The 288,358-nt window shown below is 43.5% G+C and overlaps 2 protein-coding genes across 8 annotated transcripts in view; both read right to left on the minus strand.

Moving 5' to 3' along the window:
• The window catches only part of KAZN (kazrin, periplakin interacting protein), a 1,348,869-nt gene extending 1,325,653 nt beyond the window's left edge, over nt 1-23,216 (minus strand). Inside the window, exon 1 of the mRNA XM_070768463.1 lies at nt 22,628-23,216. Coding sequence (XP_070624564.1) covers nt 22,628-22,718 — 91 coding nt within the window. The 5' untranslated portion in view covers nt 22,719-23,216. The remainder of the gene's footprint in view (nt 1-22,627) is intronic.
• Nucleotides 23,217-93,333: 70,117 nt separating this feature from the next.
• On the minus strand, nt 93,334-227,238 carry PRDM2 (PR/SET domain 2). 7 transcript variants are annotated; one of them, XM_070768466.1, is made up of 10 exons: nt 227,136-227,238; nt 209,417-209,490; nt 191,818-191,935; nt 190,126-190,229; nt 180,304-180,456; nt 170,256-170,382; nt 145,312-145,422; nt 134,590-138,943; nt 101,981-102,124; nt 93,334-95,346 (listed from the first exon to the last, which is right to left on the minus strand). In XM_070768466.1, the coding sequence occupies exons 2-9, from the start codon at nt 209,423-209,425 to the stop codon at nt 102,004-102,006; spliced, it is 5,097 nt and encodes a 1,698-aa protein (XP_070624567.1). In that variant the 5' UTR covers nt 209,426-209,490; nt 227,136-227,238; the 3' UTR covers nt 93,334-95,346; nt 101,981-102,003. The 7 variants fall into 7 exon arrangements, with proteins under 7 accessions (XP_070624567.1, XP_070624569.1, XP_070624571.1 ...); XM_070768468.1 differs by lacking the exon at nt 101,981-102,124 and adding an exon at nt 115,986-116,050; XM_070768467.1 differs by lacking the exon at nt 93,334-95,346 and adding an exon at nt 115,986-116,050 and having other exon boundaries at nt 101,989-102,124.
• Nucleotides 227,239-288,358: the final 61,120 nt, after the last annotated feature.

Here is a 288,358-nt window from a genome sequence, read left to right on the forward strand (position 1 = left end):
GTCTTTCTCTTTCTGACTTACTTCACTCCATATGACAGTCTTAGGTCCATCCATGTAGCTGCAAATGACATTATTTCATTCTGTTTTTGCAGCTGAGTAATATTCCGTTGTCATTCATGCATGCACCACATCTTCTTTACCCACTCATCTGTTGATGGATATTTAGGTTGTCTCCGTATCTTGGCTACTGTGAGCAGTGCTGCCATGAACGTGGGAGGTTTCAGTACCCTCACCTCAGCACCCCCATGATGAGTGGGATGGTAAGGGAGAGTTCCAAATCCATTTTAAGTCAATGCTTTTCAGACCCTCTAAGAACACAACTCCTGGATCCAGCCAGGCCCTCCTTTGGTTTCTGTCTGAGGTTCAGTCGGTAGGTAAATCTTGAATGGAATGATAGAATTTGTCTTGGACAGGATTTCATTGCTACAGATGTGAAAAACACCCATCAGCCCTTCATCACTTTGATCATGTGATTATTTCTGCAATGCACATCTTCACGTCCCCCTTTAGACAAGAGGCAATCCCATGGACCTGGTCTTAGCCTCTCTCTTCAGATCTCGGAGGAGAAGGAACTCAGCCCTGAATCTGGTCCTAGTAGCTGAGGTGACAGAAAGACATTAAATGACACTTTTTATTCTCTCAAGTGACAGTTTCCAGTGGTCTTTTTAAAGCGTGTGCTCCCATACAAACTGGACAAATCACCAACTCGGCAGCCACCAAAGAGACCCAGATAAATGAGTTTCGGTGAGAAACTGCACTCAGGCCTGAGAGGAAGAGTGAAATTCTCTTCTGACCTGAGAACTGAGGCACTAGGAGCTCACCAAAAATTAGACTCCACCTGTGTGCTGGGCAGTGGGGGCCACACAGGAAAAGGCCAGTTGCTCCAAGCTCTCCCCTCTAAGGTTGCCTTTGCTTGGTGACAGTGGTCTTTGTCCTACTCCAAGTTCATGGTTCTCTAACACTTTCTATCAGTTTTATATCTTCCCTATTGCTCCTACCTTATAGAGAACATTTTACACAAATAGCTGTGGTTCAGAGAGATTTAAAACAATAACAGTGGGGGAGAAATAACCTGTCTGAAGTCACACTATTTAATGGATAAATAGCAGAGCAAAGTTTGAACTCAGATCTGACACCAAATAATGTCCATGATGTTGTTGTTGAGTTGCCCAGTCGTGTCCGACTCTTTGCGACCTGCCAAGCCTTTCTGTCCCTCACCACTTCCTGAGGTTTGCCCAAGTTCACGTCCATTGCACTGGGGATGCCATCCAGCCATCTCATCCTCTGACACCCTCTTTTCCTTCTGCCCTCAATCTTTCCCAGCATCAGAGACTTTTCCAGTGAGTCACCTGTTCACATCAGAAGACCAAAATATTGGAGTTTCAGCTTCAGCATCAGTCCTTCCAATGAGTATTCAGGGTTGATTTCCCTTAAGATTGACTGGTTTGATCTCCTTGCTGTCCAAGGCACTCTCAGGAGCCTTCTCCTGCACCACAGTTCAAATGCATCAATTCTTTGATGCTCCATCTTTCTTTATGGTCCAGCTCTCACAATCATACATGACCTCTGTGAAGACTATAGCTTTGACTATATATGGACCTTTATCAGCAGAGTAATGCCTCTGCTTTTCAACACACTGTCTGGGTTTGTCATAGCTTTCCTGTCAAGAAGCAAATTTCTTCTGAGTTCGTGGCTGAAGTCACCATCTGCAAGATGAGGAAATTTGTCACTGCTTCCACCTCTTCTCCCTCTATTTGCCATGAAGTAATGGGGATGGATGCCATGATCTTAGTTTTCTTAGTATTTACTTTTAAGCTTGCTCTTTCATTCTCCTCCTTCACTATACTCTTGTGGAATCACTTTCAAGGGACTCCAAGGGCCGGAACCCAATCCTAATTCATGACAATCATCTTCATGTGTAATTTCTTCCCCTTTTGCAGATCAGTATCATGTCTTACAAGTTTTTTGAGGACATAGCTTTCTACTCAAAATGCTTCTGCCTGGGCCTACAGAGTGATGGATGCCATGGGATGGATTCTAAAATGAGATTTTCAAAGTGTCAAAATTACTACAGCTCTCAAGAGAAGCAATGTTCTCCTTCGGTTTCAGAAAGTAAGAGAACTCCCACACTTCTGAGTCAGTCAGGAAGGATTACAATCTTCCCAGATTTTTATTGGAGGATAGCTGTTTTACAATGTTGTGTTAGTTTTTGCTGTACAGCAGAGTGACTCAGCTATATGTATACATGTATCCCCTATTTTTTTTATTTCCTTCCCATTTAGGTCAATACAGAGTGCTGAGTAGAGTTCCCTGAGCTACCTACAGCAGGTTCACTAGTTATCTATTTTATACATAGCAGTGTATATACATCAATTCCAATCTCCCAATCCATCCCACCCCTCTCCCTTTCCCCTCACCCTGGTATCCAGACATTTAGTCCTCTACATCTATGTCTCTATTTCTATTTTGTAACTCAGATCAAGGAAGGATTATAATCTTTTCTCATTATTGAAAAGCCCCCAGACATTGAGTGGGAATTAGCGCCCATTTAAAGTGGCTAGTCCAATGTCCAGCCATCCCAACTCACAACCATCCTCTGGGTTTAAATGAGGGCTCCACACACCTCAACATTTGAAATGACTTCCATACAGCCAAACCAGAAACCAGGGTCCACAGCTGCTTCTGCTCTTCCTTCGACATCCCCACCCCCACGATTTCCATCCTGCCTTACTCTCACAGGGTATAGCTCAGACTGAATCTTTCCATAAGACTGACAGAACTATTCTCCTCCTCTCATAAATGCTTAATTAGTTCCACTACATTTTCAAACCAGGCTTTAATCATAAGAAGCCAAGAAAGACATTTTATCCTGAGTAAGCCCAAGCACTGCATATTGATTTGAGATTCTCTGAAGAACGTGTGGGTGGAGGAACAGGTGGGCAATAATAAAGCAGGGCACAAGAAGACCTTTGAGGGGGAAAGAAACTGACTGAGCTAGAACAGATCCAGGAAGATTCTCCCTCGTTCATAATCTTTCCATCCTCCAAGGATAGAGTCAGCCCTCCCTCTCCTCACCTGCCAGGAGAGGAAAAACTTTATGCCCCTCCTTATCCCCTTGCCCCAGAAAACAGCACATAGCCTTTTTCAGATTTACACATACTTTATCATCAGGCATCCCAGGAGGGAGAGACACCCAAACAAAGAGCCATTAGTTGAAAATACCCGCAAGCTGCCTGGATTGTATTTATCCTTGCAGACACATAGTTTGTTGTCATCAAGAAACCAGTGCAACTAAATGACGTGTCAGCCAACCTCACAACAACCTCAAGGCAGAATGCTAGGATTCTTGCTCACCTAGCATTTGCATAAGTAACTTTTACACCTACACTCCACCCAAGTGCTCATCTTTTCATCCATGGAGAGATCTCCTAGGTAAAGCACCTGCTATATATCTGTTGATTTCATCTGTCTACAGATCAGAAGAACCAGAAGTACTAGTTCAAGGAGCAGCCCAGGCAGTGGCCTTGTCCCTTCTCTCTGGCCTTGAAAACCCAGCATTCCTTTTAAGTTCTGCTCACCTAAGTCCTTAGCAACTCTTGTCATTACATTGTTTGGGGTGAGCACAGGTCCTGCCATGACAGATTTCTGCAAACACAACAAATTCTATGGCTCAGCATCCTGGCTGGGGATGTTTCACCACTGGAGAAATTCATGACCCTTGAAAGCAGGGTGAGGTGCAGGCCTCACGAGTCTTGAGTCGACTGAGAAACAAGGGAAGAGCAGATTGTTCTGCTTGGATTGTGCTGAGATCTTTTATCAGTGACCAACTAAGAAATGCTGTGATTCTCCCCTGGCTGTCTTCTGGCCTCCATGTGGCTCCAAGGTCTATTCCCAAGTGCTAGCGGTCACAAAGGGACTTTTGTTCAAATTGGGGACAACCAGGGTGGTGCCACCTGGCAAACTGGGATTTTTAATGAACGCTTAGTACCCAGGGGAGTGAGTTGTTTCAGCTGGAGCTTTCTCAGCCAAAGGGCTACACTTGGGCTTACAACAATAGGCTCTGTGCAAGAAGGCGTGTCCTCCTTTGAAAACCTCCAACTTTCTCGTGACCTTTCACACTACCCTCAAAGGCAACTGGCTGGTCCTTCATGCTAGAGCAGGCAGGAGAGTCTTTCTAGGCCACAGGACAACATGATGATGGGGGCTATATTTCCCTAGCATGCCAGCTTTCTCAACTCCTCACCTGAGGCCTCCCTGATGGGCCTAAAAATAAACTACGTCTTCATATAAAAACAAAGTCCAGAAACTCTGTCTCAAGCAAAAAAACCTACCAGCTGCTAAAATGTGCCTGGGGCTTTCTTTCATCTAAATTATTCAATTTCTGCAGGTCAGATGAGAGCAGAGTCTCTTTCGTTACTGCGAATCTGTGTTATAAATTTGCTTATGGACATTGCTTTCTTCAGATCCCAAAGAATCTTCTAGAGAATCAACTCTAGTTGAGGGTGAGCACAACCTTTTTCACAATGAACTACACAATCTTATCATCTCACTCAGTTCGAGCACTCAAACTACCATCTAAATTAAAAAACTGTCACCATTGGAGAAGATACTCCCAACCCCACTCAGAAACTCTTCATTGGAAGATTAAGCGTCCCCCACAATCCAACCTGAAGGCCGCCGGGCCGAGTCAGCTTTGCTTCTGAGAAAACATTGTGAAACTGGATGTGTGTGCTTGGTCACTCAGTCGTGTCCGGCTCTTTGTGACACCATGGTCTTTAGCCCTCCAGGCTCCTCTGTCCATGTGATTTCCCAGGCAAGAATACTGGACTGGGTAGCCATTTCATCCTCTAGGGGATCTTCTTGACCCAGGGATTGAACCTACATCTCCTACATTGCAGGCAGATTCTTCACTGCTGAACCACCAGCAAAGCCCTGAAACTGGATGTTATTTTTCAGTCACTCAGTCATGTCTGACTCTTTGCAACCTCATGGACTGCAGCCCACCAGGCTTCCCTGTCCTTCAACAGCTCCCAGAATTTGCTCAAACTCATGTCCATTGAGTCGGTGATGCCAGACCCAGTTTTCCCCACAGGCAATCCCTCCCATCAGGAAGCTTGCACAAGCCTCTTATCTTCATCCATCAGAGGGCAGACAGAATGAAAATCACAATCACAGAAACTGGATGAGGCCACTAAAAATTTGGATTGTTTGTGAAAGGGCTTCTGGATGAAGACGCAACACCAATGCCTCTGGGAATTGGTTATCTTTAGCATCTCCTCCCAGAGAGGAGGGCCTGGACCTGAGGGCAGCAGGGACACAGGTTGATGTCAACCTCTGTCATTCCAGAAATCCCTGACTTGCCAGCATACAAACACACACACACACACACACACACACACACACACACACACACACACACAGAGGCACACCAACACACATCCTTCAGAAGGCTTGCCTCAAATTCTGCCACCGCTTGTGCCAGGGCTGAGCCTGGAACCCCCGGTAGGGGTTTTCTCTGCCAGTGCCTGTTGGTGTAATACGGAACTTAAGCCCTAGACCCTACCCTGCCAAACTCCGGGCACAGCTCTGGGGGTCAGTCAATCTCAGTGCGGGGAGACATAGCCAATTGACCACTAATACTGGTGGGAGAGATAAGAAATGCACCTCCAGCCCAGAGGGGGTGCCCTGTGGTCCATTTCATGAAAGATATGACCTCTCAGGGGGGGATTCCACTCATGAAAAACATTTTTCTTCAATGTTTCAGCCACAAACTTAGGATAGGAACACAACTTCAAGAGAGGTAGGAACAAAAGCCACCCACGCACGACATTTCTTCCCTCTGAGTTAATGGAGCCAGGAAGCCACACACACACACGCACAATAACTACTCCAGTCATCACCTAAGAGGATGCGTGTTTTGCTTTGCAATGGTCTTCACACAACCTGGGAAATCTTCCCAACAGTCACAAGCAGCATCACAAACACTTTTGGTCAGTTTGCCTGACGGTCCCTAGGAATGAGATCTGCATCAGGAGAGAATTTTCAGGAATGCATTCGGCTCTCTCCTGTGGGTGGGACATCGCTGGCTGCAGAGGAGACATACTCTGCAATAATGCTTAGCTTTGGTCTTGCCTCGTGCTGGTTTTGGTGATGCCAGGCTGACACAGAGTGGAACTCACAGGGTGAGTTCCCAAGACACTGTAGGGCATACATCTGGTCCAGTCACTGAGGCAAAGGGGGTAATCAGGAACAGACTCAAGGTCCGATACTGGCTGTCAGAATGGAAGATGTTAAGGGTCAGGAGGGAGCAGAAACCAGGATCAGCTGCACAGACAAGAAAGCCAAGACACAAAGCCTAGAATGGGCCAAAGCACACTGAAGACTGGGGAGAGGTGGGCCAGGGCAGTGGTCCCCAAGCTTATCAGCACCAGGAACTAGTTTCGTGGAAGACGGTTTTCTCATGGACCAGGGCAGGGTGGGGGTGGGGGAGGTGGGTTTGAGGTGATTCAAGTGCATTACATTCACTGTGCACTTTATTTCTAACCTAATGCCACTGCTGATCTGATAGGAGGTAACAGTCTGCAGCTCACAGTCTGGGGACCCCTGGGTCAGGGGAATTCAGGCCAGTTCAACTATTCCAGAGAACAGTGTCCTCTGAGTATGTGCTAAACCCAGCCTTTTGTCCCACAGGGTTTTAGAAGTGCCACCCCTGGCACTTATACCTAAGGTGTTATACCTTAACACCTTCAACCTCTGGCCTCTGAGCAGCTGCCACCGCAGCTGGTTGTGCATTTCTCTCTCCAGCCTTGAAATGATTTGGTGTACCTCTTTTCCAAGAGATATGGTGGACTAGAAAAAATGCTACAGAACATTTGGAAACATAATGAGCATCCTTATAAATAACAAAGTTCAGCTTTCGGAGTCAGGGAAATCTACTGGGGTAGGCTGCCAGGTGACTCAGGTAGTAAAGAATCTACCTTAAATACAGGAGACCTGGGTTTGATCCCTAGATTGGGAAGATACCCTGGAAAAGGGAATGGCAACCCACTCCAGTATTCTTCCCTGGAGAATCCCATGGACAGAGGCACCTGGTGGGCTACTGTCCATGGGGCTGCAAAGAGTTGGACATGACTGAGTGATTAACACTTTCACTTTAGACTGACAATGGAGCCTGAAAAGATCTCTAGAATTTATAAATGTTATTTGGAAAGATGCTCTCTGCAGATGTGATAAAGTTAAGGAACTTAGGATAGGAGAATATTCTGAATTATCCAGATGAGCCCTAAGCACCACCACCAATGTCCTTATAAATGAAAGAAAGAGAGAAATCTCACACACAGAAAAGAAGGAGTGATGTACCCATGGAGGCAGACATGGTAGTGACATGGCCATGATTTCACAGAACGTCAGCAGCCACAGGACTCTGGAAGAGACTAGGAACATCTTCTCCCCTAGAGTAGGGGTCCCCAACTTCCAGGATTTAATGCCTGATGATCTGAGGTGGAATTGGTGTAATAATAATAGAAATAAAATGCACAATAAATGTAATGTGTTAGAATCATCCCCAAACCATCCCTCCCCTACAGTCCATGGAAAAACTGGACTCCATGAAACCGATTCCTGGTGCCAGAAAAGATTGGGTACTGCTGCCCTAGAGTGAGGAGGGAGCTCAGCCCTGTGACACCTTGATTTCAGTCCAGTGGCACTGATTTCAGACTCCTGGCTTCCAGAATGGCGAGAGCATAAATTTGTGTTGTTGAAACCACTGAGTGTGTCGTAATTTGTCATAGCAGCCACAGGAAATGAATACATCCAACAAACCCGCAAAGAAATGCAAAGCTGAAAGCAGAGTGATGGCATGCACTGACACCTGGGCTGCTCAGAGGCATCCGCTGGTCTTGTAAAGTGGATGCTAGAGTTGCACGGGCACATGGGGGAGGTCACACGGCCTCAGGTCATACTGGATAGAGGAGTCAGAACTACAACACACACACACACACACACACACACACACACACACACACACACACACACCCTCACAAGCCAGTCTTAAAGGACTTCACCATCAGGAAGCCTTAGAGGATTGAGGGGACTTGGATAAGGGTCCTGCTGCTGCTAAGTCACTTCAGTCGTCTCCAACTCTGTGCAACCCCATAGACGGCAGCCCACCAGACTCCCCCGTCCCTGGGATTCTCTAGGCAAGAACACTGGAGTGGGTTGCCATTTCCTTCTCCAATGCATGAAAAGTGAAGGTGAAGTCACTCAGTCGTGTCTGACTCTTAGCGACCCCATGGACTGCAGCCCACCCAGCTCCTCCATCCTTGGGATTTTCCAGGCAAGAGTACTGCAGTGGGGTGCCATTGCCTTCTCTGGGATAAGGGTCCTGCACACAAGCAAAGGGAGACAGGGTCTGAGTCCTGGACTGAGGTCGGAGACAAGGTGATCTTGTAATTGCTCATTATCCCAAAATGGCCCTCAAATGGGTTTGGGTTTAAATTTATACTACTTGGGAGGATTGAGGAAATCCCCAGCTCAAAAATTCATATCATCTACAATAACATGATATCTCACTGATAAACCCCAAACATGAGCTCAGAATCCAAATGTACAAAGTACACGAGGTCATAAGCTATTCTGGACATGAATCAAGAGAGAAACAGAAGAACTGTACTCAAGAATGTCAGAAATGTATTTATCAAATTCCTTTACAAGATAAATGTGATTTTAAATGGTTAAATATATTAAAGATAAAATCAAAAGCAAATAAGACAAGAGATTACTTTGTTAAAAAGAATACCAGGAAGATTTGAAAACTACTCAAATAGAACTTCAAGAAATTTGAAAAAGAGAGACAGTAAATGGGGAATTCCCTGTGGACACTGCTTCCACTGGAAAAGGGAGACCAGGTTCCACCCTTTGTTGGAGAACTAGGATCCCACAAGTCACGTGGCATAGCCAAAAAAGAAAGACATTAAATGAAAAATTGATTGCCTCAATTAGGCTGAAGATTAGAAGAGCCAGAAAGAAAATTAATGAACCAGAAGATAGTGTTTAATTCATTATCCAGAATGCAGTCAAAAGACAAAAATGGAAAATATGAAAAAGAAGTCAGATGGAGAAGTTCAACTCAGGTCTCTCAATATTTTCTAAGATGGGCTAGGGGGATAGAAAGAATGGGAGAGAATCAGTGTTCAAAGAAATAAATGGCTTAATATTTTCTAGAATTGAGACATCAATCTTCAGATCTGAGAAACACAAACCCCAAACAGGATGAATAAAATTAGATCCATTGCCAGACATGTAGTAAAACTACATAGCTTCCAGGACAAATATTTTAAAAATGAATTCATAGAAAAGGCAGATACCCTAAAGAAAAATAGCTCCAAAATTAATATAGGTCAACAGCAACAATAGAAGCCAGAAGAATATCATACCCAAAACGCTGAGAGAAGAATAAGCCAACCTAGAAATCTACATCCAATTGGTCTAATTTAGTAACACTAGATACAGTGATACTAAAAAATATGGAGACCCTTCTATAGTCCTTTCTGGTCCCAAACACATACGATCATCTCGCCTATCACTGGCCTGGTCTCTAGAATGCAACTCTTCAAACCCTGGCTTTCTCTAGTCAATACTCCACTGCTGAACTGGCAGTGGGTGTGCTGACCATTGGAGGCTGGAAGAAGGTATGAGGGTCCTCTTTCTAGGGGACTATTTCCTTTGCTACCTGTCTCTATGCTATAGATTTCCTCTGTGCTGGTGACGGTGTGTGTCCTCTAGCATCCCAGGACATGTCCAAGCTCTGGCCCCTGTCTCCCCAGCCTCCACTCCTCTGGCTAGACCAAATCCTAGTTCTTCCATGCAGGAGGCTTCATACGGAACACTGAGCAGGTGGTAGGCCCTGCCTTGTCCCCAAACAGGTCTTTCTGTGTTCCCTGGTAGACACCTGGGTCTCCTAGAGCCCTGAGGGATGGCCCACATGTCTCTTACGACCAAAGCTGGGGAGCTCTGACCACTCTCTGGAGTCCTGTCTCCCCTGGGGTTCCCAACTAGGGCTGCAGTCACTGCAGAAATTCAGAACCCACTGCATAAATTCCTTTTTAGATTCACTTCTAACCTAGGAAATAAGGCCAAGCTACCATCTCTCCCAAAATTGGCTGTCTTCCTGCATCACATCACCCTTCTAGCTCTCTGGACCAGCAGGGAGGAAAACAACCTCCCCTCTTCTCCCTGTACTCCTGCTCTCTAACCAGCCCTCTCTTCAAGTGTCCTAACTTGTCCTCACTATGGGTAACTGATAATGACTTCAGAAAGATCAAAGAGAAGATTTCAAGTTTCAAGAAGTCCTGAAATGCAAGTGGAGCCCAGCCTGGGTACTTGGCTACCTCATGGCTTTGTCTTCTTCCTTAGATGGGAGACCGCTGGACTGATGGTCCCTTTGATGTTCAAGGCTGGGTCTCCCTCCTCTCATGGAGCTGACACTAGACTCTACAGATTAAAACAAAAAGTAAATAGGGCTCTCGGGAGGACAGTTAATATAAAGGACCCATGAAAGCACATTTACCTTTCTGGGGAAAAAACTAGACTGTGTCTGTTTCATCCAGCTCAGTCCTTACATCCTTAGAAAGACAGATGAGATTGGAATTGGTCAAAAGAGCCAATGTCCAAAAGAATGATGTGGTTTAAGACCATAACAAAACTAGAAATGGGTTATTTGTCAAGGTCCAAATGTCACCACTATAACAGGTGGGGACAGGAATGGGAAGGTGGGAATCCTAGTACATCATTGTTATGTTATTTTTACACATTCACGGTCTTTTACAGCAGGACTTTTACAATCTCCCCTAGTCCAAACATCACATTGTTGGTTTTAAGACTTCAAGTAATCCTATTGCCTTGAGGTTTCCTGTTGACTTCCCTGATAGCTCAGTGCAGAAGACCCCTGTTTAATTCCTGGGTCAGGTAGATCCGCTGGAGAAGGGATAGACTGCCCACTCCAGTATTCTTGGGCTTCTGTTGTGGCTCAGCTGGTAAAGAATCTGCCTGCAATGCAGGAGACCTGGGTTCGATCCCTGGGTTGGGAGGATCCCCTGGAGAAGGGAAAGGCTGCACACTCCGGTATTCTGGCCTGGAGAATCCCATGGACTGTACAGTCCATGAGGTTGCAAAGAGTCGGACACAACTGAGTGACTTTCACTTTCCCTTTGACCTATATAGAAATCTTCCTCACTTTTTGCTGTCTGGCAATTCCCACTGTGGGCAGGCCTTCACTCACCCACCAGCCACATCAGAGGAGGATCCTCACAGACGAATGTGCTTTTCCTTCAGATTTTTTACACCTACAGCCATTCCATTTGGAGAAGGGCTGAGGGAGCTTGGACAGTGGAGATCAAACCAGTCAATACTAAAGGAAATCAACCCTGAATATTCATTGGAAGGACTGAGGCTGAAGCTGAAGCTCCAATACTTTGGTCACCTGATGCGAAGAGCTGACTTATTGGAAAAGACCCTGATGCTGGGAAAGATTGAAGGCGGAAGGAGAAGGGGATGACAGAGGATGAGATGGTTAGATAGCATCATTGACTCAATGGACATGAGTTTGAGCAAACTCTGGGAGTTAGTGAAGGACAGGGAAACCTGGCATGCTGCCATTCATGGTGTTGCAAAGAGCTGACATGACTTAGCGACTGAACAACAAGAGGAAGCTTGTCTGGGTAAAAGCTTTGCCCTCAATGTAAAGTTTATCTGTTAGAGCATTTGGGACTAAAGAGGAAAATTGACTCTAAGTTTTTCAGAAGCTGGAGTAAGTAACCACATAGGACCTAATGAGAACAGGTCCAAGAATGAGATCAAGTCTGAAAACTAAGTATGCCCTGGGCAAGAAAAAGCACCTTAACAGCCCCATTCTTGGTGGGCTCTTCCCACCTAAGCTACCTTCCAATGAGAAACCCACCAGTCATTTAATTCCAGAACTTTCTAAAGAGCAAACCTGAGGGCACAGCAGGGTCTCTAATGTATTTTCCTACAAAAGGCCATTTTCCCTGTTACTGAGCTATGCCCACAAACTCCCCAAATCTTAGATTTGGCCCCTCTTGGCCTTCTGCACCACCATCAAGAGCAGAGAGACTGATCCACTCCTGATGCCCCCAACCTGGGCTGCTTGGGGACAGTGCACTAATGGTTCCAAGATAGCTCCCAAATGCCCACTCCAGACTGGCACAACCTCACATCAAAAACTGGAATGTCTTGGACCCTACAGACTGTGTTCCTTCTATTTGTTTCTATTCTCTATCTGCTACCAAGTCTTCTCCAGGTTCCTAAGACTAAGATGAGGGAAGAAACATCCATAGCTCAAGTTAAGTGTATTTACTGCAATGCAAAAGCTATCTCAGAAACAAGGGCTCTGAAGTCTCCAGGCCTGGGGCAGTCCTCGGCTCCAGGAAGCTATGCAAGAGAATATAGACCGAAGTCGGGGCCTCAATCTACCCCTCTCAGTTTACTCACGTTTACTCCAGGAAAGGCAGGGAATGGGACAGCATTCAGTAGGCCTACCACTCACACCAGAAGCAGATTCTGAACCGAAATCAGAGTCCTGTTGATGAGAATAGAGGGCTTGAAGCAGAGACTGTCAACCGGTGGCCCGTGGACAGGACACAGCTGTCAGAGTCGGACCCTCCAGAATCCACAGTCTTTCATCTGGTAATACACAGTCAAGAACTGGGAGGTTTCATGGAAACATTGGGACTCTGGGTTTCTCTTGGAGAGTAAGAGCTGGGACACGGCTCCTCAGAACCACTGAGAAGTCGCGCCCAGCTCACCTGACTTGACTGGCCCCTATTTCCAAACGAAACATTTGCTTCTTCCACTGACTGTCTCTTAACTTTAAAAGGCTTCCTCCAAGATCAGATACTCCTTATTTCAACTAACATTTGAATTTTATTTATTCAGCTGCCCCTTATTAAGGCTGACCCTATACTTTATCATGTGAATGAGGACATGCTGGAGAATGAACGTAGACACTGTTGATAAATTATATCAGAAAGAGAGATAGGAACTGCCCCAGGTACATTGGGTTCAATGAGACCTTTCGTAAACAAACACGCTTTTGTGACGGTGGGTGGAAGTTCTCATAGACTGTTGATTCTTGACCTTAGGAGTCAAAGAAAGAGTCATTATTCTGTGTGTGTGTGTGTGCGTGTGTATGTGTTGTAACTGTAATGATTAGCCAAGGGGAGAAGTAGGAACTTTTTACAAGTCTGAAAGACATGATCATAAGGAATGTTTTAATTTAATTATAAACTTTGTCTCAGTAACAGCAGATGTGCTCGTAAGAAACAGCAATACTGACAGTGCTATGAACTGTGTCCTCTCCAAATTCACCTGTCGATGATGGTGAGTCTTGGGGAGTGATGAGATCCTGGGGGTGGAGCCATTGTGAATGGATTAGCACCCTTCACTTTTCACTTTCATGCACCAGAGAAGGAAATGGCAACCCACTCCAGTGTTCTTGCCTGAAGAATCCCAGGAACAGGGGAGCCTGGTGGGCTGCCATCTCCAGGGTCACACAGAGTCAGACACAACTGAAGTGACTTAGCAGCAGCAGCAAGAAGAGATAGGAGAGCCTGCTCTCTCTCTGCTCTCAACCATGTGAGGACACAGTGAGAAGACAGCTGTCTGCAAACCCAGAAGAGGACTCTCACCAGACATCAGACCTGCTGGCACCCTCATCTTTGACTCCTCAGTCCCCAGAACTGTAAGAAGAAAATGATTTTTGCTTAAGTCACCCAGTCTATGGCATTTTGTTACAACAACCTGAGCTAAGATAGACAGCAGATGTTTATACATAATGCATTCAGTGCCAGGCATGGTGATAAGCACATCATACATATGAACTCATTGTCAGGCCCCAGAACCCTATGAAGTAAACTATTATCTTCATTTTACAGATGAGGAAATCAGAGCACAGAGGGATTAAGGTACTTGCCAAAAGTCACACAGCTAGTGAACAGCAGAACTGAGTTTTGAACCCAAGCAATTGCAAAAAGCAAAGGAGAAAAGGAAAGATATAAACAGCTGAATGCAGAGTTCCAAAGAATAGCAAGAAGAGATAAGAAAGCCTTCTTTAGTGATCAATGCAAAGAAATAGAGGAAAACAACAGAATGGGAAAGACTAGAGATCTCTTCAAGAAAATCAGAGATACCAAAGGAACATTTCATGCAAAGATGGGCTCGATAAAGGACAGAAATGGTATGGACCTAACAGAAGCAGAAGATATTAAGAAGAGATGGCAAGAACACACAGAAGAACTGTACAAAAAAAGATCATGACCCAGATAATCACGATGGTGTGATCACTGACCTAGAGCCAGACATCCTGGAATGTGAAGTCAAGTGGGCCTTAGGAAGCATCATTACAAACAAAGCTAGTGGAGGTGATGGAATTCCAGTTGAGCTCTTTCAAATCCTGAAAGATGATGCTGTGAAAAGTGCTACACTCAATATGCCAGCAAATTTGGAAAACTCAGCAGTGGCCACAGGACTGGAAAAGGTCAGTTTTCATTCCAATCCCAAAGAAAGGCAATGCCAAAGAATGCTCAAACTACCGCACAATTGCACTCATCTCACACGCTAGTAAAGTAATGCTCAAAATTCTCCAAGCCAGGCTTCAGCAATATGTGAACTGTGAACTTCCTGATGTTCAAGCTGGTTTTAGAAAAGGCAGAGGAACCAAAGATCAAATTGCCAACATCCGCTGGATCATGAAAAAAGCAAGAGAGTTTCAGAAAAACATCTATTTCTTCTTTATTGACTATGCCAAAGCCTTTGACTGTGTGGATCACAATCAACTGTGGAAAATTCTGAAAGAGATGGGAATACCAGACCACCTGATCTGCTTCTTGAGAAATGTATATGCGAGTCAGGAAGCAACAGTTAGAACTGGACATGGAACAACAGACTGGTTCCAAATAGGAAAAGGAGTATGTCAAGGCTGTATATTGTCACCATGTTTACTTTAACTTATATGTAGAGTACATCATGAGAAACACTGGGCTGGAAGAAACACAAGCTGGAATCAAGATTGCCCGGAGAAATATCAATCACCTCAGATATGCAGATGACACCACCCTTATGCCAGAAAGTGAAGAGGAACTAAAAAGCCTCTTGATGAAAGTGAAAGTGAAGAGTGAAAAAGTTGGCTTAAAGCTCAAAATTCAGAAAATGAAGATCATGGCATCCGGTCCCATCACTTCATGGGAAATAGATGGGGAAACAGTGGAAACAGTGTCAGACTTTATTTTGGGGGGCTCCAAAATCACTACAGATGGTGACTGCAGCCATGAAATTAAAAGACGCTTACTCCTTGGAAGGAAAGTTATGACCAACCTAGATGGCATATTGAAAAGCAGAGACATTACTTTACCAACAAGTTTCGTCTAGTCAAGGCTATGGTTTTTCCTGTGGTCATGTATGGATGTGAGAGTTGGACTGTGAAGAAGGCTGAGCACCGAAGAACTGATGCTTTTGAACTGTGGTGTTGGAGAAGACTCTTGAGAGTCCCTTGGACTGCAAGGAGATCCAACCAGTCCATTCTGAAGGAGATCAGCCCTGGGATTTCTTTGGAAGGAATGATGCTAAAGCCGAAACTCCAGTACTTTGGCCACCTCATGCGAAGAGTTGACTCATTGGAAAAGACTCTGATGCTGGGAGGGATTGGGGGCAAGAGGAGAAGGGGACGACAGAGAATGAGATGGCTGGATGGCATCACTGACTCGATGGACGTGAGTCTCAGTGAACTCTGGGAGTTGGGGATGGACAGGGAGGCCTGGTGTGCTGTGATTCATGGGGTCGCAAAGAGTCGGACACGACTGAGTGACTGATCTGATCTGATCTGAATTGAGATCTTACAACCATGTGTCCCTGCCTCTGATGAGTAAGTCTCTGAAGAAACAGACCAATTAGAAACCAAGCTCTGCTTCTGATATAACAATGGTGGGAAGACCATGCTGCTCAAAGGCTGGGGCTTTTATACAGGCTGCTTATTCCAAGCATGTAAGGACCAGCTCACCCCTGTTGCTTTCTTCTCAAACAAGCACCACTGGTGGGAACTCCTGAGGTCAAGGTATGATCCAGGGGTGTCACTGACAGTACTTGCACCCTATAGAGATCACCAGGATGCTGAGAAAACCCTATCTTTAAACTGAATATGGAAGGTTAGGCACAGAGGAGATGCTGGAGGAAGGCAGTGAGTGGCAGGTGCCACCTCTTTTGTGCGCCATGCCCAGCAATAAACTGCTTTCCCTTGAAGAGCCTGGAGTTGAAAGTATTCAACCTTTCTTTTTCCCCCCTCTCTCTCTCTGGCTATCCCACAGTTTTGGTTGCTATCTCATGTTAGATCCCTCAGATTGAGTGGAGGATGTGAGTGTTTGGGGTACTTCTCTGCTGGGAGTTGCCATTAGGCACGTAATCTGTGGGGTTTGTTTGTTTGTTTGTTTGTTTTTCCTCCAGGTTACGTTGCCCTCCGAGATTCCAAGACTCTCCACAGACCCGCCGGTGAGAGGGTTTCCTGGTGTTTGGAAACTTCTCTTTTAAGACTCCCTTCCTGGGCTGGATCTCCATCCCTAACTCTCTTTTTATCTTTTATATTTTGTCCTACCTCCTTTCAAAGACAATGGGCTGCTTTTCTGGGTGCCTGATGTCCTCTGCCAGAGTTCAGAAGTTGTTCTGTGGAATTTTCTCAGCGTTCAAGTGTTCTTTTGATGAGTTTGTGGGGGAGAATGTGGTCTCCCCGTCCTATTCCTCTGCCATCTTAGGACCGCCCCCCCCCCCCCGAAAGTATTCAGCTTGAGGGCTTCCTTGTCGGCTCTGTGGTAAAGAATCTGCCAACCAATGCAGAATACACGTCTCCGATCTCTGATCTGGGAAGATTCCACATGCCTCAGAGCAATTAAGCCTGTGTGCCACAACTACTGAGCCTGTGTTCCAGAGCCTGGGAGCTGCAAACACCAAAGCCCACATGCCCTAGAGCCTGTACTCTGCAAGAAGAGAAGCCACCATAATAAGAAGCCCACACTGCAATTATAGAGTGGCTCCCACTGACTCCAACTAGACACGAGCAGCAGTGAAGACCCAGTACAGCCAAAAATAAACAAAATTATTATTTTTTTAAAGTATTCAACTTGATCAGCCCAAGAGACTATTGGGATAAACTGCTTTCCCCACCACCCTTGATTCCACAAGCTCACTTGAAAGAATCAGTCTTGAGAAGAAGAGTGACCATAACCATGGTTTTGCTTTGCCAGATTCCACAAGCACCATTCTATTGTGCTAACAGCGTCTCATGGGGATGACACCCATCCTATAAAAGGATTTGCCTTAACACAGACCTGTCAATGTCTTCCTGTTGAAAACACCATCTGAGGTCTGGAGGACTCCAAGGCAACCAAGATGACGTTTCCTAACCTCAGAAAGCTGAGGGTCTAATGAAGAAGGCACTGAAGAACAGGAATCACAACACAACACGCTATGAATAGTAGTGTGAAAACACAGAAGACACAGGCCACTCCCACTTTAAGCTACAAACTCCTGGAAGATGGAGAGTATTTATCTTCGGTACCTCTGGTTACTGCAGACTCCACATTCATTCAGCAAACATTTTCTGGCACAGATGTTCAACAAGCATTTCTGGAGATAAATTCCTGGGGGAGCTAGGAAATTTGACAGAGTCTAGATAGAAGAACAGGAAAGAGTAGATACTTGGGATCCAGATGCCTTGAATTCGAATCCTGGATCAACCACTAACCTTCCTTTCCTTTATGGGCCTTAGCTTTCTCATCTATAAAATGGGGATGATTTCATTTGCCTTATGAGGATGTGACAAGGATGAAACTAGATATCACGTAAGCACTTAGCATAATGACAATCCCAGAATGAGCACCCAATAAGTATCTGCTATGGTTATACTCAATTGCCAGTATACACTATGGTAATTCTTTGTTGCGAATGTCAAAACATACTATTCACACTGGAGAAACAGCCAGGCAGGTCCTAGATGACCACCCCTTGGGGATCTAAACAGAAACCTGAAAGCTGTGTTCCCATACCCATAGATGAAAAGATAGGAATCAAGGCTCTCCTCTTGGCTCATGTTTATCTGTTTAATTTTTGCAAAACCACCAACATGTTCACCTCACAGCAGATGCCATAAATCTAGTTCTCTCCTCTCTTGGTTCCAACTATGGCAAGTGGCTTCCAAGTACATATAGGTTATATACCCAGATGGATTCCTATATTGTTCAAAAGGCAGGAAAGGTGGCTCAGCTGACAGCCTTCAGAAGGAGCAAGGCAGTAAAGTCAAAAGATGACCAGACCCTGGCTCCAGGTACCGACCTGACTTGTCAGACAGACAGACAGACAGACATGACTTGCATTTATTTTGAGTTTCTGCATGGTAAGGAGCTAGGGGCTGATCCAGAACTGATGGTGCAAATAGGGAACCTTGTGAGTGACTTCTGAGCTGCAATTCAGAGGTATGCAGAACAGTAGCATCCAGGTAATCAGGTCTTGTCACTTTCTTGCCCTCTCCTCACATCCACCCTCCCACTTGAGCTGGGCCTGGATTCCTGCAGTGTCAGCAGGACATATTGGACAGAATGACTTTAATCCTTCTGGTCAAGCACAGTAACCCTGTGGAAATGCTTTCCACTCAAATGGGACAGGTAGGATTTCAACCAGGATGACACAGGGGCAGCTTAGCAAGTCCCAGCAAGATATAAAGACCCCAGAAGCCCTCACCTGCAAGCTAGAGTCCCCTAAACAACAGAATGTTAGGCTGAAGGATGAGTCAAGAGCCCTCAGCAGAGACAGGACCAAACACCAGGGTCAGAGTGGCACCTTGGTCAAACATTTTGGGGTCCAAGGATGTGCGTCCTTGTGCTTAGCTATGTCCAATTCTTTGCAACCCATGGACTGTAGGCCTGGAGAAGGGTATAGCAACCCACTCCAGTATTCTTGCCTGGAAGTCCCATGGACAGAGGAGCCTGGCAGGCCATAGTACATAGGGTCACAAAGAGTCGGATTCGAATGGAGTGACTTAGCACACACACATGGACTGTAGTCCACCAGGTTCCTCTGTCATTTTCCTGACAAGAATAGTGGAGTGGGTCACCATTTCCTTCTCCAGGGATCTTCCCGACTCAGGGATCAAACCTGCAATTATTGTGTCTCCTGCAACAGCAGGCAGATTCTTTACCACTTAGTCACCTGGGAAGGGGTCCAAGGAGGAGATAAAAAGGAGTTACTTAGCTACAGAGACCAGCAGTGTACCAGCTTGAGTCTATATAGTCCATCCCCCAAGAGTGTCTCCCAACATTCCTAGTAAAATGCAAGAAATAGCTGGAAGCCAGAGTGATGCAGGATACTGTGAGGTCAGTTAGTGGGAATGTGGCCTCAGGCTCCCACCTGAAGAAGGCCAGGCAGGAAGACTGGAGAATGGTGGCCCCATCAGTCATTCTTGCCTGGCCAGATTAACATCTCACCTACCATTTTAGGGCCAAAGGAAAGGGGAAGAAATTTGAGTTGGGGGTTAGAAAGAGAAGAGAATGTCATAGTATGACCCATTCTGAAGTGGGGTGAGGGACCCTGGAGAGGGAAAAGGGTGAGCAACAGCATCAGAGACCATGAAAGATTCAAAATGCTACCCTCTCCTCCAAATCCTTCAGAAATACAGACATAGTTTTTTTAAAAAGACTCTTTGCAGAAGCCATGGGATTGCGTTTTTGGGGTACAGGCTTTGGGGTGGCCTAAGGTTTAAATCCCACCTTTGCCAACATCTAAACTTCACCCATTAAGTAGGAAATACGCATCTCCCTGCAAGGCAGCCATGAAGAGGAGGCAGGTGTGATCTTCCCTACTATGATCAGGTGCGATGGATCCGGACACACAGTGGGAACTCTGTCCTTCTTAGGACTTTCAGATCCACTCTAAATGCTTCCCAAAGCAACAAAGATGTGTGTATGGTGCAATGGCGTAGGATATGAGAAAACCAAGACACCATGTAGCACAAAAGTGACAGGAAGAAAGCACGTGTCTGAGCCAAATTCTCAGGTCTGAGCCCCTTCACATGACCTGGTTAAGATTTTTGAAAATTAAGAGAGTTTATGTAAAATATATAGGAATGTTTGTTCAGAAACAGAACCATTTAAAAGTCACAATCTACATAATTCTCTTTTCTTCAATATACTTTTACATTTACCACTAACTAGATCATCATCTACTCACATAAAGGCTATATCTTACTCTTCAGACTCGGTGGTTCCTGGCATTGTGCAGAGGAAGCACATAGTAGGTACTCAGTGAATATGTGTGTCTCTCACTTGAGAACAGATGTGATGAACAAAGCCCCTGTGAGCCCCTGGAGTTATGGAAGCATTTTCACATTCATTTAAGATCTCGTTTGTGATACCTACTGGACTACAAATGCCTTGCTTGGAGACATCTCAGTGTTTGCTCTCAACCCCCTTCACCTAACTGAGTGAGGGCTTTTGACTTGGAGGTTAATTATTCCTCCTTGCCTGTCTTCAGGGAGAGAGCTCTCCCTTGAGACTACTGGTCATTATTATTCCATGTTGCACTGCTCGCTTGACGTAAAGGATTTCTTTTAAGGAGACGGAGAATTCCATGACCTGATTTAGGCTTGAATGCCTCCAAAAGCTTAGAGGATAAAGCCACAGGGGACAGCACTGAGGTCTTCTAGAAATCTATCATCTGCCTTCCCACAGTAACTCCAGAGAAGCAGAAAGGTGTGTGAAACTTCAGGAAAACCTCAAGTCCTCCTTCTTATGTATAACAGCAGGAAAGGCACTTAAGCTATTGCAGGTCAAATATTCCTCAAGTATATATAGAGTGGGAGACAAATCAGAATTAAGCTACCATGGGGTGGGGGTGGTGATCAGCACTTTGATCTTCTATAATCATGGGCAGCTATGCTCTCAGCAAACAGATATGCCTTGACTAGGCCCTGGAAGGATGCCTGCCCAGAGCCCCCCATGCCTCCTGTGTGTGCTAAGTCACTTCAGTCATGTCCAACTCTTTCCAATCCTATGGACTGTAGCCCACCAGGCTCCTCTGTCATGGGATTCTCCAGGCAAGATACTGAAGTGGGTTGCCATGCCTTCTTCCAGGGGATCATCCTGACCCAGGGATTGAACCCAAGACTCTTACATCTCCTGCATTGGCAGGCGGGTTCTTTACCACTAGCAAGCACCACCTGGGAAGCCCCCACACCTCCTAGAAACATTAAAAGACACTTGACACTAAAACTGTGCTGGCTAGGCACCAGGCTCCGTCCTAAGGCTTTCCATGTGTGTGTTAACATGTTGAATCTCTGCAATGACTCTATGAGGCAGTGCCTACTATCCCCACTTTATAGGCACAGAGAAACTAAGTAACATGCCTGAGGTCACACAGCGTGTACCAGGTGAAGCTGGGACTCAAAGCCAGGCAGTCCACCCCAGAGCCCTCATTCACTTAGTCTATGAGCTTCCACCTTGTGCAAATACATCCCATCCTTGAATACTGTTCAAGTTCACTTTCTCCATTGCACTGGGCTCCTCTGAGTTCACAGAATCTAAGGCCTGGAGGGACCAGGCAGCTCAAGTCCAGTTCTCTTGTTTTGCAGCTGGAGACAGATTCCCAAGGGAAGTGGGTAGGGGTAGGGTCTGCCATTTCCAAGGTTGTGCCACCACTGACACCGACTCAAGCCCCAGACTCCTAAATGCAGTGCTCTCCTCACCACCTTCCAGAGGTTCACAGCACAAATGCACAATTAACGCTTTCATTTCCAGGAAACCACTGAGGAAACACATGGCCCTTTTCCCAATAGCAGGAATGAACTCTGAGAAAGCAGGCAGCCTATGTCCTATGACTCCAACATAATTGAAATCATGGATCAAGCACCAGCCTGTGGGTTCCACCACAGTGACGATTTGCACCAAGCTATTCCCCCGACTCCAGTTTTCTTTGTAGCCGACTGCCCGAACTGGCAAGATGGCTGGCACAGAGTAAGGCTGCAGCCCACACCAAGTTTTCCATTCTACAGGAAAGGTGAGGTTTCTATGGAAGAGCCAAGGCTAGAGAGGAATGCCCACAGTGGAGCCCAGGGCTGGGAGACACTGCTCGGGGCAGACCCTCTTAGGAGTACCTAAGTTACTCCAGTGGCGCTCAGAATGCCATGGCTTAACCACCACTCTTAGCAGCAGAGAGGTTTAGCAGCAAAGAGACAAGAGGACAAAAAGGCAACTATATTGTCTAGGACTGGCACCTGCCCCCAAATATTACCACAGCCCCTGTGTCATCAGACTCTCCTGACGTACCCTCCCACATCCTCCAGGTAGCCACAAAGAAAAGAGGTGGTGAGATCAAAGGGTGCCTCACTTGCCCTGTCCAGGCAGCAATTCAGTCTCCTGGCACGTCCTAGAAACTTTAAAGTGGACATGCCTGGCAAGCATGCCACTAGCTAGCTGAACCTCACATTCCAAATTACAGCACGACACAGATGAGACACACCTGGGCCTCCAGCCCTGGGGCCCCTGGAGAGCGCCCACTGCCCCCAGGACACGCTTCCTACCTGCTTCCATAAGTTGGCACTGCTGACCAAAGACGTGGGAGAAGGTGACCGGGCCGGCTGCGGAACTGGATGTCGCCAGCGTGGATTCCATGGCTCTCCGGGGGTCTTTCGTGTTGGTCCCCTGGCTGCGTCCAGACCCTTCAGAGCCGCTGAGCCGAGGATGACGTCACTGGCCCAGAACTGTAGGTCGGAGGCGACTTGTCACTTCCAAGAAAATGTCCCCGCCCCCAAAGTTTACAAGGTTCTTCCTCTCGCCGCCGAGTCCCTGCAGTTTTTCTCAAATACCGGTCAAGTGCAAAATGACACCCTCTGGGGCTCTGCAGAGCTTGCACAGCGAAAGGAGTTAGATGCTAAAGCAGAAGCTAAGTTTTCCCTCCGCAGAAGTTGCCTCCTCTGGGCCGGGGTCGGGGTGACTGAGTCACCTGGCAGAGGCCGGGTCCGGGGAGCCGCTCAGCCCGGGGGCCACCGGGGAGAGCTCGGCCCGGCCGCGTCCCAGCGCCGGCTGCTGCAGGAAACGCGCAGCCGGTTCCGCGGCGGCTCCTGCCAGGAGGGAGGGCGCGAGCGAGGCTGCCCCAGGCTCCCCGGGGACCCGGCCTCGCAGGCCCGCGGCTCCTGCGGCACGGGCCCTGGTCTCCGTCCTCCCGCAGCCCGAGCGCGGCTGTCCCGGGTCCGCGCGCCCAGGGGCGGGCGGCCAGATGCAGACGAGGAGCGCGCGGGAGGCGGGCGCAGCGCGGGCACTCTGCAGCTCTGGACCACCGACGTGCCCGCGGCTCATCCTTCACTCCAGACGGATGCTGTTCCCTTCCTCGTCCCCTTCCTCTCCGGGCTGTAGGGAGGGGAATGAGACGTGGTTAAGGAGCCTGGTCCCACCTACGGCAGCCGGCCTTCCCCCTGCCCAGCCCGCCACCCCCTTTCCATGTCCGTTACTTGGAGAGATTTGTGGATGCAGAGGGAAGTGCTAACTCAGCCCAGAGGCTCTCGGCCGCTGTAACCTCTTCGTGCCCACAGCCCAGGAAGAACCAGAACAAAACAGAAGAAGACAATGCCAGCAATAAAATCCAAAGATCAAGAAGAGAAGAGAGGGAAAATGCCATCCATCCCCCATGTCACTCCAGTGACACAGAAATGGTCCGGGTGCTTCATCTTTGCCAAACCAGGCCTATTTTGTGCAGAGGGCCACCAGTCCAGTCCCCTGCCCCGACCCCCAAGGGCAGTTTCTCTGTAAAGGGAGAAAGGCAGGGAGAAATAATTCTCCCATGGTTACAGCAGCTGTTTCTGAGGGTGCTGTGTCTTTATCCTGCTATCCCATCTGCTGATCACAAAGCTGCTAACTTGTGAGACGTAGCAACATCTCCAGCCAGCATTTTGGATACTTCCACTGGGGATCTGGCTGCAACCCTGGCAGCACCACTTCCGCCAGGAGAGAGAGAGAGAGTGACAGCGCAGCAACAACAGTCAAAACACCCATGTTTTTCACCAGGAGGACTTTGGTTCAAACGTTGCTTACTTTCTGTATCTCAAGAACAGAATAGCAAAGTTCCAAAGTTCCAGAAAGGCTCTCACACAGAAGCCTTTCCCATCAGAACCCTTTGTCACCAAAGAGGCACCGCTCCTTGATGCTGGAACATAACCTGGCATGGTTAAGGCAAGGCAGAAGAAGCTTTGAAATAAGGAGTAAAATGAAGCCTACTTCATGTTTATGGTTTACAGCAGCTTGAACCATTGAGGATCCCCTTTCTCATACAGAAGAGGTTCTTATCCAGGTCATGAAAGTATAAGACATCAGAGAACATTCTCTCTGACCACTCAGGTGTAAGACAACCAAGGACTAAGGTCAGGAGAAGACCAGATCACTTGATAACTGCAGAAACCACACACAGGATGTGAAATGGGTTGGCTTCCCAACTCTGGGTGGCTATGGAAGTTTCAATACATCTGAGCAATGGGCTACTATGCCACCACCAGAAAAAAAAAAAAAAAACTCCAAGCTGAATTTGGAATGGAGGGTGAATGCAGGGAGCACAGAGGATTTCTAGGGCAGTAAAAATTCTCTCATGATATCATAGTGATGGATACGTGTCATTGTGGTGGTGGTGTCGTTCAGTCGCTAGTGAAGCTCACTTAGTCATGTTCAACTCTTTGCAACCCCACGGACTAAACAGACCATGGAATTCTCCAGGCAAGATTACTGGAGTGGGTAGCCTTTCCCTTTTCCAGGGGATCCTCCCAACCCAGGGATTGAACCCAGGTCTCCCACATTGCAGGTAAATTCTTTACCAGCTGAGCCACAAGGGAAGCCCAAGAATAATGGAGTGGGTAGTCTATCCCTTCCTAGGGGATCTTCCCGACCCAGGAATTGAACCAGAGTCTCCTGCACGGAAGGTGGATTCTTTACCAACTGAGCTATGAGGGAAGCCAAGTGATATTCAGTCGCTAAGTGGTGTTGAACTCTTTGTGACCCCATACTGGAGTGGGTTGCCATTTCCTTCTCCAACTGATCTCCCTGGACCAGAGGTGGAACTCATGTCTCCTGCACTGGCAGGCAGATTTTTTACCACGGAACCACCAGGGAAGCCACACATGTCTTTATATATTTATTCAAACCCACAGAAGGTACAAGAGTGAACCCTAATGTAAACTATAAACTTTGGGTGCTGATGCTGTATCAGTGTAGGTGCATCAGCTGTAACAAATGTACCATTCTGGGGGGTGTTAATTATGTGGGGAGGCTGTGCATATGTGAAGGGAGGGGATATACGGGCAGTTTCTGTACCTTGTTCTTAAATTTGCTGTGAACCTAAAACTGTTCTTTAAAAATAATCTTTAAAGAAAATCCAAAGTAATCCTTTACATACTAATTCACCCTGCCGATGCCCTTTGTTTGGAAAACCATGCTTCTCCCTTCCCTTCTCTGTACTTCCCTTCTCACTGCTACAAGCTGTTTAATATACTAAATTCCACACATTTTCCTCTGTCTGCTCCCTTAGTACCAGGTACCTGAGTTGTCTCCTATGCCCTGTAAATGTGGCCAACACAGTAATGATGCCACCTAATGGTTAGTCATCAATACATCATCCAAATCAGAACACTTTGACAGTGCATGAATGGAACCACTATTAGTAATTACACCAGGATAAGGGGCATAAACTGGGAGGAATGGATCTGTGCAAGAAGTTCGCTGGTTTCATACCCAGGAATGGACTTACTCGAAGACACATACAAATTTAATTTCATTCAGTGCTGCCAAGTACTACTCCAGGATGGTTCTGCCGGTTCACCTGCTCACTGGGACCACACATGGGTTCCTACTTCCCCACATCTTTGCCCATAATTGTCATTGGCAAGTATTAGGAAGTTGGGTGATCAAATGGGTATAAAGTTACAGTCCATTGATTTGACTTGATTTCCTTACTTATTAGTAAACTGAGCACTTCATGGAAACCTTATTAACCAGAGGCTTCCTCTTCAGGAAATTGCCTGTTCACAGCCTTTGCTCATTTTTCTAGTCGTTTTTCTATATTTGACTTTCTTATTGATTTGCACAGTAGGTTCCCTCACTTTGCTAGATATCCATTTAAACTTTGCCAATATCTTTGCCCAACTGTTAATTCTGACCATGGTGTCTTTTCTTATTGAGAAATACTTCTCTTTAATATGGTCAGATCCATGGCTCTTCTGACTTCTCTGTTTTGAAGGCCTTGCTTAAAATATCCTTCCCTTCTTCTGGGCTGTGAAGTCAGCCTCCTTTATGGTTCTACCTTTTACATTTAGTCCTTGTCTATCTGGAGAGTGCTTTTATACCCGGTATAAGGTAAGATACAGTTTTATTTTTGTCGAGATTGTGAACAGTTTCCCCCAAACACCTTTCCCACCCCATCTTTTCCCTGCTTCAACATCACTATCATTATCTATCAAATTTCCATTTACATGAGTCTATTCCTGGGCTCTCTCCTGTCCTGTTCATTCCCCCACACTATGTTGTCAATGCTAACATTTTAGAGTTGCTGGTCAACATTTTAAGACATCTAGATTTCAATTTTTTTCAGAAATCAGACTTAAGACTCCCCTCGTGGTCCAGCAGTTAAGAATCTGCCTGCCAATTCAGAGGGCATGGGTTCAATCTCTGGTCCAGGAAGGTTCCACATGCCTCAGGGCAACTAAGCCTGTGCACAACAACTTCTGAGCCCAAGCACTGTAACTACGGAGGCCTGCACACCCAAGAGCCCACGGTCTGCAACAAGAGAAGCCGCCACAATGAGAAGCCACAATGAGCATCGCAACAGAAGAGTAGCCCTTGATGGCTGCACCTAGAGAAAAGCCCACACAGCCACCAAGACCCAGCACAGCCAAAATTAAATAAATAATTAAAAAAAAAAAAAGAAGTCCAACTTGCTGCTGTTGAGCCTGTGTATCTCATGCTGGGAATAAACTGGAACAGCAGGTCCCCCTTTATGTGAAATGCACGCGCTCCTGCTGCTCAGCCCTGGTCTGCATTCATTGACAATATAAGCCTATTATTCTTCACAGAGATGTGTTCAGGTACCAAACACACCTCCAAAGATAAAAGTCAAAAGCAAGTAAGCCTAGAGAAGACAGTAACTGACTTAAGGACTTTTGTTACCTCTGTGCTGATAAAGATCATTTATTGAATATCTCTTTGACACCTGACACTATGCTGGCTACAGGAAGAAGGAATAAAGGAAAGTCGTGGGGGAGGAGGGGAGGCAGGAGGAAACAGTGTGAGAAACCACTCAGAATCTCCGCACATGTGATAAACACAAAGAATAATTAACCAACCAAGTGGGAACATATCACATGGTGAATTATGGGTCAGGAAAGGTCTTGCCATCACATACAGATACCCTCAGGGAAATACTTATGGGACAGAGTACTGGAGAGGAATCTAAGAAGAGATGTGGAATTGTCAGCAGGAAAAGGAAGGGATTTGGGTTGGGGGAGGGGATTTTGGCACAAAGTCATTTGGGCAAAACTAGTTTAAATGCCATGTTATACTGGAAAGGTTTCAAAGTCCGCTGAGAGCTCTTAAGATTAGGAAGGATATAAATTTGCTCTGCTTCAAATCAATGATCCTATCGATATTCTTAAGATTTCCCCTGGCACCTTTCCAATTCTATAGACTTTAAATTGTCCTCCCTCAGAGGACTCCCTGACTTTGCGCAGACTCATAGTCCCAGAGGAGTTAGGAACCAATTCTCTGATAAATCAGGGTCAACCCATCAGTTGTTATTACCCACAGCTCCCAAAAGCTGCAGAGTACCACAGCCAACCATTATAGAAAGGAAGGGTAGACCTTTCCTTGTGGTTCAGCGCTTGAGAATCCGCCTGCCAAAGCAGAGGACATGGGTTCAGTCCCTGGTTCAGAAAAATTCCACATGTCTTGGGGAAACTAAACCCATGTGCCACAGCTACTGAACCTACATTCCTAGAGCCTGTACTCTGCAGCAGAAGAAGCCACTACAATGAGAAGCCCATGCACTGCAACTAGAGAGTGAACACCACTTGCCCCAACTTAAAGAAAGCCATACAATAAATAAATAATTTTTTAAGGGAAGGACAATTTAGGAAAACATGACACTGAGCTCAGAGATACTTGTTGCTTCATGTCTCGTAGCAAAGTACCATTAAGTAGAATGTGTTACATGACATGAGCCATCATATTAATATGAGCTCCATAGACAGTCTAATAACAGATACCAGCATGTCCCTATCCCAGAGGAGGAAATTTGGTCTTATGAAAATTCAAGTACTTTGCCCAAGATTACACAGCCAGAAAATATAGACATTAATAGGTAATCTATAAGATAAACAGTTCTACTGGTTCTCTGCTTTGCAGTAACTACTCTCCATTTTATCGAAAAGTTGTGCTGTTGGCTCGCAAAGGTCTCCATTTGACACAAGTTCCTAGCAAGTCACAATAAATGTTTTTCCTTTTATAAAATTTTTAAACTGTTTGACTGGGTTATAATTCATGTGCCATATAATTCACCCATTTAAAGTGTACCATTCATTGGTATCCATATATGCACAAAAATGTACAACCATTGACACAGTTGAGGTTAGAATAATTTCATGATCTCAAAAAAACACAGACATTTTAGCTATCACCCTCTGCACAACTGCCCCCCTCATCATAAGTCACCACTAACCTTTCTATCTCTATAAATTTCCCTATTCTGGAGACATGAATGGAATCACAGAATATGTAGACTTCTGCATCAAAAGTCTACATCCTTCACTTAATGTATTGCTTTTAGGTTCACTGAAGTTGTAACATGTATCAGTACTTCATTCCTTCTTATGGCTGAATAATATTCCACTGTATGGATATACCACATTTTATTTACTCATTCATCTACTGAATTACATTTGAGTCATGTCTGCATTTTGGCTATTATGAAACTGCTGCTATAAACACTGTGTACAACCTTTGGTATGGACACATGTTTTCATTCCTCATAGGTATATAACTAGAACTGCTGAGACACAGGGTAACATGTTGAAAGGCACAGACATCGCATCGCTGACAAAGGTCCTATAGTCAAAGCTGTGTTTTTTCTCGTTTTCATGTATGGATGTGAGAGATGGACCATAAAGAAGGCTAGCACCAAAGAACTGATGCTTTCAAAGATCCCTGAGAGTCTTTTGGACTGTGAGGAGATCAAACTAATCAATTCTAAAGGAAATATATTCATTGGAAGGGATGATGCTGGAACTGAAGCTCCAATACTTTGGCAACTTGATGCAAAAAGCGGAATCATTTGAAAAGACCCTGATGCTGGGAAGATTGAAGGCAAAAGGAGAGGGGGCAGCAGAGGATGAGACAGTTAGATAGCATCACTGACCCAGTGGACATGAATTTAAGCAAACTCCAAAAGATAGTGGAGGACAAAGGAACTTGGCGTGCTGCAGTCCATGAGGCTGCAAAGAGTTGGACACAACTTAGTGATTGAACAACAATGTTGAATCATTGAGGAATTGCCGGCCTGTTTTCCAAAATGGACATACCGTTTTACATTCCTATCAGGAATGTATGAGGATCCTGAGTTCTTACTAACACCCGTTATACAATCATGCTTTGATGCAGTACTAAGTTATCCTAATAATCTAAATGGTGGCAAAGAATAAAATAGTAATTGGCTCAAAGGGAACTTAAATTTCTGAACAGACTCATTTCAAAGGATAATCTTTTCTCTTTCTATGGAATTCACTGATGACTAAATCTGGGCCAAAAAGAGATAAAAGAGTCCCTTAATTCTGTCGTGACAGAACCTATAGAAGGAAACAATGTTTTGCTGGAGCAATACCATCATTACCATCAACTCTAGGTCTTATCTTATTTCTATAATTTCATATATACTTTCTAGTGCTAAATCAAAAATAGCCAGGTATCTATTTCCCCTTCTTTCCCTTCTGAATAATTCCATTCAATTCAAAAGACAGGACAAGACAGAAAGAAAGAAATCCATGCCAAGGTGTAGGGGGTGAAGCTCAATGCTGAGTCAGAGCCCAAGCAAGATGAGGGAGCATTTGTGGGGTAAGGAGAGAGGGCAGGAGGGTCAGTGGCTAAGTGAGGTGAGGAAGACATCCACACAGAGCAGCAGCAGCAACCAAAGACTGGTTACATATGGGGCAGGGGGAGGAGAGAGATCCAACAAATAAGCAAACACGTTGAAGACAATAGGAGTCTGGTTTCCTACTGTTAAAGAAGAGAGAAAAGTTAGAATAAAATTTATGCTGTTAGATAGAAATTGTAAGTATTGGTATTAACTCATGATTAATACTATATATACGTGTGTGTGTGTGTGTGTGTGTGTAAAGGAAGAGGGGACTTCCCAGGTAGCACAGTGGTAAAGAATCTGCCTGCTAATGTAGGAGATGCAAGAGACGCAGGTTCGATCCCTGGGTTGGAAAGATTCCCTGGAGCAGGAAATGACAACCCACTCCAGTATTCTTTCCTGGAAAATTTCATTGACAGAGGAGCCTGGCAGTCTATGGGGTCACAATGAGTTGGACACAACTGAGCAATTGAGCATACACACAAAGGAGGAAAGGGTTTCCCCGGTGGCTCATTGGGTAAAGAATTGGCCTGCAATGCAGGAGATGCAGATTTGATCCCCGAGTCAGGATGATCCCCTGGAGGAGGGCATGGCAACCCACTTCAGTATTCATGCCTGGAGAATCCCGTGGACAGAGGAGCCTGGTGGGCTACAGTCCATAGCGTCACAAAGAGTCAGACACGACTGAAGCGACTTAGTACACACACAAAGGAGAACGGGGCCACGGAGGATGCAATGGTTGGATGGCATCATCAACTCAATGGACATGAATCTGAGCAAACTCCAGGAGATAGTGGAGGACAGGGAAGTCTGGCATGCTACAGTCCATGGGGTTATAAACAGTCAGACATGACTTAGTGACTGAACAACAACAATACATACATACATATATATATGTATGTATGTATACACACACACACATACACATATGTATATAACAGATAAATCTAGATTTAGATGTGTGCATATATGTAGTATGTCAATTTATATATATGCTATATTCCTTAATTCTGTTCACTGGAAAGGCCTGGGAGCAGTGACACTCCATAAAAACCAAGATGTAGGCTCTAAACATCATTCTTCCCTATAAAATATCAGGGCTGGGTGCTTCCAGGGCTGGGGCAAGGAGAACATAGAAAAGTTTGACATCATGTTCATCTAGAAATTAAGGAAAAGCTCAAAGATGGATGGAAAGATTCGAAAAAGAAATATAAGTCAGTTTAAAGGGGTTCTCACTGGCCAGTGAGATAACGGTGATAAGGATAATTTGAGCATTAAAAAAAAGATAATAATGAAGTCAATTCCACTGCACAGAAATCTAAGAGTCCATACAGATAAACAGATGGATGAATGGATAAACAAATACACACTTACACAAATACATTTATAGAGAGATAGGTAAAGAGAAAGCTCTTCTTTATGGCAGAATAGCAACCAATAAATGTATTCAAGATGATGTAATTGGAAAAGTGCCATTTGACAGACATTCATAGCTATAATTCAGGAAAGTAACATCAATGACTGCAAAAACTAGTGGATAAAAATTTGATGCAAAACAATAGACTTATACTATGCCCCCATAACACATTTATTACTTGCAAAGAGAAAAAAAGGAGGGGCCTTACGTTGGGGAAATCTAATTAAGAAATCAGCTTAATCAAATGACCAAAGTTCACATTATTAGTAAACCAAAATCACGTACCATTCCAGAGGATACAATGGACAAACTCAGCATCACATCTGCAATAATACCTCATAGATGTATCAAACATATATCACAAAGATATATCACATGAATCTAAACATGAGGAAATCAGATAAAATGAGAAACTGCCCTGTAATCATCAAACCAGTCAATCCTAAAGGAAATCAACTGTGAATATTCACTGCAAAGACTGATGCTGAAGCTGAAGTTCCAACGCTAAGAGCTTCAGAATGTGAAGAGCTGACTCGTTAGAAAAGACTCTGATGCTGGCAAAGACTGAAGGCAAAAGGAGAAGGGGAAGGCAGAGGGTGAGATGTTTAGATAGCATCACCAACTTAATGGATATGAAGCTGAGCAAACTCCAGGAGATAGTGAAGGACAGGGGACACTGGCATACTGTAGTCCATGGGGTTTCAAAGAGTTGGGCACCACTTAGCAATTGAATAACAATAACAGTCTTCAAAAGCAGCAATGTCACAAAAGGAAAACCTGATGAATTATTCCAGATGGAAAGCAACTAAAGAGGTGAGGCCACCAAATGCAACCTGGATACTGAATTATTCTAGTAAAACTTGAGTGCAGTCTATAGATTATATGGTAATAATGGATCAATGTTAATTCCATGTGCTTTATGGCTATACTAATATCCTTGACAGGTAGGAAGTGCACTCTAAAATATTTGGGAGTGATGGAGCACGATGTCGGCTACATACTCCCAAATGGAGTGCGAGGGGAAAGTTCTCTGTACTATTCTTGCAGCTTTTCTGTAGGTTTGAGAAAAATAACAGACATCATAAAGACAACATGATCAAAAAGCAAGGAAAAGAGATCACAGAAAGAGAACCACAGGTAATCCAGATAAGTCCAGCATCAGATACAGACCATAACAAGTTTGCTCAATATGGAGAGAGAAATGGGATGAGGTGAAGAATTTTGGCAGAGAAATGGAAACTACAAAAAGGTACCGAATTGAAAAAGGAAGTAACTGAATTGATGTTAGAAACAGGTAGAAAGAATTAGTAAACTGGAAAAAACAGAAGAAAGTCAGAATAATGAATAGAGGAAACAAAAGGATGAGAAAGATGGAGGAAAGAATGAGACACGGGGATTCAGTTACAAGGTCTAACAGGGGCTTAACTGTTATGCTGGAGAGAAGAGAAAGGGAATAGAAGCGCTCAGAAGAGATCATTGACAATATTTGAAAAAGCTGACAAAACTGAAATTTAAAAAGCTCAATGAACCCTAAGCAGGATAAATAAAAAGAAAACCACATGTAGGCATGTCACAGGAATGCACTGAAAACCAGCAACAGAGAAAGTCTTAAAAGCAGCTGGACCAGGGGTTAAGAAAGATCAAATAACCTTGAAAGATGTGGTACAGACCTGCATCTGCCTTTAACACAAACTAGGTACAGATCAACCTATTTGCAGGGCAGGAATAGAGATGCAGATGTAGAGAACAGACATGCAGACACAGTGGGGGAAGGGGAGGGTGGGTGAATTGCGAGCATAGCATTGACATATATATATATATATGTAACCATGCGTAAAACAGATAGCTAGTGGGAACCTGCTGTCTAGCACAAGGAGCTCAGCTCAGTGCTCTTGTGATGACCTAGCAGACTGGGATGGGGGAGGGAGGGAAGCTCAAGAGGAAGGGGATATATGTACATATAGCTGATTTACTTTGTTGTACAGCAGAAACTTACACAACATTGTAAAGCAATTATACTCCAATTTAAAAAAAAGAATCCAGGGAAGCCAGGAGCTAATGGCATGATGACTCCAAAGTGGCAAAAGAAGATACTTGCCACGGAGAGTTCTACACTCACTGAAAATATCCTTCAAGAATGAAAGGGAAGTAAAGACATCTTCAGATCAAAGAAATCTAGGAATATTTAACATCAGCAGACCTGGTTTAAAAAAAAATACTAAGGGAGGTTTCTTCAGGAGAAAGAAAAGTAATTCTCAGAGCTGTAGGAATGAATAAAAAGCAATGAAGAGATTAATTGTAGCTAAGTCTACAATTAAGTAAATAAGTATAAATTAACATTACATCTAGTCTTTTCCATTCTACTGATTTCCTCTATTTCTTTGCATCGTTCACTTAAGAAGGCTTTTTTTAATCTCTCCTTGCTGTTCTCTGGAACTCTGCATTCAGTTAGGTATATCTTTCCATTTCTCCTTCACCTTTTGCTTCTCTTCTTTTCTCAACTATTTTTAAGGCCTCCTCAGGCAACCACTTTGCCTTCTTGCATTTCTTTTTCTTGGGGAAAAGGCAGAAGAACCAGAGATCAATTTGTCAACATTCGTTGGATCATAGAAAAAGCAAGGGAATTCCAAAAAAAACATGTATTCTACTTCATGGACTATGCTAAAGCCTTTGACTGTGTGGATCACAACAAACTGTGGAATATTCTTAAAGAGATGGAAATACCAGACCACATTATCTGCCTCTTGAGAAACCTATATGTAGGTCAAGAAGAAACAGAACCGGACATGTCACAATGGACTGGTTCTAAATTGGGAAAGGAGTACATCAAGGCTGTATATTGTCACCCTGTTTATTTAACTTCTATGCAGAGCATATCATACTAAATGTCAGGCTGGATGACTCACAAGCTGGAATCGAAATTGCCAGGATTCATGTTGATGTTTGACAGAAAACAACAAAATTCTGTAAAGCAATTATCCTTCTGGAGAAGGCAATGGCAACCCACTCCAGTACTCTTGCCTGGAAAATCCCATGGATGGAAGAGCCTGGTAGGCTGCAGTCCATGGGGTCACTAAGAGTCAGACACCAGTGAGTGACTTCACTTTCACTTTTCACTTTCATGCATTGGAGAAGGAAATGGCAACCCACTCCAGTGTTCTTGCCTTGAGAATCCCAGGGACAGGGGAGCCTGGTGGGCTGCCATCTATGGGGTCACACAGGGTCGGACATGACAGAAGTGACTTAGCAGCAGCAGCAGCAGCAATTATCCTTCAATTAAAAAATAAATTTAAAAGAAAGATTGCCAGGAGAAATATTAATAGCCTCAGATATGCAAAGGATAACACCTTAATGGCAGAAAGTTAAGAGGAACTAAAGAGCCTCTTGATGAAGGTGAAAGAGGAGAGCGAAAAAGATGGCTTAAAATTCAACATTCAAAATACAAAGATCATGGCATCCAATCCTATCATTTCATGGCAAATAGATGGGGGAAAAGTGGAAATGTATCTAATTTCATTTTCATGGGCTCCAATATCACTGCAGATGGTGACTGCAGCCACAAAATTAAAAGACACTTGCTCCTTGGAAGAATAGCTATGACAAACATAGACAGCATATTACAAAGCAGAGACATGACTTTGTCGACAGAAGTCCATGTAGTCAAAGCTATGGTTTTTCCAATAGTCATGTATGGATGTAAGAGTTGGACCGTAAAGAAGGCTGAGCACCAAAGAATTGATGATTTCAAACTGTGGTGTTGGAGAAGACTTTTGAGAGTCCCTTGGACAGCAAGCAGATCAAACCAGTCAATCCTAAAGGAAATCAGCCATGAATATTCATTGGAAAGACTGATGCTGAAGCTCCAATACTTTGGCCACCTTATATGAAGAGCTAACTCATTGGAAAAGACCCTGATGCTGGGAATGATTGAGGGCAAGAGGAGAAGGGGGCGACAGAGGATGAGATGGTTGGATGGTGTCACTGACTCAATAGACATGAGTTTGAGCAAACTCCAGGAGATAGTAAAGGACAGGAAAGCCTGGCATGCTGCAGTTCATGAGGCTGCAAAGAGTCGGACATGACTCAGTGACTGAACAACAACAATATTATCGTGTAACATCATACAAATTTATAATGATTAAGAGTAATTTATTACATATTAATATATTAAAATACACAATAGGGTTTTAAATATACATTGAAATAAAATATAGAGCAAAACAGCTTAGAATCTGAGACAGTGTACAATGTCTGGATGGGAAAGGAGTTTGCAGAATAATGGATACATGTGATGTATGGCTAAGTCACTCTGCTCTGCCTCTGAAACTATCACATCATCATTAATCAGCTATATTCCAATATAAAATAAAAGTTTTAATTTTAAAAAAAGGGAGGAGAAGTTGAGAGAGGGTAAACAGAAATAGAAAGTTCTAAGATTCTTTCTTGCATTTTCCAAGAAAAAAAGTAGGATTATTAATTTCTATAGCCAAGAAAGTATGTTGTGGCCCATAGTATACCCACTGAAAGTATGTAGAGTAAAAGAGCAGACAAGCAGACTAATAGAGGGGGGAAATGAACATGAAAATAGTCAACCCAAAAGATGTCAGGGAGAAAAAGAAACTGAAAAGAAGGCTGATGTATCCCTATTGTTGTATTTGTTTAGTCACTAAGTAGTGTCTGACTCTCTTGTGACCCCATGGACTGTAGCCTGCCAGCTTTCTCTGTCCATGGGAGTTTATAGGCAAGAATACTGGAGTGGGCTACCATTTCCTTCTCCAGGGGATCTTTGTAACCCAGAAATCAAACCTGAGTCTCCTGCATTGGCAAGCAGATTCTTTACCACTGAGCCACCTGGGAAGCCCGTATCTCTGTTACTATCAGTCAAAATAGACTCAAAGAACAAATAAGCAAATCTAGCAATCAAAAATGTCTTAGCATAATAAGAAAATAAGCTATTCAAGAAGCCTCAAAACATAATGCAAAGAACTGACGATCTGTAAGGAAAAATTTAAAAACATACAATGAGTGAAAAATAGAAAACATAAACAAAAAGGAGAAAATACAGAAAAACTGAACATAATTAACACATTGACCAATGGATGTATACAGATCATTAAGCCCAACAACTGCCAGATATACATCCTTTTAAAAAAAAAAAATGTGGAACATCACAAAATTTTTCCCTACACCAGACTTTATTTCAATTCTCAAAAAAATGTCGAAGGAATAAAAAGAAATCTCTTCCTTTATCTGAGAAAGAGCATTAAAAATCCCATGGAGAGGGATGAAGAGTCAGAACACAGAGGGTTTTCAGGGCAATAAAAGTACTCTTCAAGGCACTGTTATAGCAAATATATATCATTACAACGTTGTCCACATCTATAGAAGGTACAACAGCGAGAGTGAGCCTTGATGCAAACTATGGACTGTGATGATGATGACATGATGTCAGTGTAGGCTCATCAGTTGTAACAAATATCCTGCTATGGTGCAGGATGCTGATAATAGAGACTGTACGTGGCGGGGGCAGCACACAGGGCACATGGAAAGTCTCTGTAACGTCCTCTCAGTTTTGCTGTGAACCTAAAACTGCTCTAAAATGTAAAGTTGATTACGTAAAAAAATCTAAGCAGTCTCCTCCCAGCCAGGATATGGACTGAAATAGCCAAATAAATAAATAAAAGGCCACAAATTCAACTCAGAAAAAAAGTCCATAGAAAACATTATTCAAAATGGTAAAATATTGATGACCAAGAATGAAAGAATGGCCACTATTATCACTTTTACTCAACGTTACACTAGAAGTAAAAAAAAGAGATTTGATGGAGACTTTCCCGGAGGTTCAGTGGCTAAGACTCCACGCTCCCAATCCAGAGGGTGAGGGCTCCATCCCTGGTCAGGGAGCTGAGATCCCACGGGTCACATGGTGTGGCCAAAAAAAGAAAGTGAGAGATGGAGATTTGGGGTTTGAAATAGAAAAAATAAAACTGTCTCTATTTGCACAACAAGATTGTTGTAGAAAATTCAAAAACAAGAAAAATTATTAGAATAAATTCAACAAGGTTATCATCTGGAAGGTATATATATAATACTAAATTGTATTTCTATACCTAAAACAGAAAACAAAATTTTTTTAATATAATAGCATTGGGATATATCAAATAACGAATAGGAATAAATCTAGTGAAAGAGAACACTCTACAGAAAACTATAAAAGATGGAGAGAAAGTAAAGAAACCTAAACAAATGAAGAAATACAGCTAATTGAGCTACTGATATAATGATTTGATGTTGTAAAAACTCCCAATTCTCCCCAAATTGATCTCTAATCTGATTAAAGTTTGAACAAATTTTCTGTGAAAATTGAAAAACTGATTCCAAAATTTAATTGAAAAGGCAAAGGACCAAAATCTCTTGAAGAAGGCTACCCAAAAAGAGAGGACATGCTCTACCACATTATCCAGATGGATGTTTAGCTTCGGTAATTAAGACAGTATGATATTGACCCAAGGATATCCAAATGGACCAACAGATGAGAATAAAGGTTCACAGGTTGACTCCAGAGCAGTGGAGATGCTCAGTGGTACTCAATTAAGGGAAATCCATATGGGGAAAAAATTAAACTTGACCGCAACCTCACACCATACACAGAAGGCAATTATTAGGTAGACTACAGACTCCAATGTGAAATTAAAACTCTTTGACAATAATAAAGAGTATCTTTTTGATATTGGGGTGGGAAATGACTTCTTAAACAGAACACAAAAAGCACTAGCCATAAGGAAAAATTGATAATAAGACACTGATAGCCAAGAGAAGATTCCTATTCTCATGATAGTATAGAAGTAACTCCTTTAAATCAACAAGACAAAGAACTCAATTAAAACACAAACAAAAGACTCTGACAAGCACTTCATAAAGGGGGTATGTAAAACGACCTGTATGAAAAGATGCTCATACCCATTATTCATTGGAAAAAGCAAATTACAATCAAAAGGAAACTCTAATACACAACCATCGTAATTGCCAAAACTTTACACTGACAATCCCAAGTATTGGCAAAGGTACAGAGCAACAGGAACTCTCATACACTGCTGGTGGAAGTGGAAAAACACTTTGGAAAACTGCCAGACATCATGTTAAAGTTGAGCATCTACCTACTCTCCGATCTAGCAATCTTTATCCTAGGCACACACCTAGCAGAATACATACCCATGTACACCAGAATATTACCAGAACGTCCACAGAAGCATCCTTTACTCATAACAGTTCCAAATAGGAAACAACCCCAGTTTTCACCAATAGTGTGTCTGTGTGTGCGCGCACACGTGCGCTCAGTCGTGTCTGACTCTTTGCAACCTCATAGACTGTAGCCGGCCAGGCTCCTCTGTCCATGGGATCTTCCAGGCAATAATACTGGAGTAGATTGCCATTTCCTTCTCCAGGAGATCTTTCTGACCCAGGGATTGAACTCATGTCTCTCCCATCTCCTGCTTTTGCAGGCAGATTCTTTCAGTAGTATATGATAAATGAATGTATTCATACAAGGGAATATACACAGGATTGAAAGTGAACTAATGCAATGAGACATGGAGGAGTCTCAAGGTTGAAAGGGAAAGCCAGATATAATTACATGGGTGATACCATCTAGTTTCATCTTGTGGGACTTTGTAGTCATAAGGGGTCAGATAGTAGTCATTTTGTTGGAGAAGGAAATGGCAACCCACTCCAGTGTTCTTGCCTGGAGAATCCCAGGGACAGGGGAGCCTGGTGGGCTGCCGTCTATGGGGTCTCACAGAGTCGGACATGACTGAGGTGACTTAGCAGCAGCAGTGGTCATTTTTAGGGAAAAAGGAGAAGGAGTGATTGAGAGGACACCTCAGTGGAAGGACTCAGAGGACTTGCAAAGCTCTCTCAATACAGGAGCATCATCTTAGAATCTGTGTTTTTGTTATAATGTTGTTGTTGTCACACCTCAATAAAAGTCACTTCTGAAAGTCTGGGTGGATACCCACCAAACTTAACAACTCTTACCCTACAGCAGCAGGAATACAGAAGGAGCTGTTGTTTTAACTTCAGTGTCTAGAACTAGGTTGTCCAGTTGTAATTTTAGATATAAACATTGAGTTGGGGCACTGTATTAGCTTTCACCAAGAATTTCTATTCACCACCCACTGTTACTATTAATAGAAAAAGCTTCCCATTGGAGAAGTGAGCTTTTAAATGAAAGTGAACACTGCTTTATCTCAAGGACGTCCTTGTTTCCTCTTGTTCTACTTAATCTTCTTCCTGAGTATAAAAAAAAATTCTGGTCTCAGTTCCTAGGAAGTCTTTTGCCTGGTTTTCAGATCTTTTTTGACCCACCTCCTAGAGTAATGAAAATAAAAACAAAAATAAACAAACTGGACCTAATTAAACTTAAAAGTGTGTGCACAGCAAAGAAAACCATAAGACAAAAAGACAATCCTCAGAATGAGAGAAAATATTTGCAAATGAAGCAACTGAGAAGGCATTAATCTCCAAAATATACAAACATGAAGCTCAATATATTAAAACAAACAAACAAACAATCCAGTCACAAAATGGATGGAAGACCTAAATAGACATTTTTCCAAAGAAGCAGCACTGGCAAGGACAGGCCCTCAAACATCCATGGACGAATGGACAGTCTGAGATTTGATGGATTTGGGGGCTACTTCCCAGGTGGCTCAGTGGTAAAGAATCTGCCTGCAGTACAAGAGACACGGGTTCCATCCCTGGTTCGAGAAGATCCACTAGAGAAGAAATGGCAATCCTCTCCAGTATTCCTGCCTGGAGAATTCTATGGACAGAGGAGCCTGGTAGGCTACAGTCCGTGGGGTCACAAAGAGTCAGACATGACTGAGCAACTAATACTTTCACTCACTTCACTTGGTTTTGCCAGAGATGGATTTTTCTAAGGAGCCAGTGGGGAGCCCAGCATCCTGTCTGGGTTTAGTTTCCTCAGTTCTCTATCACTATGGTGATCGTGTTGTTTATAATCTGATGGGGGCACCTGCAGGTGAAAGGGGGTGCTGGTAACAACTATATTGGCAATCAGACATAAACCAGGACCATTCTGGGTAAATAGGAATGTAAGGTTACAAGCTAGCTTAGGACTGAGAATTCACTGGCGAGACAACTCTCAAAGCAAGGCTCCTCTGGGATTAAAACTGTGCTGTCAGCCTTGTTATTAAAACAGGGTAATTGTCTTCTCTTACTTTCGACACAACGGCTAACGCTATTAGTGCTGCAATAGAAACCTGTGCTAAATGCATCTTTTATGAGACAGACAGCCTTTTGTGCTTTCCCTACCTTATTTGCTGGGTGCCAAAAACTATTTCTGGGAGGAAGACCGCCTGGGGCATGCCTCGCCAACCTCACACAGGCAGTCTAAGACCTAACCTTGTTCTAGCTGCCTCTCTGAGGCTCCCTCAAGTCAATATGTGGGTTGAAATTCTGGACTGTTAAAGGCCAGTAGCACCCAGGGCTTGCTGTAGGAGCTTAAGAAACATTTAGGAGTTGCATGGCACAGGGGTCTTTCTGGTCCCTCCTATCTGCTATGTCCCTTCCAAACATCCTGCTTCCAAACAGTACCTGCTGTTCTCTCCACCTGAGATGCCCCTTCTTCTCTGAGTTCACTCCTTCTGGCCCCCGCTCTCGGCTCTGACATCACAGACTCATAGGAGACACTGCTGATCACTCCGAGCAGGTCTAGTGTGTCTGTTACACAGAACCTGGTCCTTCTGTGAGGACACAGACAGATCTTATCTCCTCCAGGGCAAGTGTGAGGGTGAAGCACATGCGGCACCTACCTCGGGTGCAAAAGTTAAGATGGCACCAAAACACTCAGTAGTCAAGACAAAAATGAAATATTTTTTAAAAATTAAAGCAATGTAAAAAAAGAAAAAGAAAGAAAAATGTCACCATGAATGCAATACCAAAATTTTAAACAAAGGCAAGATCACAAGGCAAAGCTTGTGAAAGTACAGGTTTGTTGTTGTTCAGTCAACAAGTCGTATCCAACTCTTTGTAACCCCTAGCACACCAGGCTCCTCTGTCTTCCACTGTCTCCCAGAGTTTGCTCTAATTCATGTCCATTGAGTTGGTGATGCTATCTAACTATCTCATTCTCTGTCGCCCCCTTCTCCTCCTGCCTTCAATCTTTCCCAGCATCAGGGTCTTTTCCAATGAGTTGGCACTTCACATCAGGTGACCAAAGTATTGGAGCTTCAGCATCAATCCTTCCAAAGAATATTCGGGGTTGATTTCCTTTAAGATTGATTGGACTTCCCTGTAGCTCAAATGGTAAAGAATTTGCCTGCAATATAGGAGACCAGGGTTCGACCCCTGGGTCAGGAAGATCCTCTAGAGAAGGGAACCACAATTCACTACAGTATTCTTGCCTGGAGAAATCCCAAGGACAGAGAAGCCTGGTGGGCTACAGTCTGTGGGTTCACAAAAAGTTGGATATGACTGAGTGACTAACACATACAAGATTAACTAGTTTGATCTCCTTGCTGTCCAAGGGACTCTCAAGAGTCTTTTCCAACACCACAGTTTGAAAGCATCAATTCTTTGGCACTCAGCATTCTTTATGGTCCAACTCTTATATCCATGCATGACTACTGGAAAAATCATAGCTTTGACTAGACAGACTTAGCAAAGTGTTGTCTCTGCTTTTTAATCCACTGCTGGATCCCATTCCCTGAATTTCAGATTCAGGAGGTCCGAGGTAGGAGCTGAGAATTTGCATTTCTAACAGGTTACCAGGAGATGCTGATGCTGCTGATCTGGGGAACACATGTTGAGGACCACTAATTCAGAGTCTATTCACCCTACTTCCTACCTCCACTCCACATCAAATTGAAGAAAAATTATTCCTTCTATGACGAAAGCAAAAATGGGCAGAAAAGCAGCCCCTGCACGATAAAATAAATCAATATGTGGCTATCTATCCCCTCTGTGGTTGGCTGAGTAATGAATGCCCCCACAAGGACTCCATATCCTAATTCCCATAACCTGAGAGCATGTGACCTTATATGACATAAAGGATTTTGCAGATGTGATTAGGTTAAAGATCTTGACATTGGTGGGGGGACTATCATTATCCATGTGGTCCTCATATAACCACAAGTGTCTTAATTTAAAAAATGCAATGTGGGGACTTTTCTGGTGGTCCAGTGGCTAGGACTCCATGCTCTCACTGCACAGCACCCAGGTATGATCCCTGGTCAGGGAACTAGGTCCCACATGCATGTCGCAACTAAGTCCCCGTGCCACAGTGAAGATCCCGGGAGCCACAACACCCAGTGCAACATACAATGGACTGTTTACTTAGCCATAAAATGGAACGAATCTGAGTCAGTTGCAGTCAGCTGGATGACCAAAAATGTGTTAAATGGAGTGAAGTAAGTCAGAAAGAGAAAAACAAATCTAGTATGTTAAAGACATGACTTAGCAACTGAAAAACAACAACAACAAAACAGAAGACAATATGATAACAGAGAGATTGGAGTGACGCACTTTGAAGACGGAGCAAACGGTCACAAACCATGGAACATGGTCAAGGCGATGTACTCTCCCCTAGAGCCTCCAGAAGCAATGCAGCCCAGCTGACACCCTGACTTTAGCCCAGTAAGACTATCTGTACTTCTGTCTTCTATAACAGTAAGAGAATAAATGTGTGTTACTCTAAGCCACTAAGTTTATGGCAGTTTCTACAGCAGCCAGAGGAAGCCAATGCACTCCCAACACATTATACACAGAATACCTGGGGGCACAGTAAAACAGACCACTGCGAACAGGGCCATGAGGACAAGGAGAAACTCACACAAGTCACAACGTAGCCCTAGGCAGACACCTCTGCCATCAAAGGCAATGGGTACAATGTGTTTGGGTGGGTAACTAGTTGAGTTTGCTACAACTCAACATGCAGAAGAGGGAACTTCCCTGGTGGGTCCAGCAGTTAACAATCTATCTTCCAATGCAAGGGACTCAGGTTCCATCCCTGGCAGGGGAAGTAAGATCCCACATGTCACAGGGCAACTAAGACCCAACACAGCCAAGTAAATTAGTTAAATTTAATTAAAAAAAATTTTTTTAACATGCAGAAGAGAGGTGACCACCAGTGAGAGTAACTCATTCTGGCATGAATGTTTCAAGCAGGAATGGGGGTAAGAGGTGATATTAGCTAGAAAAAAAGAGTCCTCTCTCAGTTCAGTTCAGTTGCTCAGTCATGTCCAACTCTTTGTGACCCCATGAATCGCAGCATGCCAGGCCTCCCTGTCCATCCCCAACTCCCGGAGTTCACCCAGACTCATATCCATCGAGTCAGTGATGCCATCCAGCCATCTCATCCTCTGTCATCCCCTTCTCCTCCTGCCCTCAATCCCTCCCAGCATCAGGGTCTTTTCCAATGAGTCAACTCTTCACATGAAGTAGCCAAAGTGCTGGAGTTTCAGCTTTAGCATCATTCCTTCCAAAGAAATCCCAGGGTTGATCTCCTTCAGAATGGACTGGTTGGATCTCCTTGCAGTCCAAGGGACTCTCAAGAGTCTTCTCCAACACCACAGTTCAAAAGCATCAATTCTTTGGTGCTCAGCCTTCTTCACAGTCCAACTCTCACATCCATACGGAACCACTGGAAAAACCATAGCCTTGACTAGACGGACCTTTGTTGGCAAAGTAATGTCTCTGCTTTTGAATATGCTATCTAGGTTGGTCATAACTTTCCTTCCAAGGAGTAAGCATCTTTTAATTTCATGGCTGCAGTCACCATCTGCAGTGATTTTGGAGCCCAGAAAAATAAAGTCTGACACTGTTTCCACTGTTTCCCCATCTATTTCTCATGAAGTGATGGGACTGGATGCCATGATCTTCATTTTCTGAATGTTGAGCTTTAAGCCAACTTTTTCACTCTCCACTTTCACTTTCATCAAGAGGCTTTTTAGTTCCTCTTCACTTTTTGCCATAAGGGTGGTGTCATCTGCATATCTGAGGTTATTGATATTTCTCCCGGCAATCTTGATTCCAGCTTGTGTTTCTTCCAGCCCAGTATTTCTCATGATGTACTCTGCATGTAAGTTAAATAAGCGGGGTGACAATATACAGCCTTGACATACTCCTTTTCCTATTTGGAACCAGTCTGTTGTTCCATGTCCAGTTCTAACTGTTGCTTCCTGACCTGCATACAAATTTCTCAAGAGGCAGATCAGGTGCTCTGGTATTCACATCTCTTTCAGAATTTATTGTGATCAGAGTTTATTGTGATCCACACAGTCAAAGGCTTTGGCATAGTCAATAAAGCAGAAGTAGATGTTTTTCTGGAACTCTCTTGCTTTTTCCATGATCCAGCGGATGTTGGCAATTTAATCTCTGGTTCCTCTGCCTTTTCTAAAACCAGCTTGAACATCAGGAAGTTCATGGTTCATATATTGCTGAAGCCTGGCTTGGAGAATTTTGAGCATTACTTTACTAGCGTGTGACATGAGTGCAATTGTGCGGTAGTTTGAGCATTCTTTGGCATTTCCTTTCTTTGGGATTGGAATGAAAACTGACCTTTTCCAGTCATGTGGCCACTGCTGAGTTTTTCAAATTTGCTGGCATATTGAGTGCAGCACTTTCACAGCATCATCTTTCAGGATTAGAAATAGCTCAACTGGAATTCCATCATCTCCACTAGCTTTGTTCATAGTGGTGATTTCTAAGGCCCACTTGACTTCACATTCCAGGATGTCTGGCTCTAGGTCAGTGATCACACCATCATGATTATCTGGGTCGTGAAGATCTTTTTTGTACAGTTCTTCTGTGTATTCTTGCCATCTCTTCTTAATATCTTCTGCTTCACCCAATAGTTGATCCCCCTGCAGAGAGGACAATCACTTCCCCACCTTGTTGATTTGCAATTTCTTATTGTTATGGGCTTAAGTGTACCCCCCAAATTCACATGCTGAAGCCCTAAACCCCCATGTGACCACATTCAATTACATGATCTTTAAGGAGGTAATTACGGTTAAATGAGGTCATAAGGGTGGGGGCCCTGAGTCACAGGACTGGTGTCCTTAAGAGAAGAGAAGGAGACACCAGGGGAGCATGTACAGAAGACAGGTCATGAGAGGACACGGCAAGAAGGTGGCCACCTGAAAGCCGGGAGGAAAGGTTGCAGTGGAATCGACCCCACTCTCACCCTGATCTTGGACTTCTGGCCTCCAAATCAGAGAAAGGAATTTTGCCACTTAAGCCACCCACTCTAGAGTTCTCTGTTATGACAGCCTGGCCACTGACATACTCATTTAATTCAACTCTCTCATTAAAAAAAAAAAAAAAAAAGAACTTCTTTTTAAACAAATTTTATTTATTTACAGCTGCATGCAGGCTTTCTCTACTTGCAGCAAGAGGGGCTACTCTCTCTCTAGTTGTGGTGCCGGTCTTCTCATTGCAGTGGCTTCTCTCATTGTGGAGCACAGGCTCTAGGACCCGCAGGCTTCAGCAGCTGTGGCACTCAGGCTTAGTTGCCCTGCAGCATGTGGAATCTCCCGGGACCAAGGATCGAACCCATGTCGCCTGTATTGGCAGGTGGAATCCTTACCACTGGACCACCAGGGAAGTCCCAACCCTCTCATTTGATAGGGGCAACCATGTCTGAGACCCAGGAATGGGCTCTAGGAGAGCTCAGCCTCAAATCCTAGCCCATGCTGGGGTCTGTCCACCTCCCCCATGCAGCCGAGGGACACAGTCGCCGTAGGTCATGGAGGTAGTTAGCCAATTACCTGCAGGCATCACCTGGGCTTCTGCTGCAGTCAGTGCTATAGCAGGTCTTATTTTTTATCTGTGTGTTTGCTGTCTGAATTCAGACTACAGTGGACTGGCCAGTGTCCCCCTCTCCTCCCCACAGCTCCCACGGGCGTTAGCATGGAAGAACCGTCCTCACAATGATGAGAGGAGGAGAAAACAAACTCATCAGCTTAATCAGAGAAATACAGTCTGCAGGCCAAGTGCTAATTCATCACAGCACCGCCAACAAGAGACATTTGCTCGGCTTTCATTAGCCCAATGAACACAATACAGGAACAATTGAGCATAAGAGGCAAAGAATGATAATTCCTTCCAAGGAGCCCCTGGGTGACAGTGGCTTTTTCACATGAATAAAGAGGAGCTGATTAATCAAAGACGGTGAATAAAAGCTGCTCGCTATCTGCCCAGACACGGCAAGATGGAAATTTGATAATGCCCCTGCCCCTTTCTGACTTTGGGACCCCTCTCACTTCAGGATGAAATGCGACAAGAGCGAGGTTTTTTCACGAGGCAGCTGCTCAGCCATCTCGGCTTCATTCCTTTTCCTAAATAATCAATACGCACAGATCACAGCTGCTATAAATGTCAAGCCACAATTTGTGGCAAACGCTGGCTCAAATCAGTTCAGGCAGCTCCTGACCAGAGGCCTCCCCCACTGCAGCTAGGACAGAATAATAAAGAACTCTCCAGACTGCGACGGCATTTTTCTTTCTATCTAGTCTCAGTGCAAGAGGCTCAAGATTTTTTTTTTAAATCCTGCAGACTCCCTGGGAAGGAGGGAGTTATGGTCTGAGATTTTCTGAAATGTTCAGTTGACCTTGGGAAGCTGAAGGACTTCAAGGGGATGGGAAATCGTGGACCCTGATCTTTAAAAGCTGAACTCCTTGGGCAAAATGATCCATCACTCCCAGAGACCAACAGGCAAGAGCCATTATTTGGTGGAGGAGGTAATTCCCTGTCTGGGCCCCTGCTGCTTCCCAGGTGGCTCAGTAGTAAAAAAAAAAAAAAAAAAAATTTAAATCTGCCTGCCAATGCAGGAGATGCAGGTTCAATCCCTAGGTCAGGAAGATTCTCTGGAGGAGGAACTGGCAACCCACTCCATAATTCTTGCCTGGAGAATTCTACAGACAGAGGAGCCTTGCAGGCTGTAGTCCATGGGGTCCCAAAGAGTCGGACATGACTGACCATGCATGCTCACACTGGGCCTCTGCATCTGCAATTCCCTTAGCTTGTGATGGTTTCCTTCCTTCCTGCCCTGTGGTTAACTTTACTAGTTACCCTGGTTTCAGCTTGTTTCTTCCTCCAGGAAGTCTTCCCTGACTTCCATGGCTGAGTTGAGCATTTTCCATTCCTTTAGTTCATAGCACAATAGGGAATCTCGTTTCCACTTGCCCAGTGACACTTACACCTTATTCCAGTAGCACAAACAATGTCCTCTAGAAGGTCTCCTCCACACTGCACACATCCTCCATGGGCTATCAGTCCAGAGACCTGTCCACTTTAGCCAAAGGGGTGGACACAGGACCAAAGACAAGTCAAATTCTCATGCCAAGCCAACCTGATATTGATCAAGGTAAGGAAAACAGTGAGAATCAAAGGCATCAACCCTGGAAAAGACCGTCTATGTTTCCTATTCCTTAGATCCTTCTAGCTGCTGCCCATTTCTGTCCTTCCCAAGCCTGGCTGTTCAGCTTCTTGTTCAGACCTGTGAACCATCCCATAGCCTCCCAGTGCACACTGTCTTTGGCTGAGGTTAGCCAGAGTTTGCTTCTGTTGCTTATAACCAGAAGCCCTGAGGTTCTCTAACATCCCAACCCTCCCTCTGCAGCTACTGACAGAGAACAGTGGCTGTCATTCATCTCCATACCCTCCGCAACGAACACAGGATCTGGCACCTAGCAACTGCTCACTGGTTTACTGAGTGGAAACTCCTTGTGCTGATCACTGAGTAACGCTGCTTTGATCTGCTGTGTCAAGAGCTGTCAATCTGACACACAACACACACTGATGAATCTGCTTAGGGATGCGAGTCCAGCCACATGGACCTGAATTTGGAAGCCAACTCCAGAATTCGTTAGATATTACTCAAAAGCACAGAATTTGCCTCTTTGTCTCTGTATCCACAGCATTGTACCTGGCACCTGGGCAAGTGCTCAAGATACGAGAAATAACAACATCTAAGAACACATCACAGAAGCCAGTCTTACCTTCAGCATCCTTAGAGGAAGATCATGTAATTTCCCTCTCTGGACTCTTGAGATTTAAACATGTTTAAGTGTTTAAACAGGTTATACATGTAACACAGTTAGTGGTCATTATGTATTAACTTCCCCTCTGGTCAGAGTGTGTCCAACCTTCCATGTTTTCCCTAAGGCATAACCATATTGTGCAAGAAGAGCCTTAGTTTAACTCTGCTGTCGCCATGTCCTCCATCCCAGTTATCTAAGTCTAGAGCCTGTAAGGGATGAAAGACTTCTTCCCTCTACCCTCCAAGGTTTCCCAATGGGGCTTGCAAATTAAGACTGACAAGATGTTGATTAACAAGAGAAAAATAAATAGAAGTTTCTTAACAGCACACCTGATCATGGGAGAAAGTCAATGACCAGGAACTCAAAGGGGTGGTTAGAACTTAGGGCTTCTATAGCATCTTAACATGGAGAAGGCAATGGCACCCCACTCCAGTACTCTTGCCTGGAGAATCCCATGGACGGAGGAGCCTGGTGGGCTGCAGTCAATGGGGTCACAAAGAGTTGGACACGACTGAGAGACTTCATTTTCACTTTTCACTTTCATGCATTAGAGAAGGAAATGGCAACCCACTCCAGTGTTCTTGCCTGGAGAATCCCAGGAACAGAGGAGCCTGGTAGGCTGCCATCTATGGGGTCGCATAGAGTCGGACAGGACTATAGCGACTTAGCAGCAGCAACATCTTAACAAAAGATAATACATTTGTCAAAAAGTAGCAAGACAAAGGAAACGGGTTTAGTGCTGGCAAACTGTGGGAAGGTTTTAAATATATAGGGGAAAATAATTGAGGATAAGGGTTGATTTAGTAAGGTTTGCTAGGTAGATTCCTCTGGTGCCATCTCTGGACCAAAGAGAGTTAAGAGTTGTCCTGAGTGATTAAGAACAGTAGAAAGGAGAGGGCAGAGGATTTGTCTTATGTAAGCTTCCTCTCAACTGCCTTCGGCTCAAAATAATCATTAAGTCAAAGTGGTACATTTTGAGGTTGTGCACTCTGAACTGTTTGTGTCATACATAGAAGCTATGACCTAGGGTGGGAAAAAAAGTTAAAGTGTTGGTTGCTCAGTCATGTCTGACTCTTTTTCACTCCATGGACATTAGCCTGCCAGGCTCCTTTGTCCATGGGATTCTCCAGGCAAGAATACTGGAGTGGGAAGTCCCCTTCTCCAGGGGATCTTCTCGACCCAGAGTTCAAACCCAGGTCTCTTGCATTGCAGGTGGATTCTTCACTGTCTGAGCCACCAGGGAAGCCCATGACCTAGGGTGCCAGTTGTCTAATGACAGCTGTCCAGAACATGATCACCAGGGCTCATGTGAAAGCAAATACAGTGTGAATGTAAAGAACATTCCAGAAAAATGCAAATGTGCACATATTTACTTCAAATGATCTGGATCTGTACTTAGCTGCCAGTTAATCTGCTCTCTGAAAACTGTCCCATATCTCCTTCCACCTCCCAGAAGAGCTTAAGAAGTCATGTCTATCTGGAAGAGCAAACACTCTTCTTTATCTACATCAAGGTCTGCAAAGTTGTTGTTGTTGTTGTTGTTGTTTTGCAAAGTCCCAGATAATAAATAACCTCCAACCTGGTAATACCAGACCACCTTATCTGCCTCCTGAGAAATCTGTGTGCTGGTCAAGAAGCAACAGTTAGAACTAGACATGGAACAACAGACTGGTTCCAAATAGGGAAAGGAGTATGTCAAAGCTGTATATTGTCACCCTATTTATTTAACTTATATACAGAGTTCAGTTCAGTTCAGTCGCTCAGTCGTGTCCGACTTCTTGCGACCCCATGAATCACAGCACACCAGGCCTCCCTATCCATCACCAACTCCCGGAGTTCACTCAAACTCATGTCCATCAAGTCGGTGATGCCATCCAGGCATCTCATCCTCTGTCATCCCCTTCTTCTCCTGCCCCCAATCCCTCCAAGCATCAGGGTCTTTTCCAATGAGTCAACTCTTCACATGAGGTGGCCAAAGTACTGGAGTTTCAGCTTCAGCATCAGTCCTTCCAATGAACACCCAGGACTGATCTCCTTTAGGATGGACTGGTTGGATTCCCTTGCAGTCCAAGGGACTCTCAAGAGTCTTCTCCAACACCACAGTTCAAAAGCATCAATTCTTCAGCTCTCAGCTTTCTTCACAGTCCAACTCTCACATCCATATGGAACCACTGGAAAAACCATAGCCTTGACTAGACAGACCTTTGTTGGCAAAGTAATATCTCTGCTTTTCAATATACTACCTAGGTTGGTCATAACTTTCCTTCCAAGGAGTAAGCTTCTTTTAATTTCATGGCTGCAGTCACCATCTGCAGTGATTTTGGAGCCCAAAAAAATAAAGTCTGACACTGTTTCCCCATCTATTTCCCATGAAGTAATGGGACCAGATGACATGATCTTAGTTTTCTGAATGTTGAGCTTTAAGCCAACTTTTTCACTCTCCCTTTAACTTTCATCAAGAGGCTTTTTAGTTCCTTTTCACTTTCTGCCATAAGGGTGGTATCATCTGCATATCTGAGGTTATTGATATTTCTCCCGGCAATCTTTATTCCCACTTGTGTTTCTTCCAGTCCAGCATTTCTCATGATGTACTCTGCATATAAGTTAAATAAGCAGGGTGACAATATACAGCCTTGATGTACTCCTTTTCCTATTTGGAACCAGTTTGTTGTTCCATGTCCAGTTCTAACTGTTGCTTCCTGACCTGCATATAGGTTTCTCAAGAGGCAGGTCAGGTGGTCTGGTATTCCCATCTCTTTCAGAATTTTCCACAGTTTATTGTGATCCACACAGTCAAAGGCTTTGGCATAGTCAAGAAAGCAGAAATAGATGTTTTTCTGGAACTCTCTTGCTTTTTCCATGATCCAGCGGATGTTGGCAGAGTACATCATGCAAAATGCCAGGCTGGATGAAGCACAAGCTAGAATCAAGATTGCCAGAAGAGATATCAATAACCTCAGATAAACAGATGACACCACCCTTATGGCAGAAAGTGAAGAAGAACTAAAGAGCCTCTTGATGAAAGTAAAAGAGGAGAGTGAAAAAGCTGGCTTAAAACTCAACACTCAAAAAACTAAGATCAAGGCATCTGGTCCCCTCACTTCATGGCAAATAGGTGGGGAAACAATGGAAACAGTGAGAGATTTTATTTTTCTGGGCTCCAAAATCACTGTAGATGGTGACTGCAGCCAGGAAATTAAAAGATGCTTGCTCCTTGGAAGAAAAGCTATGACAAACCCAGACAGCATATTAAAAAGCAGAAATGTTACTTTGCCAACAAAGGTCCATCTATGGTTCTTCCAGTAGTCATGTACAGAGGTGAGAGTTGGACTATAAGAAAACTGAGCGCTGAAAAATTGATGCTTTTGAACTGTGATGTTGGAGAAGACTCCTGATTGTCCCTTGGACTGCAAGGAGATCAAACCAATCAATCCTAAAGGAAATCAACCCTGAATATTCATTGGAAGGACTGAAGCTGAAGCTGAAATCCAATACATTGGCCACCTGAAGCAAAGAATTGACTCAATGGGAAAGACCCTGATGCTGGGAAAAATTGAAGGCAGGAGGAAAAGGGGGTGGCAGAGGATGACATGGTTAGATGGCATCACTGACTGGATGGACATGTGTTTGAGCAAGCTCTGGGAGATGGTGATGGATAGGGAAGCCTTGCATGCTGCAGTCTAAGAGTCAGACACGACTGAACCACTGAACTGAACTGAACCTGGTGGCTCAGACAGTAAAGAATCTGCCTGCGATGCAGGAGACAAGGTTCTATCCCTGGGTCAGGAAGATTCCCTGGAGAAGGGCATGGCAACCCACTCCAGTAGTCTTGCCTGGTGAATTCCACGAACAGAGGAGCCATGGGGTCGTAAAGTGTTGGACACGATTGAGCAACTAACATTTGTACTAGATAGTAAATACTTTAGGCGCTGTACGCCACACAGCCTCTGTCATTGCAAGCTACTCACCTCTGACCTGGTAGAGTGAAAGCTACAACGGACGTGACTGTGTTCCTGTAGGACTTTTTTTATAGGCACTGGAATCTAAATTTCATATAATTGTCAGCTGTCGCAAAGTATTCTCCCTCTGATTTTTTTTCATCCATTTAAAAATGCAAAAACTATTCTAGCTCAAGAGCTGTGGGCTGTATTTGCCCTGCAGGCCAACATCTGCCAGCCTCACCTAAATGAAGGCTTAGCTCATCCTTGACACAGGATGGCTATCATTAGCTGCTCACTCCCCTTTCCAGCCACAGTACTCCCAGGAGCCTGCACCCCAGGAAGAAACCTGCAGGGAAACCAGAGAGGAAATCTACTGGGAACAGGAGGAGCAAAGACTATGGGGAAAGCTGTGGAAGTAGAGCCAGGACAGAAGTCAATTACTCCTGCTTGCTAATTTGTCTAGCCCTGGGCAATTCAGTTACACTGTCTAAATTTTGGCTTTCTCTTACACGAAATGAATCTATTCCACCTCGTGAGACTGTGAGGATTATGTGAAATAAGCTACTCAAAGCATTTCACACAGCCTGGCACCCAGCAAGATCTTAATGGAGGCTGGTCCCCCACAGGGAAGGAAGGGGACATTCCCATTTTTCCAAATGCCAATTAGCCTGAAGAATGTCCACACATTTACAGAATGTATGCACAGAATGTACACACATTCAGAACAAGCTTGCTGAGCCCTGATAAAGGAGAATTGTGTTTGATCTCCTGGGTAAGAATGACCTCCTAAGCTATTCTGGAAGGTGGGAGATGAGCCCATTTTTCGAAGGCAGATCAACAGAGCAACAAGCATGTACTATCTGGCAGGGGTGGGAGGGGAGCAGGGAGAAGCTCTACTGACTTTCTCCTTTGACAGCAGAAACTCAGCCCAGCTTTCCCCTGATACCCTTTTTCTGTTCATCCTGCTCACTACTGAGGCTTAGCTCTGCAGCTAAATTGCAAGCAATCCCTTTACTATTTAGCTGCCCTTTTCAAAGGTCTGGATCTACAACCTGCAGCCCAGGTCTTTCTGCCACACAGAGCAAGAGAGTCTCTAACCTTCAGGAATAAATGCACCTGGGAACCTGGAACAATACAGCTGGTTCATCCAGATTATTCTCAAAACAACTATCAGTAATTCCAACCTTCAAGAACCTCAACAAATTGTGCTGTCCTTTGCAAGTAACCCGTGGGGTCGGCAGAGACTGTGGGCCTGATTTCTCCCTCTGTCCAGTCCATTGTCCTCCCTCCAACAGAGGTGGACCCCAGAGCGCACCCTAATGAGCTCCCTGAGCAAGAACTCTGGCTCCAAATCTGCTTCCTGGAGAACCCAGACAGCGACAGGAGCACAGTCAGCTCCAAGGTCAAATTCCCTGGCCAGACTGTGGGCTGGACCACTTGTGTGAAACTCTTCCCAAATCTCAACTTCTCACCTAGAAAAGAATCTGTGCCTTTTAATGCACATCCGTGCTCAGTCGCTTCGGTCATGTCCAACTCTGCACGACCCCACGGACTGTAGCCCACCAGGCTCCTCTGTCCATGGGATCTTCCAGACAAGAGTACAGGAGTGGGTTGCCATGCCTTCCCCCAGAGGATCTTCCCCACCCAGGGATCAAACCTGGGTCTCCTGCTTTGCAGGCAGATTCTTTACCATTGAGCCACCAGGGAAGCCTGTGCCTTTTAATGGGAAATGGATAAAATAAACATGCAGGTACATAGTATACCTCCTAGATTCATCCTTGGAGATGAGAAGTCTCATAGACATGCTAGAAGCTAAACAGGAAAGACTCTGAAACAGTCAAGGGGATCAGAATACACCACCCCAAATAAGTCGTATTTAAGTGATCTCATGCAGGGCCCTGTGGGACTCCAGGGCTCAAGGCCTTTGTGTCTCTCATTTCTTTGATTAGAGGAAACAGTCTTCATTCAGCCTCCATGACTTTCCCTGAGTTCCAATGGGCTGATTCAAGCCATTGGTAATTAGGGAAGGGAGAGGATGCACGACCAGGGAGAAAGAGCAGCCTTGGGGCAAGGTTCTGTTTCCCCATCAAAGGATACACACAACAGAATCTCTGAGCTGCTCTGCAGAAACTGAAACCTCCTCCAGGTGGAAGAACTTAATGATTAACAGTGACAGGCTGCTCACAAGCATGTGGACCCCAGACCAGTTGGACTAAATGTTGATGATGTCAACTTCTTACCTCACCACCAACACATTAGAAGAATGTCCACAAGCTGATTATGCCTCTTTGAACAATTACAATAAAAGTTCTTACTTTTTCCCCAAAGTTGGGATACACAGTTTTGAGGGTTTTAGCCTGCTGTGGCCCCCTTTTTGCCTGGCAAAGTAATAAAACTGCTTCTGTTGTTGTTCACTCAGTTGTATCTGATTCTTTGTGACCCCATGGACTGCAGCACACCATGCTTCCCTGTCCTTCACCATTTCCTGGAGTTTGCTCAGACTCATGTCCATTGAGTTGGTGATGCCATCCAACCATCTCATCCTCTGTCGTCCCCTTCTCCTTCTGTCCTCAATCTTTCCCAGCATCAGGGTCTTTTCTAATGAGTCAGCTCTTTGCATCAGGTGTCCATATTGGAGCTTCAGCTTCAACATCAGTCCTTCTAATGAAAATTCAGGGTTGATTTCTTTTAGGATTGACTAGTTTGATCTTCTTGCTGTCCAAGGGACTCCTTTTCTACTTGACCCAAAACTCTGAGATTCCATTAGGCACCAGTGTTCAGAGAAGCTTAGCTTTTAGCATCAGCCTCCCCCTATCTGCTGAAGCAAACTCCCCCCTTTGCAAAGGAGTTCCTCTCCCACTTCTCATATCAGAAAGGGCAAAACCACTACTCATCATTTTTTTTAAGGTAAGAAGTAGATTTAGAGAGATACATATTCCAGACACAGAATATGGCCCATCTCAAAAGACACCTTTTTAACAATTGTGTTTGTTTTGGCCGTGCAGCATGCAGGGTCTTAGTTCCCCTACCAGGGATCAAACCCAGGCCTCCTGCAGAAGCAGCACAGAGGCTTCCCTACTGGACCATCAGGAAGTCCTTCAGTGACAGAATCTTCTGAGGCAGAACCACTCCAATCACCAGAGAGGACTCTAGACTCTTACCAGTCCAGAGATGGCCCCAGAGGAATATGCATAACAGTTACTAAAATAACAATTACCTTCCATTGTTTTCCCACATCTATTTACCTTCCAACAATTTACTATCCATGCAATGGCACCCCACTCCAGTACTCTTGCCTGGAAAATCCTATGGACGGAGGAGCCTGGTAGGCTCCAGTCCATGGGGTCGCTAAGAGTCGGACATGACTGAGCGACTTCACTTTCACTTTTCACTTCCATGCATCGGAGAAGGAAATGGCAAACCCACTCCAGTGTTCTTGCCTGGAGAATCCCAGGGACGGGGGAGCCTGATGGGCTGCCGTCTATGGAGTCGCACAGAGTCGGACACGACTGAAGCGACTTAGCAGCAGTTCCTTTGCCTTGTCATTTCTCCATGAATGTATCACTTTTTTAAAAATGATATATAAGCTTCCAGTTTGCAACATCTATTTGGGGTTTTCACTGAATTTGCATATGTGAAATAAATAAATAAATCTTTTTCTCCTGTTAATCTTTTGTCAGCTTAATTTGAAAGGCCCTAGTCACTGAACATAAGAGGGTAGAGGAGAAAGTTTTTTCCTCTCCAACAACAGCATGGACAAATAGGCCACATGAACCGTAGAACAGGCACATGTAGCTTGCTCATTCTTTTCTACGGTTTGAGGTCTGCTTCTGAGCACTTATAGGTCAGTGTATATAAAAGGAAATAATATACAAAGGAGGCTAGATTACACATTTATTTTCTCTAGTGCCTTGCACAAGCCCAGGCACACATATTTGAGTGTGGACATTCAAATATCCAGTGGATAGATAATTAACTGAGGAGAGGGGACAGAGGGGGGGATATGGCTAAGATTAATTCATTCCAATACTTGAACCTTTACTCTTTGCCAGGCATTTTTCACAGTACTTGGAGATACAGCTGTTAACAAGATGACCTATGCCCTCACAGAGCTCAGTCTAAGAGAGTCTATATGGATTAAACAGGCAGTCACAAAAGCATAATTGCCAAGGGCCAAGTGCCGTACAGAAAAATCAAGGGTAGGATGAGATCAGTAGGGGGACTTGATTTAGATGAAGGGATCAGAGAAACGTTTAAGTCATTACTTTTTTAAAATTAATGTATTTTTTATTGAAGGATAATTGCTTTATCGAATTTTGCTATTTCCTGTCAAACCTCAACATGAATCAGCCATCAGATCAGATCAGATCAGTCGCTCAATCGTGTCCGACTCTTTGTGACCCCATGAATCGCAGCACGCCAGGCCTCCCTGTCCATCACCAACTCCCGGAGTTTACTCAGACGCATCCATCGAGTCAGTGATGCCATCCAGCCATCTCATCCTCTGTCGTCCCCTTCTCCTCCTGCCCTCAATCCCTCCCAGCATCAGCCATAGGTATACATATATCCCCCCCTTTTGAAACTCCCTTCCCAACCCACCCCTCTAGGTTGATACAGAACACCTGTTTGAGTTTCCTGAGCCATACAGCAAATTCCCATTGGCTATCTATTTTACATATGGTAATGTAAGTTTCTATGTTATTCTTTCCATACATCTCACCCTCTCCTCCCCTCTTCCCATGTCCATAAGTCTATTCTCTATGTCTGTTTCTCCATTGTTGCCCTGTAAATAAATTCTTCAGTACCACTTTTCTAGATTCCGTATCATATATATGTATTAGAATACAATATTTATCTTTCTCACTTCAGTGTGTATAATAGGTTCTAGGTTTATCCACCTCATTAGAACTGATTCAAATGCATTCCTTTTTATGGCTGAGTAATATTCCATTGTGTATATAAACCACAACTTGTTTATCCATTCATCTGTTGATGGGCATCTAGGTTGCTTCCATGTTCTAGCTATTTTAAATAGTGCTGCAATGAACAAAGGGATACATGTGTCTCTTCAATTTGGTTTCCTGAGGGTATAAGCCTAGGAGTGAGATTGCTGGGTCATATGGTGGCTTTATTCCTAGTTTTTTAAGAAATCTCCATACCATCTTCCATAGTGGCTGTATCAATTTACATTCCCACCAACAGTGCCAGAACATTCCCTTTTTTCCACACCCTTTCCAGCATTTATTGTTTGTAGACTTTTTGATTAGGGCCATTCCGACTGGTGTGAGGTGATATCTCATTGTAGTTTTGATCTGCATTTCTCTAATAATGAGCAATGTTAGCATCTTTTCATGTGTTTGTTAGCCATGTGTATGTCTTCTTTGGAGAAATATCTGTTTAGGTCTTTTTCCCACTTTTTGATTGGGTTGTTTTTCTGGTATTGAGTTATATAAGCTGTTTGTGTATTTTGGAAATTAATCCTTTGTCAGTTGTTTCATTTGCTATTATTTCCTCCCATTCTGAGGGTTGTCTTTTCAGCCTGCTTATAGTTTCCTTTGCTGTGCAAAAGCTTTTAAGTTTAATCAGGTCCCACTTGTTTACTTTTTATTTTATTTCTGTTACTCTTGGAGGAGAGTCATAGATTTGCTTTGATTTATGTCATCAGTGTTCTGCCTATGTTTTCCTCTAACAGTTTTATAGTTTCTGGTTTTACATTTAGGTCTTTAATCCATTTTGAGTTTATCTTTGTGTATGGTGTTAGGAAGTGTTCTAATTTCATTCTTTTACATGTAGCTGTCCAGTTTCCCCAGCACCATTTATTGAAGAGGCTGTCTTTGCCCCATTGTATACTCTTTCCTCCTTTTCCAAAAAAAAGGTACCCATAGGTGCATGGATTTATTTCTGGGCTTTCTATCTTGTTCCATTGGTCTGTATTTCTGTTTCTGTGCCAATACCATACTGTCTTCATGACTGTAGCTTTGTAGTATAACCTGAAGTCAGAAAGGTTGATTCTCCCAGCTCCATTCTTCTGTCTCAGGACTGCTTTGGCTTTTCGGGGTCTTTTGTGTTTCCGTATGAATTGTGAAATTTTTTGTTCTAGTTCTATGAAAAATGCCATTGGTAATTTGATATGGATCACACTGAATCTTTAGACTGCATTTGGTAGTACAGTCATTTTCACAATATTGATTCTTCCTACCAAGGAACATGGACTATCTCCCCATCTGTTTATGTCATCTTTGATTTCTTTAATTAATGTTGTATAATTTTCTGTGTACAGTTCTTTCATCTCCTTAGGTAAGTTTATTCATAGATATTTCATTCTTTTTGCTGCAATGGTGAATGGGATTGATTCCTTAATTTCTCTGATTTTTCATTTTTAGTATATAGAAATGCAAGTGATTTCTGAGTATTGATTTTGTATCCTGCAACTTTGCTAAATTCACTGATTATCTCTAGTAATTTTCTGATATTATCTTTAGGGTTTTCTGTGTATAATATCATGTCACCTGCAAACAGTGAGAGCTTTACTTCTTTTCTGATATGGAGTCCTTTTATTTTTATCTTCTCTGATTGCTGTAGCTAGGACTTCCAGAACTATGTTGAATAGTAGTGGTGAAAGTAGACACCCTTGTCTTTTTCCTGGTCTCAGGGAGAGTGCTTTCCATTTTTCACCATTGAGAATAATGTTTGCTATAGGCTTATCAGATATGTGGAGAAGGCAATGGCACCCCACTCCAGTACTCTTGCCTGGAAAATCCCATGGACAGAGGAGCCTGGTGGATTGCAGTCCATGAGGTCGCTAAAAATCGGACACGATGGAGAGACTTCCCTTTTACTTTTCACTTTCATGCATTGGAGAAGGAAATGGCAACCCACTCCAGTGTTCTTGCCTGGAGAATCCCAGGGATAGAGGAGCCTGGTAGGAGGCCATCTATGGGGTCACACAGAGTTGGACACAACTGAAGTGACTTAGCAGCAGTATCATATATGGCCTTTACTATGTTGAGGTAAGTTCCTTCTATGCTCATTTTTTTGAAGAGTTTTAATCATAAATAGGTGCTGAATTTTGTCAAAGGCTTTTTCTGCATCTATTGAGATTATCATATGGTTTTTATCTTTCAATTTGTTAATATGGTGTATCACATTGATTGATTTGCATATATTGAAGAACCCTTGCATCCCTGGAATAAACACAACTTTATCATGGTGTATGAGCTTTTTGATGTGTTGCTGAATTCTGTTTGCTAAAATTTTGTTGAGGATTTTTGCATCTATGTTCATCAGTGATATTGGCCTATAGTTTTCTTTTTTTGTGTTGTCTTTGTCTGGTTTTGGTATCAGGGTGATGGTAGCCTCATAGAATGAGTTTGAAAGTGTGCCTTCCTCTGCAATTTTTTGAAAGAGTTTTAGAAGGATAGGCATTATCACCTCTCTAAATGTTTGATAGGATTCTCCTGTGAAGCCATCTGGTCCTGGGCTTTTGTTTCTTGGGAGATTTTTTATCACAGCTTCCATTTCAGTGCTTGTAATTGGGTTGTCCCTAATTTCTATTTCTTGGTTCAGTCTTGGAAGGTTGAACTTTTCTAAGAATCTGTCCATTTCTTCTAGGTTATCCATTTTATTGCCATATAGTTGTTCATAATAATCTCTTATAATCCTTTGTATTTCTGCATTGTCTGTTGTAACCTCTTTTTCATTTCTAATTTTGTTGATTTGACTCTTCTCTTTTTCTTGATGAGTCTGGCTAAGGGTTTGTCAATTTTGTTTATCTTCTCAAAGGACCAGCTTTTAGTTTTATTAATCTTTACTATTGTTATTTTCATTTCTTTTTCATTTATTTCTGCTTTAATCTTTATGATTTCTTGGGTTTTTTTTTTGTTCTTCTTTTTCTAGTTGCTTTAGGTGTACAGTTAGGTTGTCTATTCAATGTTTTCCTTGTTTTTTGAGGTAGGATTGTATTGCTATAAACTTCCCTCTTAGGTCTGCTTTTGCTGGATCCCATGGGTTTTGAGTTGTCATGTTTTCATTGTCATTTGTTTCTAGAAATTTTTTGATTTCCCTTTTGATTTCTTCAGTAACCTGTTGGTTATTTAGAAACGTGTTGTTTAATCTCCATGTGTTTGTGTTTTTTACAGTTTTTCCTTGTAATTGGTATGTAGTCTCATAGCATTGTGGTCAGAGAAGATGCTTGATACAATTTCAATTCTCTTAAATTTACTGAGGTTTGATTTGTGAGATTTCTCCATATCCTGGAGAATGTTCCATGTACACTTGAGAAGAAGGTGTATTCTTCTGCATTTGGATGGAATGTCCTGAAGACATCAGTGAGATACAGTTCATCTAATGTATCATTTAAGACTTGTGTTTCCATATTAATTTTGTGCTTTGATGATCTTTCCATTGGTGTGAGTGGGGTGTTAAAGTCTCCTACTATTATTGTGTTACAGTCAATTTCTCGATTTATGCCTGTTAGTATTCGTCTTACGTATTGAGGTGCTCTTATGTTGGGTGCATCAGTTGAGTTCAGTCGCTCAGTCATGTCCGACTCTTTTTGACCCCATGAATTGCAGCACGCCAGGCCTCCCTGCCCATCACCAACTCCTGCAGTTCACTCAGACTCACGTCCATCGAGTTGGTGATAGCCAACTCATCTTCTGCCGTCCCCTTCTCCTCCTGCCCCCAACCCCTCCCAGCATCAGAGTCTTCTCCAATTAGTCAACTCTTCGCATGAGGTGGCCAAAGTACTGGAGTTTCAGCTTTAGCATCATTCCTTCCAAAGAAATCCCGGGGCTGATCTCCTTCAGAATGGACTGTTTGGATCTCCTTGTAGTCCAAGGGATTCTCAAGAGTCTTCTCCAACACCACAGTTCAAAAGCATCCATTCTTCAGTGCTCAGCCTTCTTCACAGTCCAACTCGCACATCAATACATTACCACTGGAAAAAACCCTAGCCTTGACTAGACGGACCTTTGTTGGCAAAGTAATGTCTCTGCTTTTCAATATGCTATTTAGGTTGGTCATAACTTTCCTTCCAAGGAGTAAGCGTCTTTTAATTTCATGGCTTCAGTCACCATCTGCAGTGATTGTGGAGCCCAGAAAAATAAAGTCTGACACTGTTTCCACTGTTTCCCCATCTATTTCCCATGAAGTGATGGGACCAGATGCCATGATCTTAGTTTTCTGAATGCTGAGCTTTAAGCCAACTTTTTCACTCTCATCAAGAGGCTTTTTAGTTCCTCTTCACTTTCTGCCATAAGGGTGGTGTCATCTGCATATCTGAGGTTATTGATATTTCTCCCAGCAATCCTGGTTCCAGCTTGTGCTTCTTCCAGCCCAGCGTTTCTCATGATGTTCTCTGCATATAAGTTAAATAAGCAGAGTGACAATATACAGCCTTGATGTACTCCTTTTCCTATGTGGAACCAGTCTGTTGTTCCATGTCCAGTTCTAACTGTTGCTTCTTGACCTGAATATAGGTTTCTCAAGTTGGGTGCATAGATTTTTACAATTGTTATGTCTTCCTCTTGGATTGATCCCTTGATCATTATGTAGTGTCCTTATCTCTTGTAATCTTTATTTTAAGGTCTATTTTGTCTGATATGAGGATTGCTATTCTAGCTTTCTTTTGCTTCCCATTTTCATGGAATATATTTTTCCATCCTCTCACTTTCAGCCTATCTGTGTCTTGAGGTCTGAAGTGGATTTCTTGTAGACAGCATGTATATGAGTCTTGTTTTTGTATCCATTCAGCCAGTCTGTGTCTTTTGGTTGCAGAATTTAATCTATTTACGTTTAAAGTAATTATTGATATATATGTTCCTATTGCCGTTTTCTAATTGTTTGGGGTTGGTTTTGTAGATCTGTTTTCTTCTGTTGTATTTCTTGACTATATAAGTCAGTTTAACATTTGTTGAAAAGCTGGTTTGATGGTATTGAATTCTGTTAACTTTTGCTTGTCTGAAAAGCTTTTAATTTCTCCATCACTTTTGAATGAGATCCTTGCTGGGTACAGTAATCTTGGTTGTAGATTTTTTTCCCTTTTAGTACTTTAAATATATCCTGCCATTTCCTTCTGGCCTGCAGAGTTTCTGCTGAAAGATCAGCTGTTAAGCATATAGGGTTTCTCTTGTATGTTACTTCTTGCTTCTCCCTTGCTGCTTTTAATATTCTTTGTGTTTAGTCTTTGTTAGTTTGACTAGTATGTGTCTTGGCATGTTTCTCCTTGGGTTTATCCTGTATGGGAGTCTTTGTGCCTCTTGGACTTGATTGACTGTTTCCTCTCCATGTTGGAGAATTTTTCAACTATAATCTCTTCAAAATCTTTCTCATACCCTTTCTTTTTCTCTTCTTCTTCTGGGACCCCTTTACTTCAAATGTTCGTGAATTTGATATGGTCCCAGAGGTCTCTGAGACTGTCCTCAGCTCTTTTCATTCTTTTTACTTTATTCTGCTCTTCAGAAGTTATATCCACCATTTTATCTTCCAGCTCACTGATTGTTCTTCTGCTTCAGATATTCTATTATTGATTCCTTCTAGAGTATTTTTAATTTCAGTAATTGTGTTGTCTCTGTATGCTTATTCTTTAGTTCTTCTAGGTCTTTGTTAATTGATTCTTGCATTTTCTACATTTTTGTTTTCAAGGTTTTTGATCATCCTTACTATCATTATTCTGAATTCTTTTTCAGGTAATTTTCCTATTTCCTCTTCATTTATTTGGACTTCTGTGTTTCTAGTTTGTTCCTTCATTTGTGCAGTATTTCTCTGCTTTTTCTTTCTTTCTTTCCTTTTTAGTTACTGTGTTTGAGATCTCCTTTTCCCAGGCTTTAAGGAAAGTTGAATTATTTCCTTGAAGAAGGTTGAATTCTTTCTTCCTTTTGGTTTCTCCCCTCCTAAGATTGGCCCAGTGGTTTGTGCAAGCTTCGTATAAGGTGAGATTTGTGCTGAGTTTTTTTTGTTTGCTTGTTTTTCCTCTGATGGGCAAGGGTGAGTGAGGTGGTACTCCTGTCTGCTGATGATTTGGTTTGTATTTTTGTGTTGTTTGTTGTTTAGGTGAGGTGTCCTGCAGAGGGTGCTACTGGTGGTTGGGTGATACCAGGTCTTGTATTCAAGTGGTTTCCTTTGTGTGAGTTCTCACTATTTGATACTCCCAAGGGTTAGTCCACCCTTATGGCAGAAAGTGAAGAGGAACTAAAAAGCCTCTTGATGAAGGTGAAAGAGGAGAGTGAAAAAGTTGGCTTAAAACTCAACATTCAGAAAACAAAGATCATGGCATCTGGTCCCATCACTTCATGGGAAATAGATGGGGAAACAGTGGAAACAGTGTCAGACTTTATTTTTCTGGGCTCCAAAATCACTGCAGATGGTGACTGCAGCCATGAAATTAAAAGAGGCTTACTCCTTGGAAGGAAAGTTATGACCAACCTAGAGAGCATATTCAAAAGCAGAGACATTACTTTGCCAACAAAGGTCCATCTAGTCAAGGCTAGGGTTTTTCCAGTGGTCATGTATGGATGTGAGAGTTGGACTGTGAAGAAAGCTGAGCACTGAAGAATGGATGCTTTTGAACTGTGGTGTTGGAGAAGACTCTTGAGAATCCCTTGGACTACAAGGAGATCCAAACAGTCCATTCTGAAGGAGATCAGCCCTGGGATTTCTTTGGAAGGAATGATGCTAAAGCTGAAATTCCAGTACTTTGGCCACCTCATGCGAAGAGTTGACTAATTGGAAAAGACTCTGATGCTGGGAGGGATTGAGGGCAGGAGGAGAAGGGGACAACAGAGGATGAGATGGCTGGATGGCATCACTGACTCGATGGACGTGAGTCTGAGTGAACTGCGGGAGTTGGTGATGGGCAGGGAGGCCTGGCGTGCTGCAATTCATGGGGCCGCACAGAATCAGACACGACTGAGCGACTGAACTGAACTGAACTGAGGGTTAGTTCTCTGGTAGTCTAGGGTCTTGGAGTCAGTGTTCCCACTCCAAAGGCTCAGGGCTTGATCTCTGGTCAGGAACAAAGATTTTACAAGTCATGTGTTATGGCATTAAGTGATATTAAGACAACTATCCAAAAATGAGAAACAAAAGATGAATCCCAGACAAATGGCAGTTACAAAACCAGGCAAATAATAATTAAAATATTGGAATATACACATATACACCCATGAGCAAAGTGAAAACAGTCCAACAAAAATAAAGTACAGTAGACTGATCTGGCAAACAAAGGAAATCAAAAATCATATTTACCATTTAAGAACAAAACTAACTTAGGCACAAACTGGAAAACAGAACTAAAGCAAGGTGCCGAGTGGGGAAGCAATGAAAACAAAACTTAACAAATATGTTGAGAGGAAAGAAAAGGAAGAAAGAATAGATACTCAAACTCAAATAGAGTTAGATGAAGAAGATTTATATACATTAAAGATTAACTGCAAGGGGGAAAGAATAGTAGGAAAGGCAAGCAAAAGAATAAAGGTAGAAAAAAATATATCCAACTTAAAAAAATTAAGAATTAAAATTATAAAAAAGAGAAAAGAGAAAAAAATAGAAGAAGAAAGAAAAGGGTGGGGTGGAGGAAAACTACACAGAACTGCAAAAGCCCAATGTAGAGGCAGAGGTTTATAACAACAATAGAAAGTGTGACTGAATATACACATATACATATACAGCCATAAACAAAATCAAAACAGTCCAACAAAAATAAAGTACAACAGACTGACCTGGTGAACAAAGGAACCCAAAAATTATATCTACTAGAACAAAACTAATTAAAGCACAAACTGGAAACAAAACTACAGGAAGGTGCCAACTGGGGAATAAAGCAATGAAAACAAAACTAACAAATATGGTGAGAGCAAAGGAGAGAAAGAAAAGAAAGAATAGATATGCAAAGTTAAATAGAGGTAGATAAAGAAGATTTATATATGTTAAAGGTTAACTGCAAGGAGAAAAGAACAGTAGGAGAAGCAAAGAAAGGAATAAATGTAGACAAAGTAATAATAGGTTTGAAAAATTAAAATTAAAAAAAACGAAAAAAATAGAGGAAAACTCCACAGAACTGCAAAACCCCAACATAGAGGCATAAGTTTATGACAATAAAAAATGTGACTGAGGGGGGAAAAAAAGCTCAAAAGCTTAATTGGATTTCTTAGTGCCAATAAAATCAACAACTACAACAGAGGAGGGGGAAAAGAAAAAAGTCCAAAAGAATTTACAGAACAAGTCAAAAAATAAGAATAATAAATGTTTTTCTTGAGTCACTGCTGTCAGAGTCCTTTCCCTAGTTGTGAGTTACAGTCCACCTTAACTTCCTAGGATGCCCTCCAACACTGTGCTGATCCCTGGACCTGCAGTGGGGGCTGCTCGGATTCTGATCTGGTCCTACTCCTGTGTGTTCTTGCCTCCATTGTCCACAGCTGTCAGAACTAGTGTGTTTTCTTTTGTGGGAGCTCTCAATGGCCTTTTATACATTCCATAGACAAAGTCTGCCTAGTTGATCATGTGGATTTAATCTCCTGCTTGTACGGCTGGTGGGAAGGTTTTGGATCTTCTTCCTTAGCCACTCTGTCCCTGGGTTTCCATTGTGGTTTTATTTCCACCTCTGCACGTGGGTCGTGCACTGGGGTTTGCTCCTGAGGCTGCCCTGGAGGACTTGGGTTTGCCTCTGTGAGGGCCAGGTGTGGAGGTGGTGCAGCTGCTTAGGTAGCAGGGGTCTGGCAGCACCAGGTACTCAGGGGGATTGGTGGCTAGGGTAGTAGGCAATAGAGTGCTCTAGAAGGGTATGGCAACCAGTATTGGCCAATACGCTCCAGTATTCTTGCCTAGAGAACCCCCTCTCTGACAGAAAAGACTGGCAGGCCATAGTCTACAGGGTCCCAAAGTGTCAGATAGGACCAAAGCGACTCTGCATGCATAGACACAAGACTTTTTTTTCTTTTGCCTGTGGCAGCCCTGCCCCAGTGAGAGCTGAACATGAAGATGGTGCAGCTGCTTGGCTTGCGGGGACCCTGATTGTGCCAAGTGTGCAGGGACACAGACTGCCTCCGCCACAGGAGTCACGGCCCTATCAGAGTCTTTTCTTGAGACTCTTAAGTCATTTCTTAAATGTTTAGGGCTTCCCTTGTGGCTCCCAGCTGGTAAAGAATCCACCTGCAATGCAAGAGACCTGGGTTTGATCCCTGGGTTGAGAAGATCCTTTGGAGAAGGGAAAGGCTACCCACTCCAGTATTCTGGCCTGGAGAATTCCATGGACTGTATAGTCCATGGGGTCTCAAAGAGTCAGACAGGGCGGAGCAACTTTCACTTTCACTTACAAGAGTGTAACATATAAGCAAACACCTAACTGATGGGTAAATTAACCAGTAACGGTGTGGGGATGGGGGCGGGGGCCAGTGAAGGGGAAGAATGGCAGGGCATGTGCTAAGGAAAGAGCACAGCAAGTGTGACCCAGGCACTGAAAAGCCATCACTGTGGCTGGGGCACAAGACGATGCTGGCACAGAGACAGAGGCCAGACCACATGGGTGCTCATGGTCCACAGGCTTTGGAGTTTCCTCTTGTGCCCAATGGGCAGGTATGGGAAGGGTGCAGGCCAGGGAATGTCCTTGTTTAAGTTTCAGAGAGACATTCTGTCTGCAGAAGAGAAGTTGGGCCACAGCAGGGCAGAAGAGGGAGCAGGGAGGGCCTTTTGGCTGTTTTAGTCAGGGGATGGTAGCTTGGACCATGGTGATTTGCAAAGAGAGAAAGGCAGATGGGGGAAGATATGTTTCAGAAGCAGAATGAAAGGGGGTAAAGACAGAATATTAGAACGGCTTCCAGGCTTACCCAGCAGGCAAGTGAGAGGATATATGAGCTATTTAGTGAGACGGGAACAGTTGGAGGAGGAGTTCGTACAGTGGGTTGAACCATGTGTTCTCAGTCATGTCCAACTCTTTGTTACCCCACAGACTATAGACCGCCAGGCTCCTCTGTCCATGGTATTTCCCAGGCAAGAATACTGCAGTGGGTTGCCATTCCCTTCTCCAGGGGATCTTCCTGACCCAGGGATCGAACTCGGGTCTCCCACATTACAGGCAGTTTCTTTACCGCCTGAGCCACCAGGGAAGCCCAGGTTGAACTGTATCCCCCCTCAATCCATGTCCACCAGGATCCATCATTGTGACCTTATTTGGGAATAGGATCTTTGCAGATGTACTAAAGTTATAAGACCATACTAGATTAGGGTGGGCCACATCTACATTGCAAACTGACACTAACTCAAGAGCAGGGCCCTCGGGCCACCCATGCCATGGTGATGGGCACGGACTCTCTGCAGCTGGGGTGGGCAGCCATCAGAGAACAAACCAGAAATGAATGCGACACGGTCAGACTTGCATTTGGACGGCTACATGCAAAGAACATTTGAGTTCTTTTCATTTAATGCCTTCTCCATTGACCTTCTTTTCTGATGTACTATGTGGGACCACAGGTGGGCCCCAGATTCCTTTTTTTCCTACTGCGGCTTTAATTTTAGCACAACAGTCCCAACATTACTACTTAGCATTTGCCCCCAAATAACCCTTATCAGTCACCTAACACTTAATCACTTAACACAGCATAAAATACCAGTTCCTGGGAGTCATGTTAAGTGTAGGAATTGGCTGAACCTTCACTGCACTGGTGGCTTCTCCCATGACTTTAAGCGCCACAATTTATAGGGTGATAAATAAAAAGGCATCAGCTTTTACCCACCATGGAATTAGACACGGTCCTCAGGCCAGGATTAGGGGCCAAACAACTCACTCAGAAACACAAGTGTACTGCGGCTGGGTGTATCTAGAGTCAAAGTGTTTCATAAAAGTGAGCAATTGCATACAAACACGCTCAACACCACCCAGATTCTCTGAAGATGAGCCTGCTGCTTAGCTTTAAAAAAAAAAAAAAGGATATGTACTAAAAGATCCACTTTTAACAGCTTTTTTGGAGATATCATTCAATTGCCAAATTCACCCATTTACAGTATAGAACCCCACGGCTTTTCATAAATTTAGAGTTATGTGACCATCATCACTATCTAAGAGGTCACTTTTAAGAAGCTCAGAATTCAGAAAACAAGGAAGTCTTTGGGGGTATTTTGGACGGTGAGCTGTGAGCTCCTGAAAAACACAGATCATTCCTCTAAAAAGTAAACGTATGTACACAGAAGTATTTTACACACAGCCTCAGCAGATTCTCCTCCATCCCCACCACACAGAGCTGGCTAAATCCTTAACCAAACCAGAGCACAGCCATATCTCTGAGATTCTGCAGGTCTGGTTCCTGATCACTGCCACAGAGTGAATATCAAAATAAATTGAGTCACATGAATTTTCTGGTTTCCTAGTGTATATAAAAGACATGTTTATGTTATACCATAGTCAATTAAGTATACAATAGCATGTTATCTAAAAAAAAAACAATGTATATCTTAATTAAAAAATAATATTGCTTAAAAAAAATGCTAACCATCATCCAATCCTTCAGCAAGTACCATCATCTGATTCTTCAGCAAGTTGTAATCTTAGAACCACCAAAATGTGACATAGAGGCACAAAGTGAGCAAGTAGTGTTGGAAAAATGATGCCCACAAAGCTCAGTGCAGGGTTGCCACAAACCTTCCCTTTGTTTAAAAAAAAACAAAACACTATCTGAAAAGCACAATAAAGTGAAGCTCAATAAAGAAAGGTGTCCCTATAAAGGGCAAAGTGGTGTCATGTTCATTTTCACGTGACATTGCCTCTCCACTCCCACAATAAGGAACTCCTTGAAGAAGAGTACTCAGACTTGAATGGACCACCTTAGAATGGACTGGCCACAAGGTCTCCCTCCCCAGCCCCACATTTAAGCCCCAGTGCTTTGGCTTCGATGTCAACAGATTGCTCTTGGGTCAAGAACATAAAGAATATTCTCCATGGCCATCCTCACTAAACTGCTATCAGCCAAAGACATGCAGGTTATTTACTCCCCTGACATTGTAGTTGACCCAGTGGTACAGGAGCAAGTTGGGAGTCTAGACTCCAAGATTCTCAAAGTTTTAGGATGCAGTAAACAGAATTCACTTGGGAGCCATGAGACACATTTCATCTATGGATCTTTAAGTACCAGACACAGAGCCTGCCACACATTCTGGCTGGTAAACAAAGAGAATTTATTGGAAAGGACTTGGGAATTTGCAGAACTCATACAAAGATAGGGAGACCTGGAATGGAAATCAGCAGCATGGTGGGCTTGCCCCATGTTGGCTGTCTATAGACTCCAACTTCCTTTCTTATTCTGGGGAAATTCCCATCATCTGTGGTACATTGTCTCAGTCTTGAACTACAGAAGCCCAAAGGAGGGTCTTTCTTTTTCTCCCTCAGCCCCTGGCAATCAGAAGGCAGGCAAGTGATCCAAGGTTGGCAAACCCCACCCTCCTAACAGAGACTGAATCTGGAAAGAGTAGTAGAGACAATTAAGAACAATTCCAGAGGAGCTATAGAGGAAGGGAAACTGAAAGCTGAACTAGGCAGTGTGGGTGGGAGGAAAGAGGAGGCAGAGATATGAGCCTGGGGGAGGGTGCGGTCTAACACCCAGGAGACCCAGACTGTGGAGGGATGACTGGAGCCAAGAATGTCTCCTGGGGGGCAGCTCAAAGGTAGCACAGCCTTTCTCATGAGGCTCCCATAGAGCGGCCATCCAGCACCAGACTAAGTCTTGCCTCTCCATCTTCCAGGCATGCATCAGGATCTGAAGCACTTTCATGACTTCTGGGCAGCCCGCGGGTCCCCTGGGTCCATGTTGCTGGACCCTGCACTCCTACTGACCCAGGAGCACCAGAATCTTCCAATCCTGGAAATGAACTGCAGTCTAAATGTGAAGTTTGACCCAAAGACAATAAAACTAATTTGGGACTACAAGAAAAATGCTACCTATGGAAAATATGTGTTGATTCACAAGGAGAAGGGGCAAATTAAGAAAAAACTCAAAGACAAGGAATATCAGTGCACCTTTCCAGACTGTTCTCTCCACAGGTGAGTCACGCCCCCTGTTGAAGTAAATATCAACCAAAGACAGCTTTCAGAAATGCTGGTCTACACTAACACAGAGGCACGGCTGCCCAAAAGTTCTCCTGTCTTATCTACAATGCGGATTTCATGAAATGCCCCTGGGTCAAAAGCCAAGCAGGCCCCAATGATGTCCAATATTTCTTGTATACACGAGACTCAAAGAAAAAAAAAAATCGAAAGAGAATGTCCTCATTACCTGAAAGACTCGGGGACCCATGTGGGATGTCACCTCTGAGACCTCTCAGGATTAACTTTGTACAGTTACTTCCTGGTTAACGGTACCAGCCAAGAAACAAGAATCCAGTTCTCCGATTCAGTTCTGCTGTTAAAGGAAACAGAGCAGTACAACCCACCTGACAATATCACTATCCATTGCAATGAATCACACTGCCTCAGCTGGTGGGAAAAGCCCAGGACAGACACAGTCCAACAGGGGATTCTGGCACTGGCTGGACATTCAGAGACAGCATGATACCAGCAGCAGTAGAAATCAACTGATTGTGACTTGGGGAATAGATACAACTTCCTGAAACCAGGATTCAAAGCAAAATTTACTGTGAAGATAAGGGCAGCAGACGCCCAGAAAATCCAGTGGGGTGCCTGGAGCCAGCCCACTGAGTTTGGCTCTGAAGAACCAGAATCCAACTGGGTGCATGTCTACATACTGGTTGTCCTGGGGACTCTTGTCTGTGGCCTGAACCTCAGCTGCCTTTTCCAAAGGTTCCTAGGGATGCACAGGTTATTCCTGCTGGTTCCACAGATCAAAGACAAATTGAACAATAACCATCAAATCGACCATGAGATCCTCTGGGAGACATTGACACATGAAACAAGGAAGAGGTCTTAACTGTGGAAGAAGTCGCAGAAGCCCCAGGGAAACTGTGAATTCTGGGCGTCTCCATACCCAGAACTTTCTAGAAGTTGTTTGTTAGGTTTTAAAAAAAAATTTTTTTTAATGTTTCTTAAATGTTTTGTTTACTGCTTCAAATGTAGCTTTTGAAAAGTTTTGTGAGCATTTTTATAGCATTCTATTTTTTCTTACGGTGCTTCCCAGGAGGCTCAGTGGTAAAGAACCTGCCTGCCAATGCAAGAGATCAGATTCCATCCCTGGGTCTGGAAGATCCCTTGGAGAAGGGAATGGCAACCCACTCTAGTATTCTTGCCTGGAGAATCCCATGGACAGAGGAACCTGGTGGGCTACAGTTCATGGGGTTGCAGAATCGGACACAACTTAGTGATTAAACAACAAATAGGAGGAGGGGGGTGGGGAAGAGGGATGTGTAACCTGATGACACAGCAGCATATCTTACTCAGCAGCTGCCAATATATTCTGGTGGACTGTTTCTACTGAAATATTATTTTCATGCTTCTTCTTCCTTAACCCTACAAACAGCCTTGGTCCACGCCCATGTTCCAAGTCTGGTTCTCCAGCCTCCCACCAATGTTAAGGTGCCTTATCCTTCCAAGAGCTATCTTGCAACCAAAACTCTAATTGGTACAAGAACATATAAGACATCTGCAGGGACCTGGAAGCAAAACCTGGGAGAGCCTTCTCAAGGCCCAAGTGTCTGCTCAAGGAACACCAGCTGAGATATATGACTGCCAACCATTTTTTTTTCCTGGTGCTTTTTTCACTCTCTCAGAATTCAAAGTCTCAGACAAGGGCATCTGACAGGCAAAGCTTGGGTCCCCATCAGCGACTAAACATTCTGCAGACAACTGACTCAAACTGTCCTAACTAAACCACTCAGGTGGGGAAGATGTGCCCTCAGAGCATCAAGGCTTCATCAGGTGGGAAATGGATGCTGAGCTAGAAAAAATGCTGGGTTCTACTCCATACCATGAAGATTCACCATCTGAAAGACTGTGAAGCCATCATTTTCAAATCACTGTGGACGGTAAGTGCAGCCACGAAAATCAAAAATGCTTGCTCCTTGGAAGGAAAGCTATGACAAACCTAGACAGAGTAATAAAAGGCAGAGACATCACTTTGCCGACAAAGGTCCATCTATTCAAAGCTATGGTTTTTCCAGTAGTCATGTACAGATGTGAGAATTGGACCATAAAGAAGGCTGAGCACCAAAGAACTGATGCTTTTGAATTGTGGTGCTGGAGAAGACTCTCGAGAGTCCCTTGGACTGCAAGGAGACCAGTCTTAAAGGAAATCAACCCTGAATATTTATTGGAAGGACTGCTGCTGAAGCTGAGGCTCCAATACTTTGGCCACCTGATGTGAAGAACAGACTCACTGGAAAAGACCCTGATGTTGGGAAAAGGAAGACAGCCAAAGGAGAAGGGAATGACAGAGGATGAGATGGTTAGACAGCATCACTGACTCAATAGACATGAGTCAGAGCAAACTCCAGAAGATAGTGGAGGACAGAGGAGGCTGGTGTGCTGCAGTCTACAGGGCTGAAGAGAGTCAGACATGATTTAGCGACTGAACAACAACAACACAGGCTCCAAGAACTGAGAGGTGCTATTTCCTCCAGGTGTCTCTGGATTGAACGTATGTTTATATAACTACAGGGTGTAAAAACTGATCTCACATGTGAAAAGGACTCCAGACATCCATTGCATCCTTTGCTAGAAACACGTTCCCAGGGATCTGGTTGGAAAACACAAAACCTAGAAGAGGTAGAATTCCCTGATCCATCCCTGCCTCATCTTTTATTTCTCCCAGATCAGAACTTTTCACTCTTCCTCTAACATAGAGTGGGGCCTTCTCCATAGAGATGACACGTGACTTGCTACCAGACACTGTGCAAAGCTGTTTTCTAAATGCCTGTCATTTCTTTTTCAAGACAGCTTCACTTATTTGCTTAGCTTGGAATTGTAAGGATGAGGTGTTTCCTTCTGGTTAAAGTAGTAGTTTAAACGTGAGAGATTAAACATGCATTTATGTCGGTTCCTTCCCAAAACTCCAATAGAATTATAAAGTAATTTATTTTTAATGTAGAAACCCACAGGGGCAGAGGAGGGATGTGATAGAAGACAAAAATATCAACACACTTCAGAAGCAGGAAGAATGATGTACAAAGATAATTATCTGTCTTAAGGCAGGGAAAGCTGAAAATGGGGTGCCTGCAGTGTAGGTAGTGGGCAGGAGTGTAGCCTGCAGCGTAGGTTACAGTCCAGCCATGGAAATCCAGAAAGCCTCAGGTACTGGAGGTACAAGGCTTCTCTGAAAGGAGGGCTGGGAAACAGGGAGCTGGGCTGGAAGTCTGTAAGAAACACTTTGATTGCCCCCACTCCTTTCTGTTATGCAGAAGAAAATGTCAAGTACATTCCCAGGAGCAGTTTAACCACAAAGTCCCTGGACTCATGAATGTCAATCACAGCTAAGGGTGAGAACAAAGACTGTAATGAAAACAGGGAGGTTAAGAGAAACTCTGTACAAGGGGACTTTGCAGTGGTCCAGTGGCTCAGGCTCCATGTTCCCAATGCATGGGGCCTGGGTTCCATCCCTGATTAGGGAACTAGATCCCACGTGCTGAAAACTAATGATGCTACAGACAGCTCAGTTCAGTCATTCAGTGGTGTCCAACTCTGCCACCCCACGGACTGCAGCACGCCAGGCCTCCCTATCTGTCACCAACTCCCAGAGCTTACTCAAACTCATGGCCATCGAGTCGGTGATGCCATCCAACCATCTCATCCTCTGTCGTCCCCTTGTCTTCCTGCCTTCAATCTTTCCCAGCATCAGGGTCTTTTCCAATGAGTCAGTTCTTCACATCAGGTGACCAAAGTATTGGAGTTTCAGCTTCAGTATCAGTCCTTTCAATGAACATTCAGGACTGATTTCCTTTAGGATTGACTGGTTTGATCTCCTTGCAGTCCCTTGGAGTCTTCTCCAACACCACAGTTCAAAAGCATCAATTCTTGAGCACTCAGCTTTCTTTATGGTCCGGTTCTCACATCCATTCATGACTACTGAAAAAACCATAGCTTTGACTAGACAGACGTGCCACAACTGAAAGATCCCACAGGCCGCAACTAAGACCCGCTGCAGCCAAATAGATAAAGAGATGGAGCCCTCCCGGCCAGGGAGGCCTGGAACCAAAGCGTGCACGACCTCCAGGTGATGGGGGAGAATGTCTATGACACCATTGCGCTCCCGGAGGCGCCTTCCCGGGACTTCAAGGGCAGCAGCCCGAAGCGTCCTGCAAGGAGCACCTTCCTGGGCTTGGAGACCGACTTGGGGTGCTGTGATAGTGTGCGGGCCTCTGCTTCCCAGGACAGCCTCCAGTTCAGTGAGGACGAGGCGCCCTACGCCCCAGGCCCCTCCGATAACGATTATCTGAGTTTGCTCTGTAACTCCTTCGGCTGCAACTTGGCCCCAGCGGATCGGTCCATCTCTGATAAACTGTCTGAAGAAGTAGATGAAATCTGGAATGACTTGGAAAATTACATCAAGAAAAACGAAGTCAAAGCTAGAGACCGGCTCCTGGCCGCGTTTCCGGTTAGCAAAGATGACCTGCAGGAGCGGCCGCTGGCGGGCAGCGCCCCGGAGCTGAGCTCGCGCTCCCCGCTCTCGCTGCCCGCGGGCTGGGCTCTACTCCCGCCGCCCGGAGACAGGCCCGGGCCGGCCCCCTGAGCCCTGGACCGAGCCCCGGCCGCCGAAGACAGCTCCTGCCTGAGTCTCCACCAGCTGTCGCTGGCCAGTGACCTGCCGCCCACAGAGAGTCCCTATGATGTGGCCGGCGGCAGCCTGTCCCCAGCGGACCTAGAGAACCCTGAGCCTGGGCTGGACAATGTAGACAAGACCAGGAGCAGGGTTTTCCTGATGGCCAAGCAGTACAGTCAGAAGATCAAGAAGGCAAATCAGCTGCTAAAGGTGAAAAACCCAGAGCTGGAACAGACGCTCAGTAGCCAGCCGCAGAAGCCCGTGCCCAAGGACCTGGCGGCCATCCTAGAAGAGAAGAGGCAGGGCGGGCCCGCCATCTGTAGGTCCAAGCAGCCCTTCTCTTTCCGAGGACCGGCAGAGTGCCGCGCTCAGGTTCTAAATGCCCCTAGCGCTGTGAGGATGCTGCCACCCCGATGTTCATTATCACAGCGAGACCACAGGCTCACTGACACGCAGAGGAAGCACCCACTCCATCACACCAGTGGGTCTGGAGGGTTTCCTGGTGTCTGTGACGTCATCACTCCAGATATACTGTTTGAAGCAGCTTTGTCTAATTTAATCTAAGGTTGAAAAATAGCCTTCAGTTTCACTGGTGGCATCTACAGCTTTTTCCCTGTGCATCAGTGTGTTAGAAGGAGTGGCTGGGTAGCGGAGTGAAGAGTTTAAGGTTTGGACACACACGGAATAGGATTGCTTTTTGCTCCAGAATCCCAACAATAATGCCTACTCATCCTAACGAAGACAAAAAGGAATCCCTTCTGCAGTTTTTTAAAACCTGTTCATACTAACCCAGCTGTTTTTCATTTGTTACTTTTTCTTTTTTTAATAGCTGCTATAATCCATCTGATACTATGTCATTTGGTATTCTCAGGTATGCTTCCAAGGAATTTAATTCTTTTAGTCAAGCCTCCTTTGGGGGCAGAACTAAACCAGGATCACAGGTGTGATATTGGTACCATTAGGGTTGAAAGAATGAGATAATCATGTTTGACTTTTTCTCTATTATAAAGAAGTACAGGGAATTCCCTGGTGGTCCTGTGGTTAGGACTTGACACTCTTACCACAGGGTCCCAAATCCAATCCCTGGTCAGGGAACTAAAATCCTGCTCGCCTCAGGACATGGGAAAAAATATACATATCCCCTGGCTAAATTACACAGGGTTCTCGGTGGAACCCGGGCATCTATGTGAATAAAGCTCAGGATTGTCATGGAAAGAAAAAAACCTGAGGGTGCTGTCACCTGAGGAGTTTTTCACCTCCAGGTTCAGAGAGATTTCTGGGGTTAGGCTCAGGAATCTGAGTTTTGTAAACTGTGGACTTTTCATCCTATTTTAGGAATCCCTGTCATAGAACTTCTGACTAAGAACTGCCTCTGTATCAAATGAGAGGAGACAGTTCTCCAATTAGAAGTAAAAACCAGATGGCTCACTATCTGGGCATGTCTTGTTAATTGGCTTGATGGCAACATGGCTCATCTGGCCAGCTTGATGCCACCGACTTCCTGTCTTTGGGACTGCTTTCTTATGTGGGAACCAGAGAAGAAGCAGCAGGTATCTGAGTCCTAAGTGAACTCAACAAGTTGCATGACCAAAATCTGTAGGGAAAAAAATTTTTAAGTTTGGGAATGTTTAAGAATTTTCATACAGTAAGATTTCTTAACATTTAGGGATGTTAAGCCCTGGAAATGTGACCTGAAGGATTTTACAAACTCTTTGACTTGTTCTTCTTTTTAAGTAAAATAAAGGTTAAAAGTTTTGTTTATAAAAAATAAATAAATAAACATTTAAATAAATAAATCTGCATGTGGTATCTCTCCACTCAGCTCTCACTGCTGGCAATTTGATCACCCTGACACATCCTCTTCCTGGGATTCTCCTTAGAAAACTAGTAATCACAAAGGAAAAACCTATAGACAGAAGCACTCAAGAGTCCCTGCAGAACCCCTTCCAAAAACTGTGAAAGGCCAACAAGTAGACAGACGTCCCCCCATGCACGCAGAGCTTCCAGCCATCTGGAGAGCATCACTCGATTATGACAAGACTGCTCAGAAGCTCTGATCCTTGAGGCAGGACTCTGGTCCCCAACCACAGTGGGCTCTGGAGCCAAAGGCCTGAGCTCCAATCCCAGCCTGGCCCCTTGTCAGCTGTGAGACTTGGACAAATGACTTTTAGGTCGCTTCACAATACCTACCTCCCAGGTGGAGGATTCAGGAAGAGAACTCTTGTACAACTATTTGGAATAGTGCCTGGAATATGAAAGAACTACATAATGTCTAAATAAACTTGAGACAGCAGTTCTGTAGAAACTCAATGTGTTATGTATGGTTGCAAAAAAATGTTAATAAGAGATGATTTTGTACCCATGAAATTATGGGTACTTATGCAGAGGAACAGAAAAAGTGTGTAGCTCTTAAGAATTTGAAGTGACTAACGTAGAAAACAAATAGGTGAGCAGTAGTACTAATAATGGCACCCCACTCCAGTACTCTTGCCTGGAAAATCCCACGGATGGAGGGGTCTGGTAGGCTGCAGTCCATGGGGTCGCTAAGAGTCGGACACGAGTGAGTGACTTCACTTTCACGTTTCACTTTCATGCATTGGAGGAGGAAATGGCAACCCACTCCAGTGTTCTTGCCTGGAGAATCCCAGAGACAGGGGAGCTTGGTGGGCTGCTGTCTATGGGGTCGCACAGAGTCGGACACAACTGAAGCGACTTGCAGCAGCAGTACTAATAAAGTAACGGAAAATATAGAAGAATCAAGATCAAAATTTTTCATAAAAAGAAAACTAGATATTTAATCCAGGAACTAAACGTTAAAACAATAGAAGTTCTGGAAAGAGGAAAAAAATATTTTTAAATTTTTTAAATAATTTTTTTAATAGGAAACTTTCAGGACTTCCCTGGTGGTCCAGTGGTTAAGATTTTGCCTTCCAATGCAGGGGGTGTGGGTTCAATCCCTGGTCAGGGAGCTAAGATCTCACATGCCTCAAGGCCAGAAAATCAGAACATTAACAACAGAAGTGATATTATAAGAAGTTCAATGAAGATTTTAACAAAAGGAGTCCATATCAAAAAAAAAAAAAAAAGGAAAGTTTCGAGCTCCCAACAGAGTACCCACCAGGTAAACAAAGGAAAAGGGGAGCCAGGCCTAGAAGCACTGTGCCATTTCTGAATATTAGGGATAAAGATCAGATAAAATTCTGAAAAACAGGTATTAAAAATCAGAATAGCATCAAGTAACTTGATACAGGATCAAGCATCAGGTACATGAAGAGGTGCTCAAACCACTACTCATCAGGAACATGTAAATCAAAACCACGAGGAGATATTACTTCATGCCTATTAGAATCAGTTCAGTCACTCAGTGAGTCCAGCTTCTTGTGACCCCGTGGACTGCAGCACACCAGGCTTTCCTGTCCATCGCCAACTCCTGGAGCTTGCTCAAACTCGTGTCCATCGAGTCAGTGATGCCATCCAACCACCTCATCCTCTGTCGTCCCCTTCTCCGTCCACCTTCAATCTTTCCCAGTGAGTCAGTTCTTCACATCAGGTGGCCAAAATACTGGAGTTTCAGTTTCAGCATCAGTCCTTCAATGAATATTCAGGACTGATTTCATTAAAGATTGACTGGGTGGATCTCCTTGCAGTCCAATGGACTCTCAAGAGTCTTCTCCAACACCACAGTTCAAAAGCATCAATTCTTGAGCGCTCAGCTTTCTTTATGGTCCAACTCTCACATCAATACATGACTACTGGAAAAACCAAAGCTTTAACTAGATGGACCTTTGTTGGCAAAGTAATGCTTTTGTTTTTTAATATGCTATCTAGGTTGGTCATAGCTTTTCTTCCAAGGAGCAAGCGTCATTTAATTTCCTGGCTGCAGTCACTATCTGCAGTGATTTTGGAGCCCCCTCAAAAAAAGTCTGTCACTGTTTCCATTGTTTCCCCATCTATTTGCCATGAAGTGATGGGACCAGAGACCATGATCTTAGTTTTCCGAATGTTGAGTTTTAAGCCAACTGTATGATTGCAGTTACATGTAGAATCTGAAAAAGGTGAAATCACAGACACAGAGAACAGACTGATGGTGCCAGAGGTGAAGAGTGAGCAAAATGGGTGAGAGTGAAAGTAAAAGTGAAGTCGCTCAGTCGTGTCCGAGTCTTTGCAACCCCATGGACTGTAGCCCACCAGGCTCCTCCATCCATGGGATTCTCCAGCCAAGAATACTGGAGTGGGTTGCCATTTACTTCTCCAGGGGATCTTCCCGACCCAGGGATCCTACCTGGGTCTCCTGCATTGTAGGCGGATGCTTTACCGTCTGAGCCGCCAGGTAAAGGTGGTTAAAAGGTTAAAAACCTCCGGGTATAAGATATATAAGTTTGCAGGATATAATGTACACTATGGTGGACTGCAAGGAGGTCCAACTAGTCCATCTTAAAGGAGATCAGTCCTGGGTGTTCATTGGAAGGACTGATGCTGAAGCTGAAACTCCAATATTTTGGCCACCTCACGCGAAGAGTTGACTCATTGGAAAAGACCCTGATGCTGGGAGGGATTGGGGGCAAGAGGAGAAGGAGATGACAGAGGATGAGATGGCTGGATGGCATCACCGACTCAATGGACATGAGTTTGAGTCAACTCCGGGAGTTGGTGATGGACAGGGAGGCCTGGCATGCTGCAATTCATGGGGCCTCAAAGAGTCGGACACGACTGAGTGACTGAACTGACTGACTGAACTGATAGTGACTACGGTTGATAATACTGTTGATAATACTATATCATATTGAAAGCTGCTGAGAAAGTAAATCAAAGTTCTCATCACAAGAAAAGTTTTTTATCATTATGCGAGGTGATAACATTAACTAAATTGATTGTGGTAACCATTTTGCAATATATATATTTCCAAATATATATGTGTGCATGCTAAGTCGCTTCAGTCATGTCTGACTATGTGCAACCCTATGGAATGTAGCCCACCAGCCTCCGTTGTCCATGGGATTCTCCAGGCAAGAATACTGGAGTGGGTCGCCATGCCCTCCTGCAGGGGATCTTCCTGACCCAGGGATTGAACCCCCATCTACTATGTCTCCTGCACCGGCAGTCAAGTTCTTTACCACTTGTGCCACTTGGGTAGCCCCTCCAAATATATGTATATATTGCCAAATAACCCATGTCTTTTACCTCTCCTGCATTGCAGGTAGATTCTTTACCACTAGCGCCACTTAGGAAGCCCAAATATTTGTGTGTGTGTGTGTATGAAAGTGAAAGTGTTAGTTGCTCAGTGGTGTCCGACTCTTTGTGACCCCATGAATTGTAGCCTGCCAGGTTCCTCTGTCCTTGGGATTCTCCAGACTAGAATACTGGCATGGGTTGCCATTTCCTTCTCCAGGGGATCTTCCTGACCCAGGGATTGAACCCAGGTCTCTTGCATTGCAGACAGATTCTTTAGCCTCTGAGCCACCAGGAAAGCCCCATATAAATATACATAAGGAATTCCCTGGTGCACTGCTACAGCCTGGGTTCAATCCCTGGTCAAGGAATTAAGATCCTGCAAGCCACATAGTGCTGCTGCTGCTGCTGCTGCTGCTAAGTCGCTTCAGTCGTGTCCAACTCTGTGCGACCCCATAGACAGCAGCCCACCAGGCTCCCCCGTCCCTGGGATTCTCCAGGCAAGAACACTGGAGTGGGTTGCCATTTCCTTCTCCAATATGTGAAAGTGAAAAGTGAAAGTGAAGTCACTCAGTTGTGTCCAACTCTTAGTGACCCCATGGACTGCAGCCCACCAGGCTCCTCCATCCGTGGGATTTTCCAGACAAGAGTACTGGAGTGGGGTGCCATTGCTTCAGGTTACACGTGCTTTAATTTGCAGCCATATATAAATAAATAAATATCATACAGATAGAATCATGTTGTATACCTAAAACTAATACAATGTTATATGTCAATAAAACTGAAAAAAATAAACCTCAACACATGTAAGAGAACTGAAATCATATGTCGTGTATTCTCTGACCAAATGGATTCAAACCAGAAATCAGTGATAGGAGATAACAGAATTCCAAGGACTTGGAAATTACGCAGCACATTTCTAAATAACTCATGGGTCAGAGTAAGTCTCAAGAGAAATCAAAAATATATTAAATTGAATGAAAATGAAAATACAACCTATCAAAGTTTCTGGGACACAGCTATCACTGAGAGGGAAATTTATAGCACTAAATACATATGTTGGAAAAGAAGAAAAGTTTATAATCAGTGATCTAAGTTCCCAGCTCAAAAACCTAGAAAAAGAAGAACAAACTAAGCCAGAAAGAACAAAAGCAGAGGGAAGGAGACACTAAGGAGCAGAAATCAATGAAACTGAAGAGAAAAACAGTATGGAAAACTGATGCAACAAACAGGTTGTTCTTAGAAAAGATGGATAAAATTGATAAACTTCCATCAAGACAGACAAAGAAGAAAATAAAAACAGTATCAGGAATGAGATGGGGATCAAAAGGTTAATAAGGGATAACTGTATACACATAAATTTGACAACTTCAAGAAACAGATTCACTTCATTTAAAAACACAAATTATAACAACTCACCCAATATGAAATAGGTAATTTGAATAATTCTGTAGCTATTAAGGAAATTGAATTTATAATGCAAAAACTCCTGAAGAAAGAGATTCCCAGGTCCAAATGGTTTTGCTCGAGAATTACGCCAAATATTTAGAGAAGAATGAATTTCAATGTTATACAAAGAATAAAAAGCATTCAGATAAGAGGAAATAAAATGGTCTCTATCTGCAGATGACGACTGTCTATACAAAAAATTCCAAGGAATCTGCCCAAAACTCTTAGACTAGTGAGCTTATCAATCACAAGATACAAGATCTACACACACAAATCAATTATATTTCTTATACTTGTAAGGAACACATGAAAAAAGTTAAAATATACAATACTATTTTACAATCATTCAAAACAAAATATTAGATAAAATCTAACGATTCATGTTCAGAGCTTTCATGCTGAAAACTACACAATAGTTAGTGTAGTTAACTAACAGATAAAAGCAATCAAAGGATATCTAAATAAATGGAGAGACATATGTTCATAATTGGAATATTCAGCACAGTAAAAATGTCAAGCCTCTCCAGATGGATATATAGGTTTAAAATAATTCATATTAAAGTTTCAGCAACGTTTTTTTTGTAGGTATAGACAAGATTATTCTCAAATTCTAAAATTATATGGAAAGGCAAAGGAACTATAATAGATAAACAATTTGAGGGGGGAAGCATAAAGCTAGAGGAATTAGTCTCTACCTAATTTCAAAACTAATTGTAATTAGTTGCAATTAATCAAAATTGGATATTGGCACACAGTCAATTGCCCATATGAAGACAAGAAAAAGATAACACATAGACTGATGGAACAGAGAATCCAGAAATAGGCTTACTCTCACAAATATGCCCGATTGATTTTTGATAAGATGCAAAAGCCATTCAGCGGAGGAAATCACAGCATTTTTTAATAAACATGCTAAAGGAAGTGGATATTCAAAGGAGGGGGTGAACACCCTTGGCCTAACTCTCACATATTATATAAAAATTAATTCAAAGATTATCCTGGTGGTCCTGTGGCTAAGACCCCATGCTTCCAATGCAGGGGGCACAGGTTTGATCCTCCTGGTTGGGAAAGTTCCACATGCCACGTGGTGAGGCCAAAAAAAAAAAAAAAAAAATTAATTCAAAATGGATCACCAGCTTAAATGTAAAATATGAAACTATGAAACTTTTAATAAAGAAAATATGTTTTAACATAGTCAATAATAACATAATATCTGTGTATGGTGACAGATGGTAACTAGACTTATTGTGATCATTTTGTACTGTTTAGAAATATTGAATTACTATGTTGTGTACCAGAAATTAACATACAGTTGTAGGTCAACTATGCTTCAAAAACAAAATCATAGAAGAAGAGATCAGGTTTGTGGTAACCAGAGGCAGGGGTGAGGAGAGGAGGCATTGGGTGAAAGTGGTCAAAAGGTACAGACTTAATAAGTCAGTAGTAGGGATGTGATGTACAACATGACTAAGATAATAAACACTGTTGTATATTATGGGGTTCCCAGGCGGTGTTAGTGGTAAAGAACCCACCTGCCAATAAAGGAGACCTGAGACTTGGGTTCAATCCCTGGGCTGGGAAGATGCCTTGGAGGAGGAAATGGCAACCCACTCCAGTATTCTTGCTTGGAAAATCCCATGGTCAGAGAAGCCTGGCCAGCTACAGTCCAGAGGGTCACAAAGAGTCAGACATGACTGAAGCAACTTTGCATGCATGCACGTTGTATATTATATAAGAAAGTTAACAGTGTAAATTCCAAGAGTTCTCATCACACACACACAAACTTTAAATTTTATATCTATATGAGATAATGGATGTTCACTAAACTTATTGTGGTCATCATGATGTATATAAATCAAATCACTATGCTGTACACCTTAAATTTCTATAGTGCTATATTTCAATTTATCTCAATAAAATTGGGAGGAAAATAAAAATTAAGAAAGCAGGAGAAATTCTTAGAATCTAGGGCAAAGAGATTTGATATCAAATTCATGATCCATGAAAGGATAAATTGGTAAGTTGAATTTCATCAAAATTAGAAACTTTCATTTTGTGAAAATCTCTGTTAATGGGACAAAAAGACAAGCTTCAGACTAGAAGAAAATATTTGCAAATACAAATTCAACAAAGGACTACAGTCTAGAGTTTATAAAAAAACTCTCAAAACTCAATAGCAAAAACCAAACAATCCAGTTAGAACCTGGACAAAGACAGGAGCAGACATTTCAAAGAGGATATGCAGATAGCAAATAAACACATGAAAAGATTTGGATCCATAGCCATCAGGGAAATGAATCAAAGCCACAATGACAATAAATAGTGACAACACCAAATACCATTCAAAGACGCAGAGAAAGTGAGTCACTCCTACACTGGGAAACACAGAATAGTCCAGGCACTTTGGAAGACAGTTTGGCAATTCCTTAACAACAAAAGTAGGCCAGGAACTCAACAGTTGCACTCCCAAGAATTTACCCCAAAGAAATGAAAACCACATTCACATAAATACCTGTACACAACAGTTTCTAGGAGCATTATTCATCATAGTCCCCAAACTGGACATAACCCAGATGCATTTCAATGTGTGAATGGTTCTACAAACGGTGATCTACACATACCATGAAATCCTATTCAGCAGTAAGAAGGAACAAACTACTGATTCACCCAACAAGCTGGATGAATCTCCAGAGAACTAAGCTGGATGAAAAAAGCTGATCCTCAATGGGTATATACTGTAAATAAATGAGTATATAAATGACTCCATTTATAGAACATTCTTGAAATGACAGAGATGGAAAACAAGGTCATTCTCTGGGCTGTGTAATTGTTGCAGGGAAGGGCCAATTCTGACTCCATGTTAGATCTGTTTCTTTTACTCTAACTTTGCTTCCCAAAGCAAAGTTCACTAAAAGGATACTGTTTGTACTCAATGGTCTGCCTCAGGGAATGCTGCCCCATAGCCTGAATATTAAACCAAAGTGCCTTTGTTGATGAGCCTGTTCACTTGTGGATGGCTACAAGAAGGAAGATTAACACATCCCCTCCCCAGGGTTTGCCATTCTAGGAGATATTTGCAAGGTTAATAGCCTTTTTACTTTATTTCCTCATCTCCCACAATCTCTGTTCTATAAAAGACCCTGGCATCCTGACCCTGATAAGATGGTTTCTTTTGAGACATTAGTCTGCCATCTTCTCAGTCTGCCAGCTTTCTGGATAAAGTTGTATTTCTTGCCTCAACATCACATCTCGGATTTATTGGCCTTTCGTGCAGCGAGCAGAGCAAGCCTGGACTTGGTAATATAAATATTACACCATAGTTACCACTGAGGGAAATTAGGCAAAAGATACTTGGAGTCTTTGTATTATTTTCCTACAACTACACATGACTCAGCAATTAATCTCAAAATAAAGTTTAACTAAAAATGAACTGAACCCCATGGGACTTCCTTGGTGATTCAATGGTTAAGATTCTGTGCTTCCAATGCAGGGAGCCAAGGGGCCCCAGTTCAATCACTGGTCAGGGAACCAAGATCCCACAAGATGCAAGGCATGGCCAAAAAACTTAACAACAAATACAAGGAGGTCATCACTATGAAAGCCAGGACAATGGTTACTTTTGGAGGGAAAGAGGGCATCTGGGATTGGGACTGGGTGACTGGCAAAGTTCCGTTCCTGTCCTGGATGGTAGTTAGGGGGGAATTTATATTATTCACCAAACTATATGTTGTTCTGTGTGATTTTTTTTTTTTTTTTTTTGGTATTTGTGTTTTGTTTTACAGTAAATTTTAATAATAAAAGATAACAGCTTCTCTGTCTGGTTGCTGATCCAGAAGTTACCAAATGTGGGAGAAGTGGCCTAGCCAATCTGCTATCAACAGGCAATGGGAACAAATAATAAGCACGTATCATCAGCCATGAGTGGCTTCCCAAGTGGCTCAGTGGTAAAGAAATTGCCTGCCAATACAGGAGACGCAAGAGATGTGTGTTTGATACCTGGATCAGGAAGATCCCTTGGAGTAGGAAATGACAACCCACTACGGTATTTTTGCCTGGAAAATCCCATGGACTGAGAAGCCTGGTGGGCTACAGTCCATAGGGTTACAAAGAGTCGGACATGACTAAACAACGGGATATGGCAAGCATCAGCCACTAAGGGTTTGTTTGTTGTGCTTAGTCGCTCAGTCATGTCCGACTCTTTGTGACCCCATGGACTGTAGCCTGACCACAGGGATTCTCCAGGCAAGAATACTAGAGTGAGTTGCCATCCCCTCATCCAGGGGATCTTCCCAACCCAGGGATCGAACCCATGTCTCCTGCTTTGCAGGCAGATTGTTCACCATCTGAGCCACCAAAGAAGCCCAAGGGTTTATTTGTTACCACAACATAAATAACCCCGACTGATGTGCCCATAGTGGGAGCGTGCACAGGTAAAAGTTTCTGGACTTCAGGACTTAGGCATGGGTTACAGTGAACTTGGCAAGGAACAAGCCATGCATCCTTGGGGAGGCCTTGGAGAGATTAATACAGCAAAGCCTCAGATTAATGTTCTCTGTACACCCTGAGGCCCACACCAGCTCTACACTCAGCTCTCTCTTCTGTGGACTACAGTCATTTCCACTGTACAGAAGAGACAGGCACAGAGAGGTTCAATAACTTATCAATGTCACACAGCTGGTTGGTGGCACAGCTGGTTAGCTAATGCGTTTACATAAAAACTTGAAGGATTAGGTACTAAAGAGCCCATCAGTGACAGGATTTCTTGGAATTTTCTCTAGTTTTTCTCAAGTTACTAGTATAATTTCTAGTTAAGAAATAAAAAATTTCTCGTGGCTCAGTGGTAAAGAACCCACCTACCAATGCAGGAGACATGGGTTCAATCCCTAATCTGGGAAGATCCCACGTGCCATGGAGCAGCTAAGCCCATGCGCCACAATTACTGAGCCTGTGTTCTAGAGCCTGGGAGCCACCACTACAGAAATCTACATGCCCCAGAGCCCATCCTCTGCAACGAGAGAAGCCACCACAGTAAGAAGACTGTGCACCGCAACCAGAGGGCAGCCCCCACTGAGTGAAACTGGACTAAAAAAGCCCTTGCAGCAACAAAGACCCAGCACAGCCAAAAATAGAAATAAATTAAAAAAAATTTTTTAATTAAAAATTCAGGACTTCCCTGGCAGTCCAATGGCTAAGACTGTGCTTCTACTGCAGGGAGCAGGGTTTGATCTCTGGTTGGGAAACTAAGATCCTGCATGCTGTATGATGTGGCCAAAACAATAAAGAAAAATAATATTTGTTTAAGGAATCACAGAAGCACTGACACTGTGCCTCAGTGTAAGGTAGCACACACAGGTTAAGCATTCACTAGGAGCTGGGCACACCCCAGGCCTAAGAAGTCCCAGAGGGACGGAGGGCCCACAGTACAGGCTGCCCTTTCCTGGGCTTCCATGTGAGCATCTGTGAGCGCCACACCCCTGCTTTCTATCTCTCTGCACCTTAACCCTGCCAGGAGCACCTAACAACAGCACTTAAGTGAGATGCAGCAGACATGGGCCACACAGCAGCTGGCATGGACGGGCTCACTCAGCTTTGCCCAGGGAGGGGCAGGGGGCCTGCAGCTGCAGAAGCCCTTCCCTGCCCAAGAAGGATGGCATTTGTAACATGCTGCCAGCTGAAGCCCAAACTGCTCCATTCCCTTGCCCCTCTGTCAAGGAATACTTCCTATCAGAAGGCGAGGTGGTTTAAAAAAATACTTACTTACACGTAAAGCAAAGGTCAGAGCCACAACCCTAAGAAGCAGGCAGGCGTCAAGAGCCACTTATACGCTCTTTAGAGTCCTCAGGGTCCCACTTGACATTTGGTGACCTTCGCGTCCAAGGCTCAAGCTGTAATTAAGAGCTGGCAGGGGGGAGTCCCTGCCCCGGCGGCTGGGCTGAGGGCCAGGGCTGGCTGGCGAGTGTATGGTGACCAGCTGGAACCCCCGGCCAGATGACTCAGAAGGCAAGGGCATCATGGAGGGCCTCAGCCCGATGAACAGGCTTGCCCGGTTTAGCAAATAAGAACAGAGAACACTCAGTTCTACATTTTCATTTCAGATCAAGAACAAAAAAATGTTTTGTAGAAGTAGGCCTCCTGCAATATTTGGGTAGTTACACTTTAAAAAGTCACTCCTTGTTTATCTGAAATTCAAACATAACTGGACAGGCTGGACCTTATCTGGCAACCCTACCTCTGAAGCAATGGTATTTAAGAGAAAAATCCCCTCATTTTCCCCTCTTCCCACAGAAGCAGGCCATGGTACAGAATCAGGCAGAATGTTCCACCCACCTTAGAGGCTGCAAACCAGCCTTTTTACACACCTGGTTTCTATTCCCAGCTCATCAATGGCTCCTCTAAGGACACTTTACCCCAGCAATACCTCTCAATGGATCCTCAGTGAATCCTAGGGGCTTACTGGGTGTTGGACATCATAGTCAGCAAGGAGATAGACAGGTAAGGTCCCACTGCCCCCATAGTGCTGACACTCTAGAGAAGCTGAGAAACTAGAGCATCTCAGGCAGTGGAAAAAAGACCAAATGACTGAGCAGTCAGGGAAGGAAGCTGCAGGGACGATATTTAGGCTGAGAGCCATATGGCTACTGGAGGGAAAATCAATGCTGGCAGAAAGATTTGTATGTGCAAAGGTCCTGTGGCAGAGGAGAGCTTATAGAGGCCAGGAGCAAACTGAAAACTGCTATGGCTGGAAGAGATAGCAGGGAAAGGGAGAGCCTTGTGCAGGGGGAGGCTGGGGCCAGAGGGGTTTCTGAACTAGAAAGGAGTTGGGTTTTATTCTAGGTGTTCAAAAATCCTTGGGGGGTTTTTAGAGGGACATGATGGAATTCAGAGTGGTAAGCACAGCCCAGGGAACACACACAGTATCACAGGCTGCCAAAACAGGGCTAGGAGGAGTCAGGTAAGGCGTTTATGGTGTAAAATCTAAGGAGATTTGTGCTCTCACAGCTCACCAGCGCCCCTCCCCAAGACCCTGCATGGAAGTCCATAACCAGGGAGCACCTGACCTGGAGTGACGTCCCCTGCCTCACCCTACAGTAAACCTGCCCGTTATCTGACCAGCCACTGGAGTAGGAGGGCAGACCAGGAAGACAAGAGACAAAATTAATTCGCGCTCCAATCCTTTGACAACAGGTTGCAGGGTCGGTTTCCCACCTGGCTGGGCGCGTCCTGCCCCATCCCCACGAGCAAGGGCGTAAATCGGGGCACACTGGGGCCAGGGCGCCTTCTAGGGCACCGTCTCCAGCTCCTGGGGGTCAGCGTTATCAGCCCAACCGCGGGGAGGCAAGGCTGCTGGGGCATTCTGAAATTTCTAGACCCCTGGCCTCGTGGACTTCTGCTCCCAGGGCCCAGCGGGTCAGGGGGCGCTGGGCGTCTCCCCAGACCACTGCTTCTCTGCTGTCGCCTTACACTGAGGTAAGGGTGCCAAACCTCTGTCTTCGGAACGGGGAGCTTAGAAACTTTCCTTGAGCCCCCGGCCACGCAGCTCTGTGGCCTCGGGGCTCCTTTGACCTTAATCAGCGGTAACTGGAAGCACCTGGCTCTCCGGGCCCTGAGCCGCGGCGCGTGGAGGGCCCCCTCTGCTGGCGGCTGTCAGCATCACAGCCTCGGGGGCGCTCTGGGTCGCGGTCGCCGGCTCCCACCTCGCGGACGCGTAGACCTGGGTGGACCCGCTTCCAGGAGTGGTGACTCCAGCCCTCGCCAGAGTCTCCCCCACCATCCCGGAGCGTCTGGGTCTAACCCATCCTGGGAATTCCAGATAGTTCTCGTCCCTCGTGCCGCAGCCAAAGGCTGCCGCGCGATTCCCTGTTTCCTGATTCTGTCCCCAGCAACGCTCTGCTGTTGTTTCTCACCGGACATAGGTGGACGGCCAGTTCCAACACGATCTGCAAAGCTCCTAGAAGGAATCCACTTCTGGAGCAGGTCTTCCGTCTCCCAGCAGCGTCAGGTATAGCCTGATGCTCCAGGAAATCATCAGAGATTGATGCTGGTTGATGCGAATTTGAGGCCCCAGTGGCGCCCCTGAGTCCCCGGTCTGGCTGAGGCTGAATGATTATTTTCAGTTCCTGCTATGACCCTAGTCCTTGACCTCTGTGGCATTAAACTTGGTGGGACACGCAGAACTTGCTGCCCATGCAGGAGGCCCAGACCCATCTGAGCATTCTGATTCAGGGGATGTGGGGGATGGAGGCTGAGACCCTCTTGTTTATCAGCCAGGTGATCCCGGAGGTTAGTACATTAACTGACCTTAAAGAGACACAGCCGTAGCTGATTTATACCCATTAGGACACAGGAAGGTGGGTACAGTGGTCAGTCCCTCGTACAGCAAACAAGGGACAAAACTGAAGTCAGTGACTAACCCAAGGCCACACGGCCAGTAAGGACTGGAGCTGAGATTTAACCCAGCCTGGGGACCTCTGAGCCTGTGCTTCTAAACCCTCACATCCTATGACCACATGTCTGGGTTGGAGCAAAGTTCCACAGTTGATTCCTGTGTAATGGGGGATTCCTGTGTTATGGACCAACCTCCATAGCCGTGTTTCCACCTGCAGGTGTCTTGGGGAAGGGTGGTGGGTAGGAGCAGTAAGGGGAGAGTGAGAAATAGTGAACGTTGGGTCGGTAGGGCCTGCATCCATTTCCTGACCTACACCTGCCAGCTGTGTGACCGTGGATAAATAGCCTATCGTGAACCTCTGTGTCTTCTCTATGAACTGGCTATTGAGGTACCATGCAGCTGGGTAAGTGACAGGAGAGGGGAAGTCAGGGCACGTCTGGCACGTGACAGTGAATAGTGCCCATGGGTGACAGCCCTGTGCTGGGAGTCGGAGGCTGGCTCAGATCCCAGCTGATATTGAACAGGTATGAACTGAGTTGCCTGCTTTCAGGGTGCCATTTGGTACAAGAGACCCTAGACCTGCCCCATCCATGTCAAGGTTCACTAGAATGAGAGGAACTATGTGTGTGAGGGTATGTGATGGAGCTGAAAAGTAGTCCATTAATGAATTCTGTTGTTATTCCTTATTGCAAGGCTATTTGCAATTACTAAGAAACCATGAATCTTTCTAAGGCCCGATGTAAAGATTAGGTAAGGAGAACAGTCAAGGTCTGCAAGAGTCCTCCTCCAGGAAGCCCTCCTTAATGCCCCAGGTTGGATGAGGAGTCCCACCTCTATGCGCCAAAGCACCCAAGGCTGAGCTCGGCACCAGGCCCTTTCATATCGAAATTGCCTCCTTTCTCTGCATCTACTCCCCCGCCCCCTCACCCATGACTGCTGTGAGTCCTCCCTTAGCCAGGCCTGTGGGAAATTTCTCTCTGCTGGTCCAGCCCAGGGGTCAGCCAAGGTGGAGAAGCCTGTGTGCATAGATTTCACCTCACTGGGAGGTGCCACTGTGTTTGCTTTCTAGATAAGTTTCTTTCAGAGAATGAAAAGTCATGTGTGAGGGTTACTTTGTGTCAACTTGAGCAAGCAGTGGGGTGCCTGGATGAACCATTGTTTCTGGGTGTGTCTGTGAGGGTGTTTGTGGGTGAGATTAGCACTTGAATCCCTGGACTCTGTAAGAACTCAGTAAAGTAGGTCACCCTCCCTGGTGTAAGTGGGCTCATACAATCAATCCACTGAGGGTCTGAATAGGACAAAAGGCCAAGGAAGGAGACATTCACCCTTTTGTCCTGACTCACTGCTTGAACTGGGAGTCACACCATCAGCTCTCCAGGTTCTCAGGCTTTGGGACTGAGAATAAATCACACCAGCAGCTGTCCCGGGTCTCCTGCTTGCAGGGGGTAGATCACAGGATTTCTCAGCCTAATACTTTGGCTACCTGATGCAAAGAACTGACTCATTGGAAAAGGCCCTGATGCTGGGAAAGATTGAAGGCAGGGGAAGGGGATGACAGAGGATGAGATGGTTGGATGGCATCACTGACTCGATGGACATGAATTTGAGCAAGCTCTGAGAGTTGGTGATGGACAGGGAGGTCTGGCGTGCTGCAGTCCATGGGGTCGCAAAGAGTTGGACACCACCGAGTGACTGATCTTCTGAGCCAATTCCCATAGTTAATTTTATATATATATATATATACACACACACACACACACACACCCACCCACCCACACACCATTGGTTCTGTTTCTCTAGAAAATTCTAATTTCACATCTTTTTAGAGAAAGAGTTTAAGTGAAAAGACAGAAATCGAGGCTCTTCCTCCTACTCCTCTGCAGTATCAGGGCATGGGCCTCCATATGGGGGCTGACCTCCTACCATTTACCCACCCCAAACCCAAAATAAGCACCAAACCCAAGGTGCTGATCTCTCACCTTCCATCAGAATTCCCCTCCAGGCCCTGTTCAACTCTGCTAGGATGGTTAGCTCTTCAAAAGAATTCATTTGTATTGACACCCACGAAGATGGCAAAAGTTAAAAAGACAATGACTAGGGATACCGTGGAGAAATTGGAATTCTGATACTGCTGGTGGGAATGTAAAATAATGCCGCCACTTTGGAGAAGTTTGGCAGTTCCTCAAAATGTTAAGTATAGATTTACCATATGACCCACCAATTCCTTCCCAGCAATATACTTTTAAAAAATAATCCACACAAAAACCTTTTTAGAAATGTTCATAGCAGCATTCTTCTTAATATCCCCAAAGTGGAAACGACACAAAAATCTATCAACCAAAGAATGGATAAATAAAATGTGGCATATCCATATAATGGGGTATTTGGCCATAGAAAGGAATGAAGTCTCAAGACATGCCACAACCTGGATGAACGTTGAGAATAAGCAAAGTGAAAGAAGCTGGTCACAAAGACCACTTTTCGTATGATTCTATTTACATGAAATATCCAGAATAGGTAAATCTGCAGGGAGAGAACGCACATTTGTGGTTGCCTGGGGCTAAGGGCTTGGAAATAAGAAATAAGAAAGTGACTGCTATTGGGTGTGGGGTTTCTTTTGGGGGGTGATAGAAAATGTTCTAAAACTGATGATGGCGATGGCTGCACAACTCTGTGGATATACTAAAAATGATGTATACACATAAATGGATACATTGCATGGTATGTGAATCTGAGCTCAATGAGGCTGCTTAAAGAAAAGAATATGTCTGCAATCACAGGAGGCCTTTCTAGTCTCAGCCACATGGCTTATCAACTCACTGGCTGGCAGGTGGGAGAGGGCCATGAATGTAGAGTGAGCTTCCTCACCAGCCGGGGTATTTCCACGGGGAGCTTCCTGGAAGCCTTAGGTTTCTCTAATGGCTAGAATGGAACCTTCGAGGACCCCCAGCCACTCCCACCCCTCAGCCACAGAGAACTCCAAGTACCAGAACCAAAATGATCACGCCCACACCTGTTCCTCACAATCTCGCCTCACACTTTTATTGTTAATTTTCTTCACATGGCAGATAAATTAACTTTCATTGTTAATTTTCTTCACATGTCCTCTTCTGCAATCCAAACCCACGCTCGAAGACCATCACTGACCAGGAAACACCGCTTTTTAAAAAACAAAAAGACCAACCCACCCACCCCCATTTTCATGATTGGAACATTCGTGAAAGTTCTCCTGATAGTCTGAGGGTCGGAGGATGACCAGCACGTTTGCACATGCAAAAAAAAATGAGTGCCCCCCAGCCCTCCCACCACATTTTCCAGAATTTTCCACTGGCTGAAGGCAACTTTCCAAGCTTTGGGTTTGTGGGCCTTCCTCACTGCTGAAAGGAAAAACAAACCCTCAAGAACTGAGAGGCTGGGGTACAGTTCACGAGTGTCAACATGGAGGGGACAAAATTGTATCGTTAGGATAAAAAACGGCCACAGATTTTCATGCTCATGAGGGTTAATTTTAGGAGCGGGCTAAAGGATTCCAGTTTGTGAGAATTTAAAACAAATCACGGTCTGTAGCTGGGTGGGTGGGAAAAAGGATGGGAACAAGCCAACGATCAGCACTTTTCTGCCCACGTGAGGCTCTCACAAAACTTTCCTCCTGGACCGTTATCAGACCCCATGCTGCAGCCAGTCGACGGATTCATTAAATAACACAAGTTATAAAACTTTAAAAATGGGGCATTTACAGTCAGGGACATAAATACGTGCTTTTAAAAGTGTCTACATACATATTTACAGAGTTGCAAGATCAACCATAATAGCCCTGAAAAAAGTCCCTTTTTTTTTTTTTTTGCATGACCATTCCTACATACTCTAAAGGGTCCCCTCTTTCCACTTTGGGTCTGGCGCATCACCATCAAAAATGGGGCTGAGAAGACAGCGCCAAAGTGGTCTCAGACATCCTTGTCTGGGGTCTGCCCCAAAGGCACAAAACCCAAGACCCTCACTGAACTGGGTCCAAACTCCTAGCTCAGCTCACCCGTTTCTCCGAGACATGGACTGCTCCATCAGAGACGAAGCCAGCTCCATTGTTCCCTGGCAGGCGATGGACGGTCTCCGGAAATCTCTTCCCCCCTCCCCAGCCCCCCAACCCCCAGGCTTTTTAATCGTCCAACTTATTTTTCATTTCCCAGTTTCTGTTTGTTTGTTTCCCTTTTCAGCCAATTTGAGAAGCTCAGACACTAAAGGTGTTGATGGTCCCACCAAGTGAGGCAAAGAAGTACACGAGGAGCTCACCCCCTGCCCTGACCAGATCCCTTCCTGTCCTCTGCCTCTCCCACAGGAGGAGTCTGATCTATAAATGGAGACCAGGACTTTTTCCCGGACGCCCAGGGCCTGACGGATGAGAATGGCAAATCTGGAAACAACTCAAGAGCCAGCAGCTCAGATTGCTCGCTCAGGCAGAGAGAAAAGTCTTCCAAGTGCAAGGGCCAAGGGGGATGATCAGCGAGGCTCCGAAGTGTCTACAGGCTACAGATTCCCAGAGACATTAGGGGTGAGGGAGGGCAGGGGTGGGGGGAGATGAGGGGGGCCGTGGAGGAGGGGGCGGGAGCGGAGCTGGCCAGAAAGGGAACTTGGCCTCCTCCTGAAGGCCTTGCTTGGACAGGGCTGGAGCTGACCCCCGGGGCCAGACCCAAATCCCCGCCGTGGCAAAAGACAACCGGAGAAGCAAAAAGCAGGATCAAGGAGCTCTTGAAAAATTGCATAGTAGGAGGGGACCCTCCCAACAGGAAGGCTGAGCTGCAGGTCACGGCCCGGGACAGCACCCAAGTGTCATCCTCGGTGCCGAGTCAGCTACTTTCCAGCCTCCCTGGGGTTCAGGACCCTCGTCTGAAGACCACAGGCACACGCATACGCTCACACACATATACACACGCACTCCTCTCTCGCAGGCTCATGGATCTGGAATAGGTCGGTACTTCCTGCAGGGCAGAAGGCCAGTCCCTTTGGCTTCACTGACTCCAGGTCACTTCAGGTGCTGAGGAGAAAAAGAGAAGAAAAATAACAATGACGGCTACATATTCTAGAGCCTACCTCTTTGAGCATGGTCCCTCTACTGAATTTTTCTAGTTAAATTATTTTCGGACGTATACCACCTGTACAGAAAGAGCACGGCTTGATGAACTGTTAGTGAACACACCTGTGTGACCAGCACCCAGATGGAGAAACAGAACATGACCGAACTCCCATCAGCCCCACCCAGGCACCTCTTGAGGACACCCGCCCACCCTCACCTCCTAGAATAACCACTCTCCTGACCTAATTACCATAGATTGCTTTCACCTGTTTTTATTTATTTATTTACTTGTTTTGGGCTATTTTTTATTTCTTTATTTATTTACTTATTTTTGAGTCTTCAGTGCTGCAAGCAGGCTCTCTAGTTGCAGGGAGTGGGGGCTGCTCTCTAGCTGCAGTGAGCAGGCTTCTCATCACGGTGGCTTCTCTTATTAAGGAGCCTGGGCTTAGATGACCCGCAGCCTGTGGAATCTTCTGGGACCAGGGATCAAACCCATTTCCCCTGAATCGGCACTTGGATTCTTAACCACTGGGCCACCAGGGAAGCCATAACCCATTTTTTGACTTAAATAAATGGACTCAATTGGCACACGTGCCTTTTGGGTCTGGCTTCTGCATGTTTTGGAGAGGCACCCACCTGAGGATGCACACGCTCATTGAGCACGTGGCCCTGGTTCTTTCAGTCTATGCTATGGATTCTGGTACAAGGTCAGGCCACTTTCATCTGCCTAGTCCACTGCCCATGCACAGATGGGTGGTTTCTAGTCTGGGGCCATCATGAGTAATGTCGCTAGAACATTCTTACATGTGTCTAAAAGGCATGTATGGTGCACATGTGTATGTATTTATGCCAAGAGGACATGCTGGGCAGTAGGGTGTGCGTATATAACATATGAACATGTGGTACACATGTGTATACACTTCTGCTGAGTGTACCCCTAGCAACATAACCGCCAGGCCCTGGGAAGGCATAGGTACAGCATCCGCAGATACTGCCAGACAGTTTTCCAAAGTAACTGCGCTGTCACTTCATTCATGCTAACACACTAAACAACCTTGGTGGCAGGTGACACAGATCCCCGTTTCAATGAAGAGACAGGCTCAGAGAGGAGAAGGAACCTTTACAAGGTCAGTCTGATGAACAGAGACAGGGTCAAGCCCTGTCCCGAGCCTATGTGTGCCCTGTGTCCAGAGGGAGTGGCTTACCCCTCATCCTGCCTCCAAGAAAACCCTGGTTACGGTACTTGGCACAGAAAGCCAGGCCCATGAGTGACTGTTCAATGACATTTATTGCCCAGGGTTGACTATAAGCCTAGGGTTGGGCTCGGCCAAGTTCAGGGGCTCAGGTCTCTCATCCAGTGGAACTGGTCATCATTTACTATTACCACTACAGGTACTATCTACTATTGCTATTACTACTACTGATAATAATACAATAATTCAGTGAAAAGAATAATAATTATATCTCTGATTTGTAGGAAGACTTACTACATACCAGGCATACTAAGTGCTTTCCATGTGCTAACTTTGCAGTCCTGACAATATAACCGTGAGAGGGGTATGCTCATCCCTTGCTATCCACAGGGGATTGGCTTCAGCACCCCTGTTGATGTGTGGCATGTTTAGTCATGTCCAACTCTTTGAGACCCTATGGACTGTAGCCCACCAGGCTCCTCTGTCCATGGGATTCTCCAGGCAAGAATACTGGAATTGATTGGCATTCCCTCCTCCAGGGGATCTTCCCAACCCAGGGATCGAACCCATGTCTCCTGCATCTCCTGCATTGGCAGGTGGGTTCTTTACCACTGAGCCACCTGGGAAGCCCTCAGAACCCCCAAGGATACCAAAATCCACAGATGCTCGAGTCCCTTATATATAGGGGTGTAGTGTGGAATTTTGTTAACCCAATTTACAGATGGGCAAATTGAAACAAGAAGTGAAGTACCTGCCAGGATTATTGGAATGGTGATTCAACTCCATGAAGTGTGCTCCTATGTCAATTTCTACTCCCCGCAGCCACAGACCCTTTGACAGGGCTGGAGAGAGAGCTGCTCCTGGTGGCGCTAGGTGCCTTAGAGAGAGGGAGCCTCCTTCCAGGTGGAGGCCAGCATGCGCCCTGCCCATCTGAGCAGGAGCAGCAGGAGGAAGGAAGGCAGGCCAGCATGCAGCAGCCTGTATTCCCCCTGGCCAGGTGTGGCTCATTTATGTGAGTTTCCTGTGGGTTGTCAAGTGGGATCCATACAAGAAGCCATCTTGCCAGCCCCCGACCTGAAAGGCAGCCCTCCAGGGAGGAGACCACAGCAGCAGACTGGACCCCTGGGACTGGAGCTGAAGGACAGCTGGCCAAAGCTGTGCCAGAGGGAAGTTCACCTCTCACGGAGACCCTCCACCATCCATTCCCAGGACCCCATGGGAGGGCCAGCATCAGGAAACCTGCCCCAAGGCCAGCAGTCTTAGCTAAGGAGCAGTGACAGCCAGGAGGAGCATCATATGTTGACCAGACAAGTGAGAGGTGCCAGTCCCTGTCCCAGACAGCTGCTCCTAGTCCCTACCCTGGGCAGCCCCTCCTAGACCCCTGGGCACAAGTCTGGCTGGTGCCTAGGACTGGAAAGAGACAGAGGTGAAACAGGATGTACAGTGGGAGCTTCACGCTGGGCTAGGCAATGTGGCACTTTGTTACACCTGAAAGTGAAAGCGTTGGGCTCTGCCTGAGACATCATGAGAACACGGAGGAGGCGGCAGTGGAAGGCAGGTGCTGGAGAAAAGCCAGGCTGCTCTGTGCTGGTCCCTCACTTGGGTCAGGCTGTCCAGTAGGCTGATCACAGAGCCTCTACCTGGGCGAGGGCAGGAGGATGAACAGCAGTCCTGGGTGCTCTGAGGACATTATCATTTTCCTCAGGACAAAGTCCAGTGCATGTACACTGGCCACAGACCACAAAGTCCATGGTCCATCTAGGCATCAGAAGACTGACCCCCTCTGTCTCAGCTTCCCCTCTCCATAAATAGAGGGTGCTGGCCTACACATCCCTTCCTGTGCTAAAATCCTTTGCCATGGCATCTCAAAACATCATTCTGGAACTGTGTTAAATAGTGCTATGGACTGAATTGTGCCCCAACTCCAATATCCACCACCTGCCCACGATCGTACTCTAACTCTCAATGTGATGGCAATTGGAGGTGGGGCCTCTGGGAGGTGATTAGGTTTAGATGAGGTCATGAGGGTGGGGCCTTCATGATGGGATTAGTGCCCTTGTAAGAAAAGATGCCAGGGCTTCTTCCCTCTGCGATGTGAGAACACAGCCAGAAAGTAGCATCTGCAGGCCAGGAAGAGAGGTCTCATTAGACCTGATGATTCTGATACCTCTATCTTGGCCTTCCAGCCCCCAGAAATGTGAGAAGTAAATGTCTATTGCTTAAGCCCCCCAGTCTGTGGTATTTTTCTGTGGTAGCCCAAGCAAACTAAGACAAATAGTATCAGTAAGATTTTTTTTTAAGTCATTTTTAAGTGGGCAAAGACCTAAACAGGCATTTCTCCAAAGAAGACATACAGATGGCTAATAAACACATGAAAAGAAGCTCAACACCTCTCATTATTAGAGAAATGCAAATCAAAACTACAATGAGATATCACCTCACACAGGTCAGAGTGGCCATCATCAGAAAATCCACAAACAACAGTGTTGGAGAAGGTATAGAGAAAAGGGAACCGTGGGAATGTAAACTGATACAGCCGCTATGGAAGACAGAATGGAGATAACTTTAAAAAACTAGGAATAAAGCTATCATAACCCAGCAACCCCACTACTAGGTATATACCAGAGGATCCCTTTGTTCACTGCAGCACTATTAACAATAATAGTTAGGACATGGAAGCAACCTAGATGTCCATCAACAGGTGAATGGATAAAGAAGTTGTGGTATACACATACAATGGAATATTACTCAGTCTTAAAAAGGAACACTTTCAAGTCAGTTCTAATAAGGTGGATGAACCTAGAGCCTATTAAACAGAGTGAAGTAAGTCAGAAAGAGAAAAACAAATATTGTATATTAACACATATGTATGGAATCTAGAAAGATGGTCCTGATGAACCTATTTTCAGGGCAGCAATGGAGATGCAGACAGAGAACTGACTTATAGACACAGGAGGGAGAGAGGAAGGAGAGGGTGGTACAAATAGAGAGAGTAGCATGGAAACATATACACACCATGTGTAGAATGGATAGCCAATGGGAATTTGCTGTATGATTCAGGGAACCCAAACCAGGACTCTTAACAACCTAAAGGGGTGGGAAGGGGTGGGAGGTGGAAGGGAGGTTTAAGAAGGAGGGGACATATGTGTGCCTAGGATGGATTCATGCTGATATATGGCAGAAATCAAGGCAATATTGTAAAGCAATTATCCTTCAATTAAAAATAAAAATTTTTAAATAATAAGTTATACATACTTATTATTGTTGCTGTTTAGTTGCTAAGTCATGTCTGACTTTGCGACCCCATGCACTGTAGCCCACCAGGCTCCTCAGTCCGTGGGATTTCCCAGGTAAGAATAATGGAGAGGGTTATCACTTCCTTCTCCAGGGAATCTTCCTGACATACTGATTTAAAAGTTTAAAACATAAAAATTCTAAAATTAGGGAAAAAATTAAATAAGATTTTAAGGAGCAAATTTCAGTCCCTTTGAAATTAAACTGTTGAGTTCTGAGCATTCACTGTTGGTGAGTAAACAGAAGAAGCTGTGAGCTGCAGAGGCAAATAAAATTGGGCTTCTAGGCATCCAAGCACCCAGCTTGGGAAGCTGCACTCATTTGAAACTAAGTGGAAAAGAACACACCTGTCTAGGGGTGCACACGGACCCCAGGGGAGGGCCTGAACCTGCAAGGCCCGCTTACGGCTGAGATGTAGTAGCCGACAGAAACGCCCCAGTCTGTGCAGAAATCACTCCAGCCACACCTGACCCTCCCTCAGGCTGCAAAGAACACCTTCTCTGGGCTGAAAGCCACATCCAGCCAGCCCATCAGCATGAAAGTCCACATAGCTGCCACAGGGGTGATCCCAGGACACGTCTGGGACCAGAGTAGGGAACTGCTCAGCCCGCACTGCCTGCCTGTTCTCCAGAACACTCTAGCCAAACCCCTCCTCCGGGGCCCCCATTCTTCCCTCTGTAAAACGGGTGCGGGGATGGTGTCCTGGGCCACCCAGTCCTGAGCAGCATCCATCGCACCGTTGCTCCACTGCACTCCTGACTCAACTCAACTCCCATCTCGGGAGCTGGGTCCCAAGAGGCAGGCTCAGTGTCAGCTCCACAGACAGGCTCTCATGGGGAAGTGGGTTTTACATCCGGTCCCCTCCTGAATGAACTCCCAGAGAAATAAGGCCAGAAACTCCACCTGCTGAGGGAGGGAAAAGGGAGCGAGCCTGGGGAGAGGAGAGGCGGGAGGGAGGAAGGCTCAGCACAGAAGACCCCAGAGCTTCAAAATTCAGCCCCTCTTGCCTTAAACAACTGCATTCTTATTCCAAACAACCTTGGCCACATTAGGCAGGCATCCCCGAACCTGAGTGGGTCCCAGAACTTCAGGACCACCTGCTAATGCAAATTCCCAGGCCCTGCTCACCAGAGTGCTCATTTAGTGACTTGGAGTGGTATCCTGGGGTCTGTATTTTTAACCAGTGCCCCAATCATTTGGGCTTCCTGGGTGGCGCTAGTGGTAAAGAACCCGCTTGCTAATGCAGGAGACTTATGAGACATGGGTTTGATCCTTGGGTCAGTAAGATCCCCTGGAGGAGGGCATGGCAATGCACTCCAATATTCTTGCCTGGAAAAATCCCATGGACAGAGAAGCCTGGCAGGGGTGAGGTCCATAGGGTCGCAAAGAGTCATACATGACTGAAGCGACAGCACAGTCACCCCAGTTGTACTTGAAATGCTGGTCTTGGGACACAATGAAAGAAGACATGCCATGTCACCAGCAGAGAAACCCAAGCCAGCTCGAGGTCAGTAGCAAAGCCCAGCCCCTCAAGAGGAAAAGTCCAGCTTCCATGAATAAATTCAGGTTTCATCATCAGAAAATCTAGACAGAGGCTTCTGGTTCAACATAAATCTCAGTTTTATATTTTATGAATTAATATTACTTCCACTTTCAAATACCTGATGGAATAGCCTTTTCCGGGCTGAAAGCCACTGAAGGTTTCAAGTGTTGAATGCGATCAGTAATACTTAGACTTACCTGGTGTTTACTCTGTGCCAGGCAAGGTTCTAAGTGCTTTCATACATCTGACACTTGCAATTCTCACAATCCTATGAAATAGGTACTACTGTCACCCCCATTTTATAGATGTGGAAACTGAGGCTCAGAGAGAGAGAGAGTAGCGTGCTGAGGTCCCGCAGCCCATAAGTGACAGAACTGGGATTGAACCAAGTGGTCCAGGGTCCACACTCTCACCCAGTCCCAGCAGGAAGGCCTCCTGCCCCACTGAACACATAGCACGGTGCTCCAGGAGTTATCATGCCCATCCCCCTCTCTCCTGCCCAGCCCACCCCAAGCCCCGCCGCCAGCCCCTAGAGCCCTGGGAGGCTGCCCCACCCTCTGAGTACCTGTCAGGGAGCAGGCGAAGCACCTACTCTTTGAAGAGGGATCCCTGGAGCTGGGCTGCAGCTGTGGCCTTGACATTCCTACACTGTCTGGTGATGTACGGGGCAGCTGGCGGAGGACATCGGGATGCCAGGCGGAGACTGTAGCTGTGTGGGAGAGGAATAACACACAGCGTCACCAGGGGCCCAGCCCAGTGGGTGTCCCAGGCAGCACCTGGAGGGCCTTGTGCTGATGCCCTCTCCGGGCACCTTCAGGCCAATGGGAGGTGAGTTTTAACAACCACCGTGCTCCATCTACCCGCTTCCCTCTGCTGGGAGGCACGGACCGGGAGAAGCATCTAACTGCCAGGTTCTGAGATATTGCACAGGGAAGGCCCACCCTGGGGACCCCACTGGATGGGCAGGTGAGCCAGGAAAGGACACTTGCCATGCAGACGGCAGCTGGATGGGCAGGTGAGCCAGGAAAGGACACTTGCCATGCAGATGGCAGCTGGATGGGCAGGTGAGCCAGGAAAGGACACTTGCCATGCAGATGGCAGCTGGATGGGCAGGTGAGCCAGGAAAGGACACTTGCCATGCAGATGGCAGCTGGATGGGCAGGTGAGCCAGGAATGGACACTTGCCATGCAGACGGCAGCTTGACCGCTTCCCCACCTCCTTTCATGGGCATCGCTCTCCCCACAAAAAAGCATCTGGGTATGTTTTGGTACCAAGTTACAACCATCGCCTGCAGAAAGGAGAGGAGGGAGGGCTGGGTCCCCTCCAGGCCATTAACTCTGCACCTGGCAGCCATCCCAGTCTCACTGTGCCAAGAATGTTTGTGTCAGGGGTCTCAGAGAGGGTGTAAACCAGAATCCCTTGACACCGTTTGGTCCTATTTGCTACTACAGCCCTTCAAATAGGATTTCTTTCTCAGGAAAGCATTATTATTATTTTTTAAGTAGCTAATGCAGAGACTTCCTTGGTGGCCCAGTAGGTAAGACTCTGTGCTTCCACTGCAGGGGGCACAGGTTCAATCCCTGGCTGGGAAACTAAGATTCTTCATGCTGTGTGGCGTGGCCAAAAAAACTAATAATAATAAAAATAAAAACCCGAATACTCTATTTAAAAAAAAAAAAAGGTAACCAAGACCATCATTCCTCCCCTTCCTTCATCCACCTAACTCACACTCATCTTCCAAATCCTAGCTGGAATACCACCTCCCCCAGGAAGCCTTCCTTCTCTAATTCTTGGATGAGATGTCCCTCTTGTGGGTTCCCACTGCCCCTGCTATTTCTTCATCACAGCACTTGTTATACTGAGTCACAGTCACAGAATCATGTGTCAATTCCCTCAGGAGCTATGCAGTCTCAAGGTCGGGGCCCTTGCCTTGTTCACTGCTGCATCCTCAGTTTAGCGTCACAAAAACAAATATTTGTTGAATAAGAGCTACACAAGGACTCCCCTGATAGTCCAGTGGTCAAGAATCCACTTGCCAATGCAGGGGACATGGGTTTGACCCCTGGTTCGGGAAGATCCCACAGGCCACAAGGCAACTAAACCCGTGAGCCACAGCTACTGAGCCCACGGGCCTAGAGCCTGTGCTCCACAAGGGAAGCCACTGCAAAGAGAAGCCTGCACGCCTCAACAAAGAGTAACCCCCCATCTGCTGCAAAAGAAAGCCTGTGTGCAGCAATGAAGACTCAGCGCAGCCAAAACAAGAACGACACATATGGTGCCCAGAATTGTGCTATGTTACGTATATCAAGTGTCTTACTCTTCATACATGGGGGATACTCTATTAACTCTTATTTACAGACGGGTAAACGGAGGCACAGAGTGGTCAAGTAACTTGTTCTGGGTCCCAAGTCTGCCTCTCTGGGTAGAAGAATGGAAGTGAGGTGGGTGTGCTGCTCTCTTCCAGGTGTTGGCTGCGGCCCGCTCTGTTGGACAGGGCTGAGCTAGGAATGAGATCCATCTCAAAGGTGAAACATCAAGGTTTCGATTAGAGGTTCTCAGCCAGGGCACAGATTTGGCAATGTCTGGAGATATTTGGGGTCGTCACATCTGAGGGCAGGGATACTGACACCCAGCATCTGGTAGGCGGGGCCAGGGATGCTAAACTAAACATCCTAAAATGCACAGGATGCCCCCACAACCATCCATCTGCTCAGATACTAAAAGCACCACGGCCTGTCGAGAATGCGTACTCAGTCTCTCAGTCATGTCCAACTCTGTGTGACCCCATGGACTGTAGCCCACCAGGCTCATCTGTCCATGGGATTTTCCCAGGCAAGAATACTGGAGTGGGTTGCCATGTCCTCCTCCAGGGGCGCTTCCCGACCCAGGGATCAAACTGGAGCCTCCTGTGTCTCCTGCATTGGCAGGCTGATTCTTTACCACTGAGACACCTGGGAAGCTCTCCCAGAATAAAAGAACGTATAAACAGCCCAACACAGAAGTTGTCAGGGGAAGACTTCTGCCCCTCCACAAACCGGACCCCCTCTGAGGACCTAGCTCGCAGCCGTGGCTCAGGGCTGCCCCTGCTTCAACTCCTCCCCTGCACTGTGCGATCCGGACTGAGCAAGAGTTAAGGCAGAAAACAGAGACCCCATGCTCAGCAGCAAGTCTGTGCCCCAGATAGACTAAAAGGCCCATGAGGTGGTCCGTGGAGGGCACGCCAGGGTGACAAGACCCCTCGGCCAGCTAACCCAGTGCTGGGAAGGGACAGTCAGCTGCCAGGTTGCCTGGAAACATGGATAACCTGCAGAACCTTGTCCAGCCAAAGAATAAGGGACAATCCTGGCACGTGGCAGGTACCCCACCCTGTCCCTTCTCTGGGGCAATGTCTCCAGGGGAATAGAGCAGGACAAATGGCAGCTGTGGGGACAACAGGCTAGCATCCTCAATTTCCAGTTTCTTCCTCTCACTGTCACCATGATCACACGTCTATCAAACATTCAGAAATCTAACCAGTCAGGGACTTCCCTGGTGGTCCACTGGTTAAGAATCTGCCTTTCAATGCAGAGGGTGTGGGTTCGATCCCTGGCTGGGGGACTAAGGTCCCAAATGCCACGGGGTAACTAAGCCCACATGCCACAACTACAAAGCCCACGTGATCTAGAACCCATCCGCTGCAACAAAAGATCTCAAGCGCCACAACTAAGACCCGATGAAGCCAAAAATAAATAAATAAACATTAAAAAAAAAAAACCCTAATCAATCAAAGGTGATACTTGACCTCCCAGCCTTCTCCAGCTGCCATGGGCACCTCTGCTCCCTTATGCTCTCTTCTACTCTCAGGCTCCTGCAGCCTCACAGCCATCGACACTCAGGAGCAGGTTTGCTTCTCAACCGTAGGTGTCCACCTGGTCAGGGGCGAGGTCCCCAGATGTGGGTGCCTCTCACCACCCCTCACACACTGCCCTGCCTCATGGAAGATAACATGGGCTGACATGAACAAGGACCCCTGTGATTCCCAAATGCTCTCTCTTCTGTTAAATCTGGAGTCTGCCAGCAGTGCAGGAAGGAAGGAATAAGTGCTTTTAAACCCATTTCACAGATGAGGAAACTGAGGCTCAGACAGATGGAGACTTTCCTGGGGAGCAAAGTCCAGGTCTTTCAGCTCCATGAGCCACAATTTTGCAGAGGGACACTAAGTCACCATCTCGGTGTTTCTTTAAGGGATTAGGGTTTTGATGTACTATCTCCTGGAGTTTGCTCAAACTCACGTCCGTTGAGTTGATGATGCCAATAAAATACAGTATCAGTGAGCAGTATCAATGAGCATGGTGTTTTGATTGTCGCTGCTGTGGGGTGGAGGAGGCAGCCTGGCCATCAGAGACCTGAGTGCGAGTTCCCACCTTCATACTCGCTGGAAAGCCTCCCTGACTCCTGGCCTCCAAACCTCAGTCTCTTCATCTGTAAAATAGAGACAACCCCTGGAGCTTGCTAATGCAGAGCCGGGATAGAGAGGGACTGGGAATGAAGGATCCTTGGCCTTCTGAGAAGAATTCAGCAAGAGGGGGATGTTTCTGAATGTCCTGGGAAGGGAATGGGAGGAGAGGGAACATGGAAGCAGGAGGCCTGCTGGGCCCTGCCTGCTCTGTCCGCCTTCTTCCCTCTCTTCCATCACCTGGTCAGGTCTTCTGCACAGCCTCCACATTGGCTCCCCTCCCATAAAGTTGTGACGTGTCCCCGAACCCCAGGCTCCCAGCAGGGACCAAGCTCTTACACGCACAGCCCATCCCCACCAACCTCCCAGCCACCTCATTCCTTTGGCTCCTGTTTCCCCAGCTTCACAAGACTTCCTTCAGCACATTGACGTGGAGCCCTCCTCCCCATGGCCTTCAGCCTCCAATGCTCACCAGAGTCCCCTGAAGCTGCCCCCGGGCCCATTACATCAGATCTCTGAGGTGGCCTCAGGCAGCAGCATCTTTTAAGACCCACAGGGGTCTCAACGGGGGTGGGGGGTGGGCTGGGAACCAGTGCCCTGCAGATGGTCCAGGGCTGGCCCCCTGAGTTCTCAGCCCACACAACCCTCACCTCCAAGGGTGGCTGCACGTTATCTATGAGATAGTGGTGACTGCGGGTCTAGGACTACAGAATCGGGCTGGGTCTGCTCATCACTGCAGCCTTAACACCTAGTTGTGCGTGTATGAACAGCAGGCCCTCAAAACATACTGAATGAAGGAGTGAGTGACAGACTTAGAACTTCTGGTCGCCAGGGGGAAGGGACAGTTAGGGAGTTTGGGATCAACATGCACACACTGCTATATTTAAAATGGATAGCTACAAGGATCTACTGTACAGCACATGAACTCTCTCAATGTTATGTGGCAGCCTGGATGGGAGGGGAGTTTGGGGGAGAACGGCTACATGTCTATGTATGGCTAAGCCCATCTGCTGTGCACCTGAAGCTACCACAGCTTTGCTAATTGGCTATACCCTGATACAAAATTAAAAAGTTAAAAAAAAAGGCAGTGAGTGATCCTAGACCCTAGACATCCCACACACAGGCGTTTCAGACACAGAAATCTGTGCACATTCAGTGCAGAAGCCAGAACCCTGGTTAGTGGGCCCCTCGAGCATCCCGCCTCAGAACCTTGTAAGATGGGTGACGCTCATTATCCAGAACCCAAGGTGCCCAGAAAGGGCAGGACGACCACTTCTTCGCTGTCAGAACCACCCTTCCCCCGTGCTGAAGGCACCGGAAGGGCAGAGTTGCCCCATTTGGCTCTTGAGGGTGTCATTTCTGTTTCCAGTGGTCCATTCCTGCAGACCCTCCCAGAACGCTTCCTCCAGCAGTCACAGGGCTCTCCGTCTCTCTTCCAAGTTCTTGTTCAAGGGCCTCCTTCTCATTGCACCTCCTTCCCAAACACTCTATTTGAAATAGCAACTGCTCTGCCCTGACACTCCCAGCCTCCAGTCCGTTTTTCTTTCTTGACTGTATTCACCACACCAACACGCTTGGTGTCTAACTGCCATTTGCTTTCTGGCTCCATTGGAGGCGTTCTGTCCCTGATGGACCCACATCTAAACCCATGCCTGGCACGCAGTAGGGGGCCTTTCATTATTTGCTGGATGGATGGCATGACTGCTACCTGCTAAGTGTTTTGCCAAGAAAGCTCTGGTAAATGGTGTACACTGGGGTCTTCACCTGGTCATGGTCTATGTGTGACTTAGTGATGCCTAAAGGGGAAAGCGCTTGTTTTCAGAGGGAGACCGACGCCACGTGCGAGGTGGCCGAGATTGGGGCCTCTGGGCTCCCAAGCAACCATGTTCTCTCTCAACCCCCACTGGCTTCTGGTGAAGGAGGCAGCAGATACCCTGAACTACACAAGAGAAACAAAATAGAAAGAGCAGGAGGGAAGACCAGGGTCAGGAAGAAGATGGGGAAAGGTGATGTGGAAAAGGGCCCAGCGTAGGTCCCAAGCAGAGAGAGTGATGCAAGGACCTGGTGAGGATCTAACAGGGTTGGTCTGTCTGCATGGGATGTCTGCACAAGCTGATGACTCACAGGCGAAGCAGGGCAGCACCTTGGCTGGTCTTCCTAGAGCTTGAACTCGCTGGGCTCTGGGGACCTGGGGAGAAGGTGACGTCAAGGAGCAGGGCCCATACCTGATCTCTTATCTGGGGGCAGAGGGAAATGAAGGAGCAACAACAGAAACTAAGGCGTGCCTAATAAAAATGAGCTAAAGCTGCCAATCACTGAACAGATCATTTAATGACATGAAAAGGCAATTTACAGAGAAGTCCAAAGCTGGTGAATATGCAAAGATGCCCAGATGCCCTGCAACTGTCCAGGAAGAGTAGTTAACACAAGAGGCCGCTTTCCCAGGTCAGACTGGGGACACGTGCCATATGGGCGGTGCCTGTAGGTGAGGGAAGGTGAAAAGGATGAGGGCTGCCCCCAGGTTTCCTGACACCTGGGGAGGCTGAGCCCACCTGCCCCCATCTCCTGAGAGCATCTCCTCACTCGGCTGGAACGTCAGAGAGGGAAGAGGGGGCGGAGGGGAAGGTCTTATAGGCCTGGGTAAGTTGGGAGCCAGACTATCCCTCTGGGCAGCAAGTGACGTGACCCGATGTGGCCACTGTGTTGGACACAGCAGGATAAGCAAGAACAGAGCTGGGAGACCGGTTAGTCCAGCAAGATGGTGGCCAAGGACATTGAGAAGTGAGCAGTAGATTTGGGATACATTTTGGAGCTGGATGTGGGGGATGGGGCAGGTGGATGAGAGTCTAGACCAATTCCAGAGTGGGTAGTTTGTTTAACTGAGAAGGGGAAGACAAGAGAAAACTTGGTTGGGAGCTATGTTTTGAAAGGATCACCTTTGCAACGTTCACTAGACACCCAAAGGAGACCTCAAAGAGGGTGAGTTAAATGAAACTAATGACCTTGGGCTGGGTCAGCATTCAGGTGGATTGGACAGGCTCAGGGGGGGTGGAGAGCCACCCCCTGTCTAGACAAATTCCAGGGTAGGGGTGCAGGGACTCAGGATGGGATGTGGAGGAGCGGATGTCCACACCACCATGAGAGTGGTGTCCAAGTCGACATGTATTTCAAGGAGGAAGAAGAATTAAAGGTGTCCAACTCTGCGGACGTGTCAAGGAAGATAGAGAACCGATCGCAGCATTTGTTGCCCAGAGGCTGCGGGTAACCTTAGTAACAGCAGCTTCCAGGACATGGTGGAGACAAACACCTGAGAGAAGTGAGCTCAAGAGAGATGGGGAGGAGAGGAACTGAGGCAGGGGCCCAGAGAGTCCCACCAAGGAGTTTTAGGTCAAGGGAGGGGCTGCCGGTTCCGGGACAGGCTCTCTGGGTCTCTGGGGTCCCCACCGTGCTCCCCACCAGGCTGCCTGGGCCTTCTGATCAGAGATCCCTGCCTGCACCCCCTGTTGGCCTCTTCCGCCTGCATGAGTCAGGTCAGGAGGGATCTCTCAGGACACAACCCTCAGAGCTGGCTGGCCACGCAGCCGCCGCGGAGTCTTACATAACCCTCCGTAAATTCTCAAGACAGTGATTCATCTCAAGTTAGTATCTGACGTTCAGCACTTTTGCAGGCAGCGAGGGAGAGGCAAAGGGTGTGCAAGCCGATGCCCAGGTGAGATAAGCTGAGATGACGTTGACATTCCCTGGTGGTGGGGGAAGCCTCAATAGATCACTACCTGCTTCCTGGTACCCACTACTTCCGGGAATGGTTGGCATCCGAAGCAGGCTCCACCTGCCGCTCCAGGGAGGCCCCGCCCACTCGAATGGGACCGCCCCCAGCTTGAGAGTCAAGGGTGGGAGTAGAGGAACAGTCCTGGGATGCCGGAGCCTGAACTTCAGTCCTTGAACCACCACCCATAACTTGCTATGTGACCTCTGGAGATGCCTCCACCTCTGTGAACCATGGTAGTCTTGTTCGTAAAATGAGGATGTCAAACAAGGGGGAAAGGTAATTGTGTATTTACTGAGTGCCTACTATGCCCTGGTCTTCTCCAGGAGCATAGAGCCCCTTGGACTGCACGGAGATCAAACCAGTCAATCCTAAAGGAAATCAACCTTGAATAGTAACTGGAAGGACTGACTGATGCTGAAGCTGAAGCTCTAATACTTTGGCCACCTGACATGAAGAACTGACTCATTAGAAAAGACCCTGATGTTGGGAAAGACTTAAGGCAAGAGGAAACGACAGAGGACAAAGTGGCTAGATGGCATCACTGACTCGACGGACATGAGTTTAAGCAAGCTCCAGGAGATGGTGAAGGACAGGGAAGCCTGGCCTGCTGTAGTCCATGGGGTCATAAAGAGTCGGACGTGACTGGGCGACTGAACAACAACTACGCCCCAGGAGTTACTGTAGGGCCTTCATTCTCGGACGGGATGGTGATGACCTGCATCTCAGAGAGGAGGAGACAGAGGCTTGAGAGAGGTGAGGAGGCCCCAACATGCTATCTCGGCCAAAAGGGGTACAGTCAAGCTCTGAAGCCAAGACCACCTGACACCAAAGCTTGGGCCCCTTTCCAGACACAGTCCTTGTAGTGACAGGGGTCAAAGAGCTCTTTTCAATATTCCAAAGGGCCTGAAGAGTGACCTTCTGCCCACTGAACAGCCACATGGCCACCCACAAAGCCAGAAGGCAGCTCTGGGTGGAACCATGTCAGCTCAGAGGAGCCCTGGCAGCGGGTCTCAGACTCCAATACTGGAGACAAGAAAACAGTCTCAGTGCCTGCCCCTCTCCTCAGTCTCATGGATTCTGATTTAGCTGGTATGGAGTCCAGGCACAGAGGATTTTTTAAAAGCCAGTTATTGAGAGCCTCAGTCTGAATCCATCTATTCAAAGTGTGGTCCTCAAACTAAAGAGCCTCTTGATGAAGGTGAAAGAGGAGAGTGAAAAACCTGGCTTAAAACTCAGCATTCAAAAAACTAAGATCAAGGCATCCGGCCCTATTGTTTCACTGCAAATAGATGGGCGGAAAATGGAAACAGTGTTAGACTATTTTCTTAGGCTCCAAAATCACTGAAGATGGTGGCTGCAGCCATGAAATTAAAAGGCACTTGCTCCTTAGAAATAAAGCTATGACAAACCTAGATATTGTATTAAAAAGCAGAGACATTACTTTGTCAGCAAAGTCCATATAGTCAAAGCTATGGTTTTTCCAGTAGCCATGTATGGATGTGAGAGTCAGACCATAAAAGAAGGCTGAGCACTGAATAATTGCTTTTAATCTGTGGTGTTGGAGAATACTCTTGAGAGTCCCTTGGACTGGAAGGAGATCCAACCAGTCAATCCTAAAAGAAATCAGTCCTGAATATTCATTGGAAGGACTGATGCTGAAGTTGAAACTCCAATACTTTGGCCACCTGATGCGAAGAGCCAACTTATTAGAAAAGACCCTGATGCTGAAAAAGATTGAAGCCAGGAGGAGAAGGGAATGACAGGGTACAAGATGGTTGGATGGCATCACCAACTCAATGGACATGAGTTTGAGCAAGCTCCAGGAGATTGATTAAGGACAGGGAAGCCTGGCGTGCTACAGTCCATGGGGTCGCAAAGAGTCAGACACGACTGAGTGCCTGAACAACAACAACAATCTTGAGTATGAAGTTTTGGGGGGAATAAAAAAAAAAAAAAAAAAAAAAAACAAAGTGTGGTCCTCAGACCAGCATCAGTAGTCTCTGGGAGCTTGTTAGAAAGACAGCTACTCAGCCCTCATCTGACCTTCTGAGTCAGAATCTAGATTTAAAAAAAAAAAAAAAAAAATTTATTTTGGCCATGCTGCTCGGCCTGTGGGATCTTAGTTCCCTGACCAGGGATGGAACCTGTGCCCTCTGCCGTGGAAGTGCAGAGTCTTAACCACTGGACTTCCAGGAAAGTCCCAGAACCTACATTTTTAATTAAGGTCCCTGGAAAGGCACCTGTGTGCTGAAACTGGGGGAGCACGGGGCTGGGGGAAAACCCCTGCAGGCGGCGTGCTCAGTGGTGGCCTAGTTCTGAAATCTGGGGCAGGACCTGGTGCCTAGTGAACTTGTACAGGGAAAGTCTTTGCAGTGGGAGGGCTGGGGGAAGGGAAATGAAAGTGGTCCTTAGGGGATGGGGCAGCCATTCAAAACCACTGGCCTAGGCAGTTGCTGTGGTTCTTCAACTAACACTCAGAAGGTTGGCATCCTGGGCCCTGGTAGCTTAGATTGTTGTTTATTGTTCAGTCACTAAGTCATGTCCAACTCTTTCTTCAACCCCACGGACTGTTGCCCACCAAGCTCCTCTGTCTATGGGGTTGCTTAGGCAAGAATACAGGAAGAGGTTGCCATTTCCTTCTCCGGGTAGCTTAGGTGGTTTTTCCCATTTGATCTTCCCTTAACCATGTGAGATGGCTTCTTGTGCCTTTTTATGGCTGAGGGGACAGTTGCAAGGGAGCAACTCCTTGTAGCTCCTTGTAGGTCACAGAGAGGTGCAAATAGAATGGAAAGAGGGAAAGTTAGAAAGGAAGGCAGGATTCTCAGAGATCTGACCCCAGAACTGAAGTTTGCCTCTCCACAGGCAGCTCCCCTCCCTCTCATCAGCCCTGAGGGTGGCCATGGGTTGGGGCTGGCTCCAAAAGACCACGCCTGGGTCTTGAGGCTTTTAAGCCAGGTTCTTGTGTCTTCAGGCTTCTCTGGTGAAGAACTGCCTGCAATTCAGGAGACCCACGTTCGATTCCTGGGTCAGGACGATCCCCTGGAGAAGGAAATGGCAACCCACTCCAGTATTCTTGCCTGGGAAATCCCATGGACAGAGGAGCCTGGCAGGCTACAGTCCATGGGGTCGCAAAGAGTTGGACACGACTGGGCAACTGACACTTTCACTTCATTTTCTTAGATCTGCAGAGGCCATGTGTTCCCCAACCCTGTTGGACTTTAACTCCAAACACCAAGCACATGACAGCTCATAACACAAGCCGGTCAATAGGAAGGCTGGCCCAGCCAGCAATGGCCCCTGCCAAAGGAAGTTTCCTGGCTGGGAGAACCTGGCCGTGGCTGCCTCTGGTCCTGCCAGGATAGGCGAAGGGCAGGGGATCCCAGAGGCCAAGTCAGCAGCCCATCACTCTCAGGTGAGGACAATGAACCAGAGCAAGATGGTAACCTGTTCAAGGTCACACAGCAAGCTCTTCTTGGGAGGAGTGAGGGGGCATGCCTGGTCGCACTGCTTTGTAGGGGACAATGAGGAAGGGCAGCATGAGGCCCTGATGGACTTGGGCAAAAGTAACCCTGGGGGCCAGGCAGCCTCCCAGCTTTGTCATTGCTTCCGCTCACCTGCTGCCCCCTGGGGACTCAATCATGGAGAGTACAGAGAGTCTATGCACTTCTCACCCACCTGCCCACCTGCCACCAGGAGGTGTTCTCAGAGACGGTTCCCTAAACGATAAAGGCAGATCAGGATCTGGGCTCCCCATGAAGTCCAACCCTAACTGGGCCTGGTTGTGTTGCTCCAAGACCAAATCATCAAAGGCAGTGTCTTCCCAGAAGGTTGCTCTCACCACCCCACTCAAACCAGGGTCCCCAACACACCCTCCCCACTCCACTCGGAGCAGCGGGTCATGTCTGAAGGATGTCACACCTGCAGGAGATGTCACGGTCTGTGAGGTGCGAGCTGTGGATGAGCAGCCCAGACAGAAGGGAGAGAGGAGCAGACTCCTTGGTGCTCAGCTCTGACCCCTGGCTACATCTCTGCCGCTGCCTTTTTTTTTTCCTGGAACCACTCGGTTCAAGCCCAGATGCTGGCCCTTCTCTTCTCTAGATGAGCCAAAACAGTCTGCTTTCTTCAAAAGGAAACTTGTAAGAACGGGAGGGAAGCCAAAAAGAAAACAGGAACAAATGCAAGTGTGACAAGACTGATGGATGCATAGAAAACAGATTCCCAATTTGGGACAGAAACCGGCTCCCATGAGGTCCAGATGGGAACGCTCTTTGAAACTGTAAAATTCTATAAGGACACTAAAATTTTATTATTACGAACACTCCATCTTTTAAAGTTGTCTAAGACCAAAGAAGTTAAAAAGATTAAGTCAACTCCAGGGATAAACCCTTGCATGATCTGGAGTTGTTGGAACTGAGAGTCCTGATCACAGGATTTCTAGAACTTGATGCCTGCTGCCTGTCCGAGGATATCAACGAGAAGAGGGGGCTGCCTTGAGGGAAAGCCTTGTGGGATCTCAGGGGCTCTTTGCTACCCAAGACATCTTGACTAGCCTGTCCTGGGAGGCGTGGGCGTGCCTGGCTGGCAGGGCGTCCCAGACGCAGGGCTGGCAGGGCGTCCCAGACGCAGGGCTGGCACAACCAGGGGAAAGACACACTTGCTATGTGCCTGAATCAGATGTGAGTCAGTGGGTGATGACGCTGACCAAAGGGCAGGGGTGCTGTGGGCCTGCAGGCATCCTCCTCAAGGGTGAAGGGGACTGGACAGAGGCTGCCCCTGCACCTTCTCCCCATCTCTGCCCAGAGATCCTCAAGGCCTGCACCCTGAATCCCAGCTGACCTCAAAGAGGGGGTCCAGTGGCCAGGGTTGGGACAGTTTCACCCTTTTTTATTTTTTACAGAGCAGGAAATGGAGGTGACCTATAGATGATAAATGACTTGGACGCAAGCCGTTGACTCCTCTCTGAGCTGCTTGGGTCTCACTAGGATCTTGCACTCCATTTGGTTTGGGAACCGCTCACTTGTGGAGGGCTCCCTCCCTATATAAGGCACCACCCAGACACTCCTGAGGAGCCTCCAGTCTCATGGTTGCAGACGGGGAGTGAAATCCCTCCTGATTTTCCTTCCTCCTGATCAGCATCTCCCAAACTGAGGTTCAGTGGAACAGGTTTGCCCAGATGTTTCCCGGGTTCCCATTACCCTTGCTCATTACAGCAGCCAGCATGTCCATGCTGACTGCATGCTGAGCGCAGTGCCTGTGGCCTGACATGGAATAACAAATGCAGTCTCCACGAGATGCCTGTGAGATGAGTACTGCCTCGGTGTATGAGTGAGGAAAAAAGGCACTGAGGGGTTCGGCACCTTGCCCAACAACACACAGCTGGCTGGCGAGAAGCAGATGTGGGATTGAAGTCAGAGCCACTTACTCCAGAGCACGGGGTCACGGAGTCAAACAGACATGTCTGTGCAGGATTTCTGAGTTTTTCACATGCCCACAGGCAGTGTACGTTCCCAAGAGGAGGATGCAGGATGTCGTTCACCCCAAAAGTATGTTCCTCATTTATCTGATAACTATGTATTGACCGACTGCTCTGTGCTTGCCTGGTGTTGGAGGCACAGTGGAGTGCCAGGCAGACATGAACTCTGAAGGCACAGTGACTGCAAGGGGATGGTTTGGGTTATGGTGAACCTCAGAGGGTACCCTTTAAGCACTCCAAAGTTTGGTGTTTTTTTTTTAATTTAGCCTTTTTAGACAGAAAATTTCTAAGATCAGCCACACGAAGCAACACGTCCTGAATTTGAGTTCTTATTCTCTTTGGGAGCCAGATTTTCAACTCTGCACATGTACACACGGTATCATGTGCCATCATGGAGAGGTGTCCTCTGGGCCTATGAAGGCGAGTGAGCCTTGTCCACACACTAAACAAGACCGAGCATCCTCATGATTATCAGCACTGATCCATCAAGCATCTATTATGTACCAGACCCCATGCCGGGCACAGCGTTAGAGCAGTAAAGCGAACAGACCTGGTGTCTAGAACACTGGGGTGTGTGACCTGGAAGGAGAAGGTCGTTACTTGCATAATACAAAAGCAAATATAAAATTACAAAGTGCGATTAGCAGGAAGGAGCAAAAAGAGAGGATACAAGAGCTCAGACAAGGGACCTGACTGCAGAAGCACTGTGTTGAGGGGTGGGGGTGCTCTGCATCCACCCCCAATAGTTTCTGTTGACTGAGCCTTGGGTTCCGTGGAATGTACAGGACACATTCCGGGACTGGCTTCACTTTACCATGCTGTCCTTTGCTTTGCTTCATTTGGAGGTGGGAGGGGAGGGGATGAAAAAGAAAGCAAAAAAGGTGTAACTTACTTTACCCCAGCAAGAAGAGAGACAGGGTTTCTAGAAGGGATCATTTCTGTCTCTGAAGGCCACTCCTGAGGACAGAGAGGGGATTGTTACTTTGTTACTACCTACCCTCACCCTCACCTTTCCTATCCTCATTTTTCTGCCCGAGTCTCAAAGCAAGTTTTACACCAGGGGATTTGGGGAGTTTGCAGATGGGAAAAGGACTGGGGTAAGAGCTCATGAAGTCTGTTCTTCTGGCCTTTTCTGAACCATGAACTACAGATCTGGGATCTCATGCTTGGTACAGGAAGCTGGTCCGAGAGTTTTGTGAGTGGCCCTGGGGTCCCCATGGCTTGCTGCAGATGGTTTCTCAGGCAGAAATGGTCCACCCCCCTGGAGGAGTGGCAGCAAAGTTGGGGTGACTGTAGCTGGCATGTCTACCTGGACAAGGCTAGGGGCCATGTCCACCAGCACCGCGGGCCCCAAAACGTTCTACGATGGTGAAGAGGAGAACCACTTAGGAGTGCAAAGTGGAGAGCACCTACTCAAATGCAGGAGAGGAGCCTGTGGCCTATGAAGGTCCCCTGCATCAGATGGCACAGCAGGCCCAGCTCCCCCAGCCTCAGTTCTAGGCTGCTCCTCTTTATTTGTACTCACTCCCTGAGGATGCCAGCTACATGGTTTTCAGTTTCATGGGTACTCTTAAGGACTCTCAAATTTATTAATACAGTTCCAGCTGGGTCCCTTCCTCTAAAACGCAAACCTGTGTATTCAACTCCCCTCCCCTTGAGTGTCTAATGGCATCCCAAACTTTACATGCCCCTAAACTGAATTCCCAGCACACATGTACCCCACAAACTGGCTCCATCACCTAATCACTGAATGGCAACTCTATCCCTCTGGATGCAGAGGCAGAAACACCTGTCATCATCCTTGACTTCTCTTTCGTCCAGTCCTCAGCAAATCTTTAGGCTCTGCCCTCAGAAGATATCCAGAATCCCACTGCTACTCACCACCTCCACTGCTACATTCCAGTCCAACCCACTGTCTCTTACCCGGGTTAGTGTCCGCACCTCCTAGTATTTCTATTATTGGCCCCTTTCAGCCTATTCTTAACACATCAGCCAGAGTGATTCTTTCAAAAAGCAAGTCATATCATATGACTCTTCCCTTCAAAACCTTTCAATGACTCCCAACTCACTCAGAATAAAAGCAAAATCTTCCCAAGAACTGCATGAGCCAATTTAAATTGGTCCCTGGTTACCTCCCTGCACTCCTCTCCTGGTCCTCCCTGTGACCTGGTCCCCTGAACACAGATGCTGCTGCCTCAGGACCCTTGCACTTGCTGTCTCCTCTGCCAAGGGCTTTCCTGCCCCATATCCACAGGCGTCGTTTCCCTTCTCCCTCTCCACCCCCTCTTCTCTATATATATACATATAGTCCCTTTACAGTCAGACTGCATTTACCTGGTAGCCCTCACTTCACTCAATACTCTACTCCCCTCTCCATTTCACTTCTCCCCATCGCACTCATCAGCTGACACTCTATGCAGTTACTCGCTTGTTCGCCGTGTGTCTCTCCCAGGGGGACGGGAGTTCCATGAGGGTGGGGAATTTTGTCAGTTCTGCTCTCTGCGACATCCTCCTGGAACGATGCCCAACACATGAGAGGAGGCGTTGGCCCTGCATTCTGGAGTGAGTGGATGAATCAATGAATGAATGAAGGGCCGAGATCTACCATCTTTCTTAACTAAACCCGATAATGCATCACATAGTTATTGTTCTCCACTTGCTGCTTCAAGTGGAGCGAGAACTTAAGAAATTTTTAAGAGCAACTTGAGTGCAAAATGTTTCTGTCTTTATGTGAATTTTTCAACGTTTCTCACCCACAACTAATTGGATGGTAGGTTTTTAAGCAAATTACAAGCCTCTCTCAGCATCCGACTTTGCTTTTCATTAAAAAAACCTCTATGTTCATATTTCATGGGCTCGGATACTATTTAATTAAATCATACACATCCAATAATACTGGCATATTTATTACTATGTTTATTATAAACACAATCATTGTTTTTTAGTAGCTCAAGTCATGTCTGACTCTTTGCGACCCCATGGACTGTAGCCTGCCAGGCTCTTCTATCCATGGGATTTCCCAGGTAATACTGGAGTGGGTTGTCATTTCCCCCTCCATGGATCTTCCTGACCCAGGGATTGAACCCGCCGCTCCTGCTGCATCTCCTGCTTCGCAGGCAGATTCTTTTAACACTGAGCCACCGGGGAAGCCATACACATGATTATGTTTGTATTATTGTAAAACACTGTTAAAATAGTGGCATAAACAGGTTTGGAAACAAGTAGAGCTGACTCTTGGCTACATTTAAAGCTGAGCATCAGAGGGCTTGGGTGCTCCCTGTGTCATCGGGGGAGTGAGGAGCATCCATTCACATGCTGGGTTGGTTAAACGAAAACCAACTGAGCCTCGGCTCTTATCTTGTTTTATCCACAGCTGGGATCCTAAGAGCAGTTCAGAAAGATGTCTGGCACCACCCAACCCTCTGGCTCCTGACTCTGCAAAGTGCACCCATGCCAATTATTCCTTAGGTCACGGTGAACATGTGACTTGATGACCTGCAAATGGGAGACCTCTGTGCTGCCTTCCTCAAGGGCTTGTGTGCAGCCCTCTGACTCCATTGGCTGGATCCCATTACACAGAAGCTCTGACCCACGGGTGAGATGGAGAAACAGCCCAGGTGAGATGTGCTCTGAGTCCAGCCTGGGCAACAGCTTTGTTTGGCACAGCCCTGTCAAGTGAGTATGGCATCATGAAACCAAACAGCGTTTAGGCTCTCAGAGGGAGGCATTCCTCGTTTTGAGCAAAAATAACAAAACATGCAAGAGAAGCCAGCCATGGCCATGTTTTGTAGAGGGTCTACTTCAGAGGGACTACTTAGTAGATGTCAGAAGTAAAACTGGAGACAGAGGGAGGAAGACTTCGTTTTGGGGCTTCCCTGGTGGCTCAGTGATAAAGAACTAGCCTGCCAATGCAGGAAACACAGGTTCGTTCCCTTGGTTGGGAAGATCCATGGGAGAAGGAAATGGCAACCCGCTCCAGTATTCTTGCCTGGGAAATCCCATGGACAGAGGAGCCTGGTGGACTACAGTCCATGCGGTCACAAAAGAGTCAGACACGACTTGGCGAGTAAACAACAACAACGCTAAGTGCCTACTGTGTGCTGGGTGCTGCAGTAGGTGCAGGGTGGCGTGAACACAGCACCAGCAGGGCTTTGTGTGACACTAGTCTTGTACCAGTTAATGACCTAACGTCATATATTCCCCTCAAAAAGATACACAAAGAGCAACAATGACCAAGGCAAGGGATCCTCAAGGGTCACCTTGGCTCTGACCCTCAGAAGCGACTAATTCTCAGGTGGCCCTGGCTCATCTGTCACAGGGTGTTTTATTATATAAGCATTCAGAGATGAAAAATGTCATGAATATATCAAAAAGACTGCAAAAGCAAAGGAAAATAATTAAAAATGGAAACCAGAAGCAAATGAAATGATGAGATGTGGTGATACCATGTCATTCTTTTCCCCCCTTTACAAGACCCAAAGGGGAACTCTGAAGTCTGGGTAAGACTCATTGTAGAAGCTGATAAAAATGAAGACTTTAAAGACCCACCACCCGCCCCCGCCAAAGATGGTGATTTAGTGTGTCTGGAATTCTTAATAAGCCTCCTAGGTGGTTTTCTGATGCAGGTGGTCCCCTAAGTGAACATCCCGGTGAAATAATCCAAACTAGGTCCCCTTCACACAGCTGGGAACACAGGAAATTTACCACCTCAGGCTGAAATTAACCAGACGATACCTACTAGACCAGCAAACTACTCTCCCTTCTAAGCACCTGCCCAGCCGGATTCAGAACATTACCTTAATGGAACACCTGCTGCTGGCCAGCACCAGTGGGCTAAACAACTAAAATGTCTTAGTTTTTAAGGCTATAAATGATTAACACTAGTGTTAATTACTGTGATGAAGTAACTTAACAGAACCAACAATCAGCTACAGTATCTGATGCCAATCTATTGAGGTACATCAAAGGAATTGGCCCCTCCTTGAAGGCCAAGTTAACCCAGGCTTCCTCTCACCAAACTCACTGGTTAAAATTCATTCAAAGGAGTCTAAACGTGAATGAAGGAGGTAGGAGGAGAAAACACCTATAAGCCCATGCATTGATTATAAGAGAAACTCTGAAAAACTTCTGGAGGAATATCATAAATTAAAGAGGGAAATCCAGTCCACAGGCAGGGCCAGCAGCCTGGGCAGCAAGTCCTGGGATGGAACGAATATCCAGGCGTTTCCTTACAGATTCAATCACCTGTGAGCACTTGGCACCAAATAAAACATTTATCCCAAACAGAGATTACAGGACAGAGGCAACGGATAAGGATCAAGGTGCAGGGAATGATGCCCTGGTGATCCAGTTTGGTTAAGGCTCTGCGCTTCCAATGTAGGGAGCCTGGGTTCAATCCCTTGGCAGGGAACTAAGAATTCACATACCACAGGAATGGCCAAAAAAAAAAGATGTACCTTTAATGCAGAATTAAGGTGCTTCTCCTGCGATAAACTTTTGCTGAGGAACTAACTGTGTGCCCTGTCACCAAAACATTCCTTTGATTCTCTCCATGTGTAGAGCATGTGCTTTTGTGAGCTTAAAAGCAAGCATGGAGTCTACTGTTCAAGTTCAGTGTGTTTTACACTCAACACTCCCCTCTCTGCAGTGCACTTTGCTTACTAGGGAGGTCCCTGGGTGTTCTCAGGTCCTAAGCACCTCTTTAGAGGATTCCCAGGTGATGCTAGTGGTAAAGAACCCGCCTGCCAATGCAAGAGATGCAAGAGACGCAGATTCTATCCCTGAGTCAGAATGATGCTTTTGGAGTAGGAAGTGGCAACCCACTCCAGTATTCTTGCCTAGGAAATCCCATGGACAGAGGAGTGTTCCGTCCATGGCTACAGTCCATGAGCTCGCAAAGAATCAGACATGACTGAGCACACACAACCACCTCCTTATTTACATACCACATCAATAGGGCCCCTATCCAGCTTCCCAGCCCGCAATGACCAGAAACTATCTAAAGGCTGCCAGGGAGTACAGACAATATCCACAAATAACAGATGAAAAAGGAGACGGTGAGAAGTACAACCTTCTCCAAAAATACCTGAACCACATCTCAAGCTTCTGGATCCTGCACACCTGAACTCTGAGAGTGTCACTTCACCACCACAAAAGACAAGGTGCTGGTCACCTTGAGCCTTCCAGGAAAGGTGAAATGATGTTCTGGGCAATTTTTAAAAGTGAGGGAAGTAGCAGCTTCATTAGACCTGACAGCAAAACGTCTGTGCATAGAAGCATCCCCCTTCCTGTGTCCAAGACGGACACCAGGCACTCGACCCGGCCTGGATCCCTGAGCATGACCCTGCCTGGAATCCTGCTCATGGCACCCCTGGCAGCTGCTCCCCTTGCACAGATGGAAACCCAAAACCCACTTTCCAACCATGGCTTGGAAAGACTCTTATGAAAATAGAAAAAAAAAAAAAAAACAAACTAAAAAGTTGATGCCAGGGAGCAAGGTTTAATTCTCTGGTGCCGGATCTGCTCATCCCCTAACAAAGCTGGCAGACGAGGTGGCTCCTCACACCCGAGCTGGCTGAGACTGCTCAGCGTGGTCTCCCAAGAACATACAAATCGGACTTGACCAGGAAGGACCAACCACCTGCCAGTGCAGGAGACGCTGGAGATTCAGGTTTGGTCCCTGGGTTGGAAGATCCCCTGGCGGAGGGCATGGCAATCCACTCCAGTGTTCTTGCCTGGAGAATCCCATGGACAGAGGAGCCTGGCGGGCTACGGTCCGTAGGGTCTCAGAGTCTGACATGACTGAGCACGCACACAGAAAGGACCAAGACTTTCGTTCACCTCAAGTATAAGTTTAATCCTTCAAATTAGCTTGTGCTTCTTGTCCACACCTGGGCAGCTGGGTACTAACAAGCCACATAACCTCTGTGCTGCAGGTTCCCCATCTGTAAAATGGGAAATATAAAAGTATCTCATAGGGCTGGTACAATGATTAAATGGGGCAGTATGTGTAAGGCCCTGAAAACAGTGGCCATCATCAAGTGCTTTGAAATATCAGTGACCATCCTTCTCATTTCGGTGAACTGGGGTCCCTTCGTTAAATTTTCATGGTTTCACAGAGCTAATGAAGTGTTTTCTTCCAAACTCTGCTTTTAAAAATTTACACTTTAACTTTGAAATTAAAAACTGACAGAAAATAAGTTACACGGGGGGATGACAGAATTTTTTTTCTCCCACTATGATCTGAAAAATGATTTCGTTTTATGGTCATTATCTGATGGGAGAAAGGGAAGCTGCTACAGTCAGGAGAAGGGGGGCGACAGAGGACAAGATGGTTGGATGGCATCATCAACTCAATAGACACGAGTCTGAGCAAGCTCCAGGAGTTGGTAATGGACAGGGAAGCCTGGCGTGCTACAGTCCATGGGGTCGAAAGGAGTCGGACACGACTGAGCGACTGAACAAGTCAGTACATGAAGCATAGGCCTGCCTAAGACACAGCAAAGGGCCCCAGGGTGACGGGCAGCAGAAGCCAGAGTGACAGCCACTTGAGCTCCTTCTCCGGGTGGAGGCAAGAGATGAAGAAGGAAGGTTCTGGCCAGCACGGACTGTGCGGCCATGGAACCTCACCGTTAGCCAAAGTCCAGCCCTTTGCACCTGAGCACCAGCCCCAACTGTGAGTCAGATTCAAACAGATTCTGGAGGTAACCGCAACCCACACAAGGGCGGGCACACCTGTGATCTTCACAACCATCCTTTCTGGTCAGATGGACTGTTACTGCTATTTACAGAAAGGAAAGCTGGGGCTCAGAGGTTAAGGAACTTGCCTAAGGCTAACAGAGCTGATAAGGGGATGAAGCCAGGATCAAACATTTTATTCATTTGACAAACATTTATTGAGCAGCTGCTACCTGGCAGGCAGTGTGGGAGAAGCTGGAGATGCAGCAGTGAACACACTGAAGTTCCTGCTCAGGGAGAACTTTCATTCTAGGAGGGGGCACATTTAGTAAACCAAGCGAACAAATCAAGAAAAGAATGTATGAATGAGTGAAGGGCCTCTGAGAACAGAAGAGCAGAGGGAGGAGACGGAGGGACGAGGGCAGTACTTCAGGTCGGGTGGACAGGTGATAAGCAGCTCAGGGTCTGGGGCCAGTCAGCGTCCTTAGCTACATCCCAGTGCCTGAAATGAAGTCTCAGCAAAACCCTGTGGGGCCCTGGAACGCCAGGCATCCAGAGCTCCTTGGAGACCTCTGCATCCTCAGGTGCTCCAGGCTCATTTGCTGTGCCTGGGGGCCCAGATGGAGAGCAAGGACCATCTGAGGGCCTTTGGGAGTGTTTCTCTGAAACAACTATAAGACAAACTGAGGTTTGTCAGTTTCCATAAAGTAATCTCTTTTCCTTCCCAGGGCTTGGAAAGCATGAGCAGTTTCTTCAGCAACTTGTTCCTCAGCAGTCATCACCTGCCACGTTCCGGCTCTTTCCACCAAGGAAGGTCACTACATCCCATCCGTTTCCTGGCGGGGCCTCCCCGGCTCTATCACTGTGAAGACTCAAGTCCTGATCACTGAGCGACAGTGGTCACCATCACCACCACAACCATCAGCCTCACAGGCACACCATCTCCTCTAGCCCAGCCACTCACAGACCAGGCCTGGGGCTCAGCCAGCGGCCTGTCCTACCCGTGACACGTGGGACCCATTCAAGGCATTCAAGGCCGATGTTTATTTCTGGCATGCTCCCCAACAGAACCCCATCAGCGCCAGTCACTTGGGAATGCAGTGATTACGTAGGATGTGTGTGCTCAGCCATGTCCGACTTTTTGCGACCCCATGGACTGTAGCCCAGCAGGCTCCTCTGTCCATGGGATTCTCCAGGCAACAACCCTGGAGCAGGTTGCCATTTCCTCCTCCAGGGGAACTTCCTGACATAGGGATTGGACTCATGTCGCCTGAGTCTCCTGCACTGGGAGGCAGATTCTCTACCACTGCACCACCGGGGAAGCCCATCTAGGTAAAACCCCAGTGAATCAGATGGTTTCACACAGCGGCCAAGAGCTGGAACCAGCGGGGTTTGGAATCGTTCACTGCAGTGGGGCAGAATGCAGGTGATGTGGTCCTTGTCAGACTCGGTCGATTTCTCTGTAAATGAAGGCAACTGTTCTACCTCAGGTGGTGGGAGAGCCTTCTGGGAGTTAGTGTCCGGAGGGAAGGAACAGCCAGGAATACCCTCAGCTCCTGAATGGTGTCCAGTTACACCCCAAGGGTCCTCTGAAAACTGCTGTATATGGGACAAAGTTTGTCAGACCTACTGACCAACACCTTCCTGATCCAGACTGACCATGAAAGCTGTTTTCTGAATGGCTGGCTGACTGAATCACTATAGGAAAATGTGCCTGAATTCACAGGCCCAATAATAGCTTTGGAAATAGAAGCCATCTGAAAATGTCCCTAAACTCGAGCTGGGCTGGCAAGGATTGGATGTGATTATAAAAAGCAAGTGAGAAGAGAATGTTACTGCAAGGAAAATTGAATCCACATGAGTTTTAAATAACTTCATTCCAATAGAGAATATTAAAATGTTATATTTTTGGCAAGTATTAAGTTCTGACACAAATGCAATTTTCAATTTAAATTCTACTTTAACCTAAAAAAATGGCTAGATTTGTATCCCAAAGCCTAAACCCCTTCTATTATTAACTTACCTGTGAAACAAACTCTAGGTCATTTAAAAATGTTTTCTACTTAAAATTTACACTTAAGATGTAATGCTAAGACTCAAGAGGTCATCTAAACATAACTCTACCATACAGTAGGCTCTTGTCTAAACATTGACATGCAAATATGCTTAAATATGTTCTGATTCAGGACATAAAGCAATACTTTAAACCCTATCTGTAGCTTTCTTTCAATACTGAAATGACACCCTGCTGAGTAACCCGGGTAGCATCTATCAAGGAATTTTCAAAAACGTTGGCTCTTTGTCTGATATCCTGCTGTGGGTTTTAAGCTGGACCTGTGAAGACATATTCAGGCATGAACTTATTCCATTAAAAGCTTTTATGTTCTCTGGACCATCCGCCTGAATTTCAGGTCGCTTTCTCTAAGACACTTAAAACGGAATTTAGCTGGCCCAAATAAGGCAGAAAACAGAAGCTCATACAAATCCTATCACCCCAGTGGTTCAGCAAGTTTAATAAAAGTGTTCCCAAGTCCTTTAATGGTTCACAACCGAATGTCACTTTTGCAGCAGCTAATAATTTACTGTAGCATCACAATGGTTTTTTTCCAATTCTTATTTTTAATCAGGAAAGTAAATAAAACCTACACACCCTTCAAGCTCCAATATTTTAAAAATAACTTTTGACAAAAACTTAACCCTTCATTTTGCACTCAATAGGGGCTTCCCTGGTGGCTCAGAGTTTAAGTTAAAGCATCTGCCTCCAGTGCGGGAGACCCAGGTTCAATCCCTGGGTTGGGAAGACCCCTTGGAGAAGGAAATGGCAACCCATTCCAGTACTCTCGCCTGAAGAATCCCATGGACGGAGGAGCCTGGTAGGTTACAGTCTGCGGGGTCACAAACAGTTGGACACGACTGAGTGACTTCACTTTCTTTCTTTGCACTCAATGGACTATGTGCTGACATGGCAAGGGAAGCCCCGAGCAACTCTGATTCTGGCCAAACGGGTCACGGTTCTCACATGACATCTGAGAATACTCCTGGTGAACCTTGCTTTAGAACCACTTCCAAAATCAAAGAACATTATTATTACTAAACAGAGTTTTGTCGACTAATCAGACTGATCTAAAAAGCCAACTGGGCTCCCCTGGTGGCTCATCGGTAAAGAATCCACCTACAATTCAGATGTGAGTTTGATCCCTGGGTCAGGAAGAGTATCTGTTGAAGGAAATGGCAACCCACTCCAGTGTTCTTGCCTGGGAAATCCTATGGACAGAAGAGCCTGGCGGGCTACATACAGTTCATGCGGTTGCAGAGTCAGCCACAACTCAGCAACTAAACCACCACCATGAAGCCAAATGGACCTGAAAGCTCTACGATGGAGGAAGAAGCATGGCCCACAATTAAAACAGTGAAACTAGATGTGTTGCCATGAGCAGCTCCACACTATCAACAGTCCTGCTGCACCAGGAAGCCTTTCCCAGAAGGGATGGATCTACCTGCTCACTGATGCTGGAAAAGCCCTCACTAGAGACAATAGCAAGTCCTGTATTCTACATTTAGAGAAAATGAAGCTTAAAAAAAAAAAAAAAAAACTATAAAAATGATCAACAGGAAGGTTGTTAAGCTTGGAGGCAGTTCAAATCCTAGCTTTCCACTTGAGAGCTGTGTGACCTCTGATCAAAAATCACTCCCCGTTCCTGGTGTCTGTTCCCCCATCTGTAAACGATACCCACCTCGTGGGGTTCTTGTCAACTTTGGAAAACGCTCTGCACAGCAGCTCGCACAAAGCAAGCACCTGGAAACTGTCAGCTTCACCCCAGGGCTTATCAGACCACCTCCATCACCTATGGAGAGGAAGAGGCACGAGGGAGGGGAGTGGGAGAACTGAGGGCCACTGGTGTGGCTGGAGGCAGGGAGTGGATGGCAGCAGGTGGCATGGAGCCATGCTGGGCAGCCCTCAAACAGAACTCTGGGTGGGCATTTGCCTGAAGGGTGAGCAGCTTCACACTGTCCCCATATCACACTCACTCAAACCTGTTTCTGTTCCATTCAACGTTTGTTTTTTGAATACTAGCCATTTTCGTCTATAAAGAATTTCAACGGTAATACGGATGTCATTATTTTCACCAACATATATTTCTTTTTTAAACTCCACAGCACTGCCGTATTTAAGGCCTTTCATCCTGCAGGCAAACTCCCAGGAAAGGGTCAAGGCACCAGGAAGGTGGGGCCCCAAGAGAAGCCTTTGAGCAACACGCTCAGCAAGAAACTGCACAACAGCCTGGCCATTCCTTTTCCCCTGGAGACCTATCACCTCTGTCTTCTACAGGCATATAGCCCAGGCTCAAGACCAGACCCCTAGCTTTCAGAAAATGTGAACAATGCTGTTAATACCTATTCTGCCAATGTTGAGAACACAAGTACTTCACCAATTAAGAGGTGCATAGTCATTATTTTTCCCACGTAAATTCTGAAATTCCGCAGTGTGCACTCAAGTCACCTGGGATGGTGACCTGACACACTACCCAGGTCACACCCCAAGGTCTCACTTTACTTAAAAGGCTGGTTTTAGGTCCTTGGAGCTGGGAGCCTGAGCGCCACCTCTGGGTTAAGTTTGAGAAATGCCGAGCTGGGGCCTGATAACCCTCTGGAGGCTCCTGAACACACTCCCCTCAGTAGTGCTGTATCAGGACATTCACAGAGAGACTAGACCCCAAAGGGGCAGCAGCAGTAGGGTTCATGCGGCCAGGGAGAGAGGAGGCCATGGCAATGTCTCCAAAATGAATGACAGAAATGGCAGACCATTTCCCTCAATCCTCAGCCTGGTCTCTGGATTACTTTAACTGTGGCTTTTATATCTGAGTCAACCTTTCCTCGGGGCTTCCCTGGTGGTTCAGACGGTAAAGAATCTGTCTGCCATGCAGGAGACCTGGGTTTGATCCCTGGGTTGGGAAGATCCCCTGAAGAAGGAAATGGCAACCCACTCCAGTATTCTTGCCTGGAGAATCCCATAGACAGAGGAGCCTGGTGGGCTACAGTCCATGGGGTCGCAAAGAGTTGGACAGACTGAGCTACTAACACTTTCTTCACTTTACAGCCTTTCCTCACCCATCTGTACTCTAACCCACTTTCAAGGCAAAGTGTCCTTTATAAGTGTTTCTAATGGTAAGTCCATCAATTCAAAGTGAGGCCAGATAGCAAGCCAAAATACACAGAAATAAAATAACGAATGCATTTGCTGTTGTTCAATAACTGAGTCATGTCTGACTCTTTGCGACTGCATGGACTGCAGCACACCAGGCTCCTCTGTCCTCCACTATTTCCGAGTTTGCTCAAATTCATGTCCATTGAGTCAGTGATGCTATCTAACCATCTAATCAAATGCACTGTGAGATTAATTTTAGAAGAGTTGCTTTAACGTATTAAAAGTCTCCAGTTTAAATATCCACCCTCAAATATTAAGGTAGAAGCATCTTCTTGGCCTCCGAGCCTTGGGAGAACTGTGACGAAGTGAGAGAGGTTTTGAAGTAATAAAAACTAGAGACAGGCACCACACGCAAGCTGCACAAAGGTGGGGACTTTTGTCCACTGATGTAAACTGGACACAATGTGTGTCTAGAACACAGCCTGCTATACGATAGGTACTCAGTAATTTACTGTGATTTTTTTAAAAACTGCGTGACAAAGTACTGGTAACATCCAAATTAAAAGAGCCAGCCTAGACACTGCCAGATGCTCCCAAACAGCTGCAAGGGCATAAGGCTTTAGTTAATAGCTTTAAAAAATTTTCCACTCCACAAAGAGTTAAACCCTAAGCCATTCTTGTGGAGGGAGGACCTGAGCGCCTTCTTGGAAACCCTCACCTGATTAAGTATCTGAGTATTCCCACATCGAGGGGGACGTGACAGCCCTCACCCGGCTCTTTCAGAGCCGATGGGAAATACGGAAGCATACACAGCCTGGGAGGAGTTCCTGCTAGAAGGAAAACTCGGGAGACCATCTTGCCCATTCCCCACTCTGGGTGAAGCAAAATACTTGCCCAAGGCTAAGCCACCGAGGAGGGGGATGGAGGTGGTGCTTTGTCAGGGGCCTGGAGGGACAGCAGGTGGGTGAGGTGGTCAGCCACTCCCTGCTCCCAGAGCAGCGCCCCTTCCAGCTCACAGCACCCGGGGCTCCTCCTTGGGTTCTGGGCTCAGCACTCGGCTTCTAGAGCATTTACAGGGGTAATGCTGAAAGCCGCTTCGTGCCTCCGCCTCTTCCTTCCACACACGTGCCTCCTAAGCCTTTTGGGATTTTCTAAGCTGGGAATCCGTAAGTCACAAGTGTGAACATCTCACTGAGGGAGGCTGATCACACCTTCAGCTTTACCACCCTTTCCTAAACAGCACGGACACAGGCAGATAAAAAGTATCAGGACAAGTACTCCCATGGAGGACTTTATGAAACTGTTTCAGCCATTTTTAATCTTAAAAAAAAAAAAATAAACCCAACAATTTCACAGCAACCTAATACAAATGTTACAACTTCTTTGTTTCATTCTTTGCAGATTCATAAAAATAAAAGTCTCCAGACTAGAGTGAAATGTCCACGAGTATACAAAGGAAGATGACACTTCACGTGGGCAGTTATTTCACTCTCACCAAAGCTAAGTTCTGTCTACGCACTTAGCACCAGCGGCTGGCTGCATGTCTACCCTTGAGGTGGTACAGAATCGACATGAATTCACAAATATTCAATCAATGTCAAGTAGAGACAAGTGGGAGGAGGCGGGCTGGGGGGCTCAGCACTGCACTTCAGCGGTGCAGCGATGCAGCCTGGGAGCGCCCCTCCTACATGCACCTTCACTTTCCCCCTTAACTGACCCCAATGATGTACAAAATGCAGTCCTTTCACAGCTTTCAGAAAGTTTTTTATTGGTTACAATGATATAAAATGCATCATTTGAATTCCCCCTCGTCATGAAGTGCTTGCTAGCAACAGCATAAAAAAACCTTTCCATACATTTGACAAGCTCAAATGATTTATTTCATGCTGGAAGGGGAAAACATAGCAAACACCACTCTTGTCTATAATTATTAACCTCTCTCTCTCTCAAGGCTACATTGGTTAAAATCAAAGGACAACCCCTTTTGTATGTCATTTTGTAAATTTTAATGTTTTCTTTAGAATAGTCTTTTATATCACTCTCCAACAAGAATAAAATTACTAACAGCAAACTTCAATACAAGAACACTCTCCAGATTAACAACTCAAACAAAAATGTAAAATGTAAATCACATATAATACAATTGAAGCGTCCAAAACAATTTAAATAATTTTAAATATTTTATTTTTAAACTGCTACAAATGCTTTATACAATATTTCAACATAAAGTCCCCATAACAGAAATGTAACAAAATGGGAATGATAGTGAAAGGGTTAAAGTGGCACAAATTCACCAAACAAGTATTAAACTACAAATTTTAAGAGGTAGATTACTTTTAAAGTTGAGAACAACAACAAAAAAACATGAATAAAACCTAGCCATTTTCCACCAACTCAATCATTAATCAGGGGGAAGGCAGATAATGCATGGAGAAATGATACCTATACACTCAGAAATAGGCCAATTTGTTGGGCTTTTTAAATCTCTATTAGAGACTGAAGTGTAAAACCTGACATGTAAATTCATTTACACTTATGTGTAGACATACATCTGCACAAGCCTGTGATGTATCCTGGGCACTGACATACAGCTACCATTTCCAACAGTTACAAATTAGTGCCAGATATAATCTGAGAGGATCATGTCCATTTGGATATATAAACATGACACTGGAAGAGGCATAGAAAAGAGTCCATATCCAATCTGGTTTCCTCTCCATTATGCTGGCAATCGGCTTGTGATTAAAAAACAACAAACAAACAAGAAAACAGGCTAAGAAAGAAGCTCAATGCCTCTGTCTACAACTGACTTAAAGGAAAGGCATCAAGAGCTGGTATGTGTGACGAAAACATTATAAAACGAGTGCATCCAATCTGCCACCCCTGAAACCTATACTCAGGACTACTGATGAAACAGAGAACTTGCTTTCCAAGGTCAGGTTCAAATCGTTCCTTTCTCTGCTATGTGCCAAAAACTAGGGCCACACTCAGGTCTGAGTTACCAGTCCCGGGGACCAGGAGCTGGGTCAGCCAGCCCGTCTCACAGCGCCCTCCGCTGTGCATCTCAATCATCTGCGAGCCCAGCCTGCAGGTTGGGTGCCAGCGAAGGAGTGTGTGCCTGATTCTACCCACGGTAACAAGAAGCCCGCTGGCAATCAGCTGCGTGTTAGGATTTTTGAGTCAGCTTCAACTGGTCTCAGAAGCTTGGTAGGTTTCATATCCTTTGCCGTAGTGCTTATCCTAAGTTGAGCATGCAAGATATTTAGTCTATTATTAAGGTTTGTTCTATTTGGGGGGACTTTTCTACAGGAAGTTCCTAGAAAATAAGAAAACTGAAGATAAATGACATGACACAACCTGCTATGAACTGACCAAGTATAAGAAAAGGTAGGGAGACCATGGGACAAATGTGAAGACAGCAACAGGAACAGCAACAGGTCAGACACCAGACTAGGAAGAGGTGCAGGGATGTGCTGGGAGGGGCACAGACGATCTCCTTGGAGTGGTGTGGCAGAGATGGGATGTGAGAAATCAGCACCGTTTTCCTCTTTTAATCACTTTCGTGGTAAATGGAAAAACTTGGTCTGGAATTTTATTTTACTTCTCCATCACTTATTTACATGTCCTTAACTGGCTGCAATGGGAACACAGTATTTAAAAAACAACAACAAAAAAAAGTTCTCTAAAAGCAGTACTGAAGAACATAAAAATGCCTTGGGACTCACAAAGACTAAAGATGGGTAAGAAGGGAGCAGAAAATATAACTCTTTCCTTGTCTTTTTTGTCTTACAGCCCGGGGAAATGAGCCCTCAGCAACAGCTCTAAATGCAGTTCCACTGACAAGCGACCAGTGGGTTGTCCCAACCAGTGAAGGTGAGCCCAATAAAGAATGTGCTGGATTAAGAGCTGTAACAGGACAATCTAGAGAGGAGTATGCCTCTGCAGCTTTGTCCTAAGAAAAGGATTTGGAGCACATGCCTCTTTCGCACCCTGAATGGCACAATGGCTTGTGCTCCAGGAAATGACCGAACGGCAAATTCTGCTGAGCCCTCAGTGTGGGATGGAAAACTGACGTCGTTTTCACGGCTGACTGCAAGTGTATACTTGAAAATCTGTGGAATTCTAAACTGGTATTTGAATGTAAAACGCCTGTGCATTGAGGACCAGCCCTTAATCACAGTTATGATGAAACACACACAGGAAAAGGGTGTGCTGCCAGTTCCGGGGTAAGTCCTTGAATGTGCAATGGGGAGAGTACAGCAAAACACTGAAAACAGAATGAAAGCGGGTATTTCCAAACTTGCACTACAAAATCCCCCCTAAATAAAATTTCAAAGTAGAAATACACTGAAAAGGAAAGACGTCTAGTAAACTCCCTGCCAGTGTAGGTAACAAATGTGAACGGAGAGGCCTCTGCTAGGGGCCTGGGGCTGACACGGATGGACGACTACACCCTCCAGGCCTGCGCCGAGCACCCCGGCGTTACACCAACTTCACTACAAGGTACCGAGACGACCACAGCTCTCTGAAGAAACGCCCACTCTTCTGCCCAGATAATCAAAATATGATGTCCCACTGAATGTTCATTTTGTAATTCCCCCGAACACTTTACGATCGCTTGTAAGTGGCCCCTGGGAAAGGCGCGTCCTTCAGGCGCGTCCGCAGCACAGCTCCTGTGTCTCACACAAAGCTGTGGCCACTTCCACGGAAGCCTGCAGCCACCATACACAGCCAGAACAATTTACCCACCTCTTATCTGATTCTTGTTTCCTTTTAGGTCAAATTTCATGCCAGCAATGTTAACTCACAAACAAAGCAAAATAATTAAAACTAACTGGAGCAAAAAACAGAAACACAATTTTATTAGGCACTTCGGTCCTCTGCAGTCTTTAAGGGTCCTTTCAAAACCACTGGATGAACCTCACTCAGGTTTCCTTTATACAATATTAATTTTTCGATATCAATTTTACTTTTGAACTGTATAAATGGAATCCAATACAAAATAAGTGACTCTTTCAGATACTATTGGAGATAAAGAGGAATACAGAGTACATTCTAAAGCATCAACCACTTGGGAAACGTTTTTTAGCACAGTCTGTGAAAATGACAGCATGTTTTGGGTTCTTTAACCTTGGGAAGCACAGCTCAAGAATATCCTGTTGTTGTTGAACTTCCAGAACATAGACTGAGTACAAGGAGGTACACAGTGAGGCTGCTACCGGCAGGCAGTCTGGACAGCTGATCAACAGGTGTTTACTTTCGCCAGGACTAAGCTCCAAGATGCTGTATACGCACACGCCAGGGTCAGACACCAGATGCTGAGTGAGAGCTATAGTAATTTTTATGAAGAAGCTTAACCAAAAAAATCTGATCCTTTATTCCTACAGTTCATCATTCCAGTCTGCTCTCGGCTAATGATCCTTCTCTCCTTCTCTCCATCTTCAGCCATGACTTACGGCACCAGCACCACGAACTCTGCCTCATCGACTGTGTGGTGGTAACAGCTTCTCTGAGCCCCCATGACCTCTCCAGACAGCAGTCATCCTCCGCCCCCCGCAGTTAACTCTGCTTCTGTTCGCTTAAAATACCAAAGGATTCTGAGACACAAAGTTACAGCCAACAGCCTAGACTCACACAGCTCACTCTGAAAGGACGGGATTTCTCAACACTTCACAGAAATTCTAGCTGATGATGAAAAATTGCACCGGAGATGGACCTGCAGGCTTATGCAGGAAGCAGCAGGAATACCAAAAGTACACTCCACTCACAGGCGAAGTAACTTAGAGAGTTTAAGAAGTCAACTCAACAAACCTAACTCCTGCCCTAGAACACAGAATAAACAGAGAAATCACCTTGGATCTAAGATGAGCTCTGACATCACACTGGGGAAACAAAGGCACTGACAAGTGGGGTGACTTGCCCTGTGTCCCCACCCACACCTGGAACCACAGGGTCTGGCCTCAGCATGCACTCTCTCCTCATCCCTCCCTGGCCGTGGGAATCTGGCTGTTTAACACCCTATGCTTGGAGACATGAGCCAGTGGGGGGTGGGGGGGACAGGAGAAGACACGGACATGCAGCATTTTAAAAGGAATAGGGTACCGTGCTTTGATTTATTTTGACTAAGAGGCAAGTTTTTAAAATTAAAATACAATAAAAGAAAGCATGAGTAATAAAAAGTAGTCTCAGTTGCTACAACCACTCTTTAAGTCACAGAAGTATTAAATCAGATTGTAATATGGTTTTAATGAACTCCGCAATACATCAGAACATAAGAAGACATCTATGATGGGAAAGTTAATACAAGTGACATTGGGATACCACCCAAGATATAAAGGAAGTTTGAGAGAATTTCACCGTTTCATAGTAGGGTACTTTGGGGAGCTTTTCATGGCTTTAAATCCAGTTCATAACTGGCCCTATTAAAGAAATGGTACCACTTTGTGAGTCCTACATGTGAAATAAAAGCTATGCGTCCATCTTTGCAGCAGCCAAAGCACTGACCCTCCTCCACGTCTGCCTACACCTTAAGCAACAATATTTCCTTTAAATGCTTATGTCAAAATCGTGCAGGAAAAAAGAAAAGGAGCCATTGGGCAAGTGTTTTCTTCCAACTGTCTTTCCCCCCTTGCTCTTGAGCTCTGAACTCCTCTGACCCTGGAGCTCTGCTTACCTGAGGTCCTTCAGCTCCTGCTTGCCACTCCCGTCCTCCTTCCTGTTCTCACTCGGGTCGGCAGAAGCCGCCAGCTGCAGGCTTCGGGTGATCGGCCCCCCACTCCGTTCTCTGGATTTTACACTGAACCTGTCTGTCCGTTTCTTACTGGCCAAGGCCGACTTGCTCTGTAAGACAGCTCTGCTCTTCTGCGCCCGCACATGCAGGCTCCTCGACATCTTGCCTGAGAGGGGAGCTGCATGGTTCTTGGCTGCAGCTTTGGGCTTCTTGGTCTCGCTGTGAGTCATTTTGGCCATGCGTATGGGGCTCGAGTTCCTTAAAGAGGAGCTTGGTTTTTTGGATTTGACCGAAGCGGCAAATTTAACGTTCTGCTTGGACCTGAAGGACGAGGCGGGTGGCGGGACCTGCGAGGGGCCTGAGCTTCGAGCTCTGGTCTTGCCCAGAGGTGCCTGCATGCTCTGCATTTTGATCTCGGCGTCTGCTGTCCGTCTGCGGTGGCTGCTGCTGTTGTTTCTGTCACTTCCGGCAGGTGACGGGTGCCCCCCTTTCTTGGAAGAGTGGGAAAGTTTTTTTTTGGAAGGAGAAACAGGTTTTTTGGGACAGCTGAAAGCGGCATGCTTGTTCAGACTCCCAATGTACGTGAACTCTCTGTGGCAGTATGGGCAGACGTGCGAGGACGACTCGGGAGTGGTTTTTAGGTCAGCCTTCTGCTTTGCGGACTTGTTTTTCTGTAGGATTGCTTTCTGGACGAGCTGGTTTTTTTTCTTCAATGCGTTTAACTTGAGCTTATTTGAGGACATTTTGCTGAGCTCCACACTAAAGTTCAGTCTTTTGGGCTGGCCCATTCGTCTGAAGGCGTTTTTCCCAGAGTTGTCCAGAACCACTACGCCATTTTTGGGTTGCACAGTCTGCTTCAGCGGGACCGGATTTTTCTTGGGGGTATACCTCTTCTTGTCACTCGCAGAGGCACATGCCAGGATGTGTTTGTGCAGTTCAGGCATGTTGTCCACGCCTTTCCCGCACTTGGTGCAGCGGATGGCGGTGGTAAACGTCTGTGGGATGTTGTGCGTAGTGAAGTTTGTGGCCGTCACACCAATGCCCAGGGGGCTGCGGTGATGGTACTGAAATGGGGGTGGTTTAAAGCTTGGGTAATGTTGGTTGAGACCCAATCGAACATCTGGATCCTTTGTCTTTATTCCGGAAGCCATTATTTTGATGGTTGTGTAAAGCTCTTCGGAAGAATCGTTCAACTCTTCTTCTTTAGACGCTTCTAGAGGGTCTTCCGGCAAACTCTGCATGTGCTCGACATGGGCCTTGCTGGGATCCGTAAAGTTCTGGGGCCTCAGGGTGCCACTTTCAAACTCATGGTGAGTGCACACCTTATCCGGGTGGAGATCTCGCTGGTGCTGCTGCAGATTGCACAAGAATGCAAACTCCTTTTTACACACTGAACACACAAAGATATTCCCAACGCCGTGGAGCATAAAGCGATGTTCTGACAAATCAGTTTTCACCTTGAAGAGCTGCACACAAAATTCACATTTGAAGGGCCATTCCTCAGCGTGAATGGATAAATGTTTGGTTAGATCCTTAATGGAAAGAAAAGGTGATTCACAGACGTTGCAGACAAAGTTTCTGTTGAATGTCTCCTGGACGATCTCCTGCTCAGTGGTGGATGGGGCTTCCTCCCTGGCTTTCAGGTCTTCACTCTCTAGTTCCTCCTGCTTAAAAGATATCATGGGGAGAGAGGTTTCCAGATTATCCCCAGAGGAAACCACGGATGACACTGCTGAGAGAGGAGGTGGCGAAGGGGAAGAGGAGGAGGAGGAAGATGAGAAAGAAGAGGAGGAAGAGGAGGAGGAAGATGAGGAGAGTGTTGGAGGCCCCGGTGAAGCAGCGGACATAACGGGCTCCACAGAAGGAATGGGGGACGGCGAGGGAGACACTGTGGGGGAGAGAATTGGAAGTGGGGACTGGGCGGTGGCATTCGAGAGTGGAGAGGGACACGGGTGAGGGGATGCCCCGGAAGAGGGGGCTGGAAGAGGGACAGTAGGGAGCAGTGGAGGGGGCGGGGTGGCCACAGTTAACACGGGAGGGCAGGGTGGAGGGGAGGAGGGGGTGGTGGGGGTCAGGAGAGGCGGCAGCCGCCCGCAAGACAGGGAAGATGGTTGCAGGGCAGGTGACGACGAGGAAACGTCAGGAAGAGACTCAACGACAGCGGCAGACGAGCTGGAGTTGAGACCACGGTCAGAGTCTGGCTGAGGATCTAGAGGTTTACAGGGACTGGCACTTCCGGACACATCTGGAGTGTTTTCTACAGGGAGGTCGACGCCGTTGTATTCGTTGAGAAGGACCTTCTGCAGCATGCAGGTGGTGGGCTTCCTTTTCTTTATAGCACTGCAGGATGGCTGCAGAACATGGTTTTCTTTGAATTCCTTGCCTTCAGAGTCACCACAGGGCTTTTTATGCACACTGAGATCTAACACAGCTTCCCACTGGACCGGAGCCTTGCCTGGCCCCTCAGCCTTCTGTTTCATACCACTGGACAAATCCAGTGGCTGCTGGTTGCACACATTGCTGAAAGTAGAGCTAGCTGCCCACTCTTTAGACACCTTATATTCATCAAAGCCTGGTGGGCTCCCAGTTTCTCTTTCATCTCTCCCAGACAAACTCCATGCTGGTGAGTTGCTGTGACTCTCTAATTTGGGTTTTTTGGAGCTTAGAACTGCCTCAGTCCACGCGGCTTTCCCATCTCCTGGTTTTCCAAAGTCTCGCAGGGCGGGGCTGTGCTGGGGAGAGCTGGGGGGAGAGCTGGTTCGCCTCTTAAACCTGCTTGAGGTCACGGGTAGCATCGACGCAGGAGCAGACACGCAGAGGGGCCCTAATTTGGGTATCTCAGCGGCTGAAATCCCCGCAGGAGGAGTTAATTTATCCTGGGTCTGAAGAAGCTGTTTGAGCTTTGATGACAAATACACGCTTTTCTCTTTGTGGAAAGACACCGCCTCTGTGGTTGATATGCTGAGAGGCAGACTCAAGGAACAGGAAGGTGTGGCAGGATCAGACTCAGTCTCCGCTTTAATTTTGGGTAACACGGGCGGACTAGCAGTCCTCCGTTTCTTGGACTCACTGTTTGTGCTGCTGGAAGGCTCTTTAGGGAGATCGTCAGTTATAGGGACCTGCGTGGTCTTTAAGTTTTGAGTTATTTCCACTGTGACTGGAGTGAGCAGACAGTTTATTCCGTACAAGTCTGCCGAATTGGATTCCATCTCAATAACGTCACAGTTACTGGTGCTGCTGCTGGTCTGAATTTTACCATCAATGTAGTAATTTAAATTCTCAGAGATATTGCTGGAAATATCCATGATGTACACGTCGTCCGCCTCCCCTTCCTCCTCTGGCTCTGTGCTGGGGACATAGACACTCGGGGTGGGAGGGGCCTGCTCTGCTGGGGGCTGTGGCTCTTCCAGGAGGCCCCCTTTCCGCCGCACCCCCTTGGGAATCAGGTGCCGCTCGTGAACTCTGCGCTGATGTCGTCTCATATTCGTGTGAGTGCCGAAAACCTTCTTACAGTACTTGCACGGGTGAAGCTCTTTCGCTTCGCCGTTCTCTTCTACAACGGAAGGAGTCACTGAGTCCTGGGACGCCTTCTCTGAGCTCAAGGTGAGACCGTCCTGCCCAAGACCGGGGGGCTGTGCGTCGTCCTGGGGAGGAGCACCGTTGCTGGGCGCCTTGCCGCCGGCCGGATCCTCGAGCTTTCGCTTCAGCCCGGCCTCATGGCGCCGCTCGTGGCGCCGCCGGTTGATCTGTGTGCCGAAGGCCTTCCCGCAGTACTTGCACTTGAAGGCGTGGTTGACCGTGGACATGTGGATGTGCATGTGCCGCTCCAGCCCCTGCTTGGTCGTGAACTTCCTCTCGCAGTGCTGACATGGGAACAGAAATGTTTCAAACACGTCCCCGTTGGCCTCTTCTCTGGCTCTGGGAGTTTTCACGACAGGGGCTGCCTCCGCAGAGTCTGCCAGAGTTTCCTTTGAAACCGTTTTTGGTTCTTCTAACAAATCCTCAGGCTTCTCGTCACACCGGATCTCCAGCTCTCTCAGGGAACTTTCATTTGGCACATCAGCTGCTTCGTCCCCCTCTTCTTCCAGCTCCTCCTCTTCCTCTTCCTCCTCCTCCTCCACCACCTCGTTCGCCTCACAGAGCGCTGCTTCCAGCTCCGAGTCTGGTCCTGTCTGGGGCTCGTGGGCAGGGGGAGGGAGGGCGAGATCCGGAGGCACATCCTGGCTCACCGCCTCCTGAGGGACGGCTGGTTGCTCGGTGGTGGAAGCAGAAGGATTCTCGTCTTCGTCTTTGGGGCCTGGAAAGCACAGGGAGGCAGAAGTAAGGTCAAACACTAGCCACTGGTGATCAGCTTTCATTATCCATGTTACTTCCTTTATCATCTAAAATGCGTAAGGGAGATCGTAGCAATGGACCACTCTACATTCTCATTTAAGAAGTTATACAGGATATAAATCCATTTCATTCATTCAACAAACGACTGCAGTGCACCAGGAAGCTCAGTGGGCAGTGAGGGAGGCTTCAATCTGAGCAATAGATGCCCACAGCAACTCAGGCTCTTCTGTGTTTCCTCACACAGATATAAACATGCTTTTGTTTACAGAAACTGTACTGCTTAAAACTGTGTTGGGAATAGCTGATACTGAAATCTTCCTAGTTATGAGTTCTAATTTTTCATGATTCCAAACTGAAACAAGAAAATTGCTCAACATATTACCAGGTAATATTCTTAGTGGTCTGCCTTGAATGTAATTGATTTGTTCCCTTCTTCTTCACCAAAACTATGTATCAAGAGCTACAACATTTTCCAAAATTATGTGATCTGCATTTTTCATGTAAAAGGACTTTGGAGACCATCTCTTCTGAGCCTTATTAAATTAGCGAGGACCAGAGATCTCTTCAAGAAAACTGGAAATAGCAAGGGAACATTTCATGCAAGGATAGGCATGATAAACTGTAAGGACCTAAAAGAAGGAGAAGAAACTGAGAAGAGGTGGCAAGAATACACAGAAGAACTGTACAGAATAGGTCCTGATGACCCAGAATAATCGGGATGATGTGCTCACTCAGCTTGAACCAGACATCCTAGAGTGTGACGTCCAGGTGGGCCTTAGGAACCATTACTATGAATGAAGTGAGTAGAAGTGATGGAATTCCAGATGAGCTATTTGAAATCCTAAAAGATGATGCTGTTAAAAGTGCTGCACTCAATATGCCAGCAAATTTGGAAAACTCAGCAGTGGCCACAGGACTGAAAAAGGTCAGTTTTTATTTCAATCCCAAAGAAGGGCAATGCCAAAGAATGTTCAAACTACCGTACAAATGTGCTCATTTCACATGCTAGCAAGGTCATGCTCAAAATTCTTCAAGCTAGGCTTTAGCAGCACATGAACGGAGGACTTCAGATGTACAAGCTGGGTTTAGAAAAGGCAGAGGAACCAGAGATCAAATTGTCAACATCTGCAATATCATAGAGAAAGCAAGGGAATTCTAGAAAAACATGTACTTCTGCTTCATTGACTACTTGAAAGACTTCTGTGTGGATCACAACAAATTGTGGAAAATACTTGAAGAGATAGGAATACCAAACCACCTTATCTGTCTCCTAAGAAACCTGTATGCAGGTCAACATGCAACAGTTAAAACTGGACATGGAACAGTGGACTGGTTCAAAACTGGGAAAGGAGTATCTTAAGGTTGTATAGGGCTTCTCTTGTTTCTCAGCTGGTAAAGAATCCACCTGTAATGTAGGAGACCTGGGGTCGATCCCTGGGTTGGGAAGATCCCCTGGAGAAGAGAAAGGCTACCCACTCCAATATTCTGGCCTGGAGAATTTCAAGGACTGTATCGTCCATGGGGTCACAAAGAGTCAGACACGACTGAGCGACTTTCACTTCACTTCACTTCAAGGCTCTATACTATTACCCTGCTCATTTAACTTCTATGCAGAGTACATCATGTGAAATGCTGGGCCAAACTGACTTACAAGCTGGAATCAAGACTGCTGGGAGAAATATCAATAAGTTCAGATATGCAGATGACACCCTAATGGCAGAAAGAAAAGAGAAACTACAGAGCCTCTTGAAAAGGGTGAAAGAGGAGAGTGAAAAAGCTGGCTTAAAACTCAAACATTCAAAAAACAAAGATCAGGGCATCCAGTCCCATCACTTCATGGCAAATAGATGGGGAAACAGTGGAAACAGTAACAGACTTTATTTTCCTGGGCTCCAAAATCACTGTGGATGGTGACAGCAGACACAAAATTAAAAGATGCTTGCTCCTTCAAAGAAAAGCTATGACAAACCTAGACAGCACATTACAAAGCAGAGACATCACTTTGCTGACAAAGATCCATAGAGTCAAAGCTATGGTTTTTCTAGCAGTCATATGTGGATTTGAGAGTTGGGTTATAAAGAAGACTGAGCACTGAAGAATTGATGCTTTCGAAGTATGGTGCTGGAGAAGACTCTTGAGAGTCCCTTGGACCACAGGCAGATCAAACCAGTTGATACTAAAGGACATCAAGTCTGAATATTCACTGGAAGGACTATTCACTGAAGCTCCAATACTCTGGCCACCTGATGCGAGGAGCCCACTCACTGGAAAAGACCCTGATGCTAGGGAAAGATTGAGGGCTGGAGAAGGAGATGACAGAGGATGAGACGGTTAGATGGCATCACCTACTCAATAGACGTGAGTTTGAGCAAACTCTGGAAGATAGTGAAAAGATAGGGAAGCCTGGCGTGCTGCAGTCCATAGGGTTGCAAAGGGTCAGACAGGACTTAGCAACTGAACAATAACAATAGGTGTGCCTCAGAGAATGAAAAAGAAATCTAAAGTCACTTCTGAGTCCCAATGCCCAAGAGGAGCCCAGTCTAGCCCAACCTGAGATTAATGGTACAAGGTGGTCAGGGAAGGACTCACCAGCAAGATAGGTGAGTAGAGATCTAAAGAAAATCAGTCACACAGATATTTGGTGGAAGGAAGTCCTCTGGATAGAGGAAATGGCAAATGTGCAAGCTGTGAGTCAGTAACATGTCAGATGTGTTCAAGAATTGGCCAGGAAGTTGGAGGGGGGTGGGCGCAGGGAGAGAAGGAGGAGAGCAGGAGATAATATCAGCTCATGCAGAGACTTATAGGCTGCTGACCTTTATTCTAAGTGGAAACAAGAAGCCAACAGAGAAACAGAAGAGCAACTGAAATACAGGAGGCTCACTCTTGGTGCTACGTGAAAGACAGAAAACTGTAGGGGGCCAGGGAGATGAGAGAGGCGGACCACACCCTCCAGGAGGGGAGGCGGGGGAGACTGGAGTGGCCTGAAGATAGTGGGAAGTGGCCAGACCCTGGATGTACTCTGGAGAGGAAGCTAACAAGCCGAGTGTGTTGGCTGACTATGGTGTGGGACAGGGGCAGGGAAGGGTAGGGGCTGGTGGTGGTAGCAGAAGGGTCAAAGAGATTCCGCAGCAACTGCTGTTATCCTGTTCACTAGACTGAGGGAAAAGCAAGTTTGGTCTGTGTGCGTTTGTTTGTACTGGGGGGAAATGAGAGTTTACTTGGGATGTGTTGAAGTCTGAGGTGCCTGATAAGACATCCAAGTAAAGATACTAAGTAGCTATATATGACTCTCCTCAAACTAGAAACAGCAGTTGGAGCATGGACCTGGAAAAGGTCACCTGCAAAGCGAATGCAGATAGGGGAATGGCTGTGTCCCCCAGGTGACTCCAGTACCCAGGGGTCAAGAGGAATGGCCAGGGAGGATCTGGAGAGCCAAGAGAAGGTAGCCCTTAAACTGAGGAGGGTGTGATCAGTTGTATCCAGAACTGCTAACAGGCTGGGTAAGACAGGGCTGAGAACTGAGCACGCGATCTGCCCAGGTAGGGGTGTGACGACGGTGACAACAGTTTTGGTGGAGCATTGGGGACAAATGCCTGTTGAAGGCCAGGAGAGACAGAAAGAAGAAGAGACAGGGAGACTGGAAGCAACTCTTTCAAGTTCAGCTGTAGAGGAAAGCACAGGAATGAGGGAGTGGCTGGAAAGGAATCCAGGGACAGCACGGGCCTCTGAGACAGGAGCTATCACAGAGCCCTTAATGCTGGTGGGGACAGCCCACGGCACTGCTATCTCTGCAGGACCACCTAAGTCTCTGCTGAATTGCACCTCTTTTTACTGTAAGTGCCTGAAGAGTTATGAAAGGTTCTGTAGAAGAAACAGCTTTCTCTGACTTCTCCTGTTTCTATTCACTGGCTCTTCCTTCATTCACTGGACAAAACGTCAGTAAGGCCACCAAGATCCTCATCCTTTCAGGGCTCTACTTTACCAGGAGTTAAGCAAGCAGGCAACACCACTCCAATGAATTAATGGTTAAGCGCATGGAAGTACATGGTTAACAACGATTAAGGACAGAAACACAAGGGAGGAATATCTGGTGGCTTTGTTAATCCATCATGGGGAGGCTGCAAGGATAGAAGAGGAAAACCAAGCAGGAACCATCAAACACGCAGCACACTGTAAATCAGTGTGGACTGAGCTGGAGGCAGTCGGGAGCCAGTAAGATATTTTAAGGCAGAAGAGTGCCACTGGGGAGACGTGGCTGCAGTGTGTATTAAGGGACTGGGAGGAGGCAGAAACCAATACCGACGCAGTGGCAGCAGAGGGAGATGCTGGCTGCCTACACCGAGACAGCAATGGAGAAAAGCAGAAGAGGCAGGAAAAAAGTGGCCAGAGCGAGATAAGACACCAGAGTCCTGTTGTCAGACTTTGTGATTGCCTAGATACACGGGACAAGGGAGGCTTTTAAAGGGCCAATCTTTCCAAACTCAGCGCATATGAGGTATTAACACGAGCAACGATTCTGTCCTGGCCCTCCCCCTGCTTCCTAAGAAGGTCTATCCAACTTTTTCCTACCTACCACCTCATCCACTAGCAATGACGTTTCTGCCTCTACATACACTCCAGCCTTCTCTCCTCCAGATGCATTTCTTACATTGCATGAGTTTTCCACAAACTGGGAAACCAGTCATCTGATGGTGGTTCCCAAGAGCTAACTCCCTTTTCAAATACATTTTCAACAAAGACCCAGTACATCACTTAAAAAAAAAAAACCTAAATGAGAAAACAGAAATGAAAATAACAAATAACATCTCTAAGGCTCAAAAATTTCTTTACAGATCTTCAGCCAAAATCCATAGCTTTGAATGGAAATATTCTATGACTGGTAAATAATTCCAGATTGAAAGCTGTCCAAAGTAGTATGAACCAAAATGCACACAGCTCTATGAACCCAACTGTGTCCACACACTCACTGAGGTCTGCTGAGTTTTAAACCTAAAGGATGGCCTGGGAAACAACAGAAGAGTCTGGCCACTTGCTCCACACACCGACCACTTTTTGAGGGCCAAAGAGAACATGTGCAAGACGCTGACAAACCAATCAAATACTGACCAGCTGTTCCACAAATAGGTAGACACTAAGCATCTTTTATTTCTACAGGACCTGGACTTATATCAGGAAAAAAATTAACTGTTCTGAACTGCTGAAGGGGAGAGGGTTCTTTAATCCCACCACTACCGGTAGTGAGGTTCTTTGGTCTTTTTGTTGTTGTTCCAACAAATGTCTTAGCAAACCTGCTATCAGCTGGCAGATCTTAGTTTTATAGGACTCTAGGAAGTGTATTTGTTCTTGCTTCCTAAAATGCCACAGAAAATTATAATCCTTTAAGAATGTCATCCCCACAAACAGTGCTAATAAAAAGATTATAAAAGGCATCTACAGTATTTCTTTTTCTCTCTACAAACGTTTTTTGAAAGAGTCATAGTCTGTATTTTGAAATCAGCCTATTTGGGTCACTATGAACTCTTGGGCAAGCTCAGTCTCTGTATGATTTTGCCACATAACAATGTAAGACCACGTTGTTCCCCACCCCTTCTACTGGCCAGAGTGTCACTGTGGTGTCTTAACTGCATCAGGCAGAGGGCAACCTGCCTTCCTGAGCAACTTCAGTCCCTGTCTCTGGGAATTCTTACATCATGGAGGGCCTAGAGTATTAATTTTTAGAAAAAGCTCTAAAGAAGAAAATTTTATAGGAAGAAATACAAAGAGATAAGGCAGAAATTTAAATTCTAACCAAAAAGAGAAACACTTCATTCTCTATCCTTTTCATTCTAACACATACAACCCAAGGTGTTGTGTTTTCAAGTAAGTTTTTAACTGAAGTACAAACTATAAAGAAGAATATTGCAAGATAAGATGTTCACAAAGTAAATACACTGCTGTGCTCACCCCAACACTGTGATCAGCTGGCACTGGCACCCCAGAAGGCTCCTCCTGTCCCTGCCAGTCTGACCTCTAGCATCACAGATTTGTTCTGGTGGTTCTGAACTTTATGAATTATTTATAAATACAGTTACATAGTACGTTTCATTTCACTTCGTTTCATTTTAATCAGGAAATAACTTCATCTTGAACAAGGAAGGTCTTCAATAATTTCCTGAAGGGGAGGTGGGACGAGTAAGGCTCAGCTTGCCATATTAAATGTAGGCGGCCTTCTTGCTGTTTAACCCTTTACAGTTCTTGGGTGATTCTGAGAAGGGCACTGCAGGGAGATAAAAGTCAAAGCAGCTGGTGGGGAAACACGCCCGCATCCTACAGGTCCAACTCCAAGCTTACCTTCCGCAGAATCTCTCATATTTGCAGGGCTGGGATCTGGCTCACTTGTCTTCAGCTGTATGTCTTCGGTTTTGTTTGCTTTGTTTTTACTTTCTTGGGATTTTTTCTTCCCTGAAACACAATATTTATTTATTTGTTTGCTTGTCTGTCTGTTCATTTGGTCACTATTACCCTGAATTTTTGGAGGCAATTACTAATTCAAACTATTTCTGAGGCAATTATCACCTCAGATTCCTGAAGAAAGAAACAGATGATGAATATGAATACCTCTACATTATGTCAAAGAAAATAGAAACCCACAAATCCTTACTTTTGAGAATCTTGGGTCATGTTTCCCCTTATAACAGCTATCAAACTAATATGTAATATATTCCAGAAGAGTTAACAAAACTGAATGTCCAAGGAAAATTAGAGAAGAGCACTAAATTTCAACACCACACAAGTAACAGGAACTGGCGAAAATCTAGTTATCTGTAAGAAGCACATTAGAGAAAAGACTATCCAGACTTGTCAAAGTAAAGCAACAGAAGCAGAGATGTTGCTGAACAGCAAGGGATACCAAACCACACACCACAGCTCAAATATCAAATGCAGAGTAATTCTGAACAGTTCACTGTCAGCCGGCTCGGCATTCTCAGGGTCTGGAGGGACTCAACTCTAGGTTCAGCACAATTCAGTATTTCATTAACAACTCAGAGAACGGAAGTCAGGAAATGCTAGCTGCATTCCAAGTAGTAAGAAGAGTTCAAAAGATAACATCAAAATACAACAAATTTCTGACGAGTTGGAACAATAAACTAAAGTCACCAAGATGTTCAACATGGACAAACATTTCCCTACAGAACTACTATGAAAAAGAAGTGAAAGTGAAGTCGCTTGTCCCACTCTTTGCGACCCTGGACTACAGCCTGAAAGGCTACTCCGCCCAAGGGATTTTCCAAGCAAGAATACTGGAGTGGGTTGCCATTTTCTCTACAGAAGTACTAATGCTGAAGGTTTGGAAGCTCCGCCTCTCTGGGATTTAATCAGAATTTGTGACCCTGTTCCATTTTTTAAATTCTACATTTCTTGCTCCTGGGAGCTTTTGTTTTTCAGTTTTCAGATTCAGAATAAGTTCCACCCACCTTCCTCTAAACTTTCCTTCTCTTTCTGTGACACTCCCCCCAACCAGGCCTCAACAGCTCCTGGAACTGTCTTTTCTCTTCAGAACAAGGCTCTTGACACCTTCATCTTTGATTTAGTAAATGACTAGAAACTAGAAACCACTCATAGCTTCTCGAAAATGGTATTCTCCTTAACACTAGTGTAGAGAATTACTACAGAGGAGAGTAACTAACTAAAACAAAGACAACAAATGAAATGAGGTCAGAGACACAAAATATCACCACTACAAAGATCATGATTAAAAACAGAAACATCAACTACAACACAAATACTAACCATCAAAAACACCTCCATATTTTGATAGATATTTAAGAGGTGCAACAAGAAAAAAAGTATAAGATACTTAACAATCAGCCATTTGATTTGTTAGCCTTAAAAAACAAAATACCATTTTAAATCCCTAACTCTTCAGCTTGTAAAAAAAACTGAAGATGTCTCCTGCAATTATATAAAACTCAAATTCCTAGTAACATCTCACTCCATTCATTTCTAAACGCAGCTGAAGTTGAACCCGTGACACAAGCGTGTACTTCACTGGAACCACACTCCGGTGGAAACGAGCTGACAGTCTGTGTGTAGCTGGCCAATTCGTGTCTCCAGGTGGAAATGTGATGAACCAATCCCTTCTGCAAGGGGCAAGGATATGAACACACCTTTTCATCTGGTAAGAAGTAACCTCTTCTTTCGAGTCTTTCACCCTTTGCCAACTTAACAGCACTTAGCCTAAATCTGATGATGACAAAGGCTCTTGAGAATCCAGGTGTGTTTAAAGGAATATGGATTCAACCAGTTTTCTTATCCTCACTATGATACACGCCGTGCTGTTTGTGTGTTGTGCCTGGCCCATATCAGACTACCGGTAGCAAACAAGGCAAACACAAAAGATTACTTGGCTATGAATGTAACTGGTCTAGTAACTGCAGTACCAGTCTGAAGGGGTTCATGGAAAGGGGTCCCAGTGCCTGCAGACGCCTGATTCAAAAGTTATATTCAGAACGTGTTTTCCCTGAATCAAAATCCTCAAATAGTTACAAGACATCAGTACCACCTCATGTTCTTCAAACAGGCTAAACAATATAACCCTTTTCTACCAACCTTACTTTCTACTTTCTGCAACTATGAATAAATAAAAAGGGAGGTCTAAACTCCACCTCTTATAAATAAACCTTTAAGTCACACTATAAAATTTAATAGAACAGGTGTCAACTTGTACTACAATTTCTTAAAAAACAATGCAGAAAATGTTCTGAAACCTATCAACTGCTATATGAAAGCACTTGATAGTGCTTTAAAACTTTTAAAAATTTTAAAAAATCATAATTAAAAACAGAAACATCAACTACAATACAAATACTAACCATCAAAAACACCTCCATATTTTGATAGATATTTAAGAGATGCAACAAGAAAAAAGTATAAGATACTTAACAATCAGCCATTTGATTTATTAGTCTTAAAAAACAAAGTACCATTTTAAATCCCTAACTCTTCAGCTTAAAAAAGGCAAACTGACCTATATGTACAGACTACTAAAATAGTAAAACTTCTAGATTTACATAAAGCAAATCACAGCTTTAATAATAACACTCATTAGTACGTACCAAGAATGAAAGTACATAGCTAAAAATGCTGTTTTAGTTTCCTGCCTAAAAGAACATTAGAACACTTAGCTGATACTGAACTTCAAATATCTTAGTTTTAGACTCTCCTAATCAGTGAGCAGCTATGCCATCACCAAACTACCCCACTCCTCTACCTGTTGCCCCTACCCCTTGCTGCCCCTGTTATCCTCTTTAAAAACCATGACCAGGAAACCCTGTTCTACCTGGTGAAGAGAAGCCACATGCGGTAGGGACAGTCTATTTGGAGAGCAAACAAGAGCACCCACCAGGCTTGCTGCAAGCCCGTCAACTGCAGCACAACTGACACGTGGGGTCAGACTGCTCTCTGCTGTGGGGCTGTCTGAAACATCACAGGACATTCAGAAGCATCACTGACCTCCACCCATTCCATGCCAACAGTGTGCCCCTGCATCTGTGACAAGCTAAAGTCTCCAGATACTGCTGAAGCCTCACCCAAAAGACAGTGTCTCTCTAGGTTAAGAACCACCAGGCTAAACCATTATGGGGTTCCACAGTCTGTGTATTTCTTAAAATTTTTAAAGTATTTGATAATACTAACAAGCCAACTCTAAAAACTAAGCGATGGAACAATTAAACTTACCTCTTAAGTGCCTTTGGTGAACACTGATAGACTTAACTTATGATGGACACCAGTCTACCATGAATCTAATCATCACTAATTAATGGAACTGAGATAATCTAATACATAAAATGTTTTTCTCAGTCTTTATCAGAATCCTCTAATGCTCAAGGTACTCCCCATTAGGACCAAGACTAGAGATGCAGGGGCTATCCCCCGTCCTACCTGCTATTTCTGTGCTAGAAACTGAAGACCAGGGTCCCCCGGGAACCACCCAGGCTCTGACAGTAGAGCAGTCTGACCCTGGGAACTCTGACTCACTCTTAGGTACGCCCAGTGTCACTCACAAATACCGTAACAGCACCTGGTGGCACCTACTCCATTTCCTCAAATCAATACATTTCTGCCCGATAGCTGGTTTTTGTTCTACATGTAATCAAATTAAAAGTAAACAAAAACAACTTCTAACTGAAAACAACCTGTAAGGACTTCTGCGAAGGGAGGGGCATGTGTTAGTTCTTGTCTGTAAGGCAGGAAGCGCCTGGGAAATGGTCCGGCAGAGCTGCTGGGAGCCTGGTAAGTACACGTGTGCACTTACCCTCAGGTTCCTGAAGGGTCCTACATAGAGGCTCTGCCAGCTGCGTGCTCCACTTGGTCTAAACAAGAAAGATATAGGAATGAAAACACAAGGAAAGTGGAATGGAGACAGTGACACAGAACATGACGAAGGACAGCACAAAACATTATGTATATAAGGAAAAGAAACACACAAAGATGAAGAAAACTGAATGAAACAGAAGGAAAACAGCAGTCACCCCCTACATCGAGGCTTCCCCCCGACCCCTCCACAAATAATAGCCTCTGTGTTCTCAATGGGGGATAGGATGTGGTATACTTACTTCCGGCCTATCCCATGCTCATGACTGATGTCCTTACTACTTAAGTACTGTTCTGCCAGAAGTCCCAACCTATGTCTCTCATTTTAGAGAGACACCCAAGGACCACAGGCATGAAGTCAACTGCCTGAGATCACACAACTAAATCGCCTCTCGAGTCAGAACTAAAATCCAAGGCTGACGGTACCAAAAGTGCTCTACTAACTAAACTATTAATACACTTATTTCTTACAACCAATAATGGCATGATACAAATATCTTATTCTTTACACACCACTTTATATCCATTATTTCACCCACTTTCAAGTGTAGATGAAAGCAAAGAAATATAAAGACTTTCACTACATTTATAGAAAAGGAACCATCAAATTGGAATGCAGACATTTTCCATTTCCATTTTATGTTATGCCAGAAACAAGTATCAGTCAACAGCACAGAACCCCAGTCTAAGCAAATACATTAAATATCAGTAAAACTGGATTTTCTAGAGAAATAGCTGCCATATAGAGAAATTCTACATTTGCATCAACTACACGTTAAAGACAACATGTAGCATGAAGCTGCTGGGTGCCTGCAATGTAAGGTGCAAAACCAAAACTGCCTAAAGCATCACATGAATAATTTAAGTTCTTGTCTATATTCTACTCTTCTGATGAACTAGACAACAAGGATATTCTAAAGAATAATGTCTCAGTTAAAAATGTTCAGCATCAGAGAGATGCAAAATTCTATAAGGCTTGCTCAAGTTACATTAAAAATTCATCACAACAGTGAAGGCTCATGCATTTGGTGATTTAAATGAATTAAATTTAGAACCATATGTAACTCTACGTGCACTGCCTGCCTCCTCACTGGGGAGCTACCCAACTCTGAAGCATAAAATCAGACAGAATTCAGTATCAGTGTGCTGAAGCAGGACCAGCACATCCTTGTTTGGAGAGCTCACCCTCTTATTCAGACACAGAGATGATTCCAAACCAGGCAAGACTCCACCTGTGAGGTGAGACCCACAATCGCACCATGAAAGATCAGCTAGCCTGAAGGGGCTGGGCTGGCCTGAACAGGGACCAACCATGACCACCACCACCCTACCACCATAGGGTGGGCGTGACTGCCACCTCCAGTTCCTCACTCACACAGCCCTTCACCCCTGCTGCCGCAATTCCACCTGGATGGCTACCTCTAATCCTGAAATCACAAACCCCCAAAGTTCTCTACTTGCCCCTCAGTGTCTTCTCATCATCAAACAGTTTGATGGCCTTTACAGCTTAAAATTCCTCTCCTGGGCCTCATACCATTACCAGACTGTCCTCCTCCATTAACCATTCTTTGGCAAAAATCTTCCTCTTCCTCCTGCCTTGAAATGAGAGGCTCCCCACAGGAAACCTGATGATGATGCTTTCACACAAGGCTGGAGCAAGGCTTCGATAAAGTATCCAGCTAAGTAGAGGATACAGATCTTAGAGAACAGATGTGGAATAATGCAATTAATGGGCTACCTTAAAAGGTAAGAAAGAGAAGAACCCTAAGACTTGGAGGAGAAGGAGCCATGAAGACAGTTTAACCAAACTTCACAAATACACTTCTCTGAGCTTTACTTCCTTACAAGAATTGCCCAAAATCTCATTGCAAGTTTGTAGTAGAATTGGCACTTTTATTCTCATCCAATTCACTATTCTATCCACTGTGTTCTAACAGCCTTCTTAGTGACAATCTGTGGGTTCCAATTTCACCCTTATAATGAATTAAGAGTACCATCTGCATTTCAGGCAAGTTTGAGAAATTCATCATGAACATACAAAGTCATTACACATCTTTTTCAATTTTTGAAAGGCAAAGGAGGGGTTTTTCACGACAGCAGGTCCAAAATAAGGTGAAAAGCCTAACTGGGGAAAAGGCATAAAGTTCATGTTAAATGACACAGGATTTAAAACAAAAAAACCCACAAACAAAATCTCTAACAGATCAGATAGTAAGCAAGGGGAACCAATGGATAACAGCAAAACTGTTAGCTTAAAGTATGGCCAAAACAGTACTCTGTGTGAACTGCTAAAGGGTGGGCAGTCTTAGGCCTCAGCACATCTGGCAGTAGTTTAACATTCTGCAGTGGGTGTGATGATGAGTAGGGAGAAGAGAAGCTAGAAATGGTTACACAAAGCTAGGTTTCCCACAAGGAATAAACAGGTCATTTCAATATACTTCATGTATTCTTAAAATAAACAAAAAATACTGAATTTGCTACCCTGGAAGTCATCAGAAGGAAACCTGAGGACTGATGTGAGAAACTGCAACCAGAAAGCCTTCCCTGTGTAAGGTCACCAGCATCCCTACACGTAACACAAGAGAGTGTTTATCAGATGGCCACAAGTGGCCACTACCACTGGCCAAGGTAAGATCGGTGGGCAAACAAGCCACCTGTGGCCTTAGCTCCATCAGGCCGTGGTGTTTCAAAGAGAGAAATGTGAAGCAGTGCGATGCAACCACGGTTGGTTTTTACACAAGTGATATACAAGGCTATACATTTTCTAAAGATTTCTTTTGCACAAAAAATAACTTTGAAATACACCTGGTAGTAAAAATTCTGAATGCTGCTTGGGCAACATTTCAAATCTTTTTCTGTAAACTTCTCACGAAGAGCTGTCTGTAACTCTGGAGGCAAATTATAAAAATAAAACCTCTCCGGTTTTAAGTTGCTCATGGCATTAAAATAGGACTCCAGGCTTTGCTTCAACAGAAACAATGGAACAAAGTTCTGGATTTTTCAGCACTGCAGATCACAGTCTAAATTCCTGGAATGCTCACAGCCCGCAAGAGGGATGGGGGCAGGGCGGGGTGCACAGTCTTTGCTGTCGTGGAGCTCTGGCTCCCCACCTCTTCCAAACGTCAGGCTGATGGAAGAACAGCAAAGATCACCTCTGAAGGGAGCTGTTAATTTCTCTTTTTAAGAAAAGGCTTTTAGCGGGCTAATTCCAAATATTAGAAATGGATTCCCAAATAAACATTAGTAAATTCAAATTAAGAAAGCTTTAAATTTCCTTACACTCCTGGGAACCTCAAAAAAGTCTTGTGGCATAAACAAAATGATCTCAGAGACTAACTAAATACCTCTGAAACTTAAACAAGCTGCTAGCCTGTTCTGTTTTATAATCATTTTAATTTCTCAAGTTCTTTTCATGGATTTTCATTAGCCTTTGTCTTACAGAAGGAAAAAAGGTATCTAAAGACTGAAAATGAAAGTCGCTTAGTAGTGACCAACTCTTTGTGACCCCATAGACTGCAGTCCATCAGGCTCCTCCGTCCATGGGAGTTTCCAGGCAAGGAGACTGGAGTGGCTTGCCATTTCCTTCTCCAGAGGATATTCCCAACTCAGGGACGGAACCCCGGTCTTCTGCACTGCAGGCAAATTCTTTACCGACTGAGCTACTGGGGAAGCCCACAAAAAAAATGAACTGCCAACTTAAAGCAAGGAACTAACTTTACGTTCAGGTATAAGTCCCCTGTGGCAAAACAAATCAGGCCTGGGAGCTGTGCAAGGAGGTGGTGTGTTACAAGTGCCTGGCAACCCTAAAACAGAAGGGACAGCCACGCCCTTGAGAACTGATTAGTCTTAACGAAAAGAAAGGCTATTTTTCCCTCTCAAAGTCCAATATAAGTTTTACAATGCTATATCCTGATGAATTAATTACAAAACTTGGTTTAAAAATATTTTCAGGAAGTAAAATCTAGATCTAAATCTGAATCAACACAATTGCAGTATTTGAAATTCATTCTTTACATTTGTCTACAAAAATGCTCAGAGGAACAATGGTCAAGCCACATCACTAATTAATAAAATCATGCTACAATTCACCCACAGATATAAACCAAAAGGATCTGCATTAAGATGTTGGCAGGTGGCTCCCAGTGATGAGATTATTGATGAAGGTATGATACCCGTTTCTCCATCTGTTTGTATTTTCTAATTTTTCTAGATAAACATTTCAATACATGATGCAAAAAAAAATTTTTTTTTTAAATGAAATACCAACAAAAGCAAGAGTAATGAGACAACTGAAAAATGTTTCTTTTGGTTGAGATTAACGCGGGCGGTTCTATATCAGTACAATCTGGCACCGTGCTCACAGCAAAAGCCCGTGGTGTCTTTCTTTCCCATTTCCCACCTCACACACCAGCGGAGTGTCCAGAAAAATGTGCTCTTCCCAGAAAACCAAATTCACAACGGAGACACAGTAACAAAGATTTAAAGGATATTTAAAATACATCTGACCCTTTAACAATGCTGTGTGTGTGTGTTAAGGGCGTTGACCCTTTATGAAATAGAAAATCTGTGCGTAACTTAAAGCCTGCCCTCCATATATGTGATTCCTCCATAGCCGCATTTTTGCATCCTGGGATTCAGCCAACCCTAGGTCACTGAGTACTATACTATTCATTACGGACAAAAATTCACCTATAAGCGGAACCCACAGTGGTCTTCAAGGGTCAACTGAATGCCCAAGCATTCACATTATCACTGTGAGCCTTTTGGTATATATCCTTCAACTCTCTTTCCCATGCATCACATAACTTCAAACAAAAAACTGATTTGTCTCCTCCTTTTGAACAGCCATACTATTTGTTTCAATGCACTTGGGTATCACACCCATAACTATCTGAATCAAAAATCTAAACAACCATGCTGAGTGCCTCCCAGGTATAAGCTACTGCTACTGCTAAGTCACTTCAGTCGTGTCCGACTCTGTGCGACCCCAGAGACGGCAGCCCACCAGGCTCCCCAGTCCCTGGGATTCTCCAGGCAAGAACATCAGAGTAGGTTGCCATTTCCTTCTCCAGTGCATGAAAGTGAAAAGTGAAAGTGAAATCGCTCAGTCGTGTCCACCTCTTAGCGACCCCATGGACTGCAACCCACTAGGCTCCTCCATCCATGGGATTTTCCAGGCAAGAGTACTGGAGTGGGGTGCCATTGCTTTCTCCAGGTATAAGCTAAGGACCAATGTTTTGGTGGTCAACTAGGATAATTATGAGAGTCTTCTTTGCTACCTTTTATTTTGCTTCTCTGAAAATGTAAAATTTAGGCAATGGCATTTTAATATGACACGTTTTGGTAAAGGTTTAGGAAATCCGTTTATAAACACAAAAGAATGTACACATACTACTCTGCTGAATCACTGGGCTCTATCATGAAATGAGACACTTTCATGCCACTGCAATGTTTAAGACCTTTTGTCACTACTGCTAGATGAGCCCATTCCCTTCTGTTCACCACTCAATCGTCCTCCAGCCCCTCTCATGCCTCCAGATGCACCTTTCTCAGAGTTCATGGCTGACACCACTCTGTTCCTATTGAAAAAGAGCTAGGAGTTCTCAGGGGCTCAGCCATGTATGTGGGCCAGCAAAAGTTCACCTCTCTGGCAAACTCAAAACTGCCCGGGTTGTCTTTCAGATTCAAGAAGCATGGAAGGAAGTCAAATGTATTCTCTTCACAAAGCAATTATTTTTTTAAATCACAAGTTACATATAAATTCAACTCCACATTTTTTCTTTTACTGACCTCTACCTAAAAGCAAAATCCTACTAGCCTATTTAGGACTTCCCAGGTGGCACGAGTGGTAAAGAACCCACCTGCCAATGCAGGAGCCTAAAAGACAGGTTCAGTCCCTGGGTTGGGAAGATCCCCTGGAAGACGGCATAGCAACCCACTCCCGTCTTCTTGCCTGGAGAATCCCATGGACAGAGGAGCCTGGTGGACTACAGTTCATGGGGTCGCAAAGAGTCAGACATAACTGAAGCAACTTAGCACGCACTACCCTATTGAACAACTTTTCTCATTCTCAGATGTATTAGCCTATTAGACTACTAAATCTTTCCTCTACATAACTGTAAAGTTTCTGGAATGATCAAATGAAATTTGGATCATTTTTCTTGGGTGCTTATTATCTACAAGACACTTTGTTGAGGGAATACGTATTTTTGTTGTTTGGTAGCTCAGCTGTGTCTGACTCTTTTTGCAGCCCCATGGACTATAGCCTGCCAGGCTCCTCTGTCCACAGGATTTCCCAGGCAAGAATATTGGAGTGGGTTGCCATTTCCTTCTCCAAGGGATCTTCCCAACCCAGGGATTGAACCTACATCTTCTGAGATTAGCAGGCAGATTCTTTACCACTGTGCTACCTGGGAAGCCCACAGGGCACACATATATGTCTGCCCCGAAGATATTTAAAATGGAAGTTGTATGTCTAACTTTGAGAAAAGCAAGTCCCCGTGCAGAAAGGCCCTACTAATGTCAATAAATAGAAAATTTCTAGTGGAAAAAAATGTTTCCGAAAAATATGGATTTCCTTAAAAATAACAAGAAGGGAATGAAGGAAAAACGAAGCAAGATGGAAGGATGGGGTTGGGGGGGGGGTCATTTCGGGGTGGGAGGAGGGTGATGTAAATAGCCATCCAGCCAGGTAAAGTAAGGAGGCTCAAGGAATTGCTAATAACCCAGCTGCAAGCTCTGGTCCTCCCTCACATCCCGGGTGGGAACACAGCCTTCAGGACTGAGATGACATCAGAAACCCTAAATCGTACTCAGTGCCAGCCTCCAAGGACTTTCCCACAGGGTTTCAAGTTGATGCTGCTCTCTTTTGCCAATGCAGGGATAAAACAATGCCCCCTGACAACAAAGAAGTCCGGGAGGAAGAGCTCACAAAAGACAAGGATTTGAAACACAGCTGCCTCCTAGGCCAGTGTCCATGCTGGGAAAAGGGGTCTCACTTTCAATTCAGTCACTCATTCCATCTGTCCCCCTAAAAGGTTCCTGTGTCCCAAGGTCACACATCTTCCCTGCAGAGATGACCTCAAGTAAGTGAGATCTGACTGGGCTCTCCCCCTCTCCTTCCCTGGTGTTGGGGTGGTATTCTGAATACAACAGGACAAGAACCACACAAAAAAGGGAATTCACAAAACTGCAACTATACTGTGCAGCCAAGGGCCATGATTTGACTAATGATTTGATATAACCGTGTTCAAGGCAGAGGAGAACTAACTGTGATACATACTGATGACTACCTGATGCCATCTTAGGGAAGGGAACGTGAGATAATGTGCATCAAGAACTTTGCACAGTGCTTGACAAAGACTCAGTAAATGGAATCAATTGTAAGGATTATCCACAGTAGATTCTCCTAAACAAATTACAGAAACCCCACGCCTGCAAGTCTAAATTGCCAGCATATGTTCCTTCTTATGAAGACAATAACATTCTGCTTCCCTAACAAATCCAAATTCATCCATTTGTTTTGCTCATTTGTTCTACACTGATTCACAGGATCCCACCCAGATATCATTACGGAAATGTACAAGTCCAATGAGGACAGACGTTTAATTGAGAGGAGACAGAATTATTCCAAATACTAACATCCCTATCAATACACATAAATGCTCTAACAGCAGAAGTTGTGAAAGTCTATAACCCACTGATTTTATTGCTTCTAAAAAACACTCTGTGCTTAATTTTTTAACTAAGCATACTAGTGCACTTAACATTCCTAATCTCTTTGGAAAGAAACCTTAGACCTCTTTGATAATCAGATAGCACCTAAGGCTCCCCCATAGTCATGAACAGCCATAAACACAACATCTGGGGCTCAGGGACACCTGTGTTACTACATATTTAAGTTGTGAGTCTATGTAAATTTGTTTACTGACAGACTAAAAAGAACCCAGACTGCTGAGATAATACTAATAAATACTGCAAGATAATCAGGACATTTAGTTACTATAACACATAATAGATAAAACTGACATTCTCAAATAGTAACTTCTAAGAAAATGTCTCTTTCACTTTTGTTTTTGCTTGAATTCATATCCAGTAACATGTAAAATGACAAGATTTCCTATGTTGTCATATATAGTACTGAAATAGCTCCAACACAGTCACCTTCAAGAGTATCTGGTAATTTACTCTAAGGAAATTTATCCAAAATTCATCTAAAATCTCACCTGTAGAAAATAAGGTTTTAACAGTAGAGTTACCAGTGATCTGGATCACACGAAGGTAAGATAGACAAACAGGAAGACAGTGAGCCCCTCATTTGGGCAGCAAGCAAACCGTGAAATATTTATTTCTGCCTGTGTAACAAATCAAATTCCCAGAGTTCTCTAATTCACCCTATTTGGGGTAACCAGTAAACAAGACAGCATGCAAAACAGAAGCAGTCTCTACCACCTGAGGAATTCTCTAATGTCCCTTTGTGTATCTATTTGCAGATCCAAACAAGCTCCTTACTCTCACCTAATTTGTAACCTACTTCATTCATTCTGTGTCGCCAAAGAAAAATATATGGATTTAATTTTAAAGGGTATGTTAGAAGATGTTGAAACTGTCCATTTTTTTTAATCCAGAAGTACCACCATAGGCCAAGGAATAGGCAGCGCTTCCACAGAGATGATTCTGCCACTGCCCATGCCCATCAATTACAATGGCATGGACCAAAATCAGTGCGCCACCCATGTTCTGGGAGGCTCTCACTTACTGCTCACAGTAACTCTACACGGTAGGCGTGACCTCATTTTACAGACAGGACTGAATGCCTTCACTTTCACTTTTCACTTTCATGCATTGGAGGAGGAAATGGCAACCCACTCCAGTGTTCTTGCCTGGAGAATCCCAGGGATGGCCGGGCCTGGTGGGCTGCCGTCTATGGGGTCGCACAGAGTTGGACACGACTGAAGCGACTTAGTAGCAGCAGCAGCAAACTGAAGATTAAAATGTGTAGAGTAGTCTGTCCAAGGTCACACTGCTGTTAACTGGTGGATCTAGGGTCTGGATCTGGCCTTGTAACCCTAAGGCTATGTTGTAGAAAGCCACAATGAAATCCACACACTGTACATCTCCCAGCACTCAGAGGTTTAGCTGCATCAGCAAACTTTCCCTTCTTGTCTCAACATACAGAAGTCAGGTTCCTTTTAAACAAGTTATCCATTGGCAAAGTACTTATCCAGTTGTATCTGATAAGGAAGCAACAGTGAAGGCTGAGCAACACACCTAACAGTGCTTTAACACAGAAAGAAGTTGGGGGGAACGTAACAATCTATTGTGAAAACACTTTAACAATTTCACCAACATTTGTTCAATATGCTAGCAAACTTGGCCCCACTCCAGTACTCTTGCCTGGAAAATCCCATGGACGGAGGAGCCTGGTAGGCTGCAGTCCATGGGGTCGCTAGGAGTCGGACACGACTGAAGCAACTTAGCAGCAGCTAATTTGGAAAACTCAACAGTGGCCACAGGACTGGAGGTCAGTTGGATGGATGACCCACAAGCCGCAATCAAGACTGCTGGGAGAAATATCAACAATCTCAGATATGTAGATGATACCACCTTATTGGCAGAAGTGAAGAGAATCTAAAGAGTATCTTGATGAGGGTGAAAGAGGACAGTGAAGAAGCTGAATTAAAACTCAACATTCAAAAAACTAAGATCACTGCATCCAGCCCTCTCATTTCATGGCAAACAGATGGGGAAAAAAATGGAAACAGTGGCAGATTTTATTTTCTTGGGCTCCAAAATCACTGCAGACAGTGACTACAGCCATGTAATTAAAAGATTTTTGCTCCTTGGAAGAAAAGCTACGACAAAGGTATTTAGACAGAGTATTAAAAAGCACAGACATCACTTTGCCGACAAAGGTCTGTATGGTCAAAGCTATGGTTTTTCCAATAGTCATGTATGGATGTGAGTAGTTGGACCATAAAGAAGGTTGAGCGCCAAACAATTGATGCCTTCGGGTGTGGTTCTAGAGAAGATTCTTGAGAGTCCCCTGGACAGCAAGGAGATCAAACCAGTCAATCCTAAAGGAAATCAACCCTGAATATTCATTGGAAGGACTGATGATGAAGCTCTAATAGTCAGGCCACCTGATGCGAAGACACAACTCACTGGTAAAGACCCTGATGTTGGGAAAGACTGAAGGCAGGAGACGAGGACAACAGAGGATGAGATGGTTGGATGGCATCACTGAGTCAATGGACATCAGTTTCACCAAGCTCCGGGAAACGCTGAAGGACTGGGAAGCCTGGTGTGCTGCAGTCCATGGGGTCGCAGAGAGTCAGACACCACTTAGCAACTGAACTTCTTGACAACTGCCCAGGAGATTTAGAAGACCTCACTTCTCTAAAACTGAAGAGGGTCATAAATAGTATTAGTTAAGGATCACTCTTTCTTGATTCAATATTTTCCACACTCTAATTCAACCATGAATTTAATTTACTTTGGCATACAGACAGTAATTTACACTATTTTCCAGTCTGAATCCCTAAATTTGTAATTTTGATGGAATCAAAACTGAAAATAGATGTATTTAAATAAGCTTAACACTCAAATTTGATCTTGTTATCAAATACTTCTATGTAACGAAAAACATACATCCTGAATAATGTATTTTAGCAACTAATATAACTCCTAAAGGGCAGTCCAAGTGGCCCTAGTGGTAAAGAACCCACCTGCCAATGCAGGAAACATAAAGAGACGTGGGTTCAATCCCTGGGTCGAGAAGATCCCCTGGAGGAGAGCATGGCAACCCACTCCAGTTCTTGCTTGGAGAATCCTATAACAGAGGAGCCTGGTGGGCTAAAATCTATAAGGTCGCAAAGAGTCAGACACGACTGAAGCAACTTGGCGTGCAGCACAGCTCCTAAAAACAAGCAGATCTGTAATCTTAAACCCCTTGTTCAAAAATCCAACCAGGATTGAGACTGCTTTTTATTATTTGTTTGGATGACAGTGAGAAGGGAAGCTGCAATTTCACCTCCAGTGTTAATGCTACAAAAATTACAATCCATATGTGTAAACAGACAAAAATCAAAACTGCCAACTAATGAGCACTGTGCTGGCGGCAGCACAAACCTGGGAGAGAACACGGTTTCCACTGATGCCACCACGCACATCTTCACCACGAAGGGACCAAGGCAGAAGGTGGAGCGCAGTGACCTCCCATTCCTCACCGGAACCTGAGACTTTCTGCTTTACTGCACAGAAAAATGGGCTGTGCAAACCTCATGGGTTAAAAACAAAAATACAGCCAAACAGAACCAGAAAGGCATGTTCTATACCTCAAACCGGCAAGAGAATGAAAATTGAAACTAAGAGGCCAAATGGTAGAAAAACAAAAGGCACAGAAATTTCAATTCCGAATTGTCCTGGAACTTCAAACAGCACACATAATTTGGTTTTGGGGTTCTAAACAAGGGTGAACAAACCAGTCTGCCTTCATTTTTGTGGCATGTGGTGGCTCAGGAAACCTACAAAAGACTGCACCAAGAGGTAGGATTATAAGCACAACAGGAAAAGATTGTTTATCACTGTAGCTTTAATAGAAATAAGGGGGAGGAGGAATTTTAGCCTAAGGAGTATTTACTGCTTTTCTTTTTAACCAAAGCAAAGATAATCCTCTACAACTCTACCTATCAGGTAACACACAGCTATCACGTTAAGGGCGAAATCAGGTTCTGGTCATTCAGATAATGATTAAACTAATAAGGACATATAAAAATTCCTTAAAGTATCAAAATCGCAAGGATTTTGGATATCATAATCGTACTTTAGAAGGTGACATTTTTATATATCACACACAATGCTGTTATTTTATTATTAGAATAAACTTCCTGCCTCTGAAACTATTCAAATATTCTTTGTGATATTAAAATATATTAAATTTAATAACAATTAAAATAACTACACCATCCTACAGTGAAAAACTTCTATCAAAAAAATATTTTAAAATTTCAGGGTCATGACCACAAAAATGGGAAGAGGAAATAAGTAGCTACAATAAGAGCTTCAGAATACTGAGCATGGTCTAGTCTCTTACCCATAATCCCTCAGGACTTTTCTTAATATATGTGCCAATTTTAAACCTTTTAAACAACGTTACCTCCCCTTAATTTTTAGAGAAAATTAAATAAGAAAGAAAAATGCTTAAGAAACATGAAAAAATGAAAGCTCAGATTAGTAAGCAGCAGTTCTGTCCAGGCTACAGGGCATATGAGGGTGTTATGGACTTACTAAATCTCTACAGAACAACTAACTACCCTACAAATTACAAATCCAAGAAGCATTAAGTTGTAAACATGCACACACATTCTAAAGACTCTACTGTGGGATACACATGATGACGAATCACTCCTGCCCCACGTGAGGAGGATTTGGGAGTGCACACAGACAGGTTAGGGCAACTCTTCTCTCCTTGTCTCCTTTCTTGCTTTTCCTCTGAAATGAGTCAAGTCCCTAGAATAGGAACAGCTTTATCAGCAAACAAAACCTCGTAAGAAGCTACTGCTTCAAACAGTTCAGATGAATTCTTCTTAAAGGAAAAGGTAAAAAATAAAAACCTACCCCCATCAGAAGGAAATGGCAACCCACGCCCAGTTATTTTTGCCTGGAAAATCCCATAGACAGAAGGGGCCGGCAGGCTACGGTCCAGGGGTGGCAAAGAGTCGGACACAACTGAGTGAACACGAGAGCGCACACACACGCACACACGCATTCTGACAAAACAAAATCCCTCTTTCACTGGTGTCACATCATAAGAGTGAAGGAAACTAACAAGCATATTTTAACTCAATTATCCAGTAAACAAATCAGAATTACACTTAAAATCAGTTTCTAGACTTTTAAAACTAGTATACTAATTAAAACATGTTCATGATCTATAACATTCAGCTCAAGTGAACTTTTAAAGTTGTTTTCTATTCAGTGGAAATCAGTCAGTCATTCTCAACAAGAGAACACTTAGCAGAGCAGGACGCTAAACATCACTGGCTTCTTAAAAACAACCAACAAAACAAGATGGAAGAACTCCACAATCCTAGACACAATGCCTCTGCCATCCGCACTGCAGAGGGAGTCAGGCCAAGACAATGTCTCACTCGGTTCCTGTGGTTTCAAAACTGATTTCAAAAATAATACACAACTTAAGAGAAATGAAATATTCATAAGAAGCTCAAACCAGCAAATATGTCATTAAAAGAACACTTAACAGACAAGAGCTAGAAAGGGATTAAAATCTGATTTGTTAGTTTTTTCAAAAACTGTTTGAGATGCTCAAAGGAATAAAATAAATCTATTTAATCCATAAACCCCAAAGCAAAAAATAACTGAAGGCATTAGTTTTCACCATAACTTAGCTTTCTAACACAAAAGATTTCACTTAATCACATTGCCTTATTATTTAAGATTAAGGCGTGCAATTTTGAAGAGAGCAATGAAAATTCGTCTTGGCTAATTAGCAAATCCTTTTAAAACACTGCTACTTATTCTGTGTAGGCATCCTGCTTAGAAACATTAAGGAACAAAACCTAGGTTTAGGCAAAGTGGAGCCAATTAATTCAGTAGCTGGGTAAACTTGGGCAAATCACGGAAGCCCTCGAGCATCAGTGTCCTCATTCATGAAGGAGAAGAATGACTCCCCACGCTGCAAGGCTAAGAGCAGGATGAGCAACGATGTATATGAAGCACCGAGCGCAGTGCTGGGCAAACAAGAAACATGCTGCCACTGTCACCATCAACAGAAAGCAGCAGTTCATCACGTGATGACATGGTGTGCACAGTATCAAATCCTGAGATATGTCCCTATCAAAACGCAGTGTAATGAATGAATTCAGCCAGGAACTCTAGTAACATCTGACACGGGTTTAATCTAAGTGGTAATAAAGAAAAACGGTTGCTTTCAGTATTTATCTTCTTCACTTTGAGAAACAACAGTAACGTTTTCAAATAACTCCTGTTTCTCCAAGTCATTCAACTTCCTAAACTATGCCAACCAAATTATTAACATTAATAAAAGCAAATTTGAGAACTGTCCTCGGCAGCATGTAGCAGATACTATGAATGCCAGGCAAGAGCACCATGAGAGCCTGTCTGAAGCTGCAACTCCCAGTCTGCCACCCAGCCTTTAACTGTAAGAAATGTCTATTAATTTTTAACCAGCTGGAGGGCATTCCTGGGAGTATTTATTCCTTTCCTCAGTTCTTTAGAAGCAGCTTCAAATATAAAACTATATATACTCTCTCTGTAATTCTATGAACATGAAATTCATGTAGTGTTAACAGCCCATCTGTAAACAGGAATGTAAAACTGCCTAAGGAAATACTTGGTAAGTTTTAAAAAACAGTAATGAATCCGTAATGTAAAAAAAAGAACCCAGTATTCTTGCCTAGGCAAAGCATAGCAAATTGTTCTTTATTTATGTTACTTTCAAATTACAATTGAATTTTAAAAAATTAACTACTGGAACTTTCTACATTCAAGTCTTTTCACCTTTTAGAAAACTTAATCATAATTCATTCTTTTTTTTTCCCCTGTATGAGGCAAGTCTCACCTTCAGTTTCCACATGGACAGAAGAACCAGAATAACAACCTTACACAGAGCATAGCATATTTCCTAACACACTCAATTACGCTATATATTAGGATTTTTGCAAAGCAGTTGAAACTCTGCAAAATGCTTTGAAAAATTTTAGTTAATCCATGAATTTCCTATGAACAAAGTTATACATAGTAAGAATCAAGGGCACAAAAATACCAACCAACGTATTTCCCTAAATTTAGAGCAATTCAGTAGCAGCAGAAGTAGAATTAGAAATCGAAAAAAAATTCCCTGAATCTTACTGTTGAAAAAAATACAGAAACTGCATTGAGCTTTTAAAAACAGACCCCCGCAAAAATAGCAAGATCAACTCAGCAGGCAACCATCAAAGGCAGGTCACCCAGTGCTGAGCAAAGGCATCATTCCGCTGGAAGCAGTGAGTTCCCCCTGGGGACCAACCAGGACGCTGCTCACTTCAGTCCAAGGGGACAAGTTCACAAGCCATGGAACATCTAATGCCGGGGCCCTATCTCCACAGAACTGTAGCCACTTCCAAGTGGCCCACGCCCTGCTCCAACACTTACCAACAAGACCAAGGGATGAGTGCACTGTAAGCGGGCACAGAACCTGCCCACCAGGCCCCAGAAAGCTCAGGGCCCATCTGTCATCGTCCTCAGGTACCATGGCCAGGCCTCTGTCATTCAGCCACCACCCTTCAGCTTTGGCCAAGGAGCCTCAAACAGAGTTGTTTGGCTGCTAGGGCAGGGCAGGTCAAGACATCAAATGTCACTGAAGCCCACCTGTTCTCTGCTTTCACTAAATGTATTCTCTAATTTTAACTTTAAATGGAACCAAGGCGAGCACTTCTACCGCTGCTGTCCTCAACATGTTGTTGCTGTTTACTCACTCAGTTGCTCCCGACTCTATAACCCCATAGACTGTAGCCCGCTAGGATCCTCTGTCCCTGGGATTCTCCAGGCAAGAATACTGGAGTGGGTTGCTGTTCCCTTCTCCACCTCCACATGTACAACTGGACAAAAAGCAGAGTATTGCGCATGTGGAAACCAGGTTTTATGGAAAACTTGGCTTCATGTTCTGCCTCTGACATTCATTGGCAGAGAGAGCTTGAAGTTATCCACTCTTGCTGGGTGTCCATTTCCTCACCTGGAGCCTTACCACGCAGAGGTAGAGGCTATGTGCTCTAGAGCCCTGAAACCACAGCTGCTGAGCCCATGCACTCTAGCGCGTATGCTCCACAAGAGACATCACCACCGCGAGAGGCCTGCACACACAACTAGAGAAAGTCCGCTCAGCAACAAAGACCCAGCATAGCCAATCAATCAATCACTCAATCAGATTATTTTAAAAAGAAGCAGAGGCTAAACGGGATCACCCACAAGAATGCTCAGTACCCCTCAGCACTTCTCGGAGCTCATTCCTCCTTCCAACTTCAGCACCGTACAGCCCATGTGGCTCCAACTCTCCATCAGAGCTTCCTGATCCACCTCTGTTTCTATCTGCTGTCCAGCCCAGCTGTGTGACCTCTCATGTCCCTGTGAATTTCTTTCCCCAACTCATTCCCTGTTCCCCTCCTCAGTATTCTTCACAGGAGTCCTCCCCAATGGGCTCAGCTATTCGACCAGAAGGCAGCATCACCTCCTCTCCCAAAGGACTCTTGGCAATCCCTACCCTATCCTGAAGCCTGAACACACATCAGCCAGAACACCTGGTTCTGGTGTTCCGACCTGCACTAAGCTCCCATAAGACAGGCAACGTGCTCCTCCTTGGACTTTCACACTCATCTCTCTAATCTCCCTAACAATCCAGCACTATGTGCAGTGCTGGTAGGAAAGCGGCCAGTATGTCCCCCTGCAAAACTGAGTTTCACACAAAGACCCATGTGGGTTTCTATATGGCTCTCCCTATACTATACATCACCCCAGCAATAAAGCACCCACATAGCTAAAAGAACACCCAGCTTCGTCCCTCTTCCTGCAGCTCTCAGTCCCGAGACTTGACAGAGCCCGTCTCTATGTCAATCAAGTCACAGCCTCTGACAGGCTACCCCTGGCCAACCATCCCCAGTGACATACCTAACAACCCTGATACACATACTTTATTAACTTTACAAGACTTTTCTTGTTCATCTGTTGGCTGGTTGTCCCTGCACTCCCCAGAGTGTAAATTCCCTGAAAGCAGGAACGTGGGTTGTTTTAGTTCTCTGTTACAGTTCTGGCACCTAGGAGTGTTTGACACAGAAAATATCAATACTTGTTAAATAACAAGGTGTGTGTGTGTGTGCCAGGCAGGGTTGGGGGGGGGGGGGGGGCAGGGTGGAATACCTCCAGGATTTTTATGTGAACAAATTATGGAAAGAGATGAAACATTTTCTTAAGTTGGTTATAATTGAACTGTCCTATGGTGACTATAAGTCTTTTAGATAAACACTAAAAATTAGCTGATCTCAGGAACTCGGGGACTATTTATAGTTTTTAGAAAAGATTATGTGACCCTGTTAAGTGATCTCATGGAACTGTGCTCTTTATAGTTCATTAATGTTTTTGTTATAAACTTTGTCTTAACTGTCTAGCTATCAGCAATACAACTACTTGATGCTACAAATAACTCTTCTAATTTCCTCCTCCTAATTTGCTATGAACTGGAAAGTCAACAGGTTAAAATAAGGCCTAAAATTAGAGTGAAGTGGCCTACACTGCGGCCCTGCCATGAGAGGGGAGACGGAGGACCCCCAGCTTCCTTTGAGCTTTCACAGGTGCTCCATAAACACTGACAGATTAAATAACTCACAATTCTGTAGCTCCTCAAGAACCACATAAGTAACTGTCAGCCACATTCTGTCAGTGGCACTTGCTGGTACCATGGACCCACAGGCTGCACAGAGATGTTCTTTTCTATTATCTCTCCGGCTCCTGACAGCTACCCAGTGAGGTTATGTAGCACAAGGGCCATTCCACGTTATGACACCTATTTTTAAATCTATAGAAACTGTACCCCCAGACATGGTTTGCCCAGTCACACATCTGGTAAAAACCCGAGTTCCGTGTTCTTCATTCCTTCCACTAAGCCCAGGAGCATTAAGACACTGCCGTTTCTTTAGAGTAAAAAGAACTATGGGCAAGGCTCTGATGCAGCCGAGACATTCTGCTGTTACATTTTGTATTTTAAAAAGAACATTTGCCAACATCATTTACTGCTAGCAAGCACATTCAATCCCTCATTTTTCACCGTAGCTAACAAGGAACAGAAATCAACACGATAAAGACTTCTAAATTTGGCCTGTGTTACCTCACAGATCACAGTCTTCCCGTGGAGCAAATAAGAATAACCTGAAACAGCCAACACTAAAAACCCTCCCTTCCTCTCCACTTGAAAAGTTTCAATCTGTTCAAGGAACTTCTCATGTTCAATCTCATTACAGGGGCTCTCAGACATGTAAGCTAGGCTTCCTTACAAAGGAAAGAATGCATGATCCCAGTTCAAAGTGTCTAACCTATGTCCGTCTCTGGCCACTGGCAAAACTGCATGCTCCCTGGTCAGAGACAATATGAACTGTGTTCTCACAGCACTATGTTCCCTCCCTTCATTACAGGTTTGTGTGAGTCTTTGTTGCCCATCAACAAATATTTATTGAGGGCCTGTTCCATGCCAACCACCTAGGCACTGATCAGCAACTTACTGATTGAACATTTGTCTGCTCCTGTCTCCACAGGTGCCAGGAGAAAAGCTACTGCTGCTGTTCTGCTCACCGACTGCCCTGTGTGACCTCGCAGAGTGACTGGCACATGGCAGGGCTTAGCAGACATTAGTTCAATGGGTGACTGAGACACAGAGAGGGAGAGAAGAGAAGGGGCCGCTTTGTATGTAAAGGAATCGGGGCTTTTTACTGCCCAGAACACGCTTCATGATCCACCAGCGAGCTGATGAACTCTGAAAGGCACCACATGCAATGCACAGCTGTAGGCATAGCAGCTGTCATGCAAAGGAGCAGAGGCTCAGAACTGTGAAGAATTCAACCCTTTGTTTCTCTCTGCCTGCCTCCTGACCTAAATGAAGTTAGGTCCATGGTCCATCTACCTGTCAGCTGCCCGTCTTCAACATCTGGCTTTCAGAAATACTAAGTTAATATAACTACTGAATGAAATATATGTTGATTTATTCTCTGACCTCATTGCCTGAAAAGGTATTTAAATGTCTGAAGTCATTTAAATTACACCTAAAAAGAACAAAGTTAATATAAAAATTTTCTCCATTTCAGGTCTTTGTAAGCCATAAATTAGCTTTACAGAGAGTAACAAAAACGTTTTGACTATTTAAACTTTAGATCATAAAGAGCAAAAAGGACTCCTTACCAGTAAGCTGTTCAAAACAGTTAAGTTTCAAGAGTGAGGTTCATGTACTTATTTCAACTAAAACTTAAGATTCAGTGGGTTATACACAGCTTGGAGTAGTTATAAATAACTGGGTAATAAGAAATATGAACTACTGAACTCAACACAAAACCCCAGCAATATGGACAGGTATAAAAACGAAGATGTGTATGTTCACGTACCACTAACAAAAGTTTACTTTCAGTTTTTTCCTTCACATTCAAATTTTAAAAATTAAGGAATAAAAAAAGAAAAAGGTAATAAAATGTTCTAAACCTGCACACCAAAGTACGCTGAACAAAGAAAAGCCTTAGGATGAAGTTATTAACCTATGACTATATTTAAATATGAGTTAATTATGCTTAGTAACAGTAAAGATCTCCTGCCCTCCAAACTCCAGCCCCTGCAAATCACAACTTACCTGGAAAGGCTGGTGACATTAATTATACACAAAATAAACACTAAATAAAGGAACAATCAGAATTACCTGAAGAGTTTGCAAACAATTATGCATTAGGCCTAATATCAACAAAAGCTGAGCACTCACATAAAACAGTAGACAACAGTAAAAACACCTGGCAAATTTTCTAGACCATGATCATCTGATTCATGATCAAAGCACTTAATGATCAAAAACTATTAAGATACAAGGTTAAACAGAGAACATGTAGTCAGGAGAAGTCCCAAAAAAATACCCTGGACGGATTATTGACTATACTGTGAAATACAAAGAATATGTAATGGAACACTCAGAATGGATTTCTTGCCTACATTTTAAAATATTATTTTTACATTCTTCCAAAATCAAGTTTACACTATGAGTTCATTTACAGTATGACTTCCACCATTCACTCTTCAGTGTTCTAAGTAAAGGACCGGACTCAAGTTCAGATGGCTACAAAAATTTACTTAAGACGTAAAGTGAGCCAAAAAAAAAAAAAAAAAACCCACCAAAAACACACAAAAAATTTTTCCTATTACTGACAAACTACCATACCGTGCCTTGGCATACATTCAAACTGGGCTCTATGAAAGACTCACGAATTAATATTAAAATTCTCCATTAAAAGGAAAAAAGAAAGTGTAGAATGCCAGCTGGAAATATGATATATCCAACCAGACTATTTCCCTCCCAGAAATTATCCCCCGCCTTCTATTTAAGTGTGACTACACTTAAAGACCTTTTGTTTGAAAACAAAATAAAACTATTGGAGTTGAGTCAAAAGTAAAGAAACAGCACACTGTTCAACTTCCATTTTGTTAACGGCCTAATTTCAACAATATCTGTGCTAAAATCTTGAGAGAGTGCTGCAGTCGTGCGCAGCGCGGTCTTGCGCGGCGTGGAGTGGCCTAGGGCCCGGCCCGGGGAGGACTACGGGTCGGAGTGGTAGTGCCTTGCCCGGCCAGGTTGGAGTGGGGTAGCCGGGACGGCAGTGCCACGGCGAGTGGGGGCCGGGGTGGCGAGAGCAGCGTCCTCTCCCTGCCCCGGGAGGCCAGCGCATCGGCCGCAGCGCGTCCGGCCCTCCTGCACAGTCCGGGAGGATGGGCACGAGGCCGCCGAATCTGCGGACCTGGAAATGTCACTCTCAGAACACATTCTGTGACGCGTCGCTGGCGAATAGCACAAAAAGCTAAGAATATATCGGGCATGCACGGCTTGGAGGGACCGGTCGCCGCTCCCACCCCCAAGTCCCGCGACCCGGGTTGTGGGAGAGGGAAATGACAACCGGCCCCGGCTCCCTCTCGGTGCGCGTCCGCTCACTTTTCCGCCCGGCTCCTCGGCCCCAAGTTAGCTAAGAGTCCGAGCGCGGCGTCCGGCGCCGTGATTCAGCAGCGCCGGGGGGGCCGGCACCAGGTCCGGAAAAGGTCACGGAGAGCCGCGGGCGGCCTCCCGGGCCCGGATTCGGAACGCGCGGGGAGCCGGGACAGCGGCGGGCTCCTACCTTTCCTGCTTTTCGGGGAGCTCCGTTTGCTCCGGGCGCTGGCTCGCTCTTCCTCAATCGCAGCTGCTATCTCGGGGTTGTCTTCCCCATTGTACCAGACCAGGAGCTCCTCGCCCGGCGCGATTGGCTGCGGGAAGAGAAGAGACAGGCGACGGGCCAATCAGAGCGGCGTTTGTTGGCGGGGCGGGGCGGGGCGGGGCAGGCGGGCGGCGCTCTTGACCGGGCGGTGCGCCGCAGGCCAACCCGGCAGGAAGGGCTCCTCCGCTTCGGCGGCAGCGAGCCGGGCGGCAGGGGAAGGGACCCTCTGCTGGAGGGAGGACCTCACTTCCTGGCCGCCTCCTCCCCTGGAGTCCGTCCGGTGGAGGTCGGGTTCTGATAGGACCGGTTTAAACTTAAAATTGCTTTATGCTTCGGAATCTTACTGTTAGAAGCCTCAAGATTACCCTCGCAGAAAGAAAGGGAAAAAAAAAAAAAAAAAAAAACCACGGAACCATATTGCCCATGAAATCTAAGCTGATGAGAAAATGTAAAGCGTAGTTTAAAAGAACCGGGCAGTCTGGAAAGAGAAGTGCTGAAAACTAATCATCAGCGCAGGTTTCAAGAGTCCAAGAGCAAGTTAAGCATAAGAACCACATGCCGCTGCACACTTATAAACGCAAAGCTAATTATATCACGGAGATGCTAAAAGAGGCGGTGCGGAGGACGTGAGCGCCCTGGCAGCGCGTTATCTCTGCGCTGCTACCAACCTGCTCCGGTCCTTGGAGGATTCGCTGCCTTACCCTCTGTACTACACTTCGAGTCTACAAGACATTTAGAAGGAAATGCCTATAAATACCTCACGTGTCAGCTCCTAAAACATTCTTAAAGCCATGTATACACCATCATGCGGATTTTACCTAGAGAATAAGATCTTGAAGAAAAGATAATACTGAGTGCAAAGATTACACTCCTAAATAAAACTGAAGCAAATGGCTTATTGGTTTCTCTCACAATGACTCAACTGTCAAAAAGTTCCAAGAGTATCAAAACAAGTAAGATTCCACCTATAACCCCGTGAATAAAATAAAAATCCATGAGTCCAAACTGATATGAATGGATGACAGTCAAGTAAATAAGGAAAGCTCTTCCTTCAGTAGATCCCAACTAATCAACGAAAAAGAAATAATGGAATTAGAAAATCACAACTAGACATTCATGACAGTAATAACTGATCAGGCAAGAATCATCAATAGATGCTAAAACTAGTAGATGAAAGTTTGAGAAATAATATAGTATTTGCATGGTCTCAAAGTATCTTCCCATAAAACATTAATGACCAAGTGAAAAACAGTATACTAAGTCAATATCATATGCCTCCTGATATGATGCACAGAAAAGAACACAGCATCACCTCTAGAGATTTCTGCCCCAAATACATAAACGTGAATTAATCATAAAGAAGCTTAACAGAAGGCCAAACTGTGGGGACATTCTACAAAATTACTGATCAGTTCTCTCAAAACTGAAAGGTTATAAAAAACAAAGACTAAGGTGCTGTCCAAACTAAGGCGACTAATGAAACATTACAACTGAATGCCACGAGTTTTCTTTGCCTAAAAAGACTTGATTGGAACAATTAACAAAATTTGAATAAAGTGTGAAAGTGTGTTATTTTCTCAGTCGTGTCCAACTCTTTATTGTAGCCCTCCAGGCACCTCTCTCCATGGAATTCTCCAGGCAGGGATACTGAAAGTGGATAGCCATTCCCTTCTCCAGAGGATCTTCCCCATCCAGGGATCGAACCCGGATCTCCCACACTGCAGGCAGATTCATACTGGAATGTACAGATTAGCTAATAAAATACCTTGCTAGTGTAAGCTTCCTGATATCACTGCACTGTACTTACAAAAGAGGATTGGATACGTTCGTTTTAGGGGCAGGAGAAATTCCATCTAAGATGTCAGCTTAGAAACAACATAGTTCTTCAACATACTTTCTATTCTAGATAAAGCCTTTGAAAGTAAATATTTTGTTTCATTCTTTGCAGAACTCAGTGCTTATGTTATCCAAATTTTAAAATATTCTAAATTCTTTAAGATAAAAGAACCAGCCACTGTTTCCTTTGTTTCCCCAAGGATGGCTAAAACCTGCTGTTTTTGTCTTTAAACCAATGTGTTTTCCTTTCTTGAATCAGTTATACCTAAACCAAAAAACTAAAACATGTATAAAATTATATAAAACATATAAAATTTTAATGCATTAAAATATCCATTACGGATGCCTTTTGGCACCCTTATGAAATAACCTGTTTCTGTTGAAGGAATGCGGAGAAGGCAATGGCACCCCACTCCAGTACTCTGGCCTGGAAAATCCCATGGAGGGAGGAGCCTGGTAGGCTGTAGTCCATGGGGTCGCTAAGAGTGGGACACGACTGAGCGACTTCACTTTCACCTTTCACTTTCATGCATTGGAGAAGGAAATGGCAACCCACTCCAGTGTTCTTGCCTGGAGAATCCCAGGGATGGGGGAGCCTGGTGGGCTTCTGTCTATGGGGTCACACAGAGTTGGACACGACTGAAGTGACTTAGCAACAGTTGAAGGAATGAGCTTCTATAAGTCAACTAATTCTATGCCTCTCTATGTTTTTATTACAAGTCACATATTTATGAAATGGTGAAGTGATATATATATATACATATATAATCACTTGAAGTGATTAGAGTTGGCAGAAATATGTAGTGTTAAATAAAATCAAAGTAAAAAAGAACATGAAAAGGGGTGAGGAAAAATCTATCACCCATTTATTCCTAAACAAAACAATATAACCAGAACACTGGCTAGAAGAACCCACCAGACATCTTCAAGATTCCTCCTCAACTCAGCCCAAGTGTTCACATTTATTCCACTTCGACCTCCTGCACAGTACTAACTGTACTAGCAACGGGAAGAAGTTGATAAATATCAGCACAAACTCTCTACTTAGGAGGGTACTCTTTCGTAGATGCTAAAAACACAAAACATTCCAATATCTGTCTTTACCACTAATACAAAATTTCTAAATGGTTAATGAGCTGGTGAGCAGCTAGATTAGGAGCAACCTGATTTGTTAGCTATTGAACACACTTCAAAATTGTACCAACTGAGACAACCATTACCTTATTGAGCTATATGCTTCCCAACTTAGTAAGACAGCCAAACAAAAAACAGGCATTTATGAAGGGGAAAATAACACACCTTTTAAAATCAACGATTGCTTGCGTCTCTACTGTACTGTTTGTTTCTTCTGCATTGCTAAGCACATTTAAGGTTTTATAAGAAAATTTATGTCCCAAGACATGGGAAATATAAACCCACATTTTAAAACATAAAGTCAAAAGTCCAAACAAACTTTTTTAAAAATTATTTTGATATTTAACAAAAAACAACAAAAAGACTTTAAACTTGTCCTTTGGGTTCTGACAGGTTCTGTAAGAGTGCTTATAGAATTAAGCACTCTCTCTTCTCTAAATATTAGTAAATATAAACTTGAAATGTTACCAGGGCAATTAGCTACAGGCAATAATTTCCACCAATATTCCTGACAGTAGGACAAATTAAGAGAAATACTCCAGAATTATGAGAACACACAAATGCTTACCCACCTACAATCTTATCCTGCAGCATGATTTTTTAAAAAGTCAACAGTCAGACAGACTCAACTCTCAAATGGGTGAATAGAACTGAAGACTAACATTAGTTTCCATACAAGCCAGAAGCCCCACCCCTGATCTGATCCTGGCCTATCTCACTAGCCTCATCCACCATTCCTCTCCTCTCTCCAACCAAACTAGCTTTTATTCCTTTTATAAAAAAGAAGGAAAGAAAGAAAAACCAAACAACCGCTGGCCCCCCATCTATCTTACTCCCACTTCAATACCTCTGCTTCTACCAGGAACCCTCTTCCTGAAACACTCTTCCTGTAGAAACCTTCTCATGGCTGGCTCCATCTCAGGGCTGCACAGAGAGAGAGGAAGTGTGCCCACCTTTGGTCTTTGCTGACCTACCAGAGCTAAAGCAGCTCCCTGACCGTCTGGTCACTCCATCACATTATATTATCTTCAATGCACTTACTGTTCTTGGAAGTTACCTTGTTTACTTGTTCACTTGTTTATTATCTGCCACCTCCTCCATGAACTGGAAGCTCCATGACACCAGAGACCTTGTCCGTTCAGTTCATTACTACACAAGAATACCTACTGTGTAGCAGACACTCAGCATTTGCAAAATTAATGCAGACATAGAGGCAAACAATAGAATAGGAAAGACTACAGATCTTTCCAAGAAAATTGGAGATACCAAGGGAACTTTCATGCAAGGAAGGGCACAACAAAGGACAGAAATGGCAAGGACCTAACAGAAGCAGAAGAGATTAACAGGAGGTGGGAAGAGTACACAGAACTGTACAAAAAGGTCTTCATGACCTGGATAACTGTGATGATGTGGTCACTTCCTGGAGTGTGAAGTCAAGTCGGCCTTATGAAGCATTACTATGAACAAAGCTAGTGGAGGTGATGAAATTCCAGCTGAGCTATTTCAAATCCTGAAAGATGATGCTGTTGAGGAGATGCACTGAATACGCCAGCAAATTTTGAAAATTCAGCAATGGCCACAAAGAAGGGCAATGCCAAACAATGTTCCAACTGCTGTTCAATTCCACTCATTTCGTATGCTAGCAAGGTAATGCTCAAAATCCTTTAAGCTAGGCTTCAGCAGTATGTGAAGTAAGAACTTCCAGATGTACAAGCTGGGTTTCAAAGAAGCAGAAGAACCAGAGATCAGATTCCAACATTTGATGGAGCATGGAGAAAGCAAGGGGATTCCAGAAAACCATCTACTGCTTCACTGACTATGTTAAAGCCTTTGACTGTGTGGATCACAACAAACTGTAGAAAACTCTAAAAGAAATCGGAGTACCAGACCACCTTACCTGTTTCCTGAGAAACCTTATGCGGGTCAAGAAGCAACAGCTAGAACCAGATATGGAACAATCGACTGGTTCCAAATTGGGAAAGGAATACAACAAGGCTATATATTGTCACCCTGTTTATTTAATTTCTATGGAGAGTACATCGTGCAAAATGCTGGGCTGGATGACTCACAAGCTGTAATCAAGACTGCCGAGAGAAATATCAACAATCTCAGATATGCAGATGATACCACCCTAATGGCAGAAAGTGAAGATGGAACTAAAGCCTCTTGATGAGGGTGAAAGAGTCGAGAGTGAAAAAGTTGGCTTGGAACTCTACATTCAAAAAACGAAGATCGTGGCATTGGATTTCATCAAGTCATGGCAAATAGAAGGGGAAAAAGTGGAAGCAGTGACAGATTTTATTTTCTTGGACTCCAAGGTCACTGTGGACAATGACTGCAGCCATGAAATTAAAACTCTTGCTCCTCAGAAGAAAAGCTATGACAAACCTACACAGCATATTAAGAAGCAGAGACATCACTTTTCCAACAAAGGTCCATATAGCAAAGGCTATGGTTTTTCCAGCAGTCATGTACAGATGTGAGAGTTGGACCATAAAGAAGGCTGAGCAACAAAGAACTGATGCTTTCAAACTGTGCTGCTAGAGAAGACTCTTGAGAGTCCCTTGGATAGCAAGGAGATCAAACCAGTCAATCCTAAAGGAAATCAACTCTGAATATGCATTAGAAGGACTGATGCTAAAGCTGAAGTTTCAATACTTTGGCCACCTGATAAGAAGAGCTGACTCATTGGAAAAGACCCTGATGCTGGAAAAGACTGAGGGCAAGAAGAGAAGGAGGCGACAGGACAAGATGGTTGGATGGCATCACCGATTCAATGGACATGAGTTTGAGCAAACTCCGGGAGATAGTAAAGGACGGGGAAGCCTGGCATGCCGAAGGCCATGGGAATGCAGAGGCGGGACACAACTTAAGAGACTGAACAACAACAATGAAGAACTGATGAACAGGTGAAATGAATGGAGAGCAGGCTAACAATCCTCAGGAATTTAAAACAGTTTTTAATCATATTACAAACAAAACCAGTGTTGAGATTTCTCAACTATCCAATTGATAGCTGAGAAGGTGATACAGAGCCCAGAAGAATATCATCACATGTAAGTTATTTACAAAACCTAACCCAAGCTGGTTTTAGAAAAGGCAGAGGAACCAGAGATCAAATTGCCAACATCTGCTGGATCATCGAGTTCCAGAAAAACATCTATTTCTGCTTTATTGACTATGCCAAAGCCTTTGACTGTGTGGATCACAATAAACTGCGGAAAATTCTGAAAGAGATGGGAATATCAGACCACCTGACCTGCCTCTTGAGAAATCTATAAGCAGGTCAGGAAGCAACAGTTAGAACTGGACATGGAACAACAGACTGGTTCCAAATAGGAAAAGGAGTACGTCAAGGCTGTATACTGTCACCCTGCTTATTTAACTTATATGCAAAGTACATCATGAGAAACGCTGGGCTGGATGAAGCACAAGCTGGAATTAAGATTGCCGGGAGAAATATCAATAGCCTCAGATATGCAGATGACACCACCCTTATGGCAGAAAGTGAAGAGGAACTAAAGAGCCTCTTGATGAAAGTGAAAGAGGAGAGTGAAAAAGTTGGCTTAAAGCTCAACATTCAGAAAACTAAGATCCTAGCACCTGGTCCCATCACTTCATGGGAAATAGATGGGGAAACAGTGGAAACAGTGTCAGACTTTATTTTGGGGGGCTCCAAAATCACTGCAGATGGTGACTGCAGCCATGAAATTAAAAGTTGCTTACTCCTTGGAAGGAAAGTTATGACCAACCTAAAGAGCATATTCAAAAGCAGAGACATTACTTTGCCAACAAAGGTCTGTCTAGTCAAGGCTATGGTTTTTCCAGTGGTCATGTATGGATGTGAGAGTTGGACTGTGAAGAAAGAAAGCTGAGCGCCGAAGAATTGATGCTTTTGAACTGTGGTGTTGGAGAAGACTCTTGAGAGTCCCTTGGACTGCAAGGAGATCCAGCCAGTCCATTCTAAAAGAGATCAGTCCTGGGTGTTCATTGGAAGGACTGATGCTGAAGCTGAAACTCCAGTACTTTGGCCACCTCACGCGAAGAGTTGACTCACTGGAAAAGAGTCTGATGCTGGGAGGGATTGGGGGCAGGAGGAGAAGGGGACGACAGAGGATGAGATGGCTGGATGGCATCACCAACTCGATGGATGTGAGTTTGAGTGAACTCCGGGAGTTGGTGATGGACAGGGAGGCCTGGCATGCTGCGATTCGTGGGGTCGCAAAGAGTCGGACACGACTGAGCGATTGAACTGAACTGAACCCATAAAAAGCTTAATCTCGCAGAATATAATCACTAGTAAAAGAATCTAAAATGCCTGATGCATACTTGAGCAAAATCAAAGGTCAGGAATGGAGGAGGCCTACAAAGATTAGAGCTCCCTGACTTCCAACAAAGAAAGGTAAAAATGACAGTACAGGTAGTTAGTAGCACTTTGAGTACTTAGGTTAGACAAGGAACTCTTCACAGAATCTTGCACATGTTGGCTTTAATTTTCATGACTGTATTATTAATGTTCAGCTTCCCCGGTAGCTCAGATGGTAAAGAATTCACCTGCAATGCAGGAGACCTGGGTTCGATCCCTGGATCAGGAAGATCCCCAGGAGAAAGAAATAGAAACCCACTCCAGTATTCTTGTCTGGAAAATCTCATGGACAGAGGAGCCTGATGAGCTACAGTCCATAGGGTCAAAAAAGAGTCAGACATGACTTAGTAACTAAACAATAACAACATTATTAATTTTACTATTACCTCCATTTTTACAGATGAGAAAATTAAGACAAAAGGTGTAACTTCTCATGCTTCCCTGTCTTCTTCCCTGTGCTTCTCTCGAAGGCAAAATCTGCTCACAAGGCAGTCTGCTCCAGTCCCTACTCCTACTCATGACACTATTGTGCCTTGCCAAAACTAACAGCTGCCATTTATTTAGTACTTATCACGTGCTAGAACTCTACCCACAATCATCTATGCAATCCTCTTGATAACCCTCTGAGGTCAATATATAATTATCTATAACGTACAAACAAGGAAACTGAGGCACAGAAAGTGACTTGCCTAAGGTTTCACATCTGGTAAAATTACAGTGACTTGCCTTGGGTCACAGAGCAAGTGAGGATTTAATCCAGGAGTCTGGCTCCAGAGTTCACTCCCAAACACTATTCTCTCTTGCTTCTGAAAGGTTCTTGGCTTTGCCATCAGAGATGAACACACCTCAACTTCAAGTCTGATGAAAGCATTGCCAAGTGTCCCAACGTCTCCCTGGCCTTCCTCTGCCCTGGAACCTCATTTCCACTCCCTTGACTGTCTCATATGCACCCTTCATTGGTATTTCCTCTCCACCAGGATTCTCCTCACTGATGTAATCAGATGTAACTTCCACTTTAAATAAATTTGAGAAACAGAATGAATTCTTGAATCAAAGTGTGAATCCAATCTCAGACTCCAGTGTAACAAAACTGTACAGTAATGCCTACTAGGAAATCATGCCAGAAAAATCATCCAGCAGAAAGAAAATGGGAAAGAAGGTTACAGAAGTTTTAAATAAGAAAATACTACAAAGAAGTATTTCCTGCAGGAACTAGAAGTAAGAATGTGGGTTTAGATGAGAAAAAGGACAACCCTGTTGGCTAAAGCCAACAGGGAAAAATACAAAGGAAAGCAAAGGAAAACTAAACAGCTCTAAGATAACTTGCCAAGTTCTAGTGCGAGATACAGTCAAAACTCAGCATGCTGCGAAGATGATCATCATCTTAAATGCTTGCTCATAAAAGAGTTTTCAGCTCCATGGAGATTAATTTTTTTCAAGGACTGGCCTACAATCTATGTCATTTTTAATGAAAGTAAGTGAATAAAGAAAAACTTGCCTTGCAGCAATTTTAGTAAACATATCTAATCCAGAATGCAAAGAGCAACAATCCTCTCTCTTTATAGCTTCAAGACTCGGCCTTTGGGAACATTTCCCTGTACGATGAGTGCAGATTTGCCTTCCAGGAGAACATGGAAATGAGGGAGACAGATGTGGGCTTGCTTGTTGCAGAGATAACAACCCTTCCAAATTCTAACTTTCCTCAATGTACTCAGTGACCTCTGACCTCACCACAAACTCTAAAAAATTATTTTCCTCTTTTTTTCATCTCCACTATTAATGTCTCCAAATAAAACTTTACCAGAAGTAAGAAACATGTTCTGTGTAATTTTCATTCTGAATAAAATTCAGGGAAACGACGGGGCTTCCCTGGTGGCTCAGTGGTAAAGAATCTGCTTGCCAAAGCAGGAGACACAGGTTCAGTCCCTGATCTGGGAAGATCCCACATGCCATGGACCAACTAAGCCTGCGTGCCACAACCATTAAGCCTGTGCTCCAGAACCCAGGAGCCACAACTCCTGAGCCCACGTGCTGCAACTACAGAAGTCTGCACGTGCTACAGCCCATGCTCTGCAGCAAGAGAAGCCACACAGTGAAAAGCCTACACTGCAACTAGAGAGTAGCCCCCGCTCACTGTGACGAAAGAGAAGCTTGAGCAGCGACAAAGACCCAGCACAGCCAAAAATAATTAATAAATACACTTATATTACAAAGATTTAGGCAAAAGAAAAGCTAATCCAAAGCTACACTAGACTGAAGACTAAGAATGTGTTTTCTTTAACAGAACCGCCGGAGCTGCTGAGTTTCGTACAGTTAGATAAACTGGCCCGTCAGACAGCTCCCAGTGCACTTGTGTCTTAAGAGGAGAGAAGTATCTGCCACATGCTTAACTCATCAGTATCAATAAAGATGCCGTGTATAATTACTTAACACAATCTTCATGCTTTAGTGCCCTTCCTCACATAAGCAGTGGCAACTGTATAATTAAAACACAGACCTTTCAGGGTGGTGAATCCCTTTCAAATATAACCCTTTCAAGGTCTGCAAAGTCGTTACTGATAGCCATGACTAAGGACAGCATTTGAAGAAATGCATGTAGAGTATCTAACAGCAGACTAATTCTAACACTCTTACCTTTAAAGTTTTATAGTAAATGGCCCTGTTGATTTCCAGTGGAAATAAATTTTGCTCTTCTCCTGAGCAAGCCCAATTCACATAGCGCAGCCAGTTCCCCTTCTCTGGATCGGTGGCATCAATGCACATCCATCCCAAATTTGGGTAATAGACCTTGGATGGGGGAAAAGGACAGCTGTTAAAATAGGGGTATCTTTTAAATGTTTCCATTTTCAACTTCTAAGACAATTCCTGTTCATTATATGGAAGTACTCCATAAAGCATTTCACATCAACAGAATAATCAGCATAAAAAAGGAAAATAAAAATGAAGACTGAGGTCCCAAATTATATAATCCTCATTAGTTATTTTTCTATTTGGATGTAATTTTTTTCTCCTAAACTTTATGTGCTATATAATAAATGTGCTTGATGGTCTCCAAATCCTTCACAAACATGAACATGAAGCCTAATGATAGCTCTCCTCTCCATGTAACAGAGCAAGTGTGAGCCTGCAGCAGTGCTCCTCAGCACCCAAATGCCCTGAGCCTCCTGGGCTGTTCAGCAATTCGAGAGTGGGGCCCAGTCCTGCTGGGGTCCACAGCTCTGCAGGTGCCTTTGCTGCAGTGCTGACAGAAATTTCAGTAAGGAAGCATGCAGTGTGAACCTGATGTGGGTGACAGGGCATGATGCTTCTTCTGCAGACTCTGTTGACCTTAAATACTTCTCTCCCTAGACAATCTGTATTCTGGGAAATACCAGTTTCCTTCTGAAACAAGACCAAAATCCCGACCTGTTTTTGAGGAGTCAGATCAACTCCACCCTTGCAAGACAGAAGCCGTCCCTGATCATCCACTGTCCATCAACTGCTCCTCCTAGAAGCCTCTGGCTCTCATTCCTTCATTTAAAGAGAGTCTATTGAGCAGCTGTTTCTTACTTTGTAGATACAGACATACATACATCTAGGTTCTACTTTCCCAAATTTAGACTGTAAAACACTTGATTAGGCACTGAAATAGAATCAATTGGTGACAGTCTGTCAAAAACAAAGCAAAAGAAATGAGTCTTCTACTTTCTCCTTCGGAAGAAAGGAGAGAATCTTGATGCTTCCATTTCTTTCCTACAGTCAAGACCCTCACCGCTCATGTCTTCTTTTCACATTAAACACTGTTTGTTTACTGCAGGTTTCTTTCCTTCAGGAACAAAGCCCCAACTCTTGGCTCTTCTGGGCATGCCTGTCTCCCAGCCCAGGACTGCCAGGGCGACGACCACCTTACTGGCCATGAACAACACTTTCTTCCTGCTAGGGGTTACACATCTGGCATAATGCTGCATGCTTTCCATATTATCTCATTTAACCTTATGCATCAGGTTATTACCCCTTTTTGCCACATGTGGCAATTAAGGATCAAAGATTATATAACTTTCCCAAAGTCACTCACTTGGTGAGTACTAAAGATGGCCTTAATCCCAGTGCTGCTTGACCTCTGTTTATCAGTGCCTTCCTTGACCATCCCAGCTAAAACTATGAAGCCTTCTCTTCCCATCAGCACCCCCAGTTATCTAGTCATCTCCTGATTTATTTTTCTTCATGGTACTTATGCTCCTATTTTCCTACTTAGTAACTATTTCCCCACACCAGAGTATTAGCTTCATGAGAAAACATTTGAGTCTTTGCATTCCCTGTAGTACCTCTAAGACTTTGCCCAGTGCCTGGCAGAGAGTAGGCTCTCAACAAATAACTATGAGATTAATGAAATGATATTATCATATACAAATGTGTAATTGTCATTTAATGAGCACCTACACGACAAGGATCATGCTAGAAAGTGCTTTGCAGTTACTTTATTTACTCCCCACAAAATGTCAAGGAGAGTATTTTCACTATCCTGTAAGAACCCACAGTGAGTTTATTCAGCAGCTGGTTGTTTACTTTAACCTCTCTGCACCACCTGAAAAAGAGGCTACAGGTCACATTTGACTCCTTTTCAAACTCACTGTCACACTCACTCTCGGCTCACGCACACACAAGCAGCCACACACACACTCTTCACCCTTGAAAACAAAGAGAAAGTGCAGCCCCAAGTGGTATGTGTGGAAGAGACAGAATCACAACACAAAATTTAAACTTCACACACCAAAATAATTTAAAGTGCTTTAAAATGCTTATGAGATACTTTTGCCAAGTTTGCCAGTATGATAAAATAACAAAAATGGGAATATTTAGTTGGTCTTTAAAGAGTGTCAGTCCATACATGTTACCTACTTTTTAATAACTTAGGGATGAAAAGTCTTGTTTTGATTTATCATAGGAGACAGCAGAGTCCCCACACACTCCCACGCACATACTGACACAGCTACAACACTGCAGAGATGGTGCTGGAAAATCCCACACAGTCCAAGGCAGCTGGAGAGAAGTAACAAGCGTCTACCTACCACCTGGAGGATAACAATAAGACTGTGCCACAATTTCCTGGCTCGCAGGTCAATAATGACCCTTGCAAAGAGCAAGGTGTTCCACTTGAGTAAAGTTTTTATGTAGAGCTCATTTTGTTACAAAAAAGACTAAGGAATCTACTAAGTCACACTTAAACTAAAATGCTCAATTTTATAGAAAAGATGAACACTTCAATTTTTTTTAATTTGCGAACTAGTAATTCACAAAGAAATACACATGGCCAAAATCTCAAGGAAAAAAAGTAAATTTACCTAATAATCAAAAATAAGTAATTTTTTAAACTCGCAAAATGGTTAAAAATTGTTTTTTAAGGAGAAAAAAAAAAAACCCACAGAATTAGAAAGCAGAAATTCTCCCAAAATGCTGATCAGAGAATAAATTGGTATCTTTTTTTGGATCAAACTAAGCAATACTGACTAAAGAACTTTAAAATGCACATACTTTAATCAGCATATACACTTTTAGGAATTTATTCTCATGAGATATTAGGCAATCACACCAAGATGTAGGTACAAAGATGTCCACAGCAGTGTGGTTTACCATAGACTCATTGTGAAATGGAGAACACCACAGATTAGCTCAGTATGGTAATATTGGAATATAGTGGAATACTAGAGAGAACTTAAAAAATACTGTTGTATGAATGAATGACTGATATGGAAACTTTTACTTTCTGTAATCTTTGTATTTCTTAAGAATTTTCTCAGTAGTAAACACATATTATCTCTATAATTAGGAGAAAAAGATGACCAGAAGATGTAGAAATATAATCAGTAGAAAAGACAGTCATAATACACTGATGATTGAATAAAGCCATTTATAAAAAATATGGCTTAAACATATGAATACATGAAGAGAAAAATGATCTGAAATCTAAATGCATGAATATGTTATTAATGGTTTCCTCGGAAAATGGGATTCTTCATAATTTTCATTTTCCCTCTTCTGCTTATCTGAATTTTCTACCTTCCCTCCACTAATTTAGTGTAATCTCTAAGTAAAAAGGGAAGAGGGTGGGGAGAGCAGGCTAGGAAGGCAGCCACGCTCTGCTGAATGCCAGGCTCACACTCCCATCCTCTTCCCATCACTGTCATCATCATCACACATACATCTTCCTTCTCATGTTCACTGAGTCTCACTTGTAATTGGAACTGGGATGAAAATGTTTTCATGCAATTTCTACCTTAGTTGGAATCCCAACTGGTTTCCAACCAAAGTTAACTTCAGCGACTGATACACAGAACTTATCTCTAAAATGTGACAGAATTACGCTCGATATATGTGCAAGTTACGAGACTGCACATGTACCACCACACCATGAAGTGAGGGTGGGCAAAGACAGGAGAGTGAGACTCCTGTCCTTTCAGGTAAAGACAGTGCCAAGGCAGGTCCAACTCACACCCCAGCTCTAAATCAACAATGTCACATAACAAATCTATTTCCACATCCTTATAAAGACCGAGAAATACTTAGCTGACTTGATCCTAAGGAGAGATACTTCCATATAATCAATAGTTTTTCCTCTGTAAATAGTCTCTGTTTACAAAGTGAAGAAAGTGAAAGTTGAATGTGAAGTTGCACAGTTGTGTCCGACTCTTTGCAACCCTATGGACTGTAGCCTACCAGGCTTCTCCGTCCATGGGATTTTCCAGGCAAGAGTACTGGAATGGGGTGCCATTTCCTTCTCCAGGGGATCTTCCCGACCCAGGGATCGAACCCATGTGTCCTGCATTGCAGGCAGATTCTTTACCACTGAGCCATTTAAAAATTTCATATAACCCTAGAAATCGTACGCAAAATGTTCTGTGTTTATGTACATTTGTATATTTGCTGGGGAGATTTTCGAAGGGGTCCACAACATGCCAAAGACTAAGACTCTCTAGGTAGACTCTGCTAGTGGGAAGATCACCGAACAGGCAACCATGAAACCTGGGCATCCTGACTGACAGTTTCAGAACCCCAGGCAGGCCACCTGCTTTCAGATCTGTCATCTGTGGGAAGATTTAGGGTGTTTCTGGTATTCTTTATTTCACAAACAAAAATCCCCATGGTATTGTCATCCGTCTATATAATACCACAAGTATTATATGCCAAGCTCAGTGCTCCAGAACTGAGGACAGTGCCTGTCACATGGTAAGCTTAACAAAGAGGGGTTAAATAAGTAAATAAACTCTCAATTTTCTCCTTGCACCATTAACACGCTGTCAATCTAGTAACAAGTTCACTTATTCAGAAAAATGGCTTAATTCTCTGTACTTCAACATCCCCACCCTCCTGAAGGTACTAAGAGAAGAATAAGACTGGTACAGCAGTTTCTGTGACAAAGAACTCTATGGCTAGCCCACTTTTAAGTAACAGGTTCAAAATCTTTGCCCTTCTATTAATCACACTGCTTCACAGTAAACCTAAGACCCCAGACATCACCACGTTCACTCCCTCTCTCTTACACACATAGACAAGGGCTCAGCAGACTTTCTGCAAAGGGCTAGGAAGTATTTTCGGTTTTACAAGCCATACGGTCTCAGTCACAACTGCTCAACTTGGCCACTACAGGGCAAAAGCAGCCACAGACAATATGTAAATAAATGAACATTGCTGTGCTCCAACAAAACTTTATTAATGAACTGAAGTTTGAATTTCATATACTTTTCATGTGTCAAAAAACACTTGATCTTTGTTTAAACCACTTGAAAACGTAAAAACCATTCTCAGCTCTTAGACTGCAAAAACAGATGGCAGGTTGGATTTCCCCCATGAGCTAGGTCTTTTCTTAGGACATTCTGCATGGTGTAGGAGTTGGAAAGGAGCAGTAAGACCTGAGTGGTACTTTCTGACAAAAGGGTCTACAGAATCAGCTGGGTGACTTCTCTATTCTCTTTTATAGTTTTGTCCATTTTTAAATTAGAAATACTTTGAAATTAGAAGAACTGAGATAGCAAAAATTATGAAATCTGCTTGTTAGTATCTGATCATAACAGTGCTGAATGATAAAAAGTTTGTTTTCACTTCTGAAAAAAAAACTATTCAATATTTAAAGTCTCATTATACAGAAATAAATTCTCTATCAATTTTAATTGAAATGCAGTTCTATTTCTTCTCTCTACTATCTGGACTCAAAATTTGTTGCCTGAATAGTAACATTCAAATCAAAGCAGTGGACTATCAGTTTTCATCAATAAGAAAGAGGGGAAAAAACTATCAAAAAACATCAACAACACTGGTTTTAAAAAGCTAAAAAGGAATATTCACCCCTGGTGGCTATATAAATTAGTGCAATCCCTTTTGAGGTGTTAGGAAAATTTACCGAAACTTAAAATGTACATAACTTTTGACTCAACAATTATACTTCTAGGAATTTATCTTAAGAAGATAACCAGACAAGTGAGCAAATATGTATATACAGTTAGATTCATACTTGGAAGAATTTGGGTTTCTTTTTGAATATTATGGAAGTAGAGATGACTTACAGTGCTGTGTTCATTTCTGCTGGTACAGCAAACTGATTCAGTTATACACATAAGTATATTCTTTTTCATTATATTGAATATAGTGCCCTCTCCCATACAGTAAGTATACCTTGTTCTCTGATCCTATACTAGCATCTGCGAATCCCAAACTCCCAATCCTTCTCTCCCAAAGAATTATTAATATCATGCAAAGATTAAAACTACTTAAATGTCCACTGGTTTAACAGTGGAAGGATACAATGGAATTCTAGGTAGCTATAAGAAATAATGACGTGGATAAGCATTTGATGAGGGATATACATTTGACATGTACACATCTATAACATATTAAGATACAAAAGCATGTTACAAACTGCATACATATACGGTTTGATCTTAACTGTGTATGAAATGTCTAGATATGGTGTTTGTATAGGTACCTGTGTGAGAGAGACAGAAGAAAAACAAGAGGCAAAGAGGCAGAGTTAACAGAATGCACACCATGGTGTTGACCCGTGATTTTTACTTTCTCATTTATAATTTTCTGTTTATATTATTTTGCAATGACCATATATTACTTTTATAATTTAAAAAAGGCTTAATAGAAGGTACAACACCATGAGTGGCCCCTAATGTAAACCATGGACTCTGGGCAATAATGGTGTGTCCGCTGTAACAAATAACCCATTCTGGTGGAAATGAAGCCAGTGAGGGAAGCTGTGTGTGCATGTCTCATGGAGGTGGGGGCAGGGGGGAGAAGGAGATACAGCAACTCAACTTTCTGCTCAATTTTCCTGTTAACCTAAAGTAATCTAAAAACTAAAGGCTGTTCTTAAAAATACATATTAAAACAAAAGTTCTATTCATTAGAAACAATCTAAGCCCCACAGAAGTGAATGTGAAAGGCTTCAGAATACTGCACATTGCTCAGTGTGTGTGTGTGTGTGTGTGTGTGTGTATGTGTGTGTGGCGGTGGTGGGGTACATGAAGTCCAGTGTTTGGCCTGCCAGCAGTTCCCCATCAGGAACTGACCACAGAGTACTCTCCTCTTTCCAGAACCTGACGTTCCATGCATTCACCCTGAGGATACTCTCCTGTTTCTCTCCTGTTATTTCTGATATAATAGCATGCTTTCAGTGGAAACTTAGAGGACTGAAGGCTGCATAAGATAGTCAAAGGCTCAAGAAAAGCAATTTAACACTTTCTCATGGAGTTCCAGTGGAGGCAAAAGACCAGGTTGCTAAAAGATAAACTGGTCTTAAGGGGCTTTAATGGAAGAACAAATGCCAAATGAGATTTTAATGATAAGCAGTATCTGTGACATTAAGAGGAGGCATTCTGATGCAAGTCAGAGGATAACACCAAAGTTAGAATAAGTTAATGGGGAAACACTAAATTTTACCTGGATTTTTATTTTCTTTATAAGAAATATGTACATTATAATTTTTGTTTCCTATACTTTGCCAAATACATACTTCCACATGTGTATGTCAAATATATCTAGTTCTATTTTAACAGAGCAAAAAGATTTAGAGGTTTCTATATGGACTATAGACCTCAGAGTTGAAACCATGTGAACAACATCCAAATTTTTTTTTTTAATTGCGGGGAAGAAAATCCAGCCTTGACAAGAACTAAATCTTTAAACCTGACTAACAAGAACTGGCAGTTTTATAAAGAATCCCAACTATGGCAGAACATAAGGAGAAGTATCTTAAATTAACAATGGGATGTTAACAAGTTAACAGGAAAAACTGAATCGCTAATATCTAATACATCATGGCTCCAAATTATACTTTTTAAACAAGCTACTACGAATTCATACTTTAGGAATTTCAAGGCAAATGAAACCTAATTTACAAAAGGCACTATTAGTAACTTATATAAAATGCCCAACAATATCAAATTGTTGAGTAAAGCAGGTACCACAAACTTAGGTTTAATATTAATGACATTTGTTCAACCTTAGATACACACAGAACTAGAGTAGGTGTTCTCTGGTTCCTCACCAGGATGAATGCTAACCTGATAAAGCATGTCTGTTGGTTTCCCTTGTGAAACTTCTAAAATTAAAAATACAGTTTATTTTGGAACATAATTTTGTGGTTAAGACATTTTTAAGCATTTGGCCATTATCTTGAATAATTAAATTTTTTTTTTGGTTGGGCATTTTTTCCACAAATACAGCACTCTTTTAACTTGAAAGTTGTGAAATAACAAAGTAATTACTCCCATGGTAAATCACCATTTCCTAAGTCCCCTTGGGTTAAATATCACTATATTTATTATAAGGGATTCAGAGAAACTCTCAAAATTACTGAGAGAAACTTAGAATTCTCAAGGCAAGAAACACTGTTCACAGCACTGAGAAAAAGAGCAACATACCACAGACGGACAAACACCACAGAACTTCTTGACTAAAACTGTCTCCAGACATTTCCCAGGCGAATTTTATTTTTAGGCTTTTATATGTTTACAAGTGAAACAGATGTGATTTCCACCTAAGACAATCTGACAGGAATGCTTTTCCTCACCACCAAAAAAACTTCTCTGGCTGGGAGTCATGCCACTGAGTTCTACAAGAACCTGAGGAGTTTCATGGAGGCTGCTGATCGGAATTAAATTTAATAGAAATGCTTAATTCATAGGCAACTCTTTAAGAAACAATAATAAGATATTTTATCTTCACATCTTTCTTCATGAGATTATTTTTAATTCTCCCCATTTTTAACTGGAGGGTTTTAGGGCCCAAAGGTTAAGGGCCCTACCCAGGTCACAAAGGCAGGATTTGAACCCTGGCTCAGTCGGTAAAAGAATCCAGCTGCAATGCAGGAGACGGACTGCAACACAGCCAACCTAGGTTCATCCAACCAGGTTCGACCCCTGAATGGGGAAGATACCCTGGAGAAGGAAACGGCAACCCATTCCAGTATTCTTGCCTGGGAAATCTCACAGACAGAGGAGCCTGGCAGGTCCATGAAGTCGCAAGAGTCGGACACAATTTAGTGACTACACCACCACCACCAAACCAATGAAACATTTCTAACTGCCTTACTGTCAGGCAGCAGGACACATGGGGGTTGTGGTTCTGCTCTGACAACACTCTCTGCACGTGTGCCCAAGAAGGGAGCCACTCCCTCTGGTCTAGACAGCTTCCCTGCATAAGGAGTGTGTGAATGCTCCCCATCTTCCAGGATCATTGAGAGAATGTGAAACGAACAGAATGAAAGCCTTTCTAAAAAGTCAAACCACTATACAAACATGGCTTCTCAGGTGGCTCAGTAGTAAAGAATCGCCTGCCAATGCCGGAGATGCAGGTTCCATCCCTGGGTCAGGGAAACTCCCTGGAGAAGGAAATGCCAACCCACTCCAGTATTCTTACCTGGGAAATCCCATGGACAGAGAAGCCTGGTGGGCTACAGTCTATGAGGTAGCAAAAAAGTTGGACACTCCTTAGGGACTAGACAACAACAACTATATAAATACACAGTGTGCTAAGAATGTCCAATTCTGAATGTTTCAGCAACACAGAGATTACTTTCTAAATTACAGAAAAGATCCTAACTGTACTTTATTGATATTAGTAGCCACCTTGGTGTGTCTTTTACTGGCGTTCGTCTGCAAGCCTATAAAGTGGTAGACCAAACTCTTAGCTGCAAAGCAAAGCAAAGCAACCTGAACAAGGCAAATAAAACACCAATTTGACATTTATTGTTGAAGACAGCAAAGCACTTTCAAACTACAAATGTAAACAGCAATCTGTATCCAAGGAAACACATTTTCTATTAAAACTATTCTTTATTTTAAAGAACATGTTAAGTTTACTGATTAATTTCAGAAGGTCAAATCCTGAGAAGATAAATCCTTTAAAATAAATCCTTTCAAATCCTTTAAAAATGTATTGAACTCTGATAAGCAAAGGACAAGGATCATTTCTTACCTCCCACATGTATACATTATTCTTAACCTGAGATCTTTTTTTCTTGTCACCAACAAATGGCCCAAACTTTTTGCCTTTTAAAATTGGTTTAGTGGCCCAGACACCTAGAAAATAAAACCAACAGTTTCACAATGCATTGTGGTTAAAGACTAAAGCACTAAAAGCAATTCAGTTTCACAAAATACTGAAAAGACTAGTCACTCTAAAAGCAAAACAATGTTAACTGAGATCACAGAAAATCAAATTAAATCAAGTATTCAAAGGGGATTTTTATTTTTCTTCTTAACAGTCTTCTGTATTTTCCTAATAGCCTGTAAAGAATCTATATTGTTTTATAAGCAGGAAAGATTATCTTATGGTTTTTTTTTTTAATTTTTACATGTAAAATTACCCAGATAGCATAATCACAAACACGTGGAGAAGAGATAATCACAACAATTAAGAGAAAAAATATCAAATGCAGTAAAAATGCAAAGTTCCTCTTTCTCCTTTTCTACAGATTTCAAATTGTCAAAAAAAAAAGAAAAAGAAAAACCCTTAAACAGTTAGAAACATAGTGCCCTGTAGTAAATATTTTTGAAGTTTGTTTGCTCTCTGCTATGTTTCCTGAAAGCTTAACTCACTCTTCAGAGTTTAAAACAACCAAGATGTATACTGCTTTGTGGTGTTCTCAGGGGTATTTCTATAGTCTTCGCAGTGACCATAAGGCAAACAAGATGCAGAAGCAGTGGGTGAACAGCAGGAGACGCCCTAGTCAATGGACCCAGTGCCACGGTATCTTCTACTGACAGCACTGCTTTGAACATGTTCCCTTACCTTTTGGGCTCAATTTCCTCATGTATAGATGAAGGCTGTGGTCTCAGCCAGTGGCTCAGCTATGATGAACTAATTCTACCACCCGTAAGTCTGCTATGAATTCCATTTGATATCCCAGCTAATAACTAATTAGTGGAGAGAGAAAATCAACCACTTTCATGAACAAATTACTCACTGAATAATTTTCAACGAGAATTAGGAAAAGCATTTATTAAAAGTTTATTCACACACATATATATCAGAATATCAGAAGAACATCTTTAAAAAAAGAAAACAGGACATAAACATGATTTCTTCTAAGACTGTACTCTAACTTTTGTAACTTATTTCCTTAGCCTTCTATCTAAAGATTAGAACACAAAAACAAGACTCAATACAAAAAAGCTTGGCTATATTCAACAAGAAATTCTAGCAAGACACATTGGGACACACTCATCATTCACTCAAATACCCACTGAGGCCCATGAAGAGCGTCAGTTACTGGAGGCATGAAGATAAATAAGAAATGAAGGCACTCATGATCAATGCAAGTGATGGATATGAAAACAAATACAAAATAATGAAATAAATATAATACCATCATCACACTCAAATCACAGTGAAATCAGAGGCAGAAGCAATACATTCTGTGGGAAGAAGAGCCCTGGGGAGACACAGAGGAAGGGGCTGCTCAGGCTGAGTCACGAAGGAGGGTGGGTGCATGTGAAGGTGTTCCTGTCCACCCTGCATTCTTAACTGGAAAACAAACTCTTCAAAACAAGCCAAGAGTATAGATGTGTTGCTTTTGGAGTGAGCTCCCCACCTGAGAAGCCCCCAGAGGAAGCCTGGCCACAGCCCACTCTCCCTGCCCTCTCCTCCCCTGAACCTAGCACTCACCAATCCGAGTTTTGTCAACAGCAGATGGGAAAAGCCTCACTTCCTCCGGAAGTCCTCGAAACACATGTTCAGGTACCCCGGCCAGGGTCTCCGTGGCTACCACAGGCTCAGCTGCGTTCTGCAAGTTAAGAAACAGAAGAATAATAGCAAAAAGAAGAAAACCCAGTTCTGTTTTGACTTTTTTTTTCTGGTCCAATAAACAAATATGCAAAAATGTAAGGGAAACCTAAAGCTGGCAAGCCAGACTAAAACGATGATGTCAAGCATTTCAGGAGGTGCTTTTTTGCTTGTTTTTAAGTCTCCAAAGGAAACCACTGTAACCTTCAAGCATGTCTGTGTTCGTTTGCTCCAGCCACCTGTGACCATTTTAAAACTGTGTAAACCTTCGGCACCATACTGTTTTAATCTCCCACAGAATCTGGTAGCAAATTACATCTTAAGCTTACTTTTAAATCAAAGACTACCATCAGCATCTTAGGATGTTAAAAAAAAAATTAACACTCTCTATTTAAGTGAACACTTTTGGCACATGCTGTAAAGGCCATGCCAGCCAACTGGACCCCCATCCCATCCATGCTTTCATTCCTCCAGCAACAAAAGCTTGACAATTTCCAGCAAGAACACTACAATTTATTTTGGGCCCTCCACAGAAGTGTGACCTTTCCAGGAAACAGTACTGTATCACCGTACACCAAGTAACTAAACAGCAACATCTCCACAAAATTACAGTCTCAGAGAAATAGAGAATTTAGAAATTACTAAGTATATGCAAAAATTCATTGTAAATATTAAATAAAATTTCTATTAGATTTGTATCTAAAGGAATAGAAAAAAAATAGAAATCTAAGGGAATAGAAAGGGGAGAACCGAGTCAACTCATTGATCATGACTGTTATTCTAAAACTAACTTTCAAATCAAAGGAAGATCAGGTGGCTATTAACTGGCACCACATAAACCCTAAAGAACTGACGTGCAGATCACGACCCTGCTAAGAATGATAGGTTTTGTAGTCTGAATGTTCTTTATTTCACTTTGCAGAGGGAAATATTTCTGAAGGACTTTCAAAGGAACCAACATAGGCAAACAGCAAAGTGGAAGTTTCAGTCACTCAGTCATGTACGACTCCTTGCAACTCCAGGGACCGTTGCCTGCCAGGCTCCTCTGTCCATGGGATTCTCCAGGCAAGAATACTGGAGTGGGTTGCCATTCCCTTCTCCAGAGGATCTTCCCAATCCAGGGACCAAACCCAGGTCTCCTGTATCACAGTCAGGTTCTTTCCTGTCTCTCTGTGCCACCAGGGAAGCAGCAAACTCCAAGATAAAGTGATTAATTTTCCCACAGTGAAGATCTTGTAGTTTTAAGAATGCTTTGTGCCAAGAAGAGAGTATCATTCGAATTTCTGTACTCCTAGCATTTCAACTTAAAAAAAAAAAAAATATATATATATATATATATATATATATATCAACAGGCTGCTTGGAAAGAAATAGATCCCACAACAAGAAGCAAGTCATTGTGAAGGTCTACTCTGCTATTTTGAGTTGGAATGTGCAAAAGTGGGCACATAAGGCCTGGGGATCATTCCCTGGACAGGGCAGATGTGATGGTGCATGCTCTCCAGAATCACACACACTGCCATCCTGCCTGATTAAGCCTTGGTCCTGACAGTATCACCAAGCACAAGTTCAACACCTTCCTAAACATGGGAATATCAAAACTGCCCCAGAAAATGATCTTATGGTATTTTTTAGTAGATAAAGTGTGAATAAATTTAGCACACAAATTTCTCACTTCTAAATACAATGCTCTCATTTTTAAAAAATTTTAATCTATAAACCAGAATTTCGGAAATGTGACTAAATTTTTCAAAAGAGGGAAAAGGTATTACATTGGTAACTGATATCCAGGCTACATAATAATTATGTTTAACTTGGATAAATTAAACAATATTAACAAGTCATAGCCACAGTCATTAGCACATAGCCAGTTAGTACATAAGTGGGAATTTCCTTCCCCTTTTTCGGAGTGAACCCTAGAAAAGATTTTAAAGGATGTGACACCATCTAACCTTCCCAGGAACTTTGAAAAGACAGTGTGTCAGCTAACTCAAACTGATACTGCCAGGCACTATTACGGTAACTACTAAAGGCTCAATGTGCACTGGAACTTCCTTGGGCCTCAGGCACTGTGCTAACCATCTTGTGTGCAAGACCGAGTTTACTCCAGACAGCCCAACAGGAAGGCCCTGTTAGTGCCTCCTCCCAGCTCCTTGCCCCACTACCACACACACACACAAGAGGAAATTGAGGCTTAGGAAGTGGTCCAAGCTGCCCAAGGATAGGAATTGAGTCTCTGTCTATCCCCAGAGCCCAAGCCTATAACCACTGTGGTGTTTACAGTTAAAATTCTGCTAGATCGGCTTTGAAGTGCTAATGTAAAACATGGTGACTCTGGTTGATAGCACTGTAGTACAGAACTGAAATTGCTAAGAGAGTAGAACTTAAATGCTTCCTCCTCCCAAAAAGAAAGAAAAAGAGAAATATGCAAGCTGATGGGTGTGTTAATTAACTGGACAGTAGGAATCCTTTCACAATGTGTAGGTATACTGAACCACCACAATGTACACACAGTTTAAATATCTTACAATTTTGTCAATTATACCTCAGTAAAGCAACGAGTTCAAAAGGAGAAGATTCTGCTGAAATACAATCTGACAACTTCTGCCCTAAAATCTCCAAATTTCCATAGAAATGTCAACAGGAGATGGTAACCTAAGGGAGGAATGGTCATCCCCACAGCAAATTTGTAACTTGAGTCTAAGTTGGAGGCCATCTATATTAAAATTTCTGAGACACCTGGGAATATAAAGGACGTCAGCAGAAGAACCACAGGAAAAAGAAACAAGAAAAATTCCCATATACATACTTACTTGCCTTCAGCAAATCCATGATTTTTAATTTGGGCTCCTTTAGTTAGAAGAGCAAAGCTTTTTTCCTGTTTTAGTATCCTTCACACTACAACAGGGCTCAACGAGAACCCGAGGACCTCCTTCCAGACACTGGCCAGCTCCAGGACCTTCCTCTCACCTCTCCGGCTGTCAGAACCTCCACTGTGGTGCTTACTGCTGGAAACTGCAGGGAACATTTTCTACGAAGTTGGAAGTAGGAGGAGGTAGGATGGCTTGCCTAAACAGAACCATCCTCTCTCCTTCCTTATTTTTCCTTCATAGCTCTTATCACAATTTTAAATAATTGCTTGTATAATTATGTTTACTGTACCTCCCCCATCAGACTGCAGGGAAGACAGATGGCATCCACCTTACTCCATGCTCCATTCCCAATACTCAGCAGCAGACCTGAAACACTTGTCACTTATATACTTGAATGAATAAGTGATTCTTGCAAGCTAACTTGAACTTTTTAGAAAAAAGAAGGCTAGGAAAGCACAGCTAAGTCATCTATCTGAAAGCATTTTCTCTATGCATGCCTGAATTTGAGATAGGTATTTCTGGGTCAACATAAGGATTCTTTTTTAGAAAACGTGGCATGCTCTCAATTTCAAGCAATCATTTGACAAGTAAACTTTTGGAATAAAAGCATATTTTAAAGAAAATTTCACTTCCCAACATTTCCATAATTGGGAAACTGGGGTTATATATATATATATAAATATATATAAAATATATTACATGTAACACTATACTCAAAACAGGGTAACCTTGGTTCGTACACTAAAGAATAACAGGCCTGGGACTATGTCTCAGGTTGATTTTGTCTAAAAGACACTGGAGTGTCTCGATTTATTACAAGATTTCTGAGTCCGTTCTGTGGGCCAAATAATGCTTAAAGCATCACACATACCTCAATACTATGTCACTCTAGTGAAGAAGATGGACAAAATTAAACAAAGATATACAGTGCTTGGTAGCTACTGATGCTCTGAAGAGAAATCAAGAATGAGAAGATGACACAGTGAAGGGAGAAAGGAAAGGGGGTATTTCAGACAGAGTGCTCATGGGAGACCTCTCGAGAAGCAAGAAGGAAATTGGGTGACAGCATGCAGGAAAAACAGGCCAGGAGAGGACCTTTCTGAGACAGGAATAAGTGTGGTGAGTTCAGGGATCAGACAGGCAGAGACTGACGAGTCCAGAGCTGGGCAGGGGACAGCGGAACGGCTATAGCTGTGGCGGGAGAGGGACGCAGGGTAATGCCACTGGAGAGGCATGAATCACACAGAATGAGAGGGGCAGAGGCCAGGTTGCACACTCCTCCTTCCAGAGGGGCCAACAGCCTCCCAGGACCCCATCTCTGCTGTCCCAGAATCAAGTTCAATTCAGTTCAGTCACTCAGTCATGTCCAACTCTTTGTGACCCCATGGACTGCAATACACCAGGCCTCCCTGTCCATCACCAACTCTCAGAGTTTACTCAAACTCATATCCATTGAGTCAATGATGCCATCCAACCATCTCATCCTCTGTCATCCCCTTCTCCTCCCACCTTCAATCTTTCCCAGCATCAGGGTCTTTTCAAATGAGTCAGTTTTTTGCATCAGGTGACCAAAGTATTGGAGTTTCAGCTTCAGCATCAGTCCTTTCAATGAATATTCAGTACTGATTTCCTTTAGGATGGACTAGTTGGATTTCCTTGCAGTCCAAGGGACTCTCAGGAGTCTTCTCCAACAGCACAGTTCAAAAGCATCAGTTCTTCAGCGCTCAGCTTTCTTTACAGTCCAACTCACATCCATACACCACTACTGGAAAAATCATAGCTGTGACTAGATAGACCTTTGTTGGCAAAGTAATGTCTCTGCTTTTTAATATGCTGTCTAGGTTGGTCACAGCTTTTCTTCCAAGGAACAAGCATCTTTTAATTTCATGGCTGCAGTCACCATCTGCAGTGATTCTGGAGCCCAGAAAAATAAAGTCAGCCACTGTTTCCCCATCTATTTGCCATGAAGTGATGGGACCAGATGCCATGATCTTAGTTTTCTGAAGGTTGAGTTTTAAGCCAACTTTTTCATTCTCCTCTTTCACTTTCATCAAGAGGCTCTTTAGTTCTTCGCTTTCTGCCATAAGGGTGCTGTCATCTGCATATCTGAGGTTATTGATATTTCTCCCGGAAATGCTGATTCCAGTTTGTGGTTTATCCAGTCCAGCATTTCTCATGATGTGCTCTGCATAGAAGTTAAATGAGCAGGATGACAATATATAGCCTTGCTATACTCCTTTCCTGATTTGGAACCAGTCTGTTGTTTCATGACCGGTTCTAACTGTTGCTTCTTCACCTGCATACAGATTTCTCAGGAGGTAGGTAAGACGGTCTGGTATTCCCATCTCTCGAAGAATTCTCCAGTTTGCTGTGATCCACACAGTCAAAGTCTTTGGCATAGTCAATAAAGCAGAAGTAGATGTTTTTCTGGAACTCTCTTGCTTTTTTGATGATCCAATGGATGTTGGAAATTTGATCTCTGGTTCCTCTGCCTTTTCTAAAACCAGCTTGAACATCTGGAAGTTCACAGTTCACATACTGCTGAAGCCTGGCTTGGAAAATCTTGAGCATCACCTTACTAGCGTGTGAGATGAGTGCAACTGTGTGGTAGTTTGAGCATTCTTTGGCACTGCCTTTCTTTGGGATTGGAATGAAAACTGACCTTTTCCAGTCCTGTGGCCACTGCTGAGTTTTCCAATGTTCTGGTATATTGAGTGCAGCACTTTCACAGCATCATCTTTTAGGATTTGAAATAGCCCAGAATCAAGGCCCAGGCCCATTTCAAAGGTTTCTGACACTGATCACTGTGACAAATACAGTGGAAACTATGAGGATTCTCTACTTACCTGTTATGTAACAGAAAGCGTAAGAACCCTTGAATTCCCTACTTAGTGAAACAAGTTATCAGTGAACTGATCTGGAATGGTAGTATCAGATTTACCATAGTAAGATTAAGTTAGCAAGCTACGTCGTTATTAATTATAAACTGATCTCCTTAATTCTATGTCACAAATTCCTATCTCAAAGTCAAAGAAAGTCAGTATCCCCTCTCTGCCCCAATCAATTGCCACAAGCCTCCTGCCCATCATTCGGTCACTAATAAACACTTCCCAAGTGCTGGCACATGCTGGCAGTGAAGACACAACGGTTAACACAGCTGACCCAGGCCTCCTCCTCAAGACTACCAGCAGAGGAACTGCTCCTGCTCTGCTTTCTAACACAAAAAACCTCACAGGTATTTGGAGTCTCCAGTTTTGACCTTGCTGTAGAGCCTCTCAAAGGTCCTCTATGTTTTCCTGTAATACTCTTCCTCTGACCAAGGGTGACCTTCCAGGCTGGATGGTGGCAGCCCAGGGACCAGGACTTTCGCTCCTTCCTCTGGGCCAAGCTGTGCACTACCAAACACTTTCCACACATGGCCTCAGAGAGTCCTCACCATATTCACAGCAAACACTGACAGTACCTAGGGTACTAACCAGGCACAATCCCAAGCTCTTTCTGCAGCACCTCATGTAATCTTTACACTACCAGCCAGCTGTGGGTCCTGCTATAACCACATTTTACAGATGAAACTGAAACCTGACTGTGCTCACAGCGAGTAAGTGGCAAAGCTAGGATTCAAACCTCAACAGTCAGCTTCAGGGGCAAGACTCTCAAACACCATACCTCAGAGGAGCCCAGTCAAGTAATTTTCCCAAATCACAGAGTCATGGAGCCAAAGTAAACCCATACAGGTGTTCACATTTTCACTACTAAACCATCACTGCAACCCGGAGATGCCTGGAAAGTCCCTTTTGGGCATCCATACGGTCAGGGCCATTTTTATAATCATACTAAGATGTCACCTGCCTTTCTGACTCTCAGGTGTGTACAGGGGAATTTTCTGGAGCCTTTGACATATGATGATGTCATCATTCCACTGGCTAATGGAATGTGCAATTGTTTAACCTTGTGTTTTCAATATTCTGAGTCACGAATAAGGCCTACAGTCTGACTAATATCACCGGGCCATGTTGATTCCATGGTGCTGATACTGCACTAGAGTAAAAACATTACCATCAGGGGAAGCTGAGTGCAAAGGACCACACAAGGCTCTACTATTAATACTTTGACAATTTCCTGTGAATCTATTTCTCCCTAAAACCTGTTTCAATTTCACAGGAAATATCTAAATACATAATCGACATAAACAAAAATCTTGAGGATGGCTGGACTAAGGAAGACCACCCCTGACCTTCTGGTACCTCCTAGCTCAGGACCAAGAGGCAGAGGACTGGAGTGTGTGGTGACAAGAGGATCAGGGAGGAGGCCGGGGCCACACAGTCAGGCCCCCTCACCCCCCGCAGCTTCCTAAGTACGATGGGAGGGGCTGTTCCCCTACAGGCACAAGGGTTTGGCTTTTTTGAAGGGTTTCATGGCTCATCACTAAAGAAGAACAAGTAAAAGAGACTAGAACAAACTGAGGTATATTAAAAGCAACAGCTTGTTGTCCCATTTGGGCTCCTGTAAGAATGGACAAGGAAAACAGAGTTCTTACCCTTTGCTTTTAAGCCCCAGATGGTGGGACTGCTACGATCTCAGCAATGTTTGGGGATTCCCAAACAAGTGTGTGTGTGTGTGTGTGTGTGTGTGTGTGTGTGTGTGTGTGTGATGGTGGAGCTGCTGCAATCTCAGAAAAGGCCTGGGGATTCCCAAGGGAGTGTGTGTGTGTGTGAGTGTGTGTGTGTGTGTGTGTACACTCTACGCCCCTCCCTACCCAGAGGAAGTCTGTTCCCCACAGTCCTACCCAGCAGGGTCCCTATCAGGCCTGCTTCCCACTCTTGCCTTTCATTGCACACTATACTCTGACACACTTACAGTCTGGCCTGGTTTATGGTCTCTCTAGCAAACAGGTCCCAGACACACAGCGCAGGTCTGTTTCACTTGCCTCACACCCAGAGCCCAGCAAAGATGCCTAGCTCAGAACAGTGGTCACTGCGAGCAGTCAAACAAACAAGTGTCTGACAGTCAAGTGCCAGGAGGTACCGGAGGCATGATGGCTTTAAGAGGAGACGCACTCAGCTGGTAACAGAGTCCAAGGAAGTGGATGAGACTAGGGAGCAGAGAGCAAGACAATGGTGAGGACCAGCCCTCAGGACACCACTGTTTGAGGGTCAAAGGAGCAGAGGAGACCTAGACGAAGACATCCCAAAGGCAGGCGTGGTGTCAGAAAGGCCAGGAAAAGGCTCAGGGAACGGAGGGAGGTCAACAGTCAAAGACTGCTGGTGAGCCTTTAAAATCTGCTGTATCTGATCCCTCCCTCCAATGCCCACTGCCCATCCGTTAAACCTGAAATAGCGCAGCAATTCCCACTTTTCCAACAGATTTCCAATTGGTGCCCCTCATGCCAGCACCAGCTACCCTAGGAACTGAAGAAAGCAACAGGGAGGAGGCAGGGTCCTGCCCACCGGCTAATGCAGGAGACTGGTGGGGAGTTCCCACTGGGACCAGTGAACGCTGATAATCATCTCATTGTGATAATCAGAGATAAGAAGGGAACTCTGTTTTAGTTAGGGTAGCTGGGGGTGAGGCAGGCACATCTCAGAGAAGATGATACAGAGACTTGGTCTTGAAAGATGAGAATGAGCCATGTGGGAGGACTAAGCATTCCAGAGAAACATCCTGAGGAGACAAAGGCTTTGGCAAGTTTACGAACCAAAAGAGGTCAGGTCAGAGTGAGCCAGGAGAAAGCAGAGGCGGCCGCCACCAGATGCTGCAGAACCTTCACCACCAAGGTTCAGAGACCAGCCTTTGGAGAGCACGGGGCGCTGCAGGGTTCAGAGCAGGGGAATGACAAGATGTGATAAAGCCTCAGTGCTTCACATTTACTACTTGCTTACTCCTGCCCACATGGGATGGGAACCACTACTATCCCTATTTAACAGGTGAGAACAAACACCGGGAAGGCAGTGACTTGCCCAAGTTCAGACAGCTGGAGAGGCAAAGCCAGGACTGAAGGAGAAATATGAGTCACAGGACAGCAAAGGTGAGGCAGAGCTGAACCACCCTGTAACCTTCTCTAATGAAGTATTAACATCTGAACAAGAAGATAAGCCTTCTGTCATAGTTCCCTCCACAGTTATGTAAGGAAATGCTGTTCGAGTGGCTAATTTCTTTTTCAAATTTCAGAAATAACCTAACATTTTCTAACCAAAAAACAATGTCCTGGATTTTATAAAAATTGCTATTTACCTAGTAGAATACATGATTCAAAGTGAGATTTAAGTGCTGTCATCATTCAATGCATTAGTTGCCTGAACTACACGTTCTCTAATTGAGGTTCAAGTTATAACGGATTGGAATCACTTTACTTGGAAGGCTTTTTTAAGTCTTTAACATCAAACTGGTACTTAGAGTTACCTACAAAAAATAAAATTCTAAATTAATGATATGCTACAACGCAAAAGTGGTTTTGATATTTTACACCATACATATTTTTAGGATTACAAAAAAAGCAGGAGAGACATCGAAAATGAAAGATAGCAGCCATCCCACAGTTTCACCAAATCTTTAGAAATATTACAAACAGATTTATCTAGATGGTTAGATGGTCTCCCATAAAAGATATCCTGTAAAAGGAATAAATAAACCATTAACATGCAGAACAAATGGATCAATCTAAAAAACATATGCTGACCAAAGAGAGATAAACACGAAGGAACATACACTATATGATTTCATTTACCTGAAAGTCTTGAACAGAAGAAGACCAAACCATAGGGACAGAAAGCAAGATAGTGGTCACCTGGGGTGGAGGCCGAGGGGTGCAGAGCAGCAAGAAGGAACTTTTGGGGGTGATGGAAACGCCCTATATATTGAGAGTGGTGGGTAGTGACATGAGTGTGAACATTTGTCAACACTCTTTTGAATGAGTATATTTTACTATACATAAATTACACCTTAAAGTTGATTTTAAAGTAAAATAACTAAGTGAATCCTACACTCTCTCTTTAAATCATGCTAAAATGAAATTTGCTCCTTGGAAGGAAAGCTATGACAAACTTAGCCTATGAAAATGCAAAGACAGCACCTTGCCAATAAAGGTCCATATAGTCAAAATTTTGGTTTTTTCAGTAGTCATGAATGGATGTAATAGTTAGACCATAAAGAAGGCTGAGCGCCAAAGAACTGATGCTTTCAAACTGTGGTGCTGGAGAAGACTCTTGAGAGTCCCTTGGACAGCAAGGAGATCAAACCAGTCCATCCTAATGGAAATCAACCCTAAATATTCATTGAAAGGACTACTGATGAAGCTGAAGCTTCAATACTTTGGACACCTGATGAGAAGAGCCAACTCACTGGAAAAGACCCTGATGCTGGGAAAGATTGAAGGCAAAAGGAGACAGAGGCGGCAGAGGATGAGATGGTTTGATAGCACCACCAACTTAATGGACATGAATTGAGCAAATTCCAGGAGACAGAGGAGGACAGAGGAGCCTGATGTGCTGCAGTCCATGGGATCACAGAGTTAGATGTGACTTAGTGACTAAACAACAACAAAAAAGAAAATAAAGAAAAAAATGTCAATGCCATAGAAAAAATTTTTCAAGGTTTTTCTTTAACCCAAGTCAAGCATTATTTTGCTCAAAAACCTCCAAAAATGTCCCATCTCCCTAAGTAAAGTCCACTCTGGTCCTCACAATGACCACAGGTCTGATCCAATACCACATGTGGCCTGGAATCAGTCTGCTCCACCTTCTCTCCACAGTCTCAGATAAACAGTCACTGGGTTTAGTACATAGCAGAGCAGTGGCACTGGCTGCTATTACATAAGACTGCATGTGACGTCTCATACTAATGTCTTTATTTTTAAAAGTATAAGAAGAAACAAGCTTTACTGACATTTCACTTAAATTTCTATCAGTAACTCCTTTTATACACTTCACCCAGAGATTGATTGCAAGTCACTGTATCAGTTTTAACCTATTTAATTAAAGCATCTTGTTTCTTACATATCGATTTGACCAAAACCAGCACTGGGGTGGAGGTTGGGGCGGGGGGCGGGGGGGCGGGTGCGGGGCAACAGCAGTAGGTGACAGGAGAGTTCAGATTCAATCCCTTAATATTAAGTACACAACATAGTATATTCACAATACTATGAAACCTTGAAAAATATTCACATATTCCTGCACAACAGACTAATACTAATCACCACAGCAATTGTCACCAGCAAAAACATCTGAATCAGAGAGTATTAAAACACTCAAATTCCATGAACAATTCTTCTTTGTTTAGACTTGCAAACAATATTCTTGGTTACTGTTCTAGATGCTGGGGGAAAAAAATAAAACGAGCTTCAGTCTCCTGAAATAGCATTAAATTGTACTTGGTTAAGGAATGAGTGAAACTGCAGAAAGGATAAGCAGATAAGACAAAGAACAAGAAAATCACATACACTATCTTTGCAAGAGAACAGCAGTCAAACAATTCCAAAAACACATTAAAAGTGCCCTCTTTCAGAAGGCTGACAGGTCCATTAGGCTGTCCAGCTGAAGAAACCGTCCTCAAGTATGGTATTAATAGTGAACAAACGGAGAAGGCAATAGCAACCCACTCCAGTACTCTTGCCTGGAAAATCCCATGGACGGAGGGGCCTGGTAGGCTGCAGTCCATGGGGTCGCTAGGAGTCAGACATGACTGAGCGACTTCACTTTCACTTTTCACTTTCATGCATTGGAGAAGGAAATGGCAACCCACTCCAGTGTTCTTGCCTGGAGAATCCCAGGGATGGAGAGCCTGGTGGGCTGCCATCTATGGGGTCGCACAGAGTCGGACACGACTGAAGCGACTTAGCAGCAGCAGCAGCAGTGAACAAACATATTAGCACACTCTTGCCCGCTAACAGTCTCATCTCCCCAGGGCAGGAAAAGTGACATTCTAAAAAACTGGAAATCAGAGTATGTCTCTGTCTGGTGGCTTCCCATTGCATTTATTTTTTAATGTATTTACTTCTGCTGGCACTGGGTCTTTGTTGCTGCGTGCGGGCTTCTCACTGTCGTTAACTTCTCTTATTGTGGAGCAGGGGCTCTAGGTGTATGGGCTCAGTAGCTATGGTTCCTGGACTCTAGAGCACAGGTTCAGTAGTTGTGGGCACATGGGCTTAGTTGCTCTGATGCATGTGGCTTCCTGAACCAGGGATCGAACCCATGTCTCCTGCATTGGCAGGCAGATTCCCATCTACTGTGCCACCAGAGAAGGCCCCCTCATTGCATTCAGAATAAAAGATAACTTCTCATGGCTCTTAAAAGTGAAGTGAAAGTGTTAGTCACTCAGTTATCTTTGACTCTTTGTGACCCCATGGCCTGGAGCCCACTGGATTTCTCTGTCCATGGAATTCTCCAGGCAAGAATACTGGAGTGGTTTACCATGCCCTTCTCCAGGGGATCTTCCTGTCTCAGGGATTGAACCTAGGTCTCTTGCATTGCAGGCAGACTCTTTACCATTTGAAAATACCCGGGAAGCCCTACAGAACTGGCCCTCACCTCTCACATCAACTTCATCCTATCCAAAGTCCCTAAGGCTCACCAAGCACCAGCCCCGGCTGCTCTCTGTTCCTTGAACCAGCAAGCTCATTCTCACCTTCCGTCTATGCACTCACTATTTGTTCACACTGCCAATAACTTTCTTTCCCCAGAGCTACACACATCTGGTTCCTGGTTATTACTTGAGTCTCTGTTCTATTATTAATCAGTTCTTCAGAACAGCCTTCCCTGACCATGTAATCCAGAGAACCTTCCCCCATTGTCACGCACCATTCTTTATATTCTATATAAACACTACCTTATTTCACTGTCTTCACAGCACTTTTCACTATCTGAAATTATCTTGTTTGTCATCCTGCTTTTTAACTGTCTTCCTCTAAGAGAAGATAAGTTACAAAGCATAGCCCTTGCCTGTCTAGTTCCCTGCAGGCAGAATTCACAACACATGGGATGCAGTCTATGCAGGACAAAAGAGGGGATGAGAGAACATTCAGAATAGCTAAAGTAATACACTCTGGATCTTTCCATTATTCTGACAGCCTATCACAATTCTAAGAGTTGGATCTGCAGCATCAGTGACTAAAAGCTTATTTCAGTATGTAAAATTTTAGAACAAGTTTGGAAGGCTGAATTGCTTTGCTACTCATTACTGACAATACCGTGGATGACTGATCAATATATTAAGTTGCTGCCGGTGGCTCAACAGTACAGAATCCACCTGAAATGCAGGAGACGTGGCAGAAGCCGCAGGTTAGGTCCCTGGGTCGGGAAGATCCCTTGGAGAAGGAAATGGTAACCCACTCCAGTATTCTTGCCTCAAAAATCCCACGGACAGAAAAGACTGGCATGCTACAGTTCATGGGGTCGCAAAGAGTTGGACACGACAGCAACTAAAACAATAGCAAATCATAAATCTATTATACTGACAGAAAGTTTCATATATTCATAACAATGAGTTATATAATGGTTCTTAAAAAAAACTGTGTGACTCAATAAGTTAGTCATCAAGACACCTGTATTAAACCATTAGGGCTTAAACCCACACAACGTTATACATCAATAATATCTCGATAAAGCAGGGGAAATCACTGGGGCTCTACCTAAAGAGTATAGTCCTCTTCTCCTCCTAAACATGTGACGGGTTTGCACTGCTTTCCCCTCTTGAGTTTTAAATTAGATGTAGCCATAGGAGTAACTTTGGCCAATTAAGTAAAAGACATGTGTACTGACACAAAGCCTCGGTCATCCTTGGTTCTTAAGCAGGCTTACAGCTCAACATTCAGAAAACGAAGATCACGGCATCTGGTCCCATCACTTCATGGGAAATAGATGTGGAAACAGTGTCAGACTTTATTTTTTTGGGCTCCAAAATCACTGCAGATGGTGACTGCAACCATGAAATTAAAAGACGCTTACTCCTTGGAAGGAAAGTTATGACCAACCTAGATAGCATATTCAAAAGCAGAGACATTACTTTGCCAACAAAGGTTCATCTAGTCAAGGCTATGGTTTTTCCTGTGGTCATGTATGGATGTGAGAGTTGGACCGTGAAGAAGGCTGAGCGCCGAAGAATTGATGCTTTTGAACTGTGGTGTTGGAGAAGACTCTTGAGAGTCCCTTGGACTGCAAGGAGATCCAACCAGTCCATTCTAAAGGAGATCAGCCTTGGGATTTACTTGGAAGGAATGATGCTAAAGCTGAAACTCCAGTACTTTGGCCACCTCATGCGAAGAGTTGAGTCATTGGAAAAGACTCTGATGCTGGGAGGGATTGGGGGCAGGAGGAGAAGGGGACGACAGAGGATGAGATGGCTGGATGGCATCCCTGACTCGATGGACGTGAGTCTGGGTGAACTCCGGGAGTTGGTGATGGACAGGGAGGCCTGGCGTGCTGCGATTCATGGGGTCGCAAAGAGTTGGACACGACTGAGCGACTGAACTGAAACTGAACTGAGATCCACACTGGATGTTAGCAAGAACAAGAAATCAACAGTTGCTGTGTAAGATGCTGAGATTTTGGAGCTGCCTGTCTGTAAGTACAGCATCACACAGCTCATCCTGACCAGTACAGCAGTATAGCATGGGAATCAAGAACCTGGGCTGTGGAATCTGACCAGCCTGGTGTGACTCAGAGCTCTGTCACTTACTATGTGAGAGATCATGGGCTTCTGGCCTTAATGTCCTCATCCATAAAATACTTATAATACCTACTCTTCCTAGAGAGTTAGACAAGAGTTGGACACAACTTAGTGACCAAACCACCACACTCTTCATACAGTGGCTGCAAAGACTTGAGTTGAGATAATATATATGTAACACACACTACAGTGCCTGGCATGTTGATTAAGTACTCACTAGATAGCAAGTGGCATTAAACTTTAGCACATCTACTTTAAGCCACTATGAACATATTTATATTATGGAACTTGGTGGCCCTGGATGTTCTAGAAAGTAAAGCATTCTAAACTCTGGGACAGCCATTTATAAAGTTCTGGTTTCTCCTAGAAAAATTTAGGAAAAGGTAAGAATTGTGGAACATCTCAAAGTTAACAGGGATGGGTGTGGAATGACAGTGAAGCAAGCAAAGGTATCTATGATTTGAAAGTAGAAAGAAAAGAAAATGGAGAGTGAGGGGAGACAGTGGCTGGAAAGGCTGGGTTCTAAATTAGGAAGATAAGAGACAGTAAGAAAAAGTTAAGTGCTGAGAACAGACAGAAAGAGAAAATAAGCAAAGAGCATGTGGGCCTAGAGCTTTGTGGATCCCAGGGCTGAGGGTGGAGATACAGCCTGGCCTGCTACACCTGCAACGCCTTGGAATACTGATTGATAAGACAGCAGTTCAAAACACTGCTTCAACAGTCGGTGCTTAAAATGCCAGGAGGCTTTGGACTTTGTGGTTTTTTCTAAAGGACTCACTTGTAAACAATATGGTATGCTGATTCCGAGGATCCTTCAGTCCCTAACACTCAGCTGTCAGGCATGTATAAATAACAGACTCCATGATATTGTCTTAGAAACTTAGATACCAACCATAAGATTCACCAAAGCAATGTTGACCAGGCCCTAGAGAGAAATATCTAACCCTAAAGTCATCATCAAGATTTTCATTAAAAATTAACCCTGTTCAAGTTAAAACTTGCTTAATATCTAAATTTTTGTGTAGTTATTTTGAGGCTTTTCAGGCACTTACTGCTCAATTTCAGTAGCTGAAAATAAAAATAAACACAAAAGGGAAAAACAGCAAATGTCCTGAAACAATTCATAATTTTTAAAAATCATGGAGATGGGACAGTTGTTGAAAAATACTCACAGATTGTATGTCATGATATAATAATCAGGTCTCAGTATCATGAGACTAATACTCTTCAAAGAATAAAAATATAACTAAAGATGCTGAAAATTTTACTATAAAAAGTGGACATTTTTATAATCCAAATAAAAGTTTCATCACTACCAGACCACTAAAGTTACACCCAAATCAGAAATGCACTAGCCATTAGAAACATAAGAGGACCCTTTCCCACTGATATTTGGCATCAAAGGGAGTCCTCTACAAGAAATTGTCAAAAAGCCAAAAAGAACTGGTTATTGCTCCAACTCTTTGAAAGGCATGTGGACTTTCCTTAAATGCAAGTTCTTCTGCTATAACTGCAATATTAAAGCAAAAGTGTGAGGTGTCACACAGGTCTAAATATGCTTTAAATAAAATATTACTAGCTTAGTACGGTTAGCCACCTGAAATAAATGGCGCTGAAGAGTGCTGCCACCTAAGTGACGTCAATATTTTGATTCCGCTTTGGAAGCTTTGACCATCATTCCAGTCCAGAACCAAGGCTCCTCTAACAACAGCTCTGAGACAGTGGAAAAGCAAGTTCCATGAGGAGACAAGGTCAGCATTAAGACTCAATCTTAAAAGAGGAAAATAAATGAACTTTATGACATGTATATGCACAGAACTTTGATGAACAGTGACTATGAAAAAAATCCATTCTGTTCTCTTTTTCCCTCCCCCATCTCACCATTTCAAAAATAATCTGCCTTCAAAAGCATGTCAGTAAATCTGCAAGCTTTAAGAATAATAGAAACCATGTGCCCATGTGTTCGCCAGATTCATTTTTTATGATGTATGGTCCTCTGCATTAAAATCAACAAATTTTTGATAAAGAAAGTAATGAAAAGAAATCAAAAGAATCCATTCCAAAAATTTCACATCTCTCAATCCCAACAGAGGACCTGAATGTATTAAACCTGGTCACCTAATGAAATTGGACTTGTGATCTCCAGCAAGAGGCACCTGTAAAGGATAAAAAAGGTGTCTGAAGTTTCAGTTGATAAAGAGTACAAAATGTTTTCAAGCCTGAGAGCTTTAAGCTAAGCACCAAAAATTACAGACTTCACATATTTAAGTTCTTTCCTTCATATTAAAAAAAAAAAGTTTTATAAAGATGTCAAGAGAGAACGCTTCTAATATCCATACATTCCTGTAACTGCAAGTGAAAAGATATTAAGACTAGAAAACAAGAATCCTACTTTAGAATATATAAAATCTACGTAACTGGTTCTACTTATCAGAACTCCCTTAAGGCTACAGAATTATTTAATCTCCAGGTAACCCCACACCCTCCTGTAGGGAGAAACACATCTTATGTTTCAATATCCATCCTCTTGTTTTTATTCTAAATTGGTTTTTAAAGGACAGAAGGCTTAAAGTTTCCCATTTAGCTTTGGTCTCTAAAAATAACTTTCAATTTTCTCCTTGCAACCAACGAGTTATTACAAAATAAAAAGCACTAAAAATGGAAGCTTAATAAGCTTCGAAACAAAAACAAAATAACACCAGGGAAAGCAAAGAAAAAGGAAGCCTGAACTGAAGCCCTAAGATGCCACAGAAACACCAACTCACGCAAGACAATGCACACTCCATTCCACGAACACACACACTATGAAAATGACGAACTAACGAATGTTGTTAAGCAACAGAAAGGAAAATCTAGGAGGAATGAAGGTGTGTGTTACTATCTTTTAAAAATTAAGAACTGGACTAACATCTAGATAATGTATTTGTATAAATTCTTATTTTTAAACTCACCTGATTCATTTTCAATTCCTGTTGTGTTCTGAAAAGATACACACAACAAAGAAACTTCTTTGATTACATGAGCCCTAAAAAGAAAAACAGACAATTGTGATATGTACCTGCCTACAAATTTACAGTGATTTAAAACCACATACAGAACTGTAGAGTCTGCTCAAAGGACTATTCATAAAGCAACTCCATGCTAGATCAACTTCAATCTACGCTAAGAACTTACTTTGCAGATTTATTATCTACAATAAAATAGATGTCTTACTACCCTTTACTGGGGCTTCACTGTACTCTACAATTGAAAGCAGACTCATTAGAATGACATCAGATTTTTGCTTTGGAACTGAAGCACACCTAAGAAGAAATAAATTAGCTTTGTTAGTAGAAACACAAAGCAGTGCTGAGTAATTTATTAAGCGATGTAAAGGTTCTTCTTTGACTTATATCAATACTGTGTTGAATACAAACACAATTAGACCCCTATACATTATTTTGTTTTTCAAGTTCCTCAAGTAGAAAGGGTGAGTTTACTAACATTTCCATGGAGATTTCTCTTTGAGAAAAAGACTGGAAACCTTGTAGTAAAATGCAAATATTTTAATAAAAGCTGTTTGGAAAGAACTACAATTACTCCTTTAAAATTTTTCTTCAATTTATTCATAGTATAGGAATGGAAAGACAGAATTATTTCTTGCAAACGCAAATGACATACTTGTTTCTAAAGAACAATCCCTGAAGACGGTCCTTTCTGCAACCTTCTGTCTTAGGAGTCATTCATAATACATGGAAATCATGAGAGTAGCACTGCCACTGTAATATTCTTGTTTTCATCATGCATGTATACACATCATTAAATAGAATTCTATTTCTTCACGGATTTACCTACATTCATGTTTCTTTCCTAGACGTCACAAGACTTACGTTGTACTTCATGTTCTAACTGCTAATACCCCAGGAAATTATAACTTAGGGACATTCTTCATCCTAAAATATACTGCCTGCCCCCTATCATCAAGAACAGTGCTTTGATATTTCTCCCGGTTTCATTAATAAGGATTATTTCAGGTTTTTCTCCTTGAGGTCTTTAGCCACACTCACCTGAACACCTTTAACAATCAAAGGCACTATATTTAAGTTAAGGCCTAGTCACCTGAACTAGTTTTTATTCATAACTGGCACAGGTAATGTATTTGACAACTTGCAATTTGTTAGAAAGCTCTGTGCTAGCCAAATCAATATACACTCTGCAGAAGTAAATATGCAGTGAATATGATTTCAGAAAACTGGTAATTAACCCATGAAGTTCATTCCTTTAACTTTATAATATTCAGCATCTTTCTCACATACATTTAACATGTCCTTCCTTAGCATACATATTCTTCACTGAAATTAAGCCTTTTCTATTATGGCTATTCAGTTCCACCAGGAGGGCCCTGGTGACACCTGAGGCACCCAGGAGTGAAAGAAATGGCAGGGATTTCATCTACCCTCTCACTACACTTTTATAAATGGATTTACTAACACTGGCCATGAAGAACTAGCTTTGGGGGGGAAGGAAAAAACCCCTGTAGTAAAATGCAAATGTTTTAATGAGAAAGATCTTTGGAAAGATGTTTTACCATCTCCTTTGCTCCGTCTTTTCCTTCTCATAAGAATCATTGATTATCATTAGGAAGCTTCTTCTAAGACAAGCAGGCTCTGGGCTACCATCACATAAACCAGCTCAGTTAATTTTCACAAGGTTAGTTTCTCAACTAATGACAGAGATTCAAGGAAGCTAAAATTACTCAGTAACTTTGGTTTCTGCTATGGCTTCTGAACCATATTTCACCAGCTTTTTTAGTCCTGCCTCACCTTGTACCTACTACATGCCAGGCTCTACTTTTGAGTAGTGAGCAGACAGATCCCTGCCCTCTAACAAATAAGCAAGCAAAACGTGTAGTATGTCAGATAATCAAAGTGCTTTAGAGGAAAACAGGCACCTGGAGAGGGAGACAAGGATTATAATCTCTATCTCAACATTGGCCAGTGAATCCATCACATGGTCAGAGAAGGCCTCACTGAGAAAGCAGGTGAGGAGCTGAGAGTCAACAAGGGAGGGAGGAAAAGCATCATGAGGAGGAAGACTGTACACAGCAGACGAGAGGCCAAGTGCAAGACATAATGGCACAGAGTGGGGTGGGGAACAGGAGAGACAGATTGAAACATAAGCTTTGCAAGGTAAGCACCGTTCACCAGAATGGCTACAGCTTTTTCATCCAGAGATGGAAAGCCACTGGGAGGCTTACGGTGGCAGAAGCGACCTGGCGTGTCTTAGATTTAAAAGGAGACTATACGGGAGTAGGGTGGAAGCAAGCAGACCTCTTAGGAGGCTAATGTCCCCATTTAGGCAAGAGATGATGGGGCCTTGGCCCACACAGCAGAGATGTGACAAGTCGGCAGATCCTGATCTATTTTTAAAATAGAGTCCCCAGGATTTGCTGCCAGATTTGATGCCATGTATGAAAAAAAAAGAGGAAGTCAAAGATGACACCAGGGTTTTCATCCTAAGGACATGGAAGGATACAGCAGCCATTTTCTGAGAAGCTATCTCCTTCTTTCCATCTGCTTTTCACTTATTTTCCCTCTTTATTTAATACATTTTCCCTCCCTTTTCCTCCCCTTTCATAGTTGCCAGCTCACAGGCACAAACCAAACAACTCAGATACTGTGACATCTAAAAATGAAGAGCTAAAATATTAAAGTACTTAAAACATCTTACTCTTTCATTTATTTCAATGAATCTCAACTTTTTAATGAAAAACTTGTAATTCAGATTGTTACATGAGTTAATAATAATCTGATTTTCTATACTGCCTATTCCTTCTCTGTCCAAATTAGATGGCATTCATCCTTTCTTCCGGAGAAGGCAATGGCAACCCACTCCAGTACTCTTGCCTGGAAAATCCCATGGATGGAGGAGCCTGGTGGGCTGCAGTCCATGGGGTCGCTAAGAGTAGGACATGACTGAGCAGCTTCACTTTCACTTTTCACTTTCATGCACTGAAGAAGGAAATGGCAACCCACTCCAGTGTTCTTGCCTGGAGAATCCCAGGGACAGAGGAGCCTGGTGGGCTGCCATCTCTGGGGTCGCACAGAGTCGGACACGACTGAAGCGACTTAGCAGCAGCAGCAGCATCCTTTCTTCAGGCTTCCCTGGTGGCTCAATGGTAAAGAACCAGCCTGCCAACGCAAGAGATGCAGGTTCAACCCCTGAGTCAGGAAGATTCCCTGGAGAAGGAAATGGCAACCCACTCCAGTATTCTTACCTGGGAAATCCCATGAACAGAGGGGCCTGGTGGGCTACAGTTCATGGGGTCGAAAAGAGTCAGACACAACTTAGCGACTAAATAGCAGCAACAATATCATTTCTTTCCAAAAACTAGAGAGACCTTAACATCTTTAAGGGTTCACTATTTATTCTTGATGCCGTATGCTTGGACCCTCCTCTCTATCACTTCTAATCCTAACTGCTAAAAACAAGACCCTCTTTTTTTTTTTCTTTCTCTCTCTTGACTAACAATATTATCAGATTATATATCTAAAATATTTTACAATAATGAAAAACATCGCAATCTAACACTGACTTCTCAAATGATATTTTAAATTAGGATATTCAACTATACTAAAAACAAGAGATGTTACAAGAAAAGAACTAAGATTTTGGCAGTGTCTCTCAACACAGGACCACTGCATTTGGAGCTGAGTACTCACTCCAGTGCAAGACTGTCCCTTTCATTAAGGCCACTTAGCTCTGCACTGCGAAATCAATGCCAGCAGCTCCCTCTGAGCCACACATCCCCACATCCCCTTCTGGTGGAGAACCTCTGAACTGTAGTAATCATGTACTAGCTGCACCATGATAATACATTTTAAAGCAACTATAGATTCTAAACTCTGTTATTGGAATACCTTCCCTAAATTCCTCCAGGATTGCAAAACCCCTGTGGAAGTGCATGGCAGTTCTACATAACTTTTACATTCAGTGTTGACTTTAACAGCACTGATTTATATACCTACCTTTCTAACACAGTTATCTCAGGTTCTGTGTTTTATCAAACATGGTAACTGGAAGTATCATCATACCAGTAGAGCGGCCGAGAGGAATCTTTCCACACCTACCAATGAAACTGAGGAATTCTATCAAACTTTAAATAAAATGCTCAATAATTAAGTGCCTCCAAATTTCCAGTAGTAAATAATGAAAAACTTAAAATCCTGGACTTTTGGGACCATAGATTCTTAGTTTCTTGTTTGGATTTCTATGCCTGACCAAAACTTCTTTAAAATGTCTGCATTTCCTTCCATTCCACCTGCTGATGTTTTTCAGATAAACTACATTAGACAGATTCACAAATTTAGAGCATGTGAATTTCTATCACCAAATATACTTCACTAACACCACATACTCTTAGAAAACTAAAAGTTCGATCTTGATTTTACTGATCAAAGGTTTTAATAATATACATGTACTTAACTTTTAAAGATACTGCTTCCAAATTCTAGGATAAATCATCTGTACAAATATTTAATTTAGTAATATCATAAAGATGATTTAACTATATATAATCAGTATGAATACAGCAACAATAAAATAATTAGGAGGGTCTTTATTCAAATACTGGTCCCTTAGGAGATCAAGACAATCTGAACAACTATTAAGCTGCTGTCATCTGACACGGTAGCCAGAGACCAGAAAATCTAGAAATATGCAGGAAACCCCATACAAACAGGCAGTTCCAGGGTCAGACCATCCCTGCAGGCCCAGCCATACTTCTATCACATCATCTGAGATAATGCAGATCAAACAAAAGAAAGACACAGACTAACATTAATGCACTACATATAACACATCAAACTGTCGTATCTGTCCTTTGTAGACTTGTGAAGCCTACAAAACAATATGAAAAGCCTTTAAAGAAAAAGCAATAGCAGATTCTTTAAGCCTAGTCTAAGTCTGAGAGGAAGGGCAAAGAATTAGGAATATAAATATTTGATTTGCACATTCACTATGTGCACGCTAAGTCACTTCAGTTGTGTCCGACTCTGCGACCCCACTTTGTAGCCTGCCAGGCTCCTCTGCCAATGGGATTCTCCAGGCAAGAATACTGAAGTGGGTTGTCATGCCCTCCTCCAGGGGACGTTCCCCACCCAGGGATCGAAACAGTGTCTCTTATGTCTCCTACATTGCAGGCGGGTTCTTTACCACTAGCACCACCTGGGAAACGCACCTGTAAGCTACTGATATTCAGTTCAGTTCAGTCACTCAGTCCTGTCCAACTCTTTCAACCCCAGGGACTGCAGCACACCTGGCATCACCAACTCCTGAAGCTTGCCCAAACTCATGTCCATCAAGTCAGCGACGCCATCCAACCATCTCATTCTCTGCCATCCCCTTCTCCTCCTGTCTTCAATCTTTCCCAGCATAAGGGTCTTTTCTTTTGATTCAATTTAGGTTTGGGGAGCTATTTGGAAAATAAATTATTAACTAATGTTATTTTAAAATTATTTTCTTAGATTACAAATTCCACATTGTAACATAAAGATTGGAAAAGGTCAGTCTTTATTCCAATCACAAAGAAAGAAAATGCCTCGCAAAGAAAGAAAATGCCAAAAAACGTTCAAACTACCATACAATTGCGCTCATTTCACATGACAGCAACTAACCAGTTATGACCAACCTAGACAGCATATTAAAAAGCAGAGATGTTACTTTGCTGACTTTGTCTAGTCAAAGCTATGGTTCTTCCAGTAGTCATGTATGGATACGAGAATTGGACCATAAATAAAGCTGATGCCGAAGAATTTATGCTTTTGAGCTGTGGTGTTGGAGAAGACTCTCGAGAGTTCCTTGGACTGCAAGGAGATCCAACCAGTCCATCCTAAAGGAGATCAGTCCTAGGTGTTCATTGGAAGGACTGATATTGAAGCTGAATCTCCAGTATTTTGGCCACCTGATGGGAAGAGCTGATTCATAAAGATTGTGATGCTGGGAAAGATTGAGGCAGGAAGAGAAGGGGGCGAGAAAGGATGAGATGATAGGAAGGCATCATTGATTCAATGGACATGAATATGAGCCAACTCCAGGAGATAGTGAAGGACAGGGAAGCCTGGCATGCTGCAGTCCAAGGGTCAGACACAACCTAGTGACTGAACAACAACATCAAGACTCAGAAGAAACGAACTTTCAAGACTCAGAAAGCAACACACAATTTATGGACAAATAGTAAAACAGAAATAAGAGAACTGGCATGACCGCAGCAAAATTTTAAAAATCAAAAATATGGAAACATGGACTAAAAGAAAAAAAAGTTTTAAAAATATCATTGTGTAAAAGAAGTCTTGGAATGTTTATGACCTACATAAGAAAAGAAAAATAATTCTAAAACTAATCACTACATAAAGTAGATCTCTCATGGTAAATGAATATCATTGTGGCAAACACTGAGATGATCAACCTTTTAGCAAAGTAGATTTACAGATTTACACTGTAAATCTTAACTTTCTCTGACCAAAAGATTCTTGCAGTCCCAAGAAACTTTTAGAAAAATAATTAAAATATCCAAAGCATGCCAACTTCTCAAAGGCAGTTTTCATTAACAAACACAGCTAATGTACTATCAAAAACTACCATTCACAATTCCTACCAGAAGAATGGAATCACCAAGTTACAATTTATAAACTCTAGCTATCAACATAAAAACATCTAGCATCCATTCTTGGGGATTAGGAACAATCACATAATTCATAAATACTGAATCTGCCTAGGAATTTGTTAAATGAAGTCATTCATTTTCCTTTTCTAAAATTATACATAACATATCACTGGAATACTCATCCAGAACATTTAGTTTCACACTGAAAAATATACCAACGTTCCTTTAAAAAGACAATGTCACCAAATTAAATAAGCTAAAGTGAAAAATCAAAACTGGTATGTTTATCACTTTCACTAGGGGTGTGTGTGTGTGTGTGTGAAGAGAAAAAAACAGATTTGAGAATACAACAAAGATTTGGCAACCCTTCGGTGAGTGAAGTGAAAGTCACTCAGTCGTGTCCAACTCTTTGCGGTCCATGGAATTCTCCAGGCCAGAATACTAGAGTCGGTAGTCTTTCCCTTCTCCAAGGGATCTTCCCAACCCAGCAATCGAACCCAGGTTTCCCGCATTGCAGGCAGATTCTTCACCAGCTGAGCCACCAGGGAAGCCCAAGAACACTGAAATGGGTAGCCTTTCCCTTCTCCAGAGAATCTTCCAGACCCAGGAATCGAACCAGAGTCTCCTGCATTGCAGGCGGATTCTTTACCAACTGAGCTATCAGGTAATAACCCTTTGGTAAATCGGACAATATGAACTCTTACAGCTTAAAACTGCTCATGCCTCTCACCCTCTAGAATGATTTCTAGCCAAGGCAAAAGCAACAGTATAACAGCACATCAAGAGAGGAATTTCCCAAACTCAAGTGTGTATTAAGAGATATAAAGAACTTAATGCTCACAAATAAATCAGTAATTTATCCCATTTCAATAAACTGGTTTCCTCAGTGATACCCTGAAAACCACAGACAAATATCCCAGGGCCTGAGTCCCCAAATTCATAGAGCAGAATGTCCTGACAACCAACCTAAATAAGGAGGCAGAGTTTAAAGAATTTACTCCAGGTAGAACTTGACGGGCTCCCTGGTAGCTTAGATGGTGAAGAATCTGCCGACAATGCAGGAGCTGCTGCTAAATCGCTTCAGTCGTGTCTGACTCTGTGCGACCCCATAGACGGCAGCCCACCAGGCTCCGCCGTCCCTGGGATTCTCCAGGTAAGAACACTGGAGTGGGTTGCCATTGCCTTCTCCACAATGCAGGAGACCTGGGTTCAATTCCTGGGTTGGGAAGATCCCCTGGAGAAGGAAAAGGCAACCCACTCCAGTATTCTTGCCTGGGAAAGTACAGGAACACTGGAGCCTGGGGGGCTACAGTCCACAGAGAGCAAAGAGTCAGACACGACTGAGCAACTAACACAACACAGGAGAACTTCATATTGACAACACAGTTCCCCCAGAACTGAGAGGAAGACGAGAAGGTCTGCTGTTTCGAATGGCTTTAGAGCCACAGAGCTCTGATGGGATGAGGTTGATTACTTTTGTCTGAAATATCTCTAAGTTAAACAATACCATAGTAGAATATTTAATAAGAGACCAGCAGATAAACTAGGAGAGTAATATGAATGCAAATTTAGATCATGGTACGAGAAGGCAATGGCACTCCCCTCCAGTACTCCTGCCTGGAGAATCCCATGGACGGAGGAGCCTGGTGGGCTGCAGTCCATGGGGTCGCTACGAGTCAGATACGACTGAGCGACTTCACTTTCACTTTCATGCACTGGAGAAGGAAATGGCAACCCACTCCAGTGTTCTTGCCTGGAGAATCCCAGGGATGGGGGAGCCTGGTAGGCTGCTGTCTATGGGGTCACACAGAGTCGGACATGACTGAAGTGACTTAGCAGCAGCAGCAGCAGCAGCAGGGGCCTTTTCTTCCCCTAGAATCTCTCTCCTTAACTTGAAAAAAAAAATTTTTTTAATATAAGGGAAAATTTTCAAGAAACACCTCTCTAAGCATTCACTAATAAAGAGCTAGCAATAAATATATAGCAAGTGCTGATTATTTATCATTTACCTGGTAATGTTAGGGATGGCTATCACATGCACTCTCTTACTCTAAAGTGAAAGTGAAAGGGCTTCTCTTGTGGCTCAGCTGGTAAAGAATCCACCTGCAATGTGGGAGACCTGGGTTCGATCCCTGGGTTGGGAAGATCCCCTGGAGAAGGGAAAGGCTACCCACTCCAGTATTCTGGCCTGGAGAATTTCATGGATTGTACAGTTCATGCGGTCACAAAGAGTCGGACATGACTGAGCAACTTTCACTTTCTTATGATTTTGATTAAATGTATACACCTATGTCATTATATTATGCTGAACATGTAATTTACTACATCAAAACTTTTAGGTTTTGTTTTGGGTTTCTACAAAAATTCTACAAGTGCTTTCTAGCCAGTCCCTGCTGTCTGATGAGAACTATGCACAGATTCAAGATCATTATTATAATTCCCATCTCTCTGCTGAAAATTATAACTAACCAACTATTGACTATGTATTCTCCATATATTCTGCAAAACAGCATTAAACTCAAAGAATTTCCTATAAAATGATGCTTTTGTAACATTTTCCCATGTTGGTTGCATTAAGAACAAAGAAAATTAAGCTGATTCTTTCCTCACACTCAAATGCCAAGCTTCCAACTCAAACACAGACTTTCTACAAGGAGGTGCCCCATGACAGCTCACTTCACAATTCCCCAAATAAAATGAACTTTCAATTAACCCCCCTGAGTTACTATTCTTCCACTGGAGTTCCCAATGCAGATGTAACTGATGTGATTAAACACTAAAAATTAAGGGACTTTCAGGAACCCTGCAAAATACTTGTGAATTTTCTGTAAAGGGGACGAAAGCTTCAGTACTGTGAGGAACTGGTCTTGCCACTCAAGTACGCATCTTTTCAAACCTGAGCGTCAATATAGTCATCTTACAAGTGGCTGCTCAGAGGCTTTCTGGTTTCTCCCATACAATCAAGTATATAGGAAAACTCACCCTCCACAAACTACACATAAATGACAAGGAGATTTCTGAAACTCGTGAGTGAACAACCTATAGCAAAATTACAAGTTACACCAGATAAGAGTAACAACTATATTTTGCTAAGATGGCAGGGTCAACAATCAGTGTATTTCTTGAGATTTTCTCCCAAGAGTTTATTATTATTTTGGTAGGGAGCAACTCTCCTACTTTAAATGAAACCTGAAGTTTGGAGTCTATCCTCTAAATATGTAACTATTTCTAGTCTTAACAGCATTTTAAAGTAACAGCAACACCTACTGTTTGCAGGGGCTTCCCCGGTGGCTCAGTGGTAAAGAATCCTCCTGCCAATGCAGGAGACCTGGGTTTGATCCCTGGGTTGGGAAGATCCCCTGAAGAAGGAAATGGCAATCCACTCCGGTATTTTTGCCTGAGAAATCCCATGGACAGAGGAGCCTAGCAGGCTACAGTTCATGGGGTCGCAAAAGAGTTGGACACGACTTAGCGACTAAATAACAACAACAAAAACTGTTTGCAGAGTGATGTTTGTGTACTGCTCTACAGTTTAAGTAGAGAGACACAGATGTATAGAACAGTCTTTTGGACTCTGTGGGAGAGGGGCGAGGGTGGGATGATTTGGGAGAATGGCATTGAAACACGTATATTATCATATGTGAAACGAATCGCCAGTCCAGGTTAGATGCATGAGACAGGATGCTCAGGGCTGGTGCACTGGGATGACCTGGAGGGACGGTATGGAGAGGGAGGTGGGAGGGGGGTTCAGGATGAGGAACACGTGTACACCCGTGGCGGATTCATGTCGATGTATGGCAAAACCAATACATTACTGTAAACTAATTAGCCTCTAATTAAAATAAATTAATAAAAAAGAGTTCTTATACATATATGAATTTTTATTGTTAAAGGAAAGTATGTTTCCTCAACTTCTCCACAACTCAGTAACTGAACAACACATTTTCTCAAAATAAATAATTAGTGGTTCTGGTTTTAAGGTAAAGAGTAATGCCTCCCCTTACCTGGGGACTCAATATATGACACAGAGGATGAAGGACCACCTCTTGGTGCCAGCGGCTGGAGTAAGCCAGACAGTGCCCCTCTAGTCAGGGTCTGTGCCGAGCTCCAGTTTTGTCCCACTGCAGATGGGACAGTTCTTGGGGGCATCTGCTGTTGTTCAGTCGCTCAGCTGTGTCTGACTCTTTGTGACCCCATGGACACCAGCACGCCAGGCTTCCCTCTTCTTCACCATCTCCCGGAGTTTGCTCAAATCATGTCCACTGAGTCAGTAATGCCATCCAACCATCTATTCCTCTGTCATCCCCTTCTCCTGCCTTCAATCTTTCCCAGAATAAAGGGTGGTGTCTGAATTCCAGGTTAAAAGTAAACTTGACCTGTAGGAAATGTTCCTCAAAGATAGTGAAGGAGAAGTCAGTATCCACCCAGTCCCCTCCTGACACAAGTCCTGAGGGCCTTTAGAGAAAGATGGAAACAAGGATTTTCTTAGAAACAGAGCCAGTGAACGCATGCGGGCAGGAGGAGCCCAGGGAAACAGCCTGCTTCCAGGGCTGCACATCAGGAGGGCAGCTTTGCCCTGGGGTGGGTAACACAGCCCAGAAAGTTTGAGAACTGCCACAAACCAAGTGAGGCCTAACAGTGTAGGAAGGTTAAACTGACAGGTTAAGAGTGAGGAGGCAGGAGAGGAAAGGGCAGCCAGAAAGACTGGAGCCAGGCAAGCCGGCTAAGAATCTGGATGATAAGCAATAAACCTTTGAAACCCTGATGATAGCAGAAAAGAAACGAAAAATGTGACTAACACTGCAGAGGAAGAATGAACAGAATGTGTTTTCTAACCTAAGAGGAGGTAAAAAGAGATGGTGAAGATGAGTTCAACAAAATCTGGAATGTGACTGCAAGAAGAATGAGTGTATTTTAAAGACAGATAAGCCAGGAGTACAGGTAGCATTTAAGTGGAAGGTGGCGAGTTCCATTTTACAGACCCTGAGAAGAGGGGCCAGACATCCACGGAAAACCACCATCAAACGGGAAAAAAAGTCCCAGCACAGACTGTCTTCAAGGAGGGGGACTGAGATTTAGAAGTCTTCAGCCACAAGGGGGTGCCTAGGGACAGAGGAAAGCATGTTAGTCGCTAAGTCGTGTTGCCCTCCAGGCTCCTCTGTCCATAGAATTCTCCAGGCAGGAATACTGGAGTGGGTAGCCATTCCCTTCTCCAGGGGATCTTCCTGACCCAGGGATTGAACCTGGGTCTCCTGCATTGCAGGCAGATTCTTCACCTTCTGAGCCACCAGGGGAAGACCCAGAGACAGAGGAAATCCCAAGGGAAAAAATACCCAGCAAGAGTGTAGAAAACAAAGGACTGGGCTTTGTGAAAGGCATGGAATAAAGTAGGAAAAATGTTTCCCCTTTCACCATGTTCAGTAGAGGGAGGATGGGATAAGCAAAAAAACTTTAGGACTCAGAAATAACCTGGAAGAATTTCTCTTCCAAGAAACCCTTGTGCCACATTAGCCTTCAATGGACTTCCCTGGTGGTTCAGTGGTAAAGAATCCGCCTGCCAATGCAGGAGATGTGGGCTGGATCCCTGGGTAGGGAATACTCCCTGGACAAGGAAATGGCAACCCACTCCAGGGTTCTTGCCTAGGAAATGCCATGGACAGAGGGGCCTGGCGGGCTACAGTACACAGGTTGCAAAAGAGTCGGAAGTGACTTACAGACTAAAGAACAACAACATCCCTCAAAAAAAAAAAAAAAAAAAAAACCTTTAAATAAAAAATTTAAGCAAAATGCTAGTATTGTTTTTGAAAAACCTAAAGAATCTCAAATTGCTTGCTCACATATTCATCTGTTCATCTTAAAATATCTGAATAAAAGATAGAGGTAATCACTGTAGTCACTTTCAAATACAAAGAGGAGAGAGGATAACTGTCCTACCCCTCCCACTGCCAGAAATAATGCCGTCCCTGAACACACCTGGGATATAGTTCATTCTGTATATCAAGGCAGCACTCTATTATCAGAGAATTGCACTGACACAATATTCATCTCCCAAAACGAGGGAACTGAGCTGCTCAACAACCTCTAACAAGAGGTTAACAGAGCTTCACACATCTGTCCTAAGACTCCTTCCTTTTTAAAATTCCTTCTTTTAGGTATACTTTAATATTAGGCCTTTCAGGATGATGACAAAGTCCCGAAAATAAATCTCATGGAATGGGAAATATTTAGGATCTAGTTTTCATACTGATCCTCCAATGTATGTTTAATTTACGTGGTCTTAAAAGGCCTTATGAAATGGGCAGCATTCATACTTGTATATAATAAGGGCTGATGAATCTCACAACTCTTTTCAAATATTGATGGCATCATTTAAATTACTTGAAAATGCCAGAAAATTTTCCCACCAGAATTTAACGTAGTCTTAGTGGAACTACATACAAGCATATATAAAATCTGTAGGTGTTACCAATTTCCAGACAGGCTGCCCATTGTAATCAAACTAACAGTTGCATTTTGCTTTCCATATTTCAGGCAAGCTACGCCAAGAAATAATTTAGCTCTTTCAAAGCAAAGCCTATCATATGATTTATTGCAAGAGGTACAAAATATTCTTTTCACCGAAATGGCTGGCAAATATATAAGTATTCAGTTGCATGTTCCAAAGGACTAATAAATGAAAACAGAGTAGATGACATGAACCAAGAATCTAAGAAAAAATATTATACTGTACTGAGAAAAATATTATAAGCATATTTCACTCCAAAAGAACCACATTTTTATTACATACAATAAATCTAATTCATGCTTCAGGGAAGTGGAGGTAGGGAAAGAAAGGCATTCTCTTTAAGAAAGAACAGTTAAATGACATAAGCATTCATTCCAGTGAATGAATGTGATTCTGTACATTCAGATATTCTGTCATTCAGAAAACAACTCCATTACCAAATGTGGTTTAAGAGCACCTCTCTTTTTTTTTTTTATCAGTGAGTTCTAACATTATTATTATTACTATTACAACTTATTAAAGACTACTTATGCCACGATAAAAATTCAATCTATACTATCTATTCTTTTAAAGAATTCAAATGAAGACTTGACAACTTACATTTTTCCCCAGGGGAAGGTGCAGGTTTGTCACAAATATCAATAACCTATCTTTAAGTTATAAAGTAACAAAGTTAGCTAAACACTGCAAAAGTAAATTTTATTTCTTCAGGACAAATTTTTCACTTTCAGTTCATAACCCTGAATTGGTTTTTTTTTTTTTTTTTCTTTTTTTTTTTTTTAAAAAGGGAATTTTAGAAAAAATTAGGCTTCTTCCTGCAGTATTCAAGGGGCTGCTCCACTAAGTTCCATTTTCTAGAAGACCGCTGTTTTTGTGCTATGCAGTATAATAGACCACAAGCTTAAATTATTCACCATGTTTCAAGTCTATGAAAATTTAAAGTTCATAATCATTTAATCTACATACTGGGAATGCTGATCCTATATCAGGAAAACTTCTCCAAAGTTTCCATGTTACCTCAAGTTCCTTTATCTCTTGCCATGAAAGGGGCACCAAAGCAAAACTGCTGAAAGTGACCATTCAACAAAGTCATAAAATCGGGAGTGCCCTAGTAGTACAATGGTTAAGACTGCATTGCCAATGTAGGAGGCACAGGTTCAATCCCTTATGGAGGAACAAAGAGCCTATGTGCCATGCAGCACGGCAAGAAGATTAAAAAAAAAAAAAATCAAATGGACAAAGTCATAAAACCAAACTCAGGAAAAGAACTTCTACCTGTAACAAGCCTATTCCCTGGCTTCAAGTGGAACTTCACATAAACCAGCGGCATATATTCTTAATAGTTCTTTGACTAAACAGATTCCATAAACCGCTTCTATGATTCAACCATCCAGTGAGATGGGCCTTCCTTTAAAGCAGTGGCTAAAAACTGGGGTATTCACCCTAAAGGGTGATTTTGCCCTAAAGGGACATCTTGCAATGTCTGGAGGGTTTATGGATTGTCACAAGTTGTGGGGGGAGGGGGCGGCGGGTGCCACTGGCATCTGGTGGGCAAAGGTCAGGGATGCTGCCAAATATCCTACAGGGTACAGGACAGCTCCCACAACAAAGAATGATCCAGCCCCACAACCATGTTGAGGATAAGAAACCTTGTTTCAATGGGATCTAAGTACTACTTACAGTCACCCTATGAAGATGATATTATTGGCTATAAGTATAAGCATCCAATTTCAAAGGGAGAGAGCCAGAACAGTATCCCAGACCTCTAAGCAAACGCTCGGAGGAGCGAAGGCAAAGCTGATGAGCTCTAGGCAAACTGCACAGCCCTGGACAGATGTCAGCAGGATCTGCAGTCACCACTGTCGGGTAACGTCCCCATCACCTGGAAACTCCCTGGATCTACATGTTGCCACACAAGCTTGACAATTTCCCCCACTGTCCACCTACTCCCTCTTTGCTCCCCACTACGGAGTTTTCTAAGGCAGCCCATGGGCTTTTTTTTTCTTCTGTGCAAGGATTAAAAATAGCATGAAAAGCAAGTCAGAAGACATGAAAATAGTAAATAACCTAAGGTGCTTTCCATCCCGGAAAGTCTATGATTTAACAGGACTTAAAAGGTTTGTAAATCAGATCTGGAACTTGAAAAGAGATGGGCAGCTTAAAGAAACAGTCCCATGAATAAACAAACATCTAAGGTAAAATAATCATCAAAAGAATATTTGTGCAGATATATGTCTAACTGCACAGACCCAGATGAGGGAGAATAAAATGGAGCTGAAATGGAGGGCTATTTCTTCAAACTGCACTGGCAGGAAAAATGAGTCTTTAGAGGCTAAAAAACATAATTTACATTTTTCACGTATCTTAAAAGATGACAGGGCTTGAAAATCCATAATAGAAAAAACTTTTAAACAAATCTTAACGAAAAGAAAATCTCAAGCTGTTGAAACCTTACTGATCAATACGGAATTGATAAATAAAGTATGGCCCACCCAACACAATGTGGCCATTAAAAATCGCATTGAAGATTTAGTGGCAAGGATATACGCTCACAATATCATAAAGGGAGAGAGATTACAAACAATATATAGCATATTATATCTATCCTGTACAAAGCGCAAACATACAGAAGTGAATAAATATAAACAAGGAAAGAAAACATACACATGCACACCAAGAGACAGAAAGGAGGAGGTCTGCCAAAATGTTCACAGTGGTTATCTGAGTGGGAAGGGAATTTCTATTTCTATTCCTTCTTTGTGTTTTTCTCCATTTTCAAACTCTCCTAGAATGAGAATCTTTTGTTCCATTTTGTACTTACAAAACTAACACGTTATTACAGATTTACGCCCAGTTGTTTCAGGAACTGTCCACAAAATGAGAAAAAACACATGTGAACCTGCCGACTTTTCAATGAAAAAAAAAAACATCTTCAGAATCAACAAAAACGAACCTCTACTGAGCGCTTTGATTATGCACTTGGTGATTTTCTAAGCACTTCAAATATATTAACTTATTTAAACCAAACCAAAAAAGATGTGTAAAAAGAGCCCTGGAATACTAGAAGCTGTGCACAAACATCAGTCCCACTATGAATTTCAATCTCAGTTTCCAATGCTTGAAATGAGAGCTGGACTTTCTTTAAAGATCCTCTCAAGGCTATACTGAGATTCTACGTGTAAACAATGTGGGCAAACGAGTGTTTGTAAGGAAGCCTACAGGAGAACGAAGGGGCAGCTGCATGCCACCTCAAAAACAAGACCCTACTAAAAAGTAACATACAATATGTCTCTCAGTTCCTCCTCCTTAATATCTATACAGCACATTTCATAACATGTTTTAAAAAAAAGGTTTAAAGGCCTACATTTCCCCAACATACTTGCATGCAACTGATCAAATCGAGACGAAGTCTGGCATCTTAAGAGAACCACTGAAAAGGTCTGTTTGTTATTAAAAGACTGTGACTGCTTTTAACAATAAACCTGTAGTAAACAAAAACTTTAATATTTTAATCGCCTTCTGGGTAGGGCCATTTTAGTGTCTGATCAGAGGGATTTAAAAGACTTAACTGGGATTCACCAAAACGCGTTCTGAAATAAAACCAAAACCCCAACAACAACGCTCAATGGAAGATGAGGGGCCAGCATGCGTGTCCTCTCTCTGGGGAAATTACAGCTGCGTAGTGGAGGTACTGTGGACTCCCCGGGTCAACGTGGAATTGTTTCCGAAGCTCGTGTCTGGACACACGGTGGACAGGGGTTTACGCGTGGGTCGGGAGCCACCACGGAGGTGAGGGGAAAGCCGCTGACCTGCTTGGTCGACTTTGTGTCTTTCTTGCTACCATCAAATATAGGTTCGTGGGCATCTTCAGTAACAAAATGCGTAAGAGATAAATGCGCTGTTAAACACAAAACACCGGTGGGTCTGTGATGGGATTATGGAGGGAGAACGTTTCCGAGCTTAAACTACACTTTGTGGATTTAGGAAACACAAAGACGCGAAACACTGAACAAATTCAGAATGCAAGTGTGAGAGACACGTTCTGTTGGAACACAAAAAAAGAGCAAGACCACTTGAAATTGGAACGGCCCTGGGACCGGTGGGCACCCTCGCGGACCCGGGATTGGGATCCCGCTGGAGTCGCAGCCGCCCGCCCGGCGCCGCCGCCCGGCAGCCCACCCGCGTACTCCCCGCGGGGCGCGCGGCTAACCAACGGCGACAAAGCGGACCCCACAACTTCCCCGCGCCGGGGCCCAAGGCCGGGCCCGGGTGCTCAGCGCGGGAGGAACGGACTCCGGCCGCCCGCGGGCCGCGCCTCATTGCAGGGGGCCCCGCGAGCGCGGGACGCTGAGACCTCGAAGGGGGCGCGCCGCCGGCCCGCCCGGCCCTGCGCGCCCGGGTCCCCGGCGTGTCGCTCCCGCCGCCGCCGCCGCCGCCGCCTCGCTCCTCGCGGACAGAGACTGGAGTCCCGGAGCGGAGCCCGCCGCCGTCCCGGAAGCCACCCGCCCTGGCTGCTTCTTACCTGGCTGCACCCGCCGCGCCCCGCGCCTCAGAGCGCGGAGAGCCGCCGCCCGAACCGCCGCCACCGCTCCGCCCGCCCCGGCGCCCGCGGTCGCGCCACCGCCATCTTGGCTCCGGTCGGAAGTGACGTCGGGCGGCGCCGGCCGCGCGACCTCCGGGACCCGCGCCGTCGCCGAGGGCCGCGACCCCCGACTGCGCAGACCCCCGACGCGCCTCCACAGGAGGACCACGACTCCGGCCTCAGACGCCCGGAGGGCCCCGACCCGGGCCGCCCTGGCTCCGAGATGTGTTCGCCCGGGAGCCCCGACTTCGGTTCTCGCTGGCACGACCACCGGGACTGCACACGTCCCGACACACGGCCGTCCTCACAGGGACCCCGAGGACCCCGGTGGCCAGGCCCGGGCTTGCCACCACCAGTCTGCCTGCACCAAAGGCTTAGGATTCTGAGCAATCCAAAGTTACTACGAGGACCTGGAGGGAAAAAGAAAATGGCTTCATCACTAAGTCCCTGTCAAATGAGGAAACATAGACCCCTTTCTTCACTCCTCTCTAAAGGAGCAGTCTAGCCTACCCCGCAAAGATCCAGCTCCAAGGGGAGGATGCAGCTGGGTTTATTTGTTCCTTCGTTGCTGCTGCTGCTAAGTCGCTTCAGTCGTGTCCGACTCTGTGCGACCCCATAGACGGCCTCTTAGCAAGCTCCCCTGTCCCTGGGATTCTCCAGGCAAGAATACTGGAGTGGGTTGCCATTTCCTTATCCAATGCATGAAAGTGAAAAGTGATCCTGAAGGTTTTCTCCCAAATTTTTCCCTAAAGATTTAATTATGAATTCAAGTCCATGACTCATGGACTTGAAAAAAACCTTCAGGATCTAAGATTAGGTAAAGAGTTCTTAAATTTGACATCAAAAGCACAATCCATAAAAGAAAATTTTTGATAAATTGAACTTAATAAAAATTTAGAACTTTTGCTCTATGAAAGGCCTTTTAAGATGACTAAAAGAAAAACCACAGACTAGGAGAAAATACTCAAACAGTAACTCAACAGTTTAAAAAAAAAAAAAAAAGAAAGTGAAAAGTGAAAGTGAAGTCGCTCAGTCGTGTCCGACTCCTAGCGACCCCATGGACTGCAGCCTACCAGGCTCCTCCATCCATGGGATTTTCCAGGCAAGAGGACTGTTCCAGGCAAGAGGACTGGAGTGGGGTGCCATTGCCTTCTCTACAAGAGTATTTCTTGTCTGCTGGCCATGTGGCTAGCAGTGTGCTATGTGCTGGGAGTAGTGCACAGAACATGACATTGGCCTTGTCCTGTGGAACTTAACTGTTTACAAATGAGGAAGTAGACAGCCTGGATGATGATGAGTGAATGCTCTCATGGAGATGAGCCTAGTTGAGTCGGAGCTGTCTATTATAGACTTCCGAGGAGCTACGTCTAGCAGGAAGTTGTCGGCAAGGAGTCCGAAGTTGGGGGGAAAGCTGCAGGCTGAAGATGAGATAGAAAGTTGTGTTCTATCCCATATGGATGGTATTTAAGGCCATAACGACTTGGAAGATAAAGCCCTGAGAATGGAATCAGGAAGAATCTAAATGAAATGGGCAGCATAAGGCGCCTGTGGAAAGGACCCACCCTAAGGAGGAGACAGACTAAATTAGATGCAGTTGGTCTCTCTTTTGAAACTTCTGAAGGAGCCTACAAATCTGTTTATGTAACTAGGGTTTAATTTTAAGAAAACATGATGAGTCAACATGCATTATTGTCTTATTGTGAAGGGATGATGCTAACGACTTAGTCCACTATAGTGAACAAATGAAGATAATAACCTCATCAGATAAATAAGTGAGGGAGACTCCACCACCCATATTCCACCATAATCAAAACACCAGTATCCAAATAAACTTTAAAAAAAATAAAAGCTATGTGCCATCTGGCATTCAAAAGAATGCAAAAGAAAATAAAGGAACATATAAGTTAAAAGTGACACTGAACCAGAAGGTGTACTAGAAAGCAACATGCCAAGAGATGGTAGAACATAGAAAAGAGTGGTTGTCCTCCTTGCCGTTCATTTAAATGGGTGTTTTAGTTTCCTGTTGCTCTTGCAGCAAATTACCGCAAACTGGGTGGCTTAAAACACCAGAAATACATTCTCTCACAGTTCTAGAGGCCAAAAGTCTAAAATCAGTATCACTGAGCCAAAACCAAGATATCAACAAGACCACTGTCCCTCTAGAGGCCCTAGAGGAGAATCTTGCCTCTTGCTGCTCTGGCAAAGGCCAGCATTCCTAGGCTTGTGGCCACACCAGTCTTCAAGACCAGCATCTTTAACACTGTGCTCCATCCTCTCTTCACCTCCTCTGTGTGCAGTTGAATTTCCCTCTGCCCTCCTCTTCTAAGGATACATGTATTTGCATTTGGGACCCACCCAAGTAAGCCAATATAATCTCATCTCAAAATCCCACTTAATCACAAAATCCTCTTTCCATAGTGGACTAGGACATGAAAATATCTTTGTTGTTTTTGAGTCAGTAAGCCCACCAGACTCCTCTGTCCATGGGATTTCCCAGGCATTCCCAAGAATACTGGAGTGGGTTCCCATTTCCTTCTCTAGGGGATCTTCTCCACCCAGGGATCCAACCCAAGTCTCCTGCATAGACAGGTGGATTCTTAACACTGAGCCACCTGGGAAGCTTGAATTTGTATTCCGGGGACATTATTTGGCCTGCTACATTGAGCCTATCTTTAGCACTCCTAAATTCCACCTCTTCTTCAGCCATTGTGTATTTTCTATCTGCATATGTCTCTTGAATATTTTATATTTTTCAATTTGTACTACGTCTCAGGAAAAATGATAAATATTTCCTCAATTTAATCCAAAAAATATATGAACTATTGATAATACAGTGTGATTTCATGAGTGTTCATTATCTGTCTGATATGCTAAATATCACTCTTTTGCCTCTTTGAAAAGGTTTTAAAAAGCAAAAATATTGCTAAAGGAAGAAGGAAGGATTTTGAGACATTTCATCACATCTCATGGCCATTTCTGTATCAAGGGATGGAAATGTAAAATGCAGATTTTGGATCTACAACAAGAATGAAACTCAATTCTACACAGATACATCTAGCACAGGTCCTGGCCAGTTTTGTACCTTGGCATGCAGAACCATTATAGAGGACAATTGTCATTTGTCATCCCAATACCCAGAACTGTGCTGCTGCTGCTGCTAAGTCCCTTCAGTCGTGTCTGACTCTGTTCGACCCCAAAGACGGCAGCCCACCAGGCTCCCCCGTCCCTGGGATTCTCCAGGCAAGAACACTGGAGTGGGTTGCCATTTCCTTCTCCAGTACATGAAAGTGAAAAAGTAAGAGTGAAGTCGCTCAGTTGTGTCCGACTCTTCGTGACCCCATGGACTGCAGCCCACCAGGCTCCTCCGTCCATGGGATTCTCCAGGCAAGAGTACTGGAGTGGGGTGCCATTGCCTTCTCCGAGAAGAAATGCTAGACAGAGCCTTTTAATGGGAAAAAAAGTCTTCTCCCTGCTTCTTCTGATGTGGCTGGATTTCAGCAAATATGTGTGGACCAAAGACATTGTGCTTTGGAAAGACAGCATATGGTTACAATAGGAACCACAGAGCTCCTGCTAAGCATCCAGCCAGGAGAGCTACAGCAGTGCTCCTAAAAAGATGAAAGACTTTACTGCCAAAATTAAAGAACTTATGGCACATTGCCAATGGGAAAGTCAGTGGACTTCAGATTACCTGGATGATAACAATGGTAATTCTCCACTGGCTTCGGGGTATTTTACATGGACTCTCTCATTCATCCTCATAGCAACCATATGTGATTACCACTGTCCTCACTTTACAGATGAGGAAATGGAGGCCAGGAAAGCTTAGAAACAACTAGGTTTGGGGGGAGAGGGGTGATTGGTGTGTTTGTTTTTAAATATTATTTTTGGCTGCATCAGGTCTTAATTGCAACACGTGAGATCTTCTTGCAGCCTGTGTAGTTGTGGCACGTGACCTAGTTGCCCCAAAGTATGTGGGATCTTAGTTCCCTGACTAAGGGATAGAAGCCACATCCCCAGCATTGGGAGCATTCTTAACCACTGGACCACCAGGGAAGTCCTCAGAACCAGGTTTTGAACCTAGACAGCTTAACTCCCTACTAAGCTGTCTAACAATTTAACTTACTCCCCTAAACTAAAAGAAACTTGAGAACTGCTCTAGGCAACTCTGTCACTACATGCTCTCAACCGTTTATTCCCAAGATAGTTGGGGTAGTAATTGGGAAGTATTTTTTTAAATACCTGCATAAAGTGAAAAGTGAAAATTGCTCAATCGTGTCCAATTCTTTGCGACCCCCTCGACTATACAGTCCATGAAATTCTCCAGGCCAGAATACTGGAGTGAGTAGCCTTTCCCTTCTCCAGGGGATCTTCCCAACCCAGGGATCAAACCCAGGTCTCCCACATTACAGGCAGGTTCTTTACCAGCTGAGCCACCTGCATAAAGAGACCATTCTAAATACTCTCCCTGGACTATCAGGGAAGAACATGAGGAGAAAAAGGATGAAGTGTCTAAGGGCAACAACATCAAATGAACTCATGTTTTGGTCAAATAACACATCACTTACTTTTTTTTTTAGAAATACTGAGCCCCCTTTCCTCTTGACTGCAAGTTGTGTTGAATGAGATCCAGAGTCTCTTCTCCCAGTTTCTCCACCTCACCCTCCCTGCTCACCATCTTCTGCCAAGTCACTTACCCAAACAAGGAATGACGTCTGAGAAAGAGCACCAGCAGCCAGAAGATTTGAAACTTGGATTCTGGGTTCAGATTAAAGATAAATGAATGAAGTTCAAAGATAGAAACTCTAGCGACTAAAGAGACAAGTTATTGCATGATGGACACTTTTGGCTGCACGTTTTCAGTGAAAAGACTTGTGCAGCCTCCGGATGTATAGAGGAATCTTAACAGTGGTGAGATGTAATGGTAAGAAGGGGAAAAGGCGGGAACCTTTGTTGAGGGTTAATCTGTGCGTGAACTTGATACTATGTTCTTGTAATCCTCAGGACAGCAGCAGCAGTGGCTGCTGTTTTTCAGGTGAAGACACTAAAGCACAGACTGTGGGGGGCACAGTGGTAGAGAGGCAGAATTCAAGGACTTGTCCAGGGTCAAAGTCCACAATTGCTCTGCTGGCCAGACCGCTTCCCAGGCATCAAGGTGCTCTTAGCAATACACTTTCTAGGCACTAGGAAGAGCACAGAGGTACACCAACCTCCACCCCAAGAACTTAGGGTCTAGTGGAGCAGACTGGACTTGCTTACAAAAGTGCAGCAGGGCACAGTGTAAGTCTAGAATAGACCAGATTGGGCACATTCAAGGTGGTATGGCCATAGACTAAGATAAGAATAGCATCTTGTTGCTCCGTATGTGTTCCATGAAGGTTTGCTCCCCACACCTTTTTTTATTTTTCAATATTACTTTACTGAATGGGAGAAAATATATCTGATAAAGGGTTAATATCCAAAATATATAAAGAACTCATACAACTCAATAGCAAAAAAAAAAAAAAAAACCAACACCAAAAAACCATCTGATTTAAAAAATGGGCAGAGGATCTGAATAGACACTTTTCCAAAGACATACCAATGGACAACAGGCATATGAAAAGGTGCTCACCGTCATTAATCATAAGGAAAATGAAAATCAAAACCACAATGAGACATCACCTCATACCTATGGTGGCTACTAACAAAAAGATAAGAAATAGCAGATGTTGGCAAGGATGTAAAGAAAAGGAAAGTCGTACACTATTGGTGTTAATGTAAATTGGTACAACTGCTATGGGAAGCCACATGGAGTTTTCTCAAAAAATTAAAAACAGAACTATCATATGATCCAGCAATTCCACTTCTGGATTTCTATCTGAGAAAATGAAAACACTAACTCAAGAAGATATATGTACCCTCATATTCATTGCAGCATTGTTTATTGTTTATAATAGCTAAGATACAAAAGCAACCCAAGTGCCCATAAATAGATGAATGGATAAAGAAATGCAATAGACACACACAAACAAAATGGAATACTACTCAGCCATAAAAAATTAAATCTTATCGTTTATGACAGTATGGATGGGCCTCAAGGGCATTAAGTGAAGTAAGAGAAAGATAAATATCATACTATCTCATTTATATGTGGAATCTAAAAAATAAAACAGCAACAACATCAAATAAAACTAAAAGATTATAGATACAGAGAACAGAGGTGGGAGTGAGGGGTGGGCAAAATGGATGAAGGTAGTTCAAAGGTACAAGCTTCCAGTCATCAAATAAGTCCTGGGCATGAAACGTACAGCATGGCAACTATAGTTAATAGTACTGTATTACATATTTGAAAGTTGCTAAGAAAAAATCTTGTAAGTTCTCACCACAAGAAAAAAAAATTTCTGTATGTGTGATGACAGATGTTAACTAGACTTATTATAGTGGTTTTGTAATATAACTAATATTAAACGCTTTTTATTTTATTTATTTACTTTTTGGCTGCACCCTGCAGCTTGTGAGATCTTAGTTCCCCAACCAGGGATCGATCCTGCAACCCCTGCATTGGAAGCATGGAATCTTAACCAGTGGACCCCTAGGGAAGTCCCTCAAATCACTTTTTTTTTTAAAGGGAGGAATGTTGGGGAGGAGCTGCACAAAAGTGAATGAATTATTATTTTGTACAGTTGTGGTTTGTCTAGTAACATTTTTTGGATTGGAACAGCAGCAAAGAATTATATAGAAAGAAAGAAAACCAACTACAACATGCTAACATTTCTAAAAATTCATGACCCCTAAAATAAATGTAATCCATCCTCTAAAAAGGTTCAGAGTACTGTATCTAGATTTTTCATCACATCTCTTATACCACATTTTTAGAACCAAACACATTAATAAATCTGTTAAAAAGTACTGAATTTCCCACACAGAAGTCCCTAAGTAGCATCATTCACTCCTATTTCAGAACCACTTGTGTAACAAGCTCAAAGCCAGTGTAGTTTTGTTCTAGAGAATACAAAGGGAAGTTTATCAAAGACTGCGTCTTCCTTGAAGGCAGAATTAATTCACTGATACATCACCATGAGAGCATGAATAAAACATATATGTTGGCAACAAAGACATAAAGTGAAAACATTTTTCAGCAGGAAATAGCAAGCAGCATGAGAAGGAATAGAAAATAAATCAGGTAGAGAAATATGCAGATAGCCCTGAGGAGGTAAAGCCTTGACTTGCATTTGTTTCTGCAGATTGGAAACTCTTGTGTGTCCCTTCCCAGGGTGTGCACAGACAGGACAGCCCGTCCTACCTACCCAGACAGAGCTCATTCATCATCAACATGAACCATGTGTCACACTAATTTCCCACTTCTCACCACCCACACCTATGTCCTGGAAACTCTTTGCTCCCTGTTTTCCTTCACCTTGATTTTCATCTAGAATTCACTCATCGCCTCTTCTCTCTTCAGCATTTTGATGAAATCCCCACGTAGGAATTACGTTAGATTCCTCGGGCTGCCTTAACGGAGTATCACAAAACAAGATGGCTTAAGACAATAGAAATGTATTCTCTCATATTTCTGGAGGCTACTGCTAAATCATGTCTGACTCTTTGAGACCCCATGGACTGCAGTGTGCCAGGCTTGCCTGTCCTTCTCTATCCATGCCTCGCCTAGATTCTGGTGGTTTCCTTGTCATTCCCTGGCTGGGAGGATACATCTTTCCAAATCGCTCATCTTCACGTGGTCACGTTCCCTCTGTCTCTCTGTGTCTTCATATGGCCTTCTAGTGAGGATTCTAGTCATTGGGTTTAGACCCACCCTAGTCCAATAACATCACTGACTTGATGGACATGAGTCTGAGCAAACTCTGGGAGATGGTGAAGGACAGGGAAGCCTGGTGTGATACTGGCCGTGAGGTGGCAGAGAGTCAGACACAGCTTAGTAACTGAACAACAAGAAGTCTAATATGACTTCATCTTAACAAATTACATCTGTAAACCCAGTGTTTACAAATAAGATCACATGGATCTGAGTGTAAATAAATTTTGGGGAGGGGGGACACTATTAAACCCAGTATAGGAGTAGAGCCCATATTGATGGTTTCATCTTCATATGAATCCACACAATCACTGTCAGCAATTAGTCAAATGCTAGTGGTGTGAGTGGATGAGTGTATTTTAAGTCCTAAACATATTCCACACCCCATAGAGTGAAAACAAGGTTGCACATGCCTGCATTATCTGCACAGTGGTAGACACTTGTTCCCTCAATAAATAATATAGATTGATAAAAACTTGTGCACTGTCTTGTAATTTAAACGTGAACTGTGAAATAAAAGCACATTAGCCATGTTCAGTTCAGTCACTCAGTCATGTCCAACTCTTTGCAACCCCACGGACTGCAGCACGCCAGACTTCCCTGTCCTTCCCTGACAGGGAAGTCGGAGTTGAGGAAACTCCAACTCCCGGAGTTTACTCAAACTCGTGTCCATTGAGTTGGTGATACCATCCAACCATCTCATCCTCTGTCATCCCCTTCTCCTCCTGCCTTCAATCTTTCCCAGCATCAGGGTCTTTTCCAATAAGTCAGTTCTTCACATCAAGTGAAGAACTGATTGGAGTCAGTATGGAGTTTCAGCTTCAGCATCAGTCCTTCCAATGAATATTCAGTACTTATTTCCTTTAGGATGGACTGGTTGGATCTCCTTGTAGTCCAAGGGACTCTCAAGAGTCTTCTCCCACACCACAGCTCAAAAGCATCAGTTCTTCAGCGCTCAGCTTTCTTTATAGTCCAACTCTCACATCCATACATGACCACTGGAAAAACCATAGCCTTGACTAGATGGACCTTTGTTGGCAAAGTAATGTCTCTGCTTTTTAATATACTGTCTAGATTGGTCATAACTTTTCTTCCAAGGAGCAAGCATATTTTAATTTCATGACTTCAGTCACCATCTGCAGTAATTTTGGAGCCCAAGAAAATAAAGTCTGACACTGTTTCCACTGTTTCCCCATCTATTTACCATGAAGTGATGGGACCAGATGCCAGGATCTTAGTTTTCTGAAAAGTGAAAGTGAAGTCACTCAGTCATGTTTGACTGTTTGTGACTCCATGGACTGTAGCCTACCAGATTCCTCTGTCCATGGGATTTTCCAGGGGAGAATACTGGAGTGGGTTGCTATTGAAGGTTGAGTTTTAAGCCAACTTTTTCACTCACCTCTTTCACTTTCATCAAGAGGCTCTTTAGTTCTTCTTTCTGCCATAAGGGGGGTGTCATCTGCATATCTAAGATTATTGATATTTCTCCTGGCAATCTTGATTCCAGTTTGTGCTTCATCCATCCTGGCATTTTGCATGATGTACTCTGCATATAAGTTAAATAGCAAGGTAACAATATACAGCCTTGACGTACTCCTTTCTCGATTTGGAACCAGTCTGTTGTTCCATTTCCAGTTTTAACAGTTGCTTCTTCACCTGCATACAGATTTCTCAAGAGGCAGGTAAGGTGGTCTGATATTCCCATCTCTTTAAGAATTTTCCATAGTTTGTTGTGATCCAAGAGTCAAAGGCTTTGGCATAATCAATAAAGCAGAAGTAGATGTTTTACTGGAACTCCCTTGCTTTTTCGATGATCCAATGGACGTTGCCAACTTGATCTCTGATTCTTCTGCCTTTTCTAAATCCAGCTTGAACATCTGGAAGTTCACATTTCACCTACTGTTGAAGCCTGGCTTGGAGAATTTTGAGCATTACTTTGCTAGTGTGTGAGATGAATGCGATTGTGTAGTAGTTTGAACATTCTTTGGCATTGTCTTTCTTTGGGCTTGGAATGAAAACTGACCTTTTCCAGTCCTCTGGCCACTGTTGAGTTTTCCAAATTTGCTGGCATATTGAGTGCAGCACTTTAACAGCATCATCTGTTCAGATTTGAAATAGCTCAACTGGAATTCCATCACCTCCACTAGCCATGTTAGCAAGACCATGTTAGCAAGAACTCTAGGCCTGAGCTGTGAATTCATTTTTCTTCCAGTTTAATTTGACTGTTTGCCTCCCCCACCCCTCCCAAACATTTAAACTTTGTTGTCATCACCAGATTCGTTGGCTAACAATAGAAGTAATGATACCTTCCCAAAGCTTCCCAAACAGGTTCAGGAGGCATGGCATTCCTTTGTCACAGAGATCATCATTTAATATAAAGCATTCATACACAGGTCACAGCTGAAAAGAACACCTGTTGATACCTGCCAGGGCTGAGACACCTGAGCCTGAGCCCCTATTCAGAACCTACCCTTTGTCCAAGTTATGATTAACTTGCATTAATTGTGGAGTAGTGGTTTTGCCCCAAGTGGATGTCTGGAGATAAATGGGGTTGTTATATCTGGACTGGAGGTGCTAGTGGACTCTAGTGGCAGAGGCCAGTGTGTGTGTGTCTGTGTCTGTGTGTCTGTGTGTGTCTGTGTCTGTGTGTGTCTGTGTGTTTGTGGCTCAGTCATGTCAGACTGTTTGCAACCCTGTGGACTGTAGCCCTCCAGGCTCCTCTTCCAGGGGATTTCCCAGGCAAGAATACTGGAGCGGGTAGCCATTTCCTTCTCCAGGGATTTCCTTCCCAACCCAGGAAGGCTGCTCAACATTCTACCATATACAGGACAGCCCCCTCCATGACAAAGAACTATTTTGGCCCCAAATGTCCAAATGCTGAGAAACCCTACTGTAGATTATTTTGCTTTTTTCCAGTCTAACCATTAGACATGAGTCTGTCCAATTGAAGTGAGTGAGTGAGTGAAAGTCGCTCAGTTGTGTCCAACTCATTGCAACCCCATGGACTATATAGTCCATGGACTTCTCCAGGCCAGAATACTGGAGTGGAGTAGGTAGCCTTTCCCTTCTCCAGGGGATCTCCCCAACGCAGGGATTGAACCCAGGTCTCCAGCATTGCAGGTGGATTGTTTACCAGCTGAGCCACAAGGGAAGCCCCTTTGAAGTACAAAGCAGTAACTCATTAAGGAAAAAGAGTATTTCTCAACTTGTTTTTCCTTACCTTCCCCATCTCAGAGGTCTTTTTTTTAGACATTTTTTCCCCTTAGTGTCCCTCCCCTGCCATGAAATTTTAATATCATAGCTATACTTTATATCTGTCTGGGGGCTTCCCAGGTGGCGCTTGCGGTAAAGAACTCACCTGCCAATGCAGGAGACAAAAGAGGCTTGAGTTCGATCCTGGATCGGGAAGAGCTGTACAACTGAGATTTTTACACTCTGGTGAAATGCCATGGCTGTAGTCACTTACGAGCAAACAAATATTGTAACAGGGAATAAATTAATATTTTATGAAGGTTTTAAACAGTTTTTTTTAATTGTGGTAAAATACACATAATATAAAATCTACCATCTTAGCCATTTTTAAGTGTACAGTTCAGTAGTGTTAAGGTGTCTTTTTTGTAACTCGCTTATTTCACTTAGCATAATGTCCTCAAAAGACTATTTTTGCCATTGAATGATCTTGGCACCCTTGTTGAAAATAATTTGACTTTATATGCAACCATTTATTTCTGGGCTTATAAATGGCTTTTAAATATAAATTTAGCCCCTGTATTTCTTCTTAAATATATTTGTTTCAGACTTTGAAAAGTTTTTGGTGTTTTGTTTTTAGAATGTACAGCCAAGAATTTTTAAATGTTTTATGGCTTAGATTTTTGTATCTCCCAAGAAACCAATTTTTGCCCCTACTGAGAATGTATGAATGCAAATCAATTTCATTCTGAATAAGGGAGAAAAAATTGATTGGCACAGAGGTTGAATACACTGATCAAAATAGGGATGTTGTATCCATAACATATCATTCCCCCTATTATTTTTAATAAGAATGCTGTTCATGCCAAGTGTATTTCCATTATAAGATCAGGACTATGCTTAACAGAACCAAAGAGGAATCTTGCCCAAAACCAGCTGGAACCCTCTAACAATGAGAAAAAACTGAACCTCATATTGTTGTTACTTGAACTAAAGGTATCAGCAAACTCAGATTCCACTTGGACTAAAGAGGGACCTTGCCTATTTCCATATGTATTTCATGATGCAGTATATAAAGATGGCAATATGGAAAGTTTAATATTAACAATATGTGGGAACAAATGTCGAAAAAAATTAACTAGTAAGACTGAAACCTCTTAACGTCTTTTTATGCCAATCAGGGTTATATCTACTTTCAGAGACAGCACCCAATGCCTGAGAAAGCCACACACCCTGGGCAATGTTTTTGGAACGTTTTCTTCTCCTGATAGGATTAAAAGTAACAGTCATTCCTATGAATTGCTTCTTTTTTACTCAGGTGATATCGCAAATTGCAACACCCCAACCATGTTTTATAGTTGATCTTGCCTGGAAAATCCTGTGGACTGAGGAGCCTGGTAGGCTGCAGTCCATGGGGTCGCTGAGAGTCGGACATGACTGAGCGACTTACCTTTCACTTTTCACTTTCATCCATTGGAGAAGGAAATGGCAACCCACTCCAGTTTTCTTGCCTGGAGAATCCCAGGGACGGGGGAGCCTGGTGGGCTGCTGTCTATGGGGTCACACAGAGTCGGACACGACTGAAGTGACTTAGCAGCAGCAGCAGCATGGCAATTATAGTTACAGCCAAGCAAAGAAATATTTTACTCCTTACACGCTCCTGGAGATGGTGAAGCACAGGGAAGCCTGGCGTGCTGCAGTCCATGGGGTCGGAGAGTCAGACATGACTGAGCAACTGAACAACAACAAAACTAATCTTTTATGTAGGATTATGAAAGGCTCTTCAATGTAAAGCTGGTTCCAGTGTTTCTTTTTAAAATACTCTATTCAGTATTAGAAAACTATTTTAGTGTTCTGTTTTTGTTTTTAAGAATTTGTGGTTAAGAATTTTTGAGTGTATATGACTTCTTAAAGGTCATATACATTCTTAAAGTTTGATGCATAATATCTTTGGTCTGATTTTTACACCTGTGAAATTAAGGAGCTAGACCAAACCCCTAAGAGTCCTTCTAGTTCTAAGATCTATTATTCTGATTGTTTATATAAATAACTGCATAAAAGCTTCATAATTGAAAGTTTCATAATTGACAAGAGGGATATTTTGGGTTAAAAATGAGCAGTTGGGATATCTCTTACTTTGTGAGAAACACTCCAAAAATACACATTAAAAAAAAAACTAGTTAAGTAAAAATCATATGCAATTCACTTTTTATTATGGGTGACATACGGAGGGTGAACAAACATACGAAAAACAAAGAAAGCCATTCAGTCACTAGCACCACCTGGGAAGCCCCCATAAAAAATCCACCAACAATAAATGCTGGAGAGGGTGTGGAGAAAAGGGGACCCTCCTACACTGTTAGTGGGAACGTAAACTGGTACAGCCACTGTGGAGAACATTACTGCTACTGCTGCTAAGTCGCTTCAGTCATCATGTCCCACTCTGCGACACTATGGACTGTAGCCTTCCAGGCTTCTCTATCCATGGGATTCTTCAGGCACAAATATTGGAGTGGGTTGCCATGTCCTCTTCCAGGGGATCTTCCCAAACTCAGGATAGGGATCAAATCCACATCTTTGACATCTCCCGCACTGGCAGACAGGTTCCTTACCATTAGTGCCACCGGGGAAGCCCAGACCACCAGGGAAGTCCCTTAATGCTAATCTCATCCAAAACACCCTCCAACTTGATACATACAATTAATCATCACAAAGATATAATAATACCGTAAAATGGCATCTGATCATGCTTAATATAATGGAAATGTAGCATTGGTACTAAGTATATTATAATAATATTAGATAACAGTACAGCTAGAATGTAAAGAGCATCTTGATGAAAGTGAAAGAGGAGAGTGAAAAAGTTGGCTTAAAGCTCAACATTCAGAAAACTAAGATCATGGCATCTGGTCCCATCACTTCATGGGAAATAGATGGGGAAACAGTGGCTGACTTTATTTTTGGGGGCTCCAAAATCACTGCAGATGGTGATTGCAGCCATGAAATTAAAAGATGCTTACTCCTTGGAAGGAAAGTTATGACCAACCTAGACAGCATTTTAAAAAGCAGAGACATTACTTTGCCAACAAAGGTCCATCTAGTCAAGGCTATTGTTTTTCCAGTAGTCATGTATGGATGTGAGAGTTGGACTATAAAGAAAGCTGAGCACCGAAGAATTGATGCTTTTGAGCTGTGGTGTGGGAGAAGACTCTTGAGAGTCCCTTGGACTACAAAGAGATCCAACCAGTCCATCCTAAAGGAGATCAGTTCTGGGTGTTTATTGGAGGGACTGATGTTGAAGCTGAGACTCCAATACCTTGGCCACCTGATGCGAAGGGCTGACTCATTTGAAAAGACCCTGATGCTGGGAAAGATTGAAGGCAGGAGGAGAAGGGGATGACAGAGGATGAGATGGTTGGATGGTATCACCGACTCAATGGACATGAGTTTGGGTGGACTCCGGGAGTTGGTGATAGACAGGGAGGCCTGGCATGCTGCGGTTCCTGGGGTCGCAAAGAGTCGGACACGACTGAGCGACTGAACTAAACTGAACAGCTAGAATTTTTTTTTTCCTGTCAGTGATTTTTATATTGGAGGCCATGCTTGCAGATAAACTTGGTTTTTCACAGACCTACAGTACAGTATTTCTCCTTAAAATATAGCACGAAATACTTGCTGTTGAATCTTCTGCACTCTGTTACACTTTGTTCTTTATCCGTGCATGTGAACTTCTAAGTGAGGATTATTTTATGAAAAGGAAAAAAAATGCATTAAATAAAAAAAAAGACAAGCTTCATCATGTTTATACCTCTTTTAGCATTTTCACGTGTTTAGCTACAATTTAACATGTGCAACTCAGACAAGTCTTGATGTGAAGTTTGGGAAAATTTGTTATTGCTTTGGAATATTTTATAACACACATTAAGAAATGTATTTCTACTAAAGCACTTACAAATTCCTAGAGGAAAGTTCTTTTATTTCCAGCATGCATGTGCACACACACAGCATTTATTAGGAAAAATATTATATGAAATTGTATCTAAAAGCAAAAACAAGAATACAAATAAATAGAGCACCAATTGTAGAATTATTTACTCTTAAGTAACTTTTTTCTTTTGAAACTCCATAGGAACAGAACCTGATGTACCTTACCCCGATTTTCCTTTCACTTTGCCTTCTTTGTCTGATTTTATCCCCCTGTTCTCGTTTAGATTAACAGAGCCAGAATCATGACAAAGTTGCTAACTCTATCACTAAACCGACCAGATGTCGAAGTGAGGTTTACTTAGTGAAGATTCATCCATTCACTCAGCATCAATTTAATGAGAGCAAGATAGACCCTGGTCCTGGCTCTATGGGAGTGGAACTCACAGGCAGTGGATTAAGGCACAGTCTGCTGTCCCGAAAGTGAGGATCACTAACTAACCTTGCAGCTTTGTCTTCTTTATTCCCTCTGACTCATCCCTACCCCCACCCCATATTGCTTTCCTTCCCAGCTCTTCTTCTCCCAAGAACCCCTCTCCTGTGGGTCCACGTGCTCACATCTTATTCTGTCTTCACCTGCCTGTTTGTGAGCGATTCCCTGGTCCTTCCTCATCCCATGGTGGAGAGAAATCCCGCCCCTTCCACCCCCATCTCTAAACTCCCTGTACTTCCCAGGGCTAATGGCCTGCTTTTATCACATTTACACCTTCCTACCTTGTAATCCTAATTATCAGTATACATGCCATTCTGTCTCTCTAGACTATTAATTATCTCAGGACAGGGTCCAGGGCTAAGTTTAGTCCTGTCACAACACCTGTCACACAGTACATACAATAGATGGTACTGATGGGATTAGTAAATTACCCTCATTTAGTCAGATTTGAAAGTGAATTTGGGTGTAAACACCAACTTTCCAGTTCCGTACTGGTTTTCAAGGACAACTTTCATCCTGTCTTAAATCTTAGATATATAAGGATCTAATTAACCATATCTCAATCACATATGAAAGTCTGGATCCAGAACCTTGAGCTGAAAGGGTGAGGAACAAGCTTTTCAGGTCCCTACCTTCTCCAGACCCATCTGACCTTCACAGAGACAATAATGAAATGCCTCTCAGCCTGGATGGTTATCTTCCTTGTGTGCAGAAATCCACCCCTCCCAACCCTCTCCTTCACATCTTAAAATGTACCCTCCTCTGCTCTGCTCTCCCAAGCATCTGCTCCCATCTCCCCATCCAGCCTTAGCTCCCCACACATGCAAACATAGTGAGTGACAGTTTACACATTTCCTCAAATTCATCATGCACCCGCCTCACTTCGACACTACTGCTCTTCAGAATGTTCTTCCCTCGCTCACTGCTTTGGAGTGTCCCCAGCCATCAAGATTCAACTTACTGCCTTCTCCCTCTCTTCCTCTTCTTACTCTTCTTCTTCTTCCTTCCTTCCCCTCCTCCTTCTTTTTCCTCTTCTCTTCCTCATCCTCCTTATTCTCTTTCTCCTCCTCCTTCTTCTTCCTGCCTTCAACTTACTGCTTTTCTTGATCCCCAGGTGGAAGCCCTCTTTGGATCCCCTGGAATGTGTATCTCTTCTAAACCACCCTTGTGTTAGCATACATCCTCCAGTTACTTGGTATGTATGTCAGTCTGTCCCCAGGAAGCTATTAGAAGCAGGACGGTAAAGACTGCGAGTTACTTACCTCTGTAATATGGAGAGCCGGCTCTAGTTCTCAGGGCTGTTTTGGACCCTGCACTTAGCTAGTCCTGGGTTTGCATCCTACCTCCACCACTAATTGGCTGGATGATCTTGGACAAACCACTCAACCTTTCTAGGCCTTGGTGAATAACAAGAATAATACCAAAGGTATAATCATAATAATGATAAACTTGCCTCAGCAGAGGGTAGTGAAGACAGAGATAATGTATATGAAGCATTTGTCACCACGTCTGTCACATACTACCAAGATGCTCACCAAACAGAGATACCCTTTCTATCTCCTCTGTATCTGTCACTGTGCCTTACCTATATATAGTAGGTACTCAAGCATGTTTGTAGAATGAATAAATGAAAGATGACATGATGAGTTCAGTGTAGTGTGAAAATGAACCTGAAGAGTGTCCCTCACTCTGATGCAGAGAAAGAAACTAGATGCAGCTGAAGTGGACATTATATCTTGCCAAAGTAATAAAAATAAGGGAAACAATTTATTCTTATTCTCTCAGAACTTCAGAGAGAAAAGTATTTGAAGGTAAATTCATTTAAAAAAATCTTAACAATCAAATTCAAATGGCTCATTTGAAATTGAAAGTGAAAATCTCTCAGTTGTCCTGTCTGACTCTTTGTGACCCCATGGACTATACAGTCCATGGAATTTTCCAGGCCAGAGTACTGGAGTGGGTAGCCTTTCCCTTCTCCTCTTTACCAGCTGAGCCACAAGGGAAGCCCAATGGGTCATTCAATGTCCCTAATATGACCTATTCTTCTTTTAAAAATAGAAGATTTGTTTCTTTGGCTGCACTGGGTCTTTGTTGCTGCAGGAGGGCTTTTTCTAGTGGTGGTGAGTGGGGGCTATTCTTGGTTGTGGTGCGTAGCTTCTCACTCCAGTGGCTTCTCTCGTTGGAGAACACGAGCTCTAGTCACGTGGGCTTAGAAGTTGCGGCTCTAGGGCTCTGGAGTGTGGGCTCAGTTGTTGTGGCCAGACATAGATCAATAAAATGGAATTGAGAGTCCAGAAATAAGCCCATATATTTATGGTTAATTGATTTTTGACTCAGGTGCCAAGCAATACAATAGGGAAAGAATAGTCTTTTCAACAAATGGTGCTGAAACAGTGAACCTGTGCTCAGTCACTCAGTCATGTCCAACTCTGGGTGGTCCCATGGTCTATAGCCCACCAGGCTCCTCTGCCCATGGAATTTTCCAGGCAAGAATACTGGGGTGTCATTTGCTTCTCCAGGGGATCTTCCTGACCCAGGAATCAAATCCACATATCTTGCATCCCCTGCATTGGCAGGCGGGTTCTTTACCACTAGGGCCACTTGGGAAGCCCAGCACAACTGAAAAGCCACAGGCTAAAGACAGAAGTTGAACCCCTACCTCTCTCACCAAACACAAAAATCAGCTCAAAATGGATCAAATGATCAAATATCTAAATGTAAGAGCTAAAACCGTAAAGGTTTTAGAAGAAAATGTAAGAGTAAATCTTCATGAAATGAAACTTGAGTAGATGGTTTTATAGACATGACAACAAAAGAAACTAAAGGCAAAAAAAAAAGATAACTTGGACGACATCAAAATTTAAAACTTGTGTCCATCAAAAGCACACTGTCAGGAAAGTACAAAGGCAACTCAGACAAAGGGAGAAAATATCTGCAAATCATATATCTGGTAAGGGTCTAGAATCCAGAAACATATACTCAACAATAGAGAGAAAAATAGCCCAGTTTTTCAAAAAGGCAAAAGACTTCAAGAGACTTTTCTCCAAACAAGACTTTTAAATGGTCAATAAGCCATGAAAAGCTGTTCTACCTAATTAGTCATAGGGAAATGCAAATCAAAACCCCAGTGAGATACCACTTTATACTCTCCAGAATGGCTATCGTCAAAAAGACAGACAATAACAAGTGTTGGCAGGGAGCAATTAGATCAATGGGAACCTTCATACATTGCTGGTGGGACTCGAAAATGGTGCTGCAGCTTTGGAAAACTGTTTGTCAATTCCTCAAAAGTTAAACACAGAGTTACAATAGGACCCATCAATTCCACTCTTAGATATATATCCAAGAGAATTGAAAACATATGTCCACACAACAATTTGTACATGAATAATCAATACAGCATTGTGTGTAATATCCAAAAGTGCAAACCACCCATCAAGTAATGAACGAGTAAACAAAATGTGTTGTAATTCATACAATGGAATATTGTTTAGTCATAAAACAGAATGAAGCACTGATGAATCTTGAAAATATTAGGTGAAAGAAGTCAGACACCAAAGATCACATTTGTGTGCTTTCATTTATAATATATATTCAGAATAGGTAAATCAAATTCATAACACAGAAATCTGATTAATGTTTGCCAGGGTTAGGGGGAGAGAGAAAAGGGGAGTAATTGCAAATAAGCATGGGATTTCTTTGGGGGGTGATGAAAAATATCTGGAATTCGATAATGGGAAGTAATTGCAAATAAGCATGGGATTTCTTTTGGGGGTAATGAAAAATTTCTGGAATTCGATAATGATGATTTACAACTTTGTAAATATGCTAAAAATCACTGAATTTTGAACTTTAAAGAAGTACAGTATGTGAATTATATCTCAACTTTTCAGTTGTAAAGACAGTCAGATGTCTGTCATTGACTTACATACTTTGAGCGTAGTGTGCAATAAAATGAACAGGAAGTACTCTGGAAAATACCAACAGCAAACGTATCCCAGACGACTCTGAAAAGAATGCTAAGTGAATACATTTCTTTGATCTGCAGAGTGTCAAAATGGCAAGATAATACAGGCTGCTCTTTCTTTCCTCCCAAAACCAACCTTGGAGAAACTATTGAAAAATGAACAAGCCACAAAGATGTGGCTTCCATAAAGTAAGAACAGAAAATAGTAACAAAAGGTTGGAAACTCTGGCTAAAACCTGTCTTGATGTGGTTGTGGGTATATGCGATTCTGGGTGGTGGAAGCTGCAGTGTCACTAAGGGATCAGGTGGGAGGAAAGATTTCAAAGTTCTGTTCTCAGTTCTTCCCCGAAATGCTCTTAAACAATGATTATCTCCCTTTCCCTGTGGAAATTCTGGGTCACTGGTGTTTAAGGATACCACAAGTCCCTGCTGGGCTGAAGCATTGATGTATATGATATGTATGCATATATATGTAACACATACAGATATTTATACATCTTGAATTTATTAATTGCAGTTTTTGAATTTTCAGATCTTTGCTCAGCATAATACATAGTGAAAGAGAAGGGATCAAAAAAAAAAAAAAAAAACCCATCGTTTTCTTGCGTATTTTCCAGTACATAAGGAAAAAATATCCAAAAAAGTAGACCATGAATTAGGCCATAAAAGAACCCTCAATAAATTCCAAAGGAACCAAGATCACATACACCATATTGACCAAGTTCTTCAGCCATAATGCAATTAGAATTTCAGAATGCAGTATGACTACAAAAATACCATATGTCTGGAAAACTGTATCTTAAAACAATCTATAGGATGCAGAGGAAATGAAAAACGGAAATTAAGAAATTCTTAGAACTGAATGATAATGAAAACAGTTCTCCATAAACTTGATAATCCAATAAAGACCATTTCTATCATGATTGGTGCTGTGCTTAAGTAGGATATTCCACAAGCTGGAACCTCTTACCTGAAGATGAAATGGCATGGTCTTTAACAGTAAGTCCATAAGGGATTTGTATTTATAAGGAGACCAAACTGTGGGGCATTTCTCTTTCTTTGGTCACCACTTCCTATACAATATTACAAACCTCTGTCCATAGTTCAGAGAAGGCAATGGCACCCCACTCCAGTCCTCTTGCCTGGAAAATCCCATGGGCGGAGGAGCCTGGTAGGCTGCAGTCCATGGGGTCGCTGAGGGTTGGACACGACTGAGCGACTTCACTTTCACCTTTCACTTTCATGCATTGGAGAAGGAAATGGCAATCCACTCCAGTGTTCTTGCCTGGAGAATCCCAGGGACAGAGGAGCCTAGTGGGCTGCCGTCTATGGGGTTGCACAGAGTCAAACACAACTGAAGCGACTTAGCAGCAGCAGCAGCAGCTGTCCGTAGTTCTTCAGGCACTCTGTCTACCAGATCTAATCCCTTGAATCTATTCATCGCCTCCAATATATAATCATAAAGGATGTGATTTAGGCCATACCTGAATGACCTAGTTATTTTCCCTACTTTCTTCAGTTTAAGCATGAATTTTGTAATAAGGAGCTCCAGTTCTTGTTTTTGCTGACTGTATAGAGTTTCTTCATCTTTGACTGCAAAAAACCATAATCAATCTGATTTCAATATTGACCATCTGGTGATGTCCATTGTAGAGTCATCTCTTCAGCGGTTGGAAAAGCATGTGTGCTATGATCAACGTATTCTTTTGACAAAACTCTGTTAGCCTTTGCCCTGTTTCATTTTGTACTGTATGGCCAAATTTGCCCTGTTATTCCAGGTATCTCTTGACTTGCTGGACTTCCCTCGTGGTTCAGACTGTAAAGAATCTGCCTGCAAAGAAGGAGATCCAGGTTTGATCCCTGGGTCTAGAAGATCCACTGGAGAAGGGAATGGGTACCTCTCCAGTACTCTTGCCTGGAGAATTCTTGCCATGGGCAGAGAAGCCTAGCATGCGACAGTCCATGGGGTCGCTAAGAATCAGACATGACTGAGCAACTGAAAAACAACAAAAATCTGGTGCACGTGGTTCAAAAGTTAAGTGTTTGCTTTTTTCCCCTGAAAAACCAATACTTTTCTATACTCACTGAAGAAATAACTCATTGATGTATTGTTGAAAATAATCTTAATATCACATCCAAATGCTTCAGGCAACAGGAAGAAATGGTTGCTATACCAACAGCAACTGAAAAGGGGACAGGAATTCACACTCGGCTCCTTCCCAAGCGGAAATGGGAATCTTCCAGAATGAATGTGACATTATGGTTGTGGTAGCCTGGGAATGAGCCCTGGAAAGTAGCTTTCCTGGGAGACCTGCCCGTGATTTCTGGTCCTTGTTCTAGCTTGTTCATTACACTCCGAGTGAGCCACCCACTGCCATTCTCAACAATGCAAACTATTAGTCAGGAACTTCTCATTTAGTGTATGAACTGCACAAGTGTTATTTTTCCCTGCCAGACATTAGGCCCCACTTTTGATATTAATTTGCTGTTGTTGTTCAGTTGCTCAGTTGTATCCAATTCTTTGCACCCCATGGACTGCAGCACACCAGGGCTCCCTGCCCTTCACCATCTCCTGGAGCTTGCTCAAACTCATGTCCTAAATGTTTTGTGGGAAATTGCCCTTCCTTGCTCCCAGACCATGTCATTCATGTAGCTGCCATACCAATTTGAAGGATGGTGAGGAATCTAGGCCTGCCCAGTGGGTTCCTGCATTTCCTGGGACAGACATTGTTTTAGATCTAGGAGGATGAGTCTGTCATGGATCTGCCCTTCAGGAGATTTTCTACGGTTTATTTCTTAAAAAAAAATTTTTTTTTTGGCCTACAATGCAGCATGTGGAATCTTAATTCCCTGACCAGGGAGCGAACCTGTGGTCCCTGCAGTGTAAATGCAGGGTCTTAACCACTGGACCACTGGAGAAGTTCCCTTTTTGGGGGCAAAATTTTTGTTGAAGGAGATATTTTCTGTCCTTTTGGAAATATAGACAATAAGGTATGTATATTAATATATTATGCGTATATCATGTGATACTTTACATAATAAGGTATGTAAGTCTAGAGTAGCTTGGGGTCATCTTTCTTGCCTTATGGACAGAGGGCCTAGAATTAAGGTAACACACAGAAAATAAAACCAAAAAGAAAAATGGAGTCAAGAGGTGAAGAGGGACTCATTCTTGATTACTTCATTAAGGCACCTAGATCCAGTCATTCCTAAAATTGGAGTACCTCTGAACTTTCTGATTATGCAAGCCAATAAATTCTGTTTTTAGATTAAGCTAATTTGGGATTTATCACTGGCAAGAGAAAGTTGTTGTTGTTCAGTCACTCAGTCATATCTGACTCTTAGCAACCCCATGAACTGCAGCACACCAGGCTTCGCTGTCCTTCACTATCTCCTGGAGTTTGCTTGAACTCATATTCATTGTATTGGTTTTGCCACTAGCCAATAAAGCAACTAATGTAAAATAGAAAAACAGAAACCGGTTGAATTTGGAGCCAGACTTTTGGCTCAACGTACCCATCATTAACACACTATGAATACCTTTTTAAAAGAAGGGACAGTGCTATTCTATTCACTGATATAAACAATTATTATTCTTTTTTTTTTTTGGTTGTGCTGGGTTTTTGTTGCTGCACAATGACTTTCTCTAGTTTCAGAGAGTGGGGACTACTGACTACCACTACAGGCCTCTCATTGCAGTGGCTTCTGTGGAGCCCAGGCTCTAGAGCATGAGAGCTTGGTAGTTGCAGAGCATGGGCTTAGTAGCTCTGTGGCATGCTGAATCTTCCTGGACCCGGGATCAAAGCCACATCCCCTGCAGGCAGATTCTTATCCCCTGTGGCACCAGAGAAGTACAAAAATGAGTATTATTCTTAATTTTAGAAATGTGCCTTATTTTGTTTACAACATAAAGAACTATAATAAAATTTAAAATATGCTGAATTTTAAAATAAATTTGGAGAGCTGTCTGTACACCAAAAAGCCATTAAACATCCTACAGGTGCTGCTAGTTTGAGAAACCCAGGCTGAAGTTTTCCCCCTGTGTCCCATCCCCTTCCACAGTGGATTTACAACATTCCAGTTCTATTTGGAGGTATGTCTTTTGTACCCCTTTTCAGGACGCCTGTTGAAAAAAATTTTAACGGGATAAGACTTTCTTTTATGTAAACACGTTGGTCCTTTTGCTGGTTTATGGGCAAATATTTTGGTTGCTCTTCTGTACTTCCATCTTGAAATTGGTCATAGATCACACTGTCTGCTCCTCTGAGAAGGGTGTTATAAAGAAAAGACTACAGGACTTAGAAAAGGAACACGTTTATTAAAAACCGAGCATCTTTGTATGCATGAGTGACTTTTGGAGGGCGAGACCAGATTACATATCAATATTTACATGGAAAGAGTAAAAGTACCATCACACTTAATGAGAATCTTAAACTTCTTCTTGCTGTCACTCTCATTTGCACTTGAAAAGAGCTGTCAGTCAGAAATTTTTTTTCCCCCTTTGGTTACCGGAGAGATGATTCTCTTGGAAGGATATATATTTCTTTTTTAGGCTGCAACATGCTTTGCAACTTAAAAGTGCTCATCTTCTTGAAATCATGTGGGGTTCAATTTTCAAGCCTTGAATTAGAGGGATATTGCCCTGGATAAAAATATATCCACAGGAAAGGATTATTTGCAATTCAGAAATGTTAGCCTTGTTCATTTGGTGGAAGCCAAGTAAGTTGGGACTGATATGGTAATCTAGTTTATAGTTTTTAAAACCATATTTGTCTTGGTTAAAGTAATGCAAAGATGAGCCCTTTCCCTGACAGCTCAGCAGGTCTCCCAAGCTGTGATTGCCCAAATGGTAGAGACTGACAAAAAAAGAGAAAATCAATTCTATTGCACAGTGAAACCTATTGCTGAGCTTTCTTATTAAAAAAGAGAGGAAAGAAGAAGTGAACCCCAGGACTCCTGAACACATCTGTAAGGTGTGAAAAGCAGCAAGGAATCTAAATCAAATTGAATTTAGATTTCTAAGAGAAGCCCACATCCCACCTCCCCACCAACCCAGGGTTAAGACATTTAATTTGCCTATTAGTAGAATTGCCATGCTCTTTCTTTGTCTTTGCTTTAACATCGACCATCAGATGTATTTCTTTTTCCCCCTAGGGGTATGCTTGGTATTTCAGTTCTGAATTTAGTTTGCCTTGGCTTTGCCAGCTCCTTTTGGCAGGCGGCAGTCACAGGTGGCTGGGTGCCTGAAGCACCAAGCCTTCCCACCTGGCCCTCCTCCCTAGGTTTCCATTATGGACTCCTTGGTTAGCTCTCAGGCTGAACAGCCCCAGACTCTGTGCCTAAGTCACATTTGCTTTGCTCTGAGTTCCCAAACATGGTGCAGCACTGATAATAACCTCTGCTCTCAGCTGTCCTGAAAAAGGAAAGGAACAAACACTGGGGATCCCTGCCTCTCATCACTCTGGGGCCGGGGTGCTCCTATTTCCTACCCAGCCTCTTGTTGGTGTGCACACTGGGAAGTGATGCCCCACACCCCTCCCCTGGGCTCCACATGGTGGGCATGGACTAAGATTTCCTTCAGGCATCATCGGCGTCACAGCCCCCTCCCTGTCTTAAGTCAAGGGAACAGTTTTGGTTTTGTTTTTTTAATGCATTTATTTTCATTTTATTTTTGGCTATGCTGTGTCTTCATTGCTGCACAGGCTTTTCTCTAGTTGCGGCGAGTGGGGACTCGTCGTCATCGCAGTGCAAAGGCTTCTCATTTCGGTGGCTTCTCCTGTTGTGAAGCACGGGCTCTAGCACACGCAGACTTCCGTAGTCGCGGCGTGTGGGCTCGGTAGTTGCAGCTCCCCAGGTTCTAGAGCACAGGCTCAATAGTTGTGTGGCACTTGGATTTAGCTGCTCCGTGGCATGTGGGATCTTTCCAGACTGGGGATCGAACCCGTGTCTCCTGCATTGACAGGCAGATTCTTTACCACCAAGCAACCTCGGAAGCCCCAAGGAAACAGTTTTGAATGCTCCCATTTCATGGCTCTTTGAACTAATAGGGTGATGTGATATAGTGGAAACATGCTGGGTTTTGTGAGGTTTCACCCAATTTTGTGACTTTAAGCTACTTAACCACAGTTCCCAGTTGGCAAGATCTTTGTGAGGACCAAAAATAATGTATTCAAGGCTTCAGGGACCTGGTGGTACTCAGACTAGAGGGTCAATTTCTTTTTTATTTTTTTAAATTATTTTTTTCATTGAAGGATAATTACAGAATTTTGTTGTTTTCTGTCAAACCTCAACATGAAACAGCCATAGGTATACGTATATGCCCTCCCTTTTGAACCTTCTTCCCATCTCCCTCCACATCCCACACCTTTAGGTTGATACAGAACACCTGTTTGAGTTTCCTGAGCCATACAGCAAATTCCCATTGGCTCTCTGTTTTATATATGGCAATGTAAGTTTCCATGTTACTCTTTCCATACATTTCACCCTCTCCTCCCCTCTCCCCATGTCCATACGTTTATTCTCTATGTCCGTTTCTCCATTGCTGCCCTGTAAATAAATTCTTCAGTACCATTTTTCTATATTCTGTATATATGCATTAGAATACAATATTTATCTTTCTCTTCCTGACTTACTTCACTCTGTGTAATAGGTTCTAGGTTCATCCACCTCATCAGAACTGACTCAAATGCATTCCTTTTCATAGCTGAGTAATATTCCATTGTGTATATGTACCACAACTTCTTTACCCATTCATCTGTCAATGGACATCTAGCTATTTTTGATTCATATTCTAGCTATTGTAAATAGTGCTGCAATGAATAATGGGATACATGTGTCTTTTCCAATTTTGCTTTCCTCAGGGTAAATGCCTAGGAGTGGGATTGCTGGATCATATGGTGGTTTTATTCCTAGTTTTTTAAGGAATCTCCATACTGTCTTCCATAGTGGCTGTACCAGTTTACATTCCCACCAACAGTGCAAGAACATTCCATTTTCTCTACACCCTCCCCAGTGTTTATAGTTTGTAGACTTTTTGATGAGGGCCATTCTGACTGGTGTGCAGTGATATCTGATCGTAGTTTTGATCTGCATTTCTCTAATAATGAGTGATGTTGAGCATCTTTTCATGTGTTTATTAGCCATATGTATGTCTTCTTTGGAGAAATGTATGTTTAGGTTTTTTTCCCACATTTTGATTGGGTTGTTTGTTTTTCTGGTATTGAGTTGTATAAGCTGCTTGTGTATTTTGGAAATTAATCCTTTATCAGTTGTTTCATTTGCTATTATTTTTTCCCATTCTGAGGGTTGTCTTTTCACCTTGCCTATAGTTTCCTTTGCTGTGCAAAAGCTTTTAAGTTTTAATCAGGTCCCACTTGTTTACTTTTGCTTTTATTTCCATTAGTCTAGGAGGTGGGTCATAGAGGATCTTGCTTGATTTATGTCATCGAGTGTTCTGCCTATGTTTTCCTCTAACAGTTTTATCGTTTCTGGTCTTACATTTAGGTCTTTGATCCATTTTGAGTTTATCTTTGTGTATGGGGTTAGGAAGTGTTCTAATTTCATTCTTTTACATGTATCTGTCCAGTTTTCCCAGCACCATTTATTAAAGAGGCTATCTTTGCCCCATTGTATATTCTTCCCTCCTTCGCCAAAAATAAGGTACCCATAGGTGCATGGATTTATTTCTGGACTTTCTATCTTTTCCCATTGGTCTATATTTCTGTTTTTGTGCCAGTACCATACTGTCTTGATGACTGTAGCTTTGTAGTATAATCTGAAGTAAGGAAGGTTGATTCCTCCAGCTCCCTTCTTCTTTCTCAAGACTGCCTTGGCTGTTTGAGGTCTTTCATGTTTCCATATGAATTGTGGGATTTTTTGTTCCAGTTCTGTGAAAAATGTCATTGGTAATTTGATAGGGATCACACTGAATCTGTAGATTGTGTTTGGTAGTACAGTCATTTTCACAATATTGATTCTTCCTAGCCAGGAACATGGAATATCTCTCCATCTGTTTACATTGTCTTTGATTTCTTTCATTAGTGTCTTATAATTTTCTGTGTACAGTTCTTTTGTCTCCTTAGGTAAACTTATTCCTAGATATTTAATTATTTTTGTTACAATGGTGAATGGGATTAATTCCTTAATTTCTCTTTCTGATTTTTCTTTGTTAGTATATAGAGATGCAAGTGATTTCTGTATATTGATTTTGTATCCTGCAACTTTGCTAAATTCACTGATTACCTTTAGTAATTTTCTGATACTATCTTTAAGGTTTTCTCTGTACACTATCATGTCATCTGCAAACAGTGAGAGCTTTACTTCTGGATCTGGATTCTTTTATTTCTTTTACTTCTCTGATTTCTGTACCTAGGACTTCCAGAACTATGTTGAATAATAGTGGTGAAAGTAGACACCCTTGTCTTGTTTCTGATCTTAGGGGGAATGCTTTAAGTTTTTCACCATTGAGAATAATATTTGCTGTAGGCTTATCATATAGCCTTTACTATGTTGAGGTAGGTTCCTTCTATGCCCATTTTTTGAAGAGTTTTAATCATAAATAGTGCTAAATTTTGTCAAAGGCTTTTCCTGCATCTATTGAGATTATCATATGGTTTTTATATTTCAATTTGTTAATATGGTGTATCACAGTATTGATTTGTATATATTGAAGAATCCTTGCATCCCTGGAATAAACACAACTTGATCATGGTACATGAGCTTTTTGATGTGTTGCTGAATTCTGTTTGCTAAAATTTTGTTGAGGATTTTTGCATCTATGTTCATCAGTGATGTTGGCCTGTAGTTTTCTTTTTTGTGTGTTGTCTTTGTCTGGTTTTGGTATCAGGGTGATGGTGGCCTCATAGAAAGAGTTTGAAAGTGTTCCTTCCTCTGCAATTTTTTGCAGGAGTTTTAGAAGGATAGGCATTAGCTCTTCTCTAAATGTTTAATAGAATTCTCCTGTGAAGCCATCTGGACCTGGGCTTTTGTTTTTTGGGAGATTTTTGATCACAGCTTCAATTTCAGTGCTTGTAATTGGGTTGTTCATAACATGTTTCTTCCTGGTTGTCTTGGAAGATTGAACTCTTCTAAGTATCTGTCCATTTCTTCCAAGTTACCCATTTTATTGCCATATAGTTGTTTATAACAGTCTCATAATCCTTTGTATTTCTGCATTGTCTGTTGTAACCTCTCCTTTTTCATTTCTAATGTTGTTGATTTGATTCTTCTCTCTTTTTTTCTTGATGAGCTGGCTAAAGGTTTGTCAATTTTGTTTATCTTCTCAAAGAACCAGCTTTTAGTTTTATTAATCTTTACTATTGTTTCTTTCATTTCCTTTTCATTTATTTCTGCATGTATCTTTATGATTTCTTTCCTTCTACTAATTTTGGGGTTTTTTTTTCTTTGTTTGTTCTTCTTTTTCCAGTTGTTTTAGGTATAAATTTAGGTTGTCTATTCTATGTTTTTCTTGTTTTTTTGAGGTAGGATTGTATTGGTATAAACTTCCCTCTTAGGACTGCTTTTGCTGCATCCCATAGGTTTTGAGTTGTTGTGTTTTCATTGTCATTTGTTTCTAGAAATTTTTTGATTTACCTTCTGATTTCTTCAGTGACCTGTTGGTTATTTAGAAACATGTTGTTTAATCTTCATGTGTTTGTGTTTCTTACAGTTTTTTTTTTCTTGTAATTGATATCAAGTCTCACAGCGTTGTGATCAGAGAAGATGCTTGAAATGATTTAAATTTTCTTAAATTTATGAGGTTTGATTTGTGACTCAAGATGAGGTCTATCCTAGAGAATGTGCCATGTGCACTTAAGAAGAGAGTGTATTCTTCTGCATTTGGGTGGAATGTCCTGAAGATATCAATGAGATCCATCTCACCTAATGTATCATTTAAGACTTGTGTTTCCTTATTAATTTTCTGTTTTGATGATCTGTCCATTTGTGTGAGTGGGGTGTTACAGTCTCCTACTATTATTGTGCTACCATCAATTTCTCCTTTTATGCCTGTTAGTGTTTGTCTTCTGTATTAAAGTGCTTCTATGTTGGGTGCATAGATATTTACAATTGTTATGTCTTCTTCTTGGATTGATCCCTTGATCATTATGTAGTAGCCTTCCTTATCTCTTGCAATCTTCTTTATTTTAAGGTCTATTTTATCTGATATGAGGATTGCTATTCTAGCTTTCTTTTGCTTTCCATTCACATAGAATATATTTTTCCATCCTCTCACTTTCAGTCTATCTGTGTCTTTAGGTCTAAAGTGGGTTTCCTGTAGACAGCATATGTATGTGTCTTCTTTTTGTATCCATTCAGCCAGTCTGTGTCTTTTGGTTGGAGCATTTAATCCATTTACATTTAAAGTAATTATTGATATATATGTCCCTATTTCCATTTTCTTAATTGTTTGGGGTTGATTTTGTAGATCTTTTTTCTTCTCTTGTATTTCTTGGCTGTATAAACCCATTTAACAGTTGTTGTAAAGCTGATTTGGTGGTACTGAATTCTGTTAACTTTGGCTTGTCGGAAAAGCTTTTCATTTCTCCATCAAGTTTGTATGAGATCCTTGCAGGATACAATAATCTTGGTTGTATATTTTTCCCTTTCAGTACTTTAAATATATCCTGCCATTTCCTTCTGGCCTGCAGAATTTCTGCTGAAAGATCAGCTGCTAAGTGTATGGGGTTTCCTTTGTATGTTACTTCTTGCTTCTCCCTTGCTGCTTTTAATATTCTTTGTGTTTAGTCTTTGTTAGTTTGATTAGTGTGTGTCTTGGCATGTTTCTCCTTGGGTTTATCCTGTATGGGACTCTTTGTGCCTCTTGGACTTGATAGACTATTTCCTTCCCCATGTTGGGGAGATTTTCAACTATAATCTCTTCAAAAATTTTCTCATACCCTTTATTTTTCTCTTCTTTTTCTGGGACTCCTATAATTCAAATATTGGTGTTTTGATATTGTCCCAGATGTCTCTGGGACTATCCTCTGTTCTTTTCATTCTTTTTACTTTATTCTGCTCTTTAGAAGCTATTTCCACGATTTTATCTTCCAGCTCACTGATTTGTTCTTCTGCTTCAGATATTCTGTTATTGATTCCTTCTAGAGTATTTTTAATTTCAGTAATTGTGTTGTTTGTCTCTGTGTGTGTGTTCTTTAATTCTTCTAGATCTTTGTTAATTGATTTACATTTTCTACATTTTGTTTTCAAGTTTTTTGATCATCTTTACTATCAATATTCTGAATTCTTTTTCAGGTAGTTTGCTAATTTCCTCTCCATTTATTTGGACTTCTGTGTTTCTAGTTTGTTCTTTCATTTGTTTAGTATTTCTCTGCCTTTTCATTATTTTCTTTTAACTTATTGTGTTTGAGGTCTCCTTTTACCAGGCTTCAGGGTTGAATTCTTTCTTCCTTTTTGTTTCTGCCCTCCTGAGGTTGCTCCAGTGGTTCGTGTAAGCTTCCTATAGGGTGAGATTTGTGCTGAGCTTTTGTTTGTTTGTTTTTCCTCTGATGGGCAAGGTTAAGTGAGGTGGTAATCTTGTCTGCTGATGATTGAGTTTTTATTTTTGCTTTGTTTGTCCTTTCGATGAGGTGTCCTGCACAAAGTGCTACTGGTGGTTGGGTGATGCTGGGTCTTATATTCAAGTGGTTGCTTTGTGTGAGTTCTCATTATTTAATACTCCCTAGGGTTAGTTCTCTGAGCGACTGAACCAAACTGAACTGAGTCTAGAGTCTTGGAGTCAGTGCTCCCACTTCAAAGGCTCATGGCTTGATCTCTGGTCAGGAATGAAGATTACACACATGGTGTGTTATGGCATTAAGTGAGATTAAGACAAATATCCAAAAGGGAGAAACCAAAGATGAACCCCAGACAAATGGCAGTCACAAAATCAGGCACATAATAATTAAAATAATGGAATATACACATACACATATACATCCATAATCACAGTCAAAACAGTACAACAAAAATAAAGTACAGTAGACTGGCCCGGCAAACAAAGGAAATCAAAAGTTATATTTACCGGTTAAGAAAAAAACTAAATCACAAACTAGAAAACAAAACTAAAACAAGGTGCCAAGTGGTGAATAAAGCAATGAAAACAGAACCAACAAATATGTTGAGAGGAAAGGAGAGAAAGAAAAGAAATAGATATGTAAGCTTAAATAAAGGTAGATGAAGAAGATTTATATACATTAAAGATTAACTGCAAGGGGAAAAGAATAGTAGGAAAGGCAAACAAAGGATAAATGTGGAACAAATATAATAGGTTCAAGAAAATTAAAAATTAGAATTATTAAAAAGAAAAAAGAAGAAGGAAAAAAGGCGGGGGGCGGGGTCGCGGGGGGGAGATGGAAAACTCCACAGAACTGCAAAAGCCCAATGTAAAGGCAGAGGTCCATAACAACAATAAAAAGTGTGACTGAATATACATGTATACATATACACCCATAAGCAAAATCAAAACAGTCCAACAAAAATAAAGTACAATATATTGACCTAGTCAACAAGGAAACCAAAAAGTATATCTACCAGACAAAACTAACTAAAACACAAACTGGAAAACAAAACTATAGCAAGGTGCCTGTCAGGGAGCAAAGCAATGAAAATAAAACTAACAAATATGTTGCTGCTGCTGCTGCTGCTAAGTCGCTTCAGTCGTGTCCGACTCTGTGTGACCCCATAGACGGCAGCCCACCAGGCCCCGCCATCCCTGGGATTCTCCAGGCAAGAACACTGGAGTGGGTTGCCATTTCCTTCTCCAAACAAATATGTTGAGAGGAAAGGAAAGAAAGGATAGATATGCAAAGTTAAATAGAGGTGGATAAAGAAGATTTATATACATTAGAGATTAACTGCAAGAGGAAAAGAACAATAGGAAAAGTGAGCAAAGGAATAAATGTAGAAAAATAATAATAGGTTTAAAAAATTAAAATTAAAAAGAGAGAGAGATTAAAAAAAAAAGGAAAACTCCACAGACCTGCAAAAGCCCAATGAAGAGGCAGAGATTTATAACAACAACAAAAAATGTGACTGAAAAAAAACCAAAAAGCTCAAAAGCTTAATTAGATTTCATAGTGCCAATAAAATTGACAACTATAACAGAGGGGGGATAAAAAGGAGGAAAAGAATCCAAAAGAATTTACAGAGCAAGTCAAAACGTAAGAATAATAAATGTCTTTCTTGAGTCACTGCTGTCAGAGTCCTTTCCCTCTCTGGGAGTCACAATCTGCCTCACTTCCCTAGGATGCCCTCCAACACTGTGCTGATCTCTGGACCTGCTGTGGGGGCAGCTCGGATTCTAATCTGGTCCTACTCCTGTGTGTTCTTGCCTCCAATGTCCACAGCTGTCAGAACTAGTGTGTTTTCTTTTGTGGGAGCTCTCAATGCCTTTTATATATTCCATAGACAGATTCTGCCTAGTTGATCATGTGGATTTAATCTGCAGCTTGTACAGCTGGGGGGAAGGTTTTGGATCTTCTTCATTAGCCACTCTGTCCCTGGGTTTCAATTGTGGTTTTATTTCCACCTCTGCATGTGGGTCGTCACTGGGGTTTGCTCCTGAGGCTGCCCTGGACGACTTGGGTTTCCCCTGTGAGGGCCAGGTGTGGAGGTGGTGCAGCTACTTGAATCGCAGGGGTTTGGGCAGAACTAGGTACTCAGGGGAGTTGGCGGCTAGGGCAGCAGGAAATATAGTGCTCTGGAAGGATATGGCAACCAGTATTGGCCAATATGTTCCAGTATTCTTGCCTGGAAAACCTGACAGAGAAGCCTGGCAGGCCACAGTCTACAGGGTCGCAAAGAGTGGAACACGACGGAAGTGACCCTGCGCGCATAGAAGGAAGATTTTTTTTGCCTGTGGCAGCTCTGCGCCACTGAGAGTTGAGCATGAAGGTGGCACAGCTCCTTGGCTTGTGGGGCCCCTGGTGGTGCCAAGTGTGCAGGACAGACTGCCTCTGCCGCAGGAGTTATGGCCCCATGAGTCTTTTTTGAGCCTCTTGTAGCTGGTGATCAGAAGGCCTCTTGGGCCAGTCTTTCTCTGTAGTTCCACCCGTTCACGCACTTAGAGGGCTCCCTTGCCTGGGGTCCTTCCCTGTTTTTCTGCACGTCAAACACTTAAAGGGGCACCCTGGGTGGGGTCCTACTCTGTAGTTCAGCACCAGCCTCTCTATTGTTCAGCTGCTGGTGCTGGTGTGTGGGGAGAGAGACGCTATGGTGATGGCTCCACCCGCTTTGTGTGACTCAGCAGTATTGTTTTGCTTCCATCGCTGCCCAGCCTTCCTCCACAGGCATTTCCCACTACAATCTCCTCTCTCACATCCCCTTGATCATCCCCTGGATCCATCTCTCCGAAGTCAAGCCCTTGCCCTGGGATTGCTCCACAATCCCTAAACTCCAGGTCCCAGCTGCTATGCCTTCCAGGGGACCTGCATCCCTGTCTGAGGTTTGTATAGCTGCGGCAAGGACTGTCCGATTCTCATTCCATTTAGGCTGCCACAGATCAGCTGTTGCACTCTCAGCTTTAAATGGTTCTCCCCCGAATCAGACAATTGCCCTCGTGTGGGGATCAGACCCATGCTTCAGTTCCCTCACCTACCAAGGGCAGGTCCAGTCTTACTAACACTCCTGTTTTTTCCCCTAGTTCCTTGTCCTACCTAGTTTTACATGGTTCTATATATTCTTTTCTGCTGGTCAGGTACTCCTGTCGGCTCTCAGCTGGTGTTCTGCATGCACTTCTGTGTCTAAAGGTGTATTCCTGATGTATCCCTGGAGAGAGATGTACTCCCATGTCCACCTACTTCTCCTCCATCTTGTTCTCTCCATGTTTTTTTCTTTTTAAAAAATTATTTATTTGGCTACAATGGGTCTTAGTTGCGGCACATGGAATCTTCATTGTGTCATGTGGATCTTTCCTTGTGTCGTTCGGACTATCTAGCTGTGGCGCCCCAGCTCAGTAGTTGTGACACACGTGGCTTAGTTGTTCTACAGCGGGTGGGATCTTAGTTCCTTGACCAGGGATGGAACCCACGTCCCCTACATTGCAAGCCCAGTTCTTAACCACAGGACCACCGAGGAAGTCGACTGGAGCATCAGTTTCATGAGCACTGGTTTTTGTTTTGTTATTTTAAGAGGCAGAAATGATACTGACTTGACTTTTTAAAAATTTCTACCCCTAGGGCACTCACTGACGGAGCCGTTTGAACTTGATCCTCCTAACCTGGAACGTTCCTTCCTTTATGTGCAGCCGTTTACGCGGAATGCTACGCCCCCTCGTGGCCAACTAGAGAATTGCAGCTAATTTCCGTTTTCTCTTATTCAAGTATTTAAAAGATGCGTATTCATTGGAAGGACAGATGCTGAAGCTGAAGATCCAGTACTTTGGCCACCTGATGCGAAGAGCAAACTCACTGGAAAAGATCCTGATGCTAGGAATGATTGAGGGCAGGAGGAGAAGGGGGCGACAGAGGATAAGATGGTTGAATGGCATCATCGACTTAACGGACATGAGTTTGAGCAAACTCCAGGAGAGTGTGAGGGCAGGGAAGCCTGGTGAGCTGTAGTCCATGGGGTCGCAAAGAGCCGGACATGACTGAGCGACTGAACAAAAAAACAACAAAACATGCAGTATCACTTCCTGACCTAATGGTGGGAGGTGTGTAAAGAGAGGGTTAAGGTCACTGGAGATGAGATACAGAGGTTGCCTTCAAAGATAAGGTAACCAGTCAACCCGGTTTGCCTGGAACTGAAGGATTTCTTGGGACCCAGACTTTCTGTTCCAAAGTCCAGCAAGTCCTGGACAAACCAGGACACATTTGTCCTCCATGGTTTATCCCATTCACTGTTGCTGCATGGAAACAGGCCTCTACCGGTGTTAAAATACAGGGCTGGCAGTTTACCTGGGAACAAAGATTAAGCAAAGTCTAGAGAATGGTGCAGTTTCTGGAAAGGGCAAGGCATCTGATCAGAGGCAAGCTGGGTGAAGATGTTACATAAGGATAGTAGGTTCTTCAAATACGTATGAACATTGAGTGCTGGACATTGTGATTGGCTTGGTCTCAGTCCCTTTAGGATGGGTCTTTACCTAGGGAAGCCCTGTGTAGATTTATGAAAAATTGGTTACCTCTTCTCGTTTAGCAAGATTATTTAAAGGTGATTTTTCTTTCTACCATTGCATCCCACAGAGACAAACTGGGAAACTCAAGTTGCCCTTTTCATCCTCCAGTGCTTTGCTGATTTAAACAGTACAAACAAATCGCAGATTAATATTCTTTAACTAATCGCTGGAAGCTAAGAGAATAATTATGATTTAGTCATGCAGGGTAGAACAGAAGTAAAGAAAGGCACTGTGCACAACGGAAATTGGAAGGGAAACTGAGAAGGGAGAGACTGAGTCACCTGGGCTGGCAGTGGGCCGGGACCACACAGCGAGCTCCCACCCACCAGGTGCAGCTGTCTTAACCAGTGAACCAGAGTGACCTTCCGGCCTTTTTAATCACTTTTCAAATTAGCAAGCGCCACCTCTGTTGGTCCTGGGAGGTAGCCTTTGTCCAGACTTGTCCAGTTTAGTCCCCCCCAGGGAGTCAAAGCAGATCAGCTGACATGGTAAACGGCTATTTACTTCAAGACTTTGGTGTCTCCTTTCTGCAGCAGTGCTGCACACAGAAAGCTCTCAGGTTGTCATTATTATTAACAGTGGTTTTCACCTGGGGGGTGATTTAGTCAAACGGGCATGTTTGACAATGTGTGGAGACATTCTGGTTGTCACAACTTGGTGGGTGATATAGGCATCTAGTGGGGCTTTCCAGGAGACTGGGTGGTAAAGAATCCACCTGCCAATGCAGCAGACATAAGAGATGCAGGTTCAATCCCTGGATTGGGAAGATCCCCTGGAGGAGGAAATGGCAACCCACTCCAGTATTCTTGCCTGGAGAATTCCACGGACAGAGGAACCTGGTGGGATACAGTGCATGGGGTCGCCAAGAATAGGATTCAACTGAGCACACACACACATCCATATCCAACAGGCATCTAGTGTGTAGGGCTAAGGACGATGCTAAACATTCCATGATGACAAGACGGCCCCTATGATTGGGAAGCATGTAGCCCCAAACACCCATAGTGCTGAGGCTGAGGAACTCTGCAGATGTCATAGAGGGACATGTTCTTCTGGTCTCATTTTTCTCCAAAACAACTAATTTAAACTTTCATGTTGCGGCAATGGAATGGTGTTTACGCTTTTCCGGAAATGTTCAACAAAAGCAAAATGTAGAATATGGTGAGTGTGATATGATAAGACTGATAGTTTCATCGATTTTAGGGACCAATGGAAAGAAATGAACTAACTCCGTTATTGTAAACTTGTGTGTGTGCTTAGTCAGAAGTATTTGAATTATAAACCAAAGTATAAAATAGCTATTTATGATTCCAGGCTAATATATGTCAATGGGGAATAATACATAAATCTATTTGGGTTAGAGGATGAGCAAGGTTTTTAAATTTATTTTTTTTTAATTCCTGTTAGAGGGAATTCCCTGGCAGTCCAGTGGTTAGGACTCAGAACTCTTATTGCTGAGGGCCCGAATTCAATCCCTCTTGGGGAACTAAGATGCTTGCGTCCCGCTGGGCCAAAAAAAAAAAAAATGTTGCCTGTTACAGAAGCATTAGAACAGACTCTGGAGTCTGATGACATCCTACCTTATCTCTACCACTTCTAACTTTATCACCTGTGGCAAATCAGTCATCCTTCTGGAGCCTCTTTTTGTTCTGCGTGTGTAAAATGAAGATGGTATTGGTATTCACACCATTTTTGTGCAAGAATTAAATGCGGTCATCGTGTAAATCTCTTACTCTGGTGCTAGCGTGATTTAGAAAGTAAAGACTATTTCCCTTTGCTGTGTATTGTTTGTCAGTTGATGGTCTTTCTTGCTGCTAAACTGTGAAGCCAGTAAGGACAGTTCTGAGGGTTTTATCTCTGAAAGGTCAGCATTCACCATACAGTGGTTTTATGTATTTATTATTTTTTCATTGGAGTATAGTTGCTTTACAATGTTGTGTTCTTTTCAGCTGTACAATGAACTGAATCAGCTATATATATATAATTATATATAATATATTATATATTTATATATAATATATTATTATTAATATATATTATTATTTTTTAAAAATTGGAGTATAGTTGGTGTTCTTTTCGGCTATACAATGAATTGAATCAGCTATATAAATATGTATATATACACACATGTATAGTCTCCCTCTTGGACCTCTCTCCCACTTCCCTATCCCCCAGTTCCACCCACCTAGGTCATCACAGAGTACCGAGCTGAGTTCCCTGTGTGATGCAGTAGCTTCCCACTAGCTAGCTGTTTTACACACTGTAGTTAGTGTATGTCGATCCTAATCTTCCAATTCATCCCACCCTGCTTCCCCTCTGAATCCACATGTCCTTTCTCTATGTTTACATGTCTATTCCTGCCCTGGAAATAGGTTCAGCTGTACCATTTTTCTAGATTCCACTTATACACCTTAATATATGATACAGATGAATAGATAAAGATGTGGTACATATCCATCTTGAGTCATTTCAGCTGTGTCTGACTCTTGTGATACCATGGACTGTAGTTTGCCAGGCTTGTCTGTCCATGGGATTTTCCAGGCATGAATACTGGAGTGGGTTTCTATTTGCTTTTCCAGGGAATCTTTCCAACCCCAGGGACGGAACCCATGTCTCTTATGTCTCCTGCACTGGCAAGCAGGCTCTTTACCACTAGCGCCACCTGGAAAGACCAGGTGGTACATATATATACACAGACGAATGGATTAAGAAGATGTCATACATATATACCATGGAATATTACTCAGCCATAAAAAAGGAATGAACTATTGGATAATTTGTAGAGATGTGGATGGGCCAAGAGTCTGTCATACAGAGTGAAGGAAGTTAAGAAGAAAAACAAATGCTGTATATTAACATATAGTGATTTTAAATAAGCATATGTTGAAAAAACAGATGAACCAGTGAGTGACGGGAGGTATGAATGTGATGGGAACTGTGGTCCTACTGACTGTAGACTCAGTGAACTGGGAGTCCTAGGCACTGGGGCTGAGGTAGGTGTGGAGGCATCAACAATGCAGGACTAACTGGAGGGAGAGCTGGGCTTGGCTGTGACTGTGTTTAGTGATTCTCCTATTTTGGTCTTGAGGGAGGTATGCAGGCTGCCTGACTCTTGGAGATGCAGAGTCTATGAGCTTCTTTTCCACCTGTGAGTAGCAGTTGAGCTCCAGAAGAGCTTACCATCACAATGGAACTCAACAAGAAGGGAGTCTTTAACATCTGAAAGTCCTATAAGCCACAGCCGTTAAAAAACATTATCTAAAAAGCATATGCCCTGGGAAAAGCATAATTCAAAAAGATGCACACACCTCAGTGTTCATTGCAGCACAGTTGACAATAATCAGGACATGGAAGCAACCTAGATGTCCATCAAAAGAGGAATGGATAAAGAAGATGTGGTACATATCTACCATGGAATATTACTCAGCCATAAAAAGGAAAGGAATTGGGTCATTTGTACTGAAATGGATGAACCTATAGTCTGTCACACAGAGTGAAGTAAGTCAGAGGAAAACAAATTATCATATATTAACACATATGTATGGAATCTAGAAAGATGGTTCAGATGAGCCTGTTTGCAGGGCGAGAAGAGACACAGATGTAGAAAATGGATATGTGGACACAGGAAAGGGAGGGGAGGGTGAGATGAATTAGGAGAGTAGGATTGATACATAAACACTACTGTGTTTAAAGTAGCTAGTAGGAAGCTGTTGGGAGAAGGCAATGGCACCCCACTCCAGTACTCTTGCCTGGAAAATCCCATGGATGGAGGAGCCTGGAAAGCTGCAGTCCATGGGGTTGCTGAGGGTCAGACACGACTGAGCGACTTCACTTTCACTTTTCACTTTCATGCATTGGAGAAGGAAATGGCAACCCACTCCAGTGTTCTTGCCTGGAGAATCCCAGGGGCGGGGGAGCCTGGTGGGCTGCCATCTATGGGGTCGCACAGAGTCGGACACTACTGAAGCAACTTAGCAGCAGGAAGCTTTTGTGTAGCACGGGGAATTCAACTCAGTGTTTTGTGATGACCTAGAGGGGTGGGCGCCAAAGAATTGATGCTTCTGAACTGTGGTGTTGGAGAAGACTCTTGAGAGTCCCTTGGACTGCAAGGAGATCCAACCAGTCCATTCTGAAGGAGATCAGCCCTGGGTGTTCTTTGGAAGAAATGATGCTAAAGCTGAAACTCCAGTACTTTGGCCAGCTCATGTGAAGAGTTGACTCTTTGGAAAAGGCTCTGATGCTGGGAGGGATTGGAGGCAGGAGGAGAAGGGGACAACAGAGGATGAGATGGCTGAATGGCATCACCGACTCGATGGACGTTTGAGTGAACTCCGGGAGTTGGTGATGGACAGGGAGGCCTGGCATGCTGCGGTTCATGGGGTCGCAAAGAGTCGGACACGACTGAGCGACTGAACTGAACTGAGAGGGGTGGGAGGGAGGCTCCAGAGGGAGAGGATATATGTACACATAAAGCTGATTCACATGGCTGTATAGCAGAAACTAACTACATTGTATAGCAATTATACAGCTATAAAAAAATATTGAGAAGGTAACAGGCAGGAAGGCCAGGGGTTTCCAAACGCAGGAAATAGGCTACAAGTATCAGACATTTTTTATCTCTCCCTTAAGTGGCGGGAGGAAACACACTACAAGCATCAGAATTTTTTCCTTCTTTATACAAAATTAAAAGGAGGTTTCTCTTAAAATTCTGTGTTGCCACGATGACACCTTGTTCCAGCTGAGCTTAACTTTTCTCAAACCTTGAGCTAACCAATCCGTTTATCTCATGGAAATGTTTTTCTTAAGTTATGTTAATGAAACTATATATTTGCTTTGGAATTTGCCTTTCTTCAAAATGGTTCCACGTAAGACTAACTTTTTTTCTTTTCTCTAACCTTGGGCTGATTATAACTCAACAAACCAGTATTCATATCAATTGTTTTGTGGCTGGGGGAGGACACACCTCATGCCATCCTATCTCAAAAATGTGTGTTGTGAGAGAGGGGCCTGGTGAAACTCCCTCAGCCTGAGGTATCTCTCTTATCTGATTAATAGCTTTCTAACAGACGGCTGGATGGTATCACTGACTCGATGGACGTGAGTCTGAGTGAACTCCAGGAGTTGGTGATGGACAGGGAGGCCTGGCGTGCTTCGATTCATGGGGTCGCAAAGAGTCAGACACGACTGAGCGACTAAACTGAACTGAACTGAACAGACATAAAACATCCAGCTAAAGACTAGCGGGGGGGCACTCTTTCTGCCCCCTTCCGATGTTTATATCAGAAGCTTTATCTATCTCTTTTATACTTTCAGTTCAGTCAGTTCAATTCAGTCACTCAGTCGTGTCCGACTCTTCGCGACCCCATGAATCACAGCACACCAGGCCTCCCTGTCCATCGCCAACTCCCGGAGTTCACTCAGACTCACGCCCATCGAGTCAGTGATGCCATCCAGCCATCTCATCCTCTATCGTCCCCTTCTCCTCCTGCCCCAAATCCCTCCCAGCATCAGAGTCTTTTCTAATGAGTCAACTCTTCGCATGAGGTGGCCAAAGTATTGGAGTTTCAGCTTCAGCATCATTCCCTCCAAAGAAATCCCAGGGCTGATCTCCTTCAGAATGGACTGGTTGGATCTCCTTGTAGTCCAAGGGACTCTCAGGAGTCTTCTCCAACACCACAGTTCAAAAGCATCATTTCTTCGGCACTCAGCCTTCTTCACAGTCCAACTCTCACATCCATACATGACCACAGGAAAAACCATAGCCTTAACTAGAAGGACCTTTGTCTCTGCTTTTGAATATACTCTCTAGGTTGGTCATAACTTTCCTTCCAAGGAGTAAGCATCTTTTAATTTCATGGCTGCAGTCACCATCTGCAGTGATTTTGGAGCCCAGAAAAATAAAGTCTGATATTGTTTCCACTGTTTCCCCATCTATTTCCCATGAAGTGATGGGACCAGATGCCATGATCTTCGTTTTCTGAATGTTGAGCTTTAAGCCAACTTTTAAACTGTCCACTTTCACTTTCATCAAAAGGCTTTTGAGTTCCTCTTCACTTTCTGCCATAAGGATGGTGTCATCTGCATATCTGAGGTTATTGATATTTCTCCCGGCAATCTTGATTCCAGCTTGTGTTTCTTCCAGCCCAGCGCTTCTCATGATGTACTTTGCATAGAAGTTAAATAAGCAGGGTGACAATATACAGCCTTGACGTATTACTTTTCCTATTTGGAACCAGTCTGTTGTTCCATGTCCAGTTCTAACTGTTGCTTCCTGACCTGTATAAAGATTTCTCAAGAGGCAAGTCAAGTGATCTGATATTCCCATCTCTTTCAGAATTTTCCACAGTTTATTGTGATCCACACAGTCAAAGGCTTTGGCATAGTCAAGAAAGCAGAAATAGATGTTTTTCTGGAACTCTCTTGCTTTTTCCATGATCCAGCGGATGTTGGCAATTTGATCTCTGGTTCCTCTGCCTATTCTAAAACCAGCTTGAACATCTCGAAGTTCACGGTTCACGTATTGCTGAAGCCTGGCTTGGAGAATTTTGAGCATTACTTTACTAGCATGTGAGATGAGCGCAATTGTGCAGTGGTTTGAGCATTCCTTGGCATTGCCTTTCTTTGGAATTGGAATGAAAACTGACCTTTTCCAGTCCTGTGGCCACTGCTGAGTTTTCCAAATTTGCTGGCATATTGAGTGCAGCACTTTCACAGCATCATCTTTCAGGATGTGAAATAGCTCAACTGGAATTCCATCACCTCCACTAGCTTTATTTGTAGTGATGCTTTCTAAGGCCCACTTGACTTCACATTCCAGGATGTCTGGCTCTAGATGAGTGATCACACCATCGTGATTATCTGAGTCATGAAGATCTTTTTTGTACAGTTCTTCTGTGTATTCTTGCCATCTCTTCTTAATATCTTCTGCTTCTGTTAGGTCCATACCATTTCTGTCCTTTATCGAGCCCATCTTTGCATGAAATATCCCCTTGGTATCTCTAATTTTCTTGAAGAGATCTCTAGTCTTTCCCATTCTGTTGTTTTCCTCTATTTATTTGCATTGATGGCTGAGGAAGGCTTTCTTATCTCTTCTTGCTATTCTTTGGAACTCTGCATTCAGATGCTTATATCTTTCCTTTTCTCCTTTGCTTTTCGCTTCTCTTCTTTTCATAGCTATTTGTAAGGCCTCCCCAGACATACTTTAATAAAACTTTATTATACAAAAGCTCTGAGTGATCAAGCCTCATCACTGGCCCTGGATTGAATTCCTCTCCTCTAGAGGCCAAGAATCCCGGCATCTTTCACGGCTCAGCAACAACCTTTCAATATTGTTATATACTTTGAGCCAATTATCTTTCAGAAGGCAAAAGCACACCCATAGGAACTCCATTGTGTGTTTGGATTTTATACATATATTCATATATATATATACATACGGGGCTTCCCTGGTGGCTCAGATGGTAAAAAATCCCTGCAATGTGGGAGACCCGGGTAGAATCCCTGGGTGGGGAAGATCCCCTGGTGAAGGGAATGGCTACCTACTCCAGTACTCTTGACTGGAGAATTCCTTGGACAGAGGAGTGAGGCGGGCTACAGTCCATGTGTGTGTGTGTCCTTAGTCGCTCAGTCATATCTGACTCTTTGTGACTCCTCTGTCCGTGGGGATTCTCCAGGCAAGAATTCTATGGAATCAAAGAATCAGATGTGACTGAGTGACTAATACACACACACACACACACACACACACACATACACACATATATAATTTCTCTGTATAAACAAATTACACAGCAGGTTTGTGTAACTTTTTTGAAATATGTGTTAGATCCTAGGACCACTACAGAACAAAAGCCTTTACCAGTAAGTTTTATTCTTCAATAACAATCTTTTGAACTGTGTTTTAACTTTTACAAAGGTAATTCTTATTTCTGGGATTTTAGTCTGACAGGAACCTCCCTTGGATAACAAAAGTGTGTTTTCCAGTCCTTTCCTTTATAGTCACAGAAGATGCGCGTTAGTCAAAGTGAAAGTGTTAGTTGCTCAGTTGTGTCCAACTGTATGAGCACTGCATCCAGTTTAACCCTTCCTCATGACCATCATGAACTCATACTAAATGTATTTAGACTCCACAGATTTTCTGGGTGTGTAAACAGGCTTCCCATATGGGACTAGTGGTAAAGAACCTGCCTGCCGATGCAGAAGACATAGGAGATGCGGGTTCGATCCCTGGGTCCAGAAGATGCCCTGGATCAGGGAATGGCAACCCGCTCCAGTATTCTTGCTTGCAAAATTCCATGGACAGAGAAGCCTAGCGGGCTATAGTCCATGGGATCACAAAGAGTTGGACATGACTGAGTCACAGAAGTAAGCTTTATGACAGTGGCCAAGCAGGCTAGTTACCAATGTTAACTTTGCCATTGAAGCCCTTAATTCTCTGTCTATTTAGACCCTGCAAGACAATGTCAGAGCTGGCTCAGAATGTGATTGGTGAGTCTATTTGAAATTCTAGATTTTCCATCACAGGGTGTTGGATGTGATACATGGGCTGGGTTCCAATGGTTAATAATTGCTCTCAAGGACAGCTAGAATATCCTTCAGGGTGAGATACCAAGACAGTGGTATGTACTTACACGCTCCCTGCAGCTGTACATATTCAAGGGTAGTTTTTTGTTTTTGTTTTTTTTTCCCCAAATACAAAGGTTTTTCATTGCCTTCCTTAGCCACTCCTATCCTGGCTTTTCTCCAGGAGTTCTGACAACCCTGCTGTGTAAGTTGCTCATCCATTTTTAGCTAAATAGCACTCTTCAGCATTTAAAATAAAGATGTTTGTGTTACTTAGTTGAGAGGATAAAAATCATGTACTATGTTTTACTATGTTCATTCGCTAGGTTGTGTCTGACTCTTTGCACCTCCATGGACTGCAGCATGCTAGGCTTCCCTGTCCTTCAATATGTCTTGGAGTTTGCTCAAACTCATGTCCATTGAGTTGCTGATGCTATCCAACCATCTCATCCTCTGTCACCCCTTTCTTTTCCTGTCCTCAATCATTCCCAGAATTAGGGTCTTTTCCAATGAGTCGGCTCTTTGCAGCCAGTGGCCAAAGTATTAGAGCTTAAGCATCAGTCCTTCCAATGAATCTTAAGGGTTGATTTCCTTTAGGATTGACTAGTTTGATCTTCCTGTTGTCCAAGGGACTCTCAAGAGTCTTCTCCAGCACCACACTTCCAAAGCATCAATTCTTTATGGTCCAACTCTCACATCTGTACATAACTACTGGAAAAACCAAAGCTTTGACTATATGGACCTTTATCAGCAAGAGATGTCTCTGCTTTTTAATGTGCTGTCTAGACTTGTCATAGCTTTCCTTCCAAGGAGCAAGCATCTTTGAATTTCATGGCTGCAGTCACCATCTGCAGTTATTTTGGAGCCCAAGAAGATAAAATCTGTCACTGTTTCCACTTTTTCCCTTTCTATGTACTATGAAAGGCACCTAAAAATGGTTGAGAAACTGTTAGATTTCCTTTTGACAAATGTCTTTCTATTTTCCCTGGCAATGTTTTCATTATGTTTAATGTTTTCATTAATTCTTGCCACTAGCTGGTGCTAGGATACCATTTAGTAAACATGCAATTACATTGAATCAGCCCAGATCAGTCACCCTAAGTGGGTCATTCCTATTTGTTTGACATCATGCCCTTATATTATTTCCAGTGTGGAGGAAGCAGGTCTTCCAAGCCTGCCACCCCCAGCTGCACTTACAAAAAGAAAAGATTTCCTTATCAACGAGACAAACTGTAAAGTCTCTTTCAACACTAGAAGTTTCTGATTTCATTATCACTTCTAAGACAGAAACTTATTTTTATTACTCTTGAATTTTACACATAGTGATTTGTTTTGGCTAGAGATGGTAAAGGACAGGGAAGCCTGACGTGCTGCAGTCCATGGGGTCGCAAAGAGTTGGATGCAACTGAGCGACTGAACAACAAAAAGATCTTAAAGACAAAGGTGATCTAAAAAAATATTAATCCCCAAGTATGCTAGTAAAATGCAAAACTATGAAAAGACAGTAAAAGGATCAGTGATTGACAGTGTTTAGGAGGCACAGATGACTAGGGAGAGCTCAGAGGATTTTTAGGCAGTGAAGCTACTCTGTATGATATTACAATGGTGGATACGTGTCATTTGGAGAAGGAAATGATAACCCACTCCAGTATTCTTGCCTGAGAGATCCCATAGACAAGGAAGCCTGGTGGGCACAGCCTGTGGGGTTACAAAGAGTTGGACACGACTGAGCAACTAAACAACAACAAATACATACCGTTTTTACATACATACATTTTTCCAAGCCCGCAGAAGGTACAATACCAAGAGTGAACCATAATATAACTATGGACCTATGACGTGCCTGGGTGGATTCATCAGTTTTAACAGCTGTGTCCCTCTGGACGCTGATAAAGGGGAAAGGCTATGCATGCGTGAGGACAGGTGCTATATGAGAAATCCCTGTACTTCTGCTCAGTTTTGCTGTGACGTGAAGCAGTTCTAAAAACAAAATTTTTCAAAAACTGAAAAAAAAAATTAACCCCCAAATTTGTGTGGTTAAAGTTCTCCTTGAAGGAAACCACAAGGCTAGATAGCCAGGACTCTTTTTATTTTACAATTTGACATTCATATAAATGTATGTGTGTGTACTCAGTCGCTAAGTCATGACTCTTTGCGACCCCATGAACTGTAGCCCACCAGGCTCCTCTGTCCATGGGATTTCCCAAGCAAGAAAACTGGAGTAGGTTGCCATTTCCTTCTCCAGGAAAACTTCCCAACTCAAGGATTGAACCCACAACTCCTGTATTAGCAGGCAGATTCTTTACCACTGAGCCACCAGGGAAGCCCGATTTAAATATATAATTATATATATATATCAAGCTGCTAACATCTGTTGGATCATAGGAAAAGCAAGAAAATTCCAGAAAAACATCTACTTCTGCTTCACTGACTACACTAAAACTTTTGATTGTGTGGATCACAACAAACTGTGGAAAATTCTTAAAGAGACGGAAATAACAGACCACCTTACTTACCTCCTGAAAAACCTGTATGCAGGTCAAGAAGCAACAGTTATAAATGGACATGGAATGACAGACTGGTTCAAAATTGGGAAAGAGTATGACAAGGCAGTATATTATCATTCTGCTTATTTAATTTATATGCAGAGTACATCATGCAAAATATTGGGCTAGATGAAGCACAAGCTGGAATCAAGATTGCTGGGAGAACTATCAATAACCTCAGATATGCAGATGACACCACCCTTATGGCAGAAAGTGAAGAGGAAGTAAAGAGTCTCTTGACGAAAGTGAAAGAGGAGAGTGAAAAAGCTGGCTTAAAACTCAACATTCAAAAAACTAAGACCATGGCATCTGATTCCATCACTTCATGGCAAATAGATGGGGAAACAATGGCAATAGTGACAGACTTTATTTTCTTGGGCTCCAAAATATCTGCAGATGGTGATTGCAGCCATGAAATTAAAAGACGCTTGCTCCTTGAAAGAAAAGCTACGACCAACCTGGACAGCATATTAAAAAGCAGAGACATTACTTTGCCAGCAAAGATCCATCTAGTCAAAGCTATATTTTTTTCAGTAGTCATGTATGGGTGTGAGAGTTGGACCATAAAGAAGGCTGAGTGCCAAAGAATTGATGCTTTGGAAGTGTGTTGCTGGAGAAGACTCTTGAGAGTCCTTGGATCAAACCAGACGATCCTAAAGGAAATCAGTCCTGAATATTTATTGGGAGGACTGAAACAGAAGTCGAAGCCCCAGTATTTTGGCCACCTTATGCGAAGAGCTGACTCATTAGAAAAGACCTGGATGCTGGGAAAGATTGAGGGCAGGAGGAGAAAGGGACAACAGAGGATAAAATGGTTGGATGGCATCACCAACTCAACGGACATGAGTTTGAGCAAGCTCTGGGGGATGGTGATGAACAGGGAAGCCTGGTGTGCTGCAGTCCATGGGGTTGCAAAGAGTTGGACACGACTGAGAGACTGAACAATGACAAAAATAAATACTGATAAACAAACACATATGATACAATTAGCATTTATGTTATTTTCATACGAATTCATCATTAGGCTCTCAATCCAATACCACAGGGTTATTCTTCCTCTGTTTCCTATTTATATTTTCCTAATTCACTGTATTTTTCTTTTTATTGCCTTACTGTGTATTTCTGGGCTCCTTTATAATGTTGAGTAGTAATGATTAGAGCAGGGATCTTTGTCTTGTCCCTGATAGCAAACGAAGACTTTTCACCATTTTACTATTAATGCCTTTTCTGTAGGTTTTTAGTTTTCTGAATTTTGTCATTAATATGTATTCAGTTTTATCAAATGCTTTTTTGCATTTATTGAACCAATATTTGATGTTTCTCCTTTACTTTCTGATGTTGTGAATGCATTCATTAATTTTTTAAAGGATAACCCAAATTAACATTCCTGGTATAAAAAAATAAACTCTACTTGGTTGTTTTATCCATTTTAAATAGAATGCTTATTTTGGTTTGTTAATGATTTTTAATAGAATTTTTGTCTTCACGTTCAAGAATAGATTAACTGGCTTATTTTCTTTCTTTCTTGTCTGTCTTCTTTGGGTTTAGTATTGAAGTTATGCTAGCCTCACAAAATAGGGTTGGCAAATTCTCTTTTCTTTGAAAGAATGTGTGTGAGATTAGAATAATGTCTTGTATGAGAGTTTGGTGAAGGTCACCAGGAGAGCCGAGTCAGGAATTTTTTTTTCCTTTTCAAAACTATTTTAATTAGAGGATAATTACTTTATAATATTGGCTCCTGCAATACATCAACATGAATCGGCCACGGGTATACATATGTGGCCCACCTTGAACCTCCCTCTCACCTCCTTCCTCATCGCATGCCTCTGGGTTGTCACAGAGCACTGGCTATGGGTTCCCTGCATCATATATCAAACTCCTTACTGGGTATCTATTTTACATATGGTAAGGTATATGTTTCAGTGCTATTCTCTGAAGTTGTCCCACTCTCTTCTTTCCTCACTGTGTCCAAAAGTCTGTTCTCTATGTCTGCGTCCCCTTTGCTGCCCTGCAAGTAGGGTCATTGTTACTATCTTTCTAGATTCCATATATATGTGTTAATATATGATATTTGTCTTTCTCTCTCTGACTTTCTTCACTCTGCATAGTAGGCTCTAGGTTCATCCACTTCATTAGAACTATGAGTCTGGAATTTTTAATGGAAAAAATTCTTACCCCCAATTCAATTTCTTCAATGGTTGTAGAAACTTTCAGGCGCTGTATTTCCTGTTCTTTTAAAATGAATCTATTGAAGTATAGTTGACTTAAAATATTATGTTAGTTTCAGGTGTGCAACAAACTGATTTGTATTTTTATAGATTATACCCTCTATAGCAAATACAATGTTGACTATATCCCCTGTGGGCTTCCCAGGAGGTTCAGTAAAATAATCCTTCTGCCAGTGCAGGAGATGCAGGGGACGTGGGTTTAATCCCTGGGTCAGGAAGATCCCTTGGAGGAGGAAAAGCAACCCACTCCAGTATTCTTGCCTGGAAAATTCCATGGACAGAGGAGTCTGGTGGGCTACAGTCCAGGGGGTCACAAAGAGGCTGATATGACTGAAAGATTGAGCACACATATCTCCTGTGCTCTACATTACATTCCTGTGACTTATTTATTTTATGTGCTTAGTCACTCAATCGTGTCCAACTCTTTATGACCCCATGGACTGTAGCCCGCTAGGATCCTCTGTCTATGGGGATCTCCAGGCAAGAATACTGGAATGGGTTGCCATGCCCTCCTCCATGGGATCTTCCCAACCCAGGGATGGAACCCAGGTCTCCTGCATTGCAGGCGGATTCTTAACCATCTAAGTCACCAGGGAAGACCTATTTATTTTATAACTGGGCGTTTGGTCCCTTTAAGTCAATTTTGCTATTCTTTTATTAAGAATTTGTCCATTTTGTGTAAATATTCAAATTTATTGCCATACTTTTGTATATCATATCTTATTTTCTGTTTAATGTCTAGGACACTGATAGTGTACCCTTTTGGGAGGCAATGTGGCCTGAAGCTTGTGGGATCACAGACCAGGAATTAAGCCCAGGCCCTCAGCAGAGAAGAGCATGGAGTCCTAACTGCTGGACTGCCAGGAAATTCCCAGTGTATCATTTCCTTTTGATTCCAGATATTGGTTATTTGTGAATTCTCTCTCTCTTTTTTTTTCCAAATCACAGAAGTTTGTCAATGTTATACATTTTTTAAAGAACTAATTTTTGGTTTTATTGATTCTCTCTAAATATTTGTTTCCAACTATTTCTTTTGTTTATTATTGCCTTCCTTGTGATATTTTTTTGTGGGATGATCTTTCTATCCACTCACTAATGTCATTTTTAGTTAACAATCACTTCTGTTGTTTTTCAGTCACCCAGTCATGTCCAACTTTTTGCTACCCCATGGACTGCAGCACCCTGTCTGTCTGGAAGGGTGGATCTTCCTGACTCAGGGATGGGACCCAGGTCTCCCGAATTGCGGGCAGACACTTTTCCATCTGAGTCACTGGGGAAGACCATAGCCTTTGACTATACAGACCTTTGTTGGCAGAGTAGTGTCTCTGCTTTTCAACACACTGTCTAGGTTTATCATAGCTTTCCTGCCAAGAAGCAAACTTCTGATTTCATGGCTGCAGTCACCATCTATAGTGATTTTAGAGCCCAAGAAGAGGAAATCTGCCACTATTTCCACCTCCTCCCCTTCTGTTTGCCATGAATAATGGGGCCAGATGCCATGATCTTCATTTTTTGGATGCTGAGTTTTAAGCTGGCTCTTTCACTCTGCTCCTTCACCATCAATCACTTTACTGGTAATCAATGCATTACTTAACTTTAATTCCATAGCTGCTTTGGTTGAATAGAGGATAGCATGAATCAGGCCAAGACTTTTTTTTTTTGGCCATGCCTCATGGCATACAGGAGATCCCTGACTAGGGATCAAATCTGTACCCCTGCAGTGGAAGGGCAGAGTTTTAACTACTGGACCATCAGGGAAGTCCCTAAGGCTGACATTTTGATTTTGTCTTAGACAGATGTACTTCCTTGAAGTCTATGGCTGTGGTTCAGCCCCCTTACTGAGGCCACTGAAAGTGTTTGGCAAATGTGGGGTCTTTCACCATTACTGAGAAAACAACACAGAGATTCATGCTCTGCAATCTGCTGATAACCTCAGTTATCTTCAAGAGGTGAAGAATCACAGATTTTATGACAAAAACGTGCAGAAGAAAAGTTTCAGCTGTTGATAAAAATTTGCTGACAATTCCATTTCTGTTTGAATTAAATGCATATATCACCTTTCAAAATACTTAGGAAATTTTCACAAATTGAGTTTCATTTTATTATGCTATCATCATTATAAATTCTTTAAAAATCACTGAACCAAGTTCAGAAATATCCATTGCATGATTATTCTGAATTAATGTATCTAAAGTGTCAACTTCAGCATTAGTAAAAGTAACTTAGAGCAATTCCTCCGATGGGGTTACAAGACAGAAAATGTTCTCAGGGCCAATTATTACTACTATTTTTGGCCATGTTGTGTGGCATGAGGAATCTTATTTTCCTGAGCAGAGATTGAACCTGTGCCCCCTGCATTTGGAACACAGAATGTTGACCACTGGGCCACCAAGGAAGTCCTTTAGGGGCAATGTTTTGTGACGTGTGTGAGCCACTGTGTTTGTCAATAGCAAATATTAGCTTCTTCTATCCCCAGCTGTATCTGGTATATGATACTGCATCCAAAATCGAGGGGAAGCAGATGGTCTCAGCAGCTTGGCTGAGAAGAATAGTTTTCTCTTCCTGGCTTCCTGTATAACATTATGCATTGCACTGGTATTGAGATAAAAATGTAACTAGTACAGTTAAAAAGCTCTAAAATGACAGGATAAAAAGAAGCTAACAACTCTCCCCCATAATGTTGACTTGTAACTTTTAGAATATTCTTGAATTTTAACCTATCAATGACCAGGTGATGAAAATTTGGAAAAAGATATTATCTTATGTTAATGATGAATATCCAATGAATCAGAACATCTATCATTTCAACTGAGTTGAAAACATAATCAATCACAGACACTAGGAAAATATTCTGTCACTCATGTAGTATGTCAAGATAATTTCCATGTGAACCAAAGATCTAAATTATAAATTAAATTATGTAAATGCAAGAAAAGAAGTAGGTGAACTCCTTTGTAATGTAGAAGGGGAGAAAAACCTTATTAATTATGACTTGGAATCCAGAAGCAATAGAAAAAAAAAGACTGTGAATTCAACTACCCAAAACAAAGCAAAGACTTCTTAAAAGATGAAAATAGTATAAGCAAATCCAAAAAACAAATAACAGACAGGGAAAAATAGTTGCAACCTATATTACAGATAAAAAAATTTATAGAGAGAAATTCCAAAAGTTGAGAAGAAAAGGAGTGATTTTTATATTATTTTTTTATCTTTATTTTGACCATGCCACGCAGGTTATGGGAACTCCGTTTGCCATCCAGGGATTGAACCCAGGCCATGGCAGTCAAAGGGCTGAATCCTAACCACTGAACTGCCAGGGAGCTTCCAGTGATTTTTACTTTAACGGATGAAAGCTTCAAACAGTTCATAGAAAATGAAAAGTGAATGGTCTTTAAAGATGTGAAAAGATGCTCAGCCTGACTCATAAAATGAGAAAACCACACTGTGATAACATTTCTCACCTATCGAACTGACAAAAAGTGAAAACTTTGACAGCACACACCATAGGCAGATGTGTGGGGAAAATTGGAATTCTCTTATATTCTCGGTAGATGGAGAACCATTTGACAGTATCTAGCAAAATTCCATATGCATTTATCCCCTGATGCAGCAATTCTATTAGAAATATATATTTATAAATATTTTATTATATAAATATTTAATTTAATATAAATAGAACATACTTTATAAATATAAAATATACATATAAATAAATTATAAATTTATTCATAAAGTATATTTATTACACATATATATTTATATATTCCTAGAAAAATATATTCTAAGAATTCTGGTGATATATTTGCAAACAAACAAAATGACATGTTTATGTTATTCATTGCAATATTCTTTATAATGTAAAAGATTGGAAACAACCCAATACCCATCGATAAGGAAATGTTTGACTAAATTATGAAAAACCCAGACAATGGAGCACAATATATCATGAAAGTGATGAGGCAACATCTCAATATACATATATATATGGAGGGCTATCCAAGATACATTGGCAAAAGAAATGAAAATATCACCTGAAAAACAGTGTATCTAGTATAGCACATTAAACAATATCTATTTATTTATTTGGCTGCGTTGGGGCTTAGTTGTGGCATGCAGGATCTTCGTCACTTCATGCAGTATCTTCTGTTGTGGCACATGGGCTCAGTAGTTAAGATGCTCAGATTCAGCAGGTGGAATCTTAGTTTTGCAGTGCATTGCAATCTTCTGCTTTGCAAGATGGATTCTTAACCACTGGACCACCAAGGACGTCCTAGTATATCACCTTTTGAGTGAAGGTAGGGAGGAAATACACATGCACACAAACGCTTTCCCGTATTTTCTTGCTTTTTCAAAACAAGAAGGACGAATAACGGGAGAAATATTGGGAAGAAGGGGGAATGAGAGGCAGAAACAGGAAAGGAAATGAGGCTTCTCTGAATATATCTTGCTAGAAAGCTTTGAGGTTGGAATCAGGAATTATTTTACAAATTCAACAAAGAAAATTAAATCAAAAGGAGAGAGGGGCAGTGGGAAGAAGCATTCCTTAAAAATTGAAAACAAATAAAAACTAGTACTAAATTACATGTCAACTTGATGTCGTATCACAAAAATATTAGAGCTACTTCAAGTCACTTTTGAATGTAACATTTGAACTGTACATCATTATTGGGATATATTCTAAGGTCAAAAAATCAAACTGCAAAGAAAATGTAAACTTCATTCAATAGTCTTATTAATAGCAATATTGGCATTGCAATTTTGAAATTATTATATGTGTATCATATTTTAATGAGTCATTGCAGCAATAAAAATTGTTCTTAGGAATGAAGATTTATAGTATAACAGCAAAGACACACAAATATAAAACCAAAGAAGTTAAGAGAAACCCCAATGATGTTAAATTTGAAGCAGAAAAATCACTGTGAATATTTTAGGCTTTTTCTCTTTGACAAATATGTATTTCCTAAATAAATTAACAGAAGCATAACAGCTCGATACAATGAACATGCCATTTCCTGCTAAAACAAACAAGGTTTTGTAGAGAAATGGCTGAGTTCAAATTTGAAGCAGGAAATGTTTGAGTTGATCCTAGGGCTTCTCATGCCAGAATAAAGGACGTCATTAAAGACTAACGGGGCCATGTCAAAAACTCAGTTTGTGAGGCTGCCGTGGCCTGAAATGGGACAATCTGTGTGTCAGAAAGAATAACGACTAGAACCGATTAACACAAAATAAATATATTAGGCAACTTCCCTTGTGGTCCATGGTTAAGAATCTGCCTTCCAACGCAGGGGACTTGAGTTTGATCCCCAGTTGGGGAACTAAGATCCCACATGCTGCAGGGCAACTAAGCTCGCGTGCCTTAGCTACTAGCAGGCGTGCTCTAGAGCCTGTGCTCCACACCTAGAGAAAGCCTGAGTGCTGCAACAAAGACCCAGCATCAGTTCAGTTCAGGCTCTCAGTCGTGTCCAACTCTTTGTGACCCCATGAACCGCAGCACACTAGGCCTCCCTGTCCATCACCAACTCCTGGAGTCCACCCAAACCCATGTCCATTGGGTCGGTGATGCCATCCAACCATCTCATGCTCTATCATCCCCTTCTCCTTCTGCCCTCCATCCTTCCCAGCATCTGGGTCTTTTCAAATGAGTCAGCTCTTCGCATCAGGTAGCCAAAATATTGGAGTTTCAGCTTCAACATTAGTCCTACCAATGAACACCTAGGACTGATCTTCTTTAGGACCGACTAGTTGGATCTCCTTGCAGTCCAAGGGACTCTCAAGAATTTACTCCAACACCACAGTTCAAAAGCATCAATTCTTTGGAGCTCAGCTTTCTTTGTAGTCCAACCCTTACATCCATACATGACTACTGGAAAAACCATAGCCTTGACTAGATGGACCTTTGTTGACAAAGTAATGTCTCTGCTTTTTAATATTCTGTCTAGGTTGGTCATAACTTTCCTTCCAAGGAGAAAGTGTCTTTTAATTTCATGGCTGCAATCACCATCTGCAGTGATTTTGGAGCCCCAAAAAATAAAGTCAGCCACTGTTTCCACTGTTTCCCCATCTACCTGCCATGAAGTGATAGGACCGGATGCCATGATCTTAGTTTTATGAATGTTGAGCTTTAAGCCAGCTTTTGCACTCTCCTCTTTCACTTTCGTCAAGAGGCTTTTTAGTTCCTCTTCACTTTCTGCCATAAGGGTGGTGTCATCTGCGTATCTGAGGTTACTGATATTTCTCCCGGCAATCTTAATTCCAGCTTGTGCTTCATTCAGCCCAGCGTTTCTCATGATGTACCCTGCATAGAAGTTAAATAAGCAGGGTGACAGTATACAGCCTTGACGTACTCCTTTTCTTACTTGGAACCAGTTGTTCCATGTCCAGTTCTAACTGTTGCTTCCTGACCTGCATATAGGTTTCTCAAGAGGCAGGTCAGGTGGTCTGGTATTCCCATCTCTTTCAGAATTTCCTACAGTTTATTGTAATCCACACAGTCAAAGACTTTAGCATAGTCTATAAAGCAGAATTTGATGTTTTTCTGGAACTCTCTCACTTTTTCAATGATCCAGTGGTTGTTGGCAATTTGATCTCTTGTTCCTCTGCCTTTTCTAAAACCAGCTTGAACATCTGGAAGCTCATGGTTCATGTATTGCTGAAGGCTGGCTTAAAGAATTTTGAGCATTACTTTGCTAGCGTGTGAGATGAGTGCAATTATGTGGTAGTTTGAGCATTCTTTGGCATTGCCTTTCTTTGGGATTGGAATGAAAACTGACCTTTTCCAGTCCTGTGGCCACTACTGAGTTTTGCAAATTTGCTGGCATATTGAGTGCAGCACTTTCACAGCATCATCTTTCAGGATTTGAAATAGCTCAACTGGAATTCCATCACCTCCACTAGCTTTGTTCGTCATGATGCTTCCTAAGGCCCACTTGACTTCACATTCCAGGATGTCTGGCTCTAGGTGAGTGATCACACCATCGTGATTATCTGGGTCATGAAGATCTTTTTTGTACAGTTCTTCTGTGTATTCTTGCCACCTCTTCTTAATATATTCTGCTTCTGTTAGGTCTCTACCATTCTGTCCTTTATTGAGCCCATCTTTGCATGAAATGTCCCCTTGGTATCTCTAATTTTCTTGAAGAGATCTCTAGTCTTTCCCATTCCAGCATAGCCAAAATTAAAAAAAAAATTTTTTGAAGACTTGTACCCAGAGTATACAAAGAACACTTTTTAAAAAACTCAATAATAGGACAAACAATCCAGTTCAACATGAACAAAAGATTTAAACATTCAAGTCACCAAAGAAGATATATAGATATCAAAGAAGCATATAAAAAGATGCTCAATATCATGTCAGTAGAGAAGCATAAATTAAAACCACAATGAGGGATTTCCCTGACAGTCCAGTGGCTAAGACTCCAGGCTCCCAATGCAGGGTCCAAGGTTTGATCCCTGATCAGGGAGCTAGATCCCATGTGCTGCAACTTAACAAACAAATATATATATACATATATATATATGTATATATATATATAGATATATGAATCAATGGGTTCACAATAAAATCAGAGTGAGAATGAAGAATGGAAATAGTAGCTCTACAAAATTCACTGAAGCCACTACTGGTAGCTGGGGCATCAACACTGTTATGGACCAAAGGTTTGTATTTCCCCAAATTTATATGCTGAGACCCTAACCCCTAATGTGAAAGTTTTGGAGGTGGAGACTTTGAGAGGAACTCAGGTTTAGTTGAGGTCATGAAGGTGGAGCCCCTATGGTGGGATTAGTGTCCTTTTAAGAACAGGAGATCCCAGTTCAATCCCTGGGTTGGGATGATCCCCTGAAGAAGGGATAGGCTACCCACTCCAGTATTCTTGGGCTTCCCTGGTGGCTCAGACAATAAAGAATATGCCTGCAATGTGGGAGACTTGGGTTCAATATCTGGGTTGGGAAGATCCCCCAGAGAAAGGCATAGCATGGCAACCCACTCCAGTATCTTGCCTGGAGAATCCCCATGGACTGGAGAGTCGGACATGACTGAGTGGCTGAGCACAGCATGGCACAAAAACAGGAAGGGACCAGAGCTCCCTCTGTTTCACTCCATCATGTGAGTACACAGCAAGAAGGTGGCTGTCTACCGGCCAGGAACAGGGTCCTTGCCAGATACTGAATCTGATGGCGCCTTGATCTTCTTTGCAGCTTCCAGAACTGTAAAAAAATATGTGTCTGCTAGTTAACCGAGTCTGTGGTATTTGTTATAGCTAGTTAACGCAGTCTGGTATTTGTTATAGACCAGAGCAAACTCCTTACTCTGAGAGTTGATCATTAAAAGGAAAGAAATAAGCATTTATCCTGCTTATTCTATATGAACTGCATTTTCAGGTTCCTAAATAGCTCTAGATGATGAAGAAAAGTTCTTTTTGCAGGAGAATCCCAGCTAACAAACTTAGAAGGAATAATTGAATTTAAGTGGTAGAAAAAAATCACTATTTTCAACTTCTAATTGTATAATTGGCCCAGAAATTGAATTGATGCAAAACCTAATGGAGAATGATTGACAGGGAAGTTTACAATGGAGGGATCAGACTGCATCACTAAATGTAGCACAACCAGATTGGATGGTATGAGATAAAATAGAAAGTACATCCATAAATAGAATACAATAGAAAGTACCATTGTGAGATATTCTTGCCAAAGAGTCTAATCAAGACTTTAGAACTCATCTTTAGTTTACAGGAGAAACAAGGGACAAACCAATATGTTAAAGGACTTCAGAATAAAAAAATGAAAGAAATGTAGAATGTGGGGCATCCTATAGAAAAACTGGTCCAGTTTCTAAAACAAGTCAAGGGCATAAGAAGAACAGAGGGAAGAGGTAGTGGCTGTTCCAGATTTAAAAAGAACTTAAGAGCCATAGGACATCGGAGACAATGAGTGGAGAAATTAGAGTATAAATATACTAATACATCTAAGGAATGTGTAAGTTAAATGACATGACGGTATTGTGGGAAAATGGCCTTATATTTTAGAAATATCTACGGAAATTTTTCACGGCAAAATGACAGAGTATTGAGGATAAGATTTAAATACCAAAGGGGGGAAGAAAGAGAGGAAGGAAAGAAGAAAAGGAAGAAGGGAGGGATAAAGAATGGTTTGATAAAGCAAGTGCGATGAAACAAAAGTGCTAATTACTAAATTGGAGGAAAGGGTCTATGGGGGTTTATCCCATTCATTATGCTTTTGTTATGAAAACTTTTATAATAAAAATGTAAAAAATAAAACAGAATTATTGAGGCTCTTTGCCAAAAAGATTTTCGAAGATCAATATCTCACCACTTTATGGACCTTCCGGACAGGAGGTTTCCTGCCCACTGCTCCCAACAGTGACTTTTGCAAGGGGTTAAGGGAAGGGCCATTCAAAGACAGGTGGGAGTGCTCCAACTGGCCATATGAGCTGCAGTGACTTCAATACACACTAAAGAAACATTTGATTTGGAAACCATGCTTGTCTTTAACTTAACAGGCCGATTCAAACAGTTCATTTAGTAGAAGTGTCCCTCAGCTCCTAAACTTGCTATGGCTGCTTAAATCATACCATGCAAAACTAAATGGTTGGTTTATTTCCAGAAGGAAATATTTCTTCAATGTAGACACATACAAGGACAAATGATTTTATAAACTGGGCTCAAAAACAGTTAACATACAAAGTAAGGAAACACTGGGTTGTGTCAACAATGAACTGTGTGATCTTGGGAAGTTCCTTAACGGTAGGTTAAGACTCTGTTCAGGTGAGTCCCAATCCCCTTGCTTCTTTGAACTGTCCCATGAGCAGCAAACATCCTTTGAGGGGAGGTGCTTGAACAGAACCTGAACTACGAGATAGGACACAGAACTGGCAGAGAATTCTAGAGTCCTTTAGACTCTGAGATCCTGTGATTCCTTGAGTCAGTTGTCAGTGTACCACAGGCACTGTCCCTCAGAATGTCAGTGTATGTTCTAAACTAAATGGAAGTCTAAACAGCATGGAAGTCTATTGACAAATGAAGTTTTAAAATCCCCAGACTCCTGTTCTGTGACTGGACAGCCAACTTATGTGGTTAACCAATCAGGTTTGTTCGCCTGATGTACAGCAAGACAGATGCTGAGACACTGAGATTTATGGCAGAGAAAGGGTCTAACTTATAAGGCAGCCAAGTGAAGAGATGAGAGAATAAATCTCAAATCTGTCTCCCTCAGAGCTTGGGGTTCAGAACACTAGTGGGATAAAGATTCAGGGAAAAGGTGATTGGAAATAAGAGAATGGTGAGGTTATTGTCTTTCTGCACAGGTGCAACTGAGCTACAGGCTTCTTCATGCGATGGATGTTCAGAAAATGGGGTGTTAGCATGTTCTGAGGTTGCATTGTTGGGCAAGACCAGTTGGAGGGTCAGTAGTCCTAACCAGACTCAACAGGCTCAAGCTCAAACTGGACACAGCTGACTCCAAGTTCCTGAGAAACAACTCCAGCAAACATCTTATTGTTTTGACTACATGAGGCTTGGAGGACACGCAAATATTTGTACAACAATTAAAGTGAATCCAATGAATAAAGACAGGTTATAGTCCATTATTTATTAAGCAAGTTCGAGTTTAATAGACCTAACTGATGACTACCCTCGGTTTCAAATCCTATCTGGAAGATTTCTCTTCTAGCAAACACAGTACCTTGTCTCTGGATCAACTCGTGGATATTTGGTTTTTTAGAGTAGTGATTCTGAGCATACTAGGATGTGGTCCAAGAATTTCTGAGGGATCCTGGAAGCCTCTCTAGAGGCAGGGGCTCTATTTTCTCACTTAATCTGTGTGATTTTCTTCATGTACTTCAACCCCGAGCCTACAGCTTGAATTTGGAAGCAAATATGAAAGTCCAGCTGTCTTCTGTTATATCAGACATTAGGAGATTTGCAAAAATGGAAAACAATGTCACTCCTCACAAAATTGTTTTCGTCTTGGGATATATAGTTATTTTTCATTAAACTACATTACTATATCATGTTTTTTTAAACTGTGTTTTGAAATGAATGTGTGTGTTGTCACTTCAGTCATGTCTGACGCTTTGCAACTCTACAGACTGTAGCCCACAAGGCTCCTCTGTTCATGGGATTCTCCAGACAAGAATACTGGAGTGGGTTGCTACTCCAGGGGATCTTCACCACCCAGGGATCGAACCCCCCTCTCTTACATCTTCTGCATCAGGAGGCAGGTTCTTTACCACTAGTGCCACCTGGGAAGCCTAACCAAAAGGTATTTGGTTTAAAATAATATTTTAATACAAAGTGGTCCTGAGATCAAAAAGTTTATAAGTCACTGTTCTAGGGAAACGACCCGTTTTACTTCTTAATAAGCGGAAACTAATCCTCGAAAACAGCTCTTTAAGGAAGATGCAGATGAAGAAATGGAGTCTCAGAAATAAAGCTCCTTATCCCGAGGGCTCCAGCCCCAGAAGACCTGCTCTGTCTTCTCTGGAGTCTGGAATTTTCCCACCTGTTCTATATCAGGGACTTCCCAGGTGGCTCGGTGGTAAAGAATCTGCCTGCCAATGCAGAAAACACAGCAGACTTAGGTTCGATCCCTGGGTTGGAAAGATCACTTGGAGAAGGAAATGGCAACCTATTCTTGCCTGAACAATCCCATGCACAGAAGAGCCTGGTGGCTACAGTCAATAGGGTCACAAAGAGTTGGACACGATGAGAGACTGAGCACAGCACAGCTGTTCTAAATCAGTCACTGAACAGGAGACTGAGCTCCGAGATTGACCTAGAATGACTGTTCAGGGATAATGGATGTTGGGGAATCAGTCACAGATGACCCATTCTCTTTACAGATGACAAGTCTGTGCAGTGACAATGGCCAGAGGAAGGTGCAGTATCTCATTACGGATCAAACTGTCCTCACTGGCTACAGCAGCATTCATCCCATGGTATCTGCTCTCAGAGTTTGGAGATGATCACCAATGAGCTGGGAACCAGGAAGACTTGGCACCACATGGTGTAGCTTCTGGGTCCCTCTGCCCCCTCTGACAACCAGGCTTGTTGCTTTAATGATTGCTGACAATGTCAAAGTCCTTTCAATACAACCCCATGATTTCCCAGCTCCTCAGGTGACTTAGTGGTACAGAATTTGCCTGTAATGCTGTAGACACAGAAGACAGGGGTTTAATCCCTGGGTCGGGAAGATCTCCTAAAGAAAGAAATGGCAACCCACTCCAGTATTCTTACCTGGAGAATCTCATGGACAGAGGAGCCTGATGGGCTAGTTTATGGGGTTGTAAAGAGTCAGAAATGACTGAGCAATTGAGCACGCAGT

Source organism: Bos indicus, chromosome 16, assembly GCF_029378745.1.
Source record: "Bos indicus isolate NIAB-ARS_2022 breed Sahiwal x Tharparkar chromosome 16, NIAB-ARS_B.indTharparkar_mat_pri_1.0, whole genome shotgun sequence".
Lineage (NCBI taxonomy): Eukaryota > Metazoa > Chordata > Mammalia > Artiodactyla > Bovidae > Bos > Bos indicus.

What these genes read in the sequence shown, in the direction of transcription:
- PRDM2 (XM_070768466.1), bottom strand. An exon ending in ATAATGTATACATGTGGGAG is followed by an intron (nt 180,457 to 190,125) that starts GTAAGAAATGAT and finishes CCCCCATCCAAG; the next exon opens with GTCTATTACCCAAATTTGGG. An exon ending in CAGGAGCTGAAGGACCTCAG is followed by an intron (nt 102,125 to 134,589) that starts GTAAGCAGAGCT and finishes TCTCCCACACAG; the next exon opens with CTACAGTCTCCGCCTGGCAT.